Source organism: Copadichromis virginalis, linkage group LG7, assembly GCF_057382275.1.
Source record: "Copadichromis virginalis isolate Kocher_CV1m ecotype Utaka linkage group LG7, C_Virginalis_male_GT1.1, whole genome shotgun sequence".
Classification (NCBI taxonomy): domain Eukaryota; kingdom Metazoa; phylum Chordata; class Actinopteri; order Cichliformes; family Cichlidae; genus Copadichromis; species Copadichromis virginalis.
This window is the reverse complement of record NC_140624.1, coordinates 6,427,734-6,716,091: the sequence shown is the minus strand read 5'-3', so window position 1 is coordinate 6,716,091 and position 288,358 is coordinate 6,427,734. Positions and strand designations below refer to the sequence as shown.

The 288,358-nt window shown below is 40.9% G+C and overlaps 11 protein-coding genes and 4 long non-coding RNA genes across 28 annotated transcripts in view; 8 read left to right on the top strand and 7 right to left on the bottom strand.

Annotated features, from left to right (window-relative positions):
• ldlrad3 (low density lipoprotein receptor class A domain containing 3) overlaps window positions 1-6,607 on the top strand; it is a 93,493-nt gene extending 86,886 nt beyond the window's left edge. For both annotated transcript variants that reach the window (XM_085461408.1, XM_085461409.1), the window contains exons 5-6: window positions 3,752-4,154; window positions 4,708-6,607. In XM_085461408.1, coding sequence (XP_085317534.1) covers window positions 3,752-4,154; window positions 4,708-4,912 — 608 coding nt within the window. In that variant the 3' untranslated portion in view covers window positions 4,913-6,607. The remainder of the gene's footprint in view (window positions 1-3,751; window positions 4,155-4,707) is intronic.
• Window positions 6,608-67,496: 60,889 nt separating this feature from the next.
• On the bottom strand, window positions 67,497-69,126 carry ascl1b (achaete-scute family bHLH transcription factor 1b). Its single transcript, XM_085461407.1, has one exon. The coding sequence runs from the start codon at window positions 68,966-68,968 to the stop codon at window positions 68,357-68,359; it is 612 nt and encodes a 203-aa protein (XP_085317533.1). The 5' UTR covers window positions 68,969-69,126; the 3' UTR covers window positions 67,497-68,356.
• A 5,873-nt stretch (window positions 69,127-74,999) lies between these two features.
• On the top strand, window positions 75,000-80,496 carry irf7 (interferon regulatory factor 7). Its single transcript, XM_085461406.1, has 10 exons — window positions 75,000-75,217; window positions 75,428-75,581; window positions 76,150-76,321; window positions 76,415-76,515; window positions 76,627-76,678; window positions 76,763-76,879; window positions 76,991-77,181; window positions 77,415-77,616; window positions 78,225-78,340; window positions 79,224-80,496. The coding sequence occupies exons 1-10, from the start codon at window positions 75,153-75,155 to the stop codon at window positions 79,410-79,412; spliced, it is 1,359 nt and encodes a 452-aa protein (XP_085317532.1). The 5' UTR covers window positions 75,000-75,152; the 3' UTR covers window positions 79,413-80,496.
• Window positions 80,136-100,458, bottom strand: phrf1 (PHD and ring finger domains 1). 2 transcript variants are annotated; one of them, XM_085461403.1, is made up of 19 exons: window positions 100,375-100,458; window positions 99,518-99,640; window positions 99,278-99,403; window positions 97,826-98,025; window positions 96,238-96,321; window positions 96,007-96,140; window positions 93,882-93,973; window positions 93,418-93,596; window positions 92,785-92,917; window positions 92,544-92,659; window positions 92,222-92,415; window positions 91,233-91,355; window positions 88,567-88,721; window positions 85,063-86,977; window positions 83,774-84,957; window positions 83,324-83,400; window positions 82,691-82,840; window positions 81,784-81,912; window positions 80,136-81,652 (listed from the first exon to the last, which is right to left on the bottom strand). In XM_085461403.1, exons 2-19 carry the CDS (start codon window positions 99,603-99,605, stop codon window positions 81,485-81,487), a joined length of 5,247 nt encoding a protein of 1,748 aa, XP_085317529.1. In that variant the 5' UTR covers window positions 99,606-99,640; window positions 100,375-100,458; the 3' UTR covers window positions 80,136-81,484. The 2 variants fall into 2 exon arrangements, with proteins under 2 accessions (XP_085317529.1, XP_085317530.1); XM_085461404.1 differs by having other exon boundaries at window positions 93,433-93,596.
• Window positions 100,459-103,469: 3,011 nt separating this feature from the next.
• On the top strand, window positions 103,470-104,768 carry LOC146704327 (uncharacterized). The gene is made up of 2 exons (XR_014921163.1): window positions 103,470-103,663; window positions 104,057-104,768. It is a non-coding gene; the product is annotated as an uncharacterized LOC146704327 (long non-coding RNA).
• Window positions 104,769-106,421: 1,653 nt separating this feature from the next.
• Window positions 106,422-139,805, bottom strand: rassf7a (Ras association domain family member 7a). 2 transcript variants are annotated; one of them, XM_085461402.1, is made up of 6 exons: window positions 139,728-139,805; window positions 111,976-112,173; window positions 110,347-111,275; window positions 108,595-108,754; window positions 108,396-108,503; window positions 106,422-106,747 (listed from the first exon to the last, which is right to left on the bottom strand). In XM_085461402.1, exons 2-6 carry the CDS (start codon window positions 112,076-112,078, stop codon window positions 106,716-106,718), a joined length of 1,332 nt encoding a protein of 443 aa, XP_085317528.1. In that variant the 5' UTR covers window positions 112,079-112,173; window positions 139,728-139,805; the 3' UTR covers window positions 106,422-106,715. The 2 variants fall into 2 exon arrangements, with proteins under 2 accessions (XP_085317528.1, XP_085317527.1); XM_085461401.1 differs by lacking the exon at window positions 139,728-139,805 and adding an exon at window positions 127,658-128,053.
• Window positions 139,806-144,593: 4,788 nt separating this feature from the next.
• On the top strand, window positions 144,594-146,148 carry LOC146704325 (uncharacterized). The gene is made up of 2 exons (XR_014921652.1): window positions 144,594-145,632; window positions 145,713-146,148. It is a non-coding gene; the product is annotated as an uncharacterized LOC146704325 (long non-coding RNA).
• Window positions 146,149-150,832: 4,684 nt separating this feature from the next.
• On the bottom strand, window positions 150,833-153,708 carry LOC146704324 (uncharacterized). 3 transcript variants are annotated; one of them, XR_014921162.1, is made up of 5 exons: window positions 153,660-153,699; window positions 153,188-153,223; window positions 152,664-152,811; window positions 152,215-152,302; window positions 150,833-151,632 (listed from the first exon to the last, which is right to left on the bottom strand). It is a non-coding gene; the product is annotated as an uncharacterized LOC146704324 (long non-coding RNA). The 3 variants fall into 3 exon arrangements; XR_014921161.1 differs by having other exon boundaries at window positions 153,188-153,251; window positions 153,660-153,692; XR_014921160.1 differs by having other exon boundaries at window positions 153,188-153,708.
• A 7,395-nt stretch (window positions 153,709-161,103) lies between these two features.
• On the bottom strand, window positions 161,104-170,719 carry lrrc56 (leucine rich repeat containing 56). 3 transcript variants are annotated; one of them, XM_085461400.1, is made up of 13 exons: window positions 170,584-170,719; window positions 170,217-170,389; window positions 169,697-169,784; window positions 167,870-167,930; window positions 165,848-165,878; window positions 165,139-165,336; window positions 163,769-163,943; window positions 163,451-163,681; window positions 163,183-163,250; window positions 162,451-162,593; window positions 161,976-162,181; window positions 161,508-161,823; window positions 161,104-161,341 (listed from the first exon to the last, which is right to left on the bottom strand). In XM_085461400.1, the coding sequence occupies exons 2-13, from the start codon at window positions 170,379-170,381 to the stop codon at window positions 161,179-161,181; spliced, it is 1,845 nt and encodes a 614-aa protein (XP_085317526.1). In that variant the 5' UTR covers window positions 170,382-170,389; window positions 170,584-170,719; the 3' UTR covers window positions 161,104-161,178. The 3 variants fall into 3 exon arrangements, with proteins under 3 accessions (XP_085317526.1, XP_085317523.1, XP_085317525.1); XM_085461397.1 differs by having other exon boundaries at window positions 165,782-165,878; window positions 170,584-170,718; XM_085461399.1 differs by lacking the exon at window positions 170,584-170,719 and adding an exon at window positions 170,471-170,535 and having other exon boundaries at window positions 165,782-165,878.
• A 1,815-nt stretch (window positions 170,720-172,534) lies between these two features.
• On the top strand, window positions 172,535-190,764 carry LOC146704322 (GTPase HRas). Of its 4 annotated transcripts, none has more exons than XM_085461394.1 (6): window positions 172,535-172,859; window positions 183,551-183,704; window positions 184,485-184,663; window positions 186,020-186,179; window positions 186,865-186,989; window positions 187,958-190,764. In XM_085461394.1, exons 2-5 carry the CDS (start codon window positions 183,594-183,596, stop codon window positions 186,982-186,984), a joined length of 570 nt encoding a protein of 189 aa, XP_085317520.1. In that variant the 5' UTR covers window positions 172,535-172,859; window positions 183,551-183,593; the 3' UTR covers window positions 186,985-186,989; window positions 187,958-190,764. The 4 variants fall into 4 exon arrangements, with proteins under 4 accessions (XP_085317520.1, XP_085317519.1, XP_085317522.1 ...); XM_085461393.1 differs by having other exon boundaries at window positions 183,548-183,704; XM_085461396.1 differs by lacking the exon at window positions 172,535-172,859 and adding an exon at window positions 183,267-183,422.
• Window positions 190,765-193,450: 2,686 nt separating this feature from the next.
• Window positions 193,451-195,245, top strand: LOC146704321 (tumor susceptibility gene 101 protein). Its single transcript, XM_085461392.1, has 6 exons — window positions 193,451-193,560; window positions 193,680-193,764; window positions 193,862-193,927; window positions 194,045-194,208; window positions 194,350-194,452; window positions 194,632-195,245. The coding sequence occupies exons 1-6, from the start codon at window positions 193,519-193,521 to the stop codon at window positions 194,748-194,750; spliced, it is 579 nt and encodes a 192-aa protein (XP_085317518.1). The 5' UTR covers window positions 193,451-193,518; the 3' UTR covers window positions 194,751-195,245.
• A 2,186-nt stretch (window positions 195,246-197,431) lies between these two features.
• tsg101a (tumor susceptibility 101a) lies at window positions 197,432-204,321 on the top strand. The gene is made up of 10 exons (XM_085461390.1): window positions 197,432-197,851; window positions 199,045-199,132; window positions 199,220-199,285; window positions 199,760-199,923; window positions 200,170-200,296; window positions 200,566-200,623; window positions 200,852-200,946; window positions 202,396-202,598; window positions 202,730-202,969; window positions 203,069-204,321. Exons 1-10 carry the CDS (start codon window positions 197,810-197,812, stop codon window positions 203,156-203,158), a joined length of 1,173 nt encoding a protein of 390 aa, XP_085317516.1. The 5' UTR covers window positions 197,432-197,809; the 3' UTR covers window positions 203,159-204,321.
• A 439-nt stretch (window positions 204,322-204,760) lies between these two features.
• ldha (lactate dehydrogenase A4) lies at window positions 204,761-210,217 on the bottom strand. The gene is made up of 8 exons (XM_085461391.1): window positions 210,123-210,217; window positions 208,008-208,133; window positions 207,658-207,775; window positions 207,384-207,557; window positions 207,113-207,286; window positions 206,907-207,024; window positions 206,084-206,207; window positions 204,761-205,968 (listed from the first exon to the last, which is right to left on the bottom strand). The coding sequence occupies exons 2-8, from the start codon at window positions 208,131-208,133 to the stop codon at window positions 205,804-205,806; spliced, it is 999 nt and encodes a 332-aa protein (XP_085317517.1). The 5' UTR covers window positions 210,123-210,217; the 3' UTR covers window positions 204,761-205,803.
• Window positions 210,218-231,363: 21,146 nt separating this feature from the next.
• Window positions 231,364-288,358, top strand: part of brsk2a (BR serine/threonine kinase 2a) — a 177,060-nt gene continuing 120,065 nt past the window's right edge. For 3 of the 4 annotated variants that reach the window (XM_085461386.1, XM_085461387.1, XM_085461384.1), the window contains exon 1: window positions 231,364-231,700. In XM_085461386.1, the coding sequence (XP_085317512.1) occupies window positions 231,607-231,700 (94 nt within the window). In that variant the 5' untranslated portion in view covers window positions 231,364-231,606. The remainder of the gene's footprint in view (window positions 231,701-288,358) is intronic. The other variant, XM_085461385.1, reaches the window with a different exon arrangement.
• LOC146704318 (uncharacterized) lies at window positions 283,932-285,117 on the bottom strand. The gene is made up of 2 exons (XR_014921651.1): window positions 284,778-285,117; window positions 283,932-284,189 (listed from the first exon to the last, which is right to left on the bottom strand). It is a non-coding gene; the product is annotated as an uncharacterized LOC146704318 (long non-coding RNA).

The window sequence follows — 288,358 nt, the reverse complement described above, 5'->3', positions numbered from 1 at the left end:
ACAAATAATTTGGTTTCAGATCCACCGTGTTGCACTGACTATAGATATTTATTGAAGTGCTGTATCGTGTTGCTCCAGCATCATTACAGAGCTTATCAAAAATTCCATTTTGATGATGAGACCTGCTCACCTATCTCTGCATGTGATGATGACACCATTCTTTGTACCATAACTTCAACTAAACCATACAGAATAGGCAGCAGGGCTCAATCACGCACACAGTATGGGGTGGGAGGTGGGGGGGCTGCCACACAGGATCCATCCCCCTCTCTCTCCCCCTGACAGAGAGGGTCTCTGCTTCACCCTCTTTTCTCCCTGTCTTTTTATCTCCTGTGTGATTTGAACAGCCTTTCAGACCTCTGCCGCTAATGCACCAAATAGGCTCCCATTGTTAATGTTACAGCAATATGAGTTTCTTTTGTGTATGTTTCTTTCTGCTCCCAGAAGGCTGCACTGAAACCCGATAGGCAGCATAGTTTGGCAGTGGTGGGATCTCTTTATTTGCGCCTTTTTTTTTTTATTATTTAAATAGGTAATTATGGAAATGATTCTTCTTTGTTTTTGCCTTTCTCTACTGAGTCCAGTTCATAATTAATTGGTAGCGTGAAGGACTGGCCAATTTAAAAATCACAAGGGAGGGGTCGAGGGGGCTTGTTTTAGTTGCTGGTGTCTGGTTGGGTAGCAGGCGGGTGGAGCATCTGAATTAGATTAGATTTAATTAAGGCATGGGGCCCCTGACTATACACGCTGGTTCACAAATAGGCTGTATGCCAGGCTGGTTGATGGGAATTCAGCAGTATGTGTGAGCACACTTACAAACACGCACACACTGCAGAGGTTCCCCTGGGCCTTCAAGGTCAGGTAGGCAGAGGAAACCTGCAGCTTGGTGTCTGGAAGAGAGAGAATGGAAGCTGAAAACCATCTTCTGTCTCGACAGAAGGTTGCTGGTTTGTCAAAACAAACAATTCTTCTGATTAGAGGCATAAATATATCTTAATGTTACGTAGCAGTTAAATCAGAATAAAATTTGGTTGTAAAAAATGTTTCTCATAGTGTTATGCTTTATTGTGTGTTGCACAGTGATGATTTGTACTTGCTTTCAATCAGTCAAAACTTATTGTGTCCATGTGCTGAGGCAGCTAGCGCTTTGTGCTATGAGGTGATTTCATTACACTCTGGGTTTCCTTCCATTATCTGGGTTTACTGACCTTAACATTAGGAATCAGGATAAGCAGCCACACAAAACTGTATTATTATTAAGTTATTATGAAACCTAATTTCATAAGGGTTTCTTCTGAGTGTTCACATGAAAGGGGTGGTGCTGGCACCATTTGACCAATCACAATTACTGGAACTGGAACAGAGCTGCTACTTTGATAAAGTCCAGCCTAGTCAAAGCTTTTTTGGGGGGAAGAAAACTGTATAAGTTAACAGATTTATCAGTGTGACAGCTCTGTCTTTAAGATAAGGACTGTGATGGATCATAATTTAGTATTTTATTAAATTAATGCTTAAAAGGCATTTTTAGTTTTTATTCTTACAGCTGCAGCTTTGGCTGTGTTCAGCAGTCTAAGAGTAAAGAGTAAATATAAAAACACAATTCAATAGTAGGCTTAGTTTACATTCAAATCTAGTATAGAAGTTAAAAAATGTCTCCTGTTTTGGCTCCTATATTAAAACATACAAGAAAATTGTTGTAAAATTGTTTGCAGAGACTGGAACATCAGAACTTTCACATTTTTTCCTTACTTTTTAAATTAAATAAAATTTCATTTTTCAGCATTATAAAAGCAGATACAGATAGTTAATATCGGCCAATATGCGTGTAAATGATTAAACAAACAAATACAAACTCCAAATGTATATTATATTTTATCAGTTAACAAATATCATCCAGTGTTCCTGAATGTGAAGGTTTTAAACTGTGCAGTATCAATATCAGCCTTAAAAATCCTGAAAAATGTCCTTCAGGTTCCTTAAATATCTGTCAGGCTCTAATTTTTTGCTGCTTCAAGCTGTCCCCTCTCCAAAAATGTAGAACTTTCCCTTTGTGTACACATTGGAATCATAGCATGATTTGAATTTCCGTCCTTACTTTCAGCTGCTCACTTATTCACCAGAGGTTACCACAGCAGGGAGCGCCACATATTTGATGTGGCAGATCCTCCTGGGACTGAACTGGAAAGCTTTCATTTGTTAGTCCGATGGTTTACATATGTTCCTGTTTCCTTGCATATTAGTAGTGTGTAAATTGATGCAGATGAAATCAGAAAGTGGACTTCCATTTCATAAGCATCTTAGCTGGTATAATAATCACTATGAAAGACTCACGTTAGTTGACTTTGAGCTTTTTGTGGTTCTGTTCTCTGGGTCTCTGTACCTCTACCTCATAAATGCGGAGAAGATCTCTACTCTGTACTAAACACAATATCCCTCAAGAGCCTGTAAGTCTGTATAAGCATAGAATACTTCAAAAAGCTCCAAAAAGGCTTGCCTTACCTTGCACTTTCTGGGGATCTAATCCTTACAGTTAGAAGCACTTTCAGACTATTGATTTGACCTTAAGATGTCTTGTAATGGTCATTTCCTGGCAAGCTATCTGGGCAATAGCCTCAACTGTCTGCATGATGGCTTGTGGACGAAGAAGTTAGTTTCCTAGGCTTTAATGCACATGGCCTTTTAAGTAGCAAATGGAAACCTTGAGCAGAGAACGAGGAAAGTATTTTGAACTTTGAGGTTTGATATTCACAGCCTTAGTTAGCATTAGTGTAATTTGAAGTGAAATAGCAACTGTAAAATACTTAGATATAGTCATTTTTCCTCAGCACATCCTTTCTGCAGCTCTGTAATAAATAGATTTCTTTCCACTCTCTTGCTGCCTCACCTTAATAGAACAGTACAGTCAGCTGGTAAGCTGAAACACCATTTACATGAGCCCCATCCCGACGCCTGATTGAAATTCTCACACTGTAATATCAGTCAGCGGAAATATTTAAGCGGCCCTTCCTCATCCTATCTAAAATAATAAGCTGCAGTGCCCTGTAGCATTACTGTCATCCTTTTCCTCATTTCATGCAGCAGGTAGGCTGCTCTGCGCTTGTGTGTTTGGCTCCAGCTCTCATTGTGAACATTAGGTTCACTGGACTCTTGAGTAGTTTGCAAACTCTGCATCTCCCTGGGACAAACATGGCAAAGTGTGACGGCCCCTGGTGTTTCGCTGCCCGCTTTCATCTTCAAGTTGCATTTTTCTAAAAATGCTATAAGCTGTTTTGCCCTCACTATGAATTATTTAGCTTCCCTCTCCTTTCTTTTTCTGTCATACTAAAGAGTCCCTGTTTATGAACCAGGCTTTAGAAGTAGCCTCTGCACTGGTGCACCATGGTTGATTTGTTCTCTTTGTCTCTTGGAGCTCTTCGGGTGAGTTTGACTGCTTTATGCGTATTGCTTAGCACTCTCATCTCCAGGAGAGGCTGCCGCTGTTGAATCACATAGAATACATTTCCAAATGAACCTAAAAACAATTTACTGCTTGATATTCATGCCTGCCTCCTTTACTCCCTTCTCCATTCCCTTGGCTCTCCAACACCACAACTCATCTTCCTTAAATTAAATTCCCCTCTTCCTCCTCCTCTACATCCTTCCTTCCTCCATTCCCCTCTGAGTCCCTCAGCACCACTAATCCTTTTTTTTTCTCATCCACCTACATTATGCATCCTTAGTTTGCTCTTCATTTCCTTCCTCTCTTGCACAGAAGCTCCTGGCCAGGACTTTGTGACACTGGACTATCACCTGCGTTACTACCCTAGCATCACCTACGCCGTCATCGGCAGCACCGTCATCTTTGTCCTTGTGGTAGCCTTGCTGGCTTTGGTTCTCCATCACCAGAGAAAACGCAGCGTCCTGCTGCCCAGAGGCGTACGAGGAAGTTCACATACCCACCACCATCACCAGCCCCTGCTGCTGTCCCGTCTGGTCATCTTGGACCGAGGACACTTACACACTGGAGGTCCGGCACTCTCCCCTGGCTCACCCACCACAACCGGTCAATACAGCTCAACACCTCGAGCTCTGCAGCTACTGTCTGGGACCCTGTATCCCTCAGCACCTTCCATGGATTCCCCTCCATCATACTCACAAGCTGTTCTAGATGTCAGGTGAGATGAACAAATAGTTCTAGTGTCTGTATACATATTTCTACATTTTCACACTGTAACCTAAGACTGATCCAAAAAGAAAAATGAAAAGAAATAACAGTGCTCAAATGTGCTGTTCTATCAAACTATGATCTACTTCCAATCAGAAATCTGTCAGCATGCTTCCCACGGGTGCTTTTATGTTATTTGCAATGAACAATCGTGTAACTGTTGTATACTCATTTATTATTAAACACAAATGTTCCTGTTCAGATATTAGCTCCAAAAAAGAGAACATTTGCTAAAATGGCAAAATAATAGTAATGAGATCCTGATAAAAAGAAGGAAGTTTGCTTTCTTTTAACAGTGGGGAAAAAACTAAACAATTGCATAATTATTCATATTAATGGAAACTAAATGAGAAAAGGTGAAACTTCAGTTCAAAATAGTTCTTACTTAACTCCATTATATTCTCAGATGGGAGAATACATCCTGTTTTGTTCTTTTTCCTTGCTCTTGATCGCTGGCACAGAAACGATTGTACAACCCAGTGTAATGTTTCTTCTGTCTTTAGTCGACCTCCTTGGTTTGACCTCCCTCCGCCCCCTTACCTCCAAGATGGAGAGCTTGCTTCAGAAGGCGAGCTTCCTCAATATGAGGCCCCACAGGACCCCGTGAGCCACCCCGCGGCTCATCCCTGCACCCCCTCAACACCCAGAACTGTGGCCACAGGCGAGCGGCCGAGCGATTGCTCCGGAGAGGAGTCGGCCCAGCTGTAGCTGCTTTAGTGGAGACTGATAGACCTTAAAGACTGCAGGACTCAAGGACCAGGCTGCAGGGCAGCATGATGCCAGGACAGTCCACAGCAAAGACCCGCTTGAGGTGATTCAACAAGGACTGACAGGCTGAACAGTGACCTCAGCTTGTTGCTGACATATCACTGAAGAACATCTCTCCCTGGTGGACTGAGCTTGTGTGTTGGCGCCCCCTGCTGGGATCACAGCTGTACTAGTTTGGTTGAATTCTCCCCCTGAAGAATTACTGTGTATATTACCTACCAGTGACCACAAACTGTATCTCTAAAGAAGTAGGAGCTATTTCATCAACATATTCATTAACATGTAATGTTGTGTGTCAGTGGTGATATTTGTCTTTGTGCGTTACTTTTCTGCAGCACTTGGAGAGCGAAGTCAGAGTCGTGCAGCACTTTGCGACACTCCCCTCTCAATTTTAGATTTCGTGTCTACAATGTCTGACTTTTATTTTCGATTCAACTGCAAAATACTCTAATAATAGATCAAATCTATCCTGCTGAGAAGATTTCAGACTTAACAGAATCCCATGTAGCTGTGGCAAACGGGAGCGTCTCAGTGAGAGAGAGTTTTTATCTGATTGAAGTGCTGATGTGAAACATGAACTAATAATATGGCTAGTGATAAATATTAACAGTTGCAGATTCTTTAATAGGATTTTATTGATATTTGTTAAAGATGAGTGGAGGTTGTTTCTTTCCTTTCAGTATTTGTTTGTTCACTGTTTCTTGTCATTTGGTTAAATTCCAGCTGAAAATGTGAAGAGGACCAGAGTTAGAAATTATATAGATTATATAAGTTATATAGTTAGAAGAGCAGAAGTTATGTAAGTATTAAGTTTCATAAATAATTCCTCTAAGCAAAAGAACCACCCTGCTGGTAATGCATTTCTATCTGAAGGCCTGTAAGTATTTTATGTAAACACAAAGAAATAGAAAATACAAAGAATTGTGTTGAGGCCTTATTTTATGCTAGTGCCTTCTTTGTTTGTGGTATTCAACAATAAGCTGTCAGACAACCTTTTAAGAACACGCTGTCTTCCAAAATGTAATGTATTTATATAACTTTGTGATTCAGAAAATTCATCCTCAGTAGTATTAGAATCACAAAATTCATATCCGAATGCTCTTTTATTCATTTCAAATGGTTTGTTCAACACTGTGTACACACACACACACACACACACACACACACACACACGCATACATATGTATGTGTAAAAAATAGAGAAAGTTATCTATTTTAAGTAGAAGGCTACTTGGAGTTTAAAAGTGGGAGATGAATGTGTAACAGTGAAATTAAGTTTTTAGTTCTCGCCTAGAGGCAGCGGTGATGATGCAGGTACAAAAATAAAAAACAATCAAACCAAAGATAGTCATTATATAAACCTATTTCCCTCCAAAGGAACATTTATTATGCCTGTAACTTTATTATATCAGAACATGCAAAGGTTTATTGGGTAAAGCAGAATTCATGTTATTGCTGTAAAACTGGAAAATGGTTCTCAGGACAGATTGTACCAGTTAGACGATTCAGTTTATATCTCAGTTTCTCTTTTTATTTCTCATTTGTTCTCATACATATTTGTGAAGTGGTCCATGATGATCTTTTTACCCTTTGTATTCTGTACATTGGAAATAATATAAATATTTCTGACTCAGATATTACGTGTATGGCTTTTTTGTATGCAATTCTTATATATTTATTTGTCATGAGTCACAATAGTCATTATGACATTAAATATTTTTTTTAAATACAGGTGTTGATAATAATGTTATTATCATCTGGATGATAGAGTGTAAAAGCAACATACCACAGTGTAACAGTACAATAGCACAATAATGAGCTAGATGTAGTAATTCAGTAAAAGGACTAGATGTTGTAGTCCCTGATAATGCATTGCGTTAAATGGTGAGAATCTTGAGGGATGGCTGTTATGAGGAAAGGCAGCCCACAAACTTTACCAGCAGCACACATCGTTGTGTGCCTCAACTTTCAGTCTTTTACCCAAGCTAATCTGCCATTTTTGGGGGGATTAGAGATCTGATCTAGGTTATCATATTAAGATTTGGGACACATCGTCAGTAGTGGACCTTGGATTCATTGGATGTTTTGGCCATTATCACTAGACACCCTCGTCCAAGATTCAACTTCCTCATCCAGGATTCAAACTTTTTTTTTTTCAATTTCTGTGTCGCACACACATAAAAATTAAAAAAATATCATCTCATCCTGAAATCATAAACTTTCCCTGGAAGCTCCATGTTCCACGTTCTCTGTCCAGAATAAAGTACATGAAATTGTGCAGCACTTCAGTGAGGTGACCTCAGGTAATCTGGACCACTTTTTTGTAAATCAGTTGGGACAGTAATCTTACATATTACATTCAACTGTTAACTTATTATGATTAATAAGGATTGCTAACTCTCAAATGTACAAGGCTGATGGGGTATTGTGGTCACCCCACTGGGCGGGTTTGTGAATAACGTGGGATTTTGAAATTTGCACCACAGGTGTGTTGACTAGGAGGCTGAGGGGTAGCGGTGACAGCTGCCAGTATTTTGTTTTAATTTTTTTTTAATTGATCTAATAAAATATAACTGCTCACAGACGCAAACAGCTTTCGAAACTTCAGCTTTCTCTTATTTTTTCTATTAAAATGGGCAACTAACATAGCAAAGGGATGCAATAATGAAATATATTAATGATATATTTTTTAATAACAAGAACCATTATCTTTTTTTTAATCAAATCAGCGTTTTTGATGACGTGTTTTTACAAATAGTCAGGTGAAGAGGATTGGTAACTAAAATGCTTTTATTATTTAAAATGTCGGAATTTTACTGACAGTCAATTTCAACAATGATACAATGTTAATTCTTTTATTGCTGATTTATCTACTTATGGATTCTCTTAGGTTTGATATATTCAGGCCACTCACCGTGTATTTTGGGGGGCAGTCTCAAAGTAAGGCCGTTCCCCTTAGCAACCAGTGAACAACAAAATCACATGATAAATACCAAGCACTGAGGCAACAAAGCCTGCAACAGTTTAAAATAATTTGCAAACCGTAACAGTAAATGGCCCACCCCAAAGGTTGTTTCTGCTGCTGTATCTCTTTAACCTTTTCAAACAACCTCTGTCTGTCAGAGATGGTTGGTGAGTAGTTAGCATGAGTCAGTGCTCTTCTGCCCACAAGTATTGATTTCCTTTACTACTTTCTCGAATGCCTCAGTGGCAGCTGCGCGGAGTCATGCAATGTCGCAGTTCTACCAACAGATGGAAGCATTTCACCATCATGAAAAAACCTCAAGCCTGTGCAGAAGCTGATTTCTGTTCTGCCAAATTAGCATACGTATCAAATATTGTTTTGTGTGGCTGTGTTCGTGTGTGCGTACAGCTATTTATGTATTGCTTGATAAAAACAAAATTCAAACTTATACCGTCAGATGATTTGTGTTCATGGCAAGTATCCAAATGTGTTACACATAATTTAATGGGTACAAAACAAATATTATCTCCCTAGCCACCTCAATTTTTATTGCAACATCCCTCAAAGCCCCCGTTTCATCTGGCCCCTCCCACCCTAATATCCGCTTTACAGATAGCGTGATACCATCTTTGACAGCACTCGGCCCTCTCCTGTCCTTTCCATCGTTCTACCTGCTCCCTGATTCCTAATTGTTCTTTGTTCCACTCTTCTCAGTTTTTATCTTTCTGCCCTTTCTCATTTTCTCTCCTCTGCCTCCTCCTCCCCCTTTCATCGCAAGCCGCTTATACTCTGATCACCCCGCACTCCTTTACCTCATCTTAAACTGTGATGCTGGAGGCCCATGTTTGCTTAGCCCAAGCCCTTAACTACACAGACCTTTAATTAAAACCCTGCACACTTCTCTTTTTCTGTCCGGTGAATAAGAGGAAATCTGGACTTTCTGCATAGGCTGCTGAATAGTGTGTGGCTGGATCAGTGGAGGCCATCCCTGTAAATATATTAGGTCAGTGGAGTAAGAACAGTGAAGACGATGCAAAGAATGACAGGAAGAGGACTATGTTTAGAAACTGGGTTGGCTGTTATGATGGTAGTAAGGAGAAAGGCGATGTTAATGTTCATGTAGATGAGAAGCATTGTTAACAGATACCATGGCAGCATTCCAAGGAGATGAGCCAGAAAGTAGTTTTACTCTCTTGAGGGTCTTTCATTTAGCATTACCATAGCTCTCAGCTATTGGAAACAGTGCAAGTGTGATAAAATCTGGCTTATATCCCACTTGTAATAAAGACGTTCATTCTTTCAGCTAGCACTAGATGAGACTGATGAGGTTACTCTATATTTTATGTTTTATTTAATTTCTAATAACATTATTTCAGAAAATGAAGGAGGGATATAAATATGGATTTAGTCACGTAAGTGTTTACTGTTCATTTTGCTTGGATTCATGCAATTCTCCCAGGGCCACTTTGCTCGCACATACACGAGCACGCACACTTACTTGGCTGTTGTGCCACTGCTCCAGTGAACTGAAGATAAGACCCAGTGTTTTCACATGTAAATGGTGTGCGCACAGAGGGGAAGGAGGGCGTATTGTTAGCAGGAGCAGCTCTGAGGAGCTCTGCTGAGGGTTTGGCCAGTGGAGCCCTTATCAGATGAAGAGCAGGCCTCTGAGGGAAGGAGGGGTCGGCGAAGGACAAGGGCTGTGTGGGGTTGAGGGGGCCAAGAGGAGAATAGAACAGCTGGCGGAGTCACGCGTGCAACCCCAAAAACACACAGAGGCCAGACACACTGAGCACGGTGGGAATCTCCTCAGCTAAGAGATTCACAAACACACGGCGTCTAGTGTGATTATCAACCACTAGCCAGCAAGGCTGAGCACATAATCGCACACACTGCAGTCGGAAAAGAGGACCATTTCACACAATCGTCGGCACACATACACACCAAAACACAATCGCAAATACACATTTCCATACAGGCGTCTTTCCACATCATTAGTCTAACACACAAGCAGGAAAAGAAAGACTATGATGATGCTAAATGCACAGATAGCTGAATGACCTTTCAGAAATGAGCTTTTTTCTCTGAGTGAAAAAATCAGCAATACTTTGAACTGCCACCTGGCTTGTCTTGCTCCTATTCACACGCTACAATAAATTTCAGAATAGGACAGATTCTCGTAAATGTGAAAAAGTGAAAAATATGCACTTCTTGCAGCAGACAACATGCATTTCTGCTCCTGAATCAGTGTATGTCACAGTCTGATAGTCAAAACAAAAAAAGTACAAGTTCATAGGCCATTCAAAAGAAAAGTCAAGGACATGTTCATCATATACAAATGTAAAGGCCTCTTTACATGTAGTCTTTTAAATTCTATTGGATTAGTTCATAAATATTAAAACATGCATTTATAATTTTTTGTACGTAACTTTAAAACTATCCAGTTCCCCCTTAAAAATAAAGCAGAGGTATCATTAAGTCAGACAGCATACCGATAGAAACAAAAATTCCTAATATATATGCATTTATGCACATATATGCAGAAGTCAGACCAGCATTAGCAGCTGAAACAGTAACACTTCCCTGCTTAAGAATAGGCCGGGGTGTTGGCTCTTGTCCTTTCCATTCAGGCCAGTGTTAAACACACAAACTAGCATGCTAATGGGTAATCCCTGAGGACCGGCCACCTTTGTCCCAGCCCTAAGAGGATGTCTCTCTCTGGGCACTGGGTGACAGCCACCAGGCTGCCTGCTCCTGGACAACCAGCATGCTGCCAGATACTGATCTCAGTCCTCCAGAGGGATGCCAGCAGGTTGCGAGGCTCTGATTGGTGTCTGATGGGTGGAAGATAGGCGACTGTCCCGATTTTCTTTTTGTTTCTCCTCTATCTGTGATGCACCAGGAGGAGGCTTGCTATCTTTCTTGGTGAGAGGGAAGTGAAAATGTAGTGTAAGGCATTTTGTCATGCAGCAGGTGGTCTGTATGCGTCAACAAAGAGATCCAGTGGATCTGATAGACTTTTACTGGTTGCCTCAAAGCCATGTTGAGTGACCTCCAAAGATTTGAAAACAAATAGTTGGTTGACCTTTGTATTTCTGTTGAACAATGGAGAAAAAATTAATGGTTTTGGGAGAAGTGTAAAGGGGGAGGGGGGTGGGTTTTTTATTTTAATGCAGTGTTGAAAGGTGTTCCTGTGGTTATAAGCACTCAAGCATCCCTCTCTGTGGATTAGGACATTCCACACTGCAAGGTGGACACTGCGAGTCTCGGAAAAGGCTGCCATTGATTTGCTGAGAGGACATTCCACAGTGCAAGGTGCAGTAAGGAGGCCAGAGGAGGAGGTTAATCCTTTGGGAATACTTCAATTCCTAATCCTTGTGATGTGATGTGTTTTGTAGATTACATGAAATACATGAGCAGAGGGAGACCAGAATTAATGACAACATCATGTAGCGTGCGTGTGGTATTATATGCTGTCGGCCAAAGGATAGTCATATGATGATGATTATTTTAAACAATTTATCCAGGCCTAGTTCTATACTGTCTATGATGAAATATTGTGGCCTCATCCCAGCTCTGCACCCTCATCTGTCTTTTCACCCCCAGAGAACCGAGCTCCACATAAAGCAGCACCCAGTGCATGCACACACATATACACTCACTACAATCCCACATACACTGGCAGTAAGCCAGTGTCTACCCCTTAAAAATACCATATATTGATACTATTTTAAACTTTCACATACATTTAAAATTGAGCTAGGTATCTTAAAATCACTTATATGTATACTTCCCCCATATTTAATATTCCTCAGCTTGAAAACAGATCTGCATGTGGTGGTCTCATCTTGCGAGCTACCTCCCACGATGCAAAAAGTCTTTTGTTTTTTTTCCTCAGTACGTGCCATGTTCCCTAACAATTCCCCACCCGCAACATCTATCTTCATGCGTGCATCCTCATCCATACATGAACTTTCATGTCTTTTCATCATACTCCTCACCAATATTTCCACCCTTCCCCCAAGCTCCACCCTCACACTTTTAAAATGAAACACACGCAGCATAGAAACTATACGTCTATCCCTGGCCCAAGTCTCCCTACCACCCAAGGCCACCCCATGCCTCGCACGTTCCCTTCAAACAGGGAGCACGACACAGGGCCCCTCCATCCTTATCTTCCCTGGGCCTCCCCCCCGGCTTGTTCCATCCATCATATCTGCCCCTTTCAGCTTCCATCGTGTCCCCACAAAGGCAGCTAACCAAAAGAAAAGCCAAAAAAAAGGGGGAGAAGAATACAACTGCTACCATGCAGAACAGTGCTGGCTAGAGGACTGCCTTTTGTCCCGGGCCATGCATCTCCTCGCCTGGTCTCTCCTACAAACCCAACCCTCTTCTCTGAGGGAACAACAGCCCCTAAGGCTTGGGGGATGGGTGTGGTTCTGACTAAAGCAGTATATAGTTAAGGTCCCCTTGATGGCCCCTTGGTCACCAGCAAACCCTTCGTGTTGAGCTGTCAAACGGGGCGGCCCTGGGCACTCCCCTTGCATCCACAGGCACACCCTCTGGGGGGCAGTAAGAGCCCCAAACTCCTGACTCGGGGGCCCCAAAAGACGGGGCTCACCGTGCTCTGCTGACCTGACCACTGAGGCTCTGTCAAGTGGAACCATAAAGCTCAGGTGAGGAGGGGGACTTGGTGTACATCTGCAGGGAACTCTTAACGAAATGGAAGGGGGAAAGTAAAGGATTTACATAGGTTGACATCAAAGGCACCTTTGACTTTTGTGTGGTATGTGCACTCAACTGTAAAGCTGGTGGAACACATTTAATTTCTGATAGCACAGAAAGAGAAGAAAGAAAGAAACGCCTTTCATAGCAGTTTGTGCTGATTCAAATAAGGCAGAAGCCAAAAATAAAAAGATTGAGGAGGGGAGTGCATAAGTGAATGGGCAGCATCCGTTAAATGCAAACAAAAGCTGGTGTCTTTCTGTTGGTGCTGATGTTCTGCTGCAGGCCATCCTGCTTTTGTGGCCCAAGGAAGAGAGGGAAGTCCCTGCTTGGTCACGTTCACACCCTCTTCAGATAGAGCACCTCTCTCTGCTGGTCATGGATGTTACGAAGTCCTGCAGCTGCTTAGACACAATTGGAGGTGGAAGGGTGGAGAAGATAGATGGTCGGGAGCAGACACGAAAACAAAATGATGTTTAAGAAATCAAAATAAAAACTAGGATGACAAATGAAGCAAAGGGAAAAAAATGCACCAAACTTTTTAAACTGGTAAGTATGTAGAAGTTGATTTTTTTTTAAACAGGAGTGACATAAAAATATATTAAGGCTAACCTGGAGAATTGTAGAGGATAAGGATTATGCAGAAAAGGTCAGCAGACAGGAATTATTAATGAGGAGAAACCCTAGGTCAGGGGAAACAAAGTACATGTTGGATTATCCAAATTCAGTGTGCTACTTTATTAGACCCTGGAGACCTGTGAGGCAGATATCAGACTTGCAGAATAAGAGGAGCTGGAAGGCTGGAGAGAGGAAACTACTACTGATAATTGGAGAACAGTTTCTAGCACTAAGAAAGGTGCAGACACTGACTGACATTTTTAATGACTATTTAAAAAATGTTACCATTTTTGTCATAGTTATTTTGTATATATGTGTGTGTGTGTATATTCATTCAATCTTTGGAGATGTAGGGAAGGCAGGAATGGAGACAATGAGGACAAAATTGGAACTTGTAACACACACACACACTCAATCAGTCCTCAGACACACAGGACCCTAATGGAAGCGTGACTGACCACGTTCCACTTCTTTTCACAAGAAGCACAATGGTGTGCTGAAGCTGCAAAAAGCCAGTTGCGTGTGTGTTTCTGGCGTTCGTGTACGTGCACGCGCGGGTATGTTTATTCATGTAGGCCTGTGTCCGGTCTTCGCGCGCACAGATTGCGATTTTCCCAGGTGAACAACGCCATACGGAGCATTGCATCTTCAAGCTCATTAAAGACCATTCTGACCTATTAGAAAGCATTCAGCAGGGTGTGCATTCCCCCAGACTCCTGTGTCAGGGCACAGAGCCATGCCCAAAGGCCTCAGGGTGGGGACCTATGCTAAATGAGCCGAGGGAACACACCAGAAGGAGCTGATCCCTTTTCTTCGGTGATCGCTGGTTGTTGTGTTGATGGATAGGATGAGTGGCGGGGTCGGGGAAGTGGGGGTAACAGCTTGTTGAGTTCCCTTACTCATGGAATTCAAAAATTTATAGTAACTGTTGAATAGAGGGAACGATGAGTTATTAAAACATTTAAAATTGCATCCTTGTAATCATTTAAATGACAGGGGGAGCAGTAAGTTCACTATCTGTGTAATAATTATCATTTTATTCCCAACATGTCTGTTAAGACAGCAGTGTTGTGCTGTCATAACTGATCGGCAAAGACAAAACACCCCCCCTTGTGGGCAGCAGTATGAACAATCAAGTGTCAGGCCTCTATTGATTCCAGTGAAGTGGAATTGGACCAGAAACCTCTGTGATGCCTTTAAGTTTCAAACAGATTGTAACATGTGTGTGTATGTTTGGAGAGACGAGAGAGGCAAGTGTTGCAGCATTCACCCCTGATGGTTATAAATGAGAGTCATGTCAGCAAAAGGACCCCAAGCCATCTGTGATACTCACAGCTGATCTCATAGTGTGATGCACTACACACACTGAAACACAAACTGTGTGAGAGGAACCAAAACCTCTGCAATTTCTCATTTTTTCTCAGATTCCCACCCCAGGGTTAAATGTCTTAAATTACATTTCAATTAGCTTTTAAACCTGAGTCCTGTTCTCACCGGTTGTGATTGTGGGTTATGCAAAGTTCCATTCAATGTCCTCTCTTCCAAGGATTTGGTCATTGCGTTATTTGTAGCTACTTTTGTGGCTTTAGTCTGACAAAGGAAACAGAGATTTATTTTAAAAAGCCTTACCAAACTTTGTTTTTTAACTTGCATAGCTATCAATTTCAGGAAAAAATTGCCAGTTTCATGTTTTCTACCATGCTTAAGTGACCTGCCTGTACAAATGACACATGGGCTTAAAAAAATACATTTTAAAAAATCTATTTTACTAAGACCTAGAAATCAGACAGAGACACATAGAAGATTTTAGGCAGAGGTGTGGACTCGAGTCACATGACTTGGACTCGAGTCAGACTCGAGTCATTAATTTTATGACTTTAGACTTGACTTGAAAAAATGTTCTAAGACTTGTGACTTGACTTGGACTTTTACACCAATGACTTGGGAATTGAATTGGACTTGAACCGGTTTACTTGAAAAGACTTGATATTTTACCCCAAATATAAAATTTAACACGCATATTATATGGAGATTGAAAATGTAACGTCATTCACGGGTAGAACCGCAAAGGATTCTGGGAACTCGTGGCAAGCGGTACTAGCGCACGCAGGCTTTCAATTAAAATCAGTCACACAGCGATAAAAAGAAACACAAAAATGTCAAGAAGCTGTTGTATTATTAACTGCAATAGCCGGTCGCATGACAGCCACGGGAAGCCGACGGGTAAAGAGATCGGTTGTTATCGGATTACGTCGTTGAAGAGAAATTGTTCGAGCCATGTTTCCGAAGTAATAAAGAGGCGACGGATGGCCTGGATTGCAGCCATTCAAAGACCAATTATAACGTCCCAGAACACTCCAGCTCACAGGTTAGTCTGCTCCAAGCATTTCCACACAGGTCAGTCTGCTGTTGTAGTTAATGCGTCATTTTTCTTAACATAATTGGTGATATAGGTTACAAGCAAGTCTGGCGCTGAACAGAAATTGTCGCGCTATGCTCCTTTATTTATTGTGTTTATTGTGCATAAATAGTAAATTGTCCTGACACAATATTGCGTTTCGCTTCTGTTATTATGGTACATTGACAAAAACATATACTTTTATTCACAGGATAAAACTGTTGTTTTGTATCACTAATTGCCCAGTGCGATTACAGCATACAGTATTATTGTCACTGCTACATTTCTGTGATGCTACCAGAAATTATTTCCACTGCTAATTAATTACCGTTGAGCTCAAAGGTTATATTAATAAACGGTTAACGAATGTGTATTTATGACGACGATTTGTGAGACTGGTAAACTTATGATACATACGATGGTCTTTACTTTCTACACGGTGCATTTCAAGGTCCTGCACCCATCCGGCGGTAAACTGTACCTGGGCTTGTTGCAGTGACCGGAAGTTACTAAACTTCATGAGTGTATGCACTCACTCCAAGAAGCGTATAATTATAAATATGCATATAAATATGCTACGATGAGATAGCTGACTTCATCTAACTAGCAAATGTTTTCCAGGCTACGTTGGTGATACAGTTTTTTTTTTAAATGATATTTTTAAAAAAATATCATTTATTTATGTATGATATTTTTGTCATGCGATTTTAAAGCCGGTCCTACAAGCGCATCCAAGAATAACATGCAGCTTATCTCAGAACTGTCGGTGAAAATTATTCTTGGAGCTAGGTTTAATTGAGCTGCATTTTAAAGAGGTGCAATTTCACAATTTGTGTATATTTTCTAAGTTCACTATTTTGTCATGTGTTGAGAAAAACACAGATTTAAAAATTACATGGTCTAATATTTACATTTAGCATATAACTGCAACATTATTTTTTCGTTTTTTTTTTTTTAAGACTCGAAAGGACTTGAAATTCAAAATTTCAGACTTGTGACTTTACTTGGACTTTTACACCAGTGACTTGAGACTCGACTCTGACTTGCCTGACATTACTTGAGACTTGACTTGAGACTTGAGGATAAAGACTTGAGACTTACTTGAGACTTGCAAAACAATGACTTGGTCCCACCTCTGATTTTAGGCATTGCGAGAAAATAGATCTCTATCCACACATGGTTCACTTCAAAGAAGCAACTGCAAAAGAATGTGGGAAGAAGCAGGGCATGCATTACCAGTGTAATGTTTCACTGATAACAGGTTCAAATTTACTGCTGAATAAGACGTTCTGTTGGATATTAAGGATAGGCCCAAACTTTTTCTAGGTCTCCCAAAAAACATGATCTATGTTCTTTTTAAGTCAATTAATCAGACTCCTTGCCACCCTGTTCCCTCTGGTAAGGAGAGCAGGAGTAGGCAGAGCCTCCTCTTGCCGTTAGGGCTCGAAGAAGGAGATTCAAATATTTATAGAGCTACGCACCACGATCCATTTCTCTCTCGTGACATTCTCTAATTCCTTCTTCAGCAAATTGTGCTTTGGCAGCCATCTCCAGGTTGAGAAATAGCTGAGTGCCCAATCAGATCTAAATTCATTTTAGCTCCAGTAGAAGTCAAATATAAACATCAACAAGCCCGTATAAGAGAGCAAACCATGAATCATACCCAGAAGAGGGAAATTGTGACCTTTTGTTGAGGCACTAGAGAATACCAGCCTAAGAGGAATGCTGCCATTTCCTCCACACTACAGTATGGTGGTTAAAAGGAAAGGCAGTTGCCAGGGCAGCATGTGGCGGTATGTTCTGGTGAAGGCCGAGACAAAGCAACATGTGACAGGCTTGCCGTCCCCCTACAGCTGTGACCTGTCTGCCACCCTGGAGAGGGAAGAGGAACAGGAAGGGAAAAGAGAAGGATTGAAAGAAGGAAAGAAGCGTGGATGTAGTGAACCCTGTAGTGAATATAAAGGAAGGTGTTTGCTTGTGTGTGTATGTGGGAGCATATGACTTTCTGCTGGTATTTGCCTTTATCTGCAACCATTCATCCATCCAATCTGCTTTGCACTTTCTGGGTTTATTTATTAATGGGGACCCAGCAAAGTGCACCGTTGAATATTACATTGATATTCATATTTTGCTACGAGCTGTTTTCGGTTGTGTTACACTTTCACAATCACAAGGATGTTAGTGAACCTTCGTCTTCTGCCAGATAATACACTTTCAGTGTTTTCCCACTCAATTGGCTCCACTCTGCCATTACAACAGATCTCCTATCTGTTGCAGGATGAGCACTTTTCAAGAAAGCTGCAAGCCACAGTCAGCCGGTTATGTAAGTATAAACAGATTTGTTTGCATGGTCCCAAATACTCTGATTATAATCTCTTCAAAAACCCAACCTAGCAGAATAACTTGCTTTGTGTAAACACCTCTATCAGTATAAATAGGCGCAAACTGGCTGACATTTCAATCGGCTCCCCAAAAGCTGGTTTTCTGCATTCTTTCTGCACATGCACTGTATGTTGACATAAATGCCCCCCCACCCGCCACACACACACACAGCTTGGATTCTAGCTGAACTGGTCCTCTTCAGAGAATTTGTTTTAAATTCAAAGTCTTAAAGAATGAAGTCCAACACAATAATGGGAACCGCGGTACTCAACAGACGATGGACATCCATCTTCAGCGAGCCGCTAAAAGAGATAAGACAGCCATTGAGCGAGATGAATGCATGACATATTCATCACTTTTGCCCATGTAACACTGTTCCGATTATATGCATTAGCAGATGTAAACTCCAGACAAATTAAAATACCATCCCAAGTACAAAGTTAATCGAAATCATTGCTATCAGAGTGAAAACAGGTGTGCATTTCACTTTCATTAATGAAAGTTTATTTTTAACAAAAAGACAAGAAAAGGGGGATTGGATTAGATAAAAGTATGACAAGAACGTTTTAGCAAAACGTGTCTCCACACCAGCTCAATCTGTCATCCTCGCTGCTACATCAAAACCACCCAGTGCTGAAGAACAAAGAGGTCATAAAATAGCACAAAGCTGCAAAAGACAAAGAAATATAAAAGAGTGGCTTTAGTCAAAAACAACTGCCATAACAGTGAGAGGTCAAAGTGGCAGGGGACCGAACTCTTGACCTCACCGGTGACCGGGAGCTGCTACCTAATTAAAACAATACACTCATAATCTTTCCTTTTCTAAGCGGTCATGTGTCCCTGTGTCTTCTAATGCCTATGCATGGAGGTACACCTCCTGGTAGGGGTCTTCATCAATAATCACATCTCTCATCCACCCTCCTTATGTTCCTTTCCTCCCCCAAACTCCCTTGCCACAGAGCCTCTCCTGCTGAACTCAAGTGGGTTGCCTCGTTCCAACAAAAGACGTCTCTTTCTCATCCTCCTCCGAGGAGACGGAGGGACGGATGAGGAGATAGAAGAGCATCAGCTCATCCCTATAATCCAGGGTAGACAGAGAGACTCTTCAGTGAAGATGTGGGAAATCCACTGATCTGGGGCTTAAGATACAAACTCTACAAGAGATCTGTGGTTCTCGTTGGGGTCATCACAGCAGGGCGGGTCACCACTGGCAGTGCGTGGAGCACACGCTGAAAATACACAGCATGGCTGTGAGAAGTACCAGTACATGCAGACGTAAATGGAGATACAGGTTGGCATTTGAGCTAAGTCATGGCTGAAATCCCAATAATATTTTGAATAGTTTTTTCCTGAAATTATAATAAATCACAGTTTGAAAAAAAAAATAAAACAGCATCATCGCCACATATATAAAGGAAACCATAACACTGAATTTCTGCACAGATAAAATTAGTTTTGGTCAGTTAGAGTTTGTACCAAAACACAGTTTTTCAACATCTGCAAACTATTTATGTTCTTTTTCTGGATGTGTACTTAATTATTATACAAAAGCATCCTCTTTATTTCTTATACAGTACAACATTCAGTGTAATCATCCAGCAGCTTTTCTGAGAATCGTCTCATACTGTATGTATAGTGCACACACAGTGCAGGATGAATGGAACATGAATAAAGAGGTAGTTTTGTAAACTTTGCTGTGCATCCGCTTCAGACTGCACTCTTGCATGCATACACATGTGTAACAGTATGAGCATGTGGTTCACTGTGTGCGTGTGCGCCATTGTGTTTTCTTGTGTGCGTGTGACTGAGTGTGCGCCTGCATTCAGCTTCTCCCTACAGCTAATGAGTGGCGGCCCACCTCTCCAGCAGGCCTGGCAGTCCTCGGGTATGGGGCTGGAGCTGGCGGTTTTCTCATGGTAATCACACACTTTGTCCCGGGGTGGATAATCCTGCACTGGCTTTGTCTGAGCCCCAGAGGAGAGCCCCACAAGGTCGACCCCGCTTCACAGAGAGCCACAAAGACCCGAATGCAGTAGCAGCACCCCTCTCCAGGCCTGCGCTCCTCAACACGTATCCCGTACACTCAAGACACACACACACACACAAAAATGGCATGCTTGCACACATCTGAGTGCATAGCAATCGGCACACACTCATTAGTTATTCTCAATTTCAGCAGCAAGGGCTGGAGTCATTTAAACAAGCTGCTTCTCCACCAATACAGTCATTCAAATACACAATTGCATATGTTATACTTCTAAACAAATGCAAGGAGTGTATTTGGTATATTTAAAATGTGTTTGTTGGGAAGTTTAATTGGGACACTGCAAGCCTGCTAACATTAACTTCGATTTTGATGCAACTCTCCCCTGCGGCAGAGTGAAAGCAAGCAATGCAGGACTGAAAAAAAACCATAAGAGGTCATTCAGAGCAGTATTAACAGTGATATATGAGTCATGCATGCACAGAAAGCCTCTAGGTGTTTACTTTACAACAAATGGATATATTAAAAGTATAGAATAGTCGTATTCTGCATTTAAATAAACCCTCTGATCAAAACTAATTTTTATTCCTCTTTGATTTTCCTATCATTGGTTGCATTCCTCTCTATCCTGATTTATAGAAATAAGTTGTATTGCTGGAAGTAACATGTTCAGGGCTTGCTGTAGCATCAGGGAAGATCAGCTCAGTTGAATATCTGGAGGGCCAGAGAGAGAAGATGAAGCAAAGTTCAGTAGAAGACAGGCTCCCACAGGTCTCTCTTACACCCCGTCTACTCCCGAATCATTAATGTGAAGGCCTAGAAGGAGAAATGCAGCTAACAGTGCTTAAACCGCCACCTTGTTGATCTCTGGAAGCAACACTTGTATGTGATACTGAGCAGTTACTGAAGTTTGCTAGTCTACAGTCAGGTTTCCCACTGCCACTTTAAGCACCAGTGTTTGCCTTCAAGCCATGAACAAGTGAGATAAATGCTGCATTTAGGTTCTGCTTTAGAGATTACGGAATAGTTTGGAATAAATGAGAATTTGTGATTGCTCAGTAAAATCAATTGCTCGCTGCTACCTGTTGTCTTTTGTGAACCCAATAAGCAATAAGGGGGGGGGGGCTACAAGAATCCAAGGATGTCTTTCCCAGTTTCTTGGTGATCACTCCCTGGAGTTTAAATGCCTAATGTAGAGGAAATTTCAGAGATGAGCCCAGATCTGGGGTCTATTTGAAGGAATGAATGTGTCTCACTGGGTCATTAGCCAGGGGGAGTGAAGCACTGTGGACCAGTGTGAAGAGGCAAAGAGAGGGTTTGTAATCCTCTATAGCCAATGGGACACAGCCAAATGTCTGTCTTGGGACACACTAGGACATTTTTGTTCCACAAACAAGTGAGACACACACACACACACATAGCCACACATACATGCATAAACACACACAGACACACACGCACACACAACTCTAGAAAGCCATTGCTCCCACTCTTGTAATCCTCATTGGGTATTCCGACAGAGTTTTGCCGTGGACACCAAGTTGACAGAGTTAGAGAGAAAAAGAGGAACGCGGGGAGGGAGGGAGGAAAGGGAGAGGAAAACATTAAAAAAAAAACCATCACCCTTCTTTGCCTGAACAGCCATCATTGGTTGATGGCACAGGGTCTTTTCTTTTCTTTTTGCTAATTGGCCACCCAGGCATTGACTCTGGCGTGAGTTCTAGCCCAAAACACGTGCATGTTTCTTGTCCCATGGAACACCCCCCGGTTATTCTCCACTCACCTTGGCCATTTAAATGATGAGAGGGAAGCTTGTAACCATGGCAAACAGAAGCAGCTCGCACACAAGATCGTGAAAACATTTTGCTGCAGGTGCAAAAAAGTCTTTAAGTTCAGCTAATATTGTTTCAACTGAAAACATTCTTATAGAGTAAAACCTTTTGCTTGCTTTTGCTAAGTCATATGTTGCAAAAACAATTTGTTTAGACTTTAAGCATGGATATATTTCCTGTGTTATTTTATGCTAGGCAATGCTATATATTGTTTTGTTTTTAATCTTGAGAATGTTGGCTAACTCTGGGCTTTCACCTTTAGAGCAAGCATTATTGCCCCCCGAGGATTCATTAGGGTTTGATGGACAAGAGGTGATCTCATTTGGTGGAATTTGGTCACATCTTTCACTTGTGCCCCTTGCCTTGGGGTGAAAAATGCAGAACTCTGCACTAATTTCTTTAAGAAAATAAAAAGAAAGAAGGACAAAGTGTGGGAGAAGAAGAGGTGAGAAAATAGTAATTTGATTGTCGGGAGGCTCCATATGGTTCGGTGCCTTTTAGGTTCACCCTGGCTGGCAGCTAGCAGACTGAGGCCTTTCTCTTTCTCAAACCAATGACAAACTTCTCTATCCTCCCTTCATCCCACTTCTCAATATCCCCCTCCATCCCCCTGCCAAACACCTCAAAAACACCCTGAATCTGGTTAGGAGAATAATAGAAGAGGCAAACAATGAGAGGGCATGGAGGGGTGGAAAAAAGAGAAGGAAGGGGGGGCTGTCAAGTGACCCACAGAAAACATTATCAAACAAGACTGGAACTCTAAGGGATTGACAATGAAGCGGCCTGCTCTTTTCTGTGCTACACCACTGGTGAGGCAAGATAAGGGAATTCCTCAATACAGCAAAAAGGGAAGAAAGGGGAGCACTGCTTTTGAAAGATTCAGACCACAAATCCAAACACTCCCCCCATAGATTATAGCTTGTGTGTTTTAAAGGGTGGCAGAAATAAAGCAGCACTTTGTTAGACAAGTTAGCCTTGTTGGTGTTGATCTGCGCTTCCATTGTGAGCAGCAGTTTTATGCAGTTCTATGCAGATGACAGGACGATTAGGAAAGGCCTGAACTACACAAGGCCTTTAAAGTTCTGATGCAGAGATCTATCGCAATAATTCAAATGGTAATACAATGCCTCTAAATGCTGCAGCTGTCTGAATTTACTGAGCCTTAAACATGAATGAATAAACACCAGATTTAGCTGTTGGTACTCATACTCCTTATCAAACCTTTTGGTGCACTCCAACCCAGAAAGTCTGTAGTGTTTGAAACCAGTGCTATGCTAATGTAATGTAGCACTGGTAAAAGTCAGCCTTGGGCCATGCAGCAAGAAACATTGAGAAGGCATTGTGTCAGAACTTTTATAATTACACTGACACGTTGTCAGAGCCCTCGGCATGCAGCCCGGGGCTACAATATGAGCCTATCTGTTCCACATACACTAGGGTAAACATTTCAACGAGGCCTGACAGTGCCAGGTTACTATTAAACCCACAAACACTCTGACTGTGCCCTGCTTACCCTGCTCTGTACAACCCACTTTCGCAGACATGTTCCATTTCCTCTCTTTAGAATAGAGCACTTCACCATTGCACAAAATATTGCAGCAGTATAAAAAGTAAAAGGGGATCACGCTGCCCCAGATGAGACTCATGAATCTGGACTTCATCTAACTTACAGAATGACTGACAAAGCTTTGCTGACTGTAAAGTAATTGGTCAAGGTTGCCAATGACATGATTGCTTATTGATCCATGTGATGGAAGTGTGTTTGTGAAGGTAGGTGGGTTCCTCACGGGCAGACTACTGTTTAAAGTTGGCTATCAGTTTGTCATTTTAGAAATGGATTAAAGCCCTAACATCCAATCACATAGGACATTTTGGTGTAACTAAATCAATCACAGTTTTTTAGCTTTTTTTAAAACCTTCACCTGAAAGTTTCTCTCAAAGAGCTAAGCTAAATTGTTGTAAAATAAAAATTGTCCCAACAACAACACAAAATATTCCCTGTGACACTATCTGATCTGTTATAAGACAAAAGACAAAATGCCACGAGAAACCCCCCCCCCACCGCAAAAAATATGACCGTTAAGACAGTGCTTTCTGAATAAAACCAAGCCTAGTGCTTATCTCAACGTTTAAGGCAGAAGGAGCTTTACTTTGGAGCGGAGCTGCTCAAATATGCACTATTTGCACAGTGTACAACTTCCCAGTCACTACGGATTAGGCAAACAATACAGCTCCCCCATGCTGCCCCCCTCCACCAAAAAAAAAAACCTCCACCCAAATTAGTCTTTCTTTGGCCAGTTATAAAGACCTGAGTATGAATGAGGGCCTGTGTTAGTCTAGGAAAGATAACACACATTCACAGGGAGGTGGAACAAGCGCTGTGTATTCTGGTCCTCCTCATCATTTCATTGGCAAGAAAGAACTTATATTGACCAACTCACCGTCCTGATTGGTTGATGAGCATAACTGACCAGGGCAATGCCGTACACCTGTCCATCTGTTTGCTTTTATGGTGTTTGTTTATGTATGTAAGAGCTTGTCTACATGCATGTAAGACCAGCTCCTTGTACATTCATGTTTATGAAAGACAAAATCCAATCGCCTAATAAGGTTTAGAGCTTAGAGAGTTTTATCGTAATGCCATGACAACCTGCCACACATGTGCCAAGCCAAGCTAACCACACAAACAACACACACAAAATAAATCATCAAAGTTGCAGGCAAGAAATTTGTTTGCATGATTGTCTCAGATATCTATTTGCACAAGACTTTGTACTTTCGTGGCTACTCTGCAGTGAATTACATGAACTGTTGGGTTAATGTGGGGTAAAATAGTGATGAAATAATGGTTTGATTTATAGAGTTTCAACTCTATGAACCACATGAGGTTGAGGATATGCCAGGAGCAAATTCCACCCTGTCAAATGCTAAAATTGCCCTCCTCTAATCACTAAGTAGAGGAATAATATGGTTATTTTGCAACTCTTTACCTTGTAAAGATTCATAAAAGCCTCTCCAATGCACCTGTGAGGAATCACTGGGTATAATAAACATTTGAGTGACTGACGAATGACTGACACATTTTAATGACATGCTGAATCACTGATGCCAGTGTTAAAAAATGAACTGAAGTAAGTATGATAGGTGATCAAATGTATCAACCGTGCGTGTATGAGGCAGCTCCCGTGACATTCTAGAACAGCGAGCAAAAGCTGACACACAGTCATGGAAGATTTTCTTATACAACCCCAGTTCCCTGAAAGTTGGAAGACTGTGTAAGGTTCTATTCACAATAGAACATAGAAAACAAAAATGTTTATTTTGAATCTGGTGGTGGTGAGACATTTTTAAAAAGTTGATACAAGGGCAAAAAATACTGGAAAAATTTGCATTTTTGGAACATTTTTTGGAACAAGTAATTAAGTTAATTGGTAAATCAAATAGCAGTTTGATGAAACAGCATCCATCTGCCAGATAGAATCGCTCCCTGAGCCTTGTTCTGCCAGAGGTTTCTTCTTGTTAAAAGGGAGTTTTTCCTTCCCACTGTTGCCACAGCTTTTGCTCTTAGGCGGTGTGATACGATTGTTGGGGTTTTCTGTTTTGAGGCAACATTATGATTTGGCACTATATAAATAAAAACTGAATTAAACTTCATGAAGGGTCTTTCTGTGCATAGTTTGCATGATCTCCGTGTGTTTGCGAAGTTTTTCTGCAGGTACTCCTGCTACCACAGAAGGGCCAAAGACATCCAGTTAGAAGGGTTAGATTAACTATGGATTCTAAATTCACTATTAATGTGAATTTGAGTGTGAACACTTCATTAGCCCTGCGACAGACTGATGATAATCCAGGATGTGGGCTAGATGGCGGCGCACACAGTTGCAGCAGCTCGATGTACCACTGGTCAGTGTGGTGTTTGGTTATCTTTGTACGTTTTGTGTTTTGTTTTGTGCGCGATCAGTCAAGCGAATAACATCTTCAGCAGACATGATCTTCTTAAGATCGGAGTGAGTTACCGTGTGAGCGTGACCATGGAATTTATCCACTCACACAAAATACCAGAGGAAGTAGCGAGGAGACCGGGCGCTCCTTGGATTACTATTCCGGCGGGAGGGAGACGCAGACGGCGACGAGAGAGAAGGAGGAAGCGAGGCTGCCGGGCTGGCGTGCTAACCAGGCTAAGGAGGAAGCCTGTCACAGTACGGCTGTGTGCAGGCAAAAGTAGGACCCAAACGCAAACTCACAGAGACAAAAGGTAAACTCAAAAAACACAGCTTTATTGCTGGCGTGGAGTGGGACACGAAAAACAATACAAAATAAACTAAACTGGGAAAACTAAAGCACAAGGAGCCACAGGGAAAAATCACACAGCTATGATGGAGACTACGACACTGACAAAAAGAAACACAGGGCTTAAATACACAGAGGATTAACGAGGGAATGAGACACAGAAGGAGGGCACAGCTGGGAGAAATCAGGACTGGACGAGACAGAGACGCAAAACTAGAAACACTCACATGAGGCATGGACCTTCAAAGTAAAACAGGAAGTATCACACAGAGACGCGAACTAGACACAGTGGAGACAGCAACTAAGAAACAGAGACAAACCATAAGGCAGAGGTCTAAGAACCAAAATACACAGAGGGAAATACTCAGCTTTGAACACAAGAGACTAGACTAGAGGGAGTAACAAAAGACCAACCATGAGAACATAATGCACAATGCAGGGTGACAGAAAACAAGAAACTCAAACATGCAAAGACACACCATAAACAGAACAGAGGGGGAGAACAGAGGGGGCACAGAGAGACATGAAGGGCAGGGGAGACTTAACATGGGTTGAAACACAAGGGGGAACTAATAAGCAAATCAACATAGGAGGCCTAATGAGCTAAACATACTATAAACATCAAAATGAACTAAAACTCAAAACACTGGGTCCTAAGACCCAGGATCGTGACAAAGCCTTTCAAACCACCGCTCCCGAGTTTATATCTCTCGAATGTCAGATCCTTGGCGAACAAGATGGACGAACTAAGGTTACAAATAACAACGGACAATCACATCAAAAACTCATGTATTCTTCTAATCACTGAGTCCTGGCTGCATCAGTCCATCCCGGACTCTGCTATTGAGCTAGCAGGCTACACCGCACAGCGCCAGGATAGAACAAACAATTCCGGTAAGAGAAAAGGAGGGGGAATCTGCATATACGTGAATAACAGCTGGTGTACAAACACAGTGATCATAGACCGTCACTGTTCTCCGGACATAGAATATCTGACTGTCAAATGCAGGCCCATCTATCTTCCACGGGAGTTCACTGTTGTGGTAATAACAACTGTTTACATACCGCCAGATGCAAATACTAACGTGGCACTAGCGCTTTTGCACACGAACATCAACAATAAACTCAATAAATATCCTGACGCAGTGCACATTATAGCGGGTGATTTTAATCAGGTGGATTTAAAAACAGCTATCCCTAATTTCCACCAGCATGTGAAGTGTGCCACGAGAGGGGCTAACACCTTAGATAAAGTCTATTCCAACATCAAGAAGGGCTACAGGGCAAGACCCTTACCACATCTGGGCCAATCTGACCATTTATCCCTGCTCCTAATTCCTGCATATGCCCCAATCAGGAAAACTGCGTCGACCATCACTAAAACTATAACAACATGGCCAGAGGGCGCTTCTCAACAGCTACAGGACTGCTTTGACAGAACCAACTGGAATATCTTCCAACATCAAGACCTGGAAATGTTCACAAACAGTGTCCTCTGTTACATCAAACACTGTATAGACACTGTCACAGTAGACAAGCAGATCCGGGTTTACACCAACCAAAAGCCATGGATGACCCGGGAAGTCCAGCAGCTGTTAAAAGAGAGGAACAGCGCCTTCAGGTCCGGAAGCAGGGAGAGCTACAGCAGGGCTAGAGCCAACCTGAAAAAAGGCATTAAGAAGGCCAAGGCGGACTATAGGAAGAAGATCGAGAACCACCTGGAGAGTAAGAACAGCCGGCTGGTGTGGCAGGGTGTCCAGCAGCTGACAAACTACAAGTCCAAATCAGGTATGGCTGAAGGTGACCCAGCATTGGCGGAGGAGCTGAACATCATCTTCACACGCTTTGAGGTCACTGCACCCTATGCCTCAGAGGAACAGCTACACCATACAGCCCACAGCAGCAGTACCATCATCACTCTGGAGGAGCATGAAGTGAGGCGCACCCTGCGGGCTGTTAACCCGAGGAAGGCAGCCGGCCCAGATGGCGTACCAGGACGTGTGCTGAGAGACTGCGCAGACCAGCTTGCCTATATTTTCACCAGGATTTTTAACCAATCCCTTGAACAGTCAAACGTCCCACCCTGCCTCAAGACCTCCACCATAATACCCTTGCCCAAGAAATCTCATATCTCTAGCCTAAATGACTATAGACCAGTGGCACTAACCCCGGTGGTGATGAAGTGCTTTGAGAAACTTGTGCGTTACCACATTACAGCAGCCCTACCCAGCAGCCTTGACCCACACCAGTTTGCCTACAGAGCAAACCGATCGACAGAGGACGCCATAGCAACAGCACTCAATGTAGCATTAACACATCTGGAGAGGCAAGGAAGCTATGTGCGTATGCTCTTTGTGGATTATAGCTCGGCATTTAACACCATTCTTCCATACAAACTGGACGCCAAGCTAAAAGACCTAGGGCTTCCTCACAGCACCTGTAAGTGGATCAATAGCTTCCTCACCGACCGCAGACAGAGAGTGAGAGTGGGATGTTACACATCTCCAGCCCTAAATCTAAGCACTGGGTCGCCACAGGGCTGCGTGCTTAGTCCACTGCTCTACTCGCTTTATACACACGACTGCACCCCCGCCCACCAGAGCAACGCCATTGTAAAGTTCGCAGATGACACTACTGTGGTGGGGCTCATATCTGGGGGAGATGAGTCTGCCTACAGAGATGAGGTGGAGCGGCTGTCTTCATGGTGCAAGGATAACAACCTTCTCCTAAACACGAAAAAGACCAAAGAACTCATAATTGACTACAGAAGACACAAGACAGAAATCCAACCACTAATCATCAGCGACGACTGTGTGGAGAGGGTGGCAGACTTCCGCTTCTTGGGAGTCAGCATAGAGGGAAACCTATCCTGGAGTGTGAATACCTCTGAGCTACTGAAAAAGACACAACAGAGACTGTACTTTCTGAGAGTGCTTAGGAAGAACAACATCACACAGAGACTGCTGGTGTCTTTCTACAGAGCCTCCATCGAAAGCATACTAACGTACTGCATAGGCATATGGTACGCTAGCTGCACAGTGGCTCAGAGGAAAGCACTCCAGGGAGTAATCAACGCTGCCCAAAGGACAATCGGCTGCCCTCTCCTCAAACTGAAAGACCTACACAGTTCCCGCTGCCTCAAAAGAGCCCATAACATCATAAAGGACACCTCACACCCTGGACACTCCATGTTCGAACTGCTGCCTTCAGGTAAACGGTATAGAACAACATACACAAGGACTAACAGACTCAAACACAGTTTCTACCCAATTGCAATATCATGTCTCAATGCTACTAAAAGTAGATGACTTTCATTGCCCCTGTTGTCATTTGTGCCCTTGATGTTGGAATGCTTTCAGACATGTTTTGTTGGATGCGCTAACAAATTGATTGAGTGATTGATTGTTTGAGTGATATATCAACTAGGTCGTATGTTGAGTGTCTGTATGGGGCCTTAGGCCTGGATTGCTTGGGTGTATCTACGGTATGAGAATACTGTATTTTATATGTATTTCTATCTTTTATATCCTATCATTATAGTTTTTAAGTATTTAATTATAGTTTTTAAGTATTTATCTTTTGTGATGTTGCACTGACCAGAGACATCTTTCAATTTCATTGTACCTGTGACAATGACAATAAAGAATATTCATTCATTCATAGGCTGACATCTTAAAGAAGGAGAATTTCTCAGAAGTTAAGAGTGGGAGAATTTCACCAATCTGCAACAAATCTGCATCTACAAACTGTAAGATAATTTCAGAGTAATGTTCCTCAGTTGATTTTTAATATATCATCAGTACATAATATTATCATAAGATTCTGGAGAAATCTCTGTGCGCAAACGACAAGGCTGAAAATCAGTATTGAATGCTTGCAATCTTTGGACTATCAGGCAGCACTACATTAAAAATATGGAAATCACTGCGAGGTCTCAGGGACACTTCCAGAAATCACTGTCCATAAAGACGGTTCACTGTCCACAAATGCACATTTAAGCTCAGTCGTGTAAAGAAGAAAGGATAAGTCAATATGATCCAGAAGTTCTACTCCCCTATCTGGGCCAAAGCTTAAAATGGACTGAGGCAAAACAGAAAACTGTTCTGTGGTCAGACAAATCAAATTTTGAAATTCTTTTTGGAAAACATAGTGACTGAAAACTTCAGTTCCTAGACATTTGTAACTTTTGTTCAAAGAAAAGGTGTCGAAACACAGCAGTAATTCAGCCCTATCCTAAATTTTTGGGACGTGTTGCCAGCATCAAATTCATGAAATTCAAAATGAGACAGTATTTTTCATGAAATAGTAAAAGGTGTCTGTTTAGAATATGGGTTCGGGAGCTTCGCAAATCTTTTCATTGTGTTTTTATTATCCCAACTCTTTACAGGCTTGTACGTAAAGGCCAGCAGGCGGGGCCTAGACAGTAAAGAAAAATGTATGTGTGAGTATGCAAGCATATGCATGTCTGAAAGAAAAAGAAAGAAAGTGCAGAGTCAAACAGCAACACCAAGAATGTTTAATTAAATTTTGAAATAGGCTCTGGGTGCTTGTGCTCTAAATGGCCCTCCAGCTGAAAGGAAGGATTAATACAGAGCACGGACAGGCCTGCAGCAACAGCGCGCTCATTACTGCAGAATGGAACGATAACTCAGAAAAAGCAGAAGGGGAAGGAAAATGAGACAAAAAGCAAGGGAGACAGTAGAAGTAATGGTGGGGCAGATGAAATGTAAAACCAAGTGTGAATTTGACAGAAGAGGTTCATACGGACTGTTAAAGAGAGTGAAGAGTGTGGATAATGAATAATACCCCTGGAGCAGAAAGGGGCCAGAAATTCTCATATTCCACCACTCATATCAGTTTTACAATTCTCATCTCACACATATACATTTTTCACAAAATTAAATTCACCTTATTTTATCAAAATACTGCGTTTTAAGTTTAGCTGTATTTCTTCTTGGATATTTCTGAGATCTGGGAACACATGAAAAAAATCAAACAATGCATAAAGAGCAGAGACAGATAAGCAACCTTGGAATCTCCTCTTTAAGCACTGTAACTTTAAAAGGCATATTTATATTATACATATCTGTATAATGTCTATTATTTCAGCTCTGCACTGTATTCAGCACAAATTGAAATCATGACTATAACGAAACTGGTAATAAAACATCTGTAGTCTCATTGCCTGATTACAAACAAATAAACAAACAAATAAAGAGCATGCAAAATCTCTTATGAGCTCATTACAATCTTTTAGTATTCTAAAAATATATGACTCAGTCTATTTCTTTCCACTTATTTGGGTCCAGCTTGCAATAACAGCATTCCAAGCAGAGATGCTCAAACCTCTTGCTCCCCAACCACTGCCTCCGGCTCTTCCTGGAGGATAACGAGGCATTCCTTAGCCATCTGAGAGACATTATCTCTCCAGGGTGTTCCAGGTTTGCCCACCTGAAATGGCTCCTTTTGCTGCAGAGGAGTACTGGCTGCAGTTTGAGAGCTTCTTAAATGGAACAATTTCTCACCCTATCTCTTAAAGTGAGCCCAGGTTATGTTTCCATTCTCACCAAAATGCATTGTGCATGCGTGTGACTTTCTTTGTGAGCGTGGAGTTATCAAAACCAATAGAAATGATGACCTAAATGAGTGTGTGAGGACCATGTAGCACACAAACTCCCTATTTTAATAATTAGTTAAAACAAATCCTACAACCAGCAGCAGCTAAAAAAAAGTAAACAACAGAGATGATAAGATGTGAAAACTGAGAGGAATACTTTAATTAGTATTGAGAAAAAACAATTACTGCTTTAATACAAATGGATGGATGGATGGATGGATGGATGGATGGATGGATGGATGGATGGATTTTTGTCACTAAAATGTATAAACAATTGTGACGCATAATCATGATCCTCAGTATTGATACTGTAATTGTGTTGGCCATAATTAGCCATAATTGTGCAGACCTATAACAAATATTTTACTCAAACAGCACTACAATAAAACTTTGTCACTAGCTTCTTTTAAAGGGATATGGTGCAAACTATGCTGAAGCAGCTGTTTGTATACTCTTAAATTGTTTCTAAAACTTAAATTAAAATTAATGTTCTTATATCAAAGTAATCTGAAGTAGATATACAGTGGGGCAAAAAAGTATTTAGTCAGCCACCGATTGTGCAAGTTCCCCCACTTGATGACAAAATGATGACAGAGGTCAGTAATTTGCACCAGAGGTACACTTCAACTGTGAGAGACAGAATGTGAAAAAAAAATCCATGAATCCACATGGTAGGATTTGTAAAGAATTTATTCGTAAATCAGGGTGGAAAATAAGTATTTGGTCAATAACAAAAATACAACTCAATACTTTGTAACATAACCTTTGTTGGCAATAACAGAGGTCAAACGTTTACTATAGGTCTTTACCAGGTTTGCACACACAGTAGCTGGTATTTTGGCCCATTCCTCCATGCAGATCTTCTCGAGAGCAGTGATGTTTTGGGGCTGTCGCCGAGCAACACGGACTTTCAACTCCCGCCACAGATTTTCTATGGGGTTGAGGTCTGGAGACTGGCTAGGCTACTCCAGGACTTTCAAATGCTTCTTACGGAGCCACTCCTTTGTTGCCCGGGCGGTGTGTTTTGGATCATTGTCATGTTGGAAGACCCAGCCTCGTTTCATCTTCAGAGTTCTCACTGATAGAAGGAGGTTTTGGCTCAAAATCTCACGATACATGGCCCCATTCATTCTGTCCTTAACACGGATCAGTCGTCCTGTCCCCTTGGCAGAAAAACAGCCCCATAGCATGATGTTTCCACCCCCATGCTTCACAGTAGGTATGGTGTTCTTGGGATGCAACTCAGTATTCTTCTTCCTCCAAACACGACAAGTTGAGTTTATACCAAAAAGTTCTACTTTGGTTTCATCTGACCACATGACATTCTCCCAATCCTCTGCTGTATCATCCATGTGCTCTCTGGCAAACTTCAGACGGGCCTGGACATGCACTGGCTTCAGCAGCGGAACACGTCTGGCACTGCGGGATTTGATTCCCTGCCGTTGTAGTGTGTTACTGATGGTGACCTTTGTTACTTTGGTCCCAGCTCTCTGCAGGTCATTCACCAGGTCCCCCCGTGTGGTTCTGGGATCTTTGCTCACCGTTCTCATGATCATTTTGACCCCACGGGATGAGATCTTGCGTGGAGCCCCAGATCGAGGGAGATTATCAGTGGTCTTGTATGTCTTCCATTTTCTGATGATTGCTCCCACAGTTGATTTTTTTCACACCAAGCTGCTTGCCTATTGTAGATTCACTCTTCCCAGTCTGGTGCAGGTCTACAATACTTTTCCTGGTGTTTCCCGGAGTTTGGAGTCTGACTGTTTGAGGCTGTGGACAGGTGTCTTTTATACAGATGATGAGTTCAAACAGGTGCCATTCATACAGGTAACGAGTGGGGGACAGAAAAGCTTCCTACAGAAGACGTTACAGGTCTGTGAGAGCCAGAGATTTTCCTTGTTTGAGGTGACCAAATACTTATTTTCCACCCTAATTTACGAATAAATTCTTTACAAATCCTACCATGTGGATTCATGGATTTTTTTTTCACATTCTGTCTCTCAGTTGAAGTGTACCTCTGGTGCAAATTACTGACCTCTGTCATCATTTTAGGTGGGGGAACTTGCACAATCGGTGGCTGACTAAATACTTTTTTGCCCCACTGTATAACAATGCTGGGTTTTTCTATGGACAAACAAAATTAAACACTGATTTATATTCAGATAATGATTTTGCATTTGTGAATGAGAAAGTCAGGTTTAATATTTTCCCGTACGATAAAGACCTCTAGCCCGCTGGAATTTCATCCACCAGACACCCACTCCTGACAATGAAAGCTAATCAGAAAAAATATCTACAGTCTGTAGTGTACAGTGGGGCAAAAAAGTATTTAGTCAGCCACCGATTGTGCAAGTTCCCCCACTTAAAATGATGACAGAGGTCAGTAATTTGCACCAGAGGTACACTTCAACTGTGAGAGACAGAATGTGAAAAAAAAATCCATGAATCCACATGGTAGGATTTGTAAAGAATTTATTCGTAAATTAGGGTGGAAAATAAGTATTTGGTCACCTCAAACAAGGAAAATCTCTGGCTCTCACAGACCTGTAACGTCTTCTGTAAGAAGCTTTTCTGTCCCCCACTCGTTACCTGTATGAATGGCACCTGTTTGAACTCATCATCTGTATAAAAGACACCTGTCCACAGCCTCAAACAGTCAGACTCCAAACGCCGCCATGGCCAAGACCAAAGAGCTTTCGAAGGACACCAGGAAAAGTATTGTAGACCTGCACCAGACTGGGAAGAGTGAATCTACAATAGGCAAGCAGCTTGGTGTGAAAAAATCAACTGTGGGAGCAATCATCAGAAAATGGAAGACATACAAGACCACTGATAATCTCCCTCGATCTGGGGCTCCACGCAAGATCTCATCCCGTGGGGTCAAAATGATCATGAGAACGGTGAGCAAAGATCCCAGAACCACACGGGGGGACCTGGTGAATGACCTGCAGAGAGCTGGGACCAAAGTAACAAAGGTCACCATCAGTAACACACTACAACGGCAGGGGATCAAATCCCGCAGTGCCAGACGTGTTCCGCTGCTGAAGCCAGTGCATGTCCAGGCCCGTCTGAAGTTTGCCAGAGAGCACATGGATGATACAGCAGAGGATTGGGAGAATGTCATGTGGTCAGATGAAACCAAAGTAGAACTTTTTGGTATAAACTCAACTCGTCGTGTTTGGAGGAAGAAGAATACTGAGTTGCATCCCAAGAACACCATACCTACTGTGAAGCATGGGGGTGGAAACATCATGCTATGGGGCTGTTTTTCTGTCAAGGGGACAGGACGACTGATCCGTGTTAAGGACAGAATGAATGGGGCCATGTATCGTGAGATTTTGAGCCAAAACCTCCTTCCATCAATGAGAACTTTGAAGATGAAACGAGGCTGGGTCTTCCAACATGACAATGATCCAAAACACACCGCCCGGGCAACAAAGGAGTGGCTCCGTAAGAAGCATTTGAAAGTCCTGGAGTGGCCTAGCCAGTCTCCAGACCTCAACCCCATAGAAAATCTGTGGCGGGAGTTGAAAGTCCGTGTTGCTCGGCGACAGCCCCAAAACATCACTGCTCTCGAGAAGATCTGCATGGAGGAATGGGCCAAAATACCAGCTACTGTGTGTGCAAACCTGGTAAAGACCTATAGTAAACGTTTGACCTCTGTTATTGCCAACAACGGTTATGTTACAAAGTATTGAGTTGTATTTTTGTTATTGACCAAATACTTATTTTCCACCCTGATTTACGAATAAATTCTTTACAAATCCTACCATGTGGATTCATGGATTTTTCTTTCACATTCTGTCTCTCACAGTTGAAGTGTACCTCTGGTGCAAATTACTGACCTCTGTCATCATTTTAAGTGGGGGAACTTGCACAATCGGTGGCTGACTAAATACTTTTTTGCCCCACTGTATATTAAAATGAGTTGCCTTAAAACCCCAAACTGTTGAGTTTGTTGGTTTCTTGCTTTCTCTGTGTACTTTTGAACCTGTCAAAGAAAATTCCAAATAAAGCAAACTTGCACACAATGTATGTTCTACAATCATTCCAAACTGGAAAAATCACAGATCAAAGAAATTGTTAAAAGCCCCAAATTACCATAAGATTCCTGCTTATAAATCATTTATAAAAACTCTAAACAAAATCAAAACAGGTGAATTACAAAAATAATTGCCTCCCAAGGTGTCGAGTCCGGGAAATTAGCTATATGGCCCAAAAAACTGTATCAAGTGGAATTTTGGCATTTTAAAATGAAAATTTGTAGGGATTTGCTTTAATGATCAAACAATCATTAGCGGAACTGACAAGTTTATTAACTTTACTAACTTTTATCTAACATCTAACTGCTTTTTATGTACTTTATCATTTAAAATATCTGTTGTTGTTTTTTTAATCCCAGAGTAGCACCTGACTAAAATAAAGAACCTCTGTTTGTGCGTATGTTTGAGATTTCAGACCACTCCGTGCAATAGTTGGGATTTTTATTTTATTTTCCTTTTCTTATTTAGATGAAGATCCAATAGGCTATCCTTCTTTTTCTGATTTAGAAGATCATGAGATGGTAATATTTCAGTTTACTAGATCTATGTTAAATCTTGTTGATACAACCATGAAATGTGTTTAAAGCTATGAGATCATTTAAAAATGATCATCAACATTTTGGAGATAAAGCCAAATTTAGCTCATTGTGAAATCTGTTTCCCATAAATCATCTTTGTCCAACAGTAAGTGATAGAAGTAAATCAAGAAAATTAGCTCAAGGTCAAACCACTAAGAATACCACAGAAAATTTGAAGCGGGGGTCAAAGCAAAAGGTTATCTTTGGAAAGTTAATATTGACTTTTATTAGATAGGCACAGGCTGACAAAGAGGTCTGAATAGCACGTCTCTTTGCAATTACTCCTGCTGTGTGATAGGTAAAGACCTTCCTGTGACGCTTCTTATCTTTATTTATATAGCTGCACATAATCAGTATCTGAATCATACCTTTGATGGCCGTGGTGTGAAGGATGTCACAGCACAGACGATCAACATGGTTGGGCAAATAGTTTGTCAGTAAAGTCTTAGTGCTACATGTTTGAGTACACACTCTCTCATAGATGCCTCTATGATTTGGATCTAAATAAGTGTATTGTTGATGCATTAATAAGTAAAACACAGTCTTCATCTGCAACGACAAGACCCTCACATGCCCACCGAAGAAAGAAAGAAAAACAATCCTCACACACATCATCGCCACCACCACGATGCTATACCACCTCCCTCTCTTTTGACATTTCAAGGCTGTGTTGGGAGCCAGAGGAGGAACTTCTTCATTTGGAGTGTGAGACAATGTGGCAGGCCGGTTGGCTTTTATGCTTCTGACATCCCGCCGAGGCACAATATGGTCCCGTCAGGGATCAGTGGGAATACACAATGCCCATTACCCACGGGGCTGTGCAGAGGGCCTCAGGGGCAGGGCCGGGATGGGCCGGTTTCCAGACTATGGGGTGTCTAGGATACGTTGAAAAAGAGATGGAGGGAGGAAAGAAGATCAGAGAGGAGATAGAGAGACAGAAGATTAAAGATTAAAGGGAGGGGAAAAGATGAGAGAGGAATAAAAATCCATGCAAAATAGGAGTGTCAAGAAAGAGGAGGGAACGTGGAGGATGAAGAACCTTGAAATGGGTAAGGGTTATGAGAAAGAGTAGCGCACATGGGTAAAAAAAAAGAAGGAGAATACAAATGAGAGGGTAGTGAAAAGAGAATAAACAGGGAGCAGGTCCTCTGCCAGAGATGGGGTGCAGTGAAAGAGAGGAGACACTGCATGGGGGTGCATCTCCCTGGGGATACACAGAGCAGAGGGGGTGAGGGGGTAGTTGGTTTATCTTGGAGCTGAACTTGGTTGCTTGATCACACCCAGCATAATGGCAGCCTTGAACAAACAGGCCAGAGACGAGATGCATTTTCACCTTAAGGGCTGCTGCCTTGACCCTCAAGCTCTTTGAGAGGGCACAGTGGGTGGACAGGAGTACACTGGGGGTGGACATCAGGGGCCAGAAGGCCAGAGGTGGTGACCAAGGGGCACAGAAGGGCACCTACAAGGACATAGAGAATGACAGAAAGGGTAGACACGGGTCAACAAGCCAGCTGAACTTAACCATCAGTCTCCCACGAGAATCTCCCCTCTGTCACGTCTGTCCACTTTTCAGAAACCTTTAAACTTGTTAGCTGGACAAACAATCTGTGCGTAGGGAACCCTACCTTTAAACGAGCACAGAGGGTGGGAAAGTGTTGCAACAGGGATACCATGACCTTTGTGTTGATACACTAGATTATCCTCAAATCCACTAGCTCTGTTCTAAAGTTACCTATAGTGCCACCTCGCAGCAATTTCAGATGAAAGAGAGCAGGACACACATGATGTGAGCAATTCCTGTAGCTCTAGACCAACGCAAGCTCTCACCTTAGTTAGGGGTCAGTACAAGTCTGATTAAGTGGGTCAGCACTCACCTATTTTCAGCCTTTGCTGACAGGGAGATGCATTAGTAATCTGGGAACGCTTCCCTGGATAAAAAGAGGAAAAGATAAAACTGCTGTGCCGGTGGGTTTGCATGTGTCCCGGGAACTTTCTCCACAAACCTCCCAATGGTACATCTCTCAAGTGGTAGAGGTGTTCTTATTCACCCAGCTCAGACAGAAATGAGGTGAATTACAGTTGTTCTGCAGTTCATGCTTCTTCAGAAATATACTGCACTCTTTGGGGGATGTGCACTCATTTATTCTTTTCCCACCTTGTTACATGCAGACAGCTCGCTATCTTTCTGTTGCCTCTTCACATTTATTGCCCACTCTGTCTCTGCACGCAAATGCAGAAAATCTGTAATATCCTTTAATTTGGATACATAACACTCCAGAGGGATATTGTTTTTCTGCAACAGTGGAGATGCACAGTTGCAGAAAAAAATGAAGCTGCACCGCTGCGTACAATGAGGTGAACGGTATACCAACATGTAGTTCAGGACAAAATATGTGCCAGGACACACTATGCAACAAAAACATCAAAAAGGCTCTTGTGATGCATTTCTTCATACACTTTATCCTCCTCCTGTCTAATACTGTTGAAGCTATAGACTCCACCCTGGGTGCTGCCACAGGTTTATTTAGAGCTGGGGGCATGTCCACACTGCACAGCTTGTCTGAATGGAGACTTATGAGGCGTCCCCCTCCCAACCAACACACACCATCTGGCCTGGTCTTCTCTGAGGTATGAGACTCATACACTGGAACACTCCAGGGAGTACGCAGGGTGCACAGATGTGTGATCACAATATTCCCATGCTCCATGCTCACACGATTTTTTTTTTTCTGCAATGGTACTAACAAATCAAGCCTGCTTCTTTCTGTTTTTCAAAAGCAGCAAACACACCTTAATTTTGTTCTATTATGTCTTTTTTATTTATGCGTTTATTTATTTACTACTAAGGTGTTCTACTAAGGGTTTCTAGGGGCTCAGAGTTGACAGACTGTTCTCCAAAAAAAAAAAAGTTGAATGCCCATAAGCATGTTGACCTTTCGGGGTCAGAAATCATTGTGTCTTCTCCTTCCACTGTGTGGTCTCTGGTGTATAATTGACATTTAATGAAGGCCTCTGTTAGTGCTTGGCCATAATGGTACTGGGTAAAAGAATGGCAAGAGAGTGGAGAGGAATGAAATGAGGGGGGTGAGCAATGAATTTTTGGCTAAAGAGTGAAAAAAAAATGCAGATAGGGTGAGAAGTGTGAGAGAGGAAATGGTTTGTAAGACAGAGGGAACATGGCTTGGTGAAGAGCTAGAGGAGATGGGGCACATGGTACACAGGGTAGTGATGGAAAAAGAGCCCAGTAACAGACACAGAGGATGACAGCCTGTTGTCTGGCTGCCAACCCCATCTGTCTACTTTCACATCACCTTCGTCAACCACAGAGCGCGAGAGAGATGGGGAGAGAGGAACCGCATATGTTAATGTGCCACATGTTGACATTGCCCGATGTGTCATCTTAATAGCATGCCATTGCATAAAAAAGAGACACAAGTGATAGGTTTATTTATAAATAAAAAAAAACCCTGAAAAAAACAGTTACATAACCTGCCCCACAATTATGTTAACTTTGCAAGGCATGTTGGCACATTTAAGTTTAAAAGCATTCAACACATATATTAACAGAGAAAGCTAGAGTCTGTTTGAGTTACAACACTGAACAGAATAAGCAGTTAAGAAAATGGATTTTCCATTTTTACACTATTTTTGTTGTTCATTTAGATCGTTTTGCTATCTGTAATAGCTTTTAGCTTATGAGGGATGAATTGCCAGCTCCAGAACAGCATTTATTTATTTTAATTTTTTTGCTAAGTCGTTCATTTGGGAGCTTATATGTGGAAACAAATAGATTTTCACAGCCAGCCTCAAATATGTAAACAAATCGCCATGCATGGATGAATATCCTTAACAGCGAAATAGCAGTTCCAGCTAATTTCTGCGTTCACCTTTGATCAGACAGGAAACAAACACTTTAAATAATTAACATAAAAATGTGCACTTTTTTTCTAGAATGCCACAGGGTACATGTGCTCATAAGTTTGTGTTGTTTTGTGTGACTCCATTTTCCTTAAATCTCTACAACAAAGGTGCACAAATTTAAAGTTAGCAAAAACCACAGAAACACAATTACTATTTCCAACAGTAATTAATAGGAAATATGCACGTTTGAAATAAACTGGAAATGCTGTTTAATAAACGATGATCTGTCATAGACTGTTTCGCAAACACATTAATGAATGGATCAAAGCAGCCTCATCTTTTCACCAACCAAACCACCAAGGACCACTTACGGTAATGAAAAGGTGTGGGTTCTTCCCCATCTCATTTGCCTACCTTTTAAAAACGTCTTTGTGTGTGTGTGTGTGAGCAAGCAAGGAGTGGCTGTTTTCAGTTTTTTTCTTTCTGCTTCAGACCAACTGAAGTTGGACCAATATCAAATTCTGTACTCAGGGGAAAACCAACCTGAATAATGGTCCACAAAATCTAAAAAGTAAACAAGAGTGTGGCCATTGTGGTGTGTGACTGCAGTAAAAAAAAGGGTTTTCCTGAGGTCATACAACCGCATGTTTGCAGACATTACAGACAGTAGAGGTAAAAATAGGTGAGAAAGGTTGATACAGAACAAAAAGTAGAGGACAACAAAAATGTGATTCCTTATCATGTAAATGAATATTTTGAGGATTGAGGATCGTGTTAGTTTTCTGAGAGCATTTTCCCCTGTACCAAGCAACGCCTTTTTTTATTAGTCAAGCTACAGGTGTCGGTTTAATCCAAGCACTTTGCCTTATATTTACATCAAGAACTACAAAATTTGACCGTTATCTTTATTGCTGTAGGCAATTCTTTTATAATACATATCACTATAAAAACTGTCTCATTTATTGTAAGGCGACACGGTTTCTTTATTTGCACACTTTACACAATAAAAATACACAAATCCACTTTAAATGCACAAATCTTCTAGAGTTCACATTTTCTCCACATTTTCAAGCAATTTCAAGCCGACAGCCATCAGTGAGAAAAAAGCAGAGTGGATGTAGGCATTCGAAAGAGCAATTCATTCAAGAAATCATTCATGACAGAGTGCCGAATTGCATATGGTATATGCAGTGAATGCACAGCTAGAATAATACAACCTGAGTTCTTCTTAGTTTAACCCACCGTCTTCTAATATTTGAATACATTTTATGTTGTTTTTAAATAATGTTTTCAGCTGACATAGTTTAAATTAAATATAAATATAGCTTAAATTACTGGGTACTCGTTGAGTGTTTATGGTCAAATTTGGTTGGAGAACGTTTGTATGATAGAAAGTGCACAAGGCTGCTCTAATAGGTCAGTGTTTGGTCGGCTATTATTACAAACTGCTTCCATAACTCACACAAACTGTGGCTCAGGTGGGAGAGTGAGTTGTCTGCCAATCAGAAGGTCAGTGAGTTAATCCCTGACTCCTGCAGTCTACGTGTTGAAGTGTCCTTGAGCAAGGTACTGAACGTGAGTTGCCCCAGATGCATCGTAGCCATTAGATGTGTACGTATCAGTGCTGAAAGTAAGAATGCACCTTGAGTGCTTAACTGAGTAGAAAGCTATAGAAACTTCAGTGCATTTACCATCACCTCTAAAAATACAGCTCCAATTTATAGAGTATATACATTTTATACGAATGCCTTTATCACTGTATATGTACTATAGGTTTCTGTATTTTGATCTGTCCAATAATGTGGGGTAAACTTAATTACACTGCCCATGTTATATTACCATCATGCTTTAATTATGTTAATAATTGCATTGTAACCTGGTAACTCTCAAAGTCACTTAACTAAACCTCTGCATTCATAACTTTGGTATCACTCAATTCATGATCACTCAGTATCCCTTTCCACTGCCATGTCTTCATCATGGCTCATTATGACACAGTATAAAGTTGTAAGAATATACCCATGTTTCCAAAACCTTTTATTTGACTTTGTTTTTCTTGCCAACCTTGAAAAGTGCAAGGCGGGCAAAAAACTAATAAAACCTCCTCTTCTCTGAGGTTTAAAAACACTCTAAAATAGATCGCTATGCAGCAGATTCAACCCTCAGGGAAGAGCCGAGAGACGCTGTTCTTCCCTAACAAATTCAGCCATTCAACACTCATTCACACAGTTCACCTTTGCAGAATAACCGAGTTCTTGTGTAGCCTCTCGGGACAAACTATGCAAGCATAAATTTAAAACAAACATATAAACCACTTTTTAAATAAATGGCTGAAAATCCGCAATGAGCAGTGCAACCTTTTGTCTGGATTCTGGGTTTTAATGACATGTCAACGTCTGCACCAAAGAGAAATACACGAGTGTACAAACAGGAAAGAAAATCTGGAAAAATAAAGAGGCAATATACAGTATGTAAAGTTCCTCACTGGGTGTGTTTTTCAAGCAGGTCATTCTGGACTTGGATATTTGCATTAGATGAGATTATGTGTATTTTATTCACACAAAGAGAAAAACTTTGCATTTTCATGGCTTTGCTTCTTCCCCTCTTTCCACGTCAGTACGTGTGATGACACGCTTGAAACAGTTAACGGTCGCGGTGGTGGGAGTGTATTTGTGTAAAAATCCTATACAAGTGTTAAATATAAACAGACTTATCTGTTAACATAAATACCCTGCAGACACGGGGAGGCAAACATGCTGTCTGTAGTCTGGCAAGTGAGAAGTTCTTTTTATCTTGCTTTTTTCAGCTTCATCTGTGCTGTAGAAACTAAATAAAGATGTATTTGTTTTTTTCTGCTGTTCTAACTTTTATTCAAATTCCTACTCTGAAAACAAAATCAGGGCTTTGTGATTTCCTGTCACTGCCTATCAGATGTTCACACATGTCAGGATGGAGGGAAAAGCTACGTGCATACCTGGCCTCCTTCCCTGCAGGTTACCTGTCAATCAGCAGGTCACGGCTCACAGAAGCTGCCCTTAACACTGTGAACTAGACAGATGATTAGTGCTCACACAACATTAGAAATGTTAACCATGTAGCTTCAGACAGTTGTCAACTAAAAAAAATCATTTGGCTAAAATAATTATTTTACAGATTTTCGCTGTAACTGTAAGTCTTTTTGCAGATATTAGAGTGTAACTGCATGATGCTTGTGATGATTTAGTTAGATACTGTCACCTATTTCACCCATACAGAGCTCTTATTCTAAGCATTTTAGCTTTGCATTCATCTATCACACATGTACACACACACACACTGGGAGTGCAATTGTGGTTCAGTAACCCACTTAATGACACTTTGACAGGCACACCAGCAAAGCCTGGGGATTGAACCACCAACCTTCCAATTAATGTTGGAGCCCATTTGTCAGATGGTTTGGTGGGAGACCCACACTGCCTCCTCAGCATAGTAAGGTCTGCAGTTGGCACTGTTTTACATAGATTTGGGTTCATTTGTAGCCGTGAGTCATTCTAGTAACTCTTTCACCAGATTTACAGATGAAAAAGTGTGAGGAACTGAGAGACATGTATCAAAACCTTTTTGTTCAGAGCTGTGATCAATAGTTTCATATTACTGTGTGTAATCTTATATGTTTTTTACATTTCTGTTGTAATTTTATGTATTTGTTGTCTGGACTAGATTGCTTTACATTGTCTGATGGTGTGCTAAATTCCTTATTTTCTCGTTTTTGTCTGACCTGCCAGGGACTACAGATGAAAAGTAGCCTTTTGCCTGAATCTGACATATTTACATTGATATATGTTCATTAACATACACTGTCCCGTTTCAATAAATAAATTCAAATTCAAAATGTTGTTATAAACAGTTTAGATTACACTAAGGGAACTGATTAACAGCATCTTTTTTACTAGCCTCTTGGGGCAAGAGGCTAGTAACAGACTATGTTTTCAGAAAATCTGAATTCCTTCACATTTGTTGTAAAAATTTGTAAAAATGGCAAATCAGGATGGTGAGAGTGTGCATCATCCTAGTTCCCTTATAAAGTGGAAAGTTTTGATGAACTGACTCTCATCTTCATTGTTGTTCTTCTTCTTCTGACTGGTCCCTTTAGGGGTTGCCACAGCAGATCATCCGCCTCCATTTCACCTTATCCCGAGCATCCTCTACCGTCATGCCAACCCTCTGCATGTCCTCCTTCACCTCCTTCTGATGTGCTCATTTCTAATCCTGTTCACTGTGATCATTCCCAATAAAAATCTAGTCACTTTCAATTCTGCCACCTCAATCTGCACCTCCTGTCTTTTTGTTAGTGCCACTGTCTCCAATCCACACATCAGCTGCATAGTGTAGTGGTAAGACCACACACCTTTGAAGCAGAAGTAGCAAGTTCGATTCCCTCCCAGTATCCAGAAAGGTAAACACCAAGCCCTGGAATGGCACGGCTACGTCTGTAGCCTGTCCGCAGCTCGGACATGACAGAGTTCCCTGCATGTTGTACTCTGTGTGATTGTGTATGTGACCAGTAAAGCTTCTTTCTTCTATCAAAACAGGTCTAACTACAGAAAGGGAAGGTTTGCAAGGTGGTAGTGAGACCTGCGAAGGAGATGTGACCCTCTTTTTTATATGATGGCATTTGCTGATGTGTACAGTCTTTTTATCCAATTGTTTAGTAACTGTCCACAACTAAACTTATTTAGGGTGATAATATAAATGTGTGTGTATATATATAAATATGCACTGAAAGGCCTAGATATATTCATATATTGGCATCAACGCATTAGTTTATAAAAACAGAAGATATGTGAAAAGTCGCCACTGATCTTGAGAAAGCAGGTTTTGTAAGCAGTTGTGACATTACATCAACCAGGATAAACGTTACTGGCTTTGAATAGAAACAGGCTGTTTACGCCCTTGAGTTTGCATTACAGTTCAAATGGCCCGGAGCTTTCCAAATATCAAAAGCTGAAATGCTGAGAGAAATAAGAAGATGACACTGTTATCTGTCATGATTGACAAAGTGATGGATACTTCACCTCAAAGAGGGTTTGGTGGGAAAAAAGAACAACAGCCCAGAGGGTCTAATTTTCATGTAACTCCCTTCTTGTTTTTCTTACTTCATTCTCAGTCCATTTTTTTAAGATCATACTTTCTTCATCCTGTTCAAAACAGTCGATAGTAGTGAGTTCAGGAAACCAAAGTTAGATACCCTGGCAGCAACCGCATTTACATATCTGGCGCAAAAAACTTGTCTTTTCTATTAAGTGATGTGATAATCCAACTGTAACACAATCTCTGATTGGGTGGAATAAAAACCAGCTGATCTCTGAACAATTTTATGAAATCTGTGCCCAGTTCTCTATAATATAATCTGTATGAATAATGCCTCATTTACCCTCAACAGTCACTTCATTAGGTACACTTTGTTATTCTATATCCACTTAATTCCGTTCGGTTTTATTTATATGGCATCAAACCACAACATCGGTGAACTAACTTTATATACTCACTCAGGCACTTTATATTGTCAGGTAAAGACCCCACATTAATACAGATAAAACTCCTGCAATAACACGAGCAAGTGCTTGGTGACAGTGGAAAGGACAAACTCTCTTTTAACAGGAACAAACCTCCAATATGAACCAGTGTCAGGTAGGGGCAGGTTGGGGGTGACGGGAGGAAGAAGGGACAAAAGACACACTCTGGAAGAGAGCCAGAGATTAAAAATAACTAATGATTAAATGTGGTGTATAAACACACTGAGAGTGAAATGAGATGATAAAGAATAAACACCCAGTGCATCTTTAGATTATTAGATATAAAAGAAACATTTTAACCAACATGTTTCCTGTGCTTTTTATGTGTATAGTATCTATATCTGCTTAGATTTGCTGCCGGAATCAAAATGAAGTAATGCATGCTTTCGGCTATCTCTTTCTATCAGCTTGGTATGAAACTATCTGTTACTCAGTCTCAACCTGCCCACAGACTTGTGTTGATGCAGTTGAGTAAAAGGAGAAATGGGAAAATGGATTGGAAGTCAGAGGAAAAAATATGTAATGATGAAAATTATACAAAATAATTTATGATAATTTTGAGAGAAAAAAAACATATTTGTCCATATTTTAATGTAATTTATGTTATATGATTTTGAACTTACATGTGAACTTATATGTGCACGAATGCATGCATGTATGCCCACATGGTTGAATGTGTGAATAGGGTGGGGGTACCCAGCAGCGACAGGGACAGCCAGCAGCCATTTCTTGTGCTTGATGGAGCTGTCAGAATGCATTGGCTTGTCCTCTCTCTTTTGGGAGAGAGGGCATGTACTCTTCCATCAGAAAATGGAAAGATGAGACCTGGAAGGTGTCTTCATCTATAAGGAGAGACATTTCTTTCACAAAGAAAGGTAGGGTAGACTTGCAAACATACAGAATATGACAGGGTGAGGCCCTGTGAGCCATCCCTTCTGCTGGTCACGCCAGTGCCGTTCAGTATTGGACACAGGGACAAAACCTGGTGTACAAAAATGTGACATTTTACTTTGGAGAAAAACTGTGTTCAGACTAAAGTTCAAACGTGTGGTTGGAAGCTTTTGCAAACAATGACAGCAAAAACTAGTGTTTATAACTTGTCTTTGAGGTTCAGTTTGAGGTTCAACTTGCTGAAACTGACACGAATGCTTAGAGAGTCACATCCATTCTTGCTCCAGGCTACTTTCATGCTCTGTGTTCTGAGACAAGAGCAGACCTGCCTGTCATATCCCAAGCCAATTATACTTAGAGAATGCTCTTAACTGCCAAGTGACTCCGATTATGTGTTTGTGAACGTACAGAACAGTGTATGTGTTATGGTAAATGCACACAGTCAAGAAAAGTTGTTTTTATAGATGCAAATAAAATTTCAACGACATTCAGTCTTTGATCAAGTACAGAAACCCCCGAGCTGCGAGTGAACCTATTGCCAAAGGGTTATATTCATTAATCATGCTTTACAACTACCATATTACATTCCTTGGATTTCATTTTCCATAACTATGACATATAAAACTCATAACTCAGTTGGATGACTCTCGCTACATTTAATTGAATACGGAATTTTGAAGGAGCACTGGTAATAAAAAAAATTAAAATAAAGAAAACTGATAAAATCTCTCTGTCCTTATTTGTCAGGATTTTTCAGGCAGAAAGAAAAAAACTGTAAATGAAAAAGTCGTTGCTGAGCTCTTGTTTAGTCACCAGGCCTGAATCCACATGTCACAAAAACAAACCACCAGTATCTGTCCTGGTGGTTGATGTAAACACGTTGCCCTTTTGTTTACCGAACCATGAGATCAGCTAAACCCAAAACATAGCAAATGCTCAACGTGCTTCAACGATCCTTTTCACTGGAATGACACTGAGCTTCCCCAAAGGTAGTCAGGTTTTACTGGAGTGGGTGGGTGTGTCTCATATTTACACATATGCAAACAAGGCTAGAAACTAAGTCACTGTTGCCAAAAGGGAGGGGGGGGGGCGGGGGGGAACAGAGAAAAAGATCATTCAAAACATTTTAATGTGTAATTACATTTTTGGGAATGGAAAGGTAGACAATGACAATTTCAGAAGGAAATTATCAGTCAAAGTAGACTCTTGGGAACTTTGACATGCAAATTGTGTCATGGCCATGCATGTTAGGTGGCTGGGTGAAAGCCAGAGAACCATAAAATATCTGTAATGAGAACATAAAAGGTGCAACATGTACTTTTATTTAACCTGCCTCCCTCCAGCACAACTATGCTTAACTACCCCACACTCAGTCAAGTACATCTTCTTTGAATTCTAAGATTTTCACATATCAAGACGTAATACAAAACGATCTTAACTTCATACAAATAACACGACATATAACACTGTAACATTACTCATTTCACAAAAACTAAGCCAAAACCCAAAAGCACTGTGTGAAAAAATCAGTCTCCACCCTTACAGTGTGACCATCTCTATAAGAGCAGATGTTTTAGCAATTTGCTGGTCCACCAATGAGGGAAAGCATCAGCAATGAATCAGAGAAACAATTAGCTGGAGCCTATCCCTGCTGCCACAAACCTGACAGTTTTTTTGCTTCAAGGTCAGAGTGGACAGTCAGAGTTAAAGACGTCAAAAATTCCTGAAGTGTGCAATATCTCACACTCAGTAAAAATGTTTCTAACAGTATGAACAACTCATAGCCTTAGTCACAGGCAATTCATCTAAAGAAAACAGAGCTATTTCTACAGTAAAAAAAAAACATGATGTAGGCCAAATCAGTGCTGACTTGTATTTTTTACTGACCTCGCCTTGTATTTTTAGCAACCATGTCACATTGCAATGTCACTTAAATTGCTTCTCTTCCCCACTCTGCTGCACAGTTTGAACTTCAGCAGGTCATATTGACTACGTCTACATGATTAAACACACTGACTTGCTGCAATGTAATTGGCTGATGTTTGGACAAACATGTAGCTGAACAGGTGTACCTAATAAAGAGGCAGTGGCACTTATTTTTTATCATCCTTCTCACACATTGATAAACCACACTCACCACTGTCAAAACTTGAATAAAGATATTTATGATGGAAGCGTTAGCTTTGGTTTGCGCCTTTGAAACACTGATTCTCTGGTGGTTCCGTTTAATCTGCAGTCTCAATCACTGATTCGTGATTTCATTGCCGAGCAACAGCGGTAACGCCAAGGATCTCATGTAAATCATCCAACATAACCAACACACATCAGCACACACTCACGCAAATGCACAACATAATCCTGTATCTTTTGTTATTGAGGGGTTTTTTTCCTTTCTTTTCTTTTTTCAATTTATGCATTCCTGCATCTTGGCTGGTGTATTTACAGAAAGCGTAACAAGGTGATTGGAGCCAATTATACAAAGAACGGTCTCCATACTTATCATCCAGGCGGAGGAATCACAGAAATATTTATCCTGTTTAATAGTTTAGGAAGGAGAGAAAGGGCCTTGGCACTAAACCCTTTAGTGAGGCAAGGGGAATGAAAAACTCCAGTGTAAAAGGACCTATTAGTCTCAGGACATGGGCATTAGCATGACAGTAGACTTATCCTCAGGGCTGAAGGGGAGGGACGCTGTCTCTATGCTTTCAGCTAGTGAGAGTGAGGGAAGGGGGGTTTTGACACACACATACACACAAGCACAACCAAATGCAAAGTGGGGCCCTATGCAGAGCATGAGGCGCACCAGCACCATAGTAAATAAGGAGGAGGAGGAGGCAGGGAGGAGAGAGGGCGGGTCGGGGAGTGAAGGAGGGTGATGAAGAGAGAGAAGATTTAAACTTGCTCATAACAGACCAAGAAGAGCCATTAAAAGATGCAAGGAGCAATTTGTAAACCTGCAAAAGAACAACAATGCTCTGCAAGAATGAGTTTCTAGGGGTTTTTTTTTTAATCACTTTCTTAAAGCTGAAAACGCCTTAATAGTTGAACATTACACAACTCAGTGTAAATCCTGTAACAGATGCACTAAAACTACACTGTAGCACTAAGTCCTACAGTTTTAGAAGGTCACCTGGGTCTAAGTTTCATATTATTTCATGCACATGAGAAAATAAAAGGAATAGATAGCAAAAAAAAATGCTTAACGAAAAAAGAAAAACACCAGCAAAAAGATGAAGGGGTTAACTTGCGCAAGAATACTTTACCAATACTTCATGGTCCAAGTCTGAAGTGAAAATGTCCACATGGGAAACCACCAATCAGATATTGCTATTCTAAACACACACGTAAACAAACACACAGCGTAAGCAGCACACACACACAAGCTCAAAACTGTGTAATTATGCAAACATGGAAATGTGAATGGGGGTGTGTCAGTGCCAGATGAAGGGAGTTTCCTCAGCCTGGGGTCACAGAGGGCAGTTATGTACAAAGCTTGTGTTGATGTAGTTTAAAGATGGAACGCGCACACAAGCTACCCACGCAGAGAGAGGGCAAAAAGTGCGGAGAATGAACCTCATTGTATGTCAGCTAGAGAGATGCTGTGCATGGTGGTCTGGCAGTGGTGGTGGCAAGAATGGGGTGTTGAAAAACCAAACAACTGAAACAGAAAGTGTGCAATGGCACTGAACTGTGCAGCGGCTAAACAATCACAAGGCAGAGTTAGGAGGGAGTGTAGGTTATAGAGAGGAGACACCTCCAGTGAGCCTCTGAAAATATGATAAATGGGCTGTTTAATCACAGCATTCAGAGTTTGGAGACAAGGCAAGACATTGAGGGATTAGACCATAAAAGTCAATATTAGTGTTGGTAGTATTAGGAAAAGCCCTGCCTGGTTAAACAGAGCTGGGAATAAAGCGCTTCCAGCTGATGTCAGTGTTTGAACAATGATTCTAATCATTTGCACAGAGATGAGGCCTGTCTTGGTTTATCTCATCTCTACACACTGATATCTGTGCATTATGCAGAATGTGTTGGCAACAAACAGGATTTTTTTGGTATAAGAAGCACTCTCTTTTTTATTTTAGTCTGAGTTTTATTGACAAATCTTAGCAAACTTTGGCTGCATGCAAGGTGAACAGCCCAAAACGCTGTCTCAGAATCTTCAGCTAGTGTCTGATGCCAGCAAAGCTACACGTATAGTCTTACTACAATCAATAACAGGCAAGTGGAACAATCTGTTATCCAGATAACAGCTCTGAAATATTGGTCACTGCTCTGTCCTACTGAATGATCATACACTAGCAAACAGGTTACGAGATTGTGGTTTATCCAACAGATTAGGCACCGGTGTTTGGCTTCAGCTCTACTAAAGAACTCTTGATTTTCCCAAACACTCATTACAAATAAGGTTATTATCATGGTAATGTAAAGAACACTGATGCATTCAGTGTTGTTTTGGTCAAATTGGGGTCTTGGAAATCCTGTTGATGTTTTTTTGACATATAACACCTACTGAATCATTATTGCCTTACCCTTTAGGAGGAGGAGACCTATGCAGTGATAGGCAGATGGTTTTAAAGTTGCAAATGATTGGTGTATATTATATATGCAATACATTATAATTGTATGTTATATTTTTGTTTGTTTTTGATTTAGCAAAGCACATATTAACTAGAATCTCCTCATCAGCATCCACAACATTGGGCAATAGCTTGTTTTGTCAGTTTAGACGAGATGAAAAGCATAGATTTAAAAAGTGTATGGTATCATTTGATCCATATCTAAGAGAAAAAGTGTTTATACCCACTACAAATGGAAATACTTGAAGGAAAACATGTTGTGATAGTTTTGTCCTACCTGCATCCACCTAACACCCACATGGGAAAGTTGCTTTGAATGCTTTCTGCTTGACAGCCTCTCTAAGACACGGTTAACATTTTTTTAAAGGTGTATTTGAGCCCAATTCATGATTCTTTCATAGTCCTACCCAACACTTCTATCCACCTAAACCTAACCAAAAAAAAAGTGTCTGATAACTGAAACTGATGTAAAGGAAGAGGGGGCTCTGTGCCAAAAAACTCTGCCCTAGAGGCAAAAGTCTCCCCCTTGTCTTTTTCCGATTGTTGGATAAGATCAGCACGATTATCACATTGTGTACTTCTAGTTTTTTCAAACACTGACCGACAACAAACAAAAGTAGGCTTAAATCTGATCATTTTTTAAAAAAAAGTTGCATCAATAACAGAAATAAAACAGTTACATTCATGACAAAAACAGCACCCAGAATGGTGACTTTGTTACTTCTTTTCATATCTTATTTATGAAAAATCTGCTGTAGTTTTTATTTATTTTCTTTTATTCTGATCAATCGAACAGATGAGAATATAACAAAACATTGTCAGACGTGTCATCCACTCACACGACTACCTTTATCTGGCTGATCTTTTAACCGGACATAGTGGTTGTGCACAGACTTTGCTGTGACAGTTTACATGGTGTTTTCTTTAGTTTCTGGTTAATTCACTTTCATTGTTGCACAGTATTAAGTGTTAAGATTGTATATTTATCATTCATACTGTAGAGTTCAGACATCTCAGTTCCATCACTTTACTCCAGCTTGAGCCTAATGTGTGTCATACTTTCTTTCTCTTTCACATCTCTTTAGCCACAACCATTTTAGCTCCTTGTCATTAATTTGAGTAATTTAGCAAAACTGTACCTAGAATCTGAGTTGCTGTGTTTTATGAACATTTCATTGTGGAACATGTAGGAGGGAAGACATTTTTTAAACCGACATGTTGAAATGATGGCATCCCATTAGTGTAGCACGCTTTAATTCAGTGAGAAATCCCTTCTTTCCCAGAAGTTTGCAACGACAGATTGCATGGCCATTAGCTTGATTTTATACACCTGTGGTTAACGGGCTGAAACAGTTGGATTCTTTCAGTCTTGTGAGGGTGCACGGGCATTTGCAGTTATTTCTAGCCTTTCATGCAAAAAATAAAAAAAATAAAGCTAATGTCCATTTCGCCTCTCTTCAAAACCCATTTTTCTTTTTCCTGTACGGGTTGTGCAAGTGCAGGGGAAAAAGCTCACTCAAAGGCGCAAAAAAAAGAAACTGAAATAAATACTGAAAAAAAAAGGCTGCCTTGTTATTTGAGGGGGATTCAGAGTCATGTTTCAACAGTTCATCTAAATAACTGAAGGTCTTTATTGTGTGGGAATCCCAATTTTGCAACCGTGAGCTGAAAACAGTTCCACAGCACAGTACAGTTGCTGCTACGGTATGCCATGTAAATGAGGCTAGCTGGTACTGCAGATACACAGATAACATGCAAATAAATCCACTTCTAAGATGCCACTGCTAACGTGCAGTATTTCATCCAGAGCTATCATGACTCACGTTTACTGTATGAATAACTGTTCTACAAGTGTTTGCATACACACACCACTCAGACCATAACAAACTGGAATCGTTCAGTGTGTGTGTGTGTGTGTGTGTGTGTGTGTGTGTGTGTGTGGAGGTATCCCTATAAGACAGAGGGAATATGCTTGGCCCGCCTACAGCTGTGATGAATGGGTCTGAGGCTTTGTGCCACAATGCCCCTCACTTCATTACTGTCACATGGAACAGATGGTGCCTTTCACCGTAGTATCACACATACGTACATGCACACACACACACACACGCTCACTTTAACTGGGGATGCCGTCGTTATGGGATGTGCGCACACACAAACGAGCAGGGGGACAAGCAGGCTTAATGAATTCTACACCACATGCAGCTTCTGCACTCAGCTGAGGCATTAATTTACAGATCTGAAGAGCAACCAAATAAAAAATTAGACCATGAGTATGAAATGTTAAACAAACTGAAGAGGGGGTAATTGAATGAAGCAGGGAATAAACAAAGACCTGTGTTCCATCTTCTGAATGGAAAATTGTTTTTGGATGCTTGGGAGTCTTAATTTGCCAGCACAGCAACTTCAAATCCCAAGATGTTTGAGGGAAAACAACAATGTGTTTGCATGCATATGTGTGTGTTTGTGCACTAATGCCTCGGAGACACGGCAGCTTACACACTCTTCTTTTTGCTGTGTATCTCAAGTGTGTGGCAAACACACTTAGACCGAGTTGAAAGTTTGCGCAAGTGCTTTTCTTTATTATGCAGGCAAACACATTTACTAAATCAAACTGAAATATATGCCAAGAATAACATTTAATATTGCACTTGTTTTTACACAAAAATAAATCAGCTGCACGTCGATGAGCTGAGAATAGAAATCTGTCCATCTTTTTTCCCCACTTTCCTTTTTTTCTTTTTCACTCCAGCATCCTAAACCTGTGGCTATGTGTCATATTTGTAAAGGACCACTGACTTTCTGCTCCCTCCAACCAAATTTCCCCCAACATAGGCTATCCCCTTCTCTTCTGCATGGGTCACAAACTGGGAGCATCCTTGGAGCGTGAAAATGTGGTCAGGAAATGGGGCACAAGCCCCGGATGAGCTGTGTGGTAGAGAAGTGAGAAAACAGGGTGATGATGGGTGGCAAGATTGCCCCTGGTGAGGTGTTTTGGCACAGTATACATAGCAGTCTATTCCTCCTGTATTAGTCATCATCTTCTATATTATCATCACTTTTCTTCTGTCCCAACAAAATGGGACCAAGCACACACAACTTGAGGAGCAGAGTTCACAGGTTTACTCACTGCACTTTAAAGTCACACCTGCCGGTGAATGGGTGCTGTAAAATCTTTTAACACACACACACGCACAGACACAATTTGGCTCTACTATCTAACTGAAAATCAGAGCCACTGATACAGGGACCACACGCCACACAATTCTCTGTCTACGTGGTCCCTGTATTATCTTATTAGTTTAACATTAAGCAAACTCTGGCAGCACACTAGAAAACCAACTATTAGTTCCTCTTTGCTTTATCATATTTCTGTTTACCCGCCTGTCTTCTGCTATCTTTAAGGGACCAGTTAAAGACGAGTCTTTCCTAAGTGAACAACGACAGTTTGCGCGCAACTTTCTGTGTGTTTAAATGTGTTTACTTAAATGAAGGTTGGCAGTAACAGAAGAGGTGGATGAAACCTGGGTAACTTAAATTTTATTTTAACCCATCTTTAAAAGACAGGATATTTTAAACTAATTCATGGCGCCCTGTTTAAAATGAAATTCATATCTACCTCTTTATTCCATACATCTTGAACACATCGGTTTACTGAGCACCAACAATACCTGAATGAATGGAATTTTGGAGGGACTGTTAATGGAGTAACTGGTCCCAGTGGGCAGCAGATGCAGGACAACCTGCCCACCGTGTAACAATAGCACCAAATACATGCTGTCCATCCATCTGTATTTGTCGAATACAGTAAAGAATCCCTGCAGGAAAACCAACTGCCATTCTTTTGTTGTCTATTGTGATGAAACTATCACAGGAATGGATTACTAGGAAGACAATCCAACTTAACTCTCTGATGTCAACCCATAAAGGACTTTGATTGATCAGGGAACAAATGAACCAGATTCTCTCTGCCTGGCTTCCTCTGCACAGACTAGCAACTGAAAGGCTAACTTAGTTAATTTTCACAGCCTGTGGCTTCGTTCCTGTCAAACTCTGATGGAGTTGCTTGCCTCGGTAGGTGGCTATCGTAATTGTTTGCATGGGGGGTGCAAACATGCTACTGCTGCTGGTGCAAGTTGCTGCTGTTCATGAGATAAGTGAATGTGGACCCCCCAGTAGAGGCGAAAGCATATCACACATTCTTGTGTCTACAAGGAGATTACTTATCTCGGCACTGATACTGGATGCCTAAGGGTCAAATAGACCTGTGTGTTTTAGTCCTGTTGTAGGACACCTCTCTAATTAAAGGACCTGATTCAGGGATTATATACACATATATAGATATATAAATCCAAAAAGATCTACTTTAGGAATCGGGGCCAGTGATGTATCTCGTGACTATTTGCTTGTTAAGGCTGACATCATTAACCGTTTTCAGGTCCCAATGCTCTTCTAGTTCCCAAAATCAAACAAACTCTGAGGCACCACTGAGAGTCCAAAGTCTTGCATCTCCAATAAAATCAGTGTGGCTGTTCCTGCAGCTGTTATAATTAAGTTTAACATCCCGTCATCCATGAAAAAGAGCGTTTACAAGGTTTAGCAGAGCTAGCAGGAAGTTAACAAGCTAGTTTTCTCCTAAAGATGATAGCTCTGACACTGGGAGGATTCATGAATTTGGACTAGCTGACATATAATGTCCATAAAGCTTAAAATTAGTTTTATTTAGCTGAATTTTTCATTATAAAGTAAATGTTAATTATGCAATACTGGCAATGTAGGTTGATAATGTATGCAGCTTAGAGGAGGGCTAGCGGTGGGTTTCGTCCTTTCTTGCCAGAGAGGACTGGAGTCACTGGTGTGTAGTTTAAAAAAAACACCTGCTGGGATGTTGACTTCAAATCTTTATCACCAATAACTAATCGCTGAGCTTCTCCCCCTGATAAATGGGCTCATGTTGGAATTTTCGCTCTCCAGCTAAAAGACATGCTGAACACAGGTGTGTCTGAGTATGGGTCAGATGGAAAGGGTATGTGAGGACCTGTGCATTCATTCACTTATGGAGGACATGGTTAATGCTTAAACGGGGGTGAATGCTGCCTTCGTGTTTGGCTACGAATCCTCTACACCCATGGAGGCCATGAACAACCAAAAGAACAGAAACAGTAAAGAGTGAGACTGAAGTTGTTATCTAACAGGCTGTGATTAATGGTGAAAAGGTCAGACTTGTTGCTACTCGCCTTAAAGATTAAAGATTAAAGTACATGCATGAAACTAATAGGCTGTTTATTCCTATTATATGGTGGATAAATAAGCTGAAAGGCTGTATTGAGTCATTTGTTTCTACTGTTTTTCTTTTTTGTAACTCTTCAAGAAATGACTCTGACATTCCTCCTTTGAGAGCAAAAAATAAAAAGAATAATCAAGTGAAGTTCAAAGCTGAAAGCAGCCTGGTGGTTTCTTTAAATCAATATCAATGATAGGGCTTTTCAGGTGCTCCGTGTGATGTGAGATTGCACCGTCTTATGCACTTCAAAGCGTTAGGATTACGCTCTTTGCTTCTGTTAATCCCTGGACTCAAATGACATGACCAGTCCTGTTTGCTCACAGTGATGACAAGAGCCAAAGAAAAACTGCTAAAGAAAATACAGAAGGGAGAAAGTAACAAGGATCTAAGTTCAAATATTGACTCTGATGTCTATCGTTGCATACATGTTTTTGCGTCACTTCTGTTGACACGATAACAAGAAACTAAATTAGGGTGAAAACGCTTAACCTTGAGACCATACATGCACAAACATGAAAAAGGCCAAATCAATGAGCGCTGTTTCAGCCCATACTCATGCATTAATAATCGATACAGTATCATAAGAAGAAACATCACCCAAAAGCTCTCCATAGACAATGGTGGCGGTAAGGGCAATAAACTGGACAGGTCTGAGGTCCGATAGCAGTTTGTCATTGGCAGTACAGTGCAGCTCAAGGTCCTGAAGATAACCTGGAAGGGTTGTGTTATTGTGTCTGTGTCATAGATGTGTGAACAATGACACTGTCCGTAGTGTGCTATAATGGTTCAAATAGAATGTGAACACACATGTGGGTGCATACACAGTGACCTACATTGTCCGATGGGGTAAATTTCCAAGTCCAATGTTTAAGTCCAGTGGTGGAATGTAACACATTAATGCTACTACTTTAAATTTTGAGTCTATTTTTATGGTACCTTACCCAGCGATATTGTGGGGGAAAATAAATGTGCTCTTGAACTTTTTTTTAAATGTTTATATGACATCTAGCTGTAGGGTGACCAGATCAATGCAGAGAAGTAGTCTGAAATTGTTATATCTTACTCAAAAATACAATAAATTGTGTGTGTTACTGCATTACTCTAATTTTCTCTGATGAGTACAGCATTACACAGGCTAACCTTCTTCTGACTATACATTCATATACACTGAGTAAAAGCCAGACTTTAGAAAAGGGCATGTCCTGCAAAACCAGTCAAAATGTGGGACATTTTCTCAACACGTGGGACAGGGGGACGAGGAAAAATGCAGTGCAGTAAAAAAGACACATCTGGTCATCCTATCTAGCTGTGCAGTGGTGGCTCCTGATGAAAAAGCTCCCATTGCCAGGTTTTTAATTTCTGTGCTGGTGAATAATTGTGGTCAGGGCTAGGCTCGGTGAAATATACTTTGCATTTCCTGTGATGGCTTTCAGATAAAAACCAAAAAAGCCTAAATTAAAAATAAGACACAGTTAATTCAGTAAAATTGTATAGTTAACTGTGCATACTTGGTTTCCTGTGGGAACATATTTAAAGTAATTTTCTTTAAATATGCAGTGAAAGCAAAGAAATTTTGAATCCACCATGACAGTAAGTCTGTACTTCTGTACAGAGGCACAAATATACGCACAACACAGAAAAAGGATTTAATTTAATTTTGCATTAAATTTGGTAACAAAGCAGTTTTGTGTTGTTTTTATTGCCCGAGTTAGTAAAGCCAAACTATGAGCCTGCTGTGCTCTGGTGTCATAAGTCTCGTAGTTCCTTATCTGTATGCTAACGATATCTATTAGCCCGCCCTTCATTAATTTTATTACAGGCCTGTCGAAAATAAATCACTCTCGCTTATAGTTTGACTTATGGCTTTACAGTGTTTAAATGACATTTATCTTTAGCGTCCGTAAAGGATTTTTTTTATCTGAGCCAATGAAGCCTAATTACTCTTCCTGCCTACATGTGACAACCCCTGCCATGTTGACTGTTCCACAAAGTCTTTACTGGCTTATCTGAAAGCAACCCAATAAAGGGGAACTACAAATCAAACAAGTAGAGTTAAATGTATGAATTATGAGGCAAACCACCCACTGAGCAGGTGAGCATACACATGAACACACAAACACACATATCTAAAAATGGTCAGCAGATAGAGGCTGAACAATGGAAGCAGGGCCATTGCTCCACTGCCGGGATTCACAGATGGAACAGCAGACACATACTGATAGTCAATGACCTGTTAAAAAGAGAAAGCAGAAGACTGCCTACGAACAAGGCCACACAGGATCAGCCTCGTGTTGCTAATTTACCTGACCCTCAGTTAGCTTATGTTTGTTTGTTTGTTTGTGGGTGGTGATAGCTGTGAACTGACCCCACTCTCTGTCTCAAACACTGGGCATCCAAACTGGCATCGGTGAATACAGCCGAATGGGATTACACACTGACTTGTCCTCCACCTTTGTTTTTTTAGAGTTCTGGTCTGGACCTGGCTCCATGTCTCAGGTCTATAAAGCCACATTGATGAGACTGACTGGCCGTGGCCTCTTAGGGGGCAGTAATAATCTCTCTTTAGGAGGCTGAGAGGGTGAAGTGAGCCATAAGAACCCTCTCTGTCAGCTTTAACCGGCCAGCAAAAAGAAAAAGTCATAATTATAGTACTCTCTCTGGCTGGATTTAAATAAAGCTTTCTGGCTGGGGCCCTATAGAGACACACAGTCTCTGTTGCTCATACACACACACACACACACACACACACACACACACACACACACACACACACACACACACACACTTCAATAAAGAGGCACTAATCAATCAGGGGGTTCCCCTTCCACAGCTTCATTGGAGCCCCTGTCTGAAAGAAGGACTGACAGCCCTCAACCTCCCAGTATTGTCACAGGAAACTGATTAGGCTTCTGACTGGATACCTCATCCACCAGCTAGAAAAGCACGAAGGTTAAAGGGTCTCCATTTGAAATCGACGAGCACTGAAAAGTTGTAGACACCTGCTTTTTAAAGTGATGCTTGTCTCTGCTGTGCTATGCTCCGTTTTTTGTTATCTGCAATTTGAGGGCAGCACGGGGGAGAGGGACAGAGTTGTTTGAGGGAGTAAAAAAAGGGGTGAGTGGGGTACTGTGTGTGCGTGTGTGTGCATGTGTGTGTGGCTTAAGTTTTGAAGGGGGGAGCTTGGCTGTGGGCCCAAGACTGGAACAAAGAGGGGACACTCTTTACATGCATAGCCAGACAGAGTAAACTGGCCAGCAGCAGTGCCAGCAAGGCAAGGCATACAAGGCAGGAAAGAAGGAAGGAAAAAAACAGGGATATCAGGCAACCATCGCACTGCACCACCCTCAAAACTTTTCATCCTTCATGTTGGGATAAAAAAATAAAAATGCATTGGTTGGCATGCTTGTTAGGCATTAAATAGCACAAGTTGCAAAGATTATTGTGTTTGCATTTAGTATGGAGCTGTGTGGCCACAGTCAAATGGAAACTATCCTTTTGCAAACACCCACAGGATGGACAAATACAGGCAACTGGTGCATCAGAGCAACAGATGGACAGGTGGACTTTAAAGAAAGGAGCAATTTGTTTCATAATTCCAGCTACATATGCATGATCAGAATGTGAAACTGTCAGAAAGTGGCCACAGCAACAGACTTGACATTTGAGCGATTCACCTGAAATCCCTTGAATTTTTTCAAGCATTACAGTTTTTATTCTCTTGTCGACTTCACGAGTGAAAAACAAAAGTGTATTCTGAGGTCTTAACACCACCCTGCCATCACCAGGTTCCTTTCAATACAGCCTCTGCCTGTGACTGGTAAATGCCACTTTCAGTTTTTCCCATTTCGTGCCTCTCTCCTATTCACGTCTCCCATTTCTTACCCTCAATGGGTGTGTTAAGTATTGTGCTTTCTGGGGAGGGGGGGTGAGTCAGTCAGGATCATCAAAAGCAGGCCAAGCCTTTGGCCAGATCAAAATAATTAACTGGAGAGGTCACAAGCTAATGAAATGAAATGGAAGGCTGAAAGGAAGCCCTAAATGGTGCACACTAATCCTCCCTCTACCTTGTCTTAGGGAGGAGGGTGCAGGACTCTAAGCCTGGGCATCTCTGCTGATAATAATGCACGGGGTGCAGGGCGACCTGAGACTATGGATTTGTATGTGTGTGTGTGTGTGAGTGAACAAGAGAAGGAGAGAGTGACCAAGTGCTGCAAATATCTATATATCTCACCATATATTCACATTTCAAATGCATTTGTCACATTCTGACCTTTCTTTAGCTCTAATACAGCTTTTTATAATCTTTATAAAAAGCTGAAGTGACCAGGAAGCATAGCTGTCAAAAAATGTAGTTGAATAGGGTGCAGTATTTGATGCTGCCATAATATACAGTAATTTAAAAATGTAAATTAACTCCAATTAAGCATGGTGCCCTGTATCTTGCTGTAATTTTGAATACCTACAAAGGTTCCAAAACAAGATCAATATACCTTTCATAACTACAAGCGAGGGTACACTTTGCTTTGACGCCATAAAGAAGGCACATTTATTGTGTCATGCAGAGTTATTCACAAGCCATATAAAGGAAAATATCTAAGTGTCCTACTGTCTGTCTGAATCAAACAATAGAAGAATGAAGCGTGTGATCTAAAAAGCTGATGGCGAAACATGTCAGAAACCGATGAAGCCATGGTGTGTCACTGTGAACAAGTTCTCCAGGGGCAGGCTTGAACCTGCTGAAGACCCTGGGACATGTCTGCATGCATGTATCCAGTTTGTGTGTGTGTGTGTGTGTGTGTGTGTGTGTGTGTGTGTGTGTGTGTGTGTGTGTGTGTGTGTGTGTGTGTGAGAGAGAGAGAGAGAGCGGGGAGGGGCTAGAGCTTGTTTAAGTAGAGCGTGGAAAGGTGTTTTTTTAGAGTTAGATGTGCGACCTTTGAAAGACACACAATCATAAATATTTGCACACCGACCTAACACATACACAAATGTTAAAACATTACATATTGTTGAGTGATGGAATGCACCTGAACTCGGTAAACACACACACAAGCAAACCTTTCTTTTTTTGTTGATGACTTACCATGTTATCATCACAAAAGTGAGCACGGAACAAGTGTGGGTGCGGTACTAAGGAGCTCCCAGCAGCTCTCCAGGGGAGGAAATGCATTTTTAGTTAGGCTGAAATTAAACTGACAGCATGGAAGTATTTAATGAATATGACTTTTGGAGTGTTTTGTTTTTTGTTAATCAGAGAATTATCACTGCAACTTCTGAAACCAGTACATTTCAAGTGCCTACAGTGCAGTTCCACTGTTAGCCACTAGATGCTGCTTCAAAGAAAACTTGTTTATTTGTCTGTCCTGTGTATCACTGTTACTGCACTGCCTCTATAATAAGCCTCACTTTGACACGCTCTGTACTTCTGTGTGGTGCTCCCACATCAGCACTAAAAGTTCACTGATCTTACATTCTTCTAGTCATCACTAACTTTATTCTTGTGGCTTCAAAACAAGCTTCCTTGTTGCCTGTGGTTATATTAAATTCATCCTGCACTTGTAAGAAACCACGCACTGCTGCTGGACGCATCGGTTTGAAGTCCCTTCATTTTTAAGCCTCTTTCCTTCAGCTAACCCTAACATCAGGCTGAGCTCTGCTCTTCATTTCCTATCAGCCCATACAAATCTAAAAGAAAAAACATCTCCATCTCAAGCTCTATACAAGCAGTCCACTCCAGGCTGCAGGCTGCAGTCTCTCTGAGCCATCATTACAGTCATTAGGCAAGGATAAGCTCTGTATCACAGGAGTCCACCAGCATCCAGTTTAACCCAGCACAATTAGCACATCCGTTGGAGTAGAATTACCCTGTAAAATGAGAATGCTCTGGACAAAAGAGGCAGGAGAGTTGGAGCTGAAAAAGGAGGGTAAGTGTGAGGGAAAGGGGGAGAGAGAAGAAGAAGAGAAATAAGAGAGGACAGGGTGAGATTAAAATTGTTTGAATTGAGTCCACGCTCGCCCCATTCATTTGGTATTCTGCTCAAATCAGGGCTTTTGTTCGGCCTGGCGTAAAGTAGTGTCAATCATCTCGACCCGGTTTTGTAGAATGGGGAAATTTATTATGAATTTGCTCCTGCAAATAATGAGGACTACCCCCTGCCTGTTCTCCCTTTCCCTCCTCCTTCTCCCTCTAAGCTACCTCTTCTCAGTCCCCTTTGCCTCCTCCCCCATATCAATGCTGCAGAATAGGCAATAGAGAGTGAAGTTAGCAATCTCAGGGCCACTCGCACTCTGGACCCACATCAAAGTGACAGAGACGTCCAATCAGATTTGTCTTACAGGCATTACATGATGAATATGGTGCGGCCGTAGCACAAAAGCGTCTTTGTGTCTCCTCCAAGCAGAGACTATTCACAGCTCGCCACAGCCAGCCAGAGTGGAAGTAAATGGCCAAAAGGGCCCAAGCCAGAAAAAAAGCACCCAAACTTGTGCAGCACAATGGCCCATGCAAATCACAGCCCCACCGCCTCCACCCAATCACACATCCCTACCTCCTCCATCCCTCCAACCTTCAGGCCTGAGCTGGGTTCTTCCTCTACTGGGTCGACCGAAGTTTAGGGCCTATTCACACACATACAGAGGTGTCAGTTAAAAGTGCTGAGGTGAATGCATGCATGCATTCAAACGTCTTTTCTCCGTTAAGCTAAGAAAGAAGACTTTGCTTTCTTTTAGTTTGGGAAGACAGAAGAACAACATGAGTCAAATTGCTGACTTTTTTTTGTCAGAAGGCAAAAGTGACTTGGGCAAGATTCCTACTAGTAACTAGTAACTAGACTTTAAGGCTTTTGCAGCATTCTTGTGTGGCCCTGTAATATTTGCTGAAAAATACAATGTGACAGGCCCAATTTGGCAAAGATAAAGATCTTGTGTTGACACTTATATTCAAGTGGGCTTTCAGTTCTAACTTTAAGACACCTTCAAGAGATATTCAGAAATTAGGCTACAATGAAGGAGTTAAAAAAAAAAACAGTTTAGTACAAATCATAAAAACTGTAAAGAACAAGCAGGTTTCTCTATGAAAGTTTGATTTGATCATCTTAAAAGCTCGTAGGAAAAAAACATGTTGCTTACTCCAGCGTCCCTAGCAGTTAACTGAATGGGTGCGGAGTCCACACACCACGCTTGGTGTTAGTAAATGACACATTTGCTGAGATATGACCTCAGCTCATGTTTAGCCACTTCAGCATTAGATTAGATTAAAGAAACATTTTGGTATCTGAAAACTCTAAAGCTTCACATCTATGAAGAAAGTGTATGAAGAATAGGAGCAAATCTATGAAGAATTTTCGCTTTTTGGAGCACCCCCTGGTGGTTCATTTTCACACTTTGGTCCGAAGATCATTTACACCAAATTTGTTTAATATCATTTGGAAGCTTTTAAATGGGTTTCTTTTTAAAAAAAATGGGTTTGAAAGTTGCATCCAAAAATAAATACCTAGACTAGACTTTTACTTACTTGGTGAAATGACTTTGGTTAGTTTTGACCCAGATTTCAGTTCTTTGTGGCGCCAATGAAAGAAAAAATAAATACAATGTATAGACATTTCTGTATCTCTACAGCTTCACTGCTTAGACCCCAGTAATGCTTAATGAAGCATACGGCAGCTCTGAATTATTTCCAACATAGAGAGAAAGGTCACACCTTCATGATAAACAGTTTTTTTTATTGTAATGAAAGCTTGAGTCATTGCCATACTTATTGTAATGTTACCTGTTAGTGTTTATGGGTTATTTTGTTGTGTTAGTAATGAGCTACTGTCAGATTGTTACTGTTGACAGGCAGTGTTGTGAGCGCACTGGTACAAGAGTCGATCCTGTGATGTGTGTCTTTTGGTTGTACTGGTGCCCAAAGGGTGGGAGATTAAGGACTTTGCTGAGTTGCTTGTTAGTGCACAGCTTTGGGGGGGAAAATGAACTCTTTGGTTTTTTTAAGGCAAAAAAAACCTACAACAATAAACAGTCTTTCTACTACCTAGCTCAGGTAATAGCCGCAGGGTCCAGCTACAATAACTCTTTCCAAGTGTGTGTGTGTGTGTGTGTGTGTGTGTGTGTGTGTGTGTGTGTGTGTGTGTGTGTGTGTGTGGTGTTTCTATGTTAAACAGAAACACATCTGTGCCTCTGCTTAAACATTAACACCTCTGTAAGCATCGCTCAAGGTTGCACACCACCTACTCATCTGTCTTCTTCTTGCACTTATCTCTAAACATCTTCTCTTGTCTAACATGCTGCTAAAATCCTTATATTTGGTACCTCTTGAAGTTTTCTACCTTGTTTATCATATTTGTCTTCATTTAAAATACAAAAGCAAAAAAGGAAATAGTTTCAGTGCACACACGTTAAGCACTCAGACTCTCTTCACTCACTTAAAAATGTTTTAAGTGCTTCTATCAGCCAAAATGAATCTGTTGTGGATTGTGTACATTTATTTTGATCGTGTTACATTAATGTTAAGTTTGAAAGGAGGTGATGATGTTTGTTAAGGTCATTATGAAAAATCAAAAACTGTGACACACTGACAAGGTGGTATTAATCTAAAGCAATACTTTCAGCAGGAGGATGTGACTCTGAGCCATGACTGGATGAGCCATTCACTCACATCTTACAGATTCTGACTATGCTTGGGGTAGTATTACTTCAAAACATCCATCCAACATCTCTGCAACCAACATCCCTGAACTTGTCTTCACTAATGACCATAATAAGAATCCTTGTCCTCACAGACAACATCACAACAGTAAACTCAAACCCCTTTACAAAGAATTTATGTTAAATGAAAAGCAGAAATTTCATCCTGGGCTTTTTCGGATCCTGATTTAAAAACAGGACAAAGTAACAGTTGTCTCACATTTTAATGCAGCCATGACTTTTATTTTGATATGCTGAAATAATATTTCTATAACCCACTTTTTTGTCTTTTTTTTTGCTAAAAAGTGATGATTATACTTTTTGTTTCTATGGGAATCATCCCGAGTTGCTCACGTTTTGATTCAAGGGAAAGATAATGAAAAGAAAAACTGTTTGGTAAATAGTGTCAGTTAGACTGTAATTGCGTGTTGTCTGCCTTCGAAAATGATTCATGTTGTGGGATAACAAAGATAAACGTTTTTGCCGAAGGGGTCAAAACATTCGTACCCAACATATCCGAAGTAGCTCATTAATGTGCAAAATACGCATGCAAATGCGTCATGAAAAATAAGCCAAAATTCACCAGGCAAACTCAATACTGCATTCAAAGCAACAGATGACCTCTCATCACTCCGCTCTTGGCCAGTTTATCCCTATATTATACGTTCCCATTTGGCGTTTCCATGGTTTAAGCGTAAATCATGGCTTTGCGCACGAAAACGCATGCATAAATGGGCTCCATGTGATTGATATTCACCAGTGGACTATGGCTAAATTAACATCGCCCTTATGTATTGTCAAAGTGAAAATGAGCCATGGACAAAATGACATGAATAAATCTACTTTCGCCCCTTCTCCTCCCTACATGGCCGCGGAGAAAATTGCATATCAATCTTAGGAGGACATGAGACAAGCGCTTATTTTTACTTTGTGCCGTGGCCTCTGCCTGACACTGAAGGACATAGCAAACGCCATTTCAGCCGAATAATAATGGACCAGCGGGGTATTTTGCGCCTAACATTGAGTTGTCTCTTTGAGGCGCGGTGACGTAGGAGGTTATAATGCCGAGCGTAATTAATGCCATTTATCACTTGTTTGATTTTGTCACTGCCTCCACCGACAGGGCTCACATTCGCGAGCCATTAACCAATGGGAGAGCCGGAGCCCTTTGTGACCAAGTACAGGCACGTGGCTTACACCTGCAGGCTCCATTGTGTGTGTGTGTGTGTGTGTGTGTGTGTGTGTGTGTGTGTGTGTGTGTGTGTGTGTGTGTGTGTGTGTGTGTGAGAGAGAGAGAGAGAGAGAGAGAGAGAGAGAGAGAGAGAGAGAGACATCTTACTCATCTTGACTTTGCTACTTTTTAACGTTTTTGTCCGGATATACAATTTGTTTTGATATCGGGCTATTGTGTTTACATACTTTTTGTTTTTAAGTAATATATGAAGTGATCAAAAGTGATTTAAAAAAACGTCTCTTCTTTAAATTTTGTGGAAAAGTACATTCACAATTCACAAACAAGAGCAGCTTCTCTTGCTCCCGTTTTCCACACCCCAAAGGCGCGCCAGGTGAGAATAAACTCGTTATACTTCGTTCTGCTTAGTTGAACACGGCATCAGTGTTTATTTACAATAGAAGATCTTCAATAATTCGTATAATGAGGCGCAAAGGCGCACACAATAGTGCTCACAATGGGGCGTTGTGCTCCCCATTTCGCAGGAGATGGGCTTTTTGATTGGCCTGTGTGCGCCATGAAAAACACAGTTGGGGATACAACTAGTCTACAACCCCAGGTTTCATTTAGATTGATCTCAATCGGGCAATAAGAATTTTGACCCCGTCTCATTGTCTTGCTGACTTTCCCCAGGCTGTATTTCAAAGTGTCTATACCCTTTGAGTGAATTGCCACCCCCACCCCCTCCTTTCCCTCAGCTCCAGGCACTCTGGGACATTGGGTAAAAGCAGAGTACGCAAAAGAAACAATGCATGGATGAAACGTAATATTAATCTCCCTGCCCTGAATGCAGACAAAGCGCCGTGGAAGGTGCGCGTTTATAATGGTTGGTGAGTGTTCGCCCAGCTGCGCAATTTTCTCCCGTGTGCCCAACCAAGTCGGCAAAAGGTCATGCAGGGGCTTTGAATAAAAGAGAAGCTCCCTCGTTTGCTCAATTAGCGCCGCTGCTGACACACACAGACTCACACGCACACGCAATATCAGCTAAAGAACCAAGCCACTGCAAAAACATATAATATAAATAGATTAATCTTTATTTATAAAACTTGTTTTACACAAAATATATCTGTTAAAATCAAATATTTACATTTTAGGCTACGGGAAGCTGAGAGTGCATACATTAATAAATGTCTCCTTGACAACTATTTTTTTAAAAAGACATACACACACAAATAAACTACAGGCAGTAGCCTTGATGTTGCTGCCCAGTCACACAACTCATACATGCCAGCTTGCCGCCCCGCTGACAGCTGGTTGTCAAAACACTGTCAGGAAAAAAAGTGGCAGTGAACGTTCTGCTACAACACTGTTTGACTGTATGTACAAAAATATGTCTTCGTGTTAAAACAGTTTGTTGTATGGTACAGCTTTGTTATGAAAGGAGAGGACACGTACATCACGAAAAAAGAAAAACAAAAGTCTGTTGACGCATCTTTTATGTTGTACATCTTCAAGAGATGTGGCAGCTGAGGAAGGCAGTCCGGGTCTGATGAACTACTGACGAACAGATCTTGTAGACAGCGCCGTCCCTGCAGAGTCTGCTGTGTCACATTTTAATTGCACTTATTCAAACAGTTTTTTACTTCCACGCGTCAACGTGTCCAATTCCCTCCTTCCTGTGAGGACTACGCTCTATGCAACAAGATGCTCCCTCTCTCACGCATTCATACTCATTCTCCCTGTTTGTCACTATTGCTTTGCTCCTGCAGAAGCAGCCCGAGTGAGGGAGGCAACAGATCACTTGGAAGCACAGAGAGCAAGACAGATCTGATGCCTTTATCGAGTCTTTCGAAGCATTTCTGGAAGAAGTCAGACGCTTTACTTCTTTTTTGCGCGCACACGCTGCTATGCGGTTCATTTACATGACAGCCTCAGTACCTGTCAAACCAAGTTGTGAAGTCCAATAACTCCTGTTCCTCTGAGCTCAGAGGCTCATAGCCACCTTCATCTGATGAGTAGGTGGAGTGAGGCGACTCCGGGTCGGCAGAGTAGCTGTTGGACAGTGTCGGGGATGGCAGTCCACACTGGAAAGCAGCCGACACCGCGTCGTGTTCGTCTAGAAGTTGCTGTAAAGCTCTGATGTACTCCACCGCGGACCTCAGCGTCTCCACTTTGCTCATCTTCTTGTTGGCGGCGCCGTTTGGCACATGCTGACGCAGAGTCTGGAAGCCCATGTTAACCTGTTTGACCCGGTTCCTCTCTCTTTCGTTCCGCCTGGCCACGGCCACAGGCTGCTGCTGGGGGATGGAGTAGCCGAGGCCGTTGAAGCTCAGGCGACGCTTGCAGCGCAGGAGCTCCGGAGAGCTGGAGCGCTGTCTCTTCAGCACCTTGGCTTTGCTTTGGTAGCCGGCAACGTTGGTGTTCTGGTGCACAGCGCTCACCGAGCAGTCCTGGGCCGGGGCGTGCAGGCTGATGCTGGCGCGTCTTTCGCTAAGTCCAAAGGTGAATGCAGTCTGCGTGGTGGTGATGGTCGCGGTTTCCATCTCGCAAAGAGGGACAGCCTGAAACTTGTGGCAGGAGGAGAAGAGTTGGCAGTGTACAGCTCTCGTGTCCTTCGCGTGGGGACCGTGTGGCTAACTCTAGTCCAAGTCTCTCTTGACTGCTTACTCCACGAGCCGATCTGACCCAAACTTTGGCAGCACTCCTCTTTTTCAACACGCGCCTCCAACACACACCCCACCCACCCCTTTTTTGAGACGCACGCTTCGTGGCGAGGCCCCGCCCCCGCTGTGTGATTCTTCTGCACACCGACTCCCCCGGGCCAGGCGCGTGGCTCCGGGAGCTCAATAAACAATCCCGGGCTTTCACTGTGCCGGGAGCACGCGCTGGGCTCATTTACATTCCAATGTCTCTAACTTGAAGGCCCATTGGTCGATTCAAACGGTCTGCAACCGTGCGAAAAGAAAGAAAGGGAGGAAAAAAAGACAGAGAAAGAAGAAAAAAGAAGATAGAATGAAAAAGTGAATGGTGTGGTTCTTTGAAATGCCTTTTGAATTTGACAATGTACCTCTGGCAAGTCTTCAAATTATCAGTCTTACCCCCCCCCCCCCCCCCCCCCCCCCTCCAGCTCTTTACAATCGCAAATGCCAAGGACGCTCTCTGCTGTATCCAGGCTACAGCTTTGCAAACTGCAAGCGTGTCTCTGAACACAGTTATAAAACTCGCAGAGACGCGATTCATGAGATGATTGTGAAAGGAAATATAATATTACGGCTACCTCTCGAGTCTGTGCCCTGCAGGTCCACTTTGTTTGCGCGTAATCGACAGGTTATCCCGGAAAAATCTTTTTCAGATGCACGGCATCTCTTCATTTCCCATCTGTGTTTTAAAAAAGATTCCCTTATGTTATAATAATCCCATTTACGTCTGTAGGATGATACAGGCTAGATGAACCCAAACCCAAATGTGCTGGTGCACGGATGCAACATTTCAGCACCACAGCGTGACTGGACAGCTTCATGCAACCATTTTCTTCTAAACTGAAGCCTTTTTTGTTTGTTTGTTTTATTTGAATTTAGTTTCATTCAGCATCGACTCGAATCTTAGAAATATATTTTGTATGTGTAAAACTTTCCTTAACAGCAAAAACACCAACAGGTCAGCGTGGAAACGGAGAGTTTTGCATCGTGTTTTTCTAAAGGACATTTGCAGCATCTGGCGGTGAAAAACAGCAATTACATCATCCAAAGCCACTTTACACTTTTGAAGAAAACGAAATTCCCTGATAGTTTTTGCCCCTCTGTGCCTAGATTGCGCTTTTCTACTGTACTATGTGGCTACGTTTAGTTTACACTTACATTACATGTTAGTTAAGGCAAAGTGACTTCTTGTTCGAGAATTCTGGGACAGAATCTGAAATTCGTACTCGGGGCCGGCTGTTATTATCGCTCCACTATCAGCATTGCGTCATCCAATACCGGAGGGTAGAGTCACACCCGGTTACCCTAAGCCTGTTTATTGGCTCACATTCAGCTGGAACTTCCATGAGAGAATTCACAATCATTTTATTGTCATTTTTTAATGACATTTTATGTCATTGTGTATGTGTATGTTTGGGTTTTTTTGCATTTTGTGTTTACTTGCGTTATTATTTTCTAATATTTGAATTTATTTGATTATCTGAAATATTTAAGGATGACACACATAGAAAAAACAGGAAATCACGATGGGGTAAAGTTTATTTTACACCACTAAATATAAATAAAAGCTTAAGTGGGTTCACTTTGGGGACTTTCTAAACCTGCCTTAAGAATCCATACACTCCTGCATTCATATGCTTGAGTGCCATATAATAATCAGCTGTGTTTTGATGTTGTTAATTTTATATGCGTATTTTCCATGTAATATAATATAATTACACGGTGATAAACATAATAACCTGCCTTGTCCAGCTTGAAGGATAGCGTCTTGTAGCCTATGGCAAACCCCGGTGTGGTGCCAAGGTTTCGCTTCTCTCCGTAAAAACAGCAGGGGGCGCCGAGTGAACGCTCTGTAAGAACAAGTTCATTCAGCACGGTCACTGCCACGACTGATCTGTGGACCTTGATAACCTCATCTTAGGGGAAGTCATATAATCCACACTTTATGCTGCTTTCTCGCTTTGAGACATCGTTAAAAAAAAAAAAAACATACTGCATCATACCTCCAGGATTTTAGTTTCTGTTTTGAACAAACTGCTTTTGTTTTGAGACTCTTCATTGGAACCTACAGTGCAAGTTAGTCTTGGCTCAGCAGATGTCTGACTTCCTGACATAGTGCTGATTAGGCATATCAAACATTATTAAAAATTATATTAGAAACCATCTTAGAGCAAAATTGTAGAATATGAAATCTGTTTCAAAGGACAGTCACTGGGCTGGACAACTGCCCAAAAGACGCACCTGATCACAGGATATTATTAGAGTATTATCAATTAACCAACAATGACACAGGGCTGGAAAAGAGGTATCCTATAAATGATCCTAAAACAAGCAATATACAAAAGGATGGACAACAATTGCCAGAACTCTGTGTGTGTATAATACAATGCAACTCAATAAAGGCAAACATCGTTGCCAGTAAATCAATAAATCTTGAATCAACAAACGCTATCTTCTTGGAATATCAACCCATGTTCATACAGCTTCAGGTGAAATCTCATTCACCTGTAAGGGCGTGTCTATTTACGAAAAAGCGGTGGTTCTCTTTTTTCCAATCAAACCTCTTTACTCCAGTGTATCAACACCCCCGCAAGTCTGTTTATTTTTCTTACTTACAATACGTTAAGCCAGCACTGCTCCCTGTTAAAGTATGTGCGTGTATGTGGCATGATATAGCACACAGAGAGAAAGAATGCAAAACAGAGAGATGAATGTGTGTGTGTGTGTGTGTGTGTGTGTGTGTGGAGGGAGGGGGGGCAGAATCTATATTTAAAATTCCCAGTAGAAATCCCCTTTAAAAGCATAACAAGTCTGACTTGAAATGCACCTGCTTAACACAAGTTTGTCTTTCAAGGACTAGCTGAGTGCTTCTTATGTTGTTTGTATGTTATCTCTCAAACGCTGGAATGATCTTCTGTTGTGTTCTGCAGACAAGTCAAAATATTACCCTTGAATTATGCATAAACTGGCAAAATAGGATGTGACAATCTGTGTTCTGTGTCAATATTAAAGCCAGATCCTTCGTGATTAGCTTCTTTGAGCCTGGGGGGGGGGTTCTACAAGGTCCAACTACAAAGACTACAAACACACAGTTTTCAGTGAGCAAGAAAAGAGAAGTGCTCCATCTACAGCATGAATCACTTCCTTATTCCTGACACAGATGCTCGGCCCTGAGAGCTATATTCCCTAAAAAGTGAGAATGTCAGCAACCCAATCTGTGGTCAGAACATGGTTGTGCAATCTGAATATGTAAAGTATCTAAAGCACACAAAGAAACTGACATTTTGTGCTGGGATTGTGGGTGAAAGGTAGAAAGGGTTCCTAGGAGGATAAGGTGAAGAAATTACCTTTCAGTTAGTCTTTTGTGCACAGAGAAATTCTGAAAACACAACAGCGGAAAGAGGAAATGATGCCTGTGTTGGATCAAGTAGCTCAACAAAGGTTTATTCTTCAATAACGCAAACTATAATGCATGCAGCTGAGACGCCCCCAAAGCAGTATCACTGTCAGGTTATTAATATTCTTTCTGATTCTACCGCATGACACAAGTCTGTACAACACCTGCAGAACTTTGCCTCAGAAAGTCTCAAACACAGAGACACACAGCTTTTAATACACACTGTGGGGTATTCACTGGTGGATTTATTTTTCTGAACTCACTGGAACTTGGTGGTTTCAAGGGGGACTCATTTAGCAAGAGTTTAAAAAAAGTACAGACAAAGTGAAACCATTCAATAATGTAGACTATTCAGAAAATCAGAAACATGTCAGGTATCTGAGTCGAAACTGCTTAAGTGATGTTTAGCAGTTGCTAAATCTTATTGATAAGGTTTTCAAATATGACTCTACTACTGTTGATACTATGTACATTACCAGCCACTGTTCAACTATTTGCTAACACAAGTATCCAGTCCAAACAGCAAACATCAAGACAGCCTGATGAAGTCCAAACCATGCATCAGAATGGAGAAGGTGATTACAGTGACTTTGAACATGTCATGTGTATCGGTGCAAAACAGCCTGATCTAAGTATTTCAAAAATGCTGTTCTATTGTAATTTTCATGCACAATCATCTCTAGGGCTTACAGAATATGCCCAGAATATAAGAAAGTTAGCGAGTGTCAGTTCTCTGGGTGAAAATGGCTTGTTTCACCCTTGTCAGAGGTAAGAGGAGAATGGCCAAACTGCTTTAAGCTGACAAGAAGGCAATATTAACTCACTTGTTACAACCAAGGTGTGCAGAAGAGCTTCTATGCAGAGCACTTCATACCTTGAAGCAGATACAGGTCTTCTGCTATCAGCTGAGAACAGGAAACCAAGGCTACAATATGCACGGGCTCACCAAAATTGAACGATAGAAGATGGGGAGATGTTGCTATTGGGTCTCAGTTTCTGCAGTGAAATTCAGATGAATGCCAAAATTTTAGACTTAAACTACATGAAAGTATGGCTCCATCCTGCCTTGTATCAAGAGTTCAGGCTAGCGGTGATGCTGTTGGTGGTGTAATGTATGGAGGATATGCCAGCACTGGTTATATGGCTGTTACTGTCTAATTCATATTTTTTTCATTAGATGAATGTGAAATTTCAGCTAGAATTTGTGGTGATGTGGACAGAGTCTTCAAAATTCTCCAAAATGTCACTGATATATATATTGTAGAGCCTAGGTTTGTAGACCACATGATCGCAAAATAGGTCACGTTTGGAATGATCCACCGGTTAACATATCTGAGCCTTGGATGCAGGCCGTTAATAATACGCTAAATGATGCATATTTTTAATCAGATGCTCGTGAATTTTCGTGACACTGGTGAAACTCCCAGCTGATCACTATAACTGAGCGTGACCCAAAGTTTCAGCGGGCAAAAAACTCTTCGAGTAAGCATTTAACTATGGGACAGTAAGCCTATGGGATGATGTAATGATTCTGACGGAGTGACGAAATAGTTACTCCCGTCCCGTGTTTCCCCGCGTCGGGAGCGCGCACTGAGCAGGGAGAGCGTATCCGGTTGAGCCTGGCTCATATTCCAAACAACCAGACGCGGAAGTAGTGACGTGTGACTTTTGTTTAAAAGTGAAAGATGGGTTTCTTTACATTACCGTTCAGTTTTTGGTTACAACAGACACTGATATATCATTACGGATTATTAAGAGATAAGAGAATAGGAATAAGAGAATCTTTAACGCTCAATATACCAATTTCTCAACAAGTAAACGGCTCTAGTCGTTTTCAGACGTCCTATAAAAATACTATTTGCTCGGATTTTTGCACATCGCCAAAGGTTATGTCTGCTGAGCACATGACTGAAAACAATTGTCAACTGTCTATTTATTTTTATAAAACAGATTTCTGTAGCTAAAACACAGAAATCCCCCTTCCCCCAGATAGACCACGTGACTGAATACTGGTCGAATGGATATACATTTAAAGTGTTTTGGGGTTTCTTAAAAAAAGAAGTCTGTATTTTGACATTTTTCATTCATCCAGGCTGCAAGGCCTCCTTGCCATCACCATAATCTCCAGCTCACTGCACAGATTCTGTATCAGATTGAATATGACGGTCTGGCTGGGCCGCTCCAAAATGTTTAGATTACTTCCAGTCAGAAGACAACTTTAAGCCTCCATACGGCAGGGCGATGAAGCATTTGGAGCTCTATGTTTGTGTAGCCTATTTTCACAGTAGACACGAAACCTACTTTATGTTATATATGTTTATGTTATATTCTCTTCTATTAAAAAACAAAACAAAACCCCCCCCACCCCTTCTCACTGCAAAGTGCGCGCTCCCGACGCAAGAGAAACAAATTTCGCTTGGCACGCAGCCAGCGACTTTCAGATCTCTCCCAGTAATCTCCAGCGAGAAATTCCATTATACAAACCCACTAACACGCCCATTACATCCGGTCGCCGAGGCTGTCTTGCAATTTCTCTGTAAGAAGCAAACACTCTCAGCCACCCGTGCCTCGAAAATCCCACGCCGGTGATGCTTCCACCCTCTGAAGGAGGGACTTATAATCGGAGTATAAATGTTAGAAGACGTGTTCGGAAAAATCAGACCGACGGCTTTACAGAGAATCGGTGAAATGCAAAGGTAAGAAGAAACCCGTCTTGTTTTTCTCCCTTGCACATTTAATAGTTAATATTACTGCGGTTTATTGCTGTAGAATAAATCTGCAGCTTCCAGATTTAGGAGTTTCTTTTTGAATGTCTTTAGATTTCCCCTTGTGCGCTCATAAGCCGTCTCTTTATTCACGGTTGTTGTCGCTGTAGAACAGCACTGACCTGTCGCGTTTCCCTTCAGCTTCCCAAAACCTCAGTTCTCCAACTGGCTATTAGAGCAGGTGGAAACGGGCCAGTATGCTGGCCTGTGCTATGTTGCAACAAACAAGTTCAGAGTCCCCTGGAAGCACAACTCCAGAAAAGACTGCAGTGACGAGGACAGTAAAATCTTCCGGGTGAGTTTATTGCCAGATTAACCTTTGTTATCCGTGCGATCAGATAAAAGGCTTAAAATGACTATGTTGACATTTTTACTGAAATAATAAGCTACTACATTCATGAGTAAGCGACTTACAAACTAAGCGTGTGCTTTAAATAGTTCCAAAAATAGTTTTGTCGTGTTATTGTTACTATCAGGCTGGAGTTGTTTGGCTTGTTGCAGCTGTTCCCAGAGGCAGTTATGGCATACCATCTCTAGTAGTGACACTTGATCTTGAGTCAAAGAAATCCTGTACTAATGTTTTTGATACATTTGATGTGCAAAACCACAGCTTGTTTTCATACTTAGAGCACAATTATTCGCTGGTGCCAGTATTATTAAAGGAATTCTACAGATTTCAGCCAAGTGTCTAAATCTTTCATAAACAGCCACTTCTTCTTAGATGTGAAATGCAAATAGTGTGTAAAACAATTAGGAGGTGCATGTGAAGTCTAATGTGTGTAATTATCTCATAAAATGTATAGTAAGTCTGAATTTTCTACCCGGCTGTCATTATGTTTACACCTCTCGGCGTTCCTCCATAGGCCTGGGCAGTAGCAAGTGGGAAAATTAATGAGTTCCCTAATGACAAAGCCAGGTGGAAAACCAACTTCCGCTGTGCTCTGAACAACCTCTCTGTGCGCTTCAAGATGGTAAAAGATAACTCCAAGAATTCTGATGACCCACATAAAGTCTATGAGATTATCAACACTGCACGTAAGCTAATTGTCACTTAGGCCAAGATTCTGGGGTAAAACTGTTCCGAGTTTGAATGTATAAATAACGCTGATCTTTCATCTTTCCCTGAAGAAAACCAAGACGGTCTGGCAACACGCGACCCTTGGGAGGGCAATGACATTATACCAGATATATACAGCTCTTCCACAGAGTACCTCCTTTCAGCAAATGAGGTTCAGCATCACATAAAGCACACTTTCACTTCTCTTTGTTGGTGTAATCTCACTTGTCTTTGTGCTTCTGTCTAAAAATTAACAGTTTCACTGCCTCTCCCCAATAAACAGCATGATCTGGTTAACGATTTGATGGCCTTGGGTCTTGGCAGCCAGCCAACAGGTAAAGTTTGTCGATTGCATTTGGTTTTCTGTGGTTTATAATGGAGGTTAATTGTAGTTTAAAATGATTTTACTGTCAAAACAGAGGAGCAACTGTGGACAGAGAACTATGGCCAGCAAAATCCACCCGCAACTGAAAGCTATCCTGTAGCAGCCGGAAACAACCAACAGCTTTTACCAGTTCAGCAAACCTGTTATGGAGGTATGTTTATACAAATTTATCTTCCTAGATGAAAGGTTTACTAAAAATATGTGTACATAGTTACCCAAGAAGGAGGGATCTGTTGTCTATTAACTGTTTTGTTTTGTACAGTAACTCCTGCACCAGTACCTCAGCTGGGGCTATTTGACCTAGAGGTATCCATCCACTACAGGAAAAAAGAAATGGTAAAGATGACTTTGAACACTCCCAAACTGCAGCTTCACTACAACTCAGAGGCCCTTGAGTATGACACATTCAAACTCTGCTTCCCCTCCACTGATGGTCTGCTGGACCACAAACAGGTATAATCATTGCATTAGCTAGATGCATGTTTTACACAGTTGTACCATCCAAGCAGACACTAGAAATTATTTTTTATGTTACTTCAAGCATGAAGCTGACAGATTCTGATGTGATAAATAAAATTTGACTTTAGAATAGGACAGATGGATTTTACCCCTAATTTTAGGTACAGTATACTGCTGTGTGATGAAGCATTTTCATGTTTTACTCACCACAACCTTCTTATTACCAGATTGAATACACCAACCGCATACTTAATAGCATCCAGAGAGGTCTATTCTTGGAAGTGCGAGAAACTGGTATTTATGCCTGGAGGCAGGATAGATGCCATGTGTTTGCCAGCACCAGTGACCCTAGTTTGGCTAATGCAGAGCCAGCAAAGCTTCCCCAAAACACCATGGTGGAGCTCCTTAATTTTGAAAAGTTTGTGAATGGTAGGTGTAGATCTTTGCTCATTTATATATTTGTATATACACCATATACTGTCTGTGAAGGTTCTTAGTCATCTAGGTCATCATAGTCTAAGGAGCTTGGAAAGAAAAGCGTCTGGGCTTCTTTGAGTTGCTTGAAGACGTTTCACCTCGTAAGCCAACACCTCTTTTCAAACAGAGGTGGTGGCTCACGGCACCAACTGCCATCCATAATCCAGTTTTGAGATCCCTTCCCAGGCGCCTTAATGCCCACTCACATCCTGGGCCTTCTGACCTCTGGAAATCACATGATAGGGTGGCGCTTGGTTTCATAATGAGTTCAACCGAAAACTTGGCTGATTGTGACCTACACCCATTTTCACGCCTTGGCTCATGTGATTAGGTAGAGGATCATTAGGGGGTCCATTGTTCCTCCTGGGGGGACACTCCCGTAGGGCTTAAATCTGGGACTCTCCACCATTTGACCTTAGAACTGAAGAAGCTTCTCGGATGACAGGTGAAACGTCTTAAAGCAACTTAAAGAAGACACTTTTCTTTTCAAGCTCCTTAGACTACTGAAGTAAAAATGGATTTCATCCTGAAATAAATGACTCCCCCTGAATTTGTTTCAGAATTGAAACAGTTTAAGGAGAACAATGGTAGATCTCCTGAATACACCATCACCATGTGCTTTGGAGAGAAGTTTCCAGATGGAAAACCGCTGGAGAAGAAGCTTATTGTAGTGAAGGTAACACCATCCCCCGAGCCCTGCTTCACCTCAGTTATTCGATTTAATTCAATTTTGTTTTATTTTCTTAGCAATAATTCATGAAAAAAGCACAGCTGGGTACTTGCACTGTAAGACAGAGACTGAACAAAAATAACCCCAAAATTCCCTTTGAGGAAACACCTGGCAACACTTGGCTTTTGGCTGCCACCTGGTGTGGGCTGCCAACTGCCTCAACCAGTTAAAGTTAGAGGGAAGAGGATTTAAAACAGACTACACACAATATAATAATAAAACAACTGGCGTGTTGGGGAATCCAGTAATTGCAGATAAGACCATGCAGGGGCCGAATGACAGGTAACAGTGAAGAAGACTAGACTAAAGGTGCTCTGTGCATAATGGAATATGACCAGTCAGACCTTATAGTAATTAGGTTGTTTATTAGCATAAGTTATCCTGGTCATCCAGACCTTTCTCGCTTCATGGTATGCTTGTAGTTTAACTACCCCAATTGTTTCAGTGGGTTTCATCTGCATAGAAAAATGTATCCAGCACTTTCAGTAGCAAAAGAACCAATCATTGATATGAAAAAAAATTATATATAGAAATAAAGTGTATATACAAGTTTAAATCAAATGTAAGCTTAATTGCATAAAAGCAGAAGGGTGCATAGTATAGTTATAGTTAGAAGAGGTTTGGTGACAGAACGTTAGAGGCAATAGTTTAGACGTGCCGAGGAGGGATAGTGGATATACTGGACAAAGAATGTTGAATGTCGACTTGCCAAGTAGGACATGTTTTTCCTTTAACTATTGTTGCTTATCATCAGCCGTCACTTTCAATGGTTACTTTGTCATCAGCAGTTATGCAACTTTACCGTAAATCTTTCTCTCCATTTCTGCAGGTGGTACCTTTAATCTGTCGACATCTTCATGAGATTGCCCAGATGGAGGGAGCGTCGTCTCTTTACAGCTCCAACGTCAGCCTACAGATCTCACATAACAGCCTCTATGATCTCATCAGCTCCTGCTTTCCCTTGCTAACAGCTGAAGACCCGATGCGGGATGCTGCACTTTTCCCGAACCAGATTTGAAATTTGATCTTTCACTGACTTTTATTTGAAACCACTTTAATTTCCTATGGGGTAATGGGACACATTCTACACTAGGTTCTGAATCAGCTAAAAAGTTGGCCGCTCAGCAGCTGAATGTGATTGTGTTATAGCTGCCAATACTGCCATGTGCCTGCTTTTCACTACATGAGGGGAAATGCCCCATCTACTGCTGTACTGTTACATTACTAACCTCAGTTTAAAAATCGCTTTAGAACTGTCCAATTGTCTTTCATCTAATGTATTGTTAAACTGATATCATTCTATATTAAATGAAATGAATGCTTATTATAATGGTAAATCCATTCTGACAAGCTAAGTTTATATTACTGATTACATATTTATAGAACTACTGTGTGTATGTTTGAAGATAATGATGTATGTGTATAGTAATATTTTTGTGTCATACTGCCACTGGCTATATATGAGAAACTGACCAGCTATTCTTCTTTTCATCTTGCACTTTTTATACTGAATAAACTGCCATTTCCATACCCTTTGCTGTATATGAGTTATGCACAAAGGGTTATGTAAAATCTAAAATAGATTATTTTAAACTTGGTATAGTTTCGTGTAAAGCTAAGACTGTGTTAATAAAATTTTAAAATAAAATAAAACTGCTAATGTTGAAAAATCCCTAAAACACAACTGTAAAAAACAGGACAGACTGTAAGTGAGTACTTGAAATAAACTAAGACAAACATCTCTTTGTCATCAGTGATTTATTATTTGATGTTTCCCTGTAGAAACACCTGGACTGATCAAGTAAATAGAGAAAAAAAACCCACATACATTCAGATAACATGAGCACCTATTTGTTAAATTCTTCCATTCCAAGTTCCTGGCTTTATACAGCACAATTAAAGATAATGACAAGGAAGTTGTACAAGGCAGGTCCAGCAACCTAATTAATCAGTGTTTACAGTCGACAAACTAGTAGAGATAACAGAGTGGCAATTTGCACCACATTCTTTGCAAAAATAACTGGGGTTTTCCACCTTTGCCACTGAGAAATGTGTTGCCCTCACTCCTGAGTAAAAGCTATATTATTTACTATGGAATTGTATCCCTTGTCTAAAAACATAATACTGAAACAAATGAAATCTCACCTATGGATCTTGTATTCATTTTACTCCTTTGGCACAAAAAACTAATATTCTCTGGTTCTTTTAAAAAAATTATGGGTTTAAAAGGAGCTGAAGCTACAGCAAAGGAGAACAGTGAATATGACTATTCACTCCAAATTCACCTGCATTATGCTGAACTGAGTTCATTAGACATGGATATTAGAAATATGAATATGAAAAGAAGCGCTAAATTTAAAACATTAAACAGTCAACTTGAACTAAAACAAATTTATGTCAATCATTCGCAACAGGCAACACGGATGAAAGGAACATACAGGTGAATGTATCAAATCTATATATTATATTTACAACCAAACCTAAAATTATTTTTAAGTCTACTGATAAATTTTCTACAAAAATTGCATAACCATGTGCTCTCTTAACATGTAATTTTCTTAAATATGCATATTCTTCATATTTTCCCGCTTCTCGTCTGACAAATTGAGTTTTGCCTATGATAAATACCCCTTCCCTCTCAAACAAACAAACAAAAGAAATACATAGAAAATTCAAACGCCACGCCACATTGTATCCTACCAGTGATATGCCGGTGGAGAAAGCTACCCGGTTTTTACCTCTATGGGATGGTCTTTGAGTTTTGCCTCTTTAAGGCACACTCTCAAAGTCTCCCATTAAGTTTCTCAGCTGTGTTACAAACGGAGAATAGTTCTTGGCAAGAGACACCAATAGGTACTGTTCAAGTCATCAATGAATAAAGGTTGTGTTCAAAATACCATAAGGATAGAAATCTCAACATTATAGAAAATGTTCCATTTTGAAACTGTGAGCAAAGGTTGGTTGACCTTTTGCACTTGGTATGTTTAGAGTGTGATCACGCCCAATTCTAGGACATAGAATAATATAGCATAATATATGAATATGAAGTGAATATTGTGGGTGTAGTTGTCCCTGCCTATAGTTCCTGCCTCATCGTGGACTGTCAGAGGTTTTGGCTGCTTCAGCCTGGGTGTCTGGGGCTTTTCCTAAATCGTCTCCCTTTTTATGTTTCCTAGCATGTTTATATTTGTCCACATATGCCTTAACCAGATTTCCAACTTTCACTGGGTTGATTTCTCCACTCTTGCTGTGGCACACCTGAGAAAAAGATCATTTCAAATTGTTAAAAGAGACACTGAGAAACTCCTGAGTCACACCTTAAAAAAAAACTGTTTAAGCAAATAAAGAATTAAAAAGAATTTCATCATCATCATATTTTTCTAACCCACCTTCTGGACAGCTTTGCGAAGAATCTCCTTGTATTCATCCTTGTTGATATCTCTCCTTTGGTAGAAAGGTTTGATAGCTAGCTTAACTTCTTCTATCGCTCTCTCTTGCATGTGCAGTTTTTTCAAATACTGTTAGGAGAAATAGAATCATAATTCATGCAGTGACATAATTTTTTCCACACGTTCATTTTGAAACTAACATTTGTGCATGCTTTTGCTTTCATTCGAACTTCAAATTCTTTGACAAATTCGTTCTTCAGTATAGGAAAATGTGTGAAAATTAATTGCACAAATGTTCCCTGCAGCATGGAACATTTGTGCAATTAATTTTCACACATTTTCCAAAGTGTTATCCAAGCAAGCCCAAACATGAAGCATGGTGTCACAATCTTTCTCTCTCTTTCGAATTTGGGGGGCTGGCCAGAGAAGTGATTTTGCACAACATAAGGTGAAGCTGAACGTTGACATTTCCTGCAAATAAAAGGCTACCATGTCTTCCTTTCATTTTGTTGGGCACTTTTTTAATAATTACAGTTGTGAATGTGCGAGTGAATGTGAGTGCGAATGGTTGTCTGTCTTTGTGTGTTGGCCCTGCGACAGACTGGCGACCTGTCCAGGGTGTACCCTGCCTCTCGCCCTATGACAGCTGGGATAGGCTCCAGTGCCCCCCGCGACCCTGAAAAGGATAAGCGGACGCGAATGGATGGATGGATAGTTCATCCATGTATCTCAGTTATCTGAAAAAATTCCCATACAGCCTTCCTGGGATAAAGTTAATGGGAATGGCCCAGACCAGCCCCCCCCCCCAAAAAAAAAACAACCAACAAATTCAGTCTGCAGGGGCATAACATGAAGGTAAAAGTTATAATCAAATATTTATTTAAGCTGAAAATGCATTTCTATTCACCTTGTCTTTCCTTGATAAATCTCCTTCTTCTGCCTCTCCTTGTGCAGTGGCCGATAACTCCCCAGAATGAAGACCATCAGATTTAGAGGAAGTACTGAGAAGACCATCAGCACACTTCTTGGAGGGGTCACTAACAGCTGCAGTAATATCCTGTAAAAGTCAAGGGAGATTATACAGTGACCACCACCTACAAAAATTCAAAATATTCCATCATATAAACACACAGAAAATTGTGGTCATGAATTTAAAATCAAGTCACTCTCCAAATGCACAATTATTTAAAATTCAATTTGTACACATTTGTCCTATACTTAACAACCTGTGTTTTATTGTGTGTCTATACAAATAATTACTAATACTGATGGGTCTAAAACAATACTGTTGTGTCTCTTACAGATACTTGTATGGGGACACAGTTTATAAGTACTGCTTACATGCACAGTTCTACTTTCAGTTACTCTGAAACTGCTTTGGTATCAGTTTCACTTTCTATCACATGTCTCTATAAAAACACCAAACTTGCTTCTTCTGGATAAACACTGCCACCTTCCTACGAATATTGCCATTACATAAGAAATAGCACATGCAAAAAATATCTGGTAAATACTGCAGTGGCAAGTAGCTCAGACCTACCTGACTGGATGCCTGGACTGTCAAAGAAGGTCTGCGAGCCCCTTCCTGCTTTAGCTTCAGTTTATATAGAGCAAGTTCTGTGCAAGGGGGCGAAAAGGAAAGCACAAAAACACACAATTAGCAACATAAGATACACAACACACCTCGGATCTCGGCACATCTTTATACTTGTACTGTAAAACATTAGTTCTGCATGTCTTATGGTAAAAAAAATTAAAAAAATAATATTATTTATTTACATATTAAAAGTCTTTGCTTAAAGACTAGAAAAAGCTGCTAGAAACAGTGTTCAGAGCAGTTTGAAGCTTGAGTTTTCAGTTTATAGGGAACAGTTGTATCCAGGCTATATTGAACAGCAATCACTTCTAAAGGCATTTAAAAATAATGAAGTGACTTAAATAAAAACACATTAGTTAGCATGATATAGTAAAGTAACAATATACCACTTACTGCTCGCAGACTTCTCTGGTTGCGGACCCTCAGGCTCCTGTATATTCCAGGTAACACGCTTCACTTGTGTTTTGGATGTTTTTGCTCCTGCTTTTGTTGATATCTGCTGTACCTCATTCTTCCCGGCCACCACTTCTTTCTCTTGTACGACAGCTGCACCACTACTCTCTGTGTGCTCAGATTTCACGTAATCCAAGGTGTCTAGCATCACATCAATATTAAAGTCATCATCAGAGTCTGAAGGCTGCTGAACTTCCAGTTTTACAGGGACAGTCAATTCAGTGTTTTGATGTTTGGCCACGGCCAACGGCTGAGTCTCAGAGACTGTGTCCTGGTGGCTTTCGTCTGCAACAGGCGGGGTCAGCGTAGAAAAGGAAGTATCGGGGGGTAAGCTGGATACACAGACTTGCTCTGATTTAACAATTGGAATTTCGCAAGTCTCGGTCTTAATGGGGACTTCGATATCCTCTTTGCTTACTGCCAAAGAACAAGTGTCTGTTTCCTCTTTCTTAATCGATATACTAATAGGATTATCTTCAAACATGCCAACCGATGCCTGTTTTTCTTTCTTAATTTCTTTTCTATCCTTTGCTTCTTTTGTACTTTCTGTAGTTTTGAACTGGCTCTCTGCACTGAGGACTTTGTCCGGCTTTTTTACTTTAGAGGTGAAAGAACAGGATGGACCCTCCTTTTTATTCAGATTGGCTTCAACTTTTTCATCTTTACTGTAGCTTTGAGAAACATCTTTCTCTTTTTTCTTGTCTTGCAACCTCTTTGCATCTTTAGAGGATGAAAGAGAAGTTTGGTGTGAGCTTTTGGATGATCTTTCTTCTTTCCTTTTCTCTCTTGAACTGGATCTAGACCTGTTTCTCCTCTTCTCTTTAGATCGTGACTCCACCTTGTCTCTTGAAGAGAGAGACAAATGTTTGCTGTGTTCTCTCCTCCTCTCCCTGGATCTGGACCGGGATTTTGACCGACCGTGCTTACGGTCCTTTGATCTAGATCGGGTTCTGGACCTGGAACGTGAATTGGACTGGGACTTTGACCGAGACCGACCACGTCTTTTGTCTTTTGAAACTCGTCGTCTTTCGTGGTCCCTCTCTTTGTCATCACTTCTCTCCTTGCTCCTTCGTTTATGCTTCTTCCTTGTTGAATGGTCTCTACTGCTGGAGCTGGAAGCAGACCTAAAATGTCCACAATTATAAATCATTCCAGTGAAGGTCAAAATAAAACACAGCATCACTGCCTAATTAGTATAAAGTATATTTGAAAAACTGTTATATATTTACCTGGATCGCCACCTTCTCCTTTCATCTTTTGATCGTGACCTGGACCGCCGTCTCTTTCTGTGAGTCCTATCAGGGGAATTGGGTTGAGAACTGTCTGAGCTTGAGTGTGCCCTATTCCTCTCTCTAGACCGTGATTGCCTGGAACTCCTTTCTTTCTCCTCACGGTCTACTTCTTTTTGCTTTGTGACATGGCCTGAACCATGCTGATCTCCTCTCCTGCCTCTGTCTGTCTCAGATCCACTGGAGGACTGCTCCTTCAAAGCTTTGGAGCTTTTCTTCGTATAGTCCAAATCTCTTGAAGGGGACTTTGAGCATGACATAACATGTGATTTAGTTTCTTCCTTTTGTTTCCTCTTGACAGTTGTAGAGTTATCCACTGATGAATCTTCCTTATCCTTTGAGAGAGATCTGCTGGGAGTTCCAGCACGTTGTCCACTCTTTGCCTCTTGAGTCTCTCTCTCAGTCTTTACAAGATCCAGAGTTTGATCAGCAGGCGGTGTGGTGTCTGTGGTCTCTGAATTAAAAAATCTGTCACCACTGATTTCAGATTCACCTGCATTTTCACAAGGTTCTTTCTTGACTTTGTCAAGTGATACAGTTTGTTCTTCAGTCTTTATGCCTGATAGTCTTGATTCATTTTCAACCTTTACAATGTCCTCCAAGAGTCTGGCCCCAGATGTGGTTTCCTGAGCTATCCCTGGTCCTTCCTGTGTGACCTCAATCTCTGATGTTTCAGTCTTCACCTGTACCAGGTCCTGCTCATTTTGCATTATAGTCTCATTGTTACTTAGACTAGGAGGCTTCCTGTCAAGTGTTACATACTGAGAAGTGCCATCTGGGCTTGTGCCCTCCGTTTCGTCACCTGAGCTGCTTGAATCTGACAGAGTAGGATTAAAGGGATCATATATATTATCTTGCTCCTTACTACCCAGACTACGTGATGCCAAAAGCATTTGTTTATCCCTGTCCAATTGTCTCTTTTTAGCTTCATCATCCTTTTTCCTCCAGTGTTCCTGGAAGGTGCCTACACTAGAAGAGGATGATGCAATGCCTAGCCGCCTTGATTGCCATGGGTTCCCACTAGACTTGATGCGGAAGCTCACTGATGATGACGACGATGATGACGATGATGACGATGAGGAGGAGGCATATCGTGGCTGGCCGGCAGGACACCCAGCGGACGAGGATGAAGAGAATGAATTAGAGAAAGCTGAAGATGAGCTACCTCCATCAGGCCTGTGCCTTGGGGCCTGACCATCAGCCTGGCCCCTTTGCCGGTCTACACTTTGCTGCCTTCCTTTGTCCCCAGAAAGATTATTCATGCCCGTTTCAGGCATGCCATAACCATTATTATTAGGGGTGGATCTCCTACCCTGACCCCTGCTGCTACTAACTTCATGACTGCCATCTTGACTAGTGCCATCATTTGTCATGCCACTACTTTCCCTTTTTATTTTTGGTATTCTAGGAAGTTCTGACACATCTACCCACATGGGTTTTGTAGGTGCCTTTTTAGATTGGCTTTGTGATGGGATCATTCCCTTGCTTTTGGAGCTTGACTCTGCAGTTGGACAGACAGATGACAAGCCTTCCCTAGGGACTCCAAATCCATTGCTTACACGGTGATTAGAGGGTGTGGGTCTGTTTGGACGAGGTGGATGCAAACCTGGATGCCCTCTGAGATCAGAATGGAGAGGTGTTTGTGTGTGGCTAGTTGAAGAAGCTGCTAAAGGAGGTAACCGAGTTGAGCTCTGGGACAATGGTGTGCTCACAGAGGAGCAGGAGGGCCCTGGTTGATCTCTGTTGTAGTTCACAGACACAGAAGTGTCTCCTAGACCTGCTGACATCCCTGGGCTGTTTGCATCTCCAGAGCTACTGCTTTTTCTACTGCCAGGTATTAATGGAGATGGCATCACTGTAACAGAAGAAAGGAAAAAAAACAAAAACAAACAAACTTTAGTTTTCTTGCTAAAATTAAATTTAAGCATCTTAAGGTTTATCATGGTACTTTTTTAAAATATGGACCTCTGCTATGAGGTATCAGGTAGGGCTGCTCAATTAATCGAATTTTAATCACGATTACGATCTGGGCATTCAACGATCATTAAAAATGACTGAGCCGATTATTAGCCCCTCCCTCATTTATCCGCGACACCTTAAAGGCCGGTCCGTGAAAATATTGTCGGGCATAAACCGGTCCGTGGCGCAAAAAAGGTTGGAGACCGCTGATTAAGAGGACCCGAGGGAAGCTCGGAAAGCTAAGCAGAAGTTATTTGGAGAGTGACTGCCGTTGGTTGAAAAGAGAGTTTAAAAAAAAAAAAAACTTCAGTGGTGTTGCACACTATTTTATATTATTTTTTAAAGTCATTGTTAACCCTTTAAAGCCGGTCAGAGCAGCACGCTCCGTTTTGCGTAACTATTTTTAAATCCCTGTAGAACCTGAACCGTGTAAGCTAGCGCAATAATTTGTTTTGCATATGAAACCAGAGGAGTTGTACTTACATCTTATGCCATCAGCTTGTCCTCGGTCACGGTTTCGTTCCACATATAGCTTTGCAAAAATTGCATAAAAAGCGCTTGCAGGAACAAAAACATAATATTCCAGAAACACGCTTTGCCGTTCCTATCAGCTGTTCGTAACACTTCCCACAGTGAAATGATGCACATGCTGTTTTCTTTGCAAATTTGCATCATAGGATTGTTTTTTGTTTTTCCTGCAGTATATAAAAATTGCTGTATCTCCAAAATAAAACTATGAAGACACTCAAAATAAATTTCCTGTGGTGGGAAACTATTTTTTGCAACTTTATTGTATTTAAAGTTTTGAGGGATAAACCTCTTAAATTTCTCCAAGTAGAAATATATGTAAACAAAACAAAAGCGATTTTCAATTTTTTTTTGTAGTTTATTGCACTTTTTTGCAATTTATGTAGTTACTATGGACTTAATGCATACATATTATTAAAATATGGGCTATAACAGTTGTATTGATGTATAGCAACTTGAAATGCTCCCACAAATGGCACTACAGCATGTAAAAAAAAATAATAATATAAGCTCTGGTGGACTTGGTTCTATAGTAGGTCTTAAAGGGTTAAATAAATATCGTCAAATAATCGTGATCTCAATTTCAGTGAAAATAATCGTGATTATCATTTTTGCCATAATCGAGCAGCCCTAGTATCAGGCTATTCTAACTAGAACTGCAATTAAGCTAAGGCAGATCTAGTTCATGTGCCACTAGCTCACCATGGCTGCAAAGAACAACAAAGTATACTATCTCACAGCAGAAGCAGATACTAAACTGCCTGTTCACTTGGCAAAAAATAATTATAACTTAATGTTGCAGTAAAATATAAACAGTAGTATTTAAGAACAAATGCGTGCACCCCGAATGTAAATGTGTGGGATATACTGCACACAGCTAGAAAATACAAGTACACACAATATAAATGCATTTCATAGTCTGGATATGTGACACAAAAATGTATTACATACACCTACTTGGTTTGGTAGCTTTAAGCGAACCATCTCGATTAATGACAACATCAGAACTGTCCATCAAGAGCATGCTCTGTCCTGATAGGATGCTGCCCAGCAGATCAGGCACAGGAGCTGCCTCCACAACACCTCCTGATGGGTGGACATCCATACCCCTCCTGGTATAGCATAGCAAACCTTCAATAAGATTTGTGAAGTATTTACGGATATAAATCAAACGTAACGTTTGTAGATTCATATGTGCATTACAGAATGTATAGGATAAAGTTCTAATCATCTCTTAGTTTACTCAGATTGCACAGAGTGTATATTTGTTAATAATTTGAATCATTTTGGATAAGGATAAGTGTAAGATAATGGGGAATTTCAGTTTTTACTTTATAATTTGTTCAGCGTAAGATTACAGTTAAATTTTATTTTTTCTTGCCTTATTTAATTTTTATGTACTGTTCCTTTAACACACGGTAACTGTGCACGGGGGGAGCGTTCGCGACGGGCAGTATGGAGCTACAGGGGCTTTAACTAGCTGTGGAGAAAAACAGTTTCTTACCGTGTTTGCAGTGTACAGGAACATTCAAATGGATCACTGTATTTCAAAACTGTGGAAATACATGTTTGCCTGTTTGTTTTTCGACTACAAGCGGACTTTGTGGATTATGTTCAACTGCACTAAGACACGCGTACGGCCCGACTACCAGCTAGTGCTTCCGCGGTAATAGATATGTTTTAATGTTCACCAGAAATTTCAAGCTTTAAAAAAATGGCAAGTTTTCATCTCCTATCTGGAGCAGATTTAATATTCTATAACTACAATCAAGGGTGAAAAATGGTCACAACAGATGCGACAGAGAGGTGAATCGTTCTAGACATTTGCATGTTATGTTCAAAAACCACAATCAACATAAAAGTAGCTGTCAGGTGTGGCCATTCATTCTTTTGAGGTTAAGTTTTTCCTTACCTTTTCAGCCATTTCCATCTTAATTTCTAAGGTTTACAATTACAAGCCCCTATCATTGATATTAACTGCCTGAACTGTACCAAAATGTTGAAAGTCATGTTTTTTCCTCTCATAGTGACCAACTGAATGTGTAGTTTTAAACATGGCTCAAAATCATATTTAGGAGTAATTTAATAGTAATTAAGGTATTTATGCTCATGGTTTTTAGGTAGATTAACTTCTACAATTAACAGAAAAAAAAAAGATATGCATACCAACATACGTAAAGAGCTGATAATTGACTGTGTGCACATTAGCATATGCTACTTCCGGTGCGGAAACTCCTGTGGGGAGCTTTGTTTCCGGTGTCCTATTTGCGCCTGGTTTATGGTCCAAAACAAGTTAAGCAAATGAATGAATCAAGCGGCGATTTACATTTCTATAGATGTCTAGGGCAGTTACCCAATATATCTGTAAATGATGTTCATCGACTTGTTGATATTTTTTCCCTGCACCTCAGGACAAAAGAGAAAATGGATTCAAATGTTATATTTCTCAGCTGTCCCTCGTTTATAGCGGGTGTTATGTTCTAAAAATAACCAGCGATAGGTGAAATCAAGTAGCCAATTTTATTTTTTGATGGTGCAAAACGTTTCGTGGACATACAGTACTGCACTTCAGAGTCACACTGCTAGCGATCGATGCAGCGACAGGAGAGACGTCACGGAGGAGATCGTCTGCAGCGATCAGGACGCAGGACACAATGTGACATAAAAAAAAAATAAGCATGCAAACTTGCACTAAAAAATCTGCGAAACAGCGAGGTGAAAGGTTAACCGCGTTATTAGCGAGGGACCGCTGTAATTTTTAAGGTAAGTCACAACATACCCTTCGTAAATACTAATGTATAGAAACCCTTACCAGCAATCATTCATTTTTTGTGTGGCTTTTTTCACGGTTTGTTAACATGCTGTGTAGGTGTGTACTTGACTAGCTGATCTCGACATAATGGGGGAAACATCTGGTTTGACTATTCTTCACCTGTAGTTTGAATGCTGAACATTTGCCTGTTTAAATCATAAGACCAGTCACTATACAGAGATACTTCTGAATGTGGACGATGTGTCTTCTGCATGCAGTAATGCAGTTCTGCTTGTGTTGAGTGATATAAACAACTGATCGATCTAAACTCTTTAAACGTCAAAATTGATCATTAGATTTTTTATGACACAACAGTGGTGAGTGTTCCCACCTTCTGCTTTTTGTAACTTAACGCGATCTTTCCGTTTTCGAGTTTTGGACATGATTTTGGAGTATATCGTCGAAGTAGCGATTGACTGCAAAGTAAAGCTACCGGAAATGTACAACCCCACATCCGGTCTCAAACCAGGAAGTTAGCATTTTCTCGTGCACAGTGTCAATATGAGCCTTACCATATAAAATTGGGGTTGTTGATAAAATGACTCACTTTATCAGTAGTAGCAGTAGTAGTAAAACGACGTATGATGCATCAATCATGTTGCTTACATTTTAATAAACAACAGTTAGCACAATAGCACAGATCCAACTAAAGCTACCTGTATTTAATTAGTTTGTTTAATACAATAATTATACAGATGAATTAACTATGAATGTCTGAGCATGAGCAAAGCAAACAAATACTGCAAGCTTTATTCAACTTTTCAGTTGTTTTTAACCTAATCCATGTCCCAGGGCAAACAGGAAATGATACCTGGAAAGACTTGCAGTGATTGGTCGAGCCACGGGCTGATGAGAGCGAAGCGCTGAGCAGGAGATCCCTCGTCTCTTGGCCTCCAGTAGCGATGAAACATGAGCCTGCTGTTCATCCTCCTCACTGGTCAAATGGGCACCATAGGTTCAAAAAGAAAAGGAAAAAAGTTAGCTTAATACAGTGGTTCCCAAACTCCCCTTTGTTTTACAAGACCTGCAAAAAATTACAGGTTACAATAAAATAAACCACTACCCTCTTTTAGATAACAGAAAAACAAAACATCTTTACGGTGTAATTATTTTACGTATTTTTTTTTTTTGTGTGTAAGAATATTCAACACTGCTATCAATACATCTGGGTTAATAGTTCTAACCGAATAAGTTTAGTGAAACAGTGAGACATACAGGTGCTACTCAAATCTTGAAAATCAGTATTTTTCATCAGTTATTTAAGAAATTAAACATTCAACATATTCTGCACTTGTGATATGTAAAAAACAAAAACATTTCATTTTTCATTTTTATAATTGACAGTTTGATAAATATTAGAAGATTTAATTTCAAGCTTGAATAAACTGCTGTTCAAACAGGTAAAATACCAATGGGTTTGCTGACTGTCATTGCTGTCATGGGCCAGACACCCAGTCTTTCCTGAAACCCAGAGACAATCTATGGTTTGCTGCCATTATGAAAATGAGAAAACACCCAATTTTAAAAATACAGATGAGCTAAAGGCTACTACTAAAGCAACCACCACAGCAGCACAAAAAGCTGATAGCTTTCATGCTACACTGCACTGACACAATAATTTTCTTAGAAATCTGTCTTTGATTGATCTTAGAAAAAATAAATAAAAAGAAAGGCTTGAAATATTTCACTTTGCACGTAACAAATATAGAATTATATGAAGGCTGATTACTTTTAAATGAAACTACATAAATATGAACTTAATGATATTCTAATCTTTGTATATAGAGCTGAGTCTCTTACCGATCCACAAATGGATCCAAATCAAATGGGTCTCCATAGATAGAGAGGGATGCAGCTCCTATGTCAGCACGCATATTGCTTAGTGTGTGCTCTGATGGCCTATAAACTGTTGGAAGCGATGAGCTCTTCTTGTCCTTTACAATTCCAAGACTATTAGCAATACGGCTTCGTGGAGTGGCAACCTTCTTCATCATCTAACAGGAAAAGAGAGTTGTTCTTGAAATCTTTCATAGGACTACAATAGAAATTTCCATTGTTGAAATGAAAATGAAGAATGTTTAAAATCACATATATAAATGTTTGATGTTGATAATAGACTTACCATCCTTCTCCTAGATTTATTCCTCCTTACTTTTCGTTTCCTCCTCTTGACTCCCGTGCTAGACACTTTACCATTTTTAGCAGATGTCTTCCTACTTTTCACCTTTTTGTGCTTTCCTGGACAGGTGACGAAATAGAGGGGAGAGGGAAAAAAAGCATTTTATCATCAGTTTATTCACTCATCATCTGTTCATGCAAGTACTTTTATCTAAAATAATTCCTTCATATATGTCCTTACTTACCAGTTTTGCGTTTACGGCTAGATGCTAAACGAGGTGTTAAGTCCCGTATGTATACAGCTGTGTTGAGCCCAGCAATCACAGCATTAATCGTTTCATCCAGCCAAGTGGACTGTATCAGATATGTCGGGGCCAGCTAATGGGAAAAGGGTTGCGTTACTCCACTGCTTTGCTTTCACAACGTTCTGCAAACTTGACTCTCAAACATTAAATGCTACTTAGCAAAAACATATTAGTTGGCATTTAAGACACTTAAAAGTCAAAAATGCATGGCTTTTTTTTTTTTTGCAGTCAATAGCACTAAAGTATATTATCCAGATACATGACAATACCAACAGCATTCCCAGACTGCATACCTCCACCAGGGCTGAAAATTTGCAGAAAATTTTCAAGCAAATCTGTCCATGACTTTTTGATAGATCCTGCTAACAGCTAAAAAACAATCAAGCTGCTCCAATCACATAATCCCCGTGGTAGAGGTAATAAGTGTTTAATGGTATTAATAAATGTATTACGCGGAACAAATAACTTTGTTAAGCTTTGACACAATAAGCTGCAAAATCCAACAACGCATGAATGCAACAGTAATGAGTTAGAAAATAAGCCAAGACATAAGCATCACGCTTCATGCCAAACCTGCGACGTGCGTGCCTGTGTGATGCGATGTCGGTTGACATTGGCTCGGACCCTCTCACTCTGCTGGGTACGGGCAATGGCTCTGGTGGGGCCTGAAGCACGGGCTTGTGATCGACTGGTGGCAGGACGTGCAGTAGAAGGCAGGCTGTCAGCATCACTGAGTTCCTCAGCTGAACCTCCTGATAAAAGGAGATTTTAAAGTTTGATTTGTGAAAGGCTGTATTAGGGTGCATTTTTTCCCGAAATCTTTTTTTTTTTTTTAGAAAATTAAATGTATAAACATCAATTACACAAAGAATAAACTTTTAAAAGCAAGATAAAACAAAATTTAAGCCAACAGGGATACTTTTCAGTATATGTACAAAACTGTATATTTATTTAATTAACATTTAGGTTTTGTTTTTAATTACTATCAGTGAATGATCACGTGCTGCACAAAGAACTTCATTAACTTGAAGGCTTACTTGAGTTACGGTTGTTGGCTTCACACTCAGGACAGAACCATTCCTCTACAGGAACAGAGTCAAGGGGCGGCGTGAGGCACTCCATGTGATATCTATAGAATAAAACACCTTACTGTTAAATATGCAAGCATTCATATGCATGAGTCACAATATGAAGGCTATTTAGCAATGATAAGTAGGTTGAGCGATTGGACGAATATATCAACTATCGACGACAGTTTTTACAAGGGCGATTTATTTATTTATTTATTTACCCGTAAGTACGTTTGCTAATAGTTATGGAGCTAACAGAAGCAGTCAACAGAAAAAAATAATAATAATAGCGCTGTTGTAACACCACCCTCTTTCATCTGTGAGCGAAATGCACCCTCCTCTAGTGATGTGTCGGTCGCGAACAAAACGGCTCTTAGAACCGGATCTTTGACGTGAACGACGCAAGCCGGCTCCTTCCCCCCCCCCCCCTTTCTCTCACCCTCTTTCTCGCACGTTTTGTCCGCTTCACTCCGCATGCAAGCCTTGTGCTTTGCGCTGGGAAGAGGGGGGAAGGGGCGGTAGTTACACTCACAGTAGCACAGAAACAGAGCAGGAGGGAAAGACAGAAAGAGAGCCAGGGACAACAACGTCACATTAGAAAGGTATAGTAATCATCCACAACTATTTTCAGTTGCGGATGATAAAGGATTCAGAAAGTTTATTCATGCAGGCCCATATGACAGAGAATATGCATGTTCTTTTTGTTTTCATATTTTAATTTATATTTAATTGTGTTGTGTGGTTTGTAGTGTTTTGCGTTGTTTCACTTTAAATTTGTTTAAAAGGAAAAAGCTGAAAATTTAAATAGTTACAAGTTGAACTGTGAATAGTTGTTTTTGTATTAAATGGTAAATGGCCTGCATTTGTATAGCGCTTTTCTAGTCCCCAAGGACCCCAAAGCGCTTCACACTACATTCAGTCATTCACCCATTCACACACACATTCACACACTGGCGATGGCAAGCTACATTGTAGCCACAGCTGCCCTGGGGCGCACTGACAGAGGCGAGGCTGCCGGACACTGGCGCCACCGGGCCCTCCGACCACCACCAGTAGGCAACATGGGGTTAGTATCTTGCCCAAGGATATTTGGCATGCAGCCAGGAGGCAGCCTGGGATCAAAACACTGACCTTCTGATTAGTGGTTGACCTGCTCTGCCACCTGAGCTAAATGATTTATTTATTACATTTTATGTGGAGTGAATAAATAAAAGTATATTTACAGTGGCCCCTAGAGACAAAGCACGTAAAAACTCCAAAACAAGTACAAAAGACAACAGAAGTGCTCCAGGATGCTAGGCGCAGTGTTGAGCTTTTGTTACCTACTGGCTACACAAGCCAGGAAGTACCAACGACCGGATTTGGTGTGTGGTAGTAACAGGTAAATGAACTTTTTTTTAAATTATTTTAATATATATATGAGGGCTTGTGTATAAATACACAAACAACACACATATGCTTTCAGTTGTGTAATTTAAGTGATCTAGGTAGCTCTGTTTTCGAAGGTCAGTTAACGCTAGAAATGTGTTTTGGAGTTTGTACGTGCTTTGTCTCTAGGGGCCACTGTATATATTTATATATAAACATATAATAATTACATCCTTAGATTTACCTCTTTCATCTGGTTTAAAGCCAAAGAAATTCGAAATTGGCGACATTATATATTTTTTTTAGTGCTGTCAGCGTTAACGCGCCGTCATCATGACTCACGCGATTAACAATTAACCCATCTGGAGCGCGGACTGAGTCAAAATACCTGAAATGTCTGTGTCAACGCATTTCGGCAGTTTGTCCAAATTTTGTTCATTCTGCACTCCAGATGGGTTGAGAATGTTAAAATTTTAATGGTGATGACTGCGTTTAAGCTGCTTTAACGCTGACAGCGTTTCGTTTTTTTGGAAACTAGTTCGTCCATGTTTGGACTTCTGTGTTGTAAACGTGCGAATCAGTCCGTGGATGTTTACATAGCCCCGCCCATCAAAACGTCTGCGCATGCGTGAATATATCACCCATCGGCGATTGTTGGACTGACGGTTGCCGGTTGGAAAATTTCTACATAACGCCCAACCCTAAATGATAATGTAAACTTCACCCTGCATCACAGCCGTCACATAGCAGCAGGCGGTCCTCTCGGTCACTGCCCCCACAAACTTCACAGTTGGTCTGCTCCAAGTCCAAATTAACGGTTTCCTCTTGCCCTTCCTTCACAGGCTTTTGCACAGTTATCTAAAAAGCAGCAATAATCATAAAGACACGTAGGAAAATAGAAAACATAACACAATGTACTTTGAGTAAAATGAGTTAATAATTGTTTCAAACTCACCATTTTTTTCACTTTGCCTCCATAACATTTCCTGAGGTATATACTGTTAAAGGCCATACGGTCGACAGGACACGAGTTTGCATTCTGGAGGAGAAACAAACAAAAAACAAACACTAACTGAGCCGCTGACCTTTCTCTTCCTCTGATTTCTCATCAGCGTTCAACACTCTGCAGCCTTGTATCCTGGCCACTAAACTTTCCTCCCAATTTCACCTGGATGATCAGCTAATCCTGTGGATATTGGACTTTTTGACCAACAGGACTCAGAAAGCTTGGATCAACAACTCTCTTTCCGGTCTCCGTTCCACCTCCACTGGCTCCCCCCAGGGCTGTGTGCTCTCCCCCCTGCTCTTCATCTACAGCGATGACTGCAGATCCACACAGCCCAACTGTCACCTGGTGAAATATGCTGACAGCACAGTTCTCCTGTCACTGCTGTCAGGCCCCTGACAACACCACGGGCCCGCTCTTCAGGAGTTTGTAGAGTGGTGTGACAGCTCCAAACTTGAACTGAACATGAGCAAAACCAAAGAGATGGTGGTGACCTTCTCCAGTAGGCAGAGGGATCTGGCTGCTTCAGTCACCACCACCATCCATGGGAAGCCAGTGGAGGTAGTTGAGGAGCACAAATACCTGGGAACCATCTTTGACAACCTCCTGAAATTCACTGCTAAGACAGAGGAGATTCTGAGGAGGTGCCACCAACGGCTATACCTCCTAAGGAAACTCAACTCCTTTGAAGTCAGCACACCCATCATGATGACTTTTTACTATGCCTTCCTGGAAAGCATCATGAGCTTCTCCATTACCTGCTGGTTCCACTCCCTCAGCCTTCAGAACAGGAACAGACTGCAGCACACTGCATCAGTGTGCTCTAAAATCATTGGACTGCCTGTCAGAACTCTTGCACAGGTTTTCAGCCAACAGGCACTTAGACAGGCAGCCAAAATCATCAATGACCCCTCTCACATTCTTCACCCCACATTTCAATAGCTCCCCTCTGGGCGGCGCCTCCGCTGCATTTCCTGCAGGACTAAGAGGAGGAGAGCCACCTTTGTCCCCAAAGCCACTCTGCTTTTTAACTCCAGCCGATAAGACCATTTCCCACACCAGAAACATAAACTACTCTACACTCTTTTATATTGCTGACACTTTATTCACTTTTAGTCACTTACGGTTATTTATTCACGTAGTCACTTTAATTTTAAAACTGTGCAATTTTAAAACTGTGTATAGTGTAAACTCTGTGTACTGTGTAAAGTCTCTATTTTTGTTGTTTTTGTGTTTTAGTGCAAGTTAAAGACAACACATTCTCTGATCTCCCATTTACATCTGTGCTCATTTTTACACACATACTGTATATTCTGTGTATTTATTATGTCATTCTTATTGCCTGTTTATGCCCTGCCCTTATCTTTAACGTCATGCTGCCCTGTTGTATCCTAATTGCGCCTTGGGGATAAATAAAATCTTTATGATTCTACCACAAAAGCATAAAACTGCAGAGAAAATAGCGATTATTAGAAAATGTAAGACACTTCATAAGTAAACGTTTTCTTTTGTTCATACATCATAAATTCAGACCCACCTTGGCCCATTCCAGGATGCAGTCGAAACAGAAGTAGTGCTCACAGTTCTCTGGTGTTGCCACAGGCTGACTGTTGAGAGAGTTAAGGCAGATGGGACACTTTTCTGCGTCCTCATCAGAGCTCATCATTGCAAGGTCTGCAGAGGTTCCTCCAAAAGCTCCATCTTCCGGCTGAGCATCTTCTTCTTCTTCTTCTAGATCTAATAAAAATTACCAGAAATATATTCTACATAAACTGGCATAAACAAAACAAAAGTTGTGCACAGAGTAGCACAGATCCTTAGGAAAAAAATAACTCTTTACTTTTTTCCTACTGATTATCAGCAAATTTTACGCTTTTCACTTATGCAAAGCTGGGTCATGGGGGCTTAGCCCAACCAACATACACAGGAAACTCATGTCAGCTGCTTGTAACCAGGATCTTGTTCTTTCAGTCACTTCCCCAAGCTCATAAACATAGGTGAGTGTTGGAACATAGATCAATTAGTATACCAAAAACTTTACTTTCTGGTTCAGCTCTCTCTTCACCACAGTGGTCCAGTACAGTGCTCATATTACTGTTTCCCATCAACCACACTCTCCAACTTTCCATCACTTACAAACAAGAGCCCAAGATATTTAAACCTGTATGCTCCAGGCAAACAACTCTCCCCCAAACCTAGAGGGATCTGTCAACCATTTTCAAGTAGAGAACAATAGGCTTTAATTTGGAATTTTCATGCCTTAATAATAGCATTCAGTCTATTAAATTATACAGTCTGCATTTTGGCCAGCTTTCCTTCCTGGCTCTAAGCAGACTTTTTCAATAAAGCACTTATACGGTAAAGGCAAATACTTATTCAAACATCTTTTCTTTAACGTAAGATATGGCATTTCTCCTATCATATACACACTGCAGTGATACTACGCATTTAAACTCATACTTTCATATTTTACAGTCTCTCTTTGTAAAATATGCCATTATGCTGTCCATGTTTGTAACTGATCATGTGATACTAAACCGCTTCTTTCATGTGAAGGTTGATGGTTTGATCCCAGTCTGCATGCCAAGTGTCCTTGGCAGGATATTAATCTCATGTTGCTCTCCGATGCATCCATCGGAGTATGAATGTGTGTGGATGGTAGTTAGGAATCACTTAGAAACAGTAGAAAAAAAGTGCTCATATGAATGGGTGAAAGTACTAGTTGTGTAAAGTGCTTTGAGTGCTCCAGTCCATTTACCATGTGAACACAGTGATAGAGTAGGAAACCCTGCGTTAACTTCGCAAATTGAAAACCACCTTCATGAATCAACTAGCCTGACTGCTGATTTTAAAGTAAGCAAATATAGGTAAGAAGAAGATGTCCTAAGTATGCAAACTTCGCTTCTCAAATATGCTTATGATACTTAAAATAAGATTCAGATCACAAAGATGTTCAGCCAACAAAAAATACATATTGAGTCACTCCTACCATCCTCTTCTTCATTCCCTTCTTCTTCTTCCTCCTCCTCATCTCCATTTACTTGGCCATCCTTTTCTTCATCCCCACTTTCAGATTCTCCCTCCTCAGACTCCACGTCTGAGTCATCAGAGTCATCTAAAGGGAAAGGTTAACGTGGAAAAAAAACAAAAAATAAAATAAAATAAAACAAACAGAAAATGCAGTAAAACTTTAAAGTATGTGGGGCTCCCGATCAAGGGAAACTACTACCTGATATGGCCCACAGTGCAGCTCTTTTTCCTCTGCTGTGAGATGTGCTGCAATTGATCAGCTCATCTTGGCTGTCGTCTTCATCCATGGTTGACCATCAGAACAGCATCAGCAGCAACTTTTCTAATACAATATAACAATTCAAAGATTTAACACAAATGCAGAAATAAAGAAGGTAATAACTGTTTTCCCCTAATGAAATAGATCGTGATAATCATGTATTGCTGTTAACATATACGCGAATCTACGCACTTAAGGAATTTTGTTATTTACACCCGCCCCTCTCTGCCCCAATCAGGAATCGAAAATGGTCTCAGAGATGTATTACTAGAATGAAGTGACAAATCACTTTTCTTAAGCGACACAAGTGTCATATCACTGTATATGCAGTCATTTCTGAGACGATATTTTCACTCTTTTGATGGTTTTTAATTGCTTGCACACAAATACAAAAGGCTTTCCTAACACCCGGTAGCTAAAGGACAACCTATGGACTCTGCAGGAGCTACATTTGTAAACAAAGAAGAAACTAGGGACCAAACATTGCGTTTTTCCTTTTCTCACAGATAAAATAAGCAAGCAGCACATATAAAAACATCCACTTTAAAGCTATCCGCTGCGACAAGAACATAGCATTTTCTGTATAACCGTACTTAAATGCCGCTAGCTAGTAACGTTAGCACCAGTGTAGCATGTTAGCTAGCATTGGGACGCTAAAATTAGAAAACGTCAAGTACAAGCTGGCTTGAAGTCTTTACTGAAAGCACTCAGTATGTCCGTAATTTATTCAAACTCTCCGTTTAACCCATGTAACTGTGGCGTTCTATTAAAGCAATTAACAGTAATATATGACCTACCCTATTCAGAGGTGTAGGGTATATGTTCAGAGTGGTTTGAAGTCTCCAGGGTTGTTGACTGACACCACCGGCTGGTTGGAGACGGAAATGGCCGCGTGCAGTCAGAAGAATTGGCTCTTAAAGAGATAGTGTCCTCTTATTTGAAATCAGCTTATATTTAGTGATCACTAGGTTCATTTTTGTTGTTGTTGTTGTTTTTCTTAAAGACACGTTTGAACAGTAGGCTATTTCACGCAAGATTAATTAGGACAAAACGAGTAGTCAAAGTTGTCAGCTTGATATCCAAGACCAGATTTAGTCATGTCTGCGCCAGCACAAAACCCTAATGGCAATCGATAAAGCTGTTATCGGGGTTTACCAAAGAGGCGCAGTGTCAGTTTTGTGACTGAAAATTGACGTAATGATGCATTCCCAAAGATGTGACCATAAAAAGTTATTTTGGTAATCTACTGACAGTGCGATAATTCATGGGCCATTCTACGACTGCACAACATTTTCTGTTCCACACGTGATTTTTAATGCACTTTTTCTTTTTTGATTTTGTTTTAAAGAACACTGCCAGTTTTGACCCACAACATTGAGTGGCACGACAAAGAGGAATTGGCATGATCCAGTCATGTGCCAACACCATGGGTGGGACAAAGGTCAGTCTTCTTTGACATATTTTATATTTCATTCAGTCTTTTCTGATTAGACTGGGTGTAATCTTGTTTTACCATATAATTTTTAAATAGAATAATCATAGATTTTTCTAGCTCACAAGTGTTTACTCTATTACCTTTGTAATAGTTCAATTCACTTCAATTTTATTTATATAGCGCCAAATCACGACAACAGTCGCCTGAAGGCGCTTCATATTGTAAGGTAGACCATACAATAATACAGGGGAAAACAACAACAACAACCACATGACCCCCTATGAGCAAGCACTTTGGCGACAGTGGGAAGGAAAAACTCCCTTTTAACAGGAAGAAACCTCCGGCAGAACCAGGCTCAGGGAGGAGCAGCCGGTTGGGGTGAGAGAATGAAGACAGGATGAAAGCCATGCTGTGGAGCCAGAGATTAATAACAAGTGTGATTCGGCAGAGAGGCCTATTAACACATACTGAAAAGGAAATACTCATTGCATCATGGGAATCCTCCAGCAATCCCCCAGTTCATGTAATAGTCTGAGTTATTACATGAATACTGTATTTGAGTAAAGATTTAAGAATGAATTATGTTTTTTATTAAATACACAACAGAAACATACAAAATAGGAATATTTAGTTTTAAAATGTTGCTTTTTTTAAATAACATCTCAACAGCAGTGCAGAGTAGGAGCTCAGAAACTAGCACAGAGGAGCATGAAGGAAAGCATAATGCTTACAGTGTAGATTTTAAACAGATTTCTTCTGAAAACAGTGTGTTAAAAAAAATCTGTGGGGATTGCATGAGGTCTGATTTTAGGTGGTAGAACTGTATACCATAAAGCAGCTCTCTTTCAATATAACCCTAACCCGAATTTGAAGTCCACTACAATATGCAAGGGAGAGAAATTAAGTTATAGAGAGAGGATACGAGCATCCAGGGAGGAGAGATCTGTAGCAGGGGAATGATAGAAGGGGCAATGAGGTGATACCTCTATTATTTGGCACAATTTGTAGTTCAAATGTAATTTGTAGTTCAGAGGTCCAGATACTAAATAAACAAATAAACCAAGGCAGCTGTTTTTATAGTAACAGCTTTAGAGTGGTAGTCTATTTGAGGTCTTCATTTTTAATCAGAAAATTATGATTAGAAAAATACAGAATGACATTTTAGATGGACACAGTGTAGTCTGGCAGTAATAAACCACAAGACATTTCAAGAAAAACGCTGTTTTAGATTTAACAGTACTTAATTTCAGTAGTTTAGAGTTCACATAATCTTAAGTGGCATGAGGTCAACGAGAGGTCAAGTGCTTTGCGTCCCTTTTTAAAACCGATTTCTTTATTTTTATTGGTTCGTGCCTATGCGCTCCACAGTAAAGGTGATATTTTAAGTTCACTTGCACAAATTCATAACAGTATAGAGGGGTACACCTGCAATAACACCAAGAGGGTCTGTGCCGGATTGTATTGAAACGCCAAACTCTGTCGCCCCCTAGTGATAACTCCAATTTACACAAAATCAACTGTTACATAATGCAATGTGCGTAATCCTGATTTTCTACTCCATGTCACGGGTTATGTGTATCCTGGCTGTGAATAATCCCACAACGCTCTGACAGTCTAAGACTGATTACAAGAAAACTCCAAAACCGAAAAGTCTGATAACATCTTGGAAAGAGAGAACATGTTACAGTTTAAAAATGGGTTAATTCATCAAAGTAACATTGTTTCACTTTAACAGATAACTACAACTAATTAATCGATGAATAAATATGGGTGGGCGGGGGGGGGGGGGGGGTAATGTCATCTAATCGGGGGTCGTTCACAATCACATTGCTTTAACTCGCTATGATATTATGTCATTTGTTAGGGAGTCCTCAACTCTCCCGTCGTAAATAATTGAGAGTTTATCCCCGTCGTCGTCGTCCTCCTCCACCTCCTCGTCACCGTCAGATCAGGCTGTCATGCAGCATCCTTGGTACGTGCTCAGCCACACTCGGCTAATGGCAACACTGTACACAAGCGAGTCGAGTTCAACCACTTCACATCGTAGGGGTAGGGGCGTCTTTTATCAAACTAGTCTAAAGTACAGATATGCCACCTCCAATGGCAGCTGTCGCATCACATGATGTCTATTTAAGGGCAAAGAAACCTGTTCGGCGTTGATGCTCGCAATAAATAATCGAGCAGGGCAGGAAACTGTTAACAACATAATGGTTCATTCCTAATGTACGACGTGCAAAACTGAACGCGCCGCACCCCAACTATAACAGGAGAACTCATCCGAACGGTGCTCTTCTAAAACCCCGCCTCTCCCAGGCTGTGATTGGTCAATTATCCGTAAAAGGTGGGCCATTCAACCCCAGCGCGGGAGCCCGTTGGCTGAGCGTGATGTCAACTTCTTCCTAATTTGAATAACCAGGTCGGGTTGCAGATGCAGAGGAGTGGGCAGGGTAGGGGTAGTGCAAGTGAATTGAACTTCTGCGTCGGTGTAGGCTACACTATATTCTTAAATGCACCCAACTTTAATCATGCTCTGAGATTTATAATAGAGGAAAAAACTAGCTGGATGTTCGGATTATGAGCAGACTGGGACGTAGGCGGAAAACTTCAAGATTTTTCCTAAAAACATATTCCAAAAAGAAAACTTGGGACTGGTAAGTAGCTCTGCTTTATCTGCCACTATTCTTTATTCTCTCTATATGGTGTGGGGAACAGGCCACATATATCCTGCATGTCATTAGATGTTCTATTTGGTTACAACAGCGTAATATTGTGTTTAGGGTCGCCAAGTGTTCACGTGTGATTATATGTTAATTAGGAACTTTTTTTAATGCCAATTGAAAATGAAAGCATTATTATATATTTCCGTAATCCATAAATCGTGGGCAGGAAGCTAAGTGTAATGTCTTATTCTGGAAGAGACTAGTTTCCAGGAAACCATAGAAGATTCCATGATGATAATTTCATTATCGTGTCGTTTTGTGTGTGTAATAACTTTAAATAATTCAGCTGTTTATGACACAGCGTTTGTCTGTATTACTCCACAGATTGTGCGCGCCTTGAGGCCAAAATCTGCAGTCTAAAAGCAGGTAAGCCACTGACTAACGCACATTGTGCCAGTTTCCAGTTCCACTGTGCGTGTGACAGCGGCTAACCTGGTTTTGGGAACACCTCTCATATTTTTGACTCGTCTGAGACCCAGCCAGAGCCGGATTAGACAGACACCTGTTTACAAGCAGCCCTTGATCGTGGCCCCGTGAGCACCGCCTGGACATAAATGCTCTCCCAGTGGTCTCCATGTGTACCGTAACCTACTTCCTACTATGTTCACACAGTACCTTATTTAGGACCGTGTGGCGTTTGCACTCCCTCCTCTTTAATGCCATCATTTGAGACTCCTGGTGAGTGTTTCGTTTCTGTTTCATCTGTTGGGTTTGGATCATGTTCACGTTCACTGGTTACCAATTTGAGGTCAGGGGGCCTCCAGAGGGTTCTTCCAAGAGGTTCCTTTGGGCCCATAAGGAAAAGATGAACAGTGCTATAAAGAAACTCGGTTTCAGGACAGAATGACTAATATTATGCAATATTATGATAATATTATGCATAGTAATCAGACTATAACCATATATAGACTAACTATATTCTATATAGTGACACAACCTTACCGTGTAAGAAAATACATACGGATTGCAGCAATACAGTATGTACAATGTATGCTTGTAAGTAACCAAAGTAAAGTTTCTGCTCAAATCAACTGTCTGTGTGTTGTGCCCTGTAGTGCATTTCTTGGTGTGAGGATGTTTTATCCCCATCAGTGCATAATGACTCACAGTGACACAAAGGAATAGATAAGTGCAGTATGTCAGACTCATTAACTCATGGCCTCATTCATCATCATAACGTGTGGACGTGCAGATGCTCACTCCCATTCCAAGGAGGTTCTTTCCCAGGCAACCAGTGCCCGATGCACATGGTGAGCTGGTGAGTTTTTATATCTGAAAGCAATCAAATTTTAAGCTTTGCAGCACCTTTTATGCGCATTTGTTTGATGAGAAAAGATTTTGTCAGCACGTCGTCCTAAAACATAGTCGTAATCTGTTAATGTGCCCTTATGAGATTGGAGCCCTCAGGGTTTAGATATGAAATGGGTGGATGCCTCATTTTGCACGTGGGATGTCTGGGGTGTGGGAACATGCGTAACATTATCCTGTGATAATCTTTTTTTTAAAAGAAAGAAAAAAGTGAAGGGTCCTCAAGTAACAACTTTTCTTTTTTACATAATTTGAAGAGATCAGAATATTACTGTTAATATAGTGAAAGGAAACTATAAAGGTTCCTTTAGGAAAAGGGCACATTTTGTAATTCCTCCTATGTCCACAGGTTGGCATCAGTGTCACATGAGGCTTGTGCTTGTCCAGACACCGGGACCTAAACAAGGATTTGAAGCTTATCTAACCCTTACAAAGCCAGACAGCTCTAAATCTTCTCAGGATAATCCAGTTCCACATAATTGATCATAATATCAAAACTGGCAGTCTCATCTAATTTTCCATAATTCACAAGTCATTAAAATTGGCACAAAGCAGAAAAGGCAGATGAAAAAAAAATAAATCAATGTTTTTGATGGATGGACACAGTTTCTAATAGACACACCTAAATGGACAGACAGAAGAAAAATATTTACTCTCCCTGTAATTATACCTGCTGAGTATCAGTACATGAGAGTATTTATAGACGTCCACAGGGTTTCAGGTGGGGGTTAGCCGGAGAGAGAGGAAGGCTCGCGTCACTCAGTGTGTGACAGCCAGAATATTTACCCTCCAGAGTAAACAAAACAGGAAAGGGGTGGAGCACAAATGTGTCGTGCCTTTTTGTACAGGGTGATTCTTATTACAAATTACATAACAATCAAACTACAAATTGCATAATAATTTAGCACGTCTGCAATTTAACGACACAAGACACTCGATGCACCTGACCTTGTTGTAGTGAAGCAATGGCATCTCCTCTAGTGGAAAGAAAAGAAAAGCCACTGATTAAACTGACATCATCAGTGTCAAAGGAACGCCAACATTATTTACAGCTAAACAGATCATAGAGCAATGCTCCTGTTCCTGTTTTTAGTTTCATATAGATGCACTGTGTGACTGCATCCATAACAGGAACAGCTGTGATGCATAGACAAGCAAGGATGCGCTTTGTGAACTTTGGAAATTATTGTGCACTCTCACATCATGTACTGTACCACCCGCTATGAGGAAAACATGCATATTTCAGTACATATAATATATTCATAATGCATTTTGCATGCTGTGTGCCACTCTCCTTTTTAGAAAGTGGATTCTAATGGACTGCACCATTTAAAGAAATATGTCTGTAATAAAATTTGAACAGGAGTGTAGCAAAACCCAGTCAGACAATAAAAGTTTATCTAAAACACTGTGGACATTTTATTATATTTAAATACATAGTTATTGCAATAATTTCTCTAGGTCAAAGGTTCCTAATTATTTTACATTTCATACAGATACTCTGCAGTGTTTACAGTAGGAAAACTCTGTAAATATATTTGTCTTATTTATATACATATATATATATATCATGGTATATTGAAAAAATAAATGAGCGTTACAAAGGAAAGGGTTAAATAAGAGGTGATGGTGACAGAACAGTGAACAACTTTTCCTTGGCCCTGCGGTCCATGTTTTATCTCCATGACGAGTCTCGGGATGTCAGGACTGCAAGACACAAAAATATATGGGGATGATGATCCCTTTGTATTGAGGGAAAGAAAAAAAATAACACTTTTCAGCTAAGACACAACACGAGAGATTTGGGTCAATCAAGATATTCACATAACCCTATGAGAAACACAGATAGACCCAAACCCAGTCACTGGGTTCATTCCTGCTCCCACAAGGTTTGAGCACCATGACTGTAGTTTTGCAGTCAGATGAGTATTATTGAACACACGCAGTTTCAAGCTGTGTCTATAACAAGCACTGGGATGCAGTCTGTTTCCAAAGGAGAGAGAATTGATATAACCCCAAAAAGAAAACCGCATCACACAGCAGAAGGTAAAGAGAGTGCACACTTCAACACACGTCACTTTGACCTGTCAGCAAACAGACACATACAAAGATAATATAATGAGATATTACGTGCTAAGACACAATAAATATTGATTTAAGGTGGTTTGCAGGATCACTTATGGATGATAGCTCCCATTGTTTGTTTGATTGATGATTGTTATTGGAATCTACGTATGTGAACTAAGCCGATCCTAAACCTACAGCACACTGAGGTACAGTGCGAATTGTGACAGGTCAAATGTTAAGTGTGACGAAAGCAAAGGAACCAGGCGGATTCATTCCAGTGGAGGAAAAGAAAAGCATCTTAACAAACCCTGGTCCTGTGGCACTACTTTTGAAATGAATCTCTTCTTTTAGCATGAAGTTTGGCAAAAATGGACTTGCGAGAGATACAAGCTCACCAAATACGATTCACTGTCTCCAGAAAGAGAGCAGGAAGATACCATTTCTTTGCAGGCACACAGGGACCAAGGCTTCACATGGGAAGAGAATGGGACAGTGCAATATATTTTGCAGAGCCCTCGTAAAAGGCTCTTGCTCTTTGGTCAAGCATCACCAAAGTACAAGGCATTGTATAGATACATCCCTCTTATAAATAGTATCCATACATAAAAGGCAAACTGAAATTACATTGGTGGCATGTATTTTCATGTCAAGAGTAAAAAAACAAAAAACAAAAACAACAAACACAATCAGAATGCCTGCCACAGTAATTCCCAGTGCGATTGCTGTGTTACATGGAAATACTTTGAAAAGCAGCTGTTGATAGTCGATTATTGACTCGAGGGTGGAAAGGCCACTCTGTTATTACAGAGGAGGGGAAAAGGGCTAGCAGCAAATCCCTAAATGCATTAAAGGATAACAAAAGCAGCTACTGTTAGTACAGAAGCATATAGTAAGATGCGGAGAACAAGGAGTAAGGGAAATTGACAGAGTAAACAGACCCACAAAAGTTAAAGCATACAGGAATATGTGACAAATTGGATGGACTTCTAAGAATACTGTAAAAAGCTGAGGACAAGAATCTGCAGAAGACTGAAAATTAGCCATAGAGGTCTTTATGTCTTTAAATGTAGAGCAGAGGAAAGCTGCTGGGAAGCAGCAGGGACAGCCACCATAGGGATGCTTCGACTACCCAACACCATAAACGACAGCTGTAGCCCGAAACCCAATCAAGCTGGGGTAGAAAATATGGCAGGGGTGAGGGGCTCTGGGACCAAGGGATGGACAGAGCAGGGCAGGAGAGGAGCAGGGTTGTGGACTTGAGAAGCAGCGGGGTCTCACACATACACACCCTCAGGGTTGAGGCTGGACACTAGAGGGTTTTGAAGGTTGCGTGGATGTCCCAGGAACTGCTTTGCAGTAGGACGAGGTGGAGATTCAAATTGAATTACACCCTGATCTGAGTTAAAAGAAGAAATATCTTTAGATGACACAAATCAAGTATACCATAACATAATATTAATATTTGAGGGATTGTTTTGTTTCCTTACTTCCATCCCTGTATCCATCCTGTAGAAATTGCTCCAGTTGCTCCTGAAGCTCTGTGCGTGAGTTGGTTTGAACAGGCAGGACACCCGCCTGTTGAATAAACTGCTGCAGGTTACACTGCCTCAGCTCCTTATTCAGTTCCTCCAGCTCATCCTGTTTGTCCTGAAATGGGAAGAATGTGGATCAGTGAGAGAAATCTAAGACAAGTATTTTACCTGTAAAGGAAAGTGGGTGCAGCATATAAAACTATTACACATTTTCAAGTATGGATGCATATTTAAGGATGTTTAGTAGTGGGTATATGTCCCATCTGCACAATTGCAGGGACAATTTATCACTGCATTTATAAATGAACGTTTTTTGCTTTCACCACAAGGGGGCACTAGACTCTAAAAGTCTCCCTTCCAGTCACTGATTAAGATTACTGCCCATCACGTCACTAGACAGTTTCAGTTGCAATGAATAATCAAATCACCACAAGTGCCATGAGACTTTTTCTGATTCAGTCAGATTTAAGCAGCCTGATGCAAACTTATAAATAGATACTGGCCAAAGCTCATTTGCTTTTTCCCTTTAAATCTGTCTTCAGATGCCTTCAGATTACTGAAAAGCTGGTGTTCAAGAACATTGTGAAGCAGTGGCATCACCTTTAGGCTCGCAGACTGAACTCAGGTGCACACAAACAAGCCAATAAGTGTGTGTCTCTGAGTAATTGATGTTGGACCACAACATTCTGGTGAGGCAGTTCATACCTGCAGGTCTTCCTCCATTAGTCTGATGGCAGGAACACTGTGCTCATCACCACCAACACTTTAAAGACTCGGCTGGCTGCCTCAACCGATCAGCTGACATAGACCCTTTCCATTACTACGAACGGAGGTTTATTATACCCTGTCAGGTTAATATTTCATTTACAGGAAATACTGGTTTCTCATTCCCTCCATACAATTACTGTCTGGGTGGCAAAATGCCTTTGGCGCTACTTTTGGATTATAAGCACTCACAGTGCTGTTGGTTACCTGTTATGACCTGGTGTTTTTATACAGGCATGTACAATTCCCCCCCCCCCCCCAAAAAAAATCTCTGTTCCGCAGCAAAATGTTTCATGACAAATGCATCCCCATTAGCATGAGTGACGATATATTTTGATATTTATTGTGGCCTACAGGACAAAGAATGGGACACTCTGGGCTTTCAGTGCATGAGGATTTGAAAAACTGAACTATCACTATCATAGAGGAAACACACGTTTCACTTCAAACTGATGAAGCCACATCTAAGACAACCAAAAGCAAACTGACTTTCTAAACTACAACACGCTGAGGCTGAGAAATAGATCCAATAAAAGAGGCTTTTGTTCTACAAATCAAATCTTTTTAATATTTTTTTTAAATCTATAAACAATACAATATGCATATATAAGCCGACATAATATAAACACAGTCAGTAACCACGTATTTAGAAAGTGCGATACATAAAAGATGATACCTGCTAAACCAGTTAAGCTAGGTTGTAAATAGCTCATGACAATGAAGCACTTTCAGACATGGTAGAATATGAGCATTCAGCAATCATATTACTGCAGTTTTATCAATATGCACGAGGCTTCGTGACGTACTGTTTATTGGAGTGTATAACATGAATACTGTTTTGAGTAATACAAAAAGGGGTATGGACTGCACCCCTGAAATGACAACAGAAGGGCTTGTGTGGAGTTACAGCCCTTTTTCTAAAGCACAGACCTCTCTCCTTACCTGCAACAGAGACTCTGCTTTCTCCAGAGCCTTGTCAGTCTCAGATAGCTGTTCCTCTAGCTCTGTCCCATGTCTCTCTCGACTTTGTAACTCTTCCCTTACAGCGTCAAACGACTCCTCAGGTCCTGTGGCTTTCCCTTGTGTCTGGGTTTCCCGCTGGATCTCTTCCTCCAGCTGAGCAGAGCGAACTGAGAATTCATGGAGCCGCCGTCCACAGTCATCTAGCTTTGTATGGAGCTCTCCAAGCTTCCTTCGCATTCCTCGCTCGCTTTCTACCTCGGCTTTTAGCTCCTCCTCCCAGTACTGCTCATGTGCAAGCTCTGCCTGGTTCCTTCGCATTGCTTGCTCCAAAGCGTCCATCTCGTCTTGCAAACGAGCATCAGAAAGAGGTGAGGGACATGGAGATGGGTAGGGACGCTCCCAGGTGTGTGACTCCCTCTCTAGGGCTTCTAACTGGGCCTCAATGGCTCTTAGTCTCTCCTGTTGCTGAAGAACTTTCCTGAATACTTCATCTTTTGAAGGGCCTATAGGTAGTGAGGGAGAAGGGGATGACATATGAGGGGACAGAGGGCTGGATGAAGGAGAGGGGGAGGCTCTTTGTTCTGGAGAGTCCCGTGGAGACCTCTTAAGTTGTTTGGCCTTGGTCTTAGGAGAGGTGGAAGGCCCCAAGTTAAAGGTCAGGGCTTTTTTAGGCTGGCTACGTTTCAAAGGCTCTGGTTCAGGATGCTTAGGCAATGGAAGGGGATTAGGTCTCTCTTGTTTTGAGCCGGGTCCATCACTGCTGCTGGGGCCAGTGCGACGTAGAAAGAACTGAACTTCATTGCCATGTTGGCCCAACTTTGCGAGAGACTCCAGAGGCCTCTCTGTGGCCAGCAGCTGCCTTTCTGTGTCCCTTAGACGCTGAATAAGAACATAACGGCCTGTCTGACCTGTGACAAAGACAGAAAAAATAAAGAGTGACTATAAAAAACCTCCTACCCTAAATATTTCCATACAAAGAAGTAGCACACCAATATTTTTATTCCTAAAAAATGATATACATCAGTCAAATTTTTTGTATTCTTAGTTGCTTCTCTCTTTTATTTTTAATAAAACTGTGGGGTTATGTCCTCGTACCAATTCTAAATAATGAACAAATGACATCAGATGCATTATGACGATGCTGATACGTCTAAATCTCTGCCTCTGTGGACTGGAATAAAAGGCAGCTGCGTAAGAGCCACACAACATGTGAAAAATGTTCAAATAAACTGAAGTTTCCACAAGGACCTTGAAATTAGGACAAACCCTCCCTAATGACTTGGCAAGCAGCTTGCTCATAGAAGGAGGAGAGCGCTAAAACTGGAGTTCTGTTCAATCCTACCGCAGCGTATAGCTCAAATAAAGCCGGAGGATATAGGGACAGAGTGCCGGCTCAAATTCAAACTGACCTGCTGACAATCCAGCAGCGTACTTGATTTGGGTCAGCGGAGAGCAAAAAGGTTAATAAAGAACAGGATGAGGGCAATTCTGCGATGCTTCAGTACACTTGTTTGTGTATGCATAAAAATCTAAATGCCAAGCTTTTATCTAAGCAGGCTTAAAGATAAGCTGGTGTCATGAAATGATGACAACGTTTGAGGTACTTACCAATGGCCTGTGCTAGAGCAATGACCACATCCTGACAGGAAGTCTCCTCGGACAGACCGCAGACAACCCGCACTACTCCATCCACCCACACTTTGAGCTCCATCTGGGACTGATAGGGTACGGTGAAGGGTAAGAAAGTCTTCAGAGCAGATCAGTTCAGCTTGGCTTTCCTCAGCTTACCACTGCATGGCACTAACTCTGTGAAAAAAAAATTAAACAGCAGAGAAGAAAGTAAGAGGTGTGCTACTGTAACAAAGTTTCCTCAAAGTAACAAGAATACCCAGCAAACAAAAACGTGAGCTCAATGTGCTTATGTAATCCAACACCAACACATGGGACACAACTTGTTGATAACCTAAACATGATGCATTGAAAGCGTTGATGTACAGTACATATTGCCCTCACTTACTGTACGTTTTGTAGAAATACCAGTTTATACAACAAACAGCACTGACATCCAAAATCTGCTGTGCTGAGACATGGATCATGGAATTAGAAAAGACTGGCAGCTGATGGGTACAGCGTTGTGGCGTTTTATTAAGTTCCCAGTGGTTAGTTAAAAGCCCGGCAGTATCGTGTGGACCTGGGAGCATAAATGCCAATCTGTAACCCAATTAAACGCTCTGCTGCCCTCCTTCAAAGCCGTTATGATAGCTTAGTGCCAAGGGGAACAGACAGGGAAAGTGGAGCAACTCAAGTGTGTCTATGTTTTGAAGAGGGTGTTTGGGAGTGTACGAAACATAGCAGGAGAGATGGAACAAATGTGTGTACGTGTGTTCAGTTTGACGGGCCTCAGCAGGACCACAAGTAGGTTTCATCAGACTTCCACAGTTGATCAGCGGGTAGTCTAAAACACGTCCAGGCAGCAGGTTTAACCTAAAGAAATTTCATTATGTGCAGTCCTGCTGTCAGTCTGTACTTTTACAGCTACACTTCAAAACAAGGTAATAAAACACTGTCGTACACATAAAAAGGCCTCAGGCAGAGTTATCTGTAAGGACTTGGCACAGCAAGTGTAGCCTAGGTGGGTAAAAGGCAACTCTTTACCAAACAGTGTGACAGATGGTGTTCTCTTTCTGTCTGTCTCTCTGGTTTTCAATGGGAGGTGTTTAAAACTGAGCCCCAGCATTCACCATGGCCTTCCTTCAATGCTCCACTGACTATTGGGAGCTGCTCTGGAGGAATGCACTGACTTCATCTTCCAGCCGGAAGAATTCCTGTTTTTCGTAACAAAGGCCTCGCCCCACCCTTCCTCTGACCTGCCTGGTCCACACTACCATTACTTCTGCGCTGTTTAGATGCCAAACAAGAACTCTGCTCCCCGGCAAATACAAATACAGGCCATTTACCATTTGTTTGGCATCTAAACAGCATCACAGACCCGATGGATGTGGCAACAGCATCCCAGAATGTGGCACCAAAACACATAGCTTAGAGATTGATCACATACAATGAGATCATAGGAAATAAAGCGGGAGATAGTGATGGATGATCACACGAGGTAAAAATTATTTGGATGAAACGTGTATGATGATTTCATCTGGAATGAAACCTGATATGAAAAAGGGAGTGCTTATCAAACTCCAACGCCAGAAATGTCAACGCAAGCAAAGATGTCAACGCTCTTCTTTGAGTGGGCACACGGTGTGCTATGTTGTAATGCACAATCAAGCTTAACAGGTTGACAGAATGTGTAGACAATCGTTTATTTTAGCTCTGAGGCTTTTTATGAACACATACATATGAACTTGAAGAAACATTCATTTTCAAGCATGGGAATGAAAACTAAAGGCTGGAAACCAAACTTTAATTTATAGGAAGGCACCATCATGGATCGGAAACAACCCTGAGAGAAACAGAAACGGAGCTAAAGGAGAGGTTGAGCTCTTGACATTAAGGCTTATTCTGCAACTTCTTCGCAGCACCTCATCTAAAACTTCCTACATTAGACATCCAAGATTTTTATGCACCATAACAATCAGATTAAATGAGAATACAAACACAGAAACATCTCCCAGCACAGAATGTCACTCTCCCGTGATATTTAGCTCTTGTACCTCCTGGCTAGTGAAATGTGATAAACTAACAGGAAACAAACGGGCCTGTTAGTCTCAGGTTGCTGTCTATTCTTTTTGTCAAAGGCAGAGCAACACTGACAACCAGACATCCGCCTGACCCAGCTCATTTTCTCAGAACAGCTCTGGAGTCCTGTGTCAGTTCTCGTGGAAAAACAGGAGGAGGAGAACCAAAGGTACCATTAAAAACATGGACTAAAATCACCAAAGATAAAGAGTGGGAATACACTGACAATATAACACATAAATATGCAAATGCTATGGACAAACACCAGCTGCAGTTTGCTGTGCACATGTTATGAGCCTCTAAACATGCTAGAGCCTGATTTTAGCCTATTACAGATATCAGCTGCCTTATATATTGCCTGACACACATCTTATGTGTGTCTTGTAGAACAGAGTCCAGTTGGCAATAGTTATTCAGGCAGCAAATCCACTGTTTCCAATAATCTCAGGACTGTCTGGCAGCACATGCAGCAGAGTAGCATTCACAGCTGAGCAGATGGTGGTGTGAAGGCAATCACTCAGAGTCATCCTTCATTTATTTTACTTTGTGAGCTTTATTACTTCACTATTACACCTAATAAGGCAGAAAGGACAACAAAAGCTTGTAAATCAGCAGGAATAAAAGACAACGAAAACATAAATAATTAAGCTTAAATGTACTCAACATTCTCCAACGCTTCACTTGGCAAACTATCAAGGTTAATGAATCCGCGTGAGTGACTCATTCTAAATGTAGGAAGTGACTCTCCTGTTGTGTAGTTGCTGCAGCAACAGAAAAGTAAATGTTTTTAGTGTTACGAATCAGTTTTGTCCCCACATGCGAATTAAATTCCAACCGTACACCTTAAACTCACATTGACCCACCCTACCCAATTCTAATGGAAAAAATAATAATAATACACCACCACATACCCAACTTTACCCATGACAAAAAACAGGTTGCAATTTTCACTGAAACTCTGACCAGTCACAAATCCCCTGAAGAGAAATAAACAGTAATCAATAATCTCTGACTCCAAGCTCAGATAAGAACACACTCACAAAAGAGCCACTTGAGGAGCTCATCTGGTGAATTTCACAAGGAATACACATAAGTCATTTTTATATAATGAAAGATAAAAAAAGACAGTGACAGTGCATAAATGAGAAAGCCAACGAATATGTAAGAAAAAATGCTGACAGTTTAAAAAAAAAGAGAGTGGTAGAGAAAATGTGCCACCCTTATTATCACTCATCCATCTAGCAAACCTGCTTTGTGTCTTTCATCACCCTGTCTATGCCTCTGTTTGTGTCTCTTCAATACAGGTCTCCCATCTGCTTTGTAAATTTGACTAAAAGAAAAAGTGGCTTTTATCACAGCACTGCAAATACACAAGGCTTGATCTGTCTCAAGCTGTGAACTGATGGGAACTTAAAGCCTAGATTATACTTGGTTGCATATACGGACAGCGGGAGACCAGAAGACCGAGTTAGCCACTCCTGTTATACTTCTTTGAAGTCCGCTTGAAATTTGCTGCCTGGACGCATGCGTAGTTGGTGCATTGTAATGTAAATTCTCCACAAACGAGTCCACGCTGTCAATCGACCACCTTGGTCGTGGTCCGATGACGACATTTACGTCACAAGGACCCAAACCCCCCCCCCTAAAGTTCAAACATTTGAGGCTGCTCAGACAGGAATCAAGTGTTTTGAAAGACACCCAATCTCCAAATCCCCTTTTTTCCTACATACATATAAACACACAAGACATAAAAGCTGACACTCAAGCACAATGCACTTGGTTTGATGCAGCTGGGCAGACACACCTTAACCTTCAATTTCCTTTCTAAAGGTCTGAACAAGTCATTTCTGTTAGTCATACACAATATTAGGAAACCTGCGGAAACAAAAGCTTTGCAGAAAAATTCCAAGCAGGGTTAATAATGTACTAGAGCTCCTAAATGCTCAAGGCTACGTGTGGGTGTGTAATATGAATGTGAGTGTGTGTGCAGGGGCAGTACACAACCCTGTGTCATGCACATGCAGTGGTCAAAGGTTGGGAATGCATGCCTGTATATGTTTGGGAGTTCACAAAAAGAAGACAGACCGTGTAGGCTTATCTTTATAAGAATCTGCTCCAGCTCTGAGTAAGGGCAGCAACACGAGTCTGAGGAACAATGGCAGGAGTAAAGGGCAGAGTTTACATCGCATTTGTCAATGGATCGTAGCAACAAATGCATGCAAACATTTATCCCTATCAGTATACGCAGGGGAAATAAGACCCTGTCCCACGCTTTTTTACATGTATATAATAGGATAAATATTGTTGTTAAAGGACAATTAAGAGTACTGGGAGAAGCTAGGCCCTCAGTGCCACTCTGTTCCAGGTTGGCAAAGACAAACACTCAAAGAGACAACAACACGCTGGCACAGAACAGCCTGGTCTCATCTAAACTGCAGAGAGACTATTGTTGCTCTGGTTCTACACTCAGCAGACAATGCTGTCTCTTTTGTGGCCTCTGGCATCGCTGAGTCGTCTGACACACCAGCTTTTACTGCCATTCTGGAGTGTTACCACAGATAAGCACTGTTACCACCAATAAAATGGAATACAGATATTTTATTTCATTCTGCCTGGCTTCCTTGTTTCGCATTCTTTGTCACACCTCCTCCTATTTCATTTTTCAGTATCTACTACGTCAGCACAGGTTATGTTCCACAGAAAGATGAGAACAAAAGTTCTATGACACAATCAGTTGAGAACAGCACTAAAAATTGTTCACAGTGGCAGAAAAGTGTTCTTTAGCCTCAGCAAATAGAACTGGTTTTACATGTTGAAATCTCAATTGTCTTGCACACTGGCTGCAAAAGAGTTGCAACGGACACAAACTAAAAAATGGAAATGTTCTTAATTTACACATTAAACTGTTCATGTATTCACTGATAAGGCCAATGATAGGTCATATCTGAACAGGAGAACTATGACGGAAAAAGCAACTGAATTTAAAGACAAAAAAAAATCATTAGTAGTCCCAGTACCCATACATTTAAATCTCTCTTCTTCCACCTGCACATTTTTAACTAAAAGTTGCCTCTGGGATTGAACTGTACTGTACTGGATAAAACATCTGTGCAATCCCAGATCAACTCAGCCTTCAGGCACAATTAGAAGGTATTCAGGGAGTTGCTTTAAATTAATAACGCTAACAAGCCTAGCCTAGCCTCATGTATTTATCAGCAGCGATTGTATCTTTAACAGAGCTCCTTCCAAACCTTACATGATGAAAACATGTAAGAAACGCTTTCTAAATTCTCCAACGGACACCAGCAACTCCTTTGCATAAGTTATTATCAGCAGGGACCAAGTGCCAGCAGCAGACAGAGGCACACTGAGTATTGTGAGGAAAGTGCTGTAGATTTACAAGGGGTGAGGGCTTCTACTGCACAAATTAACACTAAAGTTTCCATGTATACACACCTCACTAGTGGTCAATAAGTTTGTTTAGGTGCTAGGAAAGCAACTCTAAAAAGGGTCAGTAAGTGACACATGGAAACATTTCTTCTACTTTTGAGAATAAACATTGGTTTCCTCTTGCAAAGTCACATTTAATTTAATGCGAGCATTAGGGTAGCCTTATGTGTAAAATTATGTGTGACACTGATGGTGACACTTCTTCCTCACAGTCCAGGGCCAGGCTCCAGACACGATGTTTGCTGATTAGAGACTGAACAATTGCCTGGGTTTCTACTAGCAAAGCTTCAGTGAAGCTTCAACACACGTGATGAATAATGCAGTTTTTCACAGTACATTATTTTGGTAAATATTTCTCAGAAAAAAGTCCAAGTGCTTGTTACTGACAAGCCCTTTTGAAAATGCCCCCTGTCTGCCTGTGTTTCTACTCCATTGACATGCTAATGACTGAGCGCAAAAGAATCAGAAACAGCATTAATAAGCTTTGGTTGTCATACTTCCATACAGGGATCTGTCACTCCAGCCTTTTAGCCTTCTCCATTATAATGATTACCTAATCCAAGTGTGAAATCTCAGTGAAAGTGGATCAGTGGTTCATTAACACAGGCAGAACCTTTGCAAGGGCAAATATAGGAAACAATATAGTATTAATAGAATCAGAGTAGTTATAAAAAGCTGCTAAAAATGAGCTTCATGAGGGTGATTATACACATTTAAAAAGTTGATCTTGATATAGATTAGTTATGTCATTTGCTTTGCTCTTTTTTTAATGTTAACTCTAAATCAGATGGTGCAACTCACTGCATCATACATATATCTAAAATAAAATACAAGCTGTCCTTGCGTTAAGCATGCAACTGATGATCAGTGAGAGTTTACAGCTTAAACTCAATTACTTCCACTTGAAGGACACCTTGAAATGGCCGTTCAGAGTCTTGCCATCACCCTTGGCAGTCAATACCCCTGCAGTCACACTGTGTAAAAACAGCACTTAGTGTAAAATCCCACTCACCGTGAATCACCAGCAGCACTCACAGTGACAAATCGTAACCTGCCCTTAACCACAAGGGAGGAAGAGCATATGTAGATGTCATACAAAGAACATTTGTTCAAATTCAGTTCTTGAAATTACAAATTCTCGCCCAACACCAGCCTGGAGAGGCTCCAATCCTAACGCGATTATGAATTTGAAAAGCGATGAAAACAAAATGGACCGATGGCCCAAGAAAGTAGGTTTTGCTTTTATTATTCTACTCTGGAAATTTAAAGAACTCGTGGCACAATTTTGGATTTCACTGTAAGCCAATAAACTAGACACCTATAAGCACGTGGCCACAATAGTTTACACAGGCCTGGCCGCAATACAACAATACTGCATTATTCACCGCACTGTGATGAATACTTACTCATACCTGATTTGGCAGTCGCCATTCACTTATTTGCTTCAAGCCTGGAAGCCGAGCGGAGGTGAATACATTACAGGGGACATATTTGTTTGCGCTGACTCATGGATCTGCCCATAGAGCCAGCAGCTAATGGTGAGAATGATAATAAAGTCCTTTTCACATAGCCAATGAGAGGTCAAGCAAAGCTGGCCTCCACTGAGAGCTCAGCTCAGGATGACTGGTTTGGTTGCCTGCAAGCTGAGCCCTGCAAGCACAGGAGTTTATATTGTTGGGTGAGCCATAGAAGAAGACTTTCTGACTGCTGATGGGTACCCATATGTAATTATATACTCCCAACCTGACTCAGCAGTGCTTGCCAGGGAAGGAGGATATCACTCTGTTCCCAGCCAAACTCATATAAAACACATAGTAGTGGCAGACCCACTTATATAGGATGCGCAATAAGTACATGGTCATATATAGCCTACGAACAGACACGCAGAAGAAGATATTCAGTTAGCAGATAGACTAAATAATACGTTACATGAGAATAAGTATAGACACCAGGGAGCCTGACTCAAAAATGATTATGCTTGAACCCACTAATTTAACAAATGCAATTTACACAGTACATAAGTGGAAAATTTGTAGTCTTGAATTTTCCAGCACGTTATTTATGTGCCCATGTGCCCATGCATGTGCCATTGAGGAGGAAAGCTATCCTCCAGTGTCACAAGTTTGACGCTAAACTCATTAGTAATTTATAGGTCGCTTCCATGTCTGCTCATATCAATTATTTACTCTTGTTTTTTTGTTTTCTCGGTTTTTTTTTCTTTCCTAGATCTTAAAGCAAAATCAGAATAAGGCCTCGAATGCAAAAGAGCAAAACAATGATTAGGGTTGACAACATGCAATCTTTATAACTAAGTATTGAGCCCTGTCTAATTACTTTTTATCATTTGATATGATTAACTGTATTTAAAGTACATGGAATTAGTAACTCCTTTGACTTTAGAGCCTCCGAACTGAGAGAGGTGGTGTTTTGTTCATCACACTCTACTAAGTCCATGCAATCCATGATGCAACATACACTCGTCAGTCCTTATATAAGCTGAAGAGAGTTACCATTAGTTGCTCAAGTTTGAAGAAAAAAAAAAAATTATATATCTATCTATCTATTAGGGGTGGGGGAAAAATCGATACCGTGTAGTATCGTGATATTTTGTTTGCTAATAATGTATCGATACAGGGACAGCAGAAAACGATATTTTGTTACAAAAAAAGTTTTTGTGCTCTGACTTCAGAGCATGTTGATCAGCTCCTTTTTCTGAGCAAGAATCTTGACATTCCTTCACTGTCCAAATGTGTTTAACTTTTTTTGGCAGCAATAAACATGACAGTTTACTTATTTTAATTTAAGACATGTTTTATTTTAATTAAGTTTAAAACTTTTTTATTTAATGTAAAATTATATTTTGTTTTAATTTACTTTCAAATTCTTCAGTTGCTGAAGGGGCTGCATAGTTTTCATAAATTGCATAGTTCAGAATAGCTATAATTGTACCAGATGGTTGCATTCAGTTAAGTTGGACTAGTATGTAATACAAACCGTTCCGTTTGTCAACAATAAAACTGACTGAAATGAGAGAAAGACTGAGTGCGAGACTTTAATATTAGATAAAATGAATATTGATAAAGTTTACCTTTATTTACAGAATCTGAATATCGCAGATATTTAAAAAAACAAAAAAAACAAAAAACGCAATAATATCATATCGTGCGTTAAGTATTGTGATAATATCGTATCGTGGGATGTATGGTGATTCCCACCTCTACTATCTATATATCTATATCTCTATATATCTATATCTATATATCTATATCTGTGTTGCAGCAACAAAAATAGCACAAAAGAAATCTCAAAGCATCAGATCATCATTATCAACACACCCGTCCATCACAGGTCTGTTTGCCTGTTAGGTGAGGCAGTTATTACTTAAGGATACAGCAGGTGCTCATTCTTGCACAGGGATGAACTATTACAACAAAAAACACACAACTCCAGCACATACATCTCTCTGTGTGAAGCATGTTTTCACAGATCAAAGTGAGGAATTCCACTTGTCTCTTTTTACAGGCCGTGAACATTACATGGGCAGTTCCCATGTGACTACTATAGCTAATGCAGTCCATTCACTGCTGGTTTTGATTAGACTCGACTTTGAAACTGAAAGCTGGGTCCCGACCGTGACAATCATTGAAAGACAGCCAGAAAGTTTGAGAAGCAGCCACCAGCTGTACAAATTAACATGTTATTCCATCGCTAAGGACCTTCAGCTATGCAAAACATTCATCCTCACACCTTTACAGTATTTACCTAGGGAGTTTCAACATGCCTGGCCTTTAGCTAGGAATACAGCACAGCCATAGAGTGAGAGCAACCAAGAGTGTGCGTGTGCGGGTGTGTGGCTGTGTGTAAGTAAAACTAAAGGTAGAATATTGCAGCAGGACCTTGTTAAGTCTTGCTACAAAGATAAGATCTGCAGGAAAGGAGATTCATTCCACAAAGACGCTATTTGTGTACGCTAAGATAAAGGCTCCTAAGGGGTTAAACAGGTAAACACTTTGGTATTTACAATGCGTCACAGAACTGCGATGTCACATGTGTGTGGTCTAAATGTTACATGAGTCAAACAAAACATCAGTCAGAGAGTGGAGCAAATAAACATTAAAAAATAAAAAAAAGATCCAGAGTAACTTAGGGAGTACATTCAAGATATATATATTTAACTATTTAAATAAAATAAATAAATAAAAAACACGCTACATTTTTAGATACCTTACTTTAAAAATATATGCTTATTTTTACAGGATAAGTCAAACTCTGAGTAAGTACAGAGAAGATCAAACAATACAATTGAAATTGATACGAGCTTTCAGACCTGTTTCTTATACGCAGTGCTCTTAATAGTATAATTTTGAGTTTTATACTCAACTGCACAGAAAGTGAACGATGAAATACCTGTGTTGCAAGCAGATCATAAGGTTCAGATGATTTATAGTTTGATGGGAAGGTGGTGTCACGCATGACTTTCTCTCCCCATCATTACTTTGAGAGGAGTAACGACGATGCCCGAGCAGTGCAGCAGACGGATGTGTGCATCAGAAAAAAGTAGGAGAGCAGGGTGCCGATTTCCAGCATCCTTGGAGCACCTTTGGGACTAAGATCTTCCACATGATCACCACGGTGATCTTTGGTATGGATACACAAGTATATACACAAACTGACAAGGATCCTGTGGCTGAGTATACTTGTGAGAGATATGTTAGCTACCCTTTTGGAATAACAAGGACAACAAGGACAAGATGGAACAATGACGAGGTGTTTCTTAATGAAGGAATATTAAAAGTAGCAAGCATAAAGATGGAAATACCAAATGTGAGATATATCAAAATAAAACTTACAAAAAATATATATCTTATAAATAACACTTATGACATGCTCCACTTTTGAGGGTTTTACCCAGATAAGATATCCAGGAAACTCAGTAAAGTTAAGTCTTGGAGCAGGGCCCAGGTATGACGGTAATCTGATGCTGAAAATATGTCTGTATCTTTCCTATATCTGCTTATCGCTCTGGATGAAATAAAGGACCAGTTTTGGTGTCTCTGTCACAGGGTTAAAGGAAGTGCAGTAAAGTAAACTGTACAGGTGATGAAGACTCAACTCCATAGGGTTGCATGAAACGTACTGATACTGCTTACAGCAAGAGTAGGCAACTCCAGGGCTCAAGTGTTGGTGTCCTGCAGGTTTTAGATGTGTTCTTGATCCAACACAGCTGATTAAAATGGCTAAATTACCTCCCCAACATTTCTTGAAGTTCTCCAGAGGCCTGGGAATGAACTAACCACCTGTATTCAGGTGTGTTGACACAGGGAGATATCTAAAACCTGCAGGACACCGGCCCTCGAGGCCTAGAGTTGCCTACCTCTGGCTTACAGGATCATTAGACTCTTGTAACTTTGTTTACTTAGAACCTGTTTTTGTACTTCAATCAAAATGAAGTAGCAATATTATGTATAGGCTGTAATGTTGTCATGTTTGGTGTATTTATAAGAGGATGTATAAGCGAATCTCTCAGACCAAAAGTTTCCAGAGAATTTTTGTTTTACCTACATCTACCCATGAGCAATGGTGGTTTGTTTTGCATGTTTTATGCTTGATCTACCATATCAACATTCAATGACAGGTCTACCGTCAAGCCTCTCAGCATGACGGGCAAATCTGTCAGATCCACCTGCCTCTCTCCTGTCCTATATGATGATTTACTATCTCTGCTCCCAGAGGCAGATATTTTTTTCGCTTTCTTGTTGGAGTCTTGACCCCCCTCGTGGACCTTTCCAGGTCCCCCGGCTGAGGCACCGTGTTATTTACTGCCCAGAGAGCTCTGTGTGCAGAGAATCGGTATAGCATGGCTGGTTCAGCAAGGGAGCAACTTGCTGCTTGCTCGCTCACTCTCACACATATTCACAGATTCACACAAACACAAACGGTCACATGACCATCCTAGCGGGAATAAGATGTTTACCGCAGTATAATGACTACACATTGAGTGTCTGTCCATGCGTCTCAAGCCTACAAACAGACACAGATTGTTCATTACCTCAGCAACAGTAACCTGCCACTGGTGTCAAATAGCGACAGGAAATAAGACGCTATTGGTTTGACAATGTCACAAGAAGTTTATCCTGATAAGACATGAAAACATTGACTCAGATGAACTTTATAGCCAGCTGGGCTTACTTGGGAACATATCCTAAGGTGGACCAAGTCTGCATGGTTCTGAGAGTAGATGGCTTTAGGTAACCTCTGACCTGAACATGTTAGATGAATGAAGGGAGATTGTGGCTATTTGTGTCACTCGGTGACCTCGAATTATTTCAACAGCTTCCCCTGAAAGGGATAACTGAGGACAAAAGTAAGCACAATTCAGAAAAGTTGGCATAAAAAACAAAAAAGCCTCACTGCCTCAGGGAAATGCCTCTCCAACTTCAAGGATCAAAAGACTTCAACACTTGTTTATAATCAGTCCACAAATTTCTGTACAGCTTTACAACTCACACATAAAAAGTAAAAAGCCAGGTGCTCTTGAAAAGAGAGGTTTCTAAAAAATCTCAAAACAGAGCCACAGTGAAATTCCTTTTTTAAATCCTCCCTTCCTCTCAGTAATTATAACCTCTCTGCTGAAACTACAGGTCTGCTGTGTTTGTCTTTGCCTCTTCAGATAAAACAGGCGAAGAAAAGGCCTGTGTGTGTGTGTGTGTGTGTGTGTGTGTGTGTTGGGCTGGATGCCAGTCTCTCACTGGTTCTTCTAGCAAAGTACATACTATCCTACCCGATACAGCAAGAACACTAAAGAAAGGAGACACTGAAACAGAGCCGTCCCAATTTTTTCTTTTTTTAAATAAACACACCATCGAGAAAATTTCATAAGTGAGAACTTGTAAGACTCTACAGCATCCTACAAGACTGTGTTCTCCTTTATGAAATCCTGTGGGAAAACGTCTGCCATAGTAAACTCGGTGAGGATGATTTATTTAGAGGAGTACAAATGATTTGATAAATTGAAAACTGGGTTGACTTTGGATTGGAAAGAGGGGTGTGAGGGAGGATAAGGGAGCAAGATGTGAGGGATGTGATGCAAGAAGTACTGGATCAATCTTTTATCACTGCAGTGTGCTTTCATCCCTAATGGATCCGACTTGAGCAAGGCACAGCATTACCTTCCGTCACATTGCACAGGCAGGGGGAAGGACGCACGGAAAAGTACAGGAGAGAGCAAGTGAGGTAAGCACAGCAACACACGAGAAAGAAAGACAGTTTTATCGGAAAAGACGAAAAAGTGGCTCAAACCACCCGCCTGAAAATAATCACAGCCTCATACATGCAAAAATATTATTTCACCAACATGTGGCCGTAGAGTTTCCAATTACATCTGCACCTGAGTGCATCGGCAGGAGTACGGAAATGCTACTGATAAGGACTGTGAGAAATTCAGACGCTTCACAGCATGAAGGATGACTTCGAAAGTTCCCATCAAGAATCCCAAGAGATATCTTGCTGTGCATGGGCAGGCTTGCCTTCCTTGCCATGTGAGCTGAGTGACAGACAGACACACTGACAGAGACGGAGAGAGACAGACGGACTATTCTAGAAGAGGAGTCCATCTGTGTATTCAAGCAGGAAAAGAGCATTAAAAATAACACTGCAGAGAACAAGGCACAACCACTCTCACAGGACACTCTACTGTCTCAATGCTAAAAAGGCTCATTCATGTGACAGAAAATAAGAAATATCTAAGCACTTGATGGAGACTTGAAGGGTAGCAGAGAGAAAATAAGGCTGAGAATAAAAGTTGAACGTTTTATGATGCATTCCTAGGAATAGGGAGTATACCGCCTTTTAAATCACATTATCTCATTTGAAAATATTTCAAAGGATGAGATAATACCATTTATATAGTTCATAACAGAGTTCCTACCACCGGGCCATGCAGCAGTGAAAGTTTTAAACATTAGCATTAATATTTTCTTAAACCTGCCGCTCAGCCGGCTTTACCTTGGTGATGATAAACTGGATACTCTTCCCTTTGGCTATTGTTGCATATTAATAAAAAATTGCTGCAGAAATATAGCCGTTGAAGTTGAAAACATCGAGGCAAGTGCTACGACTTAATATGGTTTCAAACCTTCAGCAGATATGCCTTCACATATGTTCATAGTACAATAGAGTTATTTATTCATAGTTTTACGTAAACAGAAGCCACAGTTTGGTGCCAAAACTTTCTTTTGTATCTGCAACCAAAGCCCTGCTCCACTTGCTCACAACTTCTTTTTATTGTTGGGAACTTAGCAACTTTGTACCTCCTGTAGTGACATTAAAAAATGACATAAATAAATGCACCTGGCAACAATTCGAATGATGTTTTGAACCAACATTGATCGTTTCCTTTATAATCGCTTGATTTTTTTGCACCAGACAAATGAGCTGTGCATGTCCACCAACTTCCTCTTTTTTAATGGGACATCTTACATTTTCCTGTACACACAACCAAAGTCATAATGCAGCTCTACTTTCAAACTATTTGTATGCGTTATTTTTAAGTGATATCGCATATATAGAAGCACAATTTTAGCCATGAAGAGCAGCTGCTTGGAAATGGCTTTGAAGTGACTGCAGTAATCTAATCTGATTTAATATAATAACATAATAACGCAGTCTTAATGGGCTGCATTTCAGTCACTATTACTTAACAGGAAAATAAAATAAAATCATGTATGTGAGACAAACTTTTCCTGGAAATTTAGGTGGAAAAAAAGAAAATGTTTTTATAGCAGCTGTGAAAGGGCAGACACTAGGCCGAGGCAAATATGATGCGATTACATCATGGATATGCTAAGTGGCACATGGCATTATTCAAGCAGGCTTTAGTCACTTTCTACTGACAGCTGGAAACACTTGAGCAACATAAAGGGATCTTATTTTAACCACAATATGTTTAATTAAAAGTGCCTTTCACGTTTCACATGTGGCTTTTTCTTATGACTATAATAGCCACTCTGTTTTCTAGTACATTAAATCGTCATACTTCTGTTCCCTTCAAAGATCTCAAGCAAACATGGTCCACTACATTTACTTAGGATAATAAATTTACTGTCCTTGATAACTCTGAGCAAACATCAGGTGGGACTGATCATTTGAATAAGGGTTACACACTGTAGTATAACAACTGCTAACGATTACATAACCTAAAACTAAACTAAAACTAAATAATTAGAACCAAGCGCTTGGGTCAAAGTCCATATGGCTCCCTTCCCTTAACCATCTATTATTCTGACACTATCTTTCTGGAAACAAGTCAACTTTGTGAAACATACTAACAGAGATAACACACGAGGTGTAACTGTTTGACTCCCACAACCTGGAAAAAAAAAAATTCCCTCCTGGAGAGAGGGATTTAAAACCAGCAGCCCTGATTGGACAACAAATACAGCCTGCTAATGAGCTTCACTGTCTAACACAAACCATGCTGAGAATCTGTAACTAAGATGCTAGCCATGCATAATGATGAGTCAACGTTTATATAGGCTCACTTCCACTGGATTTGGTGCATTAGATTTGCACAGTGTTTGAGATGTATAGCACGGAACGTGCAGTAAGTGAGCTGAACTCTGCCCGTGACTTTCATAAATTAATCTTTAATCCTGGGGTAGTAAAAAGAGCAGCCTGTGATACATTACACTTGTGGACAGCCTCTATTTGCACAGGCAGGCTGGCTTTGTGACTGACACAAAAAGTTATTTTTTTTTTTTTTTTAAAGAAAAAAGGGGGGGAAGGGGCATAATTGCACAAGTGCACAGTCAGTGAGGTTTCCTCCAAACAGGTTTGGGTCCTTTTGTCTCAGGCAAGAATACTTGGGTGACGGGTCTAGTGTCAACAGGTACATGTAAAGACACAGTTCATCACTCTACAGACATAACACAAGAGTCTCTTCATTATTATGCCATTCAAACAACAATACAAACAGAAACTCGCCATTTATAATAAAAACTAACAGTATTTATAGTAGTAATAATAACAGGTTTTTACGTGCATGCTGGAACATACGGCAAAGCCGGCTGTATTCAGAGAAACTTCCTGACACCGTGATTCAAGCAGTCAAGGACACGTTCAAACAATCACCAAAAGAAGCCCGTACACTTACCGAGTAAAAGAGAAGCCTTTCCGCCTCTTCAGTGATTTAAATTTCTTTTCCTCAATCAGTTTTTTTTATTCTTTCTGTCCCTGTGCCTCAATCGGGGAAATCCTTTACTTCTGACAGGGCAGCAGAGCTGGTTGAGCGGCTGGTGCGTTACGCAGCTTAGCAAGTGTCTGTGTGAGCAGTGCGTGAGCCGAGAGGAGGTGAGAGGCAGTCCTATGTGGTCACGAAGAGATTTAAAGGATGTCGCGACTTCTCCTCCGCACTGTCCCGCTGCCTTTTCGTCGCTGGCTGCTTGAGGAATGTGCTTCAACCAGGAGCCCTCGCCACAGCCGAGATCTGAGAGGTGCCAGAGTTCTCTCTCCCTCTGTCATTCTACACTCCTCCTCCTCGCCGTCTCTCTCACCCACACAGAAACACACCCTCCCCGCCAGTCCATTCTCTCTCTCACTCTTTTTCTCCCCACCCTTTCTTGCTGTGCTGACAGATCAGATCACCTCCCCCCTTTTTCAGGTAGTTGAAAGAGTGTTTTGTGTGTTGCCGTACTCTATCAGCATCAATTTTTGCAGTTCTTCTGTTCGCAATCTGTATTTCTGAATGACACAAAGGACTACTTAGAGGAGAATTTAAAAATTAAGAGCAGTATAAACTCCCTGCTGTTAGCACAATCAGTAGCTCGAGGCATTAGACATACACGCAGTGGCCTCTGGTTACAGCTGATTACACAAATGAGTCTGTCAGGTGATTTTCTCTTCCTTTTCCTGGAATGAGGTCATAGTCCGACAGACCAGGTGGAACTGGACAATGTGTGTGTGTGTTTGTGTGTGTGCGTGCATGTGTTTGAGTCAGGCAACGCCCTGTGGGAAAATGAGAGAAAGAAGCAACTTAAATCTAATGACTACTGTCCAGAAAGCAACACAGTCACATTATAAGAGAAACTCATTACTTTACAAAAGTAGGATAGAAACTATTTAACATTTTAAAATAATGTAACAATCTTGAGTTGTGCTCCTACCTCCATAACCTTCTCTCACAAACACACACAGAGCTGAGACATGCATGACCAATGGGCTAGGCAGAATGTGTGGGAGCCCCCAGCATGAGCCATACCCCACTCTCTTGACATTATCCTCATCTTTATCCGTACGTCTCCCTCAATCTTAACCGTAAACTATTTTTTTAGTGTCTTATTTCTCCCTCACTATCTTCCCTACAGAAGAAACTAGAAAATGGCCACTTAGACGTTATGTAAAAGCAAGCAAACATCTCGAGTTTAAAAGGAGGACTAACTGAGGCCCAGATAATGAAGCAAAAGAGCTAATATATTAGCACCGAGACTATAACAGCCTATATGATGCTAAATAAAGCACACATTAAAAACTGATTGTTACCAGTTTTTATAGCAACATAAAACAACACCCTTCAGACTGTCACGGCTTAAAATGAACACGTTCATGGGTTTTGAAAAAAATAAAATAAAACTTTTATGGCTCTTTTCAGTATGAAGCAATCCCCGCTCTCTGTCTGGCACCCCTCCACTGTGCCTCGCACATGAAAAACAAAGTGCAGCCGCGGAAGTAATAAGTTCATGTCTAACACATACACCTGCATACCATTTAACCACAGTGGTAGTTTTCTTATGTGAACTACTGACAACCTCATTATAAATTTGAGACACAGGTTCAGCTCAAAAGCACATGTTATATCTTTTCCTTTGACTTTTCATAATAATACATTTTCAAAATGCATAAAAAGAAGAATTTCAATGAATCTACATATCGCCCTGAGGCTTTTCTGATACCAATCGATCGCGCCACCAATTTGTACCCATGGACATTTTACAGCTCCAGGTGGCATGTCATATATTTTCCTCCAACTTTTCACCTAGAGGCAACATGTAATCTCAAGATTACAGATTCGCATGTTAACCAGATAATTTATTTTTTTTTAAATGTAGCAGTTGATACACTCTTTTACATGAACAGAAAACATACGCAAATATTTCTGATGAGAATCCCAAAAATTTGCTTGTATTAATAAGACTGAGACCAAATACTCAGCAGCATATCTTACAGGAACACCTGCTGTTACCAGAAGTTCTTTAAACTATAAAGTGGTGCAAATATATATACACCAATACTGACATAAGTGACATTTAGCATTCTCAATTAATACATCAGTTCTTATTTAGTTACACCTCTTTTTAGTTAATTTATAATCAATGTGTTTTGTGGCATTAATTAAGTAAAAACTAACCAAGTCCAAGGGAATAAAAAGGCCAATTTCACAATTTTCCTTTAGTGTCACAAAATATCAGAGCAATTTTTTTACTTCCCCTCTACTTTAATCCTTTGTAGTTTTGGAACTCTGATGCAAAGATGCAGCAGCAGACGATCAACAAAACCTTTGTCATCCTTTTCTTTACTTTGCCTCCATCTGACAACAAACTGTATTCCAACCAAACTAATGAGGACACGCAGTCACAGTGCCTAATAACCAGCGTGCACATTGTATAAAGCAGATGTTCCAAAAATAGATGTTGGGGATTAATTGCATTAATTTGATGAATTAAATCATGCAAAAAACAAAAGATCCCTGCGAAGAATTCTGTAGCTTTTAGCCAGGCTGACTCAGAGGCTCACGGAGGGTCAGTTCCCATCAGTGTAAAGTGTTTCACTGTTCTGTCTATACAGCAAAGCTTTTGACACATCTAAGAGCTATGATGTCTGACAAAATTTAAACCCCTCTTGAATAAAATAGGGGAACAACCTCCTGAGGTGGTGCTTAGGTCCAAAAGGCCACAGTTAAAAAAGTAACCACACTTGTTGGGTCCTGATGGGCTATTACTTGTAAATGGATCATCTGCTCGTCCGTCCACAGACCCACATCCACTTAATTTAAGACAGAGGGCATTGTGATGTAAAGGATAATCAGTCCAAAGCCTCCCAGACTTTGCTGACACCTTCCAGGCATTCCTCAGGGTACCTCCCACTGCTGTGCCCCACCCCACACCCCCTTGTCAAGCTCTACATATCATCCCTTTTTTCCTGTGACTCAAACATTCCTGCAACCCCCTCCCCTTCTCAATTTCCAGCTCCGCCTCTGCATTCAGCAAAGACGCTAAAGAAAACAAAGATGAGGCCAAAACAGCTTTAAAACCTGCACTTTTCGAGGCAAGTCTTTCAAGTAGTTCTTTATCATTTATCTGCATTCAAAAAAAAAAAAAAAAAAGTAAAAATGTCACACAGCGGTTTCGAAACACCAGCTATAAACTAAGGCAATACTTCAACGACCAAGTGGTTGTAAGTCTGTCTAAAGATGACCCATCCATAACTCGACTCAGGAGAGGCAAGAAGATGGCTCTGAGAGTGAAAAATAGACTGGCTGTGTCTGGCAGCAGTTCAACTTGGGAGCAAAGAGAGGGGAATGCATGCTGACACTGTCTTTGTTGGCTATTATTCAACAACAATGAATAGCATGAAGTTGCTCCTAAGGCTCATCCATTTCCATCTCCCCTGTTGAAACCACCACCATTTTCTTCCCTCAGTTAATTCAACCCTTCACTAAAAGCACTCTCCAACAAGTAGTCAACGGGTTGGCTAAGACTAAAACCTGGACAACGAATGGAATGATACACTTCTATTTTCAGAACGCCAAACAAGCTTTAAAAAAAATAAAAATAAATCCTGAACTTTTGTTGACATCAGTTTTCATTCTCAAGCAACACAAGGTAGTAATGCTCTGTTTTTCCCAAACATGGCTAAGTATAGGGTTGCTGTCTCATTATGGTCAGGCCAATGTTGGTGCTCCCATATTGCAGCTATGTCTTGTGTATCATTATGACAGACAACATGGTTTTGCCAGTGAAGGTAATTGCCCTGTTGAGATGTAAATATAGCACATCCCACATCAAGAACAGACAAAGACTTTTGTTTTCTTCCCAGAAACTTGGATCACAAGATGATTTGTGGTTTGAAAGCAAATACATGTCACCGCATTATCGCCTGACAAATAACAACGGGTGATTCGACAATCTGCCGCCAAGGTGAATCTGAACACAAAGGGATGACAAGTGAGCACAAAAGGAAAATGACAGCAAGACACGGTCAACTGGATCAGCTGATACACTCCAGGTAAACAAACTTTGAATTCTTCTAAACAGGATAGAAAAGACAGAAAAATATACAGAAAGCCACCTCGCTCTCTGATCACTCTTTTTAAGACCGCTTCAATGAAGCAAAAGAGATTCTCAGTTGGCTTTCACAGCTTCCAAGTTGTCAGGACTTTGGCTACACTCTGGCACTTTCTCCATCATCTCTTTTTCTGCTTCTTTATTCAGAACCAGTCTAGACTGGCTCAGGACAAAGTTACCACCATTCAAAAACATTGCTGCGTCACACATTGCATCACGTTGCATTTTGAGCAGCTGAATGAAAAGCTATTTTGAGAGATGAAATACATTTTTGGACAGCGATCACACGCTGCAGTGTGTTTATCTTCAGTGTCTTCGTGTTGGAAGCAGCAAACTAGTACTTCAAAATATCTCGACTGCTTAAAAATCACGCTTTCTGGTAAGACACTGTCTCTGGAGAAAAAGCTGTGCCATTAGTGTCACACTGTGTTGCCCCATGCTGTTCCTATCAGTAAATGGATACTACAACCAGCCTCAATGCTACAGGGAGAGAGAGCTGTGACACACAAAGTTGGATAGACTGTTTGTACCAGATGTAGCAGCTGTTTCCAATTTTTCCTTTCTCTCTCCCATACAAGAAAAGGAAGTGATAGGAGGGGAAAAAAGACAAAAATCAACAAGTCATTATAAAGTGATTATAAAGGGCTTCATCTGAATTTTATAGTCCGTTTATGAATACGAATGCATCATATTATATGCAAAAGCATGGGGTGAAGATATGGAAACTGCAACCTCAGCAGGTGACTTGATATCAGCTTGTGCTGAAAGGGAATTGTGAATAAACACCTCAGATTAACACACTTTAGTTGCCTCATGAGAACATGTGACTCTTGCCACATTAAATCACTATAATAAAAACACACCAGACATATTCTTGTTGCTATTTGTTACTATTGTTTCACATTTTTCTTTTTTCGGTTTAAGGGAGCTCATTTTTGTGTCATATTTTAACATTCCGAGCTACTTGGTTTTGTGACAGTGAATTATTATTTCTTTTTATTTAGCTGCAAGGATATGAATAATATAGAAACATTTTATTGTTCTTTTTGCTGTTTATTTGTTACGCCCTTTAAAAGTTCAATAAAGGCATTATTAACCTCCTAAGACCCAAACTCTTCCAAGACATGCATTTTTAATTTCTCTTTGATATTTGGGCATATTGGGGCCCAATGAATGTAAAAACAAAGAATTACCAGATTTTTTTTTTTAACCTTATTTTTGTTTTTAAGAAAAATAAGAGCCACATATGAGGATATTCGTTTAAAATTTTGATAGAACAGTAGCAGTATAATGTCCTCGTAAGTGGATATCAGGCCCTTGTAGAGCAAAATTGAGTATTTTAGTCTAAATAACCCAAAATGTGATGTCCACATATGTGGACGCCAGGTCCTAGGAGGTTGAAAAATACTTGTAATGATCAAGACAATCCTGTGAGGGCCTGTTTGTCTCAGCCTCAGGGCCTGACTAACCCAAAGACTTCTTTAGAAAAAGGGAGGACCAAACCCATGAATTACAATCCTAGCTAATGTGCGATTACAGAGCGAGAATACAAAGAAAGAGAAATTAGTGCAAGATTAAGGTGTTGTCTTCTACAGGTAGTAATCACTAGATTGTGATACAAAATTATCACAAAACCTCACTCATAATACAAAGTTACTGTGATTTTTTTTTTTCAACATTTTTCAATATGCTGAGTAAAGCATTAACATATGTTGTGATTTATCATGCATGCAAATTATGTCCTTTGTTAGTATGTTTCACTCAATAACAAAGAGGTAGAGCCAGAGGTAGCTTTATCACGCCAAGTGTGTCGAGCAAGCCCAACAAAGTGAAGAAGTGGATGGACAGGAAATCCAGGTTACAGAGAGGGGAGTTATCAGATGGGTGCAGGTTAGGGGTCGGGTCAAATGTGAACAAAAGCTTTGTAAACCTCACACAGTGTGAGGCAGAAGCCACACTGAACACTCACAGACACCCAGCCTGTTCGTCTACACCTTTGTCTCCAGTCTTCAGTTTGTTGATTTACATTATTTCTTACAACTGTTTGTTGAGTCCAAATCCTTTTCCATTTGTCCTCCATATGGTCTCAGATGTCACACTCCATTTTCTAACCACTTATTCTTAACATTGTTTACAATACTGGCCTTTGCTGTGAAAGGACTATCCAAGCACCTGCGGGAACAGCAGCGTTTAAAAGCTTTCACCGCAGCAGGCCTGTCATCTCTTTCCTTCTGTGGCTTGGCTGAATCAAAGGAAAGCTGTAGCTGTACTATAGAAAGTCTTTTGTAGTAAAATAAAAATAAGCATTATAAGCAAATACTCAAACACCCCCAAAAAACTGAGGCGCATAGAGAGACAAAGAAGTGATAACACTAATGCAAAATGAATCTCTAATCATACCATTTTAACGATAGACATTTTAGTTTGAAGGACAGAATGAATGCAAAACTGATTCACCGAAAATTCAAGCAGAGACACTTAAAGATCTGTTGAATTTTAACGAAGCTGATGAGACTCGCCATCACCGTCTTTATTCGGCTTGTAGAGCATTTGAGTGTGCTGGAGTGGGCATATGCGTGAGACTGAATTAATGACGTGTGTGTTGGTGTATATGCCAGATTACTAATCAGTGCTTAGACAAAGGCCGTATGTGTGCAAGTCTGTGCATCTCTCTCACATATTGCCCTCCACGTCTGCATAAAACCTCTATCAGCAGGAATGTCAGGATTGTCGGGTCAGCAGTGGTGACATCATGGCAGCCAGTCAGAGGCAACAACAAGGCCTCGGCACCAGTTTCCTCTTGGTTGCATCAGCAATGCAATACCAGACTGCGGATCAATGACACCCACTCCAGCCCTGTTTCCCGCTTACTGAGTCTACAAACGATTAATGCAGACAAGAAACGGATATACTTAAAAAAAAAAAAAAAAAACATTAAATTAAAATCTTCATGAACTGACTGTGCAGAGTTAAACCTCAGTCAGTAACAACAGGCTTGAAATGCTTTAAGCCCTAAATTTGGCCCCAATGTAAGCTGGCAAAAAAAGAAAGAAAAAAAGAAAAAAAAAAGCACAGATAACATGAACGCAGATGAGACTCAAATCTTCATTAGTTTTAAGAGATTTTAAAGTCAGGAGTGAAGAAAATATATCTGCAAAGGCTCCTTTTCTTAGAATTAACACTGATAAACCTAAGAAACCAACATATATAACAACATTGTTCCCACTACACCGTCACTTCTAGAATGGACAAAGTCGTCTTTCATATTTCCCCGTGTCAGCAATCAAGGTCCTAGTGTGTGTTTGTATATGGGAGTGCAAGTGTATGTGTATTTGTATGTGCAAAGTGTCCTTCGGGTCATAAGATAAAGTACACCTGAGGCAGGGGCAGGGAGCCACTTTGCAGTGTTACCACAGTAACCAAACACAGAAGCAACCACCTGGTTGGTAGAGCCTAAGAAATGAAGCTCAAGGGGAACCACTTCAGGACAGCAACCAATGTTTAAAATCCTCTCAAATTGGCCTCATTCCCAAACACAGGCCTTATTGTGTCCGTGCCACGATGAGTGGAGCACAGATCACAGACAGCTGTTGAATCTTTCATGGAAATTCAAGAATAACCGAGGTTATTGTTCAGCTCTCATTACAACATAGAAATAAGTTAGGCCAATAATGTTCATATAATCTCCACACAGTTTAGGGCACAGTATATCCTGTGAGACATTTAAAAACCCATGCCAGCCATGACTGTTTTAGTTCTCTGCTTCATCATAACCAAGGACCTACTACCATGCTTTGAGCCTGAAAGCACTATGGCAGTTGTACTTACTTATATAGCAAAATTCATTGTACTTAGGCTACGTCCACACGTACCCGGGTATTTTTGAAAACTGAGCTTTTTCTATGCATTTGCACCTTTCATCCACACATAAACGGCGTCACTGAAAACTGAGATTTTTAAAAACGCCTGCCAGGGTGGATATTTTTGAAAACTCAGTTTTTGCATGTACATGTGGACGAGGAAAACTGAGAAAACGCAGCGTCAAAGGTGTGTGCCATTTTTGACGTCACACTGTGCGCCACGTTATTGTTTCGGTGAAATGAATTTCTACAATACTGTTAATTGTACTCTCTGCAGTGTTTAAATGCTTACACATACACACACAGTTACTGTCCCTCCACACGTAGGACTCGGTTCTGCTTCTATGTCCTATCTTTGTTTACTATTTCCCACCGAGGCTTCTAGACTTCTGATTGGCCAACATTTCTACACGGTTAGGAATATATCGCCACCTGTTGCTTTGGCATATTCCTAGCAGCATTTTCCTTTATTTTTGCGCTTACGTGAGGACGGGATTATTTTTTTTAAACAAAAACGGAAAATCTCCATTTTCAAAAATACCCATGTACGTGCGGACGTAGCCTTAAATGTGCATAAGACAGAAGATGAAAAGATAAAAACCTATGCAGGTTTACAGTGAAAATGCAAAGTAGTAAAATACAAGTTAAATACATACAAAATACACAAACACACACACACACACACAAAAACCTACAGCTGTGTAAGGCTGGAGAACAAGAAGGCAGAAGTAGACAAAGGAGCTGTTGGGACGCTACTATACAGGTAATTCCAGCGGAAGGGGTTACATGAAGAATTCAAGGCAGTAACCCCAAACTGTGTGAGCGGCTCCAGCAGATCCCAGGAACGACATCCGAGATCCTACTCCAGCAGAGTGCAGTCGTTGGAACCTCTAGCTCCCAGACCTCTTGTAGAGGACCCAAGCTTGAAGGATAAAGACTGCCAGCACGGATGAGTGGGGAAATATATATAACAAGACAGAGCTGCTCTCTATGATGATGTTCATCTAACCTGGCACAGAAATCATATTTTGAAGATTAAAGATTAAACGTTTTTCCAAATAACAGCTTTACCCGTGTATTTATTTCTAAGAGCAGATTATACAATTTTTTTTTTCTCTGTGCAAAATAGTTTTTAGTAATCAAATTCTAAATATATAGAAAACCTCTGCGATGTCCCAAACATGAAGCAGACACGTTGTATGAAAAATAAAAACAATATAATGAATAACCCAGACACCTTAAAGATTTATGAAAACATGGGCGCCAGTTTAGCTCACAGGGTGAGCAGGCAACCATACGCTGCAAGGCCTTTTCTACTCTCCACTACTGCACCATCTACTAAAGTCAGAAGGCTCCAAAAAATAATTAAAGTACAGCATGTATGACTAGCTAGCTTTTCCCCAAGAGATTTATTTAAAAGGTATTTATTAGAAATTACCCACAAAATAGCTTTGGGCTCTTATGGTTAATACTGATACTTAATTAAATTACCTGTTTGCACTAGTTACTATCAGCCCATATGTGAACCAGCCAGTTTTCCCTCAGAGACAACTTAATAGACAGCCGGCTTAATTACAAAATCCTAAACACAAAGTTATAGACCTCTGTCAAAGACCGTGTTTTTCCCCATCCATATCTCGAAAGATCAAATCAACAGTCCAAACAGGAACTATGTTAGCCAATCATGTTTTTGCAGTGATGGATGCAAGTAGCAGAGAGGAAGAACAGTTTCAACTTCACTGTAGCAAGCACACTTCTCTATTTTTGTGTGTTTGACTTCCATGAATAACATGAATCAATAGAGTATTTCTTCAGTACTCTCACTGGATGGGCAGAAATGTAATCGTATCAGCGCTCTGAATTAGACCATTAATGAATTATCATTCTGTTCCGAAAACAAGCATCACTTCTTTCATTCAGTTGGACGGGGATTTAAAAAGTTACTCCTCACATAACTACCCAGTAGAGCTGGGCGATAGAACGATAACGATATGTATCGCGATATAACTTTTTCTCGATAGAAAAATTAAACTATCGCGATAGACCTCGCCGCTCTTGTCCTCTTAAAACAAAAAAACAAAAAAAAGAAAGCCAATCCAAATTACGTAGCGCAGAGCCGAACCAATCACAGCCGCAGCGTCACGTCACGTGACTTGTTACTTACAGCACAAGTGCCAAGCTGCACGTGTGTTTGTTTGGGAAGCAGCCAGCCACGTACCGCCCAGGTAATGGAGGAAATGAGTGTGCCGACTAGAAAAATCAACCGAGCGTGACCGAAGGGAAAACAGATGATGGTTCCAATGCCGGATGGAAGAGCCACAGAAGTTCCGTAGTGTGAAGGTATTTCGGCTATTTCAAGTCTGACAAAAAACAGAGTAGCGTGCACTGTAAATTGTGCCGAAAGCAAGTCTGGAAATACAATAAACTGGTGCATGCGCTATGTCCACACGTACCCGGGTATTTTTGAAAACACAGATTTTCTATGCGTTTGCACCTTTCGTCCACACGTAAACGCCGTTTTTGGTCACTGAAAACGGAGATTTGTAAAAACTCCGATTTTGCATTTACGTGTGGACTAGAAAAACGGAGAAAACGCAGCGTCAAAGGTGTGCGCATTTTTTGACGTCACACTGTGCGCCACGTTATTGTTTCGGTGAAATGAATTTCTACAATACTGTTAATTCTACTCTCTGCAGTGTTTAAATGCTTACATATACACACAGTTACTGTCCCTCCACACATACGACTCGGTTCTGCTTCTATGCCCCAGCTTTGTTTACTTTTTCCCACCGAGGACTCTAGACTTCTGATTGGCCAACATTTCTGCACGGTTAGGAATCTAGCTCCATCTGCTGCTTTGGCATGTTCATAGCAGCGTTTTCCTTCATTTCTGCCTTTATGTGTGGACGGGATTATTTTTTAAAACGAAAACGGAAAATCTCCGTTTTCAAAAATACCCGTGTACGTGTGGACGTAGCCTCAGTCTCTGACTGGAAGCGCTAATTCGTCATTCGGCTTTTGTCAGACTAAAGTAACTGTTAAAACTGTTTGAAAAGCTCAGCTATACAACAAGGAGAGATTGAGAATTTCCTTTTAGTTCTCAGTTTATTTGATATTGACAAAAGTTAGTCAGTTTTGTCTGTTCTTCTGTAAAACAAACTAAGATTTATTTTTAGAATTAATATTTTGTTTCTAAGTGGAATTGACAATGTTTTGTTTGTTCTATTTTGAAACTTAAACGCTTTAGCGGTTGCCTTTTGTGTAGTTTGCAATATTTGCCTTTATTTATCTGAAAAAGTCTCATGTTCCTTAAGTACATCTACCCTGTTGAACTTATTATGGGAAATAAATATTTAAATAAAAACAAGCTGCTGATTATTTCACATTTTACTTGTGAGCAACGGCACATTTAAATCTTACAAATATAGTTATTTGGCTTATATCGTGATAGATATCGTTATCGCCTGAAATGAAAAAAACATATCGTGATATGAAAAAATCTTATATCGCCCAGCTCTACTACCCAGAGACATCAGCAAGATGCTTAAGAAGTGAACTTGCCTCTTGATGGACTTTGATTTCCTTCCTTTTTGGAATGTGTAAAATGAGTGCGTGATGCCATATCTTTAAATTTCAAAATAAAACATGGATAAAACTTTGTGCTAGACACATACAAGTTAGCAGGAATCCCAGTAGATCAAACGGTTAGAGTTAAAAAAATATTTTTTAACAAGCATCAAATAGTGCTCCCACTCTATTGCTAACATGGACATTAGAGTTAGAGTATCTCTAAAATAAGGCCAATTTATTTTTTAACTTTAAGATTACTGTTCCAATTAGTAATGATTGTTTAATCACTGACTAATTTGTACTGGATGCTCTATTTACTTAGTAGGTGGATAGTTTAGTACTTAGTATTTTAAACAAGTTCAACCATGTGCTCAGCTAGAAAAGAAAGTGCAACGCAACAAAAAAAAAAAAAAGCACCTAAATCTAAACAAATAAGGTCATTTGTTTCACTCACCTCCTGCAGTCTAATGGACTCTGCAACTGCCAGCCTGATGAAAAAGGAGAAGAAGGAGAGGAGGAAGAGCGAGACAACCCTCTCACTGTATGTGTGTGTCGTGCTCACAGGCTACCTGATCCACAGCCTGACGAAGAGACGGCGACAGAGAGAAAGAGAGAGAGAGACCAGGTCAGAACAACGCAGACGGGAGGGGGCAGCTGGAGAGAAAAGCGAAGTGGTGCCGCCATTCCCCGTTACCCGGGAAACCAACGCTCTTTCAAAGAAAAATGGCCAATGGCAAACACCGGCAATTGTGTTCAGACAAAAAGTCACATGACTGCCCAAACACCACTCCCTATACACTGAGAGAGAGGAGAAGAGAATAAAAAAGAAGGATGGCGTTTTTGGGTGGAGGGGTGATAGAGGACCTAAGATAAAGAGACAAGGATAGAAAGGGAAAGAAACTCAAAGTATAGCTGACCTGACGCTTGAGTGAAAAAACTTTTTCCACAGTCTAAACTCAACATGAAATAAATTGGAAACTATTTTTTTTTCCTGTTAACAATAGGATATTAAAAGAACAGTTGACACACTCTATAACTTCCTTTCCACTTTAGTAATGTTTTATTACATGTAGTGCATTAGCATACACTTTCTGACAGGACACCATCATGACCAAATGACACTTGTTGTCATCATGAAACATTAACCAAAACCACCCGTCACACATATACCAGCTTTAATAAAAACAAAACAGCTGTATGTATAAATGTTAGATTAACATTTTATATTCTGTTGGGCCATCATTAGACCACTATAATCATGAAAAGGGAAAATTTGGGCTTTCTCAGTCATCTCAGTTTACTATGCCCCCCCCCCAATGTAATAAGATACTGGCTTCAGCTGCTCTCTTGCAGAAGAAAAGGATTAAAAAAAAAAAAAAAAAAAGGCTGAGAATATGACTGAACAGTGGTTGTGGTGCTAGCAGCAGGGACTCGTGCCGGTTTCATTACCAACAGCTCAGTAGTGCATTTAGAATTACTTGAAACAATCTGAGGAACCCCCACTTAACACCACACACACAATATTGCCATTAACAGTGTGTATAGCTTGTAACTGTGTGATAGCAAAAAAATGAATCAATTATCAGAAGAAAACACTAATAGACCATTTAAAAAAAAAAAAAAAAAACACACACACACACACACACAATTTGTAACTGCATTGAAAAAATATTGAGTATTAATACTAGGAACTTGGGAGAAACAAGATTCCATCTTAACAGCACTCATGGAGGTACTTCTCTTAAAACCCAAAGGAGTCGATCCAGTGTTTACCGAAAGGCTTGAAGACTTGGAAATCGGTAACTGCATCATCTCAAACACTTCAATACGCCCGACTTACAAACAGCCCCAGAGCACAGCAGATGTCTGAGCCAAATGAAGCCAGCAAAGCTGCATCATCTGTAGGAAGTGGCGATGCAGAAATCCGTTTTCAGGTTGATTTATTTGATCCAATATCAACAGATGACTGAAGCGTGATCTGAAATCCATGTGCACAGGAGAACTTATTACTGATCCTATCCTGCCCCTTGGGCTGGATACGATCACTCCCCCACAGGTTAGTGTTATCTCGGAGCATGAATGGCCAACGATTCTTCAGTCTAAACGGATTCAGCTGTTTTAAGCTAAAATCTTTTCAAAGCTACTTTTACATTTGTTTATTTTATTGTTGTCATGACTTATTTATGTTTCCACTTTAGACCATTTTAATAAACCTAAACTTCAAAATGAGTTTGTGTTTTTTTTTTTTTCACTATGCACTCCCTGAATAGTCAAGTAAATTGTAGTGAGGCTTTCCAGCTAATTGTAAATCCCCTACAAAGCAGTGAGACAAATATGGTCTACAAGTGATAGGCAGATGGTTTATTACCCTGATGATATCACACATCCATCACTCTCTCTGCAATATAGTGAACACTTGAACACAATCATCTGCCTTTTAATACATTGCTTCAGTGACACTAAATTACCCTGCTTCAGCTGTGGCTGGTAGGTCTCATTCTCCAAAGGCATCTAGCAAGAAATAAGGGGCTCAATTACCTCCCTACAACATGAATGGCGACACAATAACAGCAATAAGCCTCAGCAAATGAAGACGACAGAGCCGCCGGTATCAACTGCATGGACAGTCATGAAAAAAAAAAAAGAAAGAAAGGTTATGGGGAGGTCTGCCAGAGGCTTAACAATCCTGTACCAGCTTATCAATAGATAGCACACACATTGTAGCTCTAGGCTTATCACAGATTCTTGGGATATGCTTGGAGATACCTGAAGATTGACCCATTCATACAATGACACATTGAGTTATTTGTCAGTCTTTCTAAAAGTGTGTGACCGACAGTCTTAATAACTTTCTTCTATGAATATTCAGAAGAAATAGGAATGCATTTTCTCAATTAAATTAATTAAAAGTCGTAATTACAAAGTATCCACGTGCGGATTTGCTCCCGAGAGTCTATGATGTGAGTGAGTTTGAGATTATTTTCTCCTGCCTTATTGGATTGAAAGAGAGAAGGAAAAGCAGGAGTCTGGAGGCGAAAGTGAGGAATTTAAATGTAAGGACTCACAGATGTAATGAACAAGGCTATACAGAGAGTTGGTGTGACACAGGAGGATGGTAGGGATAGGCTGATGTGAGGGAGATGATCCACTGTGGTGGCCCCTAAAGGGAGCAGCCGAAAGATGAAGAAGGAGAAAAAGATAATTGACATTTACTTATCAAATAGTCAGAAATTGCAAGATGATGCAAAGCTTTGTGTCAAATATGGTAGCAGACTCAATTAAATTTAAAAAATAAAATTCCTCAATTTAAAATTGACTAAACTGGGGGTAAATTACTGGCCGACATATACTGGTGATTGTTTATAGAAGAATACTTATCAGTGAGCACTGGTATTGTGGTGATTGTTGTATCTGTCAGGAGAAAGTATCTGATGCACTGTTTAACATCTGCAGTGTAGCGTACCGTTTCTGGCTGTCTATCCTTCATTTCACAAACACAAAGAGCTGTTAAAGTACAGTGTGCTGCATGTACCTGTTCCAACTTTTTCAAAGCACGGTGTTAAGTTTAAAAAAAAAAAAAAGTTTGTTAAAGGGCATTGCATTGCACTTTTGCATTAATCTGAATGGACTAAAGGAGACCACTCAGTACTCGGTTTCACTCAGTGATTCCAAGTAAAACATGAAGAGGAAACAAAAACAGTTTACAGAGCTGAACAATTGTTTTAAAAAGTGAAGTGGGAAAGTTTTTATTTTTTCAAAAGAAGGAAGAAGCCAATATAATACAACATGGTGTGTGAGGGATGTGACAGAGAAGTACAAACAACATATGAGAAGTGGAGGAGATACATGAAATCAATACGAGGAAGAATCAAATACCAAATACAAATAATCAATCTTAAAACGCCTCACATCAGAATAGCTAGGCAAACATAAATAACAGATAAAAAGTAAATAAACTGATAAACGTCTTTGTATACAGGTATACTTTGAATACTTGGTAGAAATATATGTGATATATTTATAAAATCAATTATTTGCATCAGCAATTTATGAATATTTTTGTTGCTTTTCCATTTATTGACCTTTAGAGTTTTGACTGTCGATAAAGACATTTGAAGAAATAGATAACGCGGAAAAGTGATGTGTACTTTTCATTATTATCTATCAAGCCAAACAATAAGCAGATTGTAAATCAGCACAAAATGCAGATACATCAGTAGGCCAATAAAAAAAAATGGCTGACAACTACAGATCGGTGTTGACGTAACATATTTAGATTTTAAAAATAATACAAATGATGTGTGAAAATATGTCAACGTGTCAGGTGTACCAATGGCCAGCACCTCCATCAAAAATGTTTAGTCTACATAGACACTATGGTCATGCCATACGGTACCGTCCCTAATGATTCCAGTCATTGTCATCTGACATGTATGATAGCAAGAGCTGCATGTCAACCTCCAGTGACGTTATAGCAAAACGAGAACTACTTCACCAACCACCAACAAAACACAGCGCTATGGAAATATGCAAGAAATCTGTTCCTGCTGAAGGTGGAAACAAAATAAACATACTTGTTTCACCAACTGAGGCGAAAACACACCGTCATGTGCAACCAGGCTACAAGGAGAGCAGCTGGTAATGTGTGGCCCAAAAGTAAACAAATGACTCAACTGAGCATTGCTGAAGCACTTGCTAGTTGCACTCCTTTTGACAGGAAGAGCAAACATGGAAATTGCTGACATGGTTACGCAGTGGAAAAGCACAGCTTTAAAGAACTGGTGAAAAAGCTCAACTAAGATTACAACATCGCAGGCTGAAAATATTTTTCAAGTTCCATTTGAGTATGTGTGAATACTGAGCATCTCCTTAAAAGTTACAGGCTTAAGTTACTTCACTTATTGCTGTTGTTAAAGTGTTAATCAGTTATTTATACTTTTATTTAAAATTTCACAGGAAATCACTACATAGGCTACTTTTGTGCTTACACTTGACTTCTGCGGTGTCACTGCTATTGCCCTATATTGTTGGGCGGCCTTGAATAAATTGACAGCTTGAATTCTGTTACCCGTTTGGTGGGTGGAGTGGTTGGTGCTCTGGCAGTAACTCACTGAAAAAGGAGGACATAAAAATGCCCTTCATTTTGTTTGCACTACTAAATGCCGCTTCCTTTGGGCTGCACTCAATAAAAAGTTTTTCAGCATTAATTTTCTATGCTGACAAAAAAAATGTATATATACACATTACAAATTTCCTTGAAATATTGTTACATAACGTTGATGCTAACAAACATGAATCAGTATTTTGAGACCTGGGCCCTATTTCAGGAAGCCGGTTTAGTGCAAAGTCTGACTAAGTATACCCTGAGTTAACGAAAACTCTGGTTTTTCGGTTTCACAAAGCGAGTTCAGCTGAAGCCTGAGTGAGTCACTATGACGACACACTCCGTGAAGCTAACCTGCCCCCTAGCAGGTTTACTACAACTAACCCTGACTGTCCCCGCCTCTTTGTCGGAAACCTGACAGTAGGAAGTGTCAGACATGGCGTGTCCCTTCCTTGAAGAGCCAGTAGATCTTGAAGCCCAAATACTCCGCAGAGCTCTCCGCCGGGAGAGAGTGATCAGAGCGCGTATGGACATTTTATCATTACCTGATGATTTCCTGTGTGAACGTTACCGTTTCTCAGCACAATCAATAAGTTATTTGGATAACATCCTCAGGCCATATATTGCGCATGTGACACATCGCGGACATGCGCTCAGTCCATTACATATTCTTTGTACCGCACTCCGTTTCTTTGCAAACGGGAGCTTTCTGTATAATATTGGTGACGCTGAGCACGTTTCCAAGGCTACCGTCTGTCGGGCAGTCAGGAATGTTACAGTTGCACTGAAACGTCTCCTGCACTCGTTTGTGGTGTTCCCCGGTCATAGACCCACAAGATTTATCAAAGAGGGATTCCACAAAATTGCAGGTAGCAGGATGACCAAAACTTAATTTATGATGTGGTGATACTTGGACTACTACATAAATTTTACATTTATTTTCACGGTTCCCAGGCGTGATTGGCTGTACAGATGGCACTCACATTCCAATCATTGCTCCTTCAGTAAATGAAGGAGACTATGTGAACAGGAAGTCTTTCCACAGCATTAATGTACAGGTACATAGTTCCCTGTAGCATTTCAAACTAACAAATTATTTCATTATAGTAATGGATGCTAATTTGTGTTCTCTGCACTGTGAAGATCATATGTGATGCTGCCAACATTATCACAAATGTGGAAGCCAAGCGGCCAGGCTCTGTCCATGACTCACAAATATTCCGTGAATGTACACTGAGCACAAAATTTGGACATGGTGAGTTGAGAATACTTTAAAATATATAAAGACCAATTGCTTCAGGGACATTTGAACTGAAGTGTATCCTTCTGTCTTAGGAGAGTTCACTGGCTACTTGCTTGGTGATAGGGGGTATCCATGTTTACCCTATTTGCTTACCCCTTACCCTGACCCTGAACCGGGCCCACAGCAGCGATATAATCTGGCTAATTGCAGGACAAGAGCCAGAATCGAAATGACTATCGGAATGCTTAAGGCCCGGTTCCAGTGCCTGCAAAGACTCAGGGTCACCCCAGAAAGGGCATGTGACATTATTGTGGCATGTGTGATTCTTCACAACATTGCCACAATTAGAGGAGAACACTGTCCTTCTGAACCAAACATCAGCAGTGATCCAAACCATGAACATCCTGACCCTCCCACGGACATACAAGATGGAAGCGCAGTCAGAGACACCATATATCACAATCATTTCTTTTGACCCATCACCTCAACATGTTGAAAGAAGAATAAACAGATTTTTTGTTCAACTGGCTTTATTGGTCGCCTGTATTTCCTGTACACAAAGTATTAAAAGATGTAAACCTCATAAAGTGTCTCTGTTGCTTCCTCCTCTGTAACAGCTGTCAATGTTTCTTCATTATTTTCCTGTAGTAAAGAAATAAACAACATTGCTGTTCTACTGTACACTCATATAATCTGTGGAGTATTACTCACAACTGCATGTTGGTCTGGCTCAACAGGAGGCTGCACCAGATGCAGTACACCATCACCATCAACTGTTAGAATATGAGGTTTATACAGGTCACTTATAACTTACAAGGGACCAAATGGCAATTAACAAACATATAGCACTCAGCTTACACTTCATTGTCATTATGCTCTCAAAGACAACCAAGACTGAGGGAAGGCAAAATCAGTAGGAAAATAACTTCACTACAAACAAATTCATTATGGTGAAGAGTTTATCAAATGAATGAGCAGCACTGCAAAGGTGACTGTGAAGAAAGGATGTATGCACATCATGTATTATTTTGAATTTACCCCCTATGTAGGCACTTGTGTCTTGCGGGGTTATTGACTCAGAGGATGTCCCCACAGAGATGCCTTCAGCCACAGGGCGCCCACTGTTTTGGCTGAGGGCCAACTGCTCAGCCTCTGTGAGTGGTGGTGGTGGAGGACCCCCACCTGTTTTTCGGGCCTCCGCTTTTTTTCTGTTGGCTATAACAGGCCACATTTGAGCATACAGAGTAAGCAAATATGTACTTGTAATGTGCTCAGATAATTTCAATAAGTGCTTACAGAAAGAAAATTAATGTAGCCTCTAACTGCAATCGATTTACATCGGACAAACAGACCAAGCACTATGGCTCATAATACACCTTACCTGTTTGGACTATATTTTTATATTTCATTTTTACTTGCTGCCAGGAACGTTTGGGGCCTGTTGGGTTGCACCTGCGCTCACATCACATCACAACATAAAATGTATAAAATAACAAATAAAATAACATATGATAAAATAACGTGTTAAATGGGTGGAAATCCCTAGATCAATGTTTATATTAACACTCATGCATTGACTCTGTCGGCTTTGTTTTGCCATGCATGCTCCCTTTCTTTTGCAGCTGAGGCTGTGTTACTTTTTTTCCGCAAAATTTGCATGTTATCGGCATATGCTGCCATCAGAATTTCGGCCTCAAGCGCTGTAAAATACATTGACCGCGCCTTCTTTCCCTCCGTCTCCATGGTGACTCGCTTACTCTGTGCTCCGCTTATCAGGGCTTTATGTATCCTCGTGCGCGCGCTTCACTTGGGGTTAAAGCAACTCCGCGTTGATTGAACTAATTGTTATCAGCCTTTCTGAAACCGAATATTCCGAGTTGGACAGTTCGGGGTTACTCAACCCTGAGTATCGTTTTTCACTCCAAGTTTTCTAAACCGGCTTCCTGAAATAGGGCCCTTGAAAGATGAAAAATCATGTTCTGGTAGACAAAAATAATGTTGGAAAAATTTGTTGTTCAGGAAAATAAATCAATAGATTAGAGGTTATGACTAATTCCCAAATCGTTCTGTGACATAATTGCATATTCAGCATGATTTGAAACTAGTTACTGAGTGCATCGTGTTGTTAGGAAAGTGTTCATTAAGGTGACTGTGCAAGGAAGCAGAGGGTCATTTTCCTATGGACTTCTATAACGCTTCAACTGTCTTCTGGCAACCAGAGAAGTGCCCCCTACTGGCCAATCAAAGGAATTAATGTTTACTTCACATTAGCATTGGCTTCATTTTTGAGACCTGAGAGCTACGTCCATCTTCTATATGCAGTCAATGAGCATCGTGGAGCTTTGTGAAATGATAATGTTCAATGATAACATTTCTTCTCATTGCCAGTAACTTCAGTGTACTGTATAAACATCATTTAAGCGATTATTTGTAAAGCTTCAGTTGATCTATTTACATAAAAATATATTAACATAGCAACAATCCAACTAAACCTACACAGAAGCTGCTCCCATCAACATAAGTGGACCATTAACACCACAAAGTGGGTAGGTAAATTTTGTATCCCAGTTTATCGTTAGCCTGTCACCATACTGCAGGTGCTCTGAGCTCAGTTGCCAGCACTTGTTGCATTACCACCAGTCTTAAAAACATTTCCGTTCAACTTTATCTTGATATAAACAAAGATTTTAAAAAAGATTTTAAAAAATGAAATGAAAACAACTTACAAGTGAGTTAGCAGGCGTTTTCAATTCAGCGGACAGTCGAGTGCTTCATCTCATCTTCCAGCTGCTCACTGTGGGCAAAAATCCACACTCCAGTCCGGTAAAGGCAAACTACACGACTTCCGGTTCGCCCTTTCAAATTAAAGGTCTTAACGACAAGCTTGTGAAAAAATAAAATGAAATAACGTGAAATGCAATGCTTCTGGGGAGTTGTACCTCCCCAGAAGCGAAAATTATATTGGAAATAAACAAAAACTCGTGAACATCTGCATTAAAAATAAGTGAGTTATAATAATATTAATGAGCAAAGATCTCCTGTGCCTCAAAGCAATATGGCTCCGAGGTAAGGAAGTAACAATTCACCTTACACCTCACCTAACAATTGCTTCACCGCACACAAAGGTGTGATCTGACGTCTGTTCCTCCTGTCATCTCTTACTGGAGTCATTTTGTTAGGGAATTTGGGAAGAATTTGGTCTTTCTCACACTTTTTTTGTTTGTTTATGACAAACAAAATGAAGGCGGTCTCTTTCAAATTAATTCATAGGTTTTAGCCTGTGAAAAACACTCGTTGTGAGCCCTTTCTAGAGACTTGCTGCCATTTATTTTGGTCTTGTACTTACGCACAGCTTTCATGGAAAAACATTGTTTATTTTATTTCTAACAAAATCTTTGTACTTTTCTACAAAAAAAAAAATCTTACATGGTGTACTGACTCAAAAGCTTTTTACCTCATCTACTTGACTTTACTCCTTGCCAAACACATACATAAATGATAAAAACATTAAAATTTGTAATGCTTGTAATGTCTTTGTTTAATGTTACCGTCGCTCTTTTCTTTTTTTTCTTCTTCCCCTATATGTATCTGTATTTGTTTATATACATGCTTGTATATAAACTGACTCCTTTAATCCACTCACATTAATGCAAAATTGCAATGCGACACCTTTTCTAAAAAAAACAGGTATATGCACCACGCCGTCCTTGAACAGCTCTTTGTGTTTGTGAAATGAAGCATTGATAGCCTGTATCACAAAGCAACAGTACACATGTTTATTTGTGAAAAACAAAATCTGGGAACAACAGTGATAAGGTATAATTTAAAAATACCAGTGTAAAGTATCAAATAATTTAAAAATACCAGTGTAAAATACCAGTTCAAAGTAAGGCAAGTGAAAGGGGATAAAAATGTTTTCCAGAGGAAAGCGGGAGCTATCACTTTCCTATCATTCTTTTTAATTGATACCCATGGTTGCACTGATATGATAAGGCATCAACAAGTGGGGCCAGTGCCACCCCAGGCTATGCCCTGTGCGTCCATGCATACTTATACACATTTTTATAGAAATGACTAATGGCAAATGATTAACCGCCACTTTTGGAGGAACAACCTGGAGCTGTGTCTCCATGGCAGCAGCAAACACTAATAAGCCTTTTAGGATTGGCTCATTGTTTATTATGATAAAAAGCTAGTTAACCTGTGTCAACACGTAGCTTTAGGTAGTCACAACAAACAGCGTGATGGATGTAGCAGAAAAACATTTGTCCTTCAGACTGTTAGATCATTTAATGGATTGTAAGTAACAGCAGTTTTAATGATTTTGAAGTTGAAAATCACCTCTCTCCTCCTCAAACAAATCTGATTTGATCTGACAGGAGGAAGTTGGCACTATTAATAGATATTTTTCTGACTAAACTGATTGTGTTACATCACAATGTCTTCAGTATCTACACTGAAAAAAATATGTTGTTGGATTTACTTAATTCAATGGTGGACATTTGTTGCACACAGATGTTTTGCTTTGGCAGCAACTTAAACAATTGAGTTAAATTAACACAATTTATTCATGTTCAATAAACCTGTGCAATTTGTGTTGATAAAATGTGACTTAAACATGTTTTGATGAAGTAATTTGAGCTCTTGAAATATTTTAATCCTTCACAATTTTCTCACTTTATCCCAACACCATTCAATAACTTTTACCCAATACTACTTGGTCACTTAAATACTACATGTTATCTTCAAATTACATTTTGCTATTATATTCTAGTATCAAATACACAATTTTCAAATGGAGGCCTTATAACAGATTATATTGTTCTCTTCCAAGATGGTTGCTGGCATCCACCAGTAACCTTTCAAAACAAAATGTCTAATTTCACTGCATTGACAGTAGGTAAAGAATTAAACTGACATTACTCCACTACTGAATCTATATAAACCAACAGTTAAATAATGTCAGTTCTTCCGTGTTCTCTGGAATCAATCACAGCAAAGAAATTAGACTCTTTCTTTTGAAAAATGTTGGGAAAGAACAATACAAAACATTCTATTTAAGGCCTCTGACGTCAAGATTCAGTTAAACAACAATTATAACTAAACAATTTGAGGTAATGTTAGTTTCCATTAACATTAAATTAGGTTACTGAATTGGCAAACACCTTCCTATTAACATTACCCATTTTACCCCAATAACTAAAGAAATTAGCACTTGCAGGTCAAAACCTTTATTCAAGAGATGCAAAAATAACATTGATACAGTGAGTGACTGTCAAAAATTACGGCACTGATCATACTGTGACATCTTGGTTCAAAACAGCAAGCTTAGAAATATTCAACGTTCCTTACTTCAACTGAATGAAACTGAAAATACCATTTCACACGGCCCATATGGGATATTTAGACTGCATAACTGTTCATGCTACATCTCTTCACTAGTAAAAGAAAGAAAAAATACAAAGAGAAATTTAAAAATGCTGCCAAACAGACAGAGAACTTGTACAGAGCAAAAGGAAAAACAAACAACAACAACAACAACAAAAAAACGGCTCGTCCTCATGGCAGTTGCAGTGTATATAAAAATGAACCCTGCGATCTGTTCCTGGAATTGAGCTTCAAAAATGCAGCAGAACAAGTGTGAGATTTAAATGTCTTCTCACCTAGAGCTGGTCACCTCACATGCATAACAGTGAGCAACTAAGACAAAACTGCAGGAGCAGTTTTGTCTTAGTTGTGAGCTTTTCTTGAGAGCTGAGTTGCTTCCAACTCAATTACCACCCTTTGAATCACCTCAAAAGTGTAGCAGAGTTGTGATGGGTAACTCATATTGAAGGAATAAAAAAGGTCCAAACAGCATGGCTACTGCAAAGGTCACGTTATCCAGATCTTGAAGAACTACTATACCCTCGATGATGATGCCAACGTCAGAAAAGTCATTGCCTGGTGCATCCTCTGGAGACAGATGTTCATTGTGGTTTTCTCAATCTGTGCAGTGGCCTCAGTCAAGTCCTGGTTAAACACAAAACATTTCTTTAAGATTCCTTTTTAAACTCATCTCTTTTGAATCTACCAGTTCTAATGTTAGAGTAATTTAAACCAATGCAAGCAACATAGTAAATAGCTATAGCCAAAGAGTGGCCTGCCATGCTGCCATTCATGGTCTAACAGAGTTTCTAAGAGAGGGTGAAAAACATAATTTCAAATGCTTTACATTAGTTTTTCTTAGAAAGACACCGGCCCATCAGAAATCCAGGTTTTGTCACTCAGAAGATGTTAGAATTTAGACTTTCAGCCCCACAATTTGGTTAGCTGTTGGTCTTTTTTTTTTTTCAAACAAAAGCTAATGTAAATATTGGTGGGATTTTCCTTTGTTCACTAGAATGACAAATTTAAAGTTTTTTCACACTGATGTGACCCCTAATACAGGGGTGGGGCCTCAAGGGCCGGCGGCTGAGTTCACTACCAGGCCTCATGTGAACTTCAAATTATTAAAGAGGACTACTGGTCCTAACTGGTCCAATGAGGATCAAGTGGATAACTAAATGCATTTTAAAATGTTGCAAAGCCACAATCTACTCATAAAACACTCACCATGAACTCCTGCACCAAGATGTTGCAATTGTCTTTCACACAGATGCGGAGCACTTTGATGAGACTCCCTTTGAGCATTAATGTCATCCTAAAGTATTATAACAAAGAAAACAGAGATTTGTGAACTTTTCAGTAGCAGAGAAGAAAATGATCCCAGACCAAAACTTAAACCAGTCAACATGCAACACCAGCATCTACAAAGCAATATCAAAAGTTCCTGTTTGACATCAACTTTATGGATATATAGTTTCCAGAACATTTATTTTTTTAAAAAGATCAATTTTTCTCAGTGGGCCAGTAAATGCATGACGAAAATTATGGCATCCTTTCGGTGGAATCAGTACTCACAGGTAATAGTTGACTGTTTCAATGGATGCAGCATAAAAATCTTTTACTGACCTAATGCAATACATATACACTTTGTAGTTAAAGAATTTTAAAGTTCTTACTGTCATCATGGCAGCTACATCCTTTAGCTTTGTGCCCTGTTCCCCCGATCACTTTGCAAACACTTTCAGCAGACTGTCAGAGAGAAACTCAGCTCCGTCAGAAACCTGTAAAGGCATGGTTGGGATGCACTGGAATGCTGCATTTCATCTGAAATGACATAAAATTATTTTGAAATAACAGCAGGCACTGTGCTTGGTTAATAATCAGTAATGTTTTGTTGAATAAAAACTGTGTTTCCAGATCTTATGGGATTAAAAAAATCCAAAGATGTTTATTTCTGATTTGCAACCCAAGAACCCACAAGTTACAACCTCATTTTAGTTCAAGTGTGCATTAATGTGAGTCCAGTAATCACCTTTCTGACAATACATACAGGTATAAGTCAAACCTATGGCAGATTTTGGATTTCTCAGTCGTATTAATAGGGTGGTCTATTTGAGTATGCATGCACCTAATAATTATAAAAAACCTATTATAATTAAGTTACAGAAACCTTAAGCGAAAATAGAATATACTTTCTTACCATAACACCTTGAACCCACAATCCATCAGCTGACTCCTGGTGAAATGCAGAATAGATGTGGTCTCTCAATGTGCATCAACAAAAACAAAAGGACAGCAGGTGAGGGCAGGAGGGGTAGGGATGTAAGCTAGCATAATACCGCTGATGATATTAGCTAAAGCTGTTCAATGTCCAAAATTTCACTAACACCTCGGTGCAGTAAATACACAATGTAACTGAAGAGTCAGTTGACAAATCTATTCACACAGAAAACCAAATTATGTTATGAGTGCCTCGTAATTAGGTTTAATGTGATATTACGGCTCTTGTGCCAATGACAAATTCAAATGAAAAAGCGCCAATTCTTTGATAACAGATAAAACAGCAAATAAGCTAACGGCTCTTTTTTAGCATGTTACATGGCGGCACTTTAGACGTTTAACTACATTTGGCTGAAATATGGTAAATATTAATTCAAAAAATCAAGACATACCAAAAAACGTAGAGTTGGCTGCTCGACTTGACTGAGGTGGATGCATTTTTTAAACCACGATCCAAAGCCCGCGAGATGAAATCACGCGTGGTTTCACGAGATTTAACGTTGCTATCTTATTGACTTACTTCACCTGAACATGATATAAACAATTTAATACACCCTTTCTGCATATCATGTAGTTTTTACACTATATAGTTACATTTATCTTTAAAACATGAGGCAATTGTGTTAAATACATGCAAGATGCTTACATAAATCCAAGAGATGGCCAGTCCCTTTTTTTCAGTGTATGTAATGCATGAATATTGACTGTTACCCATGACTGATCTTACATAAGATTGTTATTCATTTAATTAAAAGAATGTATTTGTTGGTTCAAGAACATGTAGAACAACAATATTACTGAGTATTACTGAGTATATAGATTTTTTGCCAAATTAATTGTAACAGTTAACATTATAACTGCTGTTACAGTTATTAATAATTACTGTTTCAAAATAAAGACAAAATCTAGGTCTGTGAATGTTAGCCTAAGTGTTTCATTCACATCAGTTTGAGCAAAAAAAACAAAAAAAACCCCACTAATGAATATCGGTCTGTTTAAGACTCTCTCTTGCACATCAGGTAATCCTTGTTGCCTCTGCTCAAAGTTTCTGAACACACGGCATTGAAACACAATGAGTGGTAAGTGCTATATAGCTCCAGTATGCCAATTTAAGATTGCAAAACAGTGACTCAAAGCAGTGCCTTAGGTCATCATTCCTGATATAGAATAGCCTTTATTGTCATTGTACAGAGTACAACGAAATTGGAGTGCCACTCCCTTGGTGCAAGTTTCAATAATAAATATAAATGTAAAATATAAAAAGTACAAAAAAAACAATCGTAAGTACTCAAACAATAGTATGTACAATATATACAGGATAGCAGCATTAATATAATGACAGTATGAATAGCAGCATAATATAATGACAGTGACGGTATGGAATAGGTTCAATTGTTTTTGTGCTTATTTACTACGGTGATAGCTCTGGGAAAGAAGCTATCCCTGAATCTGTTTGTCCTGGTTTTATGTGACCTGTACCGTCGGCCTGACGGTAATAGTTCAAACAGTTGGTTGCTGGGGTGAGAGTGGTCCTTGATGATATTGCCAGCTCTGCTGAGGTACCGAGATATACTCTCTCCGTGCAGTGTGAAGCTGCAGTTTTTAGTCTATATTATCCTACGTTTTATATTGCAAAAAGGCAATGACAAAGAAATCACGTTTCAGCAGCTTTGCGTAATGTGACTTTCTCTCATACATAACGTGACTTTCTCCTAACCACTCTTCAGTGGTTCCCCGGTAAATCCAGAATTTCTCGACACATACAAATGCTTCAGGCCCTCATACTATCATATTATGCCCACAGTGCACTATCAAAATGCAGGCTTGCTTGTAGTTTCTAGAGATTCTAAATTGGGAGGCAGAGCCTTTAGCTACCAGGACCCTCTCCTGTGGAGTCAGCTCCCTATTTGGATTTGGGAGACAGGTGTCTTTACTTTTAAAATAAACCGAAAACTTTCCTTTTTCATAAAGCTTAGTCAGGACAGGATCAGGTGCCCTTGAACCATCCCTTAGATATGCTGATATTGGCTCAGATTGCTGCGGGACTTCATGTGATGCACAGAGCACTTCTTCTCCATGTGTTTATATACCTCTGCAACATGTCATTATAATTTTATCTTCTCTCTCCCTTAGTGTGTTTGGTCCGTCTTCCTATGCTTTGTTTTCTTTTGTCTTCTCTTTCTTCTTTTCTCTTTCCTTTCACCCCCAACCGGTCCTGTCAGATGGCTGCCCCTCCCTGAGCCTGGTTCTGCCAGAGGTTTCTTCCTGTTAAACGGGAGTTTCCCTTCCCATTGTCACAAAGTGCTTGCTCATCGGGGGGCACTTGATTGTTAGGGGTTTTTCCAATACTTTAGAACTATGGTATCTAACCAGATTCTTACTCTGGATGGCATTACTTTGGCCTCCAGTAACACTGAGGAACCTTGGAGTCATTTTTGACCAGGATATGTCCTTCAATGCACATGTTAAACAAATATGTAGGATTGCTTTCTTCCATTTGTGCAACATCTCTAAAGTTAGAAATATCCTGTCTCAGAGTGACGCTGAAAAACTAGTTCATGCATTTATTACTTCCAGGCTGGACTACTGTCATTCATTATTATCAGGGTGTCTTAAAAATTCCCTGAAAAGCCTTCAGTTAATCCAAAATGCTGCAGCAAGAGTCCTGACAGGGACTAGAAAGAGAGAGCAGATTTCTCCTGTATTGGCTTCCCTTCATTGGCTCCCTGTTAAATCCAGAATTGAATTCAAAATCCTGCTCCTCACATACAAGGTCTTAAATAATCAGGCCCCATCTTATCTTAACGACCTTATAGTACCATATCACCCCATTAGAGCACTTCGCTCTCGCACTGCAGGCTGACTTGTTGTTCCTAGAGTATTTAAAAGTACAATGGGAGGCATAGACTTCAGTTTTCAGGCCCCTCTTCTGTGGAACCAGCTCCCAGTTTGGATTCGGGAGACAGACACTATCTCTACTTTTAAGATTAGGCTTAAAACTTTCCTTTTTGCTAAAGCATATAGTTAGAGCTGGACCAGGTGACCCTGAATTCTCCCTTAGTTATGCTGCTATCCGGTTGTTCAGTGATGACGCGACGAATCCTACTTCCGGGCCTAAAGTAGTCTGCGTTTGGCTTTTGTGTTGTTAACATGTTTAATGTTAATGTTATGTATTTTCTTCTATTTGATCTCAAAAAGCTCCTAAAACAGTCAGTGATCCCGGTTGACCTCCCTCGGCTTTTATTACCACTAATCATTTATTTAAGCTCAGTTTTTAAAACCTTAGGATGTAACTACAGCCCAGCCCATGCAGCAGTATATGAATGACTAACCTCGTATTGTGGATGGATTATCTCAGTTGTTCTCCTGGCTGAAGTTTGGTCCTTTTACAGCATCCTGCCATGCGATTACATTTGTTTCTGACCACTGAGAACACTCACGTTAACTTTTATCGAGTGGAAAAAAAGTTAGCTTGTTTATATTATGCTAACATAGCTGTGTCGCTAGCGGTCACGTAGCACATCATTATATACCAGCTAGCCCAACTTCAGTAACTCTACAAACGTCACTGCTGTTTAGTTTTCTGTCTTCATTTATGCTGGAAGTGATAACAGAGCTGTACGTTTGAATTTGTTTCCAAAACCTCGCAGTCAGGACATGCTATATTGTATTTAGATAGAAGCTAGCGAGCTAACTCCCTGCTAACTTCTAACTCCGTTAAATGACATAAATTCCGTTTTGATGGATGCCTGGATGTTAAACTCAATTGTTACACCTGGTAGAGCAGAACGCTGATCATTTTATTAAAGATGAAAGACTTTAGACAGTTTTTCAACTCTCAGTAATGCCATAGTGATCGTTTGATATATGGAGCTGCAGCGGAGTTTAGACCCAGACACGGCTAGTGACGTGAGACTGAACAACCGGATAGGCATAGGCTGTTGGGGGACTCCCATGATGCATTGAGTTTTTCCTTTTCAGTCATCTTTTTCACTCACTATATGTTAATAGACCCCTCTGCATTGAATCATACTTGTTATTAACCTCTGTCTCTCTTCCACAGTATGTCTTCTATCCTGTCTTCCTTCTCTCACCCCAACCGGTCGCAACAGATGGCCCCGCCCCTCCCTGAGCCTGGTTCTGCCGGAGGTTTCTTCCTGTTAAAAGGAAGTTTTTCTCTCCCACTGTCGCCAAAGTGCTTGCTCATAGGGGGTCATTTGATTTGGGGGTTTTTCTCTGTATGTATTATTGTAGGGTCTACCTTACAATATAAAGCACCTTGAAGTGACTGTTGTTGTGATTTGGCACTGTAGAAATAAAACTGAATTTAATTAAATTACAGTATAAAGTACTTTGAGGTTACTGTTGTTGTAAACCTGAATTGAATAGAATATATTTTTACCATACAGATCAAATTAAATTCAAATTAAACACCTGCAAATGTAAAGGAATAATTATTGTATTCATGCCTTTTGTTTGCCATTATGGACAGCATGTCTGCATTTGGTTGTAAAGGTGTCAGTGGAAAATGAGTTATGAAACCTAAATATCTTACAAAGGAATGTTCCTCGCGGCAGAATCGTGTGGTACTGTACAAATGGCGTCTCCCAGACCTGTCTGAACTCATGTAGGTATTTCCAGTTCCAACGCCTGATAGAAAAAGTGACTCGTCTCAAGTCAAAACACGATGATATTATCATAATACCTCATTTTCACTATCAATTTTCCGTTAATTTATTTGGACTTTTTTTTTTACAGCAATTACAGCAAGAAGGTGCGGCTTTGATAGTATTCTGAAGAATGTAACTACAACCTAAAGTACCTGGGTCCTATTCACCACATCTGGAACTTATTATTATAAGTATTCATGGCATGTGCTGACATACAGTATGTGCTGCTCCACTTCACTGTTGACAAATACTGTATGTGTAAAGTCTATTGTGTGGGTGTATTAGCGGCAGACAGGAACATTTTTTCTTGAAGTCGACTTGATTCTCTTTTAGAACTTTCTGAATAATCTTATACATTTTTATAATTAACAAGTTTATGATTCAGTTTTCTTTGTACATTGGTACTATATATGATGCAACTCTAAAGATAGAGGGGGGTTTTAAATTTAGAAAAGCACCATGTCTTTTGACGTTAAGGGCAAATAAATCTGTTGTTTTTAGTACATGTACAACCCAATTTGCTCAGTTCAAAAGCCTGTATCTTTGATGTTACGGGAGTGCATGGGTGTCTGTGGAATGCTTCTAACTGTCTTGCTACATACTGTTACAACAGCATGGCTTTGTAGTAGAAGAGTCCGGGTGCTGAACCTGGCCCGCCTGTAGTCCAGACCTTTAACCAACAGAAATATCCAAAAGTATTGAGCAGCAAGAATTCTATATATGGAAAAAAAACTTTCCTCATCTAAAAATCTAGTAACGGTCTCAGTCTACAGACATTTGCAGATTGTTGTTTTAAAAAAGGAAGGCTGCTATACAGCAGTCAGCAAGGCCTGTTCCAACTTTGTTGTTTCAGTTTAAACATCAGATATTTATCAATGTTCTGTTGTGAATAAAATAGGTTTTGGATTATTTTTTTTTACTTTTACATAAAAAATTAACTTCAAAATTATTTAATTATTTTCTTGTTGGGTTTTTTTCCACAGTGTTTACCACCCCTAAACATTAGATAGAAACACACCTTTATGGTTTCTGACAACATTTGGTAATAACTGAGTGAGGAAGAGGCCAGGTTCCGTTTCTAGTCTTGACAAGCTAGGAGAATGATCCTTTTGAATAAATTACAAGACTGTTCAGACAGAGTAGGTGGACACCATCCCACTTTCCCACCATAAAAGGCATTGCATTTAATTCCATTCTCCTCTACCTGCATCCTGAGATGTAAGACAGAGAGACCAGAGGGATGGGAGTGTGGCTACAAAAGCCTGACAGGGAGTGAGAAAATTAAACAATCCTATAGACAAAGCAGTTATGTGAAAAGATGGGGTGGCTGCCTGATGGAAAGTGCTGCTAGAAAATAAGAAAAGAACTAACGTGTTACATAACAGCTGGATGGCTGTAGGCAATTACATGTTCAAACATACATAAATTCCTACTTTAAGAGCATGTACATCTCTTAAACCAGCACAGTGGTCAGAAATATTCGCAATACTATCCTGTGGTTCTTTTTTTGTACTTTGAGTCATTTATTTACATCCTGTTTCTGTGGACATAAGTGACGCACGACAGACACAAATATGGGACGTGCGTTCTTACCTGTGTGTCCTGCTGTATGTGTGTGCTTATGTCAGGTGTTCGTACAAAACACGGGGCAAGTTTGGAGACATCACTGTGCTGGTTGTCGGGGTTTCCTTGAAATGAAGTTCCATTGTATAATTATTGTGACGGCTTCAAAACAAACTTGTCCCGGCATAATTTGCTCTTAAGAACCACTAAGGAATTAGGCTGCCACTCTGGCCCTCATTTCCACAAATGCAGTGTTGTTAGTTCCAGTTGTTTCTCAGAACAAATGAGTCTGAGATTGACCGTCACAGTGCAGGCGATGGGTAATTCTCCATAGCACTTGGAAAACAAAGATTATGTCATAGTTAAAACATATAAACTCTACATGGACTTGATTTTTTTTTTCATTCTATTGCGGCATTGCTGTATCAGTAAAATATGAAATATGCTTGTATGTTGTACATTTAAATGGCAAATACTGTAGCATGCACTACTGTAGCATGGAGGTAACCCCAGCCGTAAGTGTAGTCAAACAGACAAAAAAAATAATGAATGTCACATGTCAAGGTGGTAGGTTTGAAGGATTGCTTGCTCAGTGTGGTTGAAGCAATGGATTCATTTTCTGATTTAATATTTACACACAGTGCCCTCAAGTGACAATATGAGACTATTACACATTGAACATCAGGAACTTTACCATCACTGCAGGTAGTCTTCGTGGAAGTTCATATTTTACATATTTCCAGCTAAACAGCACAGGGCTGTATTTGTAAAAATTCTATAGAGCATCCTGAGATGTGCACTTACGGTCTCTTCGATATTTTAAGAGTCTATTTAAGAGCAGTTCTGTGGTGTGAGAGGTTTTGTCTCAGTAAAGGAAAATATCCAACAGTTTTCAAAAGATTGCAGGTTTTATACTGGTTTTCAAAAGATTGCAGGTTTTATAAAACAAACATTTCTCTAATCATTTCTGCCGTAGCACTAAATCTGTATATTACTAATCCTCTCTATTGATTATAGTTAAAATGGTTTGGAACAATAAATAATTTTGAAATAATTGGTTGGCCAACTGTCTTGTTTTTTATAGGAAATGCAGAGCATTTTTGAACTGAAATAAAATGAAATGTAAAAAATATAGTTTGAATATATGTAAATCAATTACCTGGCTTCAACACAAACATATTACTTCATGTTAATTTGGTTCGATGTGAATACATTGGGTTGGTTAAATTTCAATATATTAGCTTGGTTCAATAATTAAAATATGGTTCTATGTAAAAAAAAATCAATTTGGATCAATGCAAAATTTAAAGTTTCAGTCAAGTCTAGTAATATTGTTTATATCAACATAAAAGTATCAGGTCATATCAAGTGACTCAATTTGGATTCTATGAAGTCAAATATTTTGGATGTGACAATTGGACATCATTTTTTTTTTTTTTTTTAATAGGGTTATTCTTTTTACAGTGTACTGTTTGTGCTGTGAGCTTCGTGAGCACTGGATGCTGTTGAACTGGTGAACAACAACAGTATCTTCAGTTCTTAAAAAACAGAGAAAAAGAAACGATGGTGGTAAACTATGACAAATCAATATACGGCTGAGTGATGAGTTGAAAAAGGGGAAAGACCCCATTTAATTGAGCAGTTAAGAGCAGTCATACTGACAGGAGACAGTCAACAGTCAATCTGGCTGTGAGCTCCCTCTGCAGGACTGGAGTATGTGGTGCTGGTGATGTTTCTGTAAAGCTGCCCTGGCTGTGTGAGGGCGAGTTATTGCTGGTCTCTTGAGGATTTTGGATATCTCACACTTCTGGCCTGGCTGCTCACCAGAGTCCATCTTCACACTAAAAGATAGAGATCTTTTTTAATGTCCACATTCCACTGACCAAGTTGAGATCACAATATGGTGATGTCACTGATTTACAAAACTCAGCTAAACATTTTACAACAAAATGTGTTGTTTCAAATCTGACTATTTGAATATAAAGATACTTTTTAATAATGACATACCGTGAATGCTTCAGCCTTTCACTTGGGGCAGCTGTTGGAGGTGGGTGCGGTATGGGTGCAGGCAGAGTCATTGGAGGCACACTCATTTGCAGGTCTGTATCTCCTGAAGTCCTACATATTTCAAAGGCGCTGCTGAATTCAGGTAAATATTGTGGTCTGGCCTGGCTAAGGTGAAGCCTCCGTGCACGGATCCCTTGCGGTTTCAAATCAACAGCAGTTGCACTGCCTTTGAGAGGAGGAGAAGGGGACACTGCGGTTTTGGGGACCAGCGACAGTCGAGCCATATCTGAGGGTAAGTTTTTTCTGGGAAGCAGATCTAAAAATAAACAAACAATAAGAATAATTGAAATAATTCAGTTATTTTTCTCCTTACATTACAAAAAGATCAGACATTACAATTACTGCTTTTATTCTGTACAGCCTTATTTATAATTTATGAAGTTATAAATAACTTCACAAAGTTCTCACCTGGGGAAAGAGACTGGAAAGAGAAATCTAGTGAGGCTGCATCTTGGTTGTCACACTTTTTCTCCTCTTCATGTTCTTCATTACTGCTGTCACTCCTCATAGCACCACAGCCATCTTCTTCCTCATCACAACGGGCTTCTTCATCATCAGAGTGCTGAATGGACAAGATTTGTGGCAGTCTGTCTTTCGCTATGGCCTCAAGACGTCTGAAACAAAGAATGATGATATTTAGTTTTATGTGCATACAAGTCTTCAGACATAGCCACATCGACAGCTTCTGCGATTTTAACTGGCTGTGAAGAGGCTTTGTATTTGTGAAATCCTCCACAGCCCTCTGATGGTATTCAATGGACAACTGTTTTAATATGCAATTAATCTATTGCATGGTCAGCAATGGCAAGATATAGATTAAAATGTAGCTTTTATTATTTTTCACATGTATGTGTTTTTAAAAAAGTAATTCAGCATGTAATACCTGCTATGCTGTTCCTTCCAAGCTCTGAGCTCTGCAAAGACATCAGCACGTTCTGTCAGATCAGGCTCCTCGAGGTCATATGTGTGTTCTGGTACGTGAATGGGAGTGTCTCGGGGGGTGAAAGTAGACCTGGTGGGTGCTGTCTATCAGACAGTAGAGAGGCACAACAAGCATGAGTGGTAATAGATGATGGTAGGAAACTTAAAGTAATAGAGGCCTAAGAGCATATTAATTATGGATAGCAAAAACAGTGAGGAACAAAAAACACAGCAAGGGCAGATTGAATGAGACAGAAAGGTATAAATAAGATGCAGAGTGACAGTGGTGGGGTGTATTTATGCCAGTTATAACAGATCAGAGGGTGGTGACAGTGATAGCCCCGTCTGTCAACTTCTTCTGACACAACCCTTCTCACATCTCCATCACCCCTCACTATGCTTGTCCTCTCAGGTTGTTTGTCTGCCTGATAATAATTAGCTGATTCTTTTTATACTGACATGACATTAAAGAGACGAGCTGCTGGTGCCAGGCATTCATAATGGCCTGTCAAAGCTCATAAAGCTTGCTGTTCCTCTTAGTGGACAATGAAGACTCTGTTTTATGGGGAACAGCGAGACAGAAATAACTCATGTATATGGATCACAGCGTGTGGTGTATGGATACATCTCATAATTTATTAAGTGAGATCAAATAATTTTCTCCACTGCATTGCAGGACTTTGTTGCTACTTACCCTTAACTTTTGCCGCTTTGCTCGAATAGCCTGGACTGGGTTCCCACAGAAGATGATGTTACCCGCTCCTTCAAAAATTGACAGAGTAAAACAGGCATCAGTGATTGAAACTGTCATTATTTCATGGCACAATTAAGTCCTCTTGGTGGCACTGTTGAGCAAAGATTGTTTTTACTGCTCCAACAGTTCACCTGCACAGAGTAATGCTAATCAAAATAAAATGGAAATGGCACTAAGACTAATGAGATCAACCACAGGAGTGCCTAACTGTGAGTCAGATTGCTGGTTTCAGCTTCCACTACTGCCAGATCTGAGTCTGCAGAACCAGGTCTGGATCCAGAAGGGGAGAGAACTCCAGGCCTGATCGCTGACATGAGTCTTGAGCCTGAGTGTGGTCTGGTGCCTGACGATGACATGGCCCAGACACCGGAGAAGCTGGGAGAAGGGCATGTGGCTGAACTGGGTCGGCTGTAAGGACGTACACTGTCGGTTGTCTCCTCTACAAAGACAAAAGTGAGGTGTTTGTTAAATCGTCATCTGAATATCTGGACCATGTTGATGGATTTAAAACAGTACACACACACACCATCACCAGCAGGATAAGAGGAGTTAGAATCTCTAATGGAGTTTCTGAGAATGTCCCAGTCTTCTCCCATGGTGGTACAGCAGCTAAGCCTGTCCTCCTCCACCTTTACATCATCAAGGTAACGCAGCTGAGGGACCAGCTCCCTCACCGCTGCCCGGTAACTGTAGTCTGCCATCTGGGCAGGAGGAACGAAACAAGAGAAAATGACAGAGCTAAGGTGTACGACAAGATTCAAGATCACATTTTTTTGCAACAGTGACATTTTTAATAATACGTGGTATTTTTAAATAGGGGGTGCCAGACAGCATAAGCTGATCCCAGCTCATAACAGCTAGCGTCTGTAAAGTCTTGCAAATAAATAAATTATTTATTTGTTATAAATTCTAGACTTTTATCATTTGGAAGAGAGCAGAGAGCGAGAGAGAGGCCAGTGAATCGCTGGCCTCGCTTTGGTTTCACCAAACCACACAGATGCAGAAAATGAAAAGGAGAGTGTGAGAGGCCTGTAAACAAAAGCAAGAAAATGAGAGAAAAGAGGAGGAGAATGAGTTTTAAATAAGAGGAAGTGAGAGAAAGACAGAGCGCATGAAGAGTGATCACTTGGCAAGGGAGTAAACCCAAGAACCCCCTCAGTCGTTACAAAGCACGGGCCTAATGCATATTCAGCTCAGCATCTCTCCTCATTGCCCTAGTTTCTTAATTAATGCTCTGCTGGTGGGTGTAAATAAACACATTCACAGTGGCCCAAAAAACTCAGCTCACTGCAGCTTCAGCCGTGTACCCAGCTACAATCAGTTTCACTGACTTGGCCCATGATAAGCTGTTTAAGGCTTTGTCACAGAAACCAAAAAATGCACCTTAACATAAAAATAAAGCATTGATGTTTACATATATACTATTTCAACAGTATGTTATGTCTAATTATTTTTGAGTATTTTGATGTCTCCTGCTCTAGCAGAGTGTTTCTGTTGCGTTAAGGACCCACATACAGAGAGTTGCGATCGCACACATGCTCTCATGTCTCAGCACAAACTGATTACATGTTAGAGATTATCTGTCTTCAGGGCTGACAGCCAGCACAGGCGAGACTGTTGAACGATTAGAACCACAAGTTGCATTTGCAAGTTGGCATTTACAACATCAAATGAATACAACACTTCCTTTTCAGGAACTCTGCCCAGCTCCTTGCTCAAGCTCTATTCAGCTGCAACCATTCTTGGTTTCGTTTTATCTTTTGCCAGACTGCCACTCTGAGCATTGCACCACTCTGTGGCGGTTGCTTCAAGATGTACTGGGTATGTTAATCGCAATAGGAGCATCCGCTTAAAGTCTGAACAACAAAGGACAAACACATCGCATAATACTCATACCTGAGTTGATGTAGGGTTTGGGCGTAAACAGACAGGGTTTCCCTCCAGGGTAAGTCTCTCCAGTTTGCTACATAAACTGAGATACTGAACCTGGACTAAATCATCCACGTCATTCCCTTCCAGATCTAACAGCTGCAGGTTCTCCAGCATGCCAACCTGACTCAGGTCTGACACGTTGTTATAGGACAAGTACAGCTCCTGAGAAGAAGGACAGGAAATAAGTGTTAAGTGGTAGAAAATGTGTGATTAATGAACTGAACCAGCAGAAGGAAAATGCACTAAAGAAAAAAAACATGTTGGACCCAAGTCACACTGTGGTATCGTCCCATGCCACAGACAGTTGGACGTTTTAAACAGCGAAAGTTCAATTACTTGAATCATATGTTACTACCTAGGCACGTTCAGTGTTTGCCGCAAAAACGAGGAAATGATTTGGGGAAAAATGGGTCACTCAGGTACTATGACAAATGGAAATTAATGTTTGAGGTATGAAGGCCTATTTGAAATGTATCCAAAAATCCTTGACACAATTTATGTTTTGTTCCGTACACACATTTTTTAACATTTGCAAAAAGAGAAAAGAAAGAAGCTACCAAGCTCCTGAATAGTTCCTACAAAGCCACCTGTAACCTATAAAGTCTACCGTAACAGCACAGAAAGTAGTAATCCCATCTAGATCTCGTAGGCAGCACCGAGACATCCATAGCACCTGCAGTTGGGAGATGGTGGTTCCCAAGTCTCTAGGGAGACAAAATAACACAAACTTGATTTAGAGGCAGGAAAGAGAGTTACATAATCATGGCTAAAAAAAGGATACTTTCTTGGCTACTGAAGCTTGCAGCTCCTTTCTCTTCGTGAAAATTATGTCCTGTTCACTGTCTCCCGCTTTCCTCCCTGCCTGAACCTTTCCACAATAGTTTCAGTGTACCTTACACTACAACACCAACTCCACTACAATTCCCACAACCCAAAGCAGGAAATGCTATCAGAGCCAGTGCATGTCCGGCTGACTCTGCTCTGCTCTGGTGCTCTCGGGGTGGAGCAGACAGTTCACTATCTATCTCTGTGTACAGTTCTGTGCAAAAGTCTCAGAGTACTCTTCATTTTATTATATTCTGCTAGGAAAAATTAAAAGTAGGTGTAGGGATTTATTGAAATGAACATAAATACAGTCTGTTATACCTGGGGAGGCCAATCCATGACTGACAGTGTTGCAGTTATTGCATTGGCAATGTGTTGGGGATCGCTGGCGTGTTGAAACATGAAGCTGTTGTCAATCCAGCAATTTTCAGATGGCATTGCAAGGTACTTTTCTGTGATCGTAACACTTTCAGTGTTGGGGAGATTTCCAACACCACTGGCTGAAACGCAGCTCCAAACCATGACAGAGCCCTCCACAGTGTTCTACAGATGGCTATAGACACTAACTCTTGTACATCTCTCCTGTCCTCCTCCATAAATATTGATTATTAGATAATTAGATAAACGAAACAATTTTTCTCATTTTCATGTAACACTTGTGTCATTGTCCAATTTCCTTATTTTAATTAAAGACACACTGCCCACCATGTTTAGATATGCCATGTTTTCAGCTAACAGCTCTTTGGGAATCACATTGGTGGTTCAAATATATTACTTTATTGCTTGTGTTATCTTTTGGTATCTTTTATTATCTGCTCATAGATACAACTACAGAACTGGGAACGGATTATGTTTTTTCTGACAGACTGCTACTAACAGAGGGCCTACAGATACAAAAATTCTTCCTTCGCTAAACTTTCTGTTATGTGCACAACATTCACGTTCATTCCTTCAGTTGGGTGCATTTTTTATGCTCGAATAATACATATTTCATATTTCTATGTTAACTTGTTTAACAAACAAAAAAAAATTCCTCTGAAAATGGTTAGGTGTAAGCGATGGACTGAAAATGAGTGAAAAACTGCCGATGTCTAAATTAAACCTTTTCAAGACTTCATAATCTATTGTTTATAATTTATTTAAATAGACCACATTCAAGAAAATCTGTCTCATGAGAAGCAAAATATAAAGTAATGAGAGATGGGTCAAGACTTTTGCACAGTAATGGTAAAAAATATTCTCTCCATCTCACTTACTGTGACAACTATTTGTAGCTTTGCTTCAATATACTTTTGATGAAACAGCTGTAGCTATGATCACTGGACAAGCTAGGAAAAACTTTAGATATTCCCTGTCTCTTTCTGAGGATCAAATGCATGATTTTGAAATCTGATAGTACCTGAACCCCTCTGTATCCTATTGTGAGAAAGGTGGTTTAACCTGTTCTCTGTGTATCTCTAAACCTGTACACAGGTCTCACCTCTATGGTGTCTGGTTTACAAGTTGCAACAAGCATCTTCCACACATAAATATTGGAAGTCCCTATTTCAAAACCTTGTCACTATAGCCATACTATACTTCTTTGGGTAAGCTCATAACTTTTGACTTCCTGTAATGACAGAGTAAACCACGACAGCATTCACTAAACTATGGGGTTTTTTTCTGTTCTGGGTTAACTTATATTTATTTCTCTTCAAGGAAATATGTGGGTTTTCCTATTTTGGAAACATGTATAAAATAAGATAAAAATGACCAGAAGCATGCATCAGTATCATCTTGGAAATCTAAAAATTATTATACTTTGTAAATTTGTTTCTCAGGAATACAAACTTTGAAGTAAAGAAAAAGATACTATTTTTGTCTTACTTACCTTACTGACAGGATCCTGCTGTTGTTCATTTTTAGCTGCACTAATCCAGGCAAGTAGACACCTGCAAGAAAATTAGTTAAACAAAACTATTTTTCTCATTTTCATGTAACACTGGTGTCATTTTAACATGGTTTCGTTCTTATCACCTGATTTATTTGCTAATCAGATGTTCAGCATCATTTAAGTAAAAGAAAGCGTCCCTGAAGTGGCAGGTAAAACATGACTCATACATGTACAGACAGTGTTTGTCATGCCTTACACAATCTAGGATTTTTTCTGAGGACAAAGCTCAGTCATAGTAAATATATCCCCCTACCATTATCTAATGATGGCTGGCACACCTGTGAGGTAATCAGGTGTGGAAAAGTATGACTGTCTGCTCGTTCTGTGTTGTGATTATTACAAGTATCTGTTATGAATCATTACTGTAAATTGTGTTAACAGTTTCTCATTGCTCGTTAGTTTAACTGAACTTAAATTAGATAAAAGTTACTGTATTTTTGTAGCCTTGGCTACACAAAGAAAACAATAACACCACTGATGCTGACTAACAGTTAGTTCTAATAAGTACACATACAAACAGACACCTATTGTTTTACTGTTTTACATATTCAGCTGCAGTACTGTGCAAAAGTCTTGAGCCATTCCTCATTTGTTTGTATTTTGTCTTCAAGGAACCAGACTTTGTTGTATTTAATTATTCTTGAACAACAGGTCTCTAAGCTTTCTGAAGTTTTTCATGGGACACTGGCTGCTTTTTTTACTTATTTTCAGTACAGTCTTTGTACTTGATCATTTTCTTAGTTAAACTACTTAACACTGACCTATGAATCATTCAACAACTAAAAAAGGTACCTAACTCAAGAGGTGAACTAGTTTTGTGTCTGCACACAACTTACACAACAGACAATTTAGAAAAGAACCAATTTTAATTTCTATATTTAGGGACTTTTTTACAAGCTGCCTGTCACAGTAACAATTCATTTGTTTAGTCGAGTCTACAAAAGATAACACAGTTTGACAGCCGCAAAATAACTACAGCAGAGGAACAGTATCAACAAGTCATGTATTTAAGAAATTAGAAAAAAAAAGTCCAGCAAAATTACACAAAAAAATGGACTAAAAAATTAGTGGCAACAGATCTTGTGGAGTGATAAATACAAATTGGACATTTTTGGTTCAAGTCATCATCAATATATATGGAGAAGGTCAAGAGAGAGGTAGAACAGTGAATGTCTACAGACATCTGTAAAACACAGTGTCATGGTTTGGAGCTGCATTTAAGCCAGTGAAAGACCAATATGGGCCAATTTTGATCACAATCTAAAAAGTGTTGTATTTGCAACAACTTCATGTTTAAGCATGCTAATGATCCCAAACACGCTGCCACTGCTGTAAAAGCATACCTGGATAGAAAAACATGCCATGGCCTTTCCAGAACACGGACTTCAACATTACCTAAGCAGTGTGGGATCGTGTTGACTAAGAACAGAACAAAACGCAGCCAAACTCCCAAGAAGAGCTTTGAAATGTCCTTCTAGAACCCTGAAGACTACTTAAAGAAATGACAAGAAAGCTTGCGTAAGAGTTGAGACTGTGTTGAAGAATAAAAGTGGTCATGCTAAATACTGACTTTGGTAGACCAAATCTTGTTAGATTATTACAAATGCTGATTATGGTGTATATTTGTGTATATTTGCACATACTTCAATGAATCACTGCACCTATTTCCCATATTTCTTGCAAAATATAACCGAATGAAGGGTGCCTCAAGACTTGCACAGTGCACAGTACTGTATTTAATCAGTGACATGTTATATGTCTTACCAAAGTTACCAAGTGTGTTTTCTTGAGTGTCTACACAGATCTCCAGTGAGGTCACATTAGAGAGGTCTTGTGTGCCACACAGCAATTTCTGTAGGAGGAGAATAAGAAGCTGACCTGGGCAGACGGGCACTGTCTCTTTACTTTATGTAGTCTGTATCATTCTGTAGCTACGATTAACAAACATGACTTTGATTTGATGTAAAATCTTTGAAGAATTTTTTTTGCCCAATTTCAGTTTCAAACATAATCTTTTTAAGCAAAAATCAAAGAGGATTTTAATTAGTATAAGAGACAACACTAACGAAATTATTTCAGTAAAATAGGCATTATAATACAGGCAAGATGTATATGGTAGATGTTATCCAGATGCTAACATTTACTATTGTCAATTTAGAATTATGCTAAACTAACTAAATGCTTTCACTAGTATATTATATATATAGTATATTATATTCGTATAAACAACATGATAAGAGGTTTATAACGGTGATAAATACTAACTGTATTTAAAGGTACCTACCAACTTCTCCGGGGAGAGATAAAATTCCACTGGTGTTTCAGAGTCCTCACAGGGTTTACTTGCAGGAGTTGGGTTGATGGAGCCTGAACCACTCAGCTCAGTCACCAGGACCCGTGCTGTACCAGACCTGACCCCGTGGGGCACAGACCCATGACAGTAACTCATGCCTCACGCTGTATAAAATAAACAATCATAAAGTTATATTGAAAACACCAAAACGGCTTGTGAAACAAAAGGGAAGCAGTGAGCAGTACCTTCTCTACAGCCAGATATTCTAAGTAGCGCTAAATAAAGCAGCATGTACCCTAGCTACATGCTGGTGTATACGGAAATATAATATTATATCTATAATAAGAATATATATCACCTTTTGCAGAATTTTCCCGTCTGTGTCACTAGATAGTCTATACATTTACATTCAAACCTACAACTGAGGGCTCGCAAGCAAAAGTTTCCTTGGCAACCACAGACGACTTCCTGGATACGGCACAAACTGACCCCAAAGCCGCTGCATGAATTCCATTCAGCGGCTCTGGGGTCAGTTTGTGCAGTTAGACCCAGTTAGACCCGTGGCTCCCTGGGATATGTAGTACACTCCGGTATTTCTTATGGTTGGCACTCATCTAATCTATTATCCAGTAGTTACTGGATAATATTCAGTCGATATTGATGAGATCAATCCAGGACTGATAACGTTTTCTTGTGCCTTTCTTTTTTATTTAAATATTTTTTTTGTGTGCACTAGCAGTCTGTTTGGGATCATCAGAATGCTGAAAAATGAAGCTGTTCCCAATCAGACGATTTAGTGGATCAAAATCTAACAGAACCTTTCTACATTCATAATAATAATAATAATAATAATAATAATAATAAGTCGTTTCATCTCAACATAAGATCTGTTTCCATTGATTTTCAGCCCAGTTCTTGTGTAATTTGGCATACTCCAACCTTCCCCCCCCCCCCCCCCTGTTTCCCTTCATGACAGCCACTGAGAACATTTCTGATGAAGATTCAGCAAACAGTAGATTGATCAACTGAAGGACAAGATACATCTCTTAGGTCCTGGTCTTTCTTTCTGTTGATTAGCTGTAAATCGTTTTATGCCTGTCACATTTTTTATTGTCCTCCACTGCCCCAGATTGCCCAGATTTTTTTAGGGGCACACTGCACAGTATTAACGATTTTCCAAGTTTTCAGCAAACAGTTCTTTGGGAAACATCAAACACTGCGTTAAACATGTGTTATCTTTGACATTTGTCATACATACAACTAAAGAAAATGATGCTAGTAACAAAGAGACTAAAAATACCAATTTAAATTATGTTTAGACACAACGCTGATTCATGCCTCGAGTGAGGTACATTTCTTATACTTGAATGATTCATACAGTCAGTGTTAGTGAGTGGTTGAACAAAAAAAATATTCCTCAAAAGCATTTGGGTTATGTCTACAACAAGTCCTCAGCCTTGGTCAAGCACATGGACTGAGCTACAAAATGAGTACAAAAAAATCAGTCAGTGTCCAAAGAAAATTGTTGAAACCGTCAGAAAGACTAGAGAACTAAAAACATTAAGAAAGTCTGGATCAGGAGGGGAAAAAAATTACAGAAAGGATCAGAGCACAAGCATAAAACCACAATGAGTGGCCAACTGTTGCACTTGCATGGAATAAAAAAAAATCCCAGCACCTGGAACAGAAAAATATGAAGAAAAAAAACATACAGTTAAAAAAAAATCAACAATCCTGAATAAGTAATCTGTGAAATTGAATATGAAAAGGTTAGAAACATTACTACTTGGAGTGGACCAATAACGGTATTTTGTTTCAAAATTACATCCTACTGAGTTGTAACTACTGAAACAAAAAGTGTTACAATCACGCCTGCTCTCCCCTACCACATAATTTCGACATTACCTTTATAACTATCACCGGTTCCCAACCTTGAGTCATCACATAGAAAAACAATCATAATGTCTGGGAAGTTTTGGTGATTTAGTTTATTCGTTTTTAAACTTTGGATATTCTCAACCAAAACACTGCTAGTCATCTGTTTGGGTGGCACTTACTTTTCAGAGTGGCGAAGGGTTATGCTGGGTAGAGATGGATAATAGTAATTTTTTTTTTTTTAAAAAAAGACAGCGTTCCTGTTTGTCAAACGAATTAACTTGGCATTCATGACTTTCAGGTTTTTGCATGAATTCAGATTTACGTGCCTCTTTAAATACTCGGATTTAGCGCTTAAATGTGTAGATCCAGTGGCCTTCACAGTGGAGTTGCCAAAAATCCGACAGCACAAGAACGCCACGGTAACATGCTTGGTAACCGGGGCGGATCTATGTTTGATAGAGCTGGGCGTGGGCACTACTCTCCTCATCCCCTCCGCTCTCTCTGGGAAGCACATTGTTCAACGCGGGCACATTATAGGACCCAGGACCAATGAATGCCTTGGTGCAGTTTAGCTACTTAAAATTACACCGTTTCTTACAGTGAATAGGACGCAAATACCTGAAGAAACGGGGAAAGAGACTCGGAATATTTTGTGGCTTTTTTCCGATTTCAGCGGAGAAGCAAAACAATTGAAAGATTTTCTTCTTCCTCTCCGGTAGAAACGCCGCTCCTGTCGCCAATAGACCTCTGCCTGTTGTAAGTATACTGTACACATCCTTGCTTACGAAAAATGTCGGGTTTTTTCCCCTCACCGAGAAATATGTCCTCTCTTAAGTGCTTTCAGTTATTTGGGCACCGCTGGAGATTGCGGTCCTTACAGAAAAACAGGTTAGCTAGCTATCATAACATTTTTTAATTCACGCCCGGCGAGCTTGAACATTATCCTGCTTAGAACTCAGCCTTCTTTCTACCCTGCCTACATAGAATGATTTTTCCTCCCAGCCCCTGACTGTTTTAAGCCAATTATATATTTTTTGGTAAGCGGTCTTCCTTGAGTTTGGGTGTTAAAACTTGGTTATAAAGGGATAACATGACCATCCAGGATTTCCCCCCGCTTTACCTCACTTTGAAAGAGAAACCGAAGACATTTGCAAGTGCCATTGCAATAGATGCTAATGTACCTCTGTCTTTTGTATTGTATAAGGAAAAGACTGGAGCAGGCTGTGAGGTTGCTGGTCTCGATAGTGGCGTCAGAGACAACTAGGGTGACGCCCCGTCACAGTGAATAAAAGCTATCACTGCGGAAGTGAGATTCCATTACAAGGCATTCACAAAGATGATCATTTCAAGTCTCGTATCTGATAAAAAAAATGGCTAGTAAGGTGAAAGGGATTTACAAAGACAGCACCAAACACTCAGCGAATGGCCATAGAAGCTCCTGGACAGTAAACAATTAAATGCACTCAGCATTCAAAGTAGTATCAAACATTTGAATGAGTGCCCTCTTAGGCAATACAACAGAAAGTGTTTCACTCGTGTGTTTTTCTTGGGGCTTTCCGGTACACGGTTTCTTTTTTTAATCCGCCACATCGTCACGTTCGCTGACCAGAGCATCTTCTGTGAAAGTCATAATCATGCAAGTGAATGTGCATCAGTCTATATGACTACGAGAAGGAGGCTTTGCAGCGATTCTGTGTGAGTAAATATTGGTGTTGGTGTCTGTAGCGTTTTGGCAAGTCAGCTGGAAAACAGTTGGAGGTGGTCCAGTGATTGAGGTGTGAGGTCAATGTGTCTTCGTTTTTTCCTTTGAAGGTTTTTATGCAGCCAAGCAGTAAGTGTGACTCTAAAAACCAAAATTTTACGAATAACACCGTTCCCTGCTGGGTTTTAGTATTGATGTGTGTGTGTGTGTGTGTGTGTGGGGGGGGGGGGGGGTTGAATGGACATTAGGTGTTTTTATGTGACCCAGAAGATGCTTTCTTTGCTTTCACATTGTTTCATGAACTAAAACAACTCATTGAGATTTACCCAGAGCCCACATTTAGAGTTTTGGGGGTGTTAGGTGTCTAATGATAACCCTTGCAGCTCCTCCAACCGGCAGGCTTTTGTGTGGAGGTCAGCTGCTCTTTTTATCTCTGCTGCTGCCTCCACTGTGTCACCCTGTCCTACAAACTAAAAGGATGACCCAGTAGGGAAAAGGTCACTAGAGGCTAGTGGCTTTCAGAACAGCTAAAAGGCCTCTTTAGATAGTGAAACATTTAGAAATTTGGAAAGAAATGGTTTATTAAAAGAACCAAATTCAGCTTTGTGTTAAATTCTAGAGAAAAGAGTAAATTTTTTTAACTATGTTGTAGTCAGTTTGACCCTCCTACCAACTTCATAAAATCTGAACCAATGTCTTCACGTAATTGTGTTTCACTGGCCTGAGAGCAGAATAGCGCTTCATTCCTAAGCTGGTGGAAAACACTTAGTGTTTTGGATGCTGTTTAGAAGAATGATGTCACTGGAAAGCAGAGGGAGGGTGGGGTGGTTATCGAGACTTTAGGATGGGTCTCGGAGTCTCCGTATTTGACCGTGACACCTCCCTTGAGAGGGTCTCCTTACCATCATAGCTCCATTAAAAATCTATTATCTCTGCAGTGGGCTTGTGGCTCTGCCAGTATGGAGCCTTTAACCAATTAAGCACTTAAATGGAGACCAGAGTGCATGTTGAGGAAGACGGTCATCCATGTACCTAGCTCCTTGTGTCACGTGTGTTGAGAAGATGAAAAAGATGCAATGAAGTTTGGCTTGGAGGATTTTCATTATGTTTAATATTTTTCACTTTCTTGCTAGACTCTTCTCTTCTGTGTTTGTTATGCCCTTGGTGTATATATAGAGAGCAGTCTTCTCCCTTGCCAATGAACTCTCCTGCTACCATCTGAATTGCTGCTCTTTGCTTGCACCCTCCGTAAGCTGTCATGTAAGATTATCCTTTTGGTCCAGGCGAGGCTCTAGGGTTTCAAAATGGACTGTTAATTTCAGACCGGCGGTGGTGCACTATAAATAACCCTAAACTCAAACATGCTAAATAGTGGCCCTTGATCATATTAGAGAGCTGCTCTACAAAGGTTTTGGGAACTTTGGAATGAGATAGGTGCGGCCTGTGTGACAGCTGTGGCAGATTCATTACTGTTTTTTGTTGAATGACTAACAAAAGTCACCCTGCTGTAGGATAATTACTTTGGTCACATGTACACCGTGTGTAAAAAGGACACAGACAATTGCCACATCATGAATGCAAGTTTTCACATGTGTGCAAATAAAGGTAGCAGAGTTTAACCATACGCTGAGAGCAACTCCACTCGGGATTGCAGAGGAGAAGATGGGGATATATTGTGTTTGATACAGCTATACCCAACATACCCATCTGTGTGTAGAGGAGAGCTCAGACAAAACACTCTTTTGCTTAGTCCCTGAGTGTGGATGAAATTGATGCAAGTACTAATGATTTTGACCTCCAGAGGCTGTGTCCTCGTCTTTCCTCTCTATCTACACAAAGACCCGCTCAGTATGAGCCCCTCCTGACAACAAGTGGCTGTAGAAACGCAGCACTGTCTGTGTCAGTGACTGATTTTGCTATTCATCTCCATATGTATATGAGGATTATTAATCAGCAGCTGACATGGCCTAGTTTGAGAGAAGACGGCTGTCTGCTTTCCCTCCTCTGAACTCCCAGTAGCGATGCATGGATGTGTTGAATTTGCATTTTTTTAGGCTGTAAATATCACTGGCTTGGCAGGTGTACACTAGAGATCTGGTTATGTAGAAAAAATGCTGTAACCACGTGTGTTAAATGTTGAAGAACTGTGTATGATGCTGTATTCGATTATGTAGCTATCTTTTTTTGTTTTTGTTTGGCCTAAATTCGTCATACTAATCAGTTCAGCGCACGAGTTATCACTGCCATATTGATGAATATCGGGTAAAAAGGAGGCATTTCATGCATATTTCTGTGTGAATCTCTCATAGGCTTTGGCAACATTTCATTTTTTCGAAAAAATCTCAACCCAGAATGATTTAGCTTCTTTAGTTTTAGTGCTGTGACCCCATCTAGCTCTTTCAGGCTTGAGTTTCCCTACTGGCTAACTGTCCAGGCCGCTACTGCCACAAATAGAATCCAATTCTGTGAAAAACAGTGCTTTTATTGTTAATTGTGAGGCAGCAAGTGAAATTAAGATGCACAAGTGCTCACCAGTGAGGCTTGTGGCATCTGATCAATCTCTGATTAACAATAATGTTTAGATATGACAAAACAGAGCGAATACGTGGAACAGCTGACCAACAGTATGGTTGAGTATTCAGTTTTAGTCATCAAGTGTTTCATCCTGTATGATGGCATATTGGTCATCCTGTCTTTTAGTGAACTGGAATAAGTCATATCAAATCTTTGATCTAAATGACTTGTCTATAGTTGAACATTTTATCTTGTGTCCACACTAAACGTGAAATAACTGCCGATGAGTCTATTATTGTTGATCCTTGCCCTGTCTGGAGTTTCAGCAGCCAAAGGTGTTCCAGCGTCTGCCTGCCCCACACAAGTCTCTGTTCGCCACACAGCTGCTGTTTATTTAGTTAGAGGGGGCTCTAAGGAGCTAGACTGGCTCTGCTACTCCACCAGAGTCTGCAGTCCAGCCAGGCTGATTTATTTACACTGAGGGAAAAGGAAGCTAAATGTTTAACCACAAGTTTGAGGGGTCAGTATAATTCCCTTCCTGTTGTGTTTCAGAGTTATAGCAGCGAGGGTGTTTTGACAAGGAGGTCGTTGTTGGTAATGGTGATGGTGCTCAGAGCTACCTGTTCCATTAAGGTGAAGCAGTGGCTTACGGGATGCAGGAGTGTGTGCGTTTGTGTGCTTGCGTATCATGGTGATTGAATGAGAGCAGTTAAATGACTGTGTCCTCAACTTAGCAAGTCTGGTTGTCTCTCAATCATTAACATTATTGCAGTCTTGGTTAATCTTAGTTTGTCCTAACAGCACAGGCACATACAGCCTCAGACACAAATAACCCAAACAGGACTTTTTTTTTCTTTCTGAGAATGCAGATTCTATTAATACAACACCACACCCAGAGACAAATATAGAACGTCTGTTATTTTTTTCCTCTCCACAGCTAAATTGACCTTATATGTTTCATTTTCTTTTGAAATTCTGTGTCTTGTCCGGTTATTGAACTGACCACAGGCTGTGTTTATGACAGGCCACCTGTTACTTCTCTCTTTATACTGTTAGAGTTCAAGATTCACCCCAGCTATTGCTTGTACTTTCATTCCTTTGGGAGTCAAAGCACAAGAGACAGGGCGTGAGTGTTTACTGCTCAGGTCAACTGAAGCCCTGATGTTTACACTCTTAAGCGCGCAAGTAGTTTGTGTAGCAGCTATAACAAAGAGTGCATTTTATATGAGGGATGACACACGGCTCCCTGCGGAAGGTAAAAGAGCATATGTGAACTGTGCTGCTCATGAAATCCTGACAGATTGATTATACACTGCAGCAGGTGGTGCAGGTTAATGATTTTCCTCTTCAGGACCATTCAGCAAAGTGAGACACTATTAATGAGCATGTGGAGATGTTTAACCCACATGTGCCCGTCTTTTATGCTAAATGAGACATAGTTTAAACTTTTGAGGAAGAGAGATTTAGGGTTACACTGGGTGTTAAGTAAAGTTAGTGTTAATAGTGAACTGTTTTGTTTAGGAGGACTTATAATATACGAGTTTTCACCTTGAATATTTATCAGAGTCATTTTGCATTAGTCACGGTTCAAAATGAGTCTTATTTGTCTCATGCTGGGGGGCTCACTGTCTGAAACAAGCTGTTTTAGCTGCTCTCCCTTTAAGGTCACCCTCCCTTTTTTTTGAACCAGCCCATATTATATATAGACTGTATATACACTTTAGATTCATTGTATAGTACAATTATGACAACCGAGGCTTTGCTGTTTGAAAGACAGATATTTGACGTAGAGGTGGCGTCTAGAGGTTGTTGGTCTAAATTGTCAAACAGAAAGTGAAACTATGCTTCTGTTAAGACACATGGCTTTCTATCATTTATAACTGTTCTCAGTTACTTTCCTCTTAGGTCTTTAACCAGATATGACATCATTATTATTCCACTCATTATTACTACAATGTCAAACTGTAACCATAGTAGAGTCCTGTAGTTACAATGGGCCTCCAGCACACTTGTTGTTAGTCATAGATTTGTAGCCGATTTAATGTTATAAAACCAGCACAACAAGTTCATATCAGTCAGTAATAAATCTAACTCATCATGTCTTCTACTCAGAAGCTATTTGGTCATTTTTAGGTTGCATATTTGGTGAGTTTGTGGTCAGCTGTCCATACAATGAGTCTCACTTTGCCACAGAACATAACAGAAAAACCATATGACTACTTTCTCTTTAACACTGGAATTTTACTGGCCAGCAACGCTGTGGTGGGGGAAGATGACCTGTGGGTACGTGTCTTTGCACTGGTTTGTGTCTGTACATGAATATTTGCAGCTTCACCTAGTTTGGTGGTGAAATGAGCAAAATTGTAATATACGCAAGTTTTCCCACATTTTTAAGCATGCAAAAATCTATTACACTGGAAAAACATCTCATTAATATTTGAATAACTTGGTTTTTCTCCCAGTTTTAATCATTTCTCCTAAATTTATGTAGGTTTGAGTGTGCCCGTTTCAGGTAACATAAAATTCAAATTCAAATTTTATTTGTCACACACACACAACCATACACAGTATGACATGGGGGTGAAATGCTTGTAGCTGTACAATGCCCGACCATTAAATGACAGAAGAAAAGTTTTACAATATTTACAATTTACTACAAAAATTTACAAATTAACTTAGGAATTTACAGTAAAGAATGTGCAAATAGCAGAAGAGATTATAAAGATAAGGATTATAAATTATAGGAATTATAGGATTATAGGAAATGTGTGGTGGTGCGTGTGGTGACGTGTGTGAGAGTCCAGTCTTATAGTGACGTGTTGGGAGAGTCCAGTCCTACACCTGGTTCAGGCCCCGAATAGCCTGGGGGAAGAAGCTCCTCCTCATTCTCTCTGTTTTGGCCTTAAGGGAGCGGAAGCGCTTCCCAGACCTCAACAGTGAGAAGAGTCCATTGTTGGGATGGGAGAGGTCCATCATAATCTTCCTAGCTTTGGACTTGCACCGCTTGGTGTAGATGGACAGCAGGTCAGGGAGCTCTGATTGAATGATGCGTTCTGCCGAGCGCACCACCCTTTGCAGATCTCGTCTGTCCTGCTTGGTGCTGTTCCCAAACCAGGTGCAGATGTTTGACGTCAGGACGCTCTCGATGGTGCAGGAGTAGAAGTTCTTGAGCACCTTCAGTGGCAGATGGAAGTCTCTAAGTCTTCTGAGGAAGAAGAGACGCTGACGGGCTTTCTTAACCAGGGTGTTGATGTGACAGGACCATGACAGGTCCTGAGTGATGTGGACACCCAGGTATCGGAAACTGTCCACTCTCTCCACTGGCGTGCCACTGATGATGAGGGGTTTGTAATTCCTCGCCTGCTTTGTAGTGAAGTCCACGATCAGCTCCTTAGTCTTGCTGATGTTTAGGAGGAGGTTATTCTCCTGGCACCAGGTCTCCAGGTTCCTAATCTCCTCCAGGTAGGCCGTCTCGATGTTGTCGGAGATCAGGCCCACAACAGCAGTGTCATCAGCAAACTTGACAATGGAGGTGGTGTCGGATGTGGCTACACAGTCATAAGTGTACAGTGAGTACAGCAGGGGGCTTAAAACACAGCCCTGAGGCACTCCAGTGCTGAGTGAGATGGAGGGGGAGACTTGTTTTCCTACCCTCACTGATTGGGGTCTGTCTGTGAGGAAGTTGAGGATCCACTGACACAGTGATGAGCTGAGTCCTAGATCCGTCAACTTGGTGAAAAGCTTAGAGGGAATTATTGTGTTGAATGCTGAACTGTAGTCCACGAACAGCATCCTAACATAATTCCCTCTGCCAGTGTCCAGGTGACTCAGGGATGTGTGGAGCAGGTGAGATATGGCATCGTCTGTGGAACGATTAGTCCGGTAAGCAAACTGAAGTGAGTCGATGGTGGGAGGAAGTGAAGAAGTGATGTGATCTCTCATCAGTCTTTCAAAACACTTCATCACAATTGAAGTCAGTGCTACTGGACGGTTGTCATTGTGGCAAGCGGGCTGTTGTTTCTTTGGAACAGGGACAATAATGGACCGTTTGAAGCACGTGGGAACCACAGCTTGGGCCAGGGAGAGGTTGAAGATCTCCGTGAACACCGGTGCTAGTTGATCAGCGCAGGCTCTAAGGACCCGGCCAGGGATTGCATCTGGTCCTGCTGCCTTCCTGGTGTTCACCCTCCTGAAAGTGTTCCTCACGGCATGCTCTGTGATGACGAATGCATTTTCTTCACTGGTGCACTCCGAGCACGCACAGCCGTTTGTTGTTTTAATTGCTGCGGCGTCGAAGCGAGCATAAAACGTGTTCAGCTCATCAGCCAGTGAAGCATCTGCATTCATCATTGAAGAAGCTGGTCGTTTATAGTCCGCAGTCCTTTCCACAGGCTCCTAGAGTCGCACTGTCGTAGCTGTGACTCTAGTTTTTCCCTGTAGCTCCGCTTTGCCTTTCGGACCGCGCTGCGCACGTTGTAGGACGCAGCCTTGTATAGGTCCATATTACCGGAGACAAGCCCTTCATTGTAGGCAGCGGTGCGTGATCTCAGAGCGTCGCGGATGTTTTTATCCACCCACGGCTTCTGGTTGGGAAACGTTCGGATGATAGTTCTTTCTGCTGTGTCGTCCGCTAGTTTCCCGATAAATCCCACAACCGCTTCCGTAAACATGTTGATGTCATCAGAGCTGCGCCGAAACATGTCCCAGTCTGCGTCATCCAGTGCGTCCTGAAGCGCGGCCACCGATTGGTCCGTCCAGCGAGCGACCTCCCTCCTGATTGGTGGTTGCTGCTTTAGCCTTTGTTTGTAAGCAGGTATGAGGAAGATGGCGGAATGGTCCGATTTTCCAAATGCCGGCAGGGGCTGAGCCTTGTAACAGTTCTTGAACGGGGTGTAGCAGTGGTCTAATGTCCTCGTGCCCCGGGTGGGGCAGTTGATGTGCTGGTGAAGGTTGTGAAATGTCCGTTTGAGATTCACTCTGTTAAAATCTCCCATAACAATGAGTGCGGCATCTCGGTGAAGTGTTTGTTGATGTGTGAGAGCCTCATGTAGCTCACATAAGGCAGTGTCCGAGTCCGCGTGAGGCGGAATGTAAACAGTGCAGGCAATGACCGCAGTGAATTCCCGAGGGAGATAGAAAGGGCGACACTTAACGATCAAAAGCTCCAGATTGGGCGAGCAAGAGCGTGTGAGTGGGGAGATGTTTGTGCTGTCGCACCATCTGTTGTTCACCATCAAACACACTCCACCACCTCTTTTCTTCCCCGACTCCATTGTCCTGTCCATGCGGTAAACCGAAAAGAACCCCGTCGGCTGCACGGCGTGGTCTGGTATCGCTGGGTTCAGCCAAGTCTCGGTGAAGCAGAGGAGGTTGCAGTCCCGAATGTCATGAACCGAAGTTCCGAGCGCAGGCCGGACCCAGTAGCAGAACACACACACTAGGGTAGGAGCGAATAAAGAAAGTAATTTTTATTGCAACTAAAGGTGTCCCGTGAGGGTAGCCAGAAAAACAACGTATGAAACCAGAAGAAACCGAGGGACCGCACAGGGAACGCCGAGAGCGGGGCTGTGAGAGGCTGTAAAACAAAAAGAGAGACAGATTACTGGGGTGCGGAAAAAAGGCAGCATACGAGGGAAGGTGGAGTGTGCGTCTCACGGTGATAGCTGGGCCGAGTGAACCAGAGGGGGGTGGAGCTCCAAAAGGGGTCGAGACGGCGAAGCTGAATGTGAACCAAATCTCAGGCGGACAGGTGGACAGGCAGGTGGCTCGAAAACAAAAACACGCCGAGTTGTGATCTGGGTACACAGGGAAAAAAACAGTGTTAGGTCCGATGGAGAGTTTGTCATACGAGTTCTTTTCCGCAGGCGTACGTTACCGCTGAGAGGCGACTACGGACTGGCGTGGAGCAGCAGGTAGGGCAGGATTAAATAGTCCACCTGGTGATCGCCTGGGATGGGATGCAGGTGTGGGGTTAGCAGCCACGCTCGTGGGCGTGGACATCCCAGCAGCACCCCGGACGCCGGGCCGCGGACCATGACACCGAATGTCTCTCTGGAACTTGATTCTGGCTCTGAGGTCATCAAGCTTGTTCTCGATGGATTGAACATTGGCTAGCAGGATACTGGGCATGGGTGCGCGGTGTGCGCGAGCCCGTAGCCTGTTCCTGATGCCGGCTCTTTTACCTCGAGGCCGTCGCTTAGGGTCGCGTCCTTTGTTCTCTCTCAGGATCTCCTTTGGCCAGGTTGGGTCCGGAGTTAAACATGGTGAAATGTTCGTGTACTGCAGACCAATAGAAACCAAAGTGTCTCTACTGTAGCGGATTTGTGTGTTTTGCATGATGCCCATGCAAGATTATCGCAGATATAGCAAAAAGTGACGAAAAACTGCAAAAAGTGGAGAAGTTAGGGCAGAGCATCCAGCACGGCAGCCGACCTCACCGGCGCCATTTTGTACCATTTTGTACATTTTGTAAAATTGATATCGCGCATGTTTCCTCGCGAGACTTGCGTATTTCTTTAATAACATGGCTTGATTTATGGTTAACTTGACCACGTTACATCGACTGGACATATTAAGTGGGTGTGGTGGAGCGTAGGGGGCAACTGCAGGCACACCTGGGGGTCATAAAATTGTAACCCTCCTGGATGGATCGCTGTAGAGTGAATCAACAAGAAATCCTTCATAACAACAGTCTCGTAGATAGTGATTTACCTCATCGTTAAAATGAAACAGTGGAAGAGTTTTAAATATATTTTTAGAATTATTTTATTAAAAATGTTCTAGTATTGACTCAATTTGATCTTTATTAATATGTATTTGTTTATTTTTGGATCACTGTCCCTGTATGGTCGAGGGTAGACCTCAGTAATCTAAACCCTGAGTGATATGGATCTATCTGCCAGTGTGATGCCCCTCCTTTTTCTCTCTTACTCCCTCTCATGCACACTTTTTGCTGCTAACACTGAGCGGGAGAGGACTGGAACATTGAGTACCTTCAGCACATTTTTCACATTCCCCTTTGAGGGTCTCAACTACAGCCCCCACTGCATGCACACACTTCAGCATACACAACCACTCGTGTTTCTCACCAGTGGGCATTAATGGTATTGTCATATGTTTTGTCTGTACCACCAATTGAGGACACGTCAATCTTGACACGTGCTTGTCAAAACTGTGTGTCATGTTTATTTTGGTCATTATACTAACCTGCACCTTTTCCTCTCTCCAGCAGCGGTGGTTGTGTGTGAGTGTGTGGTTGAGCTGCAGCTGCGAACATGACGGAGTATAAGCTGGTGGTGGTGGGAGCTGGAGGCGTGGGCAAGAGTGCACTTACCATACAGCTGATCCAGAACCACTTTGTGGATGAATATGACCCCACAATAGAGGTATGACGTGCTTCTACGTGTTCTGTACATTATTCCTGCAGCAGTTATCTTTAGATGAAGTATTTCCCCTTGAACTGTTGTGTGCTTCTGCGACATTCTTTAAAATGGTTCATGTGCAGTCTTTGCGTAATTAGATGTTTTATATAAATGTCCAACCACACAGTCTAAACCAAGTTACTTTAATTAATTAACTTCTGTGGCAATCCTCCAAATGACAAGGCTTGAAAGAAATCCATAATTTCAGAAAAGAGAAAAGCATTTTCTCCACCTTTTACTCAATATTTTCCTGAGGAAAAAGACACTGGAATATATTGCAGAGCAAAGAGGAAGGCCAGTGAGAATGTCTTCTCCTGTCTTTTCTCCCCTTTTTCTCCCTCTCTATCCCTCTCTTTCTCACCACGCCTGCCTCTGGCCAGACAATGTCCTTTTTGTGTATTTGCATTCCTGGCCCCTATGCTCTAACAAACAAAGGGACAGCACTCCCATGTTTTTGTGACTGCATGTTGGAAGGCTAAACATTGGCTCTGATACCCTGCTCCTCTGATCTCTTGATTTTCATTTGACCTGAAAGTGAGGAGGGAATTTAACAAAGTAACCTAAGTTGATTACAGTCAAGCAACATTCAGTCACTGACATAGTGTCCCTATAGTATACTTCTTTGCCCTGAGTGACCCAGGGTAAGAATCTGCAATGGACCACCGGTTACATTAAGGTGAACTATCAGTTTTGTGTGATGTCTTTAGCACTTCTCTAAAAGTGCAAGTTTGTCTTTTTCTGCAGGACTCATACAGGAAGCAGGTTGTGATCGACGGGGAGACCTGCCTGTTGGACATCCTGGACACTGCAGGTCAAGAGGAGTACAGCGCCATGAGGGATCAGTACATGAGGACGGGGGAGGGCTTCCTGTGTGTCTTCGCCATCAACAATACCAAGTCTTTTGAGGACATTCACCAGTATAGGTGTGTCTAAGAGTAATGCAAAGAAAGAGAACTGGAAAATGTGCACCTCTGTATTTCTTGGCCAGACCGTAGGCCTGTTGGGGTGGAGCTCCGGTGCTAAATCATGTCTGTTAGCTTCTCTGGATGTGCATATGCAGTGTGTGTTAGAGGGACTCCCGTGGGGTCTGCAGGAAAAGGGCTTTATATACGTGTGTGCCAGCTCTCTGCAGTACTTGATGATGTCATGCTGTAGCGTTTAACACAGCTAAAGAAAGCTTAGCTCCCAACTGGAGGCTTACAGCACGATGCCAATGAAATCGATCCTGACTCAATTAGAGAAGCAGGGAGAGGTAGCGCTCCCAAGGACAGGGAAGGAGAAAGGGAGGGTGGGGGTGATAGTTTCAGCTGGAAGTGACAGTGTTTTCTCTCTTTGCCACATTTTGTCTTTCTCATCACATTAGGCATCCACTTGCTGGTCTTGCATGAGGCTACACTTTAAGTCACAGGTTTCCAGAGTGTGTAAATGTACATTTGTTTGGCCTGTTGCCATTGCAACTCAGCTGTTTTGGACCCTGCTTTAGCATAACTGCTCTTAAACCATACAGGTATGCAGTGCACTTTGGCTCAGTGCCCAGTTAAATGTTTTGAGTTATCTAGACATCTGTTGCCTGTATTTACAGGCAACAATTGTTTGTGACAAGAAATAAAACCCACAAAAACTTTCCCCCCCACTATCAGTGCTGACTAGCGCTACATGGCAGAGCAGTGTTCATCCATGTACAAAAACACCAAATAAAGACCAATCCACAACTCTTTAAAGCTAAACTTTAAGCACTCGCCTTAATACCAGGTATACAAGTATCTGTGGTTTGATAGGGTAACTTGTTTGCTTTGACATCAAAACTCAGAGCAAGTGTTGTCATAATTACCATTGGCAGTATTGACTGCAGATGGGTTTGGCTGACTGTACTGCAGGCTATACTGGGGCTGATTGAGAAGAAAGGCTGGGCTGATGGAGTGATCTGACCCTCTCCTCTCACTCAGTCCCCCCTGGCTGCATGGCATTTGGCACTTGCTGCTGTAGTGATGAGGTAATGCTGTTTGCCGCCTGCCTGTTGTCCACCCACCCACCCTCCCTCCTTCAGCAGTGCAGCACAGCACAGCCCAGCACCGGTAGGCACTAGCTCTTCCTCTGGGTCCTAAAGTTCCCCGGGTGGTTGGTTCTCCAGGGGTGGAGCTGTTGATGATGCTGGGAGGATCTCAGCCAACAGACATGTAACTGTGGCTAAATAAAGTGCTTGGATGTATCAAGGAACAAAAATAATAATAAGGAAATGAAATAAACTAAATTTTCAATTTTCTTGTTTTGCAACGCAGAGAACAGATTAAGCGTGTTAAGGATTCCGATGATGTTCCCATGGTCCTTGTGGGAAACAAATGTGACCTCCCTGCGCGCACGGTGGACACGAGGCAAGCCCATGAGCTCGCTCGCTCCTATGGCATCCCCTACATTGAGACCTCTGCCAAAACACGGCAGGTAAGCAGTTTACATAAAGTAAGGAGCAACATAAAGTTTTTCCGCAGAGGAATACTTTTCTCGTGTCCTGCCTCTTTTATTGGTGTTTGAATCTTTAAAATTCCTCATATGCTAATTTTGCTGCATCATTATGTTATCTGCAGGTTATGTCAGTGTTCTTATTTAGGCTGTGTAATTTCACATTTTGCAAAAATATTCATGCGCATCTTACAGCAGACCATGCGCTATGATGTGATTTGTGTTGCTGGGAACATTTTATTATGCTGCAGGCAGTGACTCATAGCCAGGTTACCTTGGCTTGAGAACAGAGCTACAGTATTTGAAAGGGCTCATAAGGACCAGTTGCCTCACAGCTCCCACTGTCTGTGACTCACTGTGACACATTATGTAGGTACATACATACTCGCATTCATCGCTACACCTGCAGAATATCTGTCACTCAAAAGGAAATGCAAGAAGTAAAGAAATGCAGTCTTTTTAGTCATCATGATTTCTTGACAACGTATTTAATAATTCTCAGTGCACGCAATGATTAAGGTTGTCATGGTAATGTTGCCAATTGGTGAGCACACCTAAAAGCTTTGCTGTCAATCAGAAGACGTGCATTTAATATGGGAGCCTTGAAAGGGAGTGTTTTAAGTGCCTGGATTTTTCTGTATGTCTGTGTGTTTGCGTGTGTTTACAGGGAGTAGAGGACGCCTTCTACACACTGGTTAGAGAGATCAGGCAGCATAAGTTGAGGAAGTTGAACCCACCCGATGAGAGTGGTCAAGACTGTATGAGCTGTCGCTGTGTGGTGTCGTGATGCAGGTGAGAAATTATATACACAGTAATGGTCACCAAATCAGTTTGCAAAGCTAAGTTGTGAATGCATGGAATGATGGAATTCACTGGCTTTGGGGAAGGTTTACCTTTAAAGGGACATATCATTACAAGTTAATACAAAGTTGTTCACCTTTATCCTGTTAGGGTGGGAGCTGGCCTCTTCCAAGCCCCCAACCATAGAGTACAAGCAGCCACTGATTGATGAGTATGAAAATGATGTTATATGCTATTGTAACTGAACATGTAAGGGAGATTTTGGACTGATATGTTAGGTAGCACCAGAGTCACACATAAATTTTGGAAATATTTTCTCAGAGCTCCAGAGCCTGAGCGATCAAAGCACATGGTAGCCCAAAGCTCTATTGCAGGGGTATCAAAAATACAGCCCAGGGGCCAGAACTCACCCACCAAAGACTCCGATCTGGCCCACAGGACAGCTTTGGAAAGGCCATATATTTTGAAGTTTTACCATTTTTCCTTCCGATAAAAAACTTCATATTACATTAAAGTAATTAACAAATAGGTGAGCATTTAAATAAGAAAATGTCTATGATTTTTCACCATCTACAATATAAAATTCCATTGTAGATAGTCCTTTTACAATAAAAAAGGCAATGAGCTACTTTTTCTGTAATTTGATACATTTATTACTTATAATTTAGTCCCAAAGAGTCATGCTGACAGATTTCTTCCATTTACTATAGAATTATTTCTTTATCATGCAGAGATACTGAGACATAGTACTTGCAATGGCAGAAAGGTCACTGGTCTGGCCCACTTAAGGTCAAACATGGAAAATGAGCTTGATATCTCTGTTCTGTTGGTTTCACCATTCATTTGTTGACCACCTGTAACTCTGTGTAGATGATGCTCATTGTAAAAAAAAAAAGCACTTTTGAAACAATCTGAGTTTTAAAACTTTAATTATATCTTGTGTCACTTTCTTTGCCCAGCTCACTGCTACATGTTGAGAAACGCTACGGCACAAAGTGGCAGCATGGACTTAAGGACTGGAAGATGAAACAACCCAACGATGAAAACAAAAACTTTTCCAACAAAAGGATGATTGAAACAAAAGCCCTGACAGAAACCATCAGGGCTGACTGAACTATAGACTTGTATGGAAAGGGGAATATTGGACTGTTGCCTAAGTGGCTAGCGGAACTAGACTGGTCCAGCCCCATCTTTTTTGTTGGTCCACATCGACCTGTGAGCAACACCACTAATGACTCTTTGTCAGCTGCAATGTGGCATCGCTGGGTAGCTCCACAACTTTCCTGCTAACTTATTGTTTTCAGTCTCAACACTGGTAATTGGGGGGGCGGGTATCTCACCTCCGCCCTCCTTAAAAGCCTGATTCCACTCCCCATCCCCCACCTAGCTGCTGGAAGGAATGAGTGACTTCAGTGGAAAGAACTGGAATTGACTTTTAGTTAACCCAACACCTCTCATGCTAACCCATCCCATTCCCGCTTCACCCTACCTGCCTTTGGTTTCTTTTGAATGGCAATGAAATCCCTGCGCTCTAACTGGATACAGGGGGTGGATGCTGACATGGGAAAGACTGTATTTTTTGTTGTTTATCAATTAGCCTACCTGTAAAATAACAAAAAAAAAACAACTTTGATTTTTGTATTTGATATGAAACATTTATTTTTGATTGGCAGTTTTGAAAGTGCTTATTTCAGCTGGCACCTGGTTTGACATTTTTTTGACCTGCCTGAGGTAGTTGAAGATCCTTTTGGACTAGATCTCTTGAATGGAGAATTTCTAGATAGATGGCTTACCGCTGCCTTCTCTCTTTACAGATGTTTCATTGCGAGTCGTCTTGTGGAATAATAATAGTAATGGTTAGTGTACGTAGATTCTGGTGCAATAGAATAATTTACTTTCCAAATTACAAAGTATTGGGAATATACCCTCTGTCATGACTACTTATTTTTCTGCTTTACTTTTTGTTTAAGAAGGAGAGGTACCGTGCATGAAAATGTAGTTGTTGTTATCTTTGCAGTTGCAAAAGCACGATAGGTTGCCTGTAGAATGGGATAAATACCTTAAAGTTGGCAGCGAGTCGATTAAAAAAAAACAAAACAGCAATGCAAAAAGTCTCTGCATTTCATTTTAGTAGCTGTATGGTGTACAACAGCTATTTTTAGATTGCAAGAATCACTCCTTGTGGACGAAAAGGCTCAGGAATTGGTGTCCCGGAGGATATCTATCAGTCCAGGAAACCAGGGTTAATAGATGTCATAAGTTAGTTTTTGCAAAGTGTAATGCACAAGTCCTGCCTCAGAGTAAAACTTCAGTTTTTCCACACACCAGACTATCCTCACACTGCTCTGCTTTATCTGCCACTTTCAGCTTTTCAAAGGAACAATATCAAGTCAGGTGCTAGTCATGTCAGAACCATATTTACTGTATATGTGGGACTATTGTGTGTAACAGGTGTAAGGAGCGGGATATGGGAGTGCATTGTTTTGTGTTTCTTATTACAGACAGGCTTGTGCGCTTCGTAACCGGATTAATTTGCTGCCTGAATAAAAAGACTGATGTGTGTTTACTTTGCCTTATCTGTTAGCTAGGTCGTACCTCATGTGTGCAGCGAGATGGTCATCTGTTCAGTTTGCTGAATTGTTTGTTTGTTTTAACTATGTGTGCAAAAAAAAAAAAGACACGAGTGTGTTGACTTTCGACATGCGCTGTACAGAATTTGAAAGACAGGTCCCTAAAAACACTACACAGACGGGCTTTTCTGTAGTAATGAACTTTAGAGAGAACCCAGCATAAGCCAATTTGTCATAATCAAATATTCATGACATTTCAGTTCTATCACATTGGAACATGTGATAGTGATTTGACTAAATTGTTGCATGTAGCACAGATTATATCTAGATTATAGTAGTTCACTGAATTGGGCATGTGTCGAAATGTGCCGAGTCCTAAACACTACAAGCCTGTTGCTTCAAATCCAAAGCTCTGATGTAACAGATGACAAACTTTATCTGGCCATTGTCCTTCTTTTAAAGGAAACAGTGTTTTTATTTTTTGACCTAATTGATATTGTACATGCAAATGAACTCTTTCACTCTCACCATTGCTTACAGAAATATGACCAGTCTAATTACTGTCTGGATGATGGTGGTCAGGTTTTGTGTTCTTTTCTCTGCTTGGAGGAAGGATATGAACTGTGAATGTGTTTGACTCTCTTGATACTGTTTGAAAGAAGCCTCGATTTTACAATTTATATTGCTTACATTATTTGAGGGATAATCGTAGGGGCCCTACTTTTGGCTGTGTTGTACCCAGCTTTTATTTTTCATCCACTGTACTCAGACATTTCAATGGAAAAGGAGCGTGGAGTTTGTAGTATGTAATTACAGTCCTTGTGGTATCCTTGTTAATCTTTAAACAGTACATCCGTGATATAATAATACCATAGAATTTCACAAATCTATGCATTCAGATTACCATTGCATTAGAAAAAGCATCATGTTGTCGCAATACTCAGCCAGTGAACCACCAGTATACATGTCTGAAAACCTGGCGAGCATGACAAAGACTTTCAGGACCATTGGGGGTTTTGCACAAGGATTCGGTGGGCTCAAGGGCTTGTTTGTCCCCTTGCAGACTGTGGAATGGGCGCGTGGATGGATTTTGTGAAAAAAAATGTCAACTGTTTAGCTATTTAAGATGTATTTACTCTTTGAAAATGTGGCAAATGTATTGCAGGACAGGAATAAAGATGTCAAGATCAAACTGCTTTGGTCCACTCGCCACCAAACTTTTGTTCTTAAGTTTGTGATTTGCTTCCCCCTGCAGGCTACTATGTGTATTCTGCCGTGAAGTTGAAGGACTGGGACAGCTTTGGTTTAATATTGCTTTTGTCTTATAATAAAAGCTGATGACATATATAGATATTCTTGATAAATGTTTTATATTTAACTGCTTATAAGGAAGAGTCCCAGTGTACAACAGCATGAGGCCTATATAATGTGAGAAAATACAGCTCTGATAAGGGGTTCAAAGGGCAATCATAAACCCTGTTTACACATGATTCTACCATAAAACACTGCAGTGACAACAAATTTAATATTGCACAACTGAACTTTAATGTGTAATGTGTAGTTTTTAAAACCCTTCAGGATGGTTAGATGTTAGAAGAAATTAAAATATTACATTTAAGTTATAGTGATAACAAGCGATAGGGCCCTACATTCATTAATGAGAACTGGGCGGTGACCATGTAGTGAATAAGGGAGCAGGCTTTCAAAAGAAGCCTTGGTTTAAAAAAAAAAAGTTTGATTGATGTGGGATTCACACTTGTTAGTTATTTGGCTTACTTTGCAACTGAATTCAATAAAAGTCAGCAATAGTGGGTCAGGCTTGTGTATTTCAGTCACCTCCAGCATCTGAAAAAGAAGGAAGGACTAAACAAGGAACATTGTATAGTATAAGAAAATCACTGAAGTGTATTACGTATTTCCCAGTTTTACATGAGTAAATGGTATCTATGATATTAAATTAGCTCAACTACAGGGAGTGCAGAATTATTAGGCAAATTAGTATTTTGTCCACATCATCCTCTTCATGCATGTTGTCTTACTCCAAGCTGTATAGGCTCTAAAGCCTACTACCAATTAAGCATATTAGGTGATGTGCAACTCTGTAATGAGAAGGGGTGTGGTCTAATGACATCAACACCCTATATCAGGTGTGCATAATTATTAGGCAACGTCCTTTCCTTTGGCAAAACGGGTCAAAAGAAGGACTTGACAGGCTCAGAAAAGTCAAAAATAGTGAGATATCTTGCAGAGGGATGCAGCAGTCTCAAAATTGCAAAGCTTCTGAAGCGTGATCATCGAACAATCAAGCGTTTCATTCAAAATAGTCAACAGGGTCGCAAGAAGCGTGTGGAAAAGCCAAGGCGCAAAATAACTGCCCATGAACTGAGAAAAGTCAAGCGTGCAGCTGCCAAGATGCCACTTGCCACCAGTTTGGCCATATTTCAGAGCTGCAACATCACTGGAGTGCCCAAAAGCACAAGGTGTGCAATACTCAGAGACATGGCCAAGGTAAGAAAGGCTGAAAGACGACCACTACTGAACAAGACACACAAGCTGAAACATCAAGACTGGGCCAAGAAATATCTCAAGACTGGTTTTTCTAAGGTTTTATGGACTGATGAAATGAGAGTGAGTCTTGATGGGCCAGATGGATGGGCCCGTGGCTGGATTGGTAAAGGGCAGAGAGCTCCAGTCCGACTCAGACGCCAGCAAGGTGGAGGTGGAGTACTGGTTTGGGCTGGTATCATCAAAGATGAGCTTGTGGGGCCTTTTCGGGTTGAGGATGGAGTCAAGCTCAACTCCCAGTCCTACTGCCAGTTTCTGGAAGACACCTTCTTCAAGCAGTGGTACAGGAAGAAGTCTGCATCCTTCAAGAAAAACATGATTTTCATGCAGGACAATGCTCCATCACACGCGTCCAAGTACTCCACAGCGTGGCTGGCAAGAAAGGGTATAAAAGAAGAAAAACTAATGACATGGCCTCCTTGTTCACCTGATCTGAACCCCATTGAGAACCTGTGGTCCATCATCAAATGTGAGATTTACAAGGAGGGAAAACAGTACACCTCTCTGAACAGTGTCTGGGAGGCTGTGGTTGCTGCTGCACGCAATGTTGATGGTGAACAGATCAAAACACTGACAGAATCCATGGATGGCAGGCTTTTGAGTGTCCTTGCAAAGAAAGGTGGCTATATTGGTCGCTGATTTGTTTTTGTTTTGTTTTTGAATGTCAGAAATGTATATTTGTGAATGTGGAGATGTTATATTGGTGTCACTGGTAAAAAGAAATAATTGAAATGGGTATATATTTGTTTTTTGTTAAGTTGCCTAATAATTATGCACAGTAATAGTCACCTGCACACACAGATACCCCCCTAAAATAGCTAAAACTAAAAACAAACTAAAAACTACTTCCAAAAACATTCAGCTTTGATATTAATGAGTTTTTTGGGTTCATTGAGAACATGGTTGTTGTTCAATAATAAAATTATTCCTCAAAAATACAACTTGCCTAATAATTCTGCACTCCCTATAAAGCAGAGCATTTGGAACTTATTTCTATTCTGTCACTACTGGAGTTGACTGTTATTTATATTAGTGCCACAGAGTCACCCATATGGTATGAATGAAATGATTTATTTGACAGTGATAAGTTAGTGTCATCACTAAATCAGGAAGCAGAAAGCAAGACACATGCTAGCAGATTGATCTAACAGTGACCCATGATGCAAGTCACTTCATGTTTTTATGCCTCTTCTTTAAGCCATGTAGAGTAGTTATTGGTTTTCAGCACGGAAGATTTGCATACTCTCTCTTCCTGGCTTTCAAGGGTCATAAAAGATAAGAGGTTCTCGAAAAGCCATGACAGGCAGACAGGTCTGACACAGTCATACAGAGTGTTACTGATTGAAAAAAAAAGGTGGCATTTTCTTCTCAGAGAAACTTTAATCATGCCATACAGCGAAGATACGATTAAGAAAATGCTTCCTAAGGTAAGGAATGTTTCATTTATCGCTGGATCAGCGGCTGTAGTTTCATGTACAGATTTCTCCAGTGTTTGTTTGTTTTTTGTCTATTCTCCTTTTAATTTTTGTTATTTTATGTTTTGAAGATATATCTTCGGAAGTGTGTGGCTCATGAAATAAACGTGGCATTAACTTACTTCAGAAACCTTGTGCCCGTAATGGATAAATATGGTAAGGTTCACAGTCCAATGCTGCCGAACTTTGTAAACTCGGTGGAAAAAGGAACGTTGCATTGTAACAGTAACTGCCTTTGCTGTGTTTTGTACAGTTTACAATGATGGAACTACAAAGAACTTGATGAGCTTAACCGGAACCATTCCTGCCACGATTAATAGTAATAACATTCGCATTCCATTTTGTTCTCTTTCATAACAGAATAACTTCAAACAAAAAATATGAAAGGTTAAGAATCTCTCTGATTTTGATATCTTTCTCTTTGCCATTATACAAGATATAACATATAACATTCCTATTTGCCTGTGGATTGAGGAAACCTACCCCCAAACTGCTCCCATCTGCTATATCAGACCCACACAACAGATGATGATCCTCAGCGGAAAGTATATCTCCAGCAATGGTGAAGTCATGCTGCCTTACCTGCGAGAGTGGAAGAATGTGAGAATTGAAGCAATATTTGTTTTCGACAAAGCTGCATGTGGGGTTGATTAGGGGTTGATTTTGCTGGCACTGACACAATGTGGCTGCATAACTCTACAGCCAGAGCGCATGAAAGTGACCCTTTCCTTCTATTATTAGGGGGAGTGTGACCTAATGAGCCTTGTTCAGGTGATGGTTGCCGTGTTTGGAGAATTTCCTCCTGTGTGTATGAAGCCTTCTGCAGAGCCTGAGCAAGCCTCTTGTAAGTAGCACACACAAGCACGAAAGAAGCCTCTATGCTGTCAAAAACAACATCTGTGTCCTGATAAGATGGAGCCAATAATCGAGGATCCGCCTGATTGAGTTTGAAAATACCTTTCACTTGTCAGAATGTCAGACATGATCATTATTTGATTAACGATATTTATTCTATTTGTTCAGGTTGGCTGCAGTTCCACAGACAACCAGAAGTATTTACAGACACAGATGGAAGTTTATATCTGTCTTTAACAAGAGAAGACGGGCAACCTTTTCAGCAAGAAAATGAAACTAATTGTTAGTATTTTGTGCAATTTGGCAACAGTTTGTGAGAGAAATGTTTTTGTCAGTTTTTCCCCCCATATTGTGGATATGGTATCTATTGACTGTGTGTTAAATAGTGAAGTCTTCAGATATGAAAAAGCATGCTGTATTTTTATATTTCAAATGATTTTCATCACAAATTAGCACCCTTTCATTTGATTTTGTGTGGTAGCAATAAACATTTTAACCACCTTCATTGCTTTACAAGTGCCTCATAAAGATGTTGCTCAACTGCATCAATATTTTCTGGGCTGTTTGGACTTTAGATGGGTGTGGTCCTCTGTCATTTTATAAAAGCCTGTCTTATTTTATAAACTGATATAAAATAGAAAAAAACTACCTCTGTCAATAGAATATAGGTATAAGCTTTTTTCATCAGTGTAAACACATACCCGGAAGACTCTGACTGAAATATAATCTTTTGTAAAAACTGACTGATTTATTCTGTTATTGAAAATAAATAGCTATGTTAAACCTGCATTGCTTGTTATTGTTGAAATAACTCTCATGGAATTGTAGTTCACTAACAAAACATTTGATTTTTGCCCATAATATTTAATATAGCAACTATAAATGGCTGAATATATATAGCCTATGTCTTCCTTGTCCTGCTAAAGAATATAAATGATGGCTAAATGTGTGATTGATGACTATAAGTATGATTTTGGGATACCACATAAAGTTGTGGTCAGAAGTTTCTATACACTCATCATGGGAATCATGGGAATTAGAGGCTTTGCATTTTTTTTAAGCTTAAACACACATGAACACATTTGAATTTATTTTGAATTTTCTCTAATCCATACCGGAGCAAAAGTATACATACAGGCTCACATATACGCATATATTTCCACTGATATTTGTTTAAATGTCCTAAGTTAAGTCAAGTGGCTTTTATTGTCATTTCCAACCATGTACAGTGGTACAGTACAGAGTGGTAGTGGTAGTGAGAGCCCGAATGCTCTGGTACCTCTTGCCAGAAGGCAGCAGGGTGAAGAGTGTGTGTGAGGGGTGTGTGGGGTCCTCCACAATGCTGTTGGCTCTGTGGACAGAGCAGGTGCTATAAGTGTCTGGAGGGAAAAGAGGCTTCAGTGATCTTCTCAGGTGCTGTCACGATCTGTTGTAGGGTATTGCAATCCGGTACGGTGCAGTTTGCATACCAGACAGTGATGCAGCTACTCAGGATGCTCTTGATAGGCTCTCTGTAGAACATGGTGAGAATGGATGGAGGGAGATAGGCTTTTCTCAGCTTCTGCAGGAAGTAGAGACGCTGTTGGGCCTTCTTGAATTTGGTGATCTTGACGACCTCCACAGAGGATCCATCGATGTTAAGTGGACAGTGATTGCGCCATGCTGTCCTGAAGTTGTACCTTGAATAGACTCTTTAGCATCAGTAAGCTTCTGGCATACCTGTGGCTGAATATTTGACCAATTCATTTAAACTGGTTGGCTTGCTGGCATGGCCCAGACTTTTAAACATAATCCATAATTGTGACTTTGGGAAGGCCTTTCCAGAAGCTTGATGTTAGTGGCGATCATGGCTCAAGAGTTGGGAGTTTTCCTTGTAATTGGAAGGTTGCTGGTTCGAGCCCCGGCTCGGACAGTCTTGGTTGTTGTGTCCTTGGGCAAGACACTTCACCTACCAGAAGGGCCGATGGTGCGATATGGCAGCCTTGCTTCTGTCAGTCTGCCCCAGGCTACAACTGTAGCTTGCCTCCACCAGTGTGTGACTGGGTGTGTAAAGCGCTTTGGGGTCCCTAGTGGGGACTAGTAAAAACGCTATACAAATACAGGCCATTTAGTGTGCTTTACTCATTTCAAAGCCAGTTTTGATGTATGGTTTGGATCATTGCCCTGTTGGAATATGGAATTGTGTTTAAGTTTCAATCATCATCATAATTTGAGGTAAAAGTAGAAGAATTTGTAAATACCACTGGCAGCAAAACAGCCCTAAAGTGTGATCCTGCCAACACCATGCCTGTCTCAATTTTACTTTAATATGAGATATTTAATATTTAATATGAGCTCTTAAAAATCTCATATCATATTATCCCAATATTATCCCAGTAGAGCACTAAACTCTTGGAATGAAGACTTACTCATGGTTTCTAGAGTATCCAATAGTTGAATGGCAGGAAGAGCCTGCAGCTCTCTCTCTTGTGGAAACAGCTCCTTTGGATTCAGGAGACAGATACTCTCTAGTTTTAAAATTAGATTTAAAACTTGATAACGCTTATAATTAGGGGTAGAGCAGGCTTCCTTCACTCCTAATGCATTTGGATGCCACTGCAACATGTGAATAATTTTTGTATATTCTCTTCCATAATGTTTGTTTTGTCCTTGTCTGCTATGCTCCCCTTTTGTTTCTTCTCTATTGCCTCACCCCGAGTCCTGTTGTGGCAGATGAGTGCCCCTCCCTGAACATGTCATGCTTTAGGTCACTTTTTGTAAAAAGGGAGTTCTTCCTTCCCACGGTAGTCAAGTGTATGGAAGAAATATAGTATCATCAGAATTCAAGTATTCTGTTTGTGTGCATCTCACGGAAGTAAAAACAGTAAACATTAAATAAGATGTAATTATTAATTCATTTGATGTGTACATTTACAGATTTATATCACGGGCTATCGTAGAATTTGGGGATCTTACATTGACGTGTTAATCACATCACGTCACACAGGGACCGGAAGCACTAAAGAGAACTGCCGGAAATTCCTTTTGTTGACCATCGGATTTTTGTTTTCAAGCTCCTTTTTACAATTACTCGTTAGCTATTTTGTCGATTTATGAGTTGTTTTTTGAGTATTCGCGTGGAACACAGATACAGTTCCCGTTTACAAGACTGGAAGATTTCTCGTAGTAGCTGAATCACGCCCTTGTTTGAGTCCGCCCGAGCTAGGGCTAACGTTAGCCTTGCATTTACCGGAGCTCCGCTAGCCAGCTTTAGCTTGCATTCGCTGTCACTTTAGCTGTCATAAAAGTCAGCTGTTAAGACGCTTAACTTATTAATAAGAAAAGTGAAAATAAACACCTGAGGAACATGGCAGTAGTCAACGAAAGTAACCTGAAGAAAATGCTAAAGGTAAGTTTGAGCTTGAGTGTTGACTGTTGAAAAACGATAGCAAATTAGCTCATAGCGTCCTGTTTGACACTGGCTAACGTTAGAAGCCAGTTTAACATTTCCTGGTACGGTTTTGTTTAATAGACTGTCAATTTTCGCCAAATTTAAGATAATAAAGTATCTTAAATATTGTTTTGGTAAAATATATTGTACTAAATTAGATTGAGGCATAACTGTGTAACCATAGAACACACAGTTGCACATATTATTAATTGAAGTTACTTTGGTTAAAAAAATGAGACCACGGTTTTGGAGGTTACCGTAGACCTGTATTTATATTGCCAGTCGTGTTCAGAATACTTTAGAGAATTGTTTATTACCAGGTTTGTGATGCATCGGTGGGAAAAAGCTAATGACTCTCAATCGGTTGCCAGACCAAGGGACTCTATTGACACTGGTCTTAAACACTTCTCTGATAAAAATGAGTTTAATATGGATAATTGTATCCATACTGGTATTGTACTAATTTACGTTCACAAGGCTTTTTAATTGGATTATTCTAATTTATAAGCAAATGTAAAGAGGCAGTAAATTTAATCTGTAAGGTGTTTCAAGTCCTGTTTACAGTATGTAGAATTAAATAATGGTTCTTCAAGGTCACCCCTTGGAAATTTTATCTGTGGTGTACCACAAGGATCTGTTACAGGTCTATTACTGTTTCAGATTTGTCTTTTGAACATTTCCTTTATGTACGTGATTCTTATCCAGCTCTTGTAGTTTGTGTAAAAATCCTAAGGATATTGAGCTTAGCTCAGTAATAAGAATCTGTTATCCCGCGGTTAGAAGAACAGTAAGCTTGCACTTCATTTGTTGAAGAGTGAAAGTATTATTTCTGATAGTAAAAAAAACAAACAAACGTGGCCTGTCAGTGAAATATAATTCAGTTAACATTAGCTCAACTGACAGTGCAAAATACCTATCAAATAAGTTGACTTTTATTTTTAGTTGTATTTTTTTAGTCATTATTCTGGTAATTAAGTGATATATGTTTTTAGTCTGTGATATGTTTTGGAGTGAAATAAAATCAATCAGTCAATACAAATGATCACTCTCAGTTTGTATGGCACTGAATTTTGAATAGCAGCTTGGTAAACAAAATATTAAAAAAAAAAAAAGTAAAAATATTAATTTTGTCTCCTCTACTTGTTGCCCAGCAATACAAATACAGAGACCTGACTGTTCGTGAAATAACCAATGTGATCTCCCAGTACAAGGATTTGAAGCCAGTCATGGATGCTTATGGTAAATTAAGTAATATTTATCTCCTGTTTTTAACTGCTTGGTTTCACTTGTATGTTGTGTAATGGCATGCATCTGCTTGTATTTCAGTATTTAATGATGGCTCCACAAGAGATCTGATGAGCTTGACAGGAACTGTTCCTGTGAGCTACAGAGGTAATGGATGTTTCTTTGCTCTCTAAAAAGAGGTTTTCCAATAAATTAATAACTTTATATATATTTTTGAAAATTTCAAGCATAATTAAGTGAAGTTTTTTTTTTTTTTTTTACTACTATTTATAATGTCTACTAGACTACTTTTTTTCTATCCGATGTGGTCACTCTGACTTACTGGATTAACTGCACCTTTTTTTTCCTTTTTACACCATTATCTCAGGACAAATGCCAAACCTAAACTTTCTCACCTTGTGGATGTGGACAGAAAGCAGTTTTTTTTTAATCTTGCTTGAATATCAGACTTTGTGATTTTTTTTAAATGTGTATTTGATGTACAAAGATACATAAAATGTGTTTCACTTAATATGTTCTTGATAATAGAATATGGAGTTTGTTAAATATTAAGGGAGGAGTGAGGACATTAAGGTTTTGGACAATAGCTATATTATAACACTGTGTATTTGATTTCTGTAGGTAATGTGTACAACATCCCAGTGTGTTTGTGGCTCCTGGACACATATCCCTACAACCCACCTATATGTTTTGTCAAACCTACCAGCGCTATGATGATCAAAACTGGCAAGCACATAGATGCTAATGGAAAGATTTACCTGCCGTATCTACATGAATGGAAACATGTAAGTAGTAATTCTTTTAATCCATGTTTAAAAACATGTTTTAAGGTATTAAAAGCATGTAGTGTGACAACTAGAGTTTCTGCACACAAAAATGTAGCTCAAAGAATTTACTAGATGGAGAAAAAGGCAACATTTTGGTATGCTGGATTATAGGACAAAAAAAGTGCCTTTGTGGCTCGAGATATCATTTGCATTCTTAACTTGCCTGGCAATTTGGTTAATAAAATGTGTCTCACTGTTTTATAGCCTCAATCAGACCTGTATGGTCTGATTCAGGTGATGATTGTGGTGTTCGGGGAGGAGCCCCCTGTGTTTTCTCGTCCGACCACACAAGCTCCTTACCAAGCCTTTCAAGCAGCCGGACCCCCAAATTGTGAGTGACATACATTTCTTGTACACAGTAGTCTGTGAATTTTTTTTCCCAAAGTGTTAGAAATTAGGGGTTTTTTGTGTTTTTTTTAATGGTGCATTTACTTCCTTGGGCACCAGATGGAGCTCACATACTATGGCAACACAATACTGAAACTGATACTTTATCTCTGTCTCTTCTGTGTGCCTGTGAGCAGTCCCAAAAAAAATCAATGAAACCTTTGACCTTTGTGTCCTGAGATCTCGTTTTTTGTCTCTCTCTCTCTGCTGCAGCTTCCTACATGCCTGGCATGCCTGCAGTGTCACCATATGGTCCAAATCCTAACTCTGGGTAAGATTTCTCCCAAGCCCTTTTATTTGCTGCCTACAGCTAACACTTATATGTGTGACACAACAAATTCAATATGTTTGATGGTGGAGTATTCACTGACTTTTATTATCAAGACACTGCAGCACTGGCTCTGTTACATGTACAGCTGAATTTTGCAAATACGGTCTTGAAATGTTTCAGAATAGAAAATGTAAAGCATTAGCTTGACAATCATCTAACTATTTTCAGAGGCTACCCAAGTTATCAGTACCCAGGGGGGAACTCTTACCCAGCCACTGCTGGACCGGCACACTACCCCACCCAGACTCCAGTTTCCACAGTGGGTAAGTATTACATCCAGCATCTGGGTGCATATGTTTTCTACTTCCAGGTATCTTTGAAATATTAATGTAGAACAGTTTTAATTCTCAGCAAAAAACGTTATTCACCCTTGATAAAACTTTATGATCTTTAGTTAATCCATACTGAGACACTTGACCTTTTGACTTCGACTCTCTCACCCTCTGAATAACTTCAGTAGCGTACCAAGTCACCAGTGAAAGGTCATTAGTGTAACTAGAGTGGGGTCTATTAAAGGCCAAAGGGTGGGATGGCCCTGAACGGAAAGGGAAAGCTTCTTTTTGCCCCCCACAACTTAAACTTCAGAAGCACACAGGTCTATATTTAGGTTTGGAACAGTAAAGGAGAAGAAATGGGGTCACCTAGTGGGTGAATTAACTCTGACATTTGTGGCGCTGACTCCAGACTGTACACAAGGTGGTCTTGACTCTGCAGACATTTGCCAGTATATTTACTGCTATATAATCTGGAATTTGCCAGTCCTTGAACTGTCTTGTGTAGCTAGTATAAAACACTAATAAATAAACATGTAAATTGTTTTACAATACAGTCCAAAATACCAGCTGTAATGCTTAGTAAGGTTGCCTACATGGAATTTGTTTTTCAATAAAAGTATGAATTTGTTAAGATGTAATTTTCCTTCTGTTGCTTTTTTCACCACCATCCTACAATATTGTTGTCACTGTGGATAGTGCTACAACCAGAACATAAATCATAGATTGGCCAATGGGTGTTAAACTGAAACTAAAACTGGAGGCCAATAAATGGCTTAACTGGGAAAATCATGTGAATACTTCATTCATTTTCCATCATTCTGGAAAACACCCTTTTGGACCCTTTTGTTTGTATATAAACCTTGTTGTCAGATTTCTCTGTGGTGATGCCTTGCTGTGCCTATAAATACTGTTGAAAATATTTTAAATGTAGTGTGAATTGTTTGAACTGAATAACTGCAATGCAAGGATGAATAGTGGAGAGTTTTTCTTGGCTCATAGTGAGCTTTAGGGAGTGACTATGTGCGCTGGTAGAGTTGGTCTGTGTATATAGTAAAGGCCACAAGTCCATGTTACCATATTTGACAGAAATCTGTGCATTTTCCTCTTGCCTCCACCAAGAACCTGAAAAAAATGTCTGTTATGGTTTAGTCAAACATCCTCACCTTAGGGTGGCACAGTTTCTCTGTGGAAGAAAAGCCTCCACAGAATTATGATTTAAATTATCATTTTTACAGTTATCTGAAGATGATTAGCTTTTGTCAATTTACAGTAAAGGCCCTTTTACATAGGACATGGTATGTGTAAAAGAGACTTAACAAAATCAAATATAATTATATTTGGGTGAGATTATGGTTTAAGTTGTAGTAGTATCTTTTTTTCCATCTGGCTCTCCTGTTCACTGTCTCAGATGACTTATTATAATCTCTTCCTCTTAAGGCCCAAACAGAGATGGCACCATTGGCGAGGACACCATCCGGGCATCTCTAATTTCTGCAGTGAGTGACAAGCTTCGCTGGAGAATGAAGGAGGAGATGGACAGAGCTCAGGCAGAGTTGGATGCCCTGAAGCGAACAGAAGAGGACCTGAAGAAAGGACATCAGAAACTGGAAGAGATGATCTCAAGACTGGACCAGGAAGTGGTGAGAGATGATCATACTTTCAGTGTTAAATCTTTCTGTTTGTTTTGTTCTCTATTCACCACAGATAACTGTTACAGCAGTCATTTTTGAGATTTGCTAAATATGTGCAATCATCACGATGTTTCCACTAGACTGAAGTTGACAGGAACATCGATCTGCTGAAGAGAAAAGACGAGGAGCTGAGCGAGGCCTTGGAGAAAATGGAAAACCAGTCGGAGAATAATGACATTGATGACGTCATTGTGCCCACAGCGCCATTGTACAAACAGATCCTGAACCTGTACGCTGAAGAGAATGCAATTGAAGACACAATCTTCTACCTGGGCGAAGCCCTCCGCAGGGGTGTCATAGACCTGGAAGTTTTTCTCAAGGTAACCAGATCTAGATAGCTGCTAGCACATATAAGCAGAAACAAGTATACAGACACTTTAACCTATCTGCCTCTTTTTTTTTTTTTTTCCTGTTTATAGCATGTACGTCTTCTGTCCAGGAAGCAGTTCCAGCTTCGTGCTCTTATGCAAAAAGCCCGCAAGACTGCTGGGCTTAGTGACCTCTACTGACCCACGCTTACTACCTAGAAACATTCATATCTTCATGCTCTCTTACTCTCTTCTATCATCTTGTATATCAACCAGCTGCTCTATTTTATAGTCTTATATTGAATTTATTCTGATAGAAATTTGAACAGCACCAACAAAGACAAAATACATATTTGAATGGTAAATTGCAGCCATAGTTGTAGCTAGACAGTTTAGATTTTAAACTAACCAAACACTCCTTTGAGGTCATTGTGTAAGGACATGACCTAAACATGAGAGGGTTATTTTTATGACCAAATATTAAAAGCAAAAAACACTGTCATGACATTAAATTTGGCCTAAAACTAAAGCTTACAGGTTCTGTTGGCAATTTCTTTGCCATAACACATGATTTGGCTAGTAGGTACAGATGGTAGGGGCTTAAGTACAGATGGTAGGGGCTAAAAGTGAAGAGCTTTGTAGAGAGCCCATATGATCACTCCCTTTTGTAATGAAAAGATATGTCTGTAAATACACAGGAGTACTTTTCAGGAAGGGAAGGGTTCATCCTCAGGATTTCTGTTCATGTTTCAGTAGCCATGAAGTTATATCCATTAACCTGAACCGATTTGTTTGGGTCAGACATTCAGCTTTAATTTGAGCTCTTATCCCACTTGCACACACTACTATTACTACATTATTTTCCATTTGTATGTCTCCTTATGGAGGGTGTGTGTGTGTGTGAGAGAGAGGTTCTTTCAGTGTGTGGCGGCTGCTTGTTATACCCGTTGACTGCTTTAACCAGTCAATCATGTACATTTTTTTGTTTCACTCTGTAGAGTGTCTAAGGTAGGTGGCAGGCTTGGCATACATTACTGGATCGTAAAGGAATTTCTCCATTGTATCTGATTTATTTTCTTTTTTCCCATGCTGTCCATTCTCAGTCCTGCTGAGAAGGTTAAAGTAAACATAAGTTAAAAATTTGTGAATAAAACTGGGTGTTAAGAGGTACAAAAGTAAACAAATGTACTAATCAAAACTTTAACTTGTGTAAAGTTTTTTTTCTTGAATTTAGCCTTTTACTAAATGCACTTTGAATTGTATTATAGATTTTGTTTTGGTTTTTTTCCTCAGTTTAACCATAGGCAACTTGCTCTTTTATGTAAAGATGTAAATCAGTACAAATAAATTGATTTAATAGGTCATCTCTTTTTAGTCATGTCATTCATGTGGCTTGCATAATTGATATTATTCAACGATTTTCTGTGTTGCACAACCAAAAGGTAGCGGTGGTTCAGAGTGTACCAACTTGAAGATTGGTGCTCTAGTCTGTACACCAAAGGCCAAAATAATGAACTATAATTTCCTCCACTGGTTTGTAGAACTGCTTTCTGTAAGAAAACTGCTCTTAACACAGACCACTTATGAAACCAGTGATAGTTACATATTAAAATGCTAGTGGTTGTGAGCAGGTAGAATAGTATGAATACGAGTAATTTAAAGGCAAGTTAAATATTTTGAAGTCTTGCATGAAAAGCTCAGATCAGCCTCATATTGGGCAACAGCTGACCCAGCAGCTCCGCAAACAAACGGACCCCCAACCCCAGGTTTGATGGTAAATGCAGGACAGAACACAGGACAAACTTGAATAATCCTGGCAGATTTATTTGATGTTACAGCAAACAGCTTAATATCCAGCTGCCATGACATGTTTCCCAGTAACTTATCGATAAATCCTCTTTAATATTGTGACATTAATACATAAATAGATCTAACATTTATAAATAGAATTTGTTTTTAATGTTCTTTTCCAGAGTCAGGTGGTGTAAAAAAAAACAAAAAACAAAAACCCTGTTAGAACATTTAGGGTACACAAGCAACTTTTGTTTTAAATGACTGTAGCAGTCTTATGATTCATAACCCAACCCTTTCCCACTGGCTCTGTTATCTGAGTTATATTATGGCAGTCACATTTTATCCTTAATAGATGTAAACTTTGCCAGTTTTTTTGTGTGCCATGAAATTTGCTTTCAAAAGTATTTTGTCAGTGCACTTGTGGTTAGGCTTTAAGAAGGCTTCAGTACCAAGAAAGTTTATGGAAGTCTGCTTTACTATAATATAAGGTACTTTGGTATCATAAGATTTTGGACCAGTGACATATGCAGCAGTGTTACTGTGGGTGAATAGGAAGCCCTCCTCATACAGAATGGAATGTCTCCATTATACTCCAAGATATAAACAGAGATTACCAAGTGGAGAAACATAACTTCAACGGCCACAGAATGCATACAGACTGACCTAGGAGTGTACAGAAAAAGCAATAACAGTACTCGTAACATACAGTACACAGAATATATATGCACAAAGACTGCATGATTTCAGAGAGGACAAATGGATGACAAATACTTACTCTCCAACACAGGCTGACTTTACGGATACGAGCATGAGTTTCCAAAAATTTCATGGAAGATCAAGGCCAGGTTGAAGGAAGCAAAGGAAAATGACACCTGTATGTGAATCTCTCAAACGTAAAACCCAGCTTTGAGTGGTTTAGTTACAAGCACTTGGCCTTTTAAGAAATTCACAGGTGACATCAACCAATTACAATGAGAGACACAAGAGGGAAACTAGGAGGGAGTCACATGGTGTCATTTTAGGGACAACTGGAGAATTCAGAGACGTGCTTTTCACAGAGTGAGCTCCTTCTGTACACCCCACAGGGTCTCAGCACTCTTCACCAGCTGCTTCTCCTCCTCAGGCTTCAGCGTCATGTGAATGACATCTGTCAAGCCACTGTTGCCCAGGATACAAGGGATGCTCAGGAAGACTTCGTCCTTCACCCCATGCATGCCCTATACAGTAAAAGGCAAGGAAATGTGATAGTTACAAGCTGACCTTGTCACATCTGTGGAAAGTATAGCATTTTCTTTTCAGCAAGTAAAAATAAAGACGGAAATCCTCATCTACCTGGACAAGTGTAGACACAGGGTGCACTTTGTGCAGATTCTTCATGATACTTTCCACTAGGTCAGCAACAGACATACCAATGGCCCAGGAAGTATAGCCCTTCAGCTTGATAACCTCATAGGCTCTGCAGCATGGACAAGAAATAAAAATGAGCATGGCATATAACAGACTGAAAGGAGAAATGGGTCATGTTGTGCGCTCTCTTTTTTTTAACAAGTTTATAGTAGACATTGATTGCAGCCACTGGTATTTGCATGAGAAACTTAAATTTGACGAGTTGCCCATAAGAGTTTTGAAAACAGGGATACAAAATATTTAACTGCCTTTAAAAGATAAGACAAATGAGTTCTACTAGCCATACAGAGGTGCACATTTACAGATACCATTTCTTCTGTTGAAACAACACATGTGGATTTCTCTCATCTTTGTAAAGATAAGTGAAATGATAAGACTCAACTGGGACACAAAGAACATTGTATTGCACATGGCTGAACTCTAAAGACCCAGCTATTACAATACAAGTCTGATTGGCAGACAATAAATGATGGTGCAATATTAACCTTTCTGCAGAGAGTTGCATACAACTTTCAGACATACCAATACAGATAATGGGTCATACGGCGTCATTACTGCCATTTATGGATTCAGTGTTAATCATTGTCAGGCACTTCAGTCAGACACGAGTCAAAGAGAACAAGTGAGCTTTAGTCTAACACAGCATTTCATGGGGAATAGTATAGGCACTCCATACATGTTGTTAAAAACAAAAATCAGTATGTTTGAAGAGGATGACAGACTCCAGCAAATAAATTGCAACACTCACCCATCAACCACCATCTTGTGCACTGCCTTCCAGTCCTCTGGGTCACCCTCAGCCCCCATCTTTGGGTTGAGGCCTTGAAGAGAAACTCCAGCAACGTTCACACCACTCCACACAGGCACTACGAGAAAGAAATACACCCCACTGAAACAGGAAATTCTGAACTGTACGTGACAGTATAAATTTCGCAAATAATGTCGCTAGCGTACCACTAGAGTCTCCATGCTCTCCGATGATCCAACCATGGCAGCTAGAAGGATGCAGGTGGAGCTTCTCTCCCATGATGTGGCGGAAACGAGCAGAGTCGAGGTTAGTGCCAGAGCCAACCACACGGTGACGGGGGAAGCCACTCAGTTTCCAGGCAACATAGGTCAGGATGTCCACTGGGAAGGTGCCAAATGAGAAATTATCAGCCATTAATCTGCTTCGAACAGGAATTGGACCATGTAAACCCCACATGATGTAGACTCCTTGTCTAACCTGGGTTGGAGACCACCATCAGGATGCAGTTGGGGCTGTACTTGACGATGTTGGGGATGATAAACTTGAAGATGTTAACGTTACGCTGCACCAGATTGAGACGGCTCTCGCCCTCCTGCTGGCGGGCACCTGCAGTCACTACCACCACCTTAGAGTTGGCTGTCACACTGTAGTCTGAAGAGATGGAGGGAGGGAAAAAAAAAAAAAAAAAAAAGTTGTATTCCACTCCAGGTTAGTCAGCAAGTAAACTAAATGACAGTTTGTCAATTCTCACCTTTATCAGCTACAATCTTGTGCGTCTTAAGGAAGAGGGATCCGTGCTGCAGGTCCATCGCCTCACCCTTCAACTTGTCCTCCATCACATCAACCAGTGCCAGCTCATCACACAAGTCCTAATTATTATATTATAGGTCAATTTAACAACCAAACAAACTTTACATAACACAGCAAACAAATCATTTCTGGTAAATGTCGTTGGATCTGGTAAGTCTATTGCTCTAGCCATCACAACCTTTACATCTGTCCCAGTGAAATCCTATTGAGTAAACCTTTTTCAATCCCCAAATAAGGATAGTAGCAATCTTCTTAATTTCAACAAGTTTATTCCCCTCCTACCCGTCTTACCTTGAGCAGGATACTGACAGCAGTGGCCATGCCCACCATGCCAACACCCACTACAGTCACTTTGCACCTGCTGCCAACAGGCTCCTCCTTCATCACATGGCCAATGAGCTTCTCCATGGTGGACATCTATTAAAAGTAAAGATAAAGGAAATGAAGGATATGAGACACAAGACGTAAGGACGCCATGCAGAAGTATAAAGGGGAAGAGAATGAAGGGAAAAGGTTGGGGGGGGTAAACAGAGGGGAGTGAGAGAGCATGAAGAAAGCGAGACGCATAATCTATGAAGCAATTTGAATGTGTGGTTACTAGTTGGCTCACAAAAAAGTTTCCATGACTAATTTCACATCCCACAATCAATCAAGCCTGGATTTTATTGTATTTCATCATTACAGAACTGAAATGTCATTTTCATTTGAACACTTTCATTAAGGTTGAGCTTTAAAGAGCCTCTCCTTGCATCCATGGCAACCACTGCTTTTGAAAGCACTGCAGCTTGCCTCTGTGCAACAGGGAACATCCCCAGATGGCCTCACATGCACACACACTGCGTTTCCTGGCTCCACCACCGGTGTGACAAGGCACAGTTTCCACTGAGACGTGTAGATGAGCACGTATGGCCAAGTACAGGCCCAGATTAATGCACTGAGACATCTACTAGAGCTCACTTGAAACCTCTAAAGTGTATGAATGTGACCTTACATCTTCCATGATTTATGTCCTCGGTAAAGCTTTCCCAAACGGGTTTATGGTGCCAATTGATCCCTTCTAGTCTTAAATGCTGCGCCGTTAAGAGAAGAGGATAAAGCAGCCTCTGCATTAGGGTGCGGCTTACTTTTGAATGAGCATCCACTAGTGTACAAGTGACCAGTGTCCTTGAGCTGCCAGGCATCTTATCAGTTTACTTGAAACAAACAAGATGGCTGGAGCCAGAATGTCAGTCTGACATCAAGGTGACCATCTACAGCTTGTATATACACAGTTTGCTCAAAACTGTAGGATAAAAATGTAGTAGTGTAATCCATACTACATGTACCAGCATTTGGACCCATTATAATCTAGGATTATTGCCAGTGTTCTATATGGGACAGTGCTTCACTGCTGTGCTCCACAAACCAGGCAAACTGCTTCCTTAGTTGCCTGAATAAGAGGACGACTTTTAGTAGCTGGAAGAGTATAATGGGACATTACACACAGTCCTAGTGTTATCATGTTTCCCAACATTATTGTGCTCATTTGGTTAATTCTTTTGCCAGCAGGCCACTAAAGGCTATACAGGGTGTCAGGTAACGGCTGCCGTTCAGCATCTCAGTTACAATGCTGCTGCACATCTCTTGTCCACATCTGAATTCAAGAAAAGACTGTTGTTGAATTTAAGTCCTAGAAAAGCTTTACCGCCCTGCAGTCGTCATAGAACCAGACATTAATAGTTTCCCCACAGTCTGCATCTGTCAAATATTTATCCACAACTCTGTGCCAAGAAAGGTCCGATGAATCAGACAAAGCCGACAACGCGGGGACGGCATTTCTGGCAAAGCCATAAAACACCAACAAGACAATTAAAGACACTGCGTCCCTGCGATAGGCAAGCACGCCCAAGCGCAGTAAATTGCAAGGGCCAGGGTCATATATAGCTGTTGGAAGATGGTCGCCACCGCGGCTGTAGGCATGCGTAGCCAATGCGCATTTTACGTCACCAAAACCCAAGCGCCTCGATCACGGGGATGGATTCAAACAGAAAGAACATAAAAAGGTTTTTAAACACCAACGAGTCGGAATATTTCCTGTTTTTATTACATTTTATACAACGGGCGAATAAAATACTCCATAATAGCCCACAAGTAACTATGCATCTGCAGAATGCCCAAGACAACCTGTTACCTCTGCTTGACTTGTTTACTTATGCTATAAGGGAAATAATACTGACAGAAATCTTAACTGATTTAATCTGCAGCTGAACCCAATTAATACTGATTACACATCGTCACGCCCCGGTCTGTCCTCTAGCACGCGGTTTGAGACATTCAGCTTTTAAAATCTTTAAATAAAAAACAGTCTTTAGAGAGTCCTGGGTGCAGATGTGGTGTGTAGAGTCAGAGTACCGCGACCCATCTTACCTTGAAGGTTTCAAAGAAACGGGTGAAAACAGGAGTTGGAATGTGTCAGCTCCACACTAACGCTCTTTGACTGAAGTGCTGCCGGTGTGAGGGTGTCTCCCCGTATTTAAAGACAGCCTCCGGCGTGGACGTTACGTACCTACATATTAATGAGTAGTGATGGGATTTCCGGCTCTTTTTAGAGAACCGGCTCTTTCGGTTCGACTCACTAAAAAGAGTCGGCTCTTTCAGCTCCGAACCGGCTCTTCAGGTTGTTTTGTTGCTTTAATTAATTTATTATTAACAATAATATAAAATTATGCACAAAAGGAATTACTAACGTAAAAACAAGTGGTTTTATTTATATATGTTTATATATAAATATATGCGGTGGCCCCTAGAGACAAAACACGTACAAACTCCAAAACACATTTCTAGCATGAACTGAACTTATATTCAAATAATTTTAAAAAAAGTTCATTTACCTGTTATTACCACACACCAAATCCGGTCGTTGGTACTTGCTGGCTTGTGTAGCCACAAGATAACAAAGGCTCAACACTGCGCCCAGCATCCTGGAGCACTTCTGTTGTTCTTTTGTACGTGTTTTGAGTTTTTATGTGCTTCTGAGTTTTTATATGCTTCTGAGTTTTTACGTGCTTCGGAGTTTGTACGTGTTTTTACGTGTTTTGGAGTTTTTACGTGTTTTGGAGTTTGTACGTGTTTTTACGTGTTTTGGAGTTTGTACATGCTTCAGAGTTCGTACGTGATTTGAAGTTTGTATGTGCTTTGTCTCTAGGGGCCACCGTAAATATACTTTTATTTATTCACTCCACATAAAATGTAATAAATAAATCATCTAATACAAAAATCAACTATTCACATTTCAAGTTTTAACTATTTACATTTTCAGCTTTTTCCTTTCACAAATTTAAAGTGAAAAGAACACAAAACACTGCAAACCACAACACAATTAAATATAAATTATAATATGAAAACTAAAAGAACATGCATATTCTCTGTCATATGGACCTGCATGAATAAACTTTCTCAATCCTTTATCATCTGCAACCGAAAATAGTTGTGGATGATTACTATACCTTTCTAATGTTGTTGTCCCTGCCTCTCTTTCTCTCTCTCTGGCTCTGTTCCTGTGCTACTGAGTGTAACTACCGCCCCTCCCCCCTCTGCCCAGCGTAAAGCACAAGGCTCGCGTGCAGAGTGAAGCGGAAAAAAAGTGCGAGAGAGAGGCTGAGAGAAAGAAAGAAAAAAAAAAACAACACGTGACGGCTCGCGATAAGGAGCCGGCTCGCGTCGTTCACGTCAAAGAGCCGGCTCTAAGAGCCATTTCGTTCGCGAACGACCCATCACTATTAATGAGGTCGGATGGTTGTGTGGGCACTAACCCGTGTTGAATGTCACGTCCACGGCAGGATGCGGTACTGAGGTCTGGTATAATCTGCTCTGTGTCCTTTAATATTTTCAGGCAACTTGCATTTAAAACGATGGAAAACACGCACTCCGTTCTCGCCTGTGATAGATTAACGCACAGGTTACAGTGTAAGGTGAAAGTACAGGGACGCACTGCGCAGTCTGTCACAGTCCGCACATAGAAGAAATAGTTCCCACCTAAATTACTTCAAAAAGCCTCCGTGCTGGTTTCTAATGCAGTTCTGTCATCCACACGGACACAGTAACAGATAATGATTTTAAATGAGGGTAGCAACATTCTCAACATAGCATTATAACCGCGGCTTGGTTGCCGGACGTGAGTGGATATTTCGTGACAATAATAAGGGAATTTGTGTTAAAAGTGTGTAAGTCACCGAGATAAATATCACGTGGCTGTTAATTTAACAGGAAACGTTACGGTTTTGATTTGAGGATAGCCTTTCATACGCCGCCCATGTGGCCGTGACTGGAAGGAAACAGTGACTGTGTCGTCATACAGTCAGACGAGCAGCATTTCGCGCCACCTCCTGTCCACTCTGAGTTATTTCAAAACTAGTCGAGTTACTCACCCGTGTGCAATAAAACAACTCATTTGTCCTACATGTCAGGGGAAGTTTTCTTACACAGATATGATTCGGCTGGCAAAAGGCACGGAAACCAGCATCCCACCCCCCACCCCGCCTTATTAAAATTAAGTGTTCTGAATCATCAAGTGGCCTACACTGGCACAAAAAAGTGTGCTCTCAGACTGTCGATTGCTGTTGGCTGCTCTTTACACCTCTCCCGACTTGAATTTTTTTGTTGCAAAACAAAAGCTTTCAGTTAGGACAACGTGATGTCCTCTTGGCTCACAGCTTTCAATGCATTTTTGAGCATGTGAGAAAAAAAAACACATGAAAATAAATGGACGATAAAAGGTCAAATCGGGTCGACTTTAGTTAAATCGCTTTTCTGGGCAGTTTAAAACCAAAGATTTAATAGTGGAGTGATTATGCACCCTTTTCTCATTTTAATAAGGTTATCAGTCATTGCTAATTGAAAAGTTCACTCAAATGAATGTACAAATTATGCTGCAATGTGTAATTTTCTAAGCATGCCCGTTTAATATATATCCTTCTGGAAGCAATGTGTTTGATGAAGTTGGAAACTGAAATTGTCACCTATTTATTTGACACAGTTCTTGGAGGATATGGAAAAGAGAATTCAAGTATCCCAGAGGATTTTCTGTCAGAGCACGTGTGAATAGTGGAATATGTTAACTTGCCCTTGAAAGGATCATAAAGATAACTTAGGTATTCTTCAGTCATGACACCTAAAATACGCACTCACACAGGCCCTGGCCACTTTGTTAGGTACAGCTGTGATTCACATGGCAGGAACTCACTCCATTTACTCATGTAGACATAGCCAAGGCAACCTGCTGAAGTTCAAACTGAGCATCAGAATAGAAAAGGAAGGTGATTTAAGTAACACAAAATGTGACATGGGTTTTGATGCTAAACAGGCTGGTGTGAGTATTTCAGAAACGTCCAGTGTACTGGGGTTTTTCTATACTGTTTACAGAGGATGGCCTGAAAAAAAGGACCTATCCAGTGAAATGCAGTTCTCTGGGAGAACATGCCTTATCATGCCAAAGTTCAGACAAGAGTGACCAGACTGCTTCAGTCTGATAGGAAGGCAACAGTAATTCAAATAACCATTAGTTATAACCAGGGTATGTAGAAGAACATCTCAGGTTGCACAACACATTGAACTTTGAAGTATAGGAGCAGCAAATCACACAAGTTGCCACTCCTGTGTAAGAACAGGAAACTGAGGCCACAGTTGGCATTAGTTCACTAAAATTGGACAATAAAACATTGCATCATCTGATTCTGACATTCTGATGGTAGGTTCAGAATCTGGCAAAAAAGAAAATTATAGGATGAAGTCATCCTGCCTTGTATCAACAGTTCAGTCTGGTGGTGGTGGGATCTATTTTCTTTGCATACTTTGGCTTCCTTAGTACCAATTACTATTAATTCCTTATTTGGAAGTTTGCTCATTTACAAAGACATGAACACCAAAATCCAGGAAAAAGCACATTACATAACAGTTATAGATTGATTTGCTTGTCATTGAGTAAAGGAAGTATTTCATCCCCAAGCAAAACACGACTTACTTGGAGACGTACTTGGAGAAGAGTGCCTGCTCGGCAACTTGAAGCTTCAGCTCCCTCTACTGATTTCCTACAGAACTGAGGTCTGGAGACCAGCTAGGCCACTCCACAACCTTTACGTGCTTCTTCTTTAACCACTCTTTTGTTGCCTTGGAATTACATTTTGGGTCACTGTCATACTGGAAGACCCATTCACAACCTCTCTTCAGTGTTCTGGCTGGGAGAAGCAGGTTTCAATCCAGGATTTTACACTAGTGCAGCAAAGTCGCCATGTGAAACCACCTCAAAGCATCAGAATCAGAATCAGAATACTTTATTGATCCCTAGGGGAAATTATTTTATGTTACAGTGCTCCATTATAAACAAACATTAACAAGACAGACAATACGCTAACTAAGAATAGTACAATATATACATATATTAGGGGTGCAAGGATACTCGTATCGATATTGAACCGTTTGATATAGTGCTTTCGGTTCAGTACGCATATGTATCGAACAATACAAAATACATTTTTAATTTATTTTATCAACTTTCCTTCTGACTATGCTGTCTGTGTTGAGCGCTCAGTGGATCTGCGCTCGACAGTGCAGCAGCCTAGGCGGAGTAGTCGAACGCAGATTCACTGAGCGCAGGGCAAGCTAGCGAGACAGAAGTTTAAGCTCTCCTTGCAACATGGCAAATTGAACCTTCCCCACCCTCATTCAGATCTGGCGTTTGGAACTATTTTGGTTTTCATGTGACATATGACCCTGAAGGTAAGCACATCATGGACTAAAGTAAAACAGTATGTTGGATGTGCCACGCAATGCTCAATTACATGGGTGGGAGCTAGTGTGTTAGCGCAGTTAGCTCGTTAACGTGTTGGCTGTCCAGCCCCATGCACGGGCGATCTGCGGTAGCTCATTAACGGAGATTTGCCGTGTTGTGGCGTTAACCTCATTTCAACGAGATTTACGCTGACAGCACTAGTGGGAACACAACAAATATGACTGCACATTTACACCGACATCATCCTAGTGCAAAGACAAGTGGAAGCAGACAAAAACAACAAACATGCATGCTACAAACTTTACCCAAGTCATTTAGACAGCCGTTAGCACATGATTCTCCTTATGGGGACCTGATATGTTTAATATGCTGCTGAGAATATAGCCCAGAAGAAGCGTATAGTATAGCTTTTATTTTGGAAAGAGCCATTTCTCTGTAATAAACTCTCTTTTCCAAAGATGAGTGATTCCTCAATCAGATACAGGGCTCGCAAAATCGCCTGTCCAACGTCCCGGGGCTAGCGATTTTTCCAGTCGGGCTACCAAAATCTATCTCTGCCCTGCCCGTCGGGCTATCATAGGAAGGAAAAATATACGTCAATGCTTTTGCATTCTTTCGGAAATGTAGCTGGGTAATTATGTCATTGGCATCGGTGAGCCACTGTCAATATGTGACATATTGAAATCGCATTTGAATTTGCGCTTGTTTTTTGCTTTCACTTTGCAATCGTGTGAACTGTGTATAGAGAGCGACAGCACTGATTGGTGAGTGATGATCATTTGCGCACCAATTCCTCTGACATCGTCTTATCAATCGTTAGCTTACTATGCAAACATGACAAGTGAAATCTCCCGCAGCAAGCTTAAACATGTGAGAGGTTGATCGTGCAGAGAATCGCTGAGCATTATGTGAGTGCGTGTGTAAAAGCAGCAGGATATATATTGTAGCGGGTCAGGGCTGTTCGGGGTTCTGTTTGTACAGTTATGTTTTGTTTATGTTGCCATAGTGACGGGTGACGCCCTCTCTCTGCGACGGTGTGTCCTTCCTGGGTCAGAGGGCGCCCTGTGTGTTGTTGCTGCTGTGCTGTTGCCGCGCTGAGCAGTTAGCTAGCGGCAGTGTTCTTCTGCAGATGTTAATAAACGGCTGTGCTCCCTGGCTAGCTCACGGGAAGCAAGACCAAACGATATCTCCGTCTCCTCCTTGTCTGAGCTCGCCACATTGGTGTCAGAAGTGGGATGATGGTGGCACCCCATGTTCTGACCCGAGTGACTTTTCCCCCGCCGGTCGTGACCGGCCGGTGCGGCAAAAGAAGGCACCTGGACATTTGCAGGACTTTGTGTGGGGTAATGGGGTCGTCGGGGACGACTGACCCCTTAGGTGGGGGCTATGTAGCGGGTCAGGGCTGTTCGGGGTTCTGTTTGTACAGTTATGTTTTGTTTATGTTGCCATAGTGACGGGTGACGCCCTCTCGCTGCCACGGTGTGTCCTTCCGGGGTCAGAGGGCGCCCCGTGTGGTGTTGTTGTTGTTGTGCTGTTGCCGCGCTGAGCAGTTAGCTAGCGGCAGTGTTCTTCTGCAGATGTCAATAAACGGCTGTGCTCCCTGGCTAGCTCACGGGAAGCAAGACCAAACGATACCTCCGTCTCCTCCTTGTCTGAGCTCGCCACATTGGTGTCAGAAGTGGGATGATGGTGGCACCCCATGTTCTGACCCGAGTGACTTTTCCCCCGCCGGTCGTGACCGGCCGGTGCGGCAAAAGAAGGCACCTGGACATTTGCAGGACTTTGTGTGGGGTAATGGGGTCGTCGGGGACGACTGACCCCTTAGGTGGGGGCTATGTAGCGGGTCAGGGCTGTTCGGGGTTCTGTTTGTACAGTTATGTTTTGTTTATGTTGCCATAGTGACGGGTGACGCCCTCTCGCTGCCACGGTGTGTCCTTCCGGGGTCAGAGGGCGCCCCGTGTGGTGTTGTTGTTGTTGTTGTGCTGTTGCCGCGCTGAGCAGTTAGCTAGCGGCAGTGTTCTTCTGCAGATGTTAATAAACGGCTGTGCTCCCTGGCTAGCTCACGGGAAGCAAGACCAAACGATACCTCCGTCTCCTCCTTGTCTGAGCTCGCCACATTGGTGTCAGAAGTGGGATGATGGTGGCACCCCATGTTCTGACCCGAGTGACTTTTCCCCCGCCGGTCGTGACCGGCCGGTGCGGCAAAAGAAGGCACCTGGACATTTGCAGGACTTTGTGTGGGGTAATGGGGTCGTCGGGGACGACTGACCCCTTAGGTGGGGGCTATGTAGCGGGTCAGGGCTGTTCGGGGTTCTGTTTGTACAGTTATGTTTTGTTTATGTTGCCATAGTGACGGGTGACGCCCTCTCGCTGCCACGGTGTGTCCTTCCGGGGTCAGAGGGCGCCCTGTGTGTTGTTGTTGCTGTGCTGTTGCCGCGCTGTGCAGTTAGCTAGCGGCAGTGTTCTTCTGCAGATGTTAATAAACGGCTGTGCTCCCTGGCTAGCTCACGGGAAGCAAGACCAAACGATACCTCCGTCTCCTCCTTGTCTGAGCTCGCCACAATATTTTAGTTCTGCTGAGCCAAATAAGACAGGTCAGGGTGAAGAAGTGACAGCCAAAGAAAAGCTTACCACAAAATGGAAACGTTATGACAAATCAGACCATAAGGCAAAAAGAAAGTGCAGCTTTATGGTTTCATGGACAAAAGAATTTCTGTGGCTGCAATATGACAAGCGAAATAACCAGGGCTGCTCATAAGGTCCGAAGGTGCGCATTTGCTGTCAAAATAAAAAACGGGCACAAGATAAGAAGTTGCAACGCGTGTTTGCATACATAAGATTTTCAGGAGGAGGACAGACATTTGTTTAGAACTCTTAAAGATGTCGAAGAAGCTCCTTTAAGCAATTACTGTGATGTTCCTCCACCTCCAAAGAAATGTCAGAAGGAGTCCGAACCACAAAAGAAGCACGTATTCTCGGAAAAGTAGTTGCAGGAGGTGAGCTGGCTTCAAACAAATGATGAACGCACAGAGATGTGGTGCGGAATGTGCCGTGAAAATTTAATAAATGACAAATTAAGGCATGAACATTTTTGTTGTATCGAAAAAATATCGAACCGTGACACCAAAGTATCGAACCGAACCGTGAATTTTGTGTATTGTTGCACCCCTACTAATGATGGGTCTGTACATGTGGGTTCTTGAGCAGGGAGACGTTGTGGGTGCTGCAAGTTTTCCATCTGTTGCGGTGTAGTGTGTTACCAGTGGTGTTTGTGCTCCCAACTGCCTTCAGATCAGTAACAAGCTCTACTTGTGTGGTTTTGTGCTGATCCACCATCTTTCTCATAATCATCCTCCCACCATGAGGAACAATCTTGCATAGAACTCCAGACCAAGGACAATTGATAGTCATTTTATATTTCTTCTATTTTAGAATAATCATATTGACACTTCTCACTAAGCTTCTTGCTGGTGTTCGGTAGCCCATTCTAGCCTTGTGCAGGTCCACAATCTTGTCCCTGACTTCCTTTGACAGCCCTTTGGTCTTGCCTACGGTGGTGAAGAGGTTGGAATGGAAGAAATTGATTCTGTGGATGGGTGCGCTTTATTCACATAACAAACTGAGATCATGAGTATCTGATATTGATTGACTGACTGATTGTTTAATTGGCTGTAAGCTGTTTGCCCCATGAGCAGACCGCCAGTCTGTGGGAGCCAGAATTCTGGCCGGGTTGTCAGTGATCAAATAAAGCACCTTTGGGATGTGGTGGAGTAGAAGATTCACATTATGGATGTGCAACTGACAAATCCACTGCATCTGTTAGAACATTGCCTGTCTAAGACAGTGCAGACAGTTCACTGTTGTGCAGTCATGGCTGCTGACCCCTGAAAACCTCCGTTGCAGCTGCCGCTGCCACATGCTGCCACTGCTGCTGTTCACATAACATTTCCTAAACCTCACCTTTACCACAGTCTTATTCTTTTTTCTGTTAGCTAGTTGGAGCTTAATAGCGATGAAACAGTATAGTCAGAAAGTTAATAGAATTGTTATCTGCTTCCTGTTGTGTCTGCTTTGTGTATATTGTGCATTCATGAAACAATCCATTGCATGTGGCTGGGAGAACTGTGTGATAATGTTTTGTGTGGGTTGTTTTTTTTTTTTCAATTAAATTGATGTCTAATAAATGAGGATATTGTTAAAAGCCTAAATGAATGAAATTAAATCAAGTAAAAAATGCAATTACACTTAGATTTTAATGCATATAATTGTAAACAGTGGTGTGGTGGTTATCACCGTTTACAGAAAGAAGGTCCTTGATTTGAATAGAGTCTGGGACCTTTCTGTGTTGAGTTTGCATGTTTTTCCTGTCTCTGCATATGCCATCTTTGAGTGCCGGGCTTCCCATCTACAGTCCAAAGACATGCATGGCGTTAGAATAATTAGTGACTCTAAATTGACAGTAGGTGGGAGTGTGAGCATGAATGGTTGTTTGTCTCTGTGTATTAGCCCTGCGACAGACTGGCATCCTGTCACGAGTGTGCCCTGTCTCTTACCCGTTGACAGCTGGTAAATGCTCCAGCACCCCCTCGTGCCCCTGAATTGGATAAGTGGAATAAAATGGCTGAGTGGATGGAAGCTGCTTTATTTATTACTCCCAGGTTTTACCACAGTTATCACATTCACTGATGTTCTTCATTGATAACCTTTTACATGTCCATTTATCAATCCTAATGCAATGCAAGCTGCTCACCAGCAGGAGGTGCTGTTATAAAAGCAGCAAAACTAACTCAGCCTCCTCTTTAAATTGAAATCATTTCCAGTCGGGTTTGATTATAATGCAAGCAGCATCTAAACAGTTATTTCATCCAGCAAAATCCTGCGCCAAACTCGCTGAAATTAAATCATTCGCAATTATGCGGTAATCTCTCGTTATGCTATGAATTATTCATCACATTGAGTTCTAGTCTAGTGGCTCAGTAGGAGTCCACAACGAGTAGTGGTTTTAGACCCACAGGGGTCTTCTACTTTATCTTAGTGCAGCACAGCTGAAGAAAATTTGTTGACTGAGATGTATTTCACAGTTTTTAGGTAAACATTTTAGATCAACTACTCCTGCGCAACAATATACCCTGCTGTATCAAATCAGATGTAACAAATTATCCCAGGAACCCCAGGCTGTTTCTCCTTAAACTGTAGCACCAGCTGTTGACATTCAACAAGCTCAGTCTCACTGCCTGTGACTTTAAAAATAATAAACACTTCACTACATTGTGTTGAGGTGATCCAGTGTATGGCAAAGACAGTATATGACACTGCTGAAAACAGATTAAGTTTCATTAGATGTGTGAGAAATCATGCTTCATCTCCTGGCGTTTAATGTTCTCAGTTTGCCTGCAGCGATATATATACTCCAAACTTTCCCAGACTCCAAGCAGCTTCTTCTTGTCCTTGCTATTGAATTTCTTGTCTTTGCCTCCATCATGCGCCGTCACTTTCAATGTGCTCCAGAGAGTGTGTAAATTGAGTCACTGCTGGGCCCCACAGTGGAATAAAAAGACACCAGTTTGTCATGTTAGCTTCCCCTTTCTCACCAAAGCATCATTTGCCAACATACAGTTATTGCACAGGGCGTTGGGACCGGGGGGTGTCTGTTGTGGGTGATATCTGTCTCAGGCTGCTCCAGTAATGGAGAGGAATCTAATCACCTCACTACAGCCTCCTCTTCCTCCTCCAGCCTGTGTTTAGAAATAGAACTGTGGCAGAGAAAATAAGGCCACATCAATCATAAAAGGATTCTCCAGGGAGCCACTTGATGCTCAGAACTCTGGCAGAACAACATCCAGCTTACTGGTGTTACCTCATTTTACCTCTGATGCACACAGTCTAATTTATAGTTTTCCTTTGCTCATTTGTCCTTCGGTTTCTTTCGGCACGACTCGAACACTCTCGCTCCTCTTTCCCTTTCTTCTCACAATCAAGTTGCATCGTTCTCATTCTTACATCTCTCCTTCCTTCCCAGCTCCCAGCGCTCCCTCTCCTTTCTTCTCCTTGCTTCCAAATTTGCTTCACACACACCTTCTGCCTAAGACTGATAACATCCCTGATGGAGTTCCTTTATTAGCTACCCACAGGCAGATTAACCAGAGCAATAATACACCAATCAACAGCAATTACGCACTGATAAGCCCAGGGAGATCTCTGCTGGGTGTGGGAAAGGATGTGGCATTTGTAGAGTGATTGCATGTGTTTTAGTGCAGGATTAAAGGTTGTGTGTCTGTGCATACATTTACACGTGTTTTACAAGTATATTTAATTGAGCACGCTTTGTTTTTTGCCTGCGGTTTTAATCCCTTCATAGGGCATATTATTATGATCAGATGTGAAATCAGTCCTAGTCTCAAGGTTCTTCTCAGGTGCTAATTGAAGCCATGACTAGGCAAGCTGTATTCTCATCTGTGCAGTTGCAAAGTTATTAATGAAAGCATGAGTGCAGCAAACCAGCTGGGTAAACAGGGGCTTAGAATCAATATGGTATATCATTTATTCTCCAAGTATACCATTATGATTGAAGACATCCTTTCTCCCATCATTACACATTAAAACACTTCATTTGCAATGTTGGCACTTGTTCGTTTTTGGACATCACAGCTTAAACAGCAGGCTGGCATTGTTATAGAGCACCTAAATGATGATGAAAACGAGTGGAAGCATAGATATGAGTTTTCCCCCTGCAGGCATTCACACACCAGCCAAGTCTGACTTCAACAACAGCTGCATGAATTTAACCTGCCCCCCTTCCAGTCTGTTTTTCTGTGCATGTGCAAAAAGACGCTTTCACGTGCATGCATGTACACACCTGCATGTGCACAAACTCATGCGTTTGCGAGCACAGTCTTCCTTTTAATGCCAAACCAGAGACCTTGGAATCTGTTTACTGCTGTGCTGCTGGAAAGCCCACCAATCTTTCAGTTCCAGATTTGCTTTAAGTGAACTTGGCGAACTGTGTGTGGATACAGCAGATTAGTCCTCCTTCAGAAACAGTGATCCAGCGGACCTCTGATTATTTTTATTTTTTTTAATTTGCTGTTTTATTCAGTCACAGGGCAGCAGATATTGATTAACTATGGTGTTTTATGTCTGAATGTTTGCCATGTTGGTCTTCTGTAACTGTGAGGCAGCTCCAGTTGTGACCTCAGAAAGTTATTTCGAGAACACAAAATAAAAGACATTCAATTTAGATTTCAAGCCTGAAACTGAATACATTTCCCGTTGCTCTCCAATCTCTAATTATTTCGTAGGACTTACAACTGTGCCACTGTTTAAAGACAGCGTGCGCACATGCATGGTAGACTGCAGCAGGTAGCCTCACATTCTTTTATATGTCACTGGAGATGCTATGTGAAGCTTCTGCCTCCCAGTCCGGTGACCTTAACACCTGTGATTGATATTGGAAGGGAGATGTATGTGTGCAGGCATGGTCTAGGTGGTGTGTGTGTAAGTGTGTGCGCTTGCGTGCATGAATGGTTAAGGTTAATTGAAGTTGTTAGAGTGAAAATGATTCCCTCAGGGGGGACTTAGCAGGTGGAGGCAATGGGTGGGTGCAGCAGCCGGTGACGGAGAGAGGGGTGAGATGGAGGAATAAAGAGAAGGGGGGGTGGGGGGTCAAAGGGATTGCTCGTCCCCTCCAGTGCTAAGAGGCAGTGATACATGAGGACGGAGAGATGATGTGATTCATCTAAAGGTCAAGTTTGTCTGTCCGTCCCTCCATCTGACCCCTCCACCCATCACTGTTTCTTGCCTCAGAGCTCCTTGTGTTTCTCCTTACTTATCTTGAGTAAACCGGGTCCAAGTGAGTCTTTTTCACATAGTCATTCACACCAGAGCATCTGTTAAAGCACCCTCATCCTGTCTCACGCATCCTTCTATATCTCTTGCTCTGTCTGTCTGTCCCCCCCATGTGGCCTTTCCCCTCTCCTCCCATACTAGCCTTCATTTCACAGATGACAGGTTGGCTGACTGTAATCCAACAGATGCTGGGGCGGGAAGGCCTGACCAACTGTTTTAACTCCAATCAGCTTTTATTGCTCTCCAGAGGAGCCCCACACAACCCCCTGCCAGCATGACATTTCAGAGAGCAGGAGAGTAAAGGCGAAAGTAGGAGAGAGCAGTAGCTATACTCTGCGTATCTGTATGCACATGTGTGACTATGCGTGTGTGATGATAAAGGTAGGGGGCTGATGGAGAAAAAGGGTGACAGTCATTACCCTCTGTGCCTGGTGTGGAGCCAAACTGCTGGCCTCAATCAACTTAGACACATGTGTTTGTGTGTGTGCGAGACAGCGAGAGTCCAGCGTCAGCAGGGATGGAGATGTCGCTGGTAATACATCTGCCACCGTTGCCCGCTCCCGACAGCCCGAGCCACCCCTGCATCGCCCACGTCTGTCGCCTCCTTCCCGCTCTCCATCCATCTCTGCAGCCCACCTCCATTCCACAGCCTCTCAGCCTCTCAGCCACAGCCTCCCACAAAGACAAAGGAAGCGGCAACTTACAGTAGTGTGACTTTGAAGCTATAGTTGCTTGTGTCATACGTATAATCTATGATCCAAAGCCATGTATTTGAAGGCGTACTAAATGTTACTGTATGCACAGTTACTATCAAAGGTGCTGCATGTTTAGCAGTCTTCCTGAAGTAGCAACAGTATGTTTTTGTGTTTTTGTATTAGTAAAACAATGATAGTCTTTCAGATATTATGCAGGCAATTTTATGTTATTGACATATAAATCCAGTGAAAACTAAGAAACAATTACTTGGTAATGGCATAAGTGTAGAACAAAGCATTGAGGCTAAGCAGCTTAGCTTTGACTGGTGATTAATGCACTGATTTACCCTCTGGTAATTTAAACTAGTTATGCTAACTGCAAATGGGGTACCTCAATGTTTGTGATGTTGTGATGGAGTACCTACAGTAACAAAAAATAATAGAAAAAAAAGAGTGTTTACTGAAGCACAAACATTTAAATGGCACATCTACAAATTCTCACTGGGTTCTGCTAAGTAGCACAATAGCAGACACCAAGAAGCCATTGAGTATTTGATATAATGGCACCTCTGTTTATTGGATGATTAGTAGGGTTTTACTGCTCTCTGTAGAAGCGTGGGCCACTTGAACTCTGCAGCTTGACCTGCAGGCAATTAAAAGCAGTGAAAGCTAGAGAAAGATTTATTGGGGTGCAGGAGAAGCTTAGCTCTTCTAATCACTTTTACTGGTGCTGCCACAAAGAGGTCATGTGACCTTGCCCAGGAAGGTGTTGTTCAACAGGACATTATACTGTCACACCTCCACTGAGACACACGCGCCTACTGTACATTCTTTGAAGCATGGCCCTGTTCATGTTCCTCTGAACACTTCTTCACATGAACATGTACTGTACGTTCTAGCTGTCATTTTCAGATTAACTTCTCTGCCCTTTTTATCATAGCGGCAGAAGATGGTGGTAGAAGTGGTTATACACGTGACAATTCCTATTACTTTCTTTGTAATACTACTTAGTATTGGACATGTTTATAGAGAGCTTGCTAGTTTTGGATAAGCTGACTATTATTTTTAGAGTCAACCATTCAAGATGTGCTTAAGGTGCACGTTTTTCATCTTAAATTCAAGGGATTTCACTAAAGTATTTCATTAATCCAGATTTTCTGAGGTTCCAAAGTAATTAGACAAACTAATATAATGTTAAATATACTGTAAGTATTACTGTAGAAGGCATGGACCACCATCACCTGCATTTCCTCCCTGCCTGCTCTGCTAGACCTGTATCTTAGTTTCCTTTATTGGCTGCTTGTTTGTGGGTCTCTGCCTTCGTTTTTGTCTTCAGTAATGGAAAAACATGCTCTATTGGGTGAGATCAGGTGACTGACTTGGCCCTTGAAGATTATCCAATTTCTTTGCCTCGATAAAGTCTTGGGTTGTTTTTGCAGTATGTGTTGGGTCATTAGCCATTTGCCCTGTGAAATGCCATGTGATCAGTTTTGCTACATTAGGCTGAATCTGAGCAGAGAATATAGCTCTGTACACTTCAGAATTCCCCCTACTTCCTCCAGCAGCAGTCACATCATCAATAAACACTAGTGACCCAGTTCCACTGGCCCTGCCGTAACATTGCCTCAACAATGTTTGACAGATGATGTGCTATGCTTTGGATTATGAATTGTTTCTCTCCTTCTCCATATTTTTCTATTTCCATTATTCTGGTAAGAGTTAATCTTGGTTGTTTTTCAGAGCTGTGCACAGTCTTTTAGATGTTTTCTGGCAAAATCTAATCTGGTGTTCATGTTCTTGAGTATAAACAAGGACCAGCCTTCCACTTCAGTTGTCCACCATGATCTTTCAGACATTTTTGTGTTGAACTGGCTAGAGCTTTCCCCTTTTTGAGAATGCACTGTTGTTGATTTTTCATACCCAAAGATATATTTAAATTTGCTTTATTTTATTATTTAAGTCTAATGATGCCTTCTCCACTTGCAACATTGTCTTTTGGAATATGGAGAGTGCAAGTGAAAATCTACTAAATTCAAGTTCAATCAACTCCAGGTCTTTTGTATTCTTAACATGTCATTGAATAATAAGGGGACCAGCCTTGCTTGGCCAAAGTGTTCAGTGTTTTGAGCCTCGGAAAATAAGGGAATATGTATGAAAATGCCTCTAATTCTTAAACAGTTAATACAGTATATTTTCCAAACCTCTTGAGTTAAAGCTAAAAGGCTTCACTCCAATCACATGTTTAAAATCCACTGTGGTGGTGCACAGAAACAAAATTACATAAACTTTTGGTCTTACTGTATTTGCCTTGGTCCAAATACATGAATATGTGATGTTCGTAGGGATTACATTGTATCACCACTGCCAGCGCAGCGATCTGCCACTGTTGGAAAAAGAGGTACAAAAAAGCCTCATCTCTCTGTAAGTTTTTGCCTATATTATTCTTTCAATAATTCTACGACAGGTAACATGTTAACATAAGACGATTCCTTAAATGTCTCCTCCTAAAATTTGTTTGGAGGAGACACGTCACGTTTAATGCTCCACTCTCTTCGATGTACCACAAGAATAGGACACAAAATTGTGTCGTATTGAGAGCAATCAAGTTGACTGTGAAAAGATCAGTAGTCAGGCTTAGGGAGTGATGAATAATGAGGCTGTATTCAATGTACATGATACATGAGGTTAAAGTTTGTTTTTATTTTAAGTAAGACCATTAGATCATGTAACTGGCACACGTAGCCAGGTTCACAAGGCTAGCGAGAATGACATTGCCAGAAGCAGATTTCAAATTGGCTAGAGAGTGAAGCTTGCTTCAGTATGTGTGTGTGAGTCATTTTCAAGGTTACTCAGCTAACAGAGAAAGGTCACCCGTGTTGCCAGCTCCACATGCAGCTGCTTTAAGTCCAGACTAAATAATATTGGCACATGTTCAAGAATTTAAAAGTGTCTGTTTTCCTTTTTCTGATAAGAACTTTATAAAAAGGTGAAACAGCATGTAAGAGGACTTTCTAAAGGGTTAAGCAGAAAAAGAGTAAAGAAAAATGCTTTTAAGTAACTATCTGCACTTCATACGGACACTCTAACATCTCCAACACAGGCACTGAAAACTGTGGAGAAACAGTGTCAACTTGTAACCATTGCTTCCAATATCTTAATTGCTGAAGAAAACATTCCTGTACTTATATGTGTTTGTACTTTAAACTCAAACTGACAGTGTGGAAGAGGGTTTGTGCACGCTAAATCAATGATCAGTAAGTTTATTACGGTTAGATGTAGTTGTTTTAGTCCTTCACCCCACGCTTCCATTAAATGTCCCTGTGATTAGCGAGGCACACACAGCCAACCTAATTATCCAACGGCACAGCCAAACCCTCTACATGATTACTAACAGTTTGCTTCTAATACTGCAATTACATTCTTCGTAATGGCAAAAAGCTATGATTAAAGAGGAAATGCCTGCTTTGTGTCTGAGCATGTTTGTAAAGGCACAAGTAGCTAGCTGCATGCAGTTGTGTGCATAAAACTGAGGTATTTCTCCATGCCTTCATAGATAACACCATTGGTCGCAGCCCCCGCTTAAATTTTGTATTTAATTCTAAAATTGAAGAAAAAAATAGGGCTTGATTGAAGGTTTCTTTTCTGTTTGATATTGAAAATGTAATCATCTCTCTCATGAGTCACAATAGGAAAGAGCAGCACACCTTAATTCTAGCATATTTCTCTGTTAACTGAAGTGTTGAGGGCTTAAAGGCTGCAGCACCACAGAGGAGAAACAGAAGCAAACTGGGTCAGATGAGTGTGGTTGTGATTTCATGATGTCAGTGAAGAAAGATGAGATGTGTGAGACTGTGTGAGAGCCGAGAAAATCTGAGACAGAGCGTCACTTATTCTGCCAAGATTTTGTCTGGAAATGTTTAAAAAATTGTATAAATGTGTCTATTGTCATAACTAAAACGGGGCGATCAGCATTTCCTTATCCTATTATTAGAACATTGTGAAGATGGATGTTAAAGAGGTGCTGCTAGTGGTAGAATGTAAATTATTATTATTTTTTTTAACCAGCAGGGGGCAGTGGAACTGCAGAGGTGTGACAGTGAAACAGAGAGGCTTATTCCCTGTGGAGAATATTCCCTCCACGGCTCCACTCCCGGGCATGTCAGTGTACAACTAACATACTGTGGTGACATTTGAAATGAACACCAGCTGACCACTGATCATGGTACATGAACATGCTGGATGGAGGAGCATATGTCTGTGTGTGATTGTGTATGGGTGTGTTTTTCAATCAATGTGTGTGATACCAGTCATTTGCATATATATATATATATATATATATATATATATATATTATGATATTTTATCCCCAGATATGTACATGTGACCGTGCAATGTGATCCTGCTGTGAACATGTAACCAGCCTTTTTGTGTTATTCTCAAAGCTATCAGCCTTTCTTGAGTATATAGTTACCCTGCTTCTGTTAACTTTTGTCCTTTTATTCACCTTTTTTTGTGTGAACCTGAGCAGACAAAAGCACGTATATGCCCACAAACCTGCACGTAAGGTGTGGAAATGAAAACCTCACTATAGAAGTCCTTGGGTGGAGATCTGCTTGAGACGTGGAGAGAGTATTCTGTATTATTTCCCCTCGGGTGCTTGGTTTTTGGTTCACCTTCACTGCCCTTTCATTAATCTCTCTTCTCCCCAGTTTTGTAATGTTTGCAGATGATCGCTAATAGTCTCTGTATGTGGATGACACTCTAATTAATCAAGCACTCTATGCTGGCCAGTCCAGTAGCAACCAACAGCTTCTGACATGCAGCTAGCTGGCAATAACCAGTTTGTACAACCCTGAAGGGCTGCAAGTTCACACATATGTGTTTGTGCTTGTGTGGCAGTTGTTTCTGGCTGGAAACGCTACACTACAACAAGAGAGTGAATTTGTGTGTTGGCGAGGGATTTCCTATGTGCACACATTCGGTATGAGTTAATGTGTTTATGGCCCCCTCTTGATTTGGTCAGACTCTCCTATAAAGCTATTCATTACATGGTAGTATGGTGAAGTAATTATGCAGTCTGGGCTTCCTGTCACGTCCAGAGGTTATTGGACTCTTGCCGCACATCAAATATGTTGCACTTTTTAGTAAACCTCTCTCTCTCTATATCCATCTCTCTCCCTCCCTCTGTGTTTTACTCTCTGGCACACCTCGTCTTTCATCACATTTCTGCAAAGCAGACAGAGAGAGAGAGAGAGAGATGTATCAAACATCAAACCTGATAATTTCTGTTAAAGAGATCTTACACCTTTCTTAGGCATTTTTATATCTTAATTTCAGAATTGTTTCTTTGTTTGGCAACACACTATTAGTATGCTCATGCTGTGGAGTGTTGGAGGCTCCAATTGCAGCCGATTGCTTTTTGGCCGTTGGTAAATTTGTGTTATCTAACACAACTCTTTGATAATTCTTGCTCCACTGAATATTCAGCAAACATCCAGAAGACAAGAAGCTCTTTCTGAATTTTGTTTATCCTTCTGATTGGATTTTGCAGCTTGGTGGCTCTGTGTGTGTTAACGCATGTAAATAATGCACATAAACACATTCGCACACGAACTAAGAAGGCTCCTCGTTAATTTGTGTGCAGAGAAAGGGGGTGGGCGTGGGGGTGTGGGCTGTGAAGGAGTGGAGATGGATTGATAGGAAGCAGGGAGGTACAGGCAAGGTGATTAAAAACTCAGGCTACAGATGTTTCTGGAACACTTCAAAGTGTTGCGCCTGCCAGTGCTGGGCATGATGCATTATTGAAACGGAGCCCACCTGGCGCTGACATCACATACCCTGTCCACCTGGTGCCGCGCTGTCACGTGGGTGACACTCTGGGTCACACCTCCTCACACAAACCTAGCTCCCAGTGCGTTGAAGGGCATCAGGGGATACAGCACACATTCTCAACATAGACCTCAAAGGCACTAAACTGGGGCATGTGCAGACTGTTGGCCTCATGAATTGAAAGTGAGGAGGAATAATTTGCCAGTTGCAAAACTTTTTTTTCTCCTATATGTGGAATTGATAACATGAAAAATATTATTTCCTTATTTGGCTTGTACCTGCTTCTAAAGTTGTTTTTTTTTAAGTAATCTGAGAAAAGATTAAAGAGGACTGTTCTGCTCATTTCCCATTCCATGTTTTGACTATCACTCTACTAAAGTAGCTTTGCATGATTTACAGTTTAAAATAATGCTTGTTTGTCTTGCACTGGGTTTCGGTGCGGTTGCAACCTTCCCCCTCCATTTAAGTCAACTTTTCTCTGACCGGCTGGTCCTTCCAGAGAGTCTGAACAGCAGCGGAGGGGTTCCTGAGCTGTGTGCCTGAGCTGTGCACCTAACGTGACCATGTTAAGGATGTAACCTACAACTGACATAATGCAAAACTAAGAAAAAACTAACTGAAACTGAGTGGTTGCAGCAGTCCGAGGCCTGAGCTTTTTACTCAGAGAGTTACTTGCAAATCTGCTGACCTCACTGTTTGAAATTTTGCCTATGTTTAATACAAGCATCCATCTTGTAAGAGGATATAAAAATACAGCATAAAAGGTCTGTTTTATGGTCAAATTCATGCAAACATGCACAAAGATGCAGCAGCGTAACAGTTTAATTTCTTATTGAGTCAATAATTGAAATGCAGTGACCATGATTCAGTAGAGTCTGCATTATTGAGCATATTCAGAGGAAAGCCTGTGAATCTTTCTGGAATATCCTTATCTTTGAAGTAACCTCCAGTGTGTTGTTGATGCAATTCTTGCTGCTTAAATATTTCAGCAGCCTCCTCAACCTTGTTTTGTTCAAAAAAAAAAAAGGAAAAGGAAAAAAAGTAACTAGAGGTCACGGTTGTGTTTGTGCGTGTGCATGTGCATGAATATATGTGCGTGTGTTTCTCCTGCATGTGTCCCCTGACACCTGTACTCTCTCAGGGTGTGAGGAACAGACAGAGGCCAGAGCCACAGTCACAGGTCTCAGACCAGTGGGGTGTGAAATGAATCACAGGGCCAACACACTCTCCCACTGCTGCACACACTCGACTCGCTGTGTGGGTGTGTGTTGCGTGGCGTGTATGCGCGCTTGCGAGAGACAGAGGAGCATAAAAGGAGAGAAAGGACACTGAAAGAAAGGGAAGAAGGGGAGGTAGAGACAAGAAACTCCTACATTGTGGTTTTAGCTGCATTAATAGGTCCTCAGTTAATAAAGTCAGTATAAATATTTATCAGCGCTGTAACGCTTTCTCATGAGAGATGCCGTTTGGACTAACTGCGGTGTAGCTTTGGCATTTCATTTTCGTTCAGTCTTTATTGTCGACAAGACTGGGAAAGGCAAATGTGTAACAGTCTCAGGACTTCAGACCCTGCAAGAACCAGAGTCACAACTGCTTTTGTTATTTTGATTAATTTCAGTGTCATTAGGGAATTTGAACCTCATAAGTCAGCCCTAAAATCTTGTTTTATGGATTTTTTCCCCCCACATTATGCTCACATGGTGCAAATTCATAAATAAATTTGTGTTTGAATGACCCCAAATGAATTTATGTCTAGCTTTAATATAACACCGGTGTACTGCTTGCACGGGTTTGCCTGTGAGAAACCATAAAACACAACAGGGTACAATTCTTTCGCTAATTTTTATTTCACTTGGATATTTCAGCTTCCTTTTGTAGATAGCAAAAATGATCTCATTCATCTGCCTAAGGTGAAAAGCTTCTCGGTGCTTACCATAAATCTGAATTTAAGATGTGCGGGTGCAAGTGACCTTTTGTGACCTGTAAGGAGAAAACTTGAAATCAGTTTTTTAAGCTTTTCTTTTCAGCATATTTGCATACTTGAGTGGAGTATTTGAATGAAAGTGAGACATATTTGAATAATCATGGATAAAGGGTTTTTATTGCACGACAGAGAGTAAACATACAAACATTTGAAGAATTTCAAATGAACTTGATCAGAGAAGCTCCTTAACAGTAGATGTAAATCTTGGGCTTAAGTTGAAGATTTACATTATATTTCTTATTTTTTAAAAAGACTTCAGTTGATGGGCACATTCACGGGGGCATTTAAATTTTGCGGCTTATGCTTTACATGCTATTAGGCACTTACCTTGCTTTTAATGAACTGTTCATTCGGGATTAAACTCTTTAAGATCACAACCTGCAGCTCTTCTAGAAAAAGCAAAAATCCTCCAGCAACAAGAAACGGGGCGGCAGAGGAGGGGATCCGGTGCTCTGGTTGGTTGTATCGACTGTCAATCATCCACGAGTACTCGGCAGCACCTCCCACAGACGCACAGCGGCAGCGCAGCTTTCACCCACAATGATATTCAAGGCACTTGCGGCTCGTCTGCAGCGATAGGAGAAAAGAGGACAGAAAAGAGAGCCTCACCTCCTCTAACAGCGAGTGAGGTAGGGAAAAGAGTCAGAGAGCGAGAGGAAGACGAGAGGCTGTGGAGTTAAAAGAAAGACAACGGCGGCTTGGACCTCCTGCCAGGACTCTTTAATTGTCTGCGCTTTATTATAAAGTGTCTAATTTTCACACAGATTCGACATGTCATCATCCGGTAAAGACAACAGCGGTGCCCAACACGCCAATTACGTGGGACCTTACCGTTTGGAGAAGACGCTCGGAAAAGGACAGACAGGTTAGTTGGGACAGCTTGCTCGCGGCATCCTCTCTAATTGCACAATTTATTTTCGGAGCGCTCCGCAGCGAGTTGAAATTTGGCCGGCTGGGTGTCTGCAGGTGATAAATAACTAACCGCTTAGTTACAAACACCTGCCCAGCCTTGTGGGGAATTTGGAGGGTTGTTTCGCCAGCGGTCTGACATAATCATTGTTCACACAGGATGTTGCTTTACATTGTTTTATTGGCTGTGCGTTGGCGTTGGACTGTGTGTGTGTGAATTAAGGAGCAGCAGCGTGGAAGCCGTTCAGCAGCAGAAATGATGACAGTGTGATGGGCAATGAAAATGAACTTTTTGTGTTTTGGCTCCCCTGTTTGTATGTGTGTGCGTGTGTGTGTGTGTGTGTGTGCTCTGTGATTGGAGCACAACGCCCGTTAATCCCGATTTGCCTGATACATTGATCTATTCTTAGTCCGCAGGCACGCATGGGGGAGGCAGGCGTTTCTCCTATAGGCTCTGGCTGCAATACGTGGGTTTCCTCCGTTACGGAGTAACATGTCCCACCTTGACAGATGAGCTGTTCACAGAGCTGGGAAATAAGAGCCACGCTGATGTATATTCATACACCCCCAGCCAGGAGATGCGACTGGGCTTCCTATAAGAGTCACATGCTTTATCTGAGCCTAGACAGCAATGACACTGCAGTTTCTAAAGTTGCATGGCACATGCTCTCTCCAATCAGCAGGTCTCGATTCCATAATATTTCACGCTAGGTGATGAGTAGCCCACAAGCCAGTAGCACATCACTGTCCAGTACGTCCCCCTGTTGAACGGTGAGAATCCTCTGCCATCAAGTACATGCAGCCAGTGGAGCCATGTGAAAGGAGAGGCAGGCACAGCCCTGTGTAGGCAGAAATAGCAGGAGTGATGCAGCATGCTCTGTAAGCTCAGCAGCACTTAGAATGAGAGAGGCAGTGGGACTTTTTCTTCTGCTCTTTCACTATCTCTCTGTAGATTTTTCTTCCCATCTGTTGTCTAAAATGGCTACAATAGGCGTTAGTTCCCCTAGCCCGTCCAGCTGGTCATGCTGAGCAACCCTGTGTGTATGTGCAAATGTTTGTGCGCGCTCTCAGACAGTATGCTTTCTTAAAATGACCACTTAGTCACCTGACCAGCGCTCACTGTTCATTAGTGGGTCTGAGGGGGGAGGGAGCACGTCTTCATAATCCCTCTTTAACTGTAGAAGATATTTGAACGAGTCATGTTTCGCACCATGACGCCCACAGGTGGATTCAATAAAAGTTAGTTAACCAGCACAGTGCGATGCATAATGATTTCCATATGATCTATTAGTCGTAGTTAAAGTTTATGCAGCAGTTGATTTTTAAAACAACCTAATAATACACGCAGTATTCACATCCTCCTGACACCTATCTATTTTATCATTTGTGTTTACAGGAACCCCTCACTCACTTTTAAATAGCTCTCAGGAGTCCCTAATGTGTGTTTATGATGGTGCAGAGCTGGTTCCATGGCTGGATATTTAATCATATGTTGTCTCTGTAATCTATGGCACAGTGTGTATTCATGTGAATGCTGGGGCAGATTTCGATGAACGTTTCGTACTCTCCTCTGAAGTCTAGTATGGAGTATGCAAGTTACAGGTCAGCTTGCAAGGTATAACTTTTATCAAACTTACTTGGGCTGAATTTATCAAAAGGTTTTTACTTTTTAAAACATTTTTCAGTCAGACAGGTTTTTCTAATTGAATAACAGTCATTTAGTTTGAATGCTTTTGCTCTGGTTTTTCAATTACATCTCGGGGCTCATATGCACTGAAATAACCAGGCCCAGCGTTATGTGTTTGTCCATGTTCTCTGTTAGAAAATTCATTTGGTTATTGGCATCTGTGGTGCTAGTCCACGCCAAACCTATTCAGATTAATGACACTGCCTAATATCCCATTCTCCCATTTACCATTTGTTAATCTGTCAGATCTTTTTCCCAGGCCCCACGGAAAGGGTTGGCCTGGCAACTGAGTGCACCCAATGGGCTGGTCTTAACCGCAAGTGACAGCTGAGACTGTCCAATGAGCAAAGTCCTCTGTGAGCTTTCCCAGGCTATGGTTTGCTGGTATTATTGGAGGGGAGAAAGCGGAAGCCCTCTGGTAGATCTGGCGATCCTGCTCAGAGGAGTTGTGCTTTTCCATGTTCATTAAGTGATTAGGCCCTGTCCTGACATATACACATAAACACACACACATGGCCACCTCAGTAATTCTGGTTGGCTTTCTGATCTAATCCTCTACACAGCCAAAGCCCCGTCAGCTCTTACTCACACGTTCACGTGGCCCAAAGGTAGCATTCTAACTCCTGTCCCACTCTGGCTTTCAAACTCCACCTTCATGTTACTGTGCAGCTTGCATACAACAAGTCACATATACTCTTTTGCAGTGATGCAGTACAAATAGTGGGATGCATATTCTATATATTCCCTTGTCACAGAAGAGCAAGCGTGTTTACTCAGTACTTGTAGACCATATGACGATTTCTTTGTCAGGTGTAAGATGGGGCCTGAAGCAGTCTTGAAATATTGAGTGTTCTTATCGGGGCTGAAGCATCAAAAGTATGGAATCCAGGTTTTGGCCCAACCTGCCCAGTGCACTGTCTACGGTTCTATGTAGTCAATGAGCCTAAAATCCAAGATTTAGTTCATTCTGGAAGGTGGTGGGAAGACTAAGGAAAAACTCATTTGTTTTGATTTCACGATGATTTGATCATGACAGACAGACAAACCCTGTTATCCTGATGCAACTCTAGTTCACGCTTTACTTGAAGAATATTTAAACACCACAGTGCTCACCGGATTAACATCCTTAACACCTCCACGTGGCTAATTAGCATGAACAACATGGACACATGGCTAATGATTGTATCATTATGCATGATATAAACTTGACTGAAGCTACTTCTCAGTTGGACTTTCTCAGCCTTTATTTACATGTGTGTTGTTTACCCCAACACAAAACGTGCTCTTAATGGCTAAAAGTTTTGGCTAACACGGTGGTGTCTTTGCAGTTAGCTACAGGGCCGAACTGGTCTCATTTTAGCATCTATGGAGGATCTGAGAAGCTGTGTTTCACAACTTTCACTAGATTTCTTCCCTAAAACATCCTATGAACAGCTCTGGTAGCCATGGGATGACAGGATGAGGGCAAGAAACATACAATAGATGCAGAAGGTGGAACATTTGCATTGTGGATTCTGGATTTGTATTTGGTATATGTGTGCATTTACTCTCTCAGAATTCCCATTCAGCTTTACTTTCTGTCAAACACTAAGTTGAACTCCATGCACTGTTAGGCTGTATTATATCCTATATTAGCTTCACGAGGCTCTAATCTGTGTCACGATGGCCTAGAGACTGAGGTAGCACTTATTAAAACCCTTATTAAAATGTAGAACTTGAATGTCTCCATCACGCTGGGATTTGCAGTCACAGCCTTCTTGCATTTCAAAATCGTGTAGCTTTGTTTGACAAAGCTGAATATGTTTAATTTGTGTTTTTGCCAGTGCACTGACTTAACACAGGCTGAATCACCGCTCTGTTCCTTAATGCTTTGGAAAACACTGCCTTGCTTTGCCTTTACTTTGTTCCTGAAGGCTGTTGATTAGTGAAATAGAGGCCTATTGTCTGGAAAACACTGCATGCTAATCCAGCGTAAATCCCAGTTTTGTTTTTTGTTTTTTCATGCTAGACTTGGATATTGACAGGCTAAGCGATGGAGGTTGATGTGTAGGCTCCTTGATTCCTTTGGTTGACGTTTAGAGAGTGAAATCATTTGTGCTTCAGTGACTTTCATATTGACTGCTCAGCTGATAAAAAGCTCTGCGTGATGTTGTGTCTTGCGTTCTCTTTCTCTCTTTAGGTCTCTCTGCTTTTATCTATATGCTGGAGAGTTCTTGTTTTGGGTTTCCTGTGCCTACCAGGCATTGGAGCCAGCATCTAGCTGGTCTCGCTGTTTTAGAGTCGGCAAAGGGCCGGCTGGTTTCTAACTCCAACTGCCGATTTCACTATTTGCAGTATTGGGTTGTGTTTGTGCATCTTTGTGTATGAACGATGGAGGAAAATCCATCCATGTATACATTACCCAGATTGTTCTTGGAGCCTGGTGCAATGGTGATGCACAACCGTTAATTCGGCATTGATTGATAGCTAGTAAGCCGGTGATTTAGTTCATCGGCCACTCCCAAAGATTTCCTGTCAGGTGAAATAGATCCATACTGTTTCACAACACATGATATTCCTGATGATGACAAGTGACTAGGACATGTTCGTTCAATGCTGCCAATGAAAAGCCACTTGGCAAATCCACAAAAGTGAAATGCATTTGGGTGCTTACACGTGTGCGTCTTGTGAATCGAACAGGTGATCGTACTACAGGTGATCTATAGCCTCCTTGCCATTTAAAAAAAAAAAAAAAAAAAAAAAAATGAAACACAAAAAGCTCAAACACAACTCTCTTACTCCCCCGTGTTCACAAGATTACCCAGAAAAAGATGCCAGGTTTGACCTAAAATTGGTGAGTGAGGGGAAATAAATGAAAGGCTGCGATGATAGGCCCATGTTTCAAGGGGCCTGTTCAAAGATTCAGGTCAGAGAAGCCCTGACCCAAAAGCTGTACTCTGTTGCTCCCAGCTGGATAGCACCTCATGTTAGGATGCTGGATCAGAGCTGTAGAGCAGGAAGGCAAGCTTCCTCGGTCTCAGCCGTTTGGCTGTCTAGCTAAAGCTGAAGCCCTGCTCTCTCTGTATTGAAATGTATCTGAAATAATGGGAGATGTGTGCGTGTCTCGCCTAGGTTGTTATATTTTGGATAAAAATATATATTTAATGTGTATTTAGGCTGTTGCTTCAATGTTCTGGTCATTTTTATGGGTTCTTTAAGTAACTCAAACCAAGAATGTAGTCTTTTCACAGTCTGCATCGTTGGCTGACGTTATATAATGATGATGGTCTCTGTCATTTAATGTCCCTCTCTTCTCATCTCCCTCGCTCCATCTCGTTCCCTCTCTGTCCCTCTTCCCCATGGCCAGTCAAGATTCATACAGGGATTCAGCCATGTGGTAAATCAGACAAGACCTCAGTGGAATTGCATCGATTGGGAGGAATGTATGTAGCCAACGATTTTCAGAGATTAATGACGAGGAAAGAGGTGGAGAACTGGTGCAGGGGGGGCAAAGGGAAGGAGGAACCTTGAACCGAGAGAGCATGAAGCTGTGGTGAATGTTCTGACTGAAGTGGAGGTTATTAATTAAGGCAAAGTATCGATCATTCTCTTCATTATTCTCCCCTCCTCCCTGATTTTCATCTCTCTATTGCTGACCTCCAGGCCAGGAAAGGGTTCAGTCTTTAAATGGGAGGACAGTGAATAAAGAGCGGGAGTGCTGGAATAGTCTCTGTGGCTGATCATGAATGAGGGTGTTTATTTATTGTGTGTATTTTTTGGACAGGCCCCATCACATCCTATTTGGTTTTCAACCTAACTCAGTGCATGTGCTGTCACTACATCTCTGTTACATTACATAGCATGGAGAATCAGGTTAGGGCGACGTGATGCTACGGTCTGTTTTCCCTGAGTTACAGCGGGCCACATACACACCCACGCAAACAATATCTGTTCACTCTGTCCATATCTTTCTCTCCATCACTGAGGTCCCCACTTCTGCTCAGCTTCTGTGTTTCGTGTAATGTGTTATCGTCTCGCACTATTTCAAATTTCACACTGCTAGTTTTGCAACGCAGCACTGAGAATGCGAGCAGAAACGTACCATTTTTCTTTTCACGGTGCAAAAACTGTTACATTTATACTTGATTTTGTTTGCACTGTTCAAACAAAGTCACTGTTCAGTAAAACATGCCTCTTGTTCGGCTTTTAAACATCCTTCTACCAGCCGCAGTCTCTGTGAATGTTTGATGCTGCCAGTCAGCTTTTCAGTCAGTCAAGTCAGCTGCCACATCTTTTGTTCTGTGTTAACTTGGAGCATTTAGGAGACACTATAATGTATTAAACGTCTGTGCGCACAGCAGTTGTCTTAATCAGCCAGCCTCTCTTTCTTTCGCGCTCTCTCTCTCTCTCCTCTCCCAGTTCAGATTAACCCTTGCTGAGCTGCCTGTCTGGCTCTGACTGTGAGAACACCGGGTTGGTTGCCAAGGTTGGCTGTCTGGTTGTCATGGTTTCCCTGCTTCTTGCTGGTTCCCAGTCTTCCCTCATGAAGAAATAAAGGGAATACTCTCTCTCTAACTCTCTCCTCTTACTGTCTCTCATGCTGTCTCTATTGCTCTCATTCCTCTCGCTTTCTAGCTCTGTAAGTGGCTGCAATCTGAAGTTAGCATCGTAACAGTCATGCTGCAAAGTCCTCCGCTGCTTTTCGCAAGCTTGTCTTTGTTTCTGTTTCCCTGCCTCGCTGCTACATGCCTCTGGAAAAAGAGTCTGTGAACGACTGTTTTGAAGAAATGCTGCATGTGTGTGTTGGCCGTGTGCTCGCGCGTGTGCTCAGACATACGGTCATGGATCAGACCGGCTTGCCCTGCTCTGTGCTCTGCGCTGTGTGCTGTGTTCCCATTTAAATCTGGGAGATTAGCACATGTGGGGAGCCTCGGCTTTAGTTGCTGTCAGCTCAGTTAGCCTTGGCACGCTGTCCTCAGATCAGGGGGGAATCTCTGCGCTCATCCCCCCTCCAATGCTGTCTGTCGCGCTGTACCTTATCCATTAAAAAGTAGGGGAGTGGGCCACTGACCTTGACTTTTGCAGCATTTTAAAAAACACACACATCACGTTAATTCAGGATGTGAATTTAAAGATATTTTTTTAAAATGAAATTTTATAAGATTCCAAATGTTAAGTAGCATTATTTAAAATGCTTATACTGCGGCAAGCTTTAAGTGGTATATTTAATTTTGTGAATCTTCCTGTTTCTTTTTAACTAACTAACAAATATCAGCAGATGCATACTAAAAGCTTTTGTGTACTAAATGAATACATTGGAAATCAAGTGTGAAGATAAATGAAAGAGTCGTGTTTGTCATTTTAGGATTCTTTTTAGCCAAGCTGGCTAATTCACCTGGGGTGCTTTGCCATTAAGAAAGTCAGCTAGCCTGGAAAGTTTTGCTTATTGAAGTATAATTGAATTTCCAGTATGAATACACTGAATGAATGACTATTAAATTGCACGAACTGGTGCCTTTGCTTTAGCAGACCTGCTGGCAATCCCCTTTGGACTGCATTCCAAGAAAAAAAAATACATGAATGAAAATGTGCGCTCATTTACTGAGTGAAGCGCATCCCAGATGGCAGGGACAGGGTAATTGTGATGCATTCCGAGTTTCCACTGCCACGCGCTCTGTTGTCAGCTCTTTAGGATATGGAGCACAATGTCATCCACGAAACACCTGAGACGTGGCTCAGCATGTGAAGTGAAGCAGACAGGCCTCAATAAGATTAGGTTAGATGAGCATGACTGGTCACAAACCGGGAACCTGCACTGCCTTCTTGTCTCTTTGACACTGACTTCTAACACTTGGCCGGACTTAAGAGACTTATCACGATGTTTGCGAGCTCAACTCATTTTATCCCAGCGTGAAAGATGAAGGTGACTGTTATTTATCGAGAGAGGGAAGAGGACAGGTTTGGTTTGATAATGGGCCTGGATCACAGGTGTACCACAGTTGTTCGGCCAAAACAAACAGTTTCTTTTGTGTTGCCACTCGATCAGAGACGGGGTCAGCGCTTTGAGCCTGCTGCCAGGTCACATCCTCTGTCATGACTACAAATTAGGATGAAAACTGATCTGAGATGACAGTGAGTCTAGTACAGTGTAACTAATTATTGGGAAAATTCAGAAACTGTATTATTCTCATACATTTTAGGTAAAAAAAACAAAAACAATCTGCTTCATATTTTTGCACAATCTTTGCTTTGGTTTGCTCAAAGATTTGGTTAAATTACTACTTTAGAAGTATAGGGGTGTTTATTTCAGTTATTTTGTGTGTAGGCTTTGATTGTTGTTTGTTGTGGCTTCTGGTGTTCAGCTGGAAATGTAGATTACAGTAGCTATGCTGTGAAATAACAGTTCAGTGACAGCTAAATGTCAGTACTTTACTACTGTAGTTAATGTGTGTTTTGAATGTGTTTTTTCCCTCTTTTGGCCTAAATTGTTGGTTCATCCAGTGCTACTTTCCTCAAAATCTGTGGCCTTGCAGTACTGTGCTAGTTTGTAAAAGTATTTCAGCATAAATCTTTTAATACCACCAGAAAGCTTTCCTATTTGGACATTGCACCAACCAGAATTTAGCTTTCTCCCTGTATTATTATTATTATTATTATTATTATTTAACACCAATTAATAGGGGACAGCATTAGACTAAAGATTAGGTGCTATTTATTATGCATCATTACCACTGCACTGCTTGTTCCTTTGTTAATGTTCTCATATGAACTGACTGGAAATATTAAATTAATTCTCATATAATTAGATTATTAACTCTAAAACTCACATTTATGTTGCAGTTGAAAATGAATAGCTCTATTTTTCTTTCAACAGGCTTAAAGTCTGAGTCAGACGAAGTAAATAGAAGCCCTATAGAATCTATTCAATACTGATGAAAAAATATCCTCAAAGGAGCCCGACTTTTGTTGGTGTCAGATCTTTATCTTTTTTTTTAAGTTTTGCAATTTTGCTTTCTTACCTTACATCTCACTTCCCTTTTCACACTCTTTTTACAAATTAGACAGTTTGTGGGGTAATTGTTAAAATAAAAAAGCGATGAAGTCATTGGTTGTTTCATCTTTCGATCCCAGCTAGTTGGCTTTGTTTATTCATTGCTAAGAGCAGCTTACTTCTGCGGTGGCTGTTGCTGTGTGTTATGCCACTGTGTGTGTATGTGAGAGTGTGTAGACTGGTCTGACTGCTGGAGCTTTAGTGTGCACTGCGTGTTCCCATTTCACAAGCTCTCTGTCGATACATAACAGCATCTGAGGGCTGTAACTCATGGGACAGGGGTGAACATGAGAGAGGCAGAGAGGAAGGGGGGTACAGCCTTGCCAAAGGAGAGAGTTTCTGAGTGAGAAAAAGAGTCACAGCAGTAAAGCGTCTCTCAGGGTCAGTGCCTCTATTATCATTCAAATCCAGCATGCACACCAACCACGTTGATGCACAGTTGCACATGGTGCACAAACACGAGCACACACACAGAGACTGGAATGTGCTGTGTGCAGGAGTGGCTGCAGCAGAGCTTCTACGGCATCAGTGGTGGAAATGCATCCACAGCAGGAAGGATTGCTCTTGGTACAGAGCCTGAAGACACACAAACATGTACACACACTTCTTCATGCCCGTAGGATATTTAGGAGGCTTGTTCCTCTACTCTTCACTCCCGTCCTCCGTTTCACCTCACAAGAACTTAACTGTCAGTGAAGACGCGTTGGAAAGTGTTTCATACAGTCGGTATATTTGTAAATTGCACATGTATCTTCTCACTGCTATGATGTGATGAGTCAGTAGCCATAGCAACACAGACACACACTCTTCATGTGTAATTTCACATGCCAGGGGTACAATTGTGGCCAAGCCCAAATAAGTTGTTATTTTGATTGGTCAGCTGTGTTTTCTATCCTCGGTGCTGTTTTGATGCATTACAGGGTGTGGAATGAGAGCACGATTGTGAGTCAACAGTGTGTTCGTGTCCATTTGGCTCTGTAGACTCTGCTGCGTGTTGTAGAAAAGCTGACGGCATATGCAGGTTGGCGTGTGGCACCGCATGACTCATGGGTACATTATTATAATCATTATGACAGTTACTGTCCGTATATGATACTCTTTCAACCCGTCTGCTGTGGTGCAGACAGTACAAGTTTACCTTGAGTTTATATAATATCGCTTTTGGGAAACATTTAAATGACAGTACTTGGACCAAACCACTGAAGGAAAGGCTTTGGTGAAGCTTTCATTTAAAATATTTTAAATTACTACCGAGGATTTCAACGGATAAATAATAAAGCTGAACTTATCCTTCTTACACTTGTAATCTCCAAATTCATTTCACCTGTAACCTCAGAATTCATTCCTGTTCTCTTGTATTTCTGTGTCCATTACACTCTGTCCGTACATGTCTTGCAACAGTCTCCCTTTCTGACCCTTCCTCTTCCTGCTCCCTCGTTTCCTCGCTTTGTGCCTAATGGAGGTATTCCCCTGCAGCCTTCAGACCTCGCACTGCCATTCTGCTCAGGTAGGGCTCATTTCATGCAGCATGATTAGATCTCACTGGCTGCAATTCAGGGCTGGATAAGCCAGAGTGCTGTGGGCCTGCATAGTAGCAGAAGGAATTCAATTAAATCTTTACATATACTCCCCTTGCAGTATATACCTGCCAATCTGCACATAATATGCACATAAATTTTAACCCACACAAGCAAGCATGAATGTAAAAATTCTCATACATTACATCAGGCTTTCATTTTTGCACACTATAGTGGCCGTGGCTTAATATACAATGAAATTTGATCTATGTATATATGATTAACCTTGCATAATGCATTAACTCTTATAAGATTACCACCTCCCCTTCTTTTCCAGCTCAGTTTCCACATCTTTCTCACTGTAACACACCAAAGACCCCATTTGTAACATTAAAAATAGTAAATCACACACACACAGCCATTCATGTGTGTGCGTAAATGGGTTAATTTGATGTGAACCGAGGCTATCACGGTGCATCTAATGAAAGACGCATACCCTGTGTTGGCTTTATGGGCCAGTGCTGGTAATTGCCTGTAAAGACTGATCTGAGCTGAATGTATCCTCATACTTCATGTAACAAACCACAAGGGAAGACACTAATAGTAATTGGACAATGATATAAGACTAAAGTGTGTGCGTGTAATTTTAATGTGGCCTCTTCTCACATTTTATTGTCTCTCATTAAAGTTTTTTTTATGTATCTGAGATTTTGTAATGCGTGGCATTTCATATGTTTGTCAGCATAAAACAGAAGTGAGAACTGCACTGCATTATTACTTGATGTTGTTCACTCACGTTTCTGATGCCCTTAAGCTTGTGACTGTGTCTGTACAACTTGAGCTGATTAGCCTTGCAAGGGACCTGAATTTATTACTCTGTCTTCACCAGTGTCATTATACCTCAGCCTCTTATATTCACTCCGTAATGAGACTTTATGAAATATTCTAACCTTTACCTGGAGGTGCTCATTGTATGTGTGTTTCTGTGTATCGGCACTGACGGATACAGCGAAACGAGAGACTGACAGACTCGTGAATACATTTCCACGCACCTGCATGCGGACATAATTCGAGCCTGTGTAATGATTTGTTATTCCAGAGTTTATCGTAGCAGCCGATGAAGGGGTCCAGGCTAGATCAGGCTCATTAAACCTGAGCGAGAGATGTGCCTGTTGGCTGGGTGTGTGTTTGCTTTAGTCTGCGTCTCCTCTCTTCTTACACTTCATCCCCGATCACACTCTCCCTCTCTTTCTATCGCTGTCTCTAACGGAGTACAACACTAAATCAGCCTGGCCTTTTAATTAAAAGTCACATTTTCTGTGCTCTAAGCGCGCTATAAACAGGCTGAGCTGCACATGGACACCTCACTGCTCCCTCTCTAAAACATGTACAGTAGACTGTAGACTGTACGTCAGACCAGCGTCGTGAGAAGAATGTTGATCTTTAAGAAAAACCTCTTCATTCGTCATGTACTTAATTTTCTCACTCGTCTAAAAGAAGTAGTTAATTTACCCCCCTTTGTCTTGTTTGACTTTAGGAGTAGACCCTCTCTGCTGCCCTTGCCCCATTTGAAGATCGCTTTAATGAAGTGCTCTTGTTCCCTGTGAATTATACTGCAGCAGTTTTTATGTCACGTATGAGAAGTCCCATGTATGAGGGCATGGAGGTGAGAGATGAGTACAGAGAGCTCACCGAGGCCCTCTCCCGGGGCCCGAAGTTATGTGTCCAGACTACGGAGCGATTCATTAACCGATTCCCAGCACTCGCATCAGGCCTATTCGGGTTCACACAGGCTCTCAGCCTGATGTTGATCTTGCCTTTACATGCCCCTCACACACAAGGCAGTCTCTGAAGTCTTATGGAGAGGCTAAGCATGGTTGGTGGAGATTGGGGATGAGGGTCCTCCATCTAGTTGGTGTTATATAAGCACAGAGTGATTAGTGGTCTCCCTGTGGGTGTCGTCTTGGTTTAATGGCTAGAACCTCATGTCAAACACAGCTGCTATTTAGTTTTAAGTGGATTTTACCCATTTCTGTTTATGTGGACGCATGTGTAAAATTTCATTTCTGCAACACCAAATCGCATGCAGGGAGTGTTCATCATGTATGAATACGCATACACCGCATTGTTACTCTGTGAGCAAGCATATGCATAGATATAACAGTGATAGCTTGTATGTGATTAATCTCTGAGGCCCTGAGGTGATGGGGTCAGAGCGGAGTTGCCTGTGGTGCTAATGACAGTGATTAAAGTGGGGGTCGTTGGGGCTTAACCTTCATCAGATTCTTCTCCTCAATATGCTGTCCCCATGGGACATGGCTAACCTTATTACTGCTGAGGAGACCCAGTTTTACTCTTCATAGTCAGCGTGATGAGTAAATTGATGTTTTTTTTTTTTCTTCTTTCACTTTATTATTTTTTACACAATGCCACATCATAACCTTAAACTTTTCTCTTTAGAAATTACATTCAGCAGAAGTAGAATTGGTAGCATTGTAAAGCACTCTACCAAGGCTAGCCCTTATTCTTTCTAACATCTAGTTATTCAAGCAGTTAAATATTTGGCAAATTATTCAGTGATATATTACCTCATTTAGCTGTGGAGTGTATTGCAGGGAAAGTTTAAAGCCTCTATTAGCTGTTCACCCTGTAATCTGAAACAACCCTGTTTGATTTCGTCAATTTATCATATAATATATAAGCCTTTATCACATTGCAGTCCATTTGGCATATTAAATCTTGTAACCCACATTATCCATTGTGGCACAACCCAACATCCACAATGGCAAAGCAGAAGCTGATGACAAGACAATATTTAACTTCAAAAGTTCTTTGAATGTTAATAATCTGGATGAGTGATTAGCCCAATTATAATAATACAAATAATGGCCTACATTTATATTGGTTCAGCCAGTTAGCAAAACAAGTTAATTAAGCCACGCCACATTAGTCTATGATTATTTTATTTGGACATGTAATAGCTTCAGAATGCCTCAGTGCTCACATGTTTCCAACCAAACATTGCAAATGATCCCCATCATATTAAAACCATTGGCCGCTTTGCCTTAATAGGGGTTTCCCATATTCCCCAAGCTTGCGGTAATATCTGAGTTGGATCCACATTCTCAGCCCAGCACACTGGTGAGACTGAACTAAGAGCTGAAGTCTTTTTAATGGGTTTTATCAACCATTTTCAAAGGTGCTTTTTCCTGCACCACTTGCTTTGGTTTTTTCCATCAACTTCTTCCTCGCTCTCTCCACCCCCTCCCTCATTTCCATCCGCTTCTCCTTTTTTTTTTTTACCCTGCCTTTCCAATTCCTCCTTCCTGTCCTCAAACTCCCTCACCATTTTCTCTGCAGCTCTCAGCGTCACCCTGCTGTTCCTCTCCTCCTCCATCTCTCTGTATTACCCCTTTTCAGCCTAATGGGATCATCGGTTAACATGTCTCCCTCTCTAGCCTAGGTCTCTACTATATCCTCGCTTATCGCTGTGAAGTTAATGAAATGGAGTTCAAGAATGACCCCTTCCCTCCATCACTCCCTCTCCACTTTCTCACCTATAGTATCTTCATCCCCTCATAGCAGCCTCCTTCTCTAAGTATCTTTATTCTTATAACCTTATTATTTCTTTCCTCTGACTTTAAATCTAAAGTCCAAAGTGAGCAACCCTCAGTTTTTTTTCCTTACTCGCCTCTCTCCTATCTTTAATTCCTAATCCTAGTCTTTGCACACAATCGATGAGGCTGTAAATGAATTTCTTCCCTTCCATCAGTATTATTATCTCCCCAAATCCTTTTTAAATGTCTGTATTCTGTAGCTCTGCCTAATACTGAAATAGAAAGGCCTGGTTGCACATAATGTTGTGTGCTCAATAGGTACAAACACCACCTGCCTACTCCCTTGGCCTCCTCTTAAAGCTTTCTTTCCTCTAACTGCCAATGTTGCGCTTTGATCAGTGACCCTGAGTCTTTTTGTATAAGTTGTAAAGCAGAGAGGAGGAGGAATTCTGCATGTGTTGGTGTATATGTCTTGTGCATGCACGAGTGCTGTCATCTCAAGCCTCCCTAACTGTCAGAAATGTCACATAAGGGTTGCCCACACAGATGGCATTGTTGGTGGGCTGTGTACGTATAATGCTGTCACCGTGTGCGTGCATTCGTGTGTTAGAGAGAGAGGGAGAGTCTGGCTGGCCTGTCAGACTAATGCACAAATATACTGCCTGTAGCTTGGCTCATGGGTTAGTCAATGAGGAAAATGCATATGTGGATAAATGCAAAGGATTATCTGTCACAGAGTCCCTGAATATAATCACGCACGCACATGCATCCACACACACACAGACACACACAAAGCAGCAAACCGAGCAGGGAGCGTGTGCCGGCATACCTGGTGAGTTCAGACAGCATGTCAGCATCTCACAGCAAGAGGTTCCAATCAAGACAGCGATGCTGACGTCCCCACCAGCCCCACCCCCACCTGGCTTGTATTCAGTCACCCTCTTACCCCACCTACCCATCCATGCATACATTCCCCCACGCATGAACACTGATATATCTTTACACCACACTTGAGTGCAAAAAGATTCTGCTTTTTTTTTTTTTTTGTTGAGTTGCTTTATTCAGACGTACACGCGGGTGAGTGAGTGGGAGTGCCGGTTATTTTTATACTGTGCATGCGCCTGTTTGCGTGTTAGTGTGCGCGCATGTGTGCATACTGTTTTCTTCTATACCTGGTTACCCTCATTGCTGGACATCATTATAGTCATATGGTCACCATGGTAACTAGCATAGTGTGTGCGTGCGTGCGTGCGTTTTGCTGGCTTTGATGATGCACCTCATTCATTCATTCATTCATTCTTATAACTGTTACTGGGGCTTTGAAACTCCAGGCCACATTACACTTGGGGGTTAGCTATAATTGATAGGACGGTTATGTCATCAAAGGCCCATGTGATCTCTGAGATGTCACAGAAATTGTCAGCGATCGCAGTTTATTGCTGATATGTTTTTAAAATTTTGCTGTCACCCTGCTGTCGCATCATTATTAACAACTACCTCATTGGTAAGGCACTCATAAACTCTCTTATGCTAGTTGTTCTTTATGCAATGACAATAAATTAATATTTTAAATTCTCAATAAACATATCAGTAACTGATTTGATTAAGTTTTAAATAGTTTGGCATGTAGCCCCCAACACCCAAAAACCTGCCAAAAATGCAACACTTAAATGTCTTAGTCCAAGGGTCTGTCTTCACATTACTTCCTTAGACAACCTTAGATTTTTGTCCTTCCACAAAAATCCCCAAATAAACTAGATCTAAACCAGAGAAAAGAAGCTATTTCTTACATTTGACATGTTGACAATACAAATATTCAGAGAAAACCACTCTAATATATGAAGAAAACAGACCATTAATGGGAATTCAGATCAGTGCAGAATAAGAACAGAATATCATCATGGATATAACACTTAGGAAAAGTAAAAGGTAAACTATTTGGAGGAAAAAGAAGAAAACCATCTTTACAAGAAAGAAAATAGATGGATAAGGCCTGAGAGAAAAGGAGATGGTGGCTAGCTGCAAGGATTAAATCTCACTCAGGCCCAGCCCTATGAGATTACCAGCTATCCACTCGAGTGCTATGAAAACACCGGCAGATTAGGCGTATACACATGCAGGCACACCCACACACGCACCCTTATGCATGCACGTAAATATACAAACAATGTAGTGGATTAGGTCCCGTTGCTAACCCAGGGGCCAGGGTGAAGCAGATGGCTGCCCTTTGTATTGTTATGCAACCTTACTGAGAAGCACTCCACAATTCATTTTCTTGACGCATAGCACCCATAAAAACAAATAAGTATAATTACATTATATTATTTTATGCATACTTTGTGAAAACAGTTTGTAATCTTCTCTCACTAATCAGACATCTATTAAAAGCTGTGAAAAGATGAACCGAATAACAGAAGAAATAGAGGAAGAAGAAGACAGGCGGCCCAGGTAGAGCGAGGGTAGTTGTGGCACAGCGCCACAAGGTTTGGAAAAGTGCCAGATAAGCATCCTTGCACACACACAGATATACGCATTAAACACTTGCAAAACCCTCCCGGTAGGGTGCTCGGGTGAGCTAAGGTGACCTGACTTGGTGATGGAAGGGTCACCATGCCAACAGGCTGACTGATGTCACCATGGCAGCCTATGTCTGAAGGAAAGGGGGGAATTGAGTGCAGAGGTGTGTGTGTGTGTGTGTGTGTGTGTGTGTGTGCCTTGTGGTGGCAGGCCCTGTGTGTGTCAGGAGTCAGATGGAGTCAGGCCCTCAGAGTATTCACTGACAAGCTGACATTGAGAAAGTCTGTGTGGTACAATATGGAATGGTTGTAGGGCAAGAAACCGATTAACTGTGTAAGTGTGTTCAGCTAGCTCTGAACACAGTTACAGTATATACATTCACTGGCCACTTTATTAGGTATTCTTTGCTATTATCGGTTTTGTTTTTTTTGTTTTTGTTTTTTTTACCCCTTTTTGCCTTCACAGTGCCTTAATATTTTGTGGCACAGGTTAAACAAGGTGCTAGAAGCACCGCTCAGAGGCTTTGCATTGCTTTCCATGTTGACATGATAGGGTGACGTGGTAGGCCATTTGATGTGTTATCATGCTAGAAACAGCCATCAGATGATGGGTACACTGTGGTCATAAGGTGACGGGCATGGTCAGCAACAGTACTCAGGCAGGCTGCGGTGTTTAAATGATGTCGCAGCAGAAATTGAGACCGATCAGACCCGGCAACAATTTTCCAATCTTCGGTGTGAATTTTAGCCTCGGGCACTAAGTTGACAGGAGTGGCTGCAAGTGTGGTGTTCTGCTGCTGTAGCCCATCTACTTCACTATTCGAAGTGCTTTGCATTCAGAGATGCTCTTCTGCATGCCTTGGTTGTAATGAGTGGTTATTTGGTTTACTTGCCATACTGTCATTGCGAAGCAGTCTGGCCATTTTCCTCTGGCCTCTGGCATCAACAAGGCATTTTTACCTAGAGAACTGTCACTTACTGGATATTTTCAGACCATTCTCTCTAAACCCTAGAGGTAGGTTTGTGGGGAAAATCCCAGTAGATCAGCAGTTTCTGAAATACTCAGACCAGCCCCAGCCAGTCTAGCACCCACAATAATGCCACATATAAAGTCACTTAAATCACCCTTCTTTCCCATTCGGTTGCTCGGTTTGAACTTCATCCATTTCTGTTGACTATATCTACATACCTATGATTAGCTCATTAGAGACTTGTGTTAGCAGGCAGTTGAACGTGTGTACCTAATAAAGCGGACAGTGCTGTTTAAGTGTGTAAATATATATTGTTTTTTTGGTTCTTGCTGTTACCCTGCTGTCGACTCATTAATAACAGCTACCTCATTGGTAAGACGCTCATAAACTCGCCTCTTTCTTCTCTTTCTGTTCCCTCAGTGATGAGTCTTTAGATGAACACAGGACACTAACTCCCTACAGTGATTCACTGGTTTCAATTACAGATTATAGAAACACAGACGGCGGGCGATCTGACCAAGCTCTCTGTGTCTGTGATGCCTCGCTTTTTATATATTCTCACCAACGCACGTAACACAAAGGAACTAAAATATCTGTGACTAAGATGATCATTGCCTATTTCCAGTCATTTCACACAAAATAGTCACTTGCTGCTCATTTCTCAAAGCCTGTGGTCTGTCATAGCAACACAGCCTACTATTATGCTACATTTGAAAGATAAGAAGAAATGATAAAATACAGTATGTCCTTTACTCTTTTTTTTTTTTCTTCATTTGTTGTACTCGAGTACCAATTTCACATTGGGACACATATTTCTAAGTGCAGTATTTTAATCTGCCGTGAGGTATGATGGGAAATTTCAATCATGCTGGGACACAGTGAATGGTTTCTAGGGGGGGGGGGGGGAAGATATGTGGCGATAAAGAAGGTTTAAATAGCATTACTGTCAGAATAAACCATGAAGTAGTGTTAGAATAAAACCCAGAAGTTAGCTTTCTATTGATTTTTAACTAACCACTAGAAGGCCTTTAATAGCTCTTTGGGGAATAGACTATTTATGTGGAGTGTTTATTTGGCTGAGTAGAACTTTTACATGTCATAATGTTACGTAGTTTGTTGCCCGGCATTATTCTTTAACAGCTGAAGTGTTTAAGTATATGGACTAAACCCAGTGTTTTATAGAACTGAGAGCTGGCTGGCCTTACTCTGTTAATGCCAGAGTTTACTGAAAGGTCAGGTCAAAATCACGAGCATGTCTCTGTGTTTCAGTGATTCTCTTGGGAAACAAGTATTCAGCTACTTTTCTCTACCACCGTTTCGCTCACTCTGCTTCTCGCTCTTTAGTCTCTGGTTTTACATCATCTTTTATTTATGCCTACATATCTACAAATGCATATTCAGGCTGTTTCTGAGCCTGCCATTACTTACTACGAAGAGAGAGGCTGGATTTATACATTGGTCTGAGTCTGACTGAGGTCATTCTGAAAAATGGGTGTCAGTCTCACGGTCACATGCGTTGCTCATATGTGCATGCACATTAAAACTCTGTTGCAGGCACAGCAATAATAATAGTCTGGCATCCATTAATTTTTTTGGGTTAGAACAGTCATTACTGTCATCACTGTTCCTCTCTGAATCACTTACTGTCAGAAGATGTGCACACACAAAGACACTCTCACTCACTTTGAATGTTGCCTATACCCTTTCAACCTCTGCTTCTGTATTTCTGTTTTTCTCCCACCCCCCTCAGAGGTGGTGAATCCCCAGGATGACAACCCACCCACCCCCCTTGTTTGCCCCCCTCCATAGCTGCCTGTCAGCCAGGAAACAATAGGGACTGGGGCACATTTGCCTTTAAAAAGAGGCAACACTGACTTACCCTTCCTTCCTGCCGCACTGGGTGTCTTTCTCCCTAGCTTCTTCTTGACTCTGTCTTCCCCCTCACTTTCTATCAACTGTGATAACTCATTAATGTCACAGACCTGTGTGTATGTGCTACAGTTGGCCTATTGGTGCAAGATAGCCAGTGAACTATGTGATCAGGTTAAACACAATGAAATGGAAAGAGGTAAAGGCCAACCATGCCCTATCATATGAACAGGTTCATTGCAGTGTACATGTCAGACAACAAAGAAAGGTTAGCAAAATGTAACGTGAGCACTAACACAGTTGATTTGTTTATTTATTTAGGATAAATAAAAAATGTGTATGGCATGCTGAAGTAGACTGATGGAAAAAATGAATTCAATTAATGATTTAATAAGATTAAACCTGTAAAAACTAAATTTTTGAGTGGCACCTGTTTATCAATTGTTTTATCATCAGTATAACTTAAAGTAAATTGTTCACTATGAGGAAGGGCATGTTATTAATTATGCTAAACCTGTTTTTGCTTTTGTAACTGTAAGAATACAAGAAGAGATAATAAAGGTTAAAACATACAAAGAGGGAGACGGACCGAGCTCTTCTAGCACCATCACCCCCCCCCCCCCCCCCCCCAAAGGAAGACAGATTTATGTTTAAAACATCACTCTGACTGAGCCAGGTTCAGCTAGAGTTAAATGCTTTGATCAGCATGCTGATTATGCTATGTTCCGGACACCTCTGTGTGTGTTAACCTGTCCCTTTTTTTTCCAAAAATGGATGCTGCTTAGCATGGGGACCCTGTAGTCCTACAAACCAAGCTGTGCTGCACTTTAGGCTGGAGAGTGTATGTGTTTTTGTGTGTGTGCCCCGGGCGCTTCTTCCTGAGTGGTCCCTTGGTGCTCCTCAAACTGACATAACAATCATGCACAGACACACACTCAAGCAGTTAGACAAGCACACCTAGGGACTGGCATATGAATGCCCACGCCACACACATGCGTACCCATATATCCGTAAGGTAGAGACGCACAAACTAACAGACAGTCATGCACAGTATAGCCGCAGGCAGTATGGATCAGTGAGGTGCTTAGGAAGGCTAAGATAAGGGTGAAGACAGGGTGAATACAACTAAGTACTGCAGAGTATCATTTCAGTATCAGATGAGCTAAGCAACCATGAGAATCCTGCACATTCGCCAATATATAAGATTTTTAGAATTCTTCTAACACCAGGCTGATTTTAAAATGTTCTTTTTTTTTTTGTTATTGTTGTTCCTCATCGCCATTGATTGACAAGCCACCCTATCAATGCAGTTGAAGGATCGCTATTTTCACGATTATACTGCAGGCTAATGGAGGTGAATCATCTGGTTGCAGATTGTTTTCTGTCAGCGCTGTGGGGAGGTGGTGGGAGTTGGTAGTGGCAGCTGCGTATGTGTGTTGCTGAACTGTAGAGCCCTGTAGTTGATTCCTGTCAAGCCCATAGCACCACACTCAGATAGAGCTTGACCAAGCGTTTAAACGCTGCTCCAGGATTTCCCGCTGGTATGGGCTGAGTGGAAGTGTCAGTCACTGAGAGGTGTGTTTGTGTAGAACTGGCAGCACTGAGGGATGCTGGCAGTTTAGAGAGGTCGAGAAGGTTCAGGAGGCTAGCTTTTGGCATTAAATATGAAAAGCAAGAGAAAAGATGGGTTTGATTAAAATACAGAGGGCGATTTTAGGAGCATGGAGTGTGAATGACCATGTATGAGAAAGTGGGTCATTGAATACCTCAGGCTTGGGAAAATCTCATAGCAGATACCGAAAGGGGAAGTACTCTGTGTGTGTGGTATACATACAAACCCTTGTTTATATGCCCTTAAAAGTGCATAGGCATGCTGACTGATAGTCAACCTTCAAACTTTTACAATGCTTTATAATGTAATTTTGTTTATTAGAACCACGGGTAATGTTAAGCCTTCAAAGATGCTTTAATAGTTGGGTAACTTTACTTTTTTACTAGCATAACCTTGGTAAGCTCAGTTTATATTAACAAGAAGTATATCTATGACCCTGGCAAACAGATATTAGTGACAAGGAGCAGCACTATTTTTTTATTTTATTTTTTTAATGAACCAAGAAAAGTCTGTCAGTCTTTAAACTGAAAGCACTCATTGATAGCCAAATTCTGCCATAGCACTTCCCTTCATAATAACTCTCAACAACTCTCATTTAGGATTGAAGTGCTTTGCAGACACTTGAAACTTACAAAGTTTTCCAAGGAGTCAATCCAAGCAAACCCAGTTACATTCCAACCTCCCATTTGTAAGCGATTCATGTTGCTGTTTTCACATTGATGGTGCACTTTAACCATCTGTTGGTAGTAAAACAGAATTAAAATCAATGCTGGGGAACGATCATCTTATTACAAAGACACCGGAAAAATGATGGCATCTATTAGGCTGCAGGAAGGACACAGAAAAAAGTAGTTGACTGCTGTAGCAGGTGCTTTGACAAACACTGTGACTGTAACATCAGTTAGGCACCACTTGGAAAGACTTGCTGGTCTACTATTTGGTCTTATTTCAGTTAATTGCTGAAAAGAGAGACTGCTGCTGAGATGGTAGGAAAGAAAGCCCCTAGTGTGTGGATGCTCTGACATTTGTTTGGACCTCGTACCAAAACAGCTTTATGATGTCTGATGTCTTTGGCCATTTTCAGATGGTTAGGCACACTGCCACACTGCCTATTTCTTCATGAATTGTTGAAGATTATGAGAACAAGAGCTCAAGTTATTGATCTCCAATTTCCTATCATCTCAGATGATCGAGCAGCTGTGGGATTTTCTGGGAAAAAGTGGTTGATAGAAGCCACACGTCTGCAGACTGAAAAGATCTGCAGCTAAGAATTCTGTGCCTGACACCACAGAACACCTTGGTAGATTAAAATCCTTATTTTGCTGGGAAATACTTGGAGCCACCACCTGTGGCTCCGTTTTACATGCTATATAGGTAGATGTAGTGCCACAATCTCTAGTTGAGGTGATGCTTCTGTCCACAACAAACCAGACATGACCTGAAACCAGAGAGAAGGAATGACTAGGGCAGCCAAAGAGTGTGTCTTTAAGGTTAGCCCGACCTCTCTGACTGGGCTGGTGTGGCTTAGAGATTTAAAGGCATCGTATGTATGTGTGAGCCTTTTGTGCCCCTGCGGCATTAAAGTCGCTTTAAAGCAGGAGGTGGGCGGGGGTGGTTGGAGTTCTCACTTCAGAGGGGCAGCTGTGATGCGGGGGTGGTGAACAGGGGGGGGACTGACTCTGTGAATTGGCCTTGAGGGAGCCGAAACCTTGGGAGCGTCAGTCATCCACTGCAACAAAGGAGACTTTCTACGTGTTCATGTATACGTGTGTGAAAAAGTTAAGAGCCTGAGCAATTGTTTTTTAAATTAATTGTTTGGTTTTTTTTTGTATATGTGACTCTGTTTTAATGGGAATTTAAAAAAAAAAAAGTGCTGCCACTGCAAGATTTAAATCATAATGAATCTACTGACCCTGAGAAATGCTGCATTTGCGAGTGTTCGGTATGGTGACTGTGTTGGCGTGGGGTGGGGGCAGCTAATGAAAGCGCAGCTTGTATTTGTGAGGGTTTCTACGGTGACCTGCTTTGTCCTTTATACATTTGAAATGCACTGAATCAGGAGGTGGTGGAGCTATTATTGTGGATGTGTTTTATTGGGTGAAATGTGTTTTCCTGTTTTGACTGTGTGAGGGCTTAAGAAGGTACCACGAGAGGCACTCACACTCAGACTCACTTGGCTTTTATTGGAGCAGACAAAGCACACAGTCAAACAGCTGGCAGCCCGACGGCCACGATAACATTAACGAAACATCTATCCAAACATATTAGTAAGCATTTGGAAATAGTGTGTTTGACGGTGTCCTTGTGTGTGTTTCTGCTGCTGTCAAGATCTATGTCTGTTTGTGGAAGTGCAGAATCTTAAAGTCCAAGGTCAAAGTGTTTTTTTACAGTCTTTCTAGCAATCTGCCAATTTCTCTGGTACAAGTACCCTCTCCCTCTCATCCCTTCTCTCATTTGTCCTCTCACTTTTTCCATTTCTTTTCCTATTGTCACTTTATCTCCTCTTTCATCCGGCTTTTCCCGAGTTTGGCTTTCCACGTGCTTCTGGCTAGAGGACAGCCATTTCTGTGTGTGTGTTTCTTTAACCTCTAATTCATCCACTTCCTTTTATTATCACTGTATTCATCCTTCTGTGTCCTACTCTTTGTTTCTCCCCCTCTCCTTTTTTTTCCCCCTTTTCCTGTCACTTCTCTCTATTGTCCTGCTTAATCTGGCCTGCTCTCCGGCTGTGCCTTGTGTGTCCAAATGATGCATCCAGGTTACCCTGACCGATTGTTCATGCTGAATATGCCACACAACACGCACCCCCACACCGGCTCCCCACATCATGCAGACTTAACGCATGTTGCTTGGAACATAGCTGAATGTAATCTGTGATCCTTAAACAAAAGGCATCACTGACAATGAATGAAGCCATCATTTCAACTCCCAGCCAGCTGAAATCACCCTGATAAATACATGAACTGGTCGCCTGTGATGTATCACCCTGGACTATTTGAGTTGCAAGTTAAGTGCTTCTCAGTGCATACATCTGACTGTTATCACATTGAAATACTCATTGTCTCCAAGTAGCTTTGATTCTATTAATTGTGCATGCTTCGTGTGGGCTGTATCAAATTGTAGTTTCTTGTTTTCTTCTCTAGTTATTTATTTTATTACAAACATAAATGTGATAGATCAGAAACTCTGGGCTTTTCTGTTTGATCAGTCATAAACTCCCCATTCCCTAATATTCTCATTTAGTCCTTGTGGCATTTAGAAATGTATTTAACTTATATTATTTCCAGCTGTGATTAATTTCCCTACGAGGTAGATCTGAGATGGTGAATGCTGTGTGTGAAAAGTGTGTATGTGTGTAAAAGACATGGTGTCCTTGAACAGGCTTATTGCTGCAGCTGGAACACACTCGCTTACTCTCTCTCTCTCTCACTTTCTCTCTCTCTCTCTCACACACACACACACACACACACACACACACACACACACACACACACACACACACACACACACACACACACACACCAACACTGCATGCCTACCACCTACCAGAGCTGTTCTCCCTCTTTTTCTCCCCATTTGTCCCAGCTTGACTGAAGATGTGAAAGTTGTGAGATGGAGGAGATGGTAACAGAGGGTCATTAAAGTGGCTGGCATTTTTACAGGGCAACATAAATCAGAGAAGCACAGCAGAAGTTTTTGGTCAATGATTTTCTCTTTCGCACTGAAGGGATAAAGAGGCAGATAGCGAGAGCGATTAAGCTTTGAAGAGACTACCCGAATCTCATAGGGGGAACTGATCCTGCCTATTTAAGCCAACACGATTTTGCAATAGGCCCAAAACCAAATCAAGTGCTTTAGTTTATTTTAGCAGAACACAAACCAGTGTTATATTTAACTCTTAGTTGCATTTTCTTTTGTAAATGTCAGCTGTTACAAACGGATATTTCTCGAAAAACAAAACTGAAGGCACAAAAGCACAAAACTAGTGTTAATCAATACATACAGAGTTCAGACTTTATTGGATGTCCTCATACGCACAGGGAAAGAAGCCCGAGGCTGCAGGAACTCTTCCTCTCGATCACGTACGTGCACACAAACACACACACTCACACATACTTCCTTCAGGCCCCTTTGCATTTTAGCTGCAGGTCAATCCTTATGAAATGCTCTGAAATAATTTCTCTGCTTCATCCTCTTTTACCATTAGAGCACAGATTTATAATGCAAATGAGTGTGACCTAAGAGCTTAAGCAAGTTTTAGTAAATGGGGCAACTTTTTTAGCCTTGGTGTAGTCATCCCAGGGCGCCCCACCACCCCCACCACTTTCTGTATTTGAAGCTGTCATGAACGCTTCTCTAAATGTGATTGGTCTCAAAAACATATTTTTAACATGAGCGTTTACACAGACTCCCTTGCCCCACAGATCTGCGCTTGTACCGTCAGACTCCGTGTCCAATGGTGTGATTTCACTGTGTTCAAATATTTGTTGCATGCTGAGGTTTTTTCTTTTCTTTTTTCTGCAAGCGCAGTATGTTCCCATGATTCCATTTTGCAAACAGATCATTTCATGGGTGTCAGTACAAGTTGTTTTCTGCTTGAGTAACGATATTGAAACCTCTTCCACTACACCCATTTGTGGATTATTGTCCAATCTGTTTGATGTCAGTCTCTATTCCAGTCTCTCTCTAGCACCTCTCCTTCCTGTCTTGCTCTCTTCCTCGCTCCCTGATGCCTTTGCTTTACTTTTGTGCTCATGATTTCCACTCTGCATACCTTAACAATTCCCTCACTTCATTAGCTGGTGACAGAGAGGAAAATATCTCCCTTCCTTTTTTTTTCCCCTTTAAATTCACACCTCACGGTGGCACAAACCAAGTGATATAAGGAAAGGAAAAGAATTCAAGCTCTGGTAAGCACATAAGGGCTTCTAATAATTTTATATCTACTCTCAGCAGTTTCCCGAGAGGCACTGTCCTTGGTCTGGCGTGGCAATGGCTTGGATGGGCTGACAGTATTAGCAGGAATTCTTCGTAGAGCCCTGGTTTAACTTTGGCTTTGATAGCACGGTAGCTTACCTTGAGTCTTTTAGCTTGATGGGTTTTACAGTCTCTTACCATTCTTTTACTTTGTGAAAGGACTGTCGTATAGCAGCAAGTGAAACATTTTTAAGTAAGAGTAAGACATTGCTATTTCTGCTTTGTCCAGGCCTAAAAAAATCAATAAAAATCTTACAGAAAAAGCTGCAGTGTGTCCCCGAGTAGCTGCTAAACCTCTGTACCCAAATGCAGTCTTATCTGCTTCTCCCAGCTGGGCTTCTGTTTGCGGAGTGTTATAGAGCATGTGTGCATGTGCTGTGTATGTGTGTTTTTAGAGAACGAGTGTATGCGTGCACAGGTATGTGTTTTTATGAAGAATTCTTGTTTTAAATATAGTGTGTGTGTGTGTGTGTGTGTGTGTGTGTGTGTGTGTGTGTCTTCACTGTATTTGTATTTGTGTGGTCATAAACACGTCAGTGGCACTCAGAAATTGAAGGTGTGATGCTCTCTGTTAGATGCTGGTAAGGCAGCTGTCAGAGTCACACACACCCTGTATCTGGACCATGATGCATCAGTTCTGAAGCGTGTAGTCTTTGACAGTTCATAAGTAGGGATGGAGAAGGACAATTTGTCACAGAGAAATACTAGATATTCAATAACCTAGTGGCTTTGGCAATACAGGATGCCATTCTTTCTCTCACTCTCACAGTCTGTCTTGGTCTCTGTCTGCTTCCGAAATGAAATGCTTGTCACTATCGCAGATTATTCTCAAAGAGAATTGTCATAAATGAAAAAATCAACCTGGATTATTGTCATACTCCTGGAAAGATTCACATTACCGACACAGTTTCCTGCCTAGTGTTTGACTAAACAGGCCTTCGAGTGGGAAATGACTTGTTTCAATAGAGGTCCCAGAAACAGCACAGCAGGTCCTTGTGAGGATGAAGCACTTCTTTGATCATTACTTAAGAGGCAAAAAGACCTTCTCTCTGTTTTAATTTCTTCCCATCTTACCTGGGACCGGAGGCTAGAGCACAGACAGGGAGGCAGCAGAAGAAAAGCATGCTCCCTTTGAAGTTATTGAAACAAGAGGAGGGTGGAGTGGGAAATACCAGGGAAGGGTAGAAAGTTGTTGGGCTGCTGGAGAGGTTGACCCAAACTGTCAGGTTCGGCTTTCTCTCTTTGTAGTTGAAAGTGAGAGCATTTGATAGAGTTGAGCTGAGTTGGTACTTGTGGAAAAATAGTAAATATTTTGGACCTTTTTCCCACAATGCATCAAGTCACATATCTGCACTGAAGAAAAACCACCAGTTGCTGTCTGTAATGAGAGATGCCTCCGCGTGTTTGGCTGTTTGCACTCAGTGTGGTGCTGTTTAGTCAACATGGCGAGAAGCCAGTGAGATTCCATTGATTCCATGGACAACAAATCCCACAAAAACCCTTCATCTTGAAAAGCATTTTTCATGGCTCTTAACCCTTTAGAAAACGCTTGTTTCTGACAGGGTCAGTGTGATGTCATTTGAAAGCAATGAGGATCTGACACCAGTGACAGGCGTAGAGAAACCTCTGAATGGAGCCATATGCATTACTGGCATTAAGCCTGTCAGGCTGTGGCAGAGCGTAGAATGTTCTGGAACATCGTCTTCAAAGAAACGAGAAGACAAGTTTCTTTATTTGAATACGACAGCAGGGTTGGTGTGAGTCAATCATAACTGAAGTCTGGGGATGCATAAAGAACATGAGAGGAGGGAGACATGGAAAATACATCATGACTAACCTCCATCTGTCCAGCAGATAAGAATATTCTTAAGAGTCAATTTTTTTTTCCATTTCTGTTGCATTTTTATTGTGAATATAAATTGAGCTTGAGATGAACATATCATTGCAGGTATGCATAGTAGCGTGGTGCACAGGTGGCATAGACGCCGGCCTTATTTTTGTGTGGGCAGATGGACCTCATACTATTTTGTGCAGGTAACATGAATGATCCAATTACCATGTTCCAGGCTGCAAGACAAAACCTGCCTCAACACAGAAAACAGCAGCTTATCATTCCAAGAGAGTTGATTTTTGTGATCGTAGGTAACTTTCTGCTTTCCACCACGACTGAAAGCAAAGTGGACTAAATGCCTTCAAAACTTCAAATTGAATAAAAGATGTCATTTGTTGCGCATTACACGTGGGAAGAAATGTAATTCTTCTCTCTGTCTGCCTTCAGGGACACAAACAATTTGTTTACTCAAATTCAGCAGATGTGTGACATTCAAAAACACACACGCAGATGCGACTAAGACTTGACTTTTTAATTCTCTATAAATTAGAGTGTAGATGTTTGTGCACCTCACCCAGATTGCTTCACGGCTTAATGCGAGTCTCAGATCTGATAAGTGCTCTCCAATTTCTCCACTAGTCCCTCCTTAATAATAATTTTGTGTGTGTAATGTGTTTATAGTAGCCATGAATAACGCACCATGCAGAGAAAGATTTTTTGTTTTGATAATCATAATGAGGCAAAATAGCAGCTTTGATGCATGCAGCTTTGAGATAAATTGTTGTGATCTAACCATTCTACTACAAATATTGGCTCTATCCAACAAAATGAACTGCTAACACATTTTTAACCTTTTCCCTGTATTTTTCTAAGCTGTGCTGACAGATATGAGTGGCATCAGCAATATACTATGGGCTGGACTTGCAGAACTAAAGAGTGCTGTTTACTGAATGCTACGTGTACGTGGTTATTATGCTGTTAAAAGCTGCACAGTGCATCTGTGATCATGCATGAATCTGCGTGTGCCTGTAAAAGTTGTATTGCGTTGGCATTGATGTTAATTAGTCCTGATGTGTTTCCTGTTTCATCCACAGCAGAGTGTTCCCTGTTCACAAACCTTGAACGACTCTCATTCTTTTGAGCCCATTACTCCCCCATCCGCCGCCCATCTTTCTCTCTCACCCTCTCTGACTGCCTCTGTCTGCGTCAGCTTGTAGATAAGTTGGCCATTAACCCTGCTAATTTACACTGCAACAGGGAGAGAGGGAAATGAGCAAAGGGAGGTGAATAGAACACAGTGCCCCGGTGCTGTTCTTCCTAATAACCAAATGTTTTCTCTAGCTTTTTCATGTGACACCAGCTTGGAAGGCTTTCACTGTCAAAGAGGTTTTAGGATGAAAAATAGCCAATTAAGTATTTAAATTTGCCTTCTTGAGGAAAATGTAGAAGTTGATGATGACAGATGATGGGTAGATGGGGGAGCCTACCACCACATTTTCTGGCAAAATTTATCAAAGTTAAAGAGCCCAGGTGTGCACTGACTATGACTTATTCAGCTATGCTGACAATTGCTGGTTGGAAATCTGTCTATTCAGACTTTATTCCCATCACGATTTTTTTACAGGCCTTTCTGCTGTCAGTTGTTTTCTGTGTGTTTGTGTGTCACGCTGATATTATTATAATACATAATATTAAAGACGGTCACGCTTTCTGCTGGTGCAGCAGACAAATTGAAAGTCTGCACACTGGTGCAATGGTTAGCAATGTTTCCCCACAGCAATAAGGTCCTGGGTTCAAATGCACCAGCTGTGATTTGAACTGAGCGCAGTTGCATGCTCTCGTTGTGCCTCTGTGGGTTCTCTCCAGGTACTCTGGCTTCCTTCCACAATCCAAAGAAAGCATGTTAGTTAAACTGGTGATTCTAATGGGTGTAAATATGAGTGAGTTTGTCTGCCTCTGTGACAGGCTGGCAGCCATCGTGTACCCCATCTCTCGCCACATGATGAAACAATGAAAATTTGGCAAGTTAGAAAAATCTTTAAGAAAAGGATGAATGGATTTTAACAGGAAAATCCAATTTAAAAAAAAAAAAAAAAAAAAAATTTTAACATTGAAAATAACAGTTAGAGATCTTCCATATGTGGAGACCTGTGTGCATTATAATGCATCATGCTGTCTTGACCTTAGACCTTGTAAATCATTCAGTTATTATTCACCAACAGAAAGTAGGCCATGATCCTATACCGTAGATGTAGGACCACACTGTGCTACACATGCACACATTGCTGTTACAGCCGTTCTCAAGGTCACGGTCCTCCCATCCTCCTCTGTGTTTGTCCCCATTTATCCCATGTATAATGGGAATTGCTGACTGGTTTAGGACATGCATTTTCCACCCCCGTACTTGCTCCCTATACAGGCTTTTGTAGATGCATGACAACTACATTGACACATGCAGGCTTTTGTGTTCAAAGCTTTGCTTCTATGTAATAGTTGTTTGTCAATTATAATCAGTCAGACTCTGCATAAACGTAATGACATCAGTACCACAGTACCTTGTGCTGTAATACTCCACTGTGTTAAAATACCTTCCGGTTAGACATCCGTGCTTTGATTTAAAGCCTTCAAAACATAGATGTCAACAGTAGCGACTAGTATACCTGTTTTTTTACCTCTTCCTTCTCTGTGTTCTCCCCTTTCTTATTAACCGTGCACATTTTTATTAGGACACTCACAGTGAAGAAAGAAATTAAAAAATTGGTCGGGGCAGAGCCTGACACATTGTTTTATTGTGCCTTTCTGGGTTGAAATGCTCTTGCTCTGGGTGTGTGCTGGGGGGAAGGGGTGTGTTGGAGGGTAATATAGGGTTAACGACTCCCAATGCCCGAGGTCTAGCTGCTGTAACCTTGTCAGTTAGTGAGGCCAGGTAATTACCTTAGAATGACAGGTCTGGAGGGCAGTGTGTGCGTGTGCGCGTAGACAAGGTATACAGTCGGTGTACACAGATATGTGTACACATGGAGGTTTGCGTGTGTATATGTGTGTTATTTGGGAGGTTGGAAGAGATAGGAGATGGATGGTAGGAGGCAGCATTTCTTATCCTATTCAATTAGGCAAGATAAATTGACATGTGCAGAGGAGCTCCTCATTGTATATGCAAAACACTCAGCAAATGGTTTCACTTGAGAGTTACATCCAAATGCAAACCTCACCTAAGATAAATTAATGTTATTGTGTAGACATTTTGCTCTAACAGGCCTTTCCTCTCCTTTCCTTTCCCCTGTCTGGTTGCTAGTACCTGAAAGACATCTATGTGTTTATCCCATTTTCCATAATAACAGCTGCAGTTATAGACATAAAGTGACTTGGAAGAAGTTTTGATCACAGACATTTTTTAACAACCTTTCCACTTATCTCTCCCCAAGCTGTTAGTTTCTCCCCTGATGCTACACACTCATTTCATTTCTTGCCTCATGTGTATCAGTACAGGTAGGGGTACGCCTAGGCTTGTTGATCATTCGGGTTTGTGTCCCTAGTGATTTAAGCTACTCAGCTCCCGTCATGGTCCCTACAATGCAGTAGGATTTATCCAAGGATGTGTTTAAAATGACGCCTCCAGCACAGTATGTTAGAAAACCTTAATCCATAGTGGGTATACAGGAGGAGGAGAGAAAACGAGAGAGATTGCGGTCAAAAAGGACAAGAATAAAGGCAAAGAGTACAAGGAAAAGGAAAACAAGGAGAAAGAGTGCAGAGAGAATGACTTTGAAAGTGAAAATGGATTACATGCTGTGTGTAAATGTTGTCATCAAATACTCTATTAATACACGCTTGTGGCATTATTGCAGTACTGCTGCTCCAGAGGAGGAAGTTTCTGTAAACTGTAAATGTGAAGGGTTTAAAGGAGATATTTATGGCACAGAAAATGAGTGATTATTAACAGGGATGCAACACTTAATTTTTTTCCAGTGCCACTACCAATGTGGAAACCTCTGCTTTCCTGATACTGAATACTAATCTGAAACCAGTTTTAAATTATAACCTGTATTCCTGTGATAATTTCTCTTGCGTTCAAGGCTATACCAGGCTTGACTTAAACATAGATTTCTCTACCTTTTAAAGGAAATTGCAAGAAATTCACATTAAAAAATGTACCAAGTGTTATTTTTTTTATACATAACAACATTAGAGTAGTGGGCGATCGTGGCTCAAGAGTTGGGAGTTCGCCTTGTAATCGGAAGGTTGCCGGTTCGAGCCCCGGCTCGGACAGTCTCGGTCGTTGTGTCCTTGGGCAAGACACTTCACCCGTTGCCTACTGGTGGTGGTCAGAGGGCCCGGTGGCGCCAGTGTCCGGCAGCCTCGCCTCTGTCAGTGCGCCCCAGGGCGGCTGTGGCTACAATGTAGCTTGCCATCACCAGTGTGTGAATGTGTGTGTGAATGGGTGGATGACTGGATATGTAAAGCGCTTTGGGGTCCTTAGGGACTAGTAAAGCGCTATATAAATACAGGCCATTTACCATTAGAGAGTCTCTCTGCCGTTTGCTTTCACACTCTTCTTGTTTCTTACACTGTGTGCAGGTGTCTAGCCCTTCAGAGGAAGGTGTAGTGAAACTAATATTACTCTATTTGATGACAACTTATTACGTTACTACAACCTTTCAAATTAGTTATTTTTTAACAGAAACAAAGGAATGAAAAATGTAATGAATGAACAGGGAAAAGTCCCACCGGCAATCACAGTTAGTTTGGTGTTAAATCAAATTATACTAAACTCATGTAAGCAAATAAACGTAACTCCTTGGAGTAATGGTCATTGTCACAGGTAACTAATGCAGTCTCGGTATCAGCAGTGAATTGATGCATCTCTAATTATTAGGGTAAAGATAAGCAGCGTCCTCCAGGGTTTAAAAATTAAGCCACACAGACTGAATCAAAAATGGTTTTGGCCTCTATAGCTTATTTACCCCTCCATGACTACATTATGATGGATGTTCTATTTATTTGTTTAGACAACTAACTCCTTTACACTTTATTGAGATTTAAAGGTGCTGAGGTGGAGGTAGCCAGTAGCTATCTGCTTGCCCACACCACAAGTGGGTTTATGCTGCTGGCACCTTTTGGATCATTTTAAACTTGGTCCTGCAGTTTTGCCACACTGGCAAAATTTTGTTTGGTTCAGTAAATCTGAGATTAGTGTCAATGATATTTTTAACATTTAGATCCACTGGTTATTTAGTACTTTTAAATGATCAGAACCAAATCTGTGCGTGCCAGTGGATGTAAAATTGTGTTGCACAGTTGTTCAGAAAATGACTCCAGAGTGATGCTGGAATTTCTCCTCTCAATCCTGCTTTCACCTCCTGCTGCCCTCTCCCCCAGCCTCTCCCCACTTCATCCAGCCTCTTTTCTGCCTGTTGAGTTCTTAAGGAAAATATCTCTCCTGACCACACATCACGCTTTAATCTCATTTGTGCTCCTTTTTTCACAGCAACTCCAGAGTTGGCAGTGACTGGTTCAGAGTATTTGCAGTACTTTCGCAATTCCCCGTGGGGTCCAACTTTTTTTTTTTTTTTTTTTTTTTTTTGAACACTAATTCTGTGTTTGTGGACCGCCTTTAGTCCCATGATCACAATAAGGAAACTAATTTAAAAAGCTTCCAAGTGTAATCTTTTAAGCTACACCTCTCATCCATAATACCTCTCCTGTGACTGCCTGTAAAGGGCTATTTAAGATGCTTGTTTCTGAGACTTAGACTTTTCTTGATCACTCTGATCTTATTTAGAGGGGCTAAGCTGTCTTTCATTCAGCGAGATCTTAGCAGGGTAGAGTAGCATGATTAATATATACAGTTAGGTCCAGAAGTGTTTGGACAATGACACAATTTTGTAGTTTTTCTTTTGCACACCAACACAGAGGAGTTTAGATCAACCAAGATGTGAGTGAAGAGCAGACTTTCAGCTTTATTTCCAGGGGTTTAATAAAAGCACTGCATGCATTAAGTCTTTAGGAGCTACAGCAATTGTTATTCATAGTTGCCCATTGTCAGACGCCTAAATATAATTGGACCAGGGACAGACAGTCTGTTTTGTGGCCAGGTGAGGCTTGTCCCCTTATTATTTCACAACAGTTTAAGCAGAGAAAAGATCTGGACTTGATTTCAAACAATAAACTTACATTTTTTTAGCTTTTCATTAGAACTGGAGCCCAAAGAGATGTTGCTGCAAGTGAAGCAGGTTGTTATTAGAGTAAAACATCTAAATAAATGTATCAGAGAGATTGCAAAAATGGACAAATCCATAATTCGGTAGATTCTTAAAGAAAGAATGCACTGGGCAGCTTTGCTGTGGACAAGTGGACTAATATCCTCTTTCTGCTTCACCTAAGAAGGACGAAAATGGGAAACAGATGGCTGGAAATGTTTTTGATTCTGTTGGTCCTCAAAACCTTAAAGGTCAGTGCTGAACCTGTTATATTCTGGAATCCATTTCATGTAATTGCCACCAGTACTGCACATTAGATCATAAAATAAAATATTATTCATAGACTGAATGTGTTAACTGTGGAATTATTAGATTTTTGCCATCTTTTTGTTCTTAGCTACTAAAAGTGCAAGCATACATGTAACTCCTTTGGAAATACGGCGCATGTTTAAGCTAACCACTTTTGATTCGGGTTCGGGAAATTACTCCCAGCAAAATGAGTCGCATTCTGTCCTGTGGAAAATGTAGGACCGAAGCGAGGCAAAGAGAGAAAACGAGAAAGGAAGGGAGTGTTATTTTGGGAGAAAAGAGAGGGGATCTAATCCACAGCTATTCTCCCTCTTCTCAGTCATTGCTGCCTCCCCAGACAGATTACTGGGCTTTGAAGGCACCCTCCAAAGAGGCAGATTTTTAAAATGGGGGCCATTGGTGAAATAGAGAGGGGAGCTGGGGTGGAGAGGGGATAGGATATATCTCAGAGAGGAAGATTAGTATTGCTCCTCAGTATTGTGTGTCTATGTGTGTGTGTTTGTGTGTAGGGAGGGGCTGTTGTCAGACAGAGTGACAGAATGAGTCTTTATCAGTGTATGTTTGTGCACTTCTTGTTTCATGTGCAGGTACTTATTCCAAGTGTTATATGTTTGAAAGGTCTGACAGCCTCTCCAATCCATCCATTTCTTCCTACTTTCCGTCTTTACCCTCCTGCTTCTTCCTTCCTTCCTTCCTTCCTTCCTCCTTTCCTCCCCTCCGTCCTCCCACACCATTCCCCTGTGACGTGGTATAGTTATAATCCACTCAGACATGTTCTGATGTTGTTTTTTTTTCTTTTTCTGCTTTCTGTTGAGTGTTGGTACTCACCCACACACTCTCTTTCACTCCATCTCTCTAAATCCCTCACTCCGTCTATTTCGACTTTCCCTAGAGAGAGAGAAAGCGAGCAAAAGAGAGAGAGAGAGAGAGAGCGCTACTGTATGGTCTGGTATTTTTGTGGCAGCCATTATGTGAATCTGCTGTTTGTTTGTCTTTGTTTGTTCACTGTGTAGCCAGTAAAGATGTCATGATAATGTGTCTGTGTGCTTTGCTTGTGTGCACATTCATCTGCAGTACAGTGCATCTATTTTGTCAGATGAAGAGTAAATATTGTATCTCTATGTATCTTTGAATGTAACAATTTGTACACGTGGGTGTGTGTCGCTGTGTGTCTGCTGGGCGCTGTGTGGTCCACAGTGGGTGTTCCTTGTGCAGTGCAGGCCAGGTGTTTCTCTTCTCTCCTTCTTTGCCTCCTAGTGCTCGGCAGACTGTTTGATCTCAGGACAAGCTGTGAGCATGTTTATTCTGATGGGTGGTGGTGTTTTGTTTTGTTTTGTTTTTTTGCCTGCCCAATAAATGGAAAGGTCAGTTTAATATGTTCAATTGATACAGCTTTATATATATCGCATAATTTCTTTGCAAAGTAATAACATAAATGTGCGGTTTTAGCTGCAGACATCACCTCCTGACAGTGATGTGATCACTTGCTAACAGAAGATTATGTGAATCAAAGTCTGTCCATGAAAACAGTTGTTACACATGACACGTATGACTAAATTTAAAAGTTTATGGTCTCAGTTATTAAATTCTACTCCTCATCAATATAGCATGAAAATTTAGAGGAAAGCAGACAATAGTAGTATTAATACTACTAATACTGAGAACTAACTGCTTTGCTGGTTTTCAAGCAGATCCACTCTCATGTGCCACCTGTGGCTCCAGAAACTCAAGATGGCAACAGGGGACAGAGGAATTGATCTTCTCATCTGTCTTTTGTCAGGTTAATTTCCCACAGTATGATGAATATGAATATGTGCTTGCTGGTGGTGCATATTCTCTGTTTTCATGTTTCCTGTTATTTAAGCCTCTGTGCACATTTTTTGGCTGCATGTCTTTCGCTTTGGATGCTAAATTAGATTCAGCCTGGAGTCGCACAAAAGATTAGACACATGGTGTGGGCACTGACGCCATGCATCTCTCCTATTGCAAATGTTTTCCATTTATTGTGGTGTGATCTATGACTACCAATGAATGGATGAGAGATTCAGGTCACACTCACATTTCTGTCATTTTCTGCTTCGTTCTTGTTGGTTATCTATTCATTGTTGCAGAGTAAAACCTTAGTGAGTGAGCCATAGTTTTCTGCTCGAGGATACCCACAATGCAACAGTCTCCATGGTTAATCCTATTGGCTACTGACGAATCATCAACATTCTGCAGTATGCGTCACTGCTGAGCAGAGTGCCAGAACAAGGCGAGACCAAATACTTAACTACACCTTAAGCTTGTCATATATGAATGAGCTGGAGAATGTAGAATAGAGCTGGGCCTTAATGTCTGGCTTTTTGTTAGTTTGCATGCATGGTTTTCTTTGCAGAAGAGTATGTATGTCTACATTAAGTTATCGGAGACTGCGTGGGTGTTGTTTGAGGGGGTGAACCTCCCGTCTCTTCTAGTGAAGTTGAATTAGCAGAGCTTATGGAACGATTTCATGTTAATGCTGCCAAATACAGTTCCTTAATCTGCCACAATTCCCTGTGCAGCACGGCCTTACTGCTTAAGAATACCCTGATTACTCTTCTATCGCATACAGTAACTTTTACTTCTCCCTGAGTTAAAAGCAGAAGTGGCGAAAGGTTTTGGAGAGCTGGAAGACCCAAAGGGAAGATAAGTTACTGGAGATGCTGTATGAGAAAAAAGATGATAAAGGTGTATTAGAAAACAAAAGGAATAGAAGGAAAACACAAAGACTGCTTTTGTCAAAATGACCTTGACATTACAGGTTGTTCATACTTCATGTGAGTGGTGTAGAAACCTGGAGAGCAAAACGAGTTTCAACAAGCCAGCAAGAAACACTATAAAGCTGAAGCACAGGCCAATTTCAATTTGAAAAAACAAAGCTATATAAAATGTGAACACATTCCCATCACCAAAACAGGCCCTGCGTCAATATCACTCTGGCAACATCCATGTAGATCTCATCCTGTATCCCTCCCATTACACTATTGCCCTAATAAAAGCATGCAAAAATTACATTTATAGTTATTTGCCGATCATAGTGCTGCTGTTTTGTGGGGGAAGGACAAGAAATGCTTCAATCAGACCAGGGTGGCTTTTGATTAGCTAACATTAGCTAGCTACCTGGGTTTTTAGTTTTGTCAGGATTGTTGTGATGAGGGTGTTCTAACCAATAAATGTTTAGATTTGGTTTACGTCCGTGCAATATTATATGATATAAATGTAATCAAAACTAATACAAAATGTCAGTTTGCAATATCTCATCACTGATAGTGTGGTTGGAGTGCAGAAAGAGAAAGATGTGTGCACATTAATAGACATAACCTACCCTACACTTGACTAGCAGCTGTGAACAAAATGAGCAGCAAATAAACCTGTCAAAAACAGCTGAAAAGAGCCCTTTTTGCACTCCAGGTGTGCGTTCCCGTGAGTATGTGACATCAGGGAAAAACCCTGAGTCAGCTGCATTTCCACAATGATAAGCACTTCTGATTAGCTGTTTATTTCAAACTACAGAACCATCAGAAAGCAGCTATGCATTATGATTTCTAATTAGTAACAAACACAGCAACAATCCCACACACACACACAACATAAGCATAATTTACCGTCACTGACTTGGTTACATGGATAGGGAAGAGGGGGGTAAGGAACAGAAAAGGGGCAGAGGCAACAGAGGGGGTTCGGGGCTCAGGATTTAATTTCCGCTTTGCACTGTGAGATAAGTCAAGCTTAATGAGCTGACAGAGAGAGATGGGGGGATCGGAGGAACTATGAGAGCTCGGCCTCAGAGAACAAGGGAGTGAAGAGGAAGAGCGAGGAAGGCCAAGAATGGAGGAGGAGGGTAAATGATTGTGGAACTTGGGGGTATCTTGCCAATTCTTTCAGGCCTGATATGTGATGAGAAGGAGAAGTGATGAAGAAGACAGAGGTAGAAATCTTTTCTCTTTGTGCCCTTGTGTGTATATGTACTTGTATTACTCCACAGTATGGAGACAAAATAGCAACTCTAAATATCATAAATGTGAAAATTTTAGTGCTAATACTGGGTTTGGGTAAAGGCTAAGCTTAGGAAAGTAGGGGCAGGTTTTAAGATATTTCTCCAGATAATGAACGTGTCAGTGTAATGTCCCCCGAAGTGACGAAGCCCAAATAAGTGAGCTCATGCAGGTGAGATCCTGAATTTCTGAGTGTAGAAAGCCCGTGTTTTTAAGGAGGTATTGAATGATTTAAACTAGAGATGGCACGATACCACTTTTTTATGTCCGATACCGATATCATAAATTTGGATATCTGCCGATACCGATATGAATCCGATATAGTGTTTTTTAATCAACAAAACTGTTTTTTAAATATCTTGCTGCATTTTGTATAAGTTCATACTCAAGTTTAAAACAACAACTACACTAAAGCTATTCTGTTATACCTGTATGCAAAAAAAAAAATATTTCATAGTTCAGCAATACTGATCAATCTAATAAACTTAAACCTACACCATCCTCCCTATTCTGGTATTTTAAAGAGTACTTAGCATAAATATTAAGCAACCTAACTAATAGGGTTCCAACTCCCAACAACAACAAAAATAAATAAATAAAAAATAGGGAACCACCCCTCACGCTCCACCTCATGATGCTTAATCGACGTAATCAACCTTAATTTGATGCAGTGTGAAAAAAATGCACAGAAATCAATTATTTTTCAAGAAATATTAAATAGATTCAACATCTTTCTTCAACAAAATTGCAGACTGCACAGATGGTACCTTCCCAAAGGAAAAAGTACTATAGCTTACTAGGGTATATTAGACTTAATAGTTACTATATACAGTAATTGACTTCTATTCATTTTGCATCAAATTAAAACTTTGGGTGTCAGATAATTATTTATTAAAAGCTAGACATTTTAAATGAGAATAAGAAAGAAAAGTATGTCTTTGTGCCCCCTTTTCCCTGTTCATGCCCTATCGGCCCCCCTGGCTAAACTTTGCTAGATCCGCCCCTGCACAGTTACCAGCGTCAGCTACTTAGAAAAAGATCCTGGAGTAGAAAGTTATATTAAATAAATTCTAACAACAGCTTATCAAGCTTAAACGTGCTGCTGTTGTTTATCCGCTGGTTTCCTCTTTCTGGTGCAAAGTGAGCCAAAAACAAACCAGAGAGACGGACTCGCGACAGAAAAGCCGATCAGCTGATCGTTAAGCAGTTTCATGATTGAAGTAGCAGCAAGAAGAGGCAGTTGCTCCATATATCGCTTGTTAAGCTTAACGCAGGAATGCTTTACAAACATTCAGAGATGGACTTACACACTTGCTTTACTTCTCTCGGGGATAACTTTGTCGGAGATGAAATGCCAGGTTGCTAGCGAAGCTCCAAATGCTATCCAGACCACCGACAGGTCCCGCATGCCACAGCCGCTCTATCACGTGATGCATACTGCTCCGACGTGCTAACGTTCTGAGGTGAGTTACGGCGTGTCGCAAGTTTTGTGAGGTGCTTTCGTGATATTTAATGGATCGGATTACATTTTTTATTTTTCTCCGATATCTGATCCAGTAATTTAGGTCAGTATCGGACCGATACCGATACGTAATATCGGATCGGTCCATCTCTAATTTAAACGTTTGGTATTCTCCTGTGTATGTGTGAGTGCCCGTCTGTGTGTGTGTGTTTGTGTGTCCATAGAGACTCTGAGATGAACACTACTGATTCATCTTATGCTGACAGTAGCTTCAGGACTTTTTGCTGAAAGCAGCTTATTTTACTGACTGTGTGTGTGTGTGTGTGTGTGTGTGTGTGTGTTTTCCTTTTTGTGAATATGTTTACTTGTGTTTCAGAGGATATCTAGAGTTACTTTATTGTAGATAATTCGATTTGTAATATTAATTGAACTTCATATACTAATTTTACACCGGGGAGAATGCTATAGAGAAATGCTTTATGTGAAGTAAGTGAATTAAAACCAAACACAACAACTAACTTGGGACGCTTTGTTTTTCCTGTTTTCTTAATGAATGTGTCTGTTTGTGTGACTGTTTCCACTCAGCTGCCTGTTCCAAGCAATCCTGGCCTGGGGCTAAATTAGTTGTTCCTTCTCTGCAATTACAACTTTCCTGCATTTTATTAAAAAACGACTGACTGCGGTGCTGGTTGAAAATCATAGCAATGTGAATTTAACAGGTCTTTAGGCGAGAGGTTGACAGCTGCATGGAATAATAGAATAGCGTTGCCTTGAAAGCGGCTGAAAGCACTCTTGGGCTTGAAAAAGCTGTCCCAGTGCTGTTTGTGTGTGCTGACACTAGGAGCTCTCCTTGGTACTGAAGGCACCGTGTGCTCCATTTGCTTCCACTCGCAGCCCTTTTCTTTTTTTTTTTTAAGACAACTGCTGAGCTGTATTGACATCGCCTGACATTATTGCAAGGTGCCAATAAATCCTCCCTTTATTAGACCTCGTGTATTGATCCATGTTTTTTCCTCTTTTCAGATCTCTAACTCTCTCTGCCCATTTCAGCTTAATCCTTGCAATTTTTTTTCTCCTGCTTTTGCCTTCTTCATCATTTGGAGCAAAATGTCAAGCTCTATATCTGTCGCAACTCTGGGAGCTGCATAGAAGAAGGGGCTGTCCGATGGAGGAGGGGGAGGGGAGACATGCCATGACCTGCTTTTCTGGGGCCTAATGTGAGAGATTTGCTTAAATGCCAGCAAGGCTTTGATGCTGGTATATATGGGACGGAGGCAAAGGGAATGATTTTTACGTTTTTACTATTATCAAGGTCCGAAAAATATTCACATAATTATTGCTTAGCATGCATCGACAGTACTTTGAACCCCTTTGAAAGCATATGCTTGAGAGTTGATGCTTTCCTTTGTGTTGCTTGATGCTGATATGCTGTTGCATGCACACATGGGCACATATCTAAAACTGCTAAAACAGGTGGGAGATAAGCTTGAATGTGTGTGTGTGTGTGTGTGTGTGTGTGTGTGTGTGTGTGTGAGATGCACCTGTTCCCTCGAGATGTGGCTCATGGATGTATGATGTGTATGTGCATCTGTGAGTGTGATGTTAATCAGACTGTGACACTAAGACAGAGTCCTGCAGGGAAAAGCTTGTTGTGTCTGGAGTTCTCCACAGGACACCCCTTCACAAACCTAAAGCGCACGCAGACACAAAGACGTGCGCACACACACGTGCATAATACACACAGTGTTTTGTTTTGTTTTTGTCTTTGTCTTTGTTTTCCCATTTTCTCCTCAAGCCTGTGTACTTAGCTGATGAAAAACTTTGGGGTCTTATAGCAATTCAAACTCACATCAGTTAAACTGACAAACAGAAAGTGTCTGCTAAGTCTTAACGCATATGCATCAAAATAACAATCTTAAGAAAAGAAGAGCTGCAAATAATGGCTCCTATGTCTTTTTCTTCTTCTTTTCCCTCTTTCCACTGCTTCTTTTTCTTCTTGTTCGCTTTAGGGGTGAATCAGTGAATCATCTCCTTCCCTCTCACACTATCCCCTGCATCCTCTTCTGCCGTAAAAACCTGCATGTCCTCTTTCACTGCATCCATGAATCTTCAAGCGGTCTTCCGCTTTTCTTCTTGCCAAATGGCTCCATACTCAGCATCCTTTGTCCAGTATATCCACGATCCCTCTTGGCTCCTATGTCTTTCGCTTCTTCTTTTTCCTCTTTCCACTGCTTCTCCTTCTTCTTGTTCACTTTAGGGATCAACAGTGAATCATCTGCCTCCCTCTCACACTATCCCCTGCATCCTCTTCTGCCACAAAAACCTGGATGTCCTCCTTCACTGCATCCATGAATCTTCAAGCGGTCTTCCTCTTTTCTTCATTCCAAACAACGCCAATATTCAACTTCCGTCGTATATGCACGATCCCTTTGTGTACATATCCAAACCATCTGAGCCTTGGCTCTCTATATTTGTCTCCATACCACTATTGAGCTATCCCTCTGATATACTCGTTTGTAATTATGTCCATTCTGGTCACTTCAACAAACTCCTGTGTACGTAAATTAAAGTGGGAAAGCGGAGGAGTAAGCGGGATGCAGCACAGCATGTTATAGGAGAGCAGCATCATTCGCCACCTTTCCTCACATGAACCACAGCTGTCTGTGGTTTCACACAGTTATACACACTCGCACACCCTCACAAAGCCCAGAAGGGCTTTTGTCAAATCGTCACCTCGACTTACACATGTTCTAACTGGTAAAGTCACTCACACACTAACGCCCGATTCTAACACTTACACATCATACATTTTTCTTCACGCTCACACAAGCATGAATACATTGACAATACTCCAGCTGTACAAATACAGATGAACACACACACTTTGGCCTCTGGGCTGTAATTTGTCTTCCGTTATCCATTAGAGCAGTTGGATGGCGCAGTGGGGAGAGACTGGAAAATGGCAAACAACAGTGAGGAAGTTGTAAAGAGAGATAGTTTCTTGCAGCATGGAAAATGTGGCACATAAAGAAAATATCAGTGGGATATCTGTGTGAAGGATATTTACTATCTTCAGCATAACTTTAAAAAAAAAAAAACAACCCTCTGTGTAATCCCCTGTGTAAACGCGAGTGGTAACAGACAGCATATCCTAAGGCTGCAAAGGCCAGTGAACCCTTGGCATTTGCATTATTAGATGTCTGCTTGTATCTTCTTTGCAGCTGTCAGGGTCATGGCTATAGAGGTTACTGACATTTCTGGCTGTCCAGTTAGCCTCGACCTCACATGCTTTTTATTTTTTTCCCTTTTCTCTCTCTTTCTTTTTTCACATAAGCACACACGTATGGTAGGGGATGATTTTGTATTCCAGATAAGATATCTGTTTAATGGAGATAATCCGCTTTTGAACTGCTGGACATCTCTTTGATTTCTGTCTTTAACACAAATGTTACACACATGATACACGTTACCGGATTAATTACCAAAGTGAGCACATATACAGTTGCTTTTAAGGAGTCAAAATACCAGGCATACTCACATCATCAACAGCTGACATCGTTGTCATCAAAGCCACTACTAGCATGGATTCTCACTCTGGAGAGCAGTGCATGGCAGGATAAGGTCACCCTGTTCTGAGAACTGGCTGCTTCATTTCCCAGAGTGCTGCTTGAGTGACTGCTTCAGTGGTTGTGTGTGTGTGTGTGCTTGTGTCTGTGTGTGTTAGAAGTAGAGTGAGTGATGTCAGGGCCCTGAGCGGACAGCCTTTTTTCAGCTGCTGTTAATCACACTCATCTCTGACAGAAGCCCAGTGTTCAGGCCTTTACTCTGCTCTCTGTCTTCTTCATATACTTCTTCATGTACTCTTTCTTGATTCGAGAACTTAAAGAGTTTCTCTTCTAAATGTAAAAAGATACTGTGCTGCTTCTTCTTAAGGAACTACTACTTGTTGACTTGACAGACTCATAGAGCATCTGCCCAAACAACATGTGGCACTGGAACAAAGACGAACAGCTACAGTTATCACATATGTTAAAGGAGACTCTGTAACAGTGAGCACGAGCAAAAATATAACGTTTCATAGGATCGCTGTAGCACAGCGATTCTCTCACAGCAATGGGCAGCAGCACAAGTAAAGCTGATAAAATGCGATGGCTGATCTTCTCAATAGTTAGTGCATTTTAGACACACATTCATCCACAGGCAGTTAATACGCCCACAGTCCCCAAATAGCTACATGCCTAAATTTAATTTCTCTTGTGCACTCATTCCTGAGAGGGAAATGAACATTGTCTACTTCTGATAGAATGGAAAGGTCACAGTAGCATCTGGTCTCAAAATAGTTTTCAGATATTTTGTCCCATTTCTAACAAAGTTGCGCAGATTACTTTGGGGGCTAACAAAACACTTTCTGTAAACTTCACCATCACCCCTCCTGCCTCCTTATTCAGCTCCAGCCTCCAGCCTCTCTTCAGTGCCAGATGGTATAGACCATCACTGTTAACAGGCAGAGATGGGAAGAAGAGAAGAATAGTGAGAAGGGGATAGCCTGCCGGGCTATCCATTTATTATTAATTTTGAGTAATAGAGGCTTGTATGGCTGCATACATTATTGAGGCCAGGTCCTTCTGAGGGCAGTAAACTGAAGTGATGCTCGGCTTAATGGATTGGGACACAGTCAGGCTGAAAGTGCATTTACAAAGTAGCTGATGTAAAGTTAACACCTGTTTACACTTGGCTGCAGATGAGGAGAATTTAAAAACTTTTAAATTACTTTGCAGTGGTAGAGTTCAAAGACATGATGAAACAAGCTGGCCGTTTAGGGTTTGGTACTGTTCACTTACTAAAACTGTGGAGGGATTAAACGATGACGCGAGGTAACTTTAAGTAAATTCTGTTTTCAAGGTACGTCAACATTATTACTTATGTCAGGCTTATACCTTTGGTAGTTGTGATGAGAATGTGCATGGGTCAGAGTGATGTCAATTTTGCCATTTGGCATTTATTTATTTATTTATTTTTGAAAGGTATGCAAACGTCTGGCTGGTCACTATATCGCAAGAGCACTAGCTGTATAGACTTCCTTCATGCAAACTCCAACCAGATACTGTAAGTGGTGCAAATGTGTGCATTGGGTGCTTCTGCAAGAGTGAACAATCCCTGCCCCTGACATTGAATTAAATATTTCTTGGACTGCACTGAAAAGGATCCATGTTTGGCAATCGGCACTTAACTCTAACCACTCAAACTCCTACTTCAGCATCATATGAAGTACTTATTTCTGGGAGTGCATTCTAAACCTTTCTTGTACACGAGGCTATAATAAATATCTGCCATACTTACAGTGTGATTAAAATCTGTCTACTGCTTATATTGTGTGGTCTTAATATTGCTGCAGATATCTGCCTACCTTTCACCGGAGGGATCTAATCTGATATTAGTATTGTTTTCTGGCCTGCATTAGCATGCACTGTCTGCTTCCCTTGTGCTTCTTGTGTAGGTGTATAAAAACATGACACCGATAAAGAGAATCTGATATGAAGGATGTGTTTGCTGTTGCATAAGTAATCTCAGATTTCATCTGTATTGGCTGACTTCTCATGGGCACGCACATTTACAGTGCATACATGCACAGCTGTTGTAGTGTGGAGAAGCCTGGATGTGGGTTTGAGTGGGAGGAGAGTCGGGTGATCCTCTCAGCTCTGTGGCAGGTCCTGTCATTGGAAAGAACAGTATCATTCTGCATTTACATTGATCCTTATTAGGCCTGGAGATTAAACTCTAAGCAAGTGTGAACTAGCTCGGGCTGCAGCGCCTTGAAGTTTTCACTGTGCCGCTCTTACATAGACCTCAGCTCCCACACACACACACGCACGCACACTTGCTCAGTCACTCAACACTCTTGCTGTCATGCTTTGGCGTTAATCTGGGACACAGTCACCAGGAGATGTTTCTCTGTCTAAACCTTTTTAAAAAAAAAAGAATTTTTCTAATTCACGCTCCTTGTGATAAATGTGGCAGAAAGGAGTTGTTTCTCTTTAATTCAGTTTTTAAAAATAATTAGTTTTTAATCAGCAGAGGTTGCCTTTAGAAAATTATTTTTTTGTGTTACGCATGCACTTTTTTTTCTTTCAGTTAAAGCCAGAATTGCTACTGTTACGATTCATTTCATCGTTACTTATATCCTATAGCACCGCAGCTTTGTTTCAGAGGGGAGGCGGGTAGATCTGAGTATGGTGAGATAGAAGGAGGTCTCCTGGGTAACAGGACAGGTCATGCCATGTTGTCATGTTGTACAGTTTCCAATTATATTATGGGCTGTTTGTTTCCCAATCCTGAGTTGCTGGTGTCACCGTGGCAACTAGCCAGTGATGCAAAGTGCAGGACCGCAACATCCAAGGCACCTGTTTGTGTGTGTGACTTGTGTTTGTGTGAGAGTCACAAGAAGACTAACATGAACGCAAAACCTAGTGAAGGTGGAGAAAGGATACAATCACATATAACCATAGCCTCAGTAGAAACTACATCTTTTCTTGACCTTTCAAAAATATCTTTGGCAGGGATTGACTTTCCCCCCCACTTGGAGTAATCCAAACCTTCATATCAGCATACATATCTTTTTACATATGAGCTCATATCATATTGAATGTAACATTTTCCAGCATATGAATTGACCCGTGCTGTGTAAGCACAGAGACACATTAACACATGTGCCTTTAATGTTTGTGTGTTTATTATAATGTCTTATCTGTTCCTGTCTCTCAGAAAGCCTCTTCTGTACCAGTGATGTGAGCTTTATATATTTTCCTCCCCAGGGGGGACAAGAAACTGCGATCACATGGTAGAGACGTATACACACGTCGACTTACATCACATGAAGAGGCGTAGAGAGAAGGGGAAAAAAGGATAAAGAGAGATATTGAATATCCTTTTCTGGGCGTCTCATGTTGTGTATTTTTCAGAGAGCAGAGATGGGTATCAGGGTGTGTTTGTCCTCTGACATGGACGAAGAGCCGCAGAGCACAGACCAGAGCACAGATAGGAAGGAAGGACTTAAGGAGGGAGGGAGAATTATGAGGGCAGGGAAGGAGGGTAGGAAAAGAGGGAGCAAGGCGAGGGAGAGTGTTCAGGAGATACAGATCAGGACCTGGAAGCAGTTCTCCTGTGTCCTGTCATAGATGAAATGCGAGGTGATAAGAAGAAAAAAGACAGAGGACAGAGAGACGAGGGAATGAAAATGGAGGGGTGAGGAAAGGGCAACACAAGGCATTTTACTACTTGTTCTCAAACAGAGCAGCAGGTGAAGAGATCAGTACAGGAGAAAAATGTCAGAGTCACTGCAGTATATTATGCAGAACAAGAAAGTTCAGCAGGAACTCAAATGGTTCAGATGTTCTCTTTCTGTAGCTCTATATTTTAGAGCAACTTATTATGTAACTGCAATGTGAAAGCACAATTTAAGTGCCTCATTTAGTACAACATTAGCGCATGCAGGGTATATACAGTATACAAGTCACTTTGTTAGGTATACCAGTTTCACTGCCCGTTAATGCAAATATCTAATCAGCCAATCATATGGAAGCAACTCAGTGCATTTAGGCCTCTACATAGGAGATGATGTTCAAACCAAGCACCAGAATGAGGAAGAATGGTGATTTACGTTACTTTGAATGTGACATGGCTGGCCCGAGTATTTCAGAAAATGCTGATCTGCTGAAATTCTTTCACACAAGCATTTCTGGGGTTTACAGAGGCTGATCCGAAAATGAGAAAATATTCTTTGTCACATATGCTTCCATGTGACAAAGTGAGAATAATAATTTGTCTCACTAAATCAATAGCAGTTCTGAAACTGAAAGGGGGTCCAACCTGGCACTACCAAGGTGTACATATAATGTTCTTCCTCTAACCCCCCCCCCCCCCCCATTTTTGCACATGTCGAGGAGCGTGTCAGGCTACATTTCACTGTGTGTTATACTTGTATAACTATGCATGTGACAAATAAAGAACCTTGAACCTTGAACAAGTGGGTTTGGGTTTATTTACACTTACCTGAAGCATTGGACATTTGGGATTCCACCTTTCCATGCATCCAATTCTGTTACTGCAGTAGCGTTAGGTAAGTGTATGAGTAGAAACAACTTCTGAATTAAAAATGTTAGTGGGAGTAGAATTTAGACAAAAGAGGTTTAAATATAATCAAGTCAATGTAAAATCACTAAACCCTGACAAATACTTTCTAAGTCCTTGTAAGGTTCTTATAGAAATATTACACCCAGCTTTAAATGATACTCTAAATGAATACCGTGCAGTGGATTCTTTTCTTTTACTGTTTCAGTAATGGCATTTCCACCCAGCATGTTGCTTGTCTTTAACACATAGTCAGCCAAAAACCTATCAAGTTTACTCAAGTGTATCCTGTTTATTTTGTTGATGCAAAAACCTCTTTATAACCTTGATGGATAAATCAAGTAGCTTTTAACAGCTTATTTCTGTTATTTTGCCATTTGTCTGTTGAGTTTATTGGGCTTTAAAATTAAATTTGTGCTGTTTTTGTAACACACAGTCTATAACAACATTTGCCCTTAATTATCACTTCTCATACAAAGGACAATGTGATTAGTTCTTCTAGGGACACACTGCACTTTAACACTGTAAATAAGGTAATTTGCAGATTGCAGAAGAGACACACAATTCCTGAAGTCCCCTTTGGTTTCCATGCTGATAACAGGCATTTTGGAGTTTGCAGCTTTCGGTCAAAAAATAGTCCGGCACAAAACACATCGTAAAACAAATGTTTTCACTATACTTTAGGATTTTGTATCATTTTTAGGTGATCGCTTTGTATAGAGTTGGGCTAACTGTCTGCTTGTTCCCTGTGCATTCATAGGAAGAGTATTAATCAAAGAATGGGAATAGTTGTTCCCAAAACGATTCTGCTTTTCCTTTATTCCATTGTCCGGGTGAGGATTTCTTTCCTAAGTGGTTTAATCCTTTGTGTCCAGAGGCCAATATGTCTCTTTGTTAACTGAAACTTTACCTTTCTGAAAAGAGCTAAACGTGAAATGTATTGCAGAGCAGTATACTGCTTTACTGGCTTTGTTTTTCAAAGCACTTTAATTTAATAGTGGCCACAGACTGTCCCAGCATTACAAAGAGTCTATATTTGGTGAGCTTTGAGCTCCTTAAATGTGTTACTGTGTCAGTTTCCCTTCACACAGAATGCGTATGTATATTCAACTCCTATTATTAGAAGAGGACATTCTCCGCTGGCTGTATTTACAATAGAGGTGTTGAATATTGAATTTCACTTTAAACAAGGAGCTTGAAAATACTGCTTTACCCTGCATGGAAGCACATGCTCACACGAAGAATCAGCAATGCTGGGTATCACCCTGACTTCTCATTGCTGTTATTCCCATCCTGTTGCCCAGGAGACCAGTGGCATGTAGCTGCAGGTGGGTGTCGATGCCTTCCTGCCTCCCACTGGAGTTCAAGGTCTGCAGATCACATGCTGACATCAAACAAAGGATTTGTTCTAAAGACCATACGTCTTTCTTGGCTAATCTCTACATTAATCTTTATCATGAAGTCTTTTTTTTTTTCTTTTTTTTTTTTTTTACAGTATGACATTGTTTGTCTCTCTCACCTTTTTTCTCCGTCTTCCCCTCCGTCGCTCCCCTCTGTGAGTACCATTTATGTTACTAAGCAAAAGTCTCGTATCAGTATGTTCATTGGCGGAGCTCATCTTTGGCTGGTATTACATAACTGCTCCCCTCTCATCTCAGTGCAGATTGTAAGATAAATAGCAGTTAAGCAGAAGCAGAAAACTTTTCACTGAGTTCACCACTCTTATTTGCTTACATCTCCTCTAGCACATCGGCATGTTGCTTGAAAAGGGCAATAGGGGAAAAAATACATCTAAATTCACTCACTGCTCTAAGCAGATCTTTTTTTAAATGGAGCTCAGATATGTCAAAGGGATTGGCTTAGTGAATGCATAAGCTTCTACTTCCTTTTATTGCCCTTTATTCCTAATATTGGATAAATATGTATTTTATATAGTGGACTAGATAGAGATAAAGTTCAGAAGGGGGGTGGTGAAAACATTCTTGGACCACAATAGTTGTTAAGGTACTTTAGTTTGCAGGAGCTTCCCTCGTCTACCTATGGAGGGAACAGTTGCTGTTGCATGCACTGTGACACTGCTGATTCATAGGTTTTTTTGTTGCCAGGATGTAGAGGATGCCCCATCTGTCAGATTGTGATCTGTCTCTGGTTTTGCTCACATAGAGAGGGTACAGAAAAGCAGTAAAAAGACCTTCTCATTTAATAGTTTTTCTTTTCTTTTTTTTTTTATGTCTATTTACATTGTAGATTCTCACTGAAGACATCAAAACTGATGATTCCACATTAAACTAAAAGTGTGAAATAACTCAAAACATGTTTTATATTTTAGATTCTAAAATAACAGCCACCTTTTTGCTTTGTACACTCCTGGCATTCTCTCAATGAGCTTTGCAAGGTAGTCACCTGAAATTTTTTTTTCAACAGTCTTGAAGAAGTTCCCAGAGATGCTGAGCACTTGTTGGTCCTTTTGCCTTCACTCTGCGGCCCATCTCATCCCAAACCATCTCGATTGGGTTTAGGTCAGGTGACTGTGGAGACCAGGCCATCTGGCGCAGCACTCCAGCACTCTCCTTCTTGGTCAAATAGCCCTTACACAGCCTGGAGGTGTGTTTTGGATCCTTGTACTGTTGAAAAATAAATTATGGTCCAACTAAACACAAACCAGATGGGATGGCATGTCGCTGTAGGATGCTGTGGTAGTCATCTTGGTTCAGTGTACCAACAGTGTCACAAGCAAAGCACCCCCACACCATCACACCACCTCCTCCATGCTTCGTGGTGGGAACCATGCATATAAAGACTATCCGTTCACCTTTAGAGGAGGATAGAACCAAAGATCTCAAATTTGGACTCATAAGACCAAAGCACAGATTTCCACTGGTCTAATGTCCATTCTTAGTGTTTCTTGGCCCAAACAAATCTCTTCTGCTTGTTTCTTTTCCTTAGCAGTGGTTTCTTAGCAGCTATTTGACCAACTGATGGTCCCAACCCCATTAAGAAGGCAAGAAATCCCACAAATAGAATAGAATAGAATAATCCTTTAATTGTCCCACAAGGGGAAATTTGGTATGAACCCTGACAACCCTGACAAGGCACAAGGCACAAAGCAGTCAACAAAGCAAAGGTTGGCTTCTTTTAGGAATCTAAAATTAAAGACACATTTAGTATTTTATACATTTTTTTTCTTTGCTACATAATGGGGCAGGGATGGCTCAGCAGGTAGAGTGGTGGCCCCATGATCGGAAGGTCGGGGGTTTAATTCCCCTGAACAGCTACCCTGAGGTAACCCTGAGCAAGGTACCATCCCTACACACTGCTCTGCAGGCGCCCAATGGCTGCCCACTGCTTCACTGAGTGAATGGGTTAAATGCAGAGAGGAATTTCCCCACGGGGATCAATAAAGTACACTTTCTTTCTTTCTTTCTTCTTAATTCCAGATATCTTGCTTCGTATATTTGATTTCTTCAGTATGTATCTACAATGTAAAAAGTAGTAAAAATAAAGAAAACCCATTAAATGAGAAGGTGTGTCCAAACTTTTGACTGTTTATATCTATCTATCTAGATATATAGCTATATAGATATACATACATACATTTTACTGTTCAGATTTTAGGTTGTTTGATCTGCTGTGTGGAGCAAGCTTTTGTCTGATAGCTGCTTCTTATCTGTAAAACCATAATTTTGCTAATCTGTTGTGTCTTTCCCTGTGCTGCAGAAGATGCATGCATACATTCGCACCCTCCTCCATCCTTCTTTCCCCCCCTTTTCCCGTCCTTGCAGGAGCCTTTGAAAAGTAATGGGTGTACACAGAGTACGCTATTGATTTAGTCTTGCTGTGCTCAGGGAAAAAGTGAGCTTTATTTTCTCCAAAATACAAACCAAAGAGGAAAACATTGGCCATGTTATAGAGGGCTTTTCACATTCAATTTCTGTCTGTTTTCTTTTTCTTCCCCTTTTGCTGTTTTGTCCTTCTTTGTTCCGCCTGTCTTTCTTGTCAGTCTTCCTTTTGTTTATGAATTTTCTTTCTCAATTCATGTCTCTCTCTCACTCAGCTTCAGCTGTCTATTTACTGCGCGTTTTGTATGTTAGACACCAGGTAGTGCCCAACACTGACCTAACACACCCACATACTGCATGCTACTCCTGCATCTGTAGCTGCCTTTGTGACCTAAACTTGAGTGAAACACACATCTGCACAGAATGGAAACACAGGCACATACACTACACATGTAGCAGGGCTGTGTTGTGGTGTGTTGTGCGCCTTGGGCAGTCCTTCAAGCTACTGATAGAGGTTTAAGACAAGTGGCTGCTCTTTCATGTTACCGAGACAGTGTGCAACCACCCATACTAAACGTTTGGATACAGAAGGGGTGGATGCATGGTCAGGTTGAAATCGAATGGATAAACTGATCAATAAATTGATGTGTACACAGCAAATCCATCATGTCCAAATTAACACTGTCAGATTTGATTTCAACACTATTAATGGTTAATGATTAATCAATGGTTTTTGAAAAACATTTATTCTGAACTGTGCACCACAATTTCAAAACATTTTCTGAAAGATGTAACAGTATACATGTTCTCACTTTCATTAGAATTTTGTTTATCAAAAGGTCTGACATAGGTGAGCTGGTAAATGCAAATAACAGCATTCTCATCACTTATTTCTTCAATACAATATGCATGTCCTTCATTCATCCCTTTGTGGAACTTCAACGCACTTCTGCTCTCCCCCATATTCCATCTTCACAAGCATATCCTGTGCGGAGATCGAATAAAAATTAGTTGACACTAATTAATGGCACAAATAATCCAGTAAACAATTGCAGCACAGTAAAAAAAAAAAAAAAAAGGAATCCTCTTTGAGCCATTACTTGTGTAAAGTATTTTCCCAAAAGACAAAGACACAGGCAACAGGTAATACTGAACTAAATGTAAAACCTCAACCTTTTTCATTTTTACCTAAACCGTGTGCACAAAACTCTGGAGGGATCTATGCTAACGTAGAACCCAGTCAGGACGTCTGCTACTGCTGTTTGCTCGTTTTTTTTTTTTTATGGGCGATCGTTTTCAGGCTTCAAGTAGCACCATTATACCAACATTTCACATTCTAGACATTGTTTTAGGTGTATTTGACCAAAAGTTTGACTGAAAATTCACATGCAAGCTTTTTTTCAAGGCTGTGGTATTTGCCCGCAAACAATACCTTTCAGCTAGCTAAAACAGAATATTATGCTATCACCGAGCAACATGGCTAATGCCTTCCACACAGCTTTGTCTCAACTCCAAAGAGCCACAGAAGTAAAAGCTAATAATAATTTAAACAATCTTTGAAAAAATGACTTACCAAGCATGGCAAACAACTCAAATATGTAGAGCAAATGTTCTGAAACGGCTTCACTTCAGCTTCGATTGGAGCCGTGCTGGGGGCGGAGTCTGTGAATTTACTCTGTTGGTGTCATAGCCCCTGTAGGAGTTCAGAGTTAAGAGGTCAGGAGTTAATGTTTCCATTGTAACACCTCCAGATTTGACAGAGAAACACTCATTTTTAACACTCGATTTTAACTACTATCATTTTACACCTCAGAGTTACATTAAAAGAATGTGACTCTGCTTAGAGTAAAATTAACTCTACTTTTGCAAGGAGACTATTAACACCAAAAAATTTAACACTTTTGAATTTGCTGTGTAGGCATACACAGGCTTGAACACAAAAAGAAAGCCATACCAACTTTATAAATAAATCACTTGCTGCTGTGGGACTAACCACAAAACCACAGTGATCAAATAAACAGCCTTCTTTCAAATTAATGGATCTGATCTGAAGAGATACTGAGACAGGTTTTTACATATCTTGGTGTCGTCTGTTATGTGGTCTTTCTCTTTACTCCAGGGACTGGATGATTATGAAGTGTGCCCCTCTTAGAATTGAACTCGCTTTCACTGCAACGTGTCATCAATAAATTGTTTGTGAGTGAATAAATGAATAAATATGAACCACAATATGTTGTGCAAGACGGTATTCTTTGTTAAGAATTTCCTCCTCCTATATCGGCAGCCACCAGCGTCATCACCCTGATTAAGTTGCATAAGAGAAAAGAGAAAATTTGGCCTCATTTACATCCCCTGGGAAAGAACAAGTGTGGAGAGGGAGCTGAGGGAGGGAACGAGGAGAGAGCGAGGGAGCGATGTAGAAAACAAGGTGTCCTTGCGATCACATTGCAGTTTTTCTTTAAGTGTTTGTCATTTGATTGCTCAGCGGTGGAAAGGCTTTTAGAGCATATGAGGAGCAAATTAAGAAAAAGGGAAGAAGCTGGAGAACTAGAGCTCTATAAATAGTGTTTGTGTTTGCGTGTGTTATCCCTGCAGCCTCATTGCAGCAATATTGAGTTTGAACCTCAGATTATGCAAAAGGGATTTAACCTGTGACATCAGCCCAGGGTGCAGCTTATACATAAGGTGGTAGTCCACATGGCTGGTGTTTGTGCTATTTGTTATTTTTACCTTGGTTATGTGTCAATTTTAAAAAGTAAGAGCTTGCATTCTTTTGGGATGTGCAAACAAATACAGAACTGTGTATTATTTGAAATGTATTCTTATCCCTTTAGGAGGTATGACTTGTCACCCTCTCCATTGGTGTTGTTTACTCCTCCCTACTTGGCTACATGGGGGAGAAGTGTAGCCCTGTCACTGTGTCCCTGCAGACACCAGCAGCTTAGCTGTCATGGAGGTTTCTTAGCTACTTGAAGCTGTGGACCCATTCACACAAATGGGGAACAAGCCAAAGAAGAAACTTGAATTGAATATAAGAAATATTTCTTGAATATGAAATAAGGACACCGTGTTAGAGTTTATATTTACGCGTATGCACCTTTCATGTTAATCCTTTAATTACTTAACACTGCTCAGAACTCGTTCTGCCTTTTGGTTTTGTAGCTGTGACTGCTCATGTTAACACAATACCCCGTGTTCTTGTTGCAATAAGTGTAACGTGTATGACTTGTGTCCGTGGATTGTAAAGGGTGTGCTGAGGCTACTCCAGCAATGACAACATTTCTTATGTTTACTGTCTAAGAGAATAAGCCAGATAAAATCAACAGGAGTAATCTCAATATCTGCTTGAAAGCCTGAAATTTAGCACAAAATAACCCCCCAACCGCCCCATCCCACAATCTGGTACATGAAGTCAGAGAGTGTTAACTATTAACCAGGCAGGGGAATGAAGGCTACGGTTGACTTTCATTACAGGGAAATGTAGGATTCAGCATTTTTGGATCTCCACCAGTGCTCGGTAACAACACAGTGTTATATTTTCCACATACGTGAATATGCAAGGGCCTGCCTCGCCAGACAAAAGTCTACCTAAACAAAGGTGAATGCAGACGTCTGCGTTTTGTCCAGTGTGTTGTTGTAACACTGCATTATAAGTCACAAACTCTACATGTTTTCTCCATGTAGACTCAAAATGGACTATAAAATAGTATAAGAAGAACTGCTCATCTGTTGTGTCTGCAGCTGTCAGAATAACCAAATCTGTACCTTTTTTTTTTTTTTTTTTTTAAATGTTCACCAACATCCTGGGATTCTAGTTACAGTGAGTGATGCTGTGTTTTCTCGGTATTTAGGGATATCTGACAGTCACATTCCAGACCAGTATCTAAAATGACAACACTAAACTATATCAAATAAATTGAACAGTATAAGAATGAAGAATCCGTTTCTGAGAGAATTCCCTAAAGGCACGTAAGTTAAGGCTCAACCCTGTTGAAGCAGAACAAGCCAATTGCCTTAAGTTACATTTAATATTCACTAAATCTATTTAATATCCCCATATTGTGCAGCTTGCACTTGTGTTGCGTTTATTGGTTATATAGTTTCTTGAGCAAATAAAGATGAAATGTAGTACATTCGACTATAACCCACCCCACTACATTTATGAAATGACGCTATTTAAGTTGATGGGAGAGAGTTAGTTTGGCTGCATTAGGTATGAGTGCATTAATGTCATGGAAATACTTAAACACACTAAAATATAAACACTAAACATGTGCTTATATTTTATACCCATGCAGAAATACTAAAGAGTCAGGATGCATTTCTTTCCTTTACATTTATGGACATGTCCACAGCTTAAAGACTGCTGCAGCCAAGTGTAGATTTCTAATCACCTCATTGTCTAATGAGATGCTGATGGAAGCGGGCATGCTGAGTATATTAAGAGACCGTAAGAATTCCAAGCTGCAGTTAACATCAGAGGGTGCAAGTGTGTTGGCTTATGCTGGCTTGACTTGCAGTACCACACTATTTTATGCTACTGCTTTGATTAACAATGGATGACTCTGCTTTGTTCTTTTCTATCTCTCTCTGTCACTCTATCGCTCATCCTTCTTGTTTTTGAGTAAACTCAGTGTAGATATGTGAGAGGAAGAAAGATGGGAGCTGAGACTGAAAATATAGAAATATCGAGAGGGAAAGATGAGGAGAAGGAGAAAGTTGGGTGGCAGAGTAACAGGTGAGTGACAGGAATGATGGGGACAGGAAATGGGGTGGTGGGGGTGGGGGGGACAGATAGATAAAAGAATTCGGTCCATTTCTTGCTTGTATAAATGTTTGAATTTCAAAGGTGCTACTGCTGATGTGGTGAACACTACACCCCCACCCCTGCTCCTTCTCTTAGCCAATCATCGCACCACACTGCTGTATTTGGGTCATGGCAACGTGTTGCTACTGTCTCCACTGGCAGATACAATGTGCTGTAATCTCCAAAAAATAGGTTGGGAGAAAAGTGAGGAAACTGGAAGAAGAGAAGAGCCTTCTTAAAAAATTGAACCTCCTCTCCTATGATTTTCTTGTAAACACAGTATCATTTTTTGCTGTTATTTCCCTTTTCTTTCTTTATCTGAGAAAGTTTGCCACAGGATTCCCATT

Excerpts from the sequence above, each read along its gene's own strand:
- ascl1b (XM_085461407.1), bottom strand. The coding sequence starts at position 68,968 with ATGGAAACCGCGACCATCACCACCACGCAGACTGCATTCACCTTTGGA.
- irf7 (XM_085461406.1), top strand. The coding sequence starts at position 75,153 with ATGTTAGAAGACGTGTTCGGAAAAATCAGACCGACGGCTTTACAGAGA. Across the intron at positions 75,582-76,149 it reads AGGACAGTAAAATCTTCCGG|GCCTGGGCAGTAGCAAGTGG; the intron begins GTGAGTTTATTG and ends GTTCCTCCATAG. Across the intron at positions 77,182-77,414 it reads GTCTGCTGGACCACAAACAG|ATTGAATACACCAACCGCAT; the intron begins GTATAATCATTG and ends TCTTATTACCAG.
- phrf1 (XM_085461403.1), bottom strand. The coding sequence starts at position 99,605 with ATGGATGAAGACGACAGCCAAGATGAGCTGATCAATTGCAGCACATCT. Across the intron at positions 83,401-83,773 it reads ACCAGAGAAGTCTGCGAGCA|AACTTGCTCTATATAAACTG; the intron begins GTAAGTGGTATA and ends CCCCTTGCACAG. Across the intron at positions 81,653-81,783 it reads TTCGCAAAGCTGTCCAGAAG|GTGTGCCACAGCAAGAGTGG; the intron begins GTGGGTTAGAAA and ends TCTTTTTCTCAG.
- rassf7a (XM_085461402.1), bottom strand. The coding sequence starts at position 112,078 with ATGGAGCTCAAAGTGTGGGTGGATGGAGTAGTGCGGGTTGTCTGCGGT. Across the intron at positions 111,276-111,975 it reads TGCTCTAGCACAGGCCATTG|GTCAGACAGGCCGTTATGTT; the intron begins GTAAGTACCTCA and ends TCTTTGTCACAG. Across the intron at positions 106,748-108,395 it reads GTCCAGCCTCAACCCTGAGG|TCCTGACATCCCGAGACTCG; the intron begins GTGTGTATGTGT and ends TGTGTCTTGCAG.
- lrrc56 (XM_085461397.1), bottom strand. The coding sequence starts at position 170,381 with ATGAGTTACTGTCATGGGTCTGTGCCCCACGGGGTCAGGTCTGGTACA. Across the intron at positions 169,785-170,216 it reads ATCTCTCCCCGGAGAAGTTG|AAATTGCTGTGTGGCACACA; the intron begins GTAGGTACCTTT and ends CTCCTCCTACAG. Across the intron at positions 162,594-163,182 it reads CAAAGCGGCAAAAGTTAAGG|ACAGCACCCACCAGGTCTAC; the intron begins GTAAGTAGCAAC and ends ACTGTCTGATAG.
- LOC146704322 (XM_085461394.1), top strand. The coding sequence starts at position 183,594 with ATGACGGAGTATAAGCTGGTGGTGGTGGGAGCTGGAGGCGTGGGCAAG. Across the intron at positions 184,664-186,019 it reads GAGGACATTCACCAGTATAG|AGAACAGATTAAGCGTGTTA; the intron begins GTGTGTCTAAGA and ends TTTGCAACGCAG. Across the intron at positions 186,180-186,864 it reads CCTCTGCCAAAACACGGCAG|GGAGTAGAGGACGCCTTCTA; the intron begins GTAAGCAGTTTA and ends GTGTGTTTACAG.
- LOC146704321 (XM_085461392.1), top strand. The coding sequence starts at position 193,519 with ATGCCATACAGCGAAGATACGATTAAGAAAATGCTTCCTAAG. Across the intron at positions 193,561-193,679 it reads TTAAGAAAATGCTTCCTAAG|ATATATCTTCGGAAGTGTGT; the intron begins GTAAGGAATGTT and ends TATGTTTTGAAG. Across the intron at positions 193,928-194,044 it reads CATTCCTGCCACGATTAATA|ATATAACATATAACATTCCT; the intron begins GTAATAACATTC and ends CCATTATACAAG.
- tsg101a (XM_085461390.1), top strand. The coding sequence starts at position 197,810 with ATGGCAGTAGTCAACGAAAGTAACCTGAAGAAAATGCTAAAG. Across the intron at positions 200,624-200,851 it reads GGTCCAAATCCTAACTCTGG|AGGCTACCCAAGTTATCAGT; the intron begins GTAAGATTTCTC and ends AACTATTTTCAG. Across the intron at positions 202,599-202,729 it reads CAAGACTGGACCAGGAAGTG|ACTGAAGTTGACAGGAACAT; the intron begins GTGAGAGATGAT and ends TGTTTCCACTAG.
- ldha (XM_085461391.1), bottom strand. The coding sequence starts at position 208,133 with ATGTCCACCATGGAGAAGCTCATTGGCCATGTGATGAAGGAGGAGCCT. Across the intron at positions 207,776-208,007 it reads CTGTCAGTATCCTGCTCAAG|GACTTGTGTGATGAGCTGGC; the intron begins GTAAGACGGGTA and ends TATAATAATTAG. Across the intron at positions 205,969-206,083 it reads CTGTGTCTACACTTGTCCAG|GGCATGCATGGGGTGAAGGA; the intron begins GTAGATGAGGAT and ends TTTACTGTATAG.